The sequence below is a fragment of the Lathamus discolor genome, chromosome 16, assembly GCF_037157495.1.
Source record: "Lathamus discolor isolate bLatDis1 chromosome 16, bLatDis1.hap1, whole genome shotgun sequence".
NCBI lineage: Eukaryota > Metazoa > Chordata > Aves > Psittaciformes > Psittacidae > Lathamus > Lathamus discolor.
Genome location: NC_088899.1, coordinates 4,075,141 through 4,317,667, shown reverse-complemented (window position 1 = coordinate 4,317,667; position 242,527 = coordinate 4,075,141). Strand labels below are relative to the sequence as shown.

General features: G+C 47.4%; 3 protein-coding genes and 2 long non-coding RNA genes across 6 annotated transcripts; 3 read left to right on the top strand and 2 right to left on the bottom strand.

Moving 5' to 3' along the window:
* Positions 1 to 2,857: 2,857 nt before the first annotated feature.
* Positions 2,858 to 7,319, bottom strand: DFFA (DNA fragmentation factor subunit alpha). The gene is made up of 6 exons (XM_065696286.1): positions 6,766 to 7,319; positions 6,066 to 6,227; positions 5,820 to 5,950; positions 5,059 to 5,248; positions 4,535 to 4,689; positions 2,858 to 3,825 (listed from the first exon to the last, which is right to left on the bottom strand). Exons 1-6 carry the CDS (start codon positions 6,860 to 6,862, stop codon positions 3,622 to 3,624), a joined length of 939 nt encoding a protein of 312 aa, XP_065552358.1. The 5' UTR covers positions 6,863 to 7,319; the 3' UTR covers positions 2,858 to 3,621.
* On the top strand, positions 7,030 to 83,903 carry PEX14 (peroxisomal biogenesis factor 14). The gene is made up of 9 exons (XM_065696285.1): positions 7,030 to 7,466; positions 14,372 to 14,419; positions 43,999 to 44,083; positions 66,936 to 67,058; positions 73,878 to 73,963; positions 76,118 to 76,220; positions 77,472 to 77,569; positions 79,778 to 79,869; positions 82,099 to 83,903. The coding sequence occupies exons 1-9, from the start codon at positions 7,431 to 7,433 to the stop codon at positions 82,562 to 82,564; spliced, it is 1,137 nt and encodes a 378-aa protein (XP_065552357.1). The 5' UTR covers positions 7,030 to 7,430; the 3' UTR covers positions 82,565 to 83,903.
* Positions 83,904 to 90,953: 7,050 nt separating this feature from the next.
* On the top strand, positions 90,954 to 94,026 carry LOC136022879 (uncharacterized). Its single transcript, XR_010616380.1, has 4 exons — positions 90,954 to 91,061; positions 91,440 to 91,673; positions 93,535 to 93,688; positions 93,870 to 94,026. It is a non-coding gene; the product is annotated as an uncharacterized LOC136022879 (long non-coding RNA).
* Positions 94,027 to 98,660: 4,634 nt separating this feature from the next.
* CASZ1 (castor zinc finger 1) lies at positions 98,661 to 186,579 on the bottom strand. 2 transcript variants are annotated; one of them, XM_065696432.1, is made up of 19 exons: positions 163,521 to 163,673; positions 145,126 to 145,689; positions 137,218 to 138,058; positions 134,439 to 134,507; positions 129,383 to 129,473; positions 127,188 to 127,352; positions 124,462 to 124,634; positions 122,839 to 123,707; positions 120,847 to 120,988; positions 119,658 to 119,721; positions 116,942 to 117,102; positions 113,446 to 113,568; positions 112,227 to 112,562; positions 110,333 to 110,531; positions 109,659 to 109,830; positions 106,700 to 106,848; positions 105,268 to 105,502; positions 103,703 to 103,996; positions 98,661 to 100,338 (listed from the first exon to the last, which is right to left on the bottom strand). In XM_065696432.1, exons 1-19 carry the CDS (start codon positions 163,537 to 163,539, stop codon positions 99,089 to 99,091), a joined length of 5,916 nt encoding a protein of 1,971 aa, XP_065552504.1. In that variant the 5' UTR covers positions 163,540 to 163,673; the 3' UTR covers positions 98,661 to 99,088. The 2 variants fall into 2 exon arrangements, with proteins under 2 accessions (XP_065552504.1, XP_065552505.1); XM_065696433.1 differs by lacking the exons at positions 103,703 to 103,996; positions 163,521 to 163,673 and adding an exon at positions 186,494 to 186,579.
* LOC136022813 (uncharacterized) lies at positions 100,538 to 102,464 on the top strand. Its single transcript, XR_010616338.1, has 3 exons — positions 100,538 to 100,776; positions 101,244 to 101,321; positions 102,332 to 102,464. It is a non-coding gene; the product is annotated as an uncharacterized LOC136022813 (long non-coding RNA).
* Positions 186,580 to 242,527: the final 55,948 nt, after the last annotated feature.

Genomic DNA, 242,527 nt, shown 5'->3' with positions numbered 1-242,527 from the left:
TGCCTCAGCACCCTAACAGGAAAGAATTTCCTCCTTATATCCAATCTAAACTTCCCCTGTTTAAGTTTTAACCCGTTACCCCTTGTCCTGTCACTACAGTCCCTGACGAAGAGTCCCTCCCCAGCATCCCCACAGGCCCCCTTCAGACACTGGAAGGCTGCTATGAGGTCTCCACGCAGCCTTCTCTTCTCCAGGCTGAACAGCCCCAACTTCCTCAGCCTGTCTTCATACGGGAGGTGCTCCAGTCCCCTGATCATCCTCGTGGCCCTCCTCTGGACTTGTTCCAGCAGTTCCATGTCCTTCTTATGTTGAGGACACCAGAACTGCACGCAATGCTCCAGGTGAGGTCTCACAAGAGCAGAGTAGAGGGGCAGGATCACCTCCTTCAACCTGCTGGTCACGCTCCTTTTGATGCAGCCCAGGATACGGTTGGTTTCTGGGCTGTGAGCACACACTGCGGGCTCATGTTCATTTTCTCATTGACCAGCACCCCCAAGTCCTTCTCTGCAGGGCCGCTCTGAATCTCTTCTTTGCCCAATCTGTAGCTGTGACAGTGATTGCTCTGACTCAGGTGTAGGACCTTGCACTTGTCATGGCTGAACTTCATAAGGTTGGCATCAGCCCACCTCACAAGCGTGTCAAGGTCCCTCTGGATGGCATCTCTTCCCTCCGGGGTATCAACCAGACCACACAGCTTGGTGTCATCGGCAAACTTGCTGAGGGTGCACTCAATCCCACTGTCCATGTCAGTGATGAAGATGTTAAACAAGACCGGTCCCAACACCGATCCCTGAGGGACACCACTCGTTACCAGTCTCCAGCCGGACATTGAGCCATTGACCACAACTCTTTGTGTGCGGCCATCCAGCCAGTTCTTTATCCAACGAGTGGTCCATCCATCAAATTGATACCTCTCCAATTTAGAGAGAAGGATGTTGTGTGGGATGGTGTCAAACGCTTTGCAGAAGTCCAGGTAGATGACATCAACTGCTTTGCCCTTGTCCATCAGTTCCGTAGCCCCATCATAGAAGGCCACCAACTTGGTCAGGCAGGATTTCCCCTTAGTGAAGCCATGCTGGGTGTCACCAAGCACCTTGTTGTTTTTCATGTGCCTTAGCATGCCTTCCAGGAGAATGTGCTCCAAGATTTTGCCAGGCACAGAGGTGAGACTGACTGCTCTGTAATTCCCCAGATCTTCCATTTTCCTCTTCTTGACAATGGGGGTTATATTTCCCTTTTTCCAGTCGTTGGGAACTTCACCTGACTGCCATGATTTTTCAAATATGATGGCCAGTGGCTTAGCAACTTCATTCGCCAGCTCCTTCAGGACCTGCGGATGGATTTCATCAGGTCCCATGGCCTTGTGCATGTTCAGATTTTTAAGATGGTCTCGAACCAGATCCTCTCCCACAGTGGGCCCAAGGTCTTCATTCTCACAGTCCCTGCGTCTACCTTCTAAGACTTGGAAACATGTTTTGTGTCATTCTCCCCTGTGACAGCGCTGGTGGACTGTGCTTTCAGTAAGTTGCATTACATTTCTAACTTTACTATGGTAACGTGGCTCTGAAGTGGTGGTCCGAAATGTATCATCTCCATTGTCCTCTGCAGGACTGTCAGAGCCTTACCAAGTGCTGCTGATGCAAAAGCAGAAAAGCAGCAGATTTCAAGACCTAAGGTGTCAGACAGATACAGTCAAATGAAATGAGAAGACTGCTTAAGCTGTTGCGTGGGCAGACGTTATCAAGCAAGTGTATGCTTGCCAAGGATAGTCTAAAATAGGCATGGTCTCTGTGAGTCCATCTCAGTTTTTGCCTGGAAATAGGTGAGTTGAATACTCCTAATACACACAGGATTGAAGCAATTATGCTGTTATTTTAAGTAGATGTGAAAAAGGCACAAGTAAAATGCTCTTGCATAGCTTAAGGAATAGAATTTCAATTGCCAAGTTGAGCTTGAAAGAAGCAAAAGCATTGCAGCTTTGAGCAAGACTGAAAGACTGGTTCATAATGGAGTGGTGATCACAAGCTGAGACATAAGCTTACAGAAAAAGCTTGCTGACAGTTAGGCTGCTCACTGCGTGCTGTTTCAATTGGCGGGCAGTGTAATTAGCTTTCAGTGTGACTGAGCATGCCTCCAAAGTTCTGTTAATGCACAGCCATCTATGCTATTTCAGAAAGACTTGAACAGAAGCTTGTAATAAGTAGCTATTTAAAGCAGCGGGAAACCTTTTTCCCTGCCATGGCTTATAATGGTGCAAGCCAGAAGGGTTTAATGTGAAAAGCCATTGCCTTAGCAAAACTGACTGACCAGAAAGTTGATTGCAGGCTTCCCCACTAAGTCCAGTCAACACCCATGTGGGTAGCTTCACCTGAAGTCACCCTGGGTATTTTTGCTTACCTGCTCCAAGGCATTAAATATTTATTAGTTACCCTGGCAGTCTAACTCTTGAGTGTGCCATAATTCAACTGGAATGTCTATATGCAATGGTTTCATCTGAATGCCCTGCTGTAGGAATACTCATCAGCTGGTATCAGATAACATTTAAGGTTATGTTAAATCAGAGGCGTTTGCATGCTACTAGAAAACACCTGTACCTACTAAAACTTCCTCCAGAGTTCTAGCTCACATTCTGGATTTCTTTCCTATACATCAGTTCTCACAAAAGAACAGCCAGCTGGGAGCTCTGGTACAGTGTCACCACTATGAACATGCATTCTACCTAAACACTTCGGACAGGTTAAATACAGAGTACTTCTGTATTTAATTCCTCTTTCTTCTAGCATTAAGGCAATAATGTACTTATAAGCACCTTCTTTAATCATAGCAGCTGGTGGAAATATCAAACCTAGTCCAACAGTAAGGTAAAAAGGTTTTAATGGTATTAGAAAGACTAATTTAAACAAATTTAAAATTAACAAATTTAAAAATAAGCCAGTTAATAAAAAAGCATCAGGATGCTTACACTAATGATTAGGAGAGTAATACAGGCAGACCAAAACCATATCTTCTGCCCCACAGCCTTACAAAGCGAGTGTTTCCACTTTTGCTATTTTTTACAAGTTACTGCTTACACACAGCACCCAGGAGGCAGGAGCTCCTTACAGAAAAAGCACAGAAGTTAGGAGACTTTGAACTGACTTTAGCTGATGAAATGAGCATGAAAATTCAAGTTCCTCAATCCCAGGCTGGAGCTTAAAGCCAGAGGGCAGCTGGCTAACCCCTCTGCCCTGTTCATTAACTGCCTTGAAGCATCTTCTCCAGAGGTCTTCCAACCTTTACACTGGAAATGGCAGGAGGACAAAGTAAGCAAACTGCCTGGGGCTTCAAAAGCCAGCTCCATCATTATCAGATGGAAGCTGCTGGCTCCCAACCAGGTATTCAAAGCTGAGCCCTTTACATGCTGTGTTTAGCAATCCCATTGTTCTCGTTTTCTGCAAAAAGTCAAAATCCCTTTGGTTACACATGATTTGAATCATCACGGGAGTTTAAGCCTCAGGACAATGTCCAGATTCTAGTTGTCTATGACCACAGCATGACCAGCAGACTATGGCTCCCAGGACACATCTTTGCTTGTATTGATTCTAATACAAAAAAAAAAGATACTGCAAGCAGCACCACAGTCTATTTTTTGCGTTTTGAACTAACCCAGTCTCCCAGGGGTAGCGTTTTCTTGCCCTTTGATGTGCTCCTTAGGGAATGCAAAGCCTGCACTTGTTGTAGACGCTTGGAGAGCTCCTGGTCACAGGCTCGCTGCAGAGCTTCAGCTTTCTGCTTGTCCCATCTCAGGGCCAAGGCCAGGGCTTGTGTGTCTTCTTTCAAGACCAGCTGTGGCAAGGCAAGATTTCCAACAGTCTTTTCTACCGATGCTCTACCACTACTAACCCCTCAGCCCACGCTCAGAACAGCAGCACAGACACCTGCTTAGTACTGGTAGTTGGTACTGAGGATGTTCCCAGCTTTCATCGTCTATCCCATAGGCTAGCAGGTTTTCAATATTCTAGCAACACCCAGAGCCTGAAGCTATAGCCCGATTTACAGAGGAACAGAAGCAATTACTTAGTTTCTACAGCAGGGAAAAGCAAGAATAGCAAGTTCATAACATTAGAAAGAACACACTAACTAATGACTAAAGTTTACCTAGACTTTCCTTTCCAGGCTCTGGGTTTATTTACATCGTTTTCCAAAATATGGAGTTTTTATTTTGGTTCAGGATACATAAAAGATGCATCCGCATACAAAAAAAAAGAACCCCAGCTTGCTGCTAAGACAGCTGAAACACTGGCTGAGTATGATCTGGTAGAGATTAAAACCAGAATTATTTTGTGGCTTTTCAGAGGACTTGGGATAGCGTCAGCTGGCTCTTACAGAGGAGCTCCAAGCAGGGGGTAGAGTTACTAAGGAAGAGATTAAATCTCACTGCTTTGAGACTGAGATATATTGATATTAAAGCCTCCAGAAGCAAGGACAGCTTGTCCTATTGCCTCTCCTTCCAGAGGTAGATTTCCCAGGCTATGGTTATGTCATTCTCACCCACCTCGAGATCTTGACTGTCCAAGCAGAGCTCTGGAGCACGTTTCTCTTTCAGAGCAGTAAGGATCTGGTCACTGAGCACTGTTTGAGCTGAGGTGCTGGTACTGCTGGTACCCATGTCAACCACATCCATCTCCTTTCTTGGTACAGTATCAGATTCTGAAAAGTAACAGAATCATTATAACCCATGACAAGAGTGCATTATAACCCAGCAAGAGTGGCCTTGACTGCGTTAAGATTAATGACATGCATTCTATCTACATGCATCCTCTCACTTAAGGGTAGATACATGACTTAAGCTTTTCTTCCAGTATTCTACTTTCAGGCACTATGAGGAATGTAACACTGCAGTGAGGGGAGGACTGCTGTCTCCCAAGCAGGGAATTCTTCTATATCAGCTATTACCTCAACCACACTAATAGCTGCTAAGCAAGTGGCTGATTGTAGGCCTTCACTCTGTCTTATTCTACTCAACTGTTTCAGGCATCTGTGAGAAGCTCCTTCTCTAGCATCCTAATTGCTCCTTACCTGGCACTTTGCCTAAGATACTGTCTTCGTTCTTCAAGGCCTTTACGTAGAGTTCCAGGAGCTGTCTTGACTGACGTTCTTCTTCTCGTCTGTCCAGCACCTGCTGCAGAGTATCCTGCAACACCTGGATTTTGGTTTGACTCTGGGCAAGTTCTCCTGCCAGGTCTGAACGTGGTACATCGATAAGCACCTTAAAACAAGGAGAGTGCTCCTGTTACAGGGATTAACTCATTCCATTACACTGATTACAGAACAGACAGCTAGCCTCTAACTTCAGGAACCCCAGCATCTTTCAGAAGGTTTCTTATCAAAGCTTCCAGCCTAGTTAGGTTGTAAGAGCACTCCATCAGTCTTTACCAGAAGGCATCAAGGAAGGTGTGGATTTTTAACACAAATTCTGGCAACTCCTGGCAATCAAAGTACCACTTCTTAGGAGTGCATGTGAATACACAAAGGAAAGCTGGCCTTTGGGAAACTGGTTTTAAGGAAGGAGCCCACCCCAGTTGCCATTTGTCCAAATCCTGGCTTCTTGAGCTCCCAATGCCAGAACTGGAAAGACATGCTGTGGGAGACAACCAGTGATGAAAAGCATCCTCCTCAGACACTGGTGTGTGCTTCTCCTCGAGGAGAAATTTGACCCTAGCACCACAGCCAAACAACAGCAGCTGAATCCAGCTTGATATCTTGCTGCTTATTCTGTTCTTTGCCAGCTACTGAGATAAATAGATAAAGGACAGGAATGAGAGGTTTTCCCACTGTACCTGGAGGTCTTCTTCAGACATCAAGATGATATTGGACAGGTCATCCTTCAGTTGCCTAGCTAGCTGCTTCCACTTCTCTGCTGCACTGTCCACTTCATCCACAGACTCGGAGAGCCAGGTTGTTCCACTGTCTGACACAAGAGCCATCAGCTTCATGGGTCATTCCTGATCCACCTGAGACAGCTTCATTTCACCAGGTGTACTCCAGTCCCCCTCCCTTTCTATGCTCCCTCAGCCACAGAGTACCTGAGCTTCTGCTGGACCATTTTTCATTCTTGGCCAGTGCCACAAACTTGGTATCGGGTGGCAAACACAAAAAGTAATCTTCATCATCCACAATGGTGCCATCTTCTGCCAGTACTAAGGTAATGGGCTCTCTGTCCTTATCAATAGCCAGAATGCGACTAGCTGCAAGACAGAGAAAATCCTTATAGCGATTATTAAATATGAAGCTGTGGCTGCCCCATCCCTGGCAGTGTTCAAGGCCAGGTTGGATGGGGCTTGGAGCAAGCTGCTCTAGTGGAAGGTGTCCCTGCCCGTGGCAGGGGTTGGAGCTGGGTGAGCTTTAAGGTCCCTTCCAACATAAACCACTCTGTGATTCTGATAAATGTAAAATTCTGACATACATTCTGATATATATTCCAATATATATATATATATATACATACACTCTGATCTATGTGCTGCTGTTTTGTCTCACAGACACAAGCAGCTCCCGGTACTACAGGACCCGTCTCCATATGGTGCTACACACCAGCACATACACACGACCTTGCCCTCCATAAACACACATTCCCGATGCGACCCTCGGCGGGCGCGCTGCCCGGCGCTTGCCCCCACCTCCCTTCACCCCCCCCCGCCAGCGGCACCGCCACCTGCAGCCCCGCTCTCCCGCTGCTCGCTCCGCCACCTCCCTCCGGGCTTCGCAGCGGGGGTCCCCGCTCACCCTTGTCGCGCAGCTCCCGCAGGCAGGAGGCGGCCACGCCGTGCTGCTGCCGCCCGTCCCTCCGCAGCACCACGCACCGCTTCAGCGGCCCCGCCATGCCCGCACCCCCAACAGCCCAGCCGCGGGGCGCGACGGGACCGGCCGCGGGGAGCGCCGGGACGTGCGGGGCCCAGCGAGGGGCTGCGGGATGGGGACCGCGCCGGAAGCGGCGCTGTTCGTGTGGGCTCACAGCGTCTCCATAAAGGCGATGTGGAGGAAAGCTATGGCGAGCCCAGTGTTGGCAGCGGTTTAATCTGGACTTGATGATGTTAAAGGTCTTTTGCAACCCAGCTGGAAAAGGTTGCCTTGCACTGCTGGACCCGTGCTCCCCGTGCTCCCCGCCTCCTGGCAGCCGTGGCACAGCGATGCCAAGCGGGAAAAGGCTGGCATTTCCAGGCAGGGGCTCTGCCCTGTGAGGCAGGGCCGGAGGCGGCAGCGCACACCGCCCCGAGCCGCAGAGACCGGTAACTCACCGCGCCAGTGGTTCTCCGCGGAAGCGTATCGGTGCCTCGGCGTTCAACTCATTCTGCCTTGCAGCTCCAGCCGGTGGCTTGGCGCGGGTGGGGTAAACGGCGGCGAGGGCGTTGCATCGGTTGTTCGGGGATGGATTAGGCTGGCCTGGGAAGATGGCCTCCTCGGAGCAAGCGGAGCAGCCCAGCCAGGTGAGCGGGGCCGGCGTTCGGCCCGCTCGGCTCGGGCGGGGGGCGGCGGGGAACGGACGCACGGGACGGGACGGGACGGGACGGGAGGGGTTGGTGCGGGGGCACGGCCGCGCCACGGGGGAGCGGGGAGACCGGCGCGCCTCAATCCGCACCGCCCCGCACACCCGCTCCGAGCCTCCCGGTGCCGCCGCCCCCCGCGGTGTGTGTGGGGGGGTGCGCGGCGGCCTCCCCCTGCACGCGCGGGGCCTGGCCGCCAACCGCCGGCCCCGCACCTGTCGCAACGGTCACTCGTGAGGGGGCGGCTCAGCCCCGGCGCCATGGGCCCGTCCTCGCCGCAGAGCGCCCGGCTCCGCTTCAGCGGGTGTGCGGCTCCCGGCCGTGCGGTCGGCGGTGGCACCGGCGGAGCTGTGCGTCTGGCCCAGTCGGTTTTGTGGCTTGGCGCCCTGCCCTGTGCGGCGGCGTGAGGTGATGCGGGGCAGGCGGCGCCGGGCAGCGAGGGCGGCTCTGAGGGGAAAGGCTGGGCAGGCCAGGCCCGTTTCGGTTTAGGGTCTCTGAAACGCAATAAAGCACTTGAACAGGGAGAAAAGCCCACAAAAAAAAAAAGCACAGGTGGAGAGAAAGAAGGCGATTTATGTGTCAGCTGTGTTCTGTAGAGTGCCAGTTAGACCAAAACGTTGTCTCTGCCTTAGAACTGTGAGGGAGAAAGAGCCTTGAACCAACAGCATGAAAGGGCAGAGCAGTGATGGATGTACTACAAACGTTGTCCAAAACTGAATGGGGAGGGTGAAAGAGAAATGTAAGTTCGCTGGCTTGAGTGTGTGCTCAAGAGATGTATTAAAAGCTTAAGATACTTTTTAACTGTCACCTGAAGTGAATGGCGGAGCCACAGGGAAGGAGGGCGCAGCTGTATGCAGTGTAGATTCCCAGTCACCTGCACTGGCTTGCTCACCATGAGCGTAACTTGTGTTTCATTACGAACTCTACCTGCCTCAGGGTTAGTGTCAGCGCTGTCATCACACCAGTGTCTCAAACAGACTCCTGTGTCTGTCATACCAGTGGGGTTTGTAAAACCCTTCAGGTGGCTGCAGAGGACCCCCCTGCAACCAGCGGGAGATGAAAGGTCTGGCTGCTCCAGCAACAGCGAATAAAATAGAGCAAAGTCTGCTTTTATGTCCAGTTGTTCAAATCCAGCTGTATTTGACTAAATCGCTGTGAACCTCTCTTTTGATCCTTTTATTTTGGGCTGAAGAGGCTGAGTTTGTAGAGAACGTGGTTGAACTAAACTGAAACAGAAATGAATTACACTAAATTTGTACCCTAGCCAACACAAATCTCTTCCTGGGCCAAGTTACCACACTCATAGCAGGCTTGCCGGGCAGTTTTGTATTGGCTATGTGCTTTCATCAGTTGTAGTTTGAAATCCATTCCATTATAGTCCATTTCTCATGCTTCCAGTGAGTGCTTTCAGCATGGGGAGTCCTGAAACAACCCATGACTGATCCATAAGCCACTTGAGTGGTCTACAATTCAGCTGCCTAGAGGTTTCTGAGAAGGAAATATGGTTAATGGGCAAATGTGGTTGCCTGGAAAGCATTCAGGTTCTCTTCAGTTGGATATAGTATCCTCCCGTTGCAGCCTTCTAAAAAATACATTTGTTTATTGGGGTTTTTTATCTCAAAATAAGGCTTGATGTTTGGAAATGGAAAAGTTGTGCTTTTTAATGAGCCTCATGAATACAGCCAGAGCATTCCCTGGGCTTTGAAAATTAAGGACATAAAGAAAGTCACTCACTCACTGTCTCCATAGTGAAAAATGGGAATGGTAACTCTTACTGTGTGTAGTAGGGAGAGTTAAGAGGCATTGTCTGTGAAGAACGTAGTGAACATAGAACATACTTGTGCTGCTTTCCAAATCAGGAAGAGTTTGAGATAAGGTGGGATACCTGGGCTGCAAAGTTAACTTTTCACCTCAGGGACTGTTTTATGAGAGGGCTGTGATGAGGAGGGAGGTGGTTTGAAGCCACTGTGGGTGACAGGGGTCAGTTAACACCTCTCCTGCTGGATTCTGTCACACTGTATGTAAAAGTGCTGGCAAATTAATTGCACCCCTTTTGGTTCCTGTCATGACTTTATTGGTGGCAGTTTGTTTGAAGGGCAGCTCTGGTGGTCTGCCTTGCTTCAGGTGTGTGAGGCAATGCTCCAGTTCAGCTAAAGCAAACCACACTAATATTTACCCTCTCCACACGCCCCAGGAGCAGCCATGCTTGGGTATTACCTTTCCTCCTTCCCAGGTTGTGTGCAGACAGGGGGAGGTTCTGTCTGTCCAGGGCTGTGGGTGCCTGCTTATGACAGATGCCCGCATCCTCACCACCTAGTATATGTCTTATACTGGTTGCACATTCCTCATCCAGAACTCTGGGAAGCTTCAGTGCTCTCAAATTCCCTTGGCTTGGATGGGATTTGAGAGAGTTTTGCAGCTTCGAAAAGGTGTCACTGAAGAACGTGTAGCACAGTAGATGAAGTCTTAAGGGGACAAATTTGGAACAAAATCAGTGAAAATGTTTTTATTAGTCTAGCAAAATCTAAGTGCCACTCTCATGCAACCACTGCGGTTTTGACACTGTTAGCAGTGTGCATAAAGAGTTGTCCCTGTTGCACACTAAATATTTAGAGAATTAAAAAAATATTTACTTTCTGCCACTGAAGATGTGTATTTACTGTCAAGCATTCAACATAAGGCTATCAGTAGTAGCACTGCCGTGCTTAACATGTTTATGTTTGGGTCCTATCGTCTTTCCTATTACAAATCTGGTTAGTATAGATGCTAAAAGGGAGTGTCAGATATCTTTTGGCTTATTATCTGTTTTTCTTAGCTTAATTTTCTCATTCTCATGAATTAATATATTGCCTCGAGCAGTGTGGGGAGAGGGGGAGTGTTGCAGCTCAAATTAAATCATTTACGTAGATACAGTTAGGCAATAAACACTTCTACCAGAGATTTTAAAATAACTAATTTTTGTTTAGAAATCATGTTTCTTTGGCCTTTAGGGATGTCTTTACTATAAAATATACAGAAAGAAAGAACCCATCACTCTGTACTGTCCCTTATAGTAAAGGAAAGGGGAAAGCATAGCCAATTTTTCATGGGTATCAGTATTTCTTTGTTGCTGAATGCTTGGACACTGTATGTGGTGAGGCTTGGCTCAGCCAGCAGCCCAGTCCTCTGGCATTCCATTTAGCCCTAACTCCGACTGTGAGAGAAACTGAAATTCTTTAACATTAGTTGGCAGTGGTGTTGTGGGCTTAGATAAATATGTCTAAATTTTTCCAAGCTGCTTAGTTTGGGACACAAAATGGTACCTAATTATCTGTGCAGTTATGTGTAGAGGTGGAGAATTCTGTAGCCTGGAAGTCAAGATGGTAGCTGGTCTTGGAGTCCTAAAAGGCTAGGAATTGTTAAAGTCAATGGCTGAACCATTGAGTTGGTACCAGACTGGCAGCACCGTCATGGAGGTCAGATAAGCAGAGTGGATTCTGGATGTGGGATTCTTTTGTTTGTTTTATGACACTGGAAGCTTCACTATGCTAAAACCAGATTGCATAGTAATTTAATATAAGAGGCTGAGAAACAAGAGATGACAAAGTGAGCAGAACGCATTGATGTTTCAACATGTGTTACACTTGGTGACGTTCTCTTATGTGGTTTAGTAGGGAAGCAAGCAGAGTACTAAAGCCCAAATCTTACTTTTTTTTCTTTCTAAAGCTTTGTTGTTCCTACTTTGTATCGAGTCTACCATGTAGCTGCATTTTTTTCTTCATGTAAGGAAGTAGTTCAAGCAAATTTCAGAGATGTTGAAAGATGCCTGATTTGTTGCTCTGGAGACTCAATTCCTTAGTTGCATTGTTAGTCAGTATATAGGTAAATTTTCCTTGCCACTTGCTTGTAGCTCTTTATTGTTAAGCCTCTGGATTCTCTGCCTTAAAGGATGGTTTTTATGGTGAATTTAAATGCTCTCTGGACTGTGATGTCTATTGTTTCATTAAATACAGGATATTAGACAGTCATTGCATGGAAAAGAGAATTGTCCCTGACTTACCTTGGAACTAACGTGTTCTGGGGGGTTACTGTCCCCTACTTTGTAAGACTAGTTCCTTTGCTGTTACACTATGCCTTGTACTTGGAAACCTTGCTAGAAGGAAAATGCAGATCGCATTTAGAGTATTGGTAGCTTTGGACAATGCAGCCAAAGTACCATTAAATTACCACTCATTGTGATTGGGTTATGTGCAAGCACATATCAGAATTTTAGAGTATTTGTCTTCAGGATCAAGACTCTTACCTGTCAATATAATACACATTTCTCACAGTACCCTTGGCTTCATTTGAAATCCTTCTTTGGTCAGTTTCCCAGGTTGACCAGATTTTATGTGGAATATTTATTGTCTATGTCTATGAACACTGGTGCAGCTCCTTAGGGCAAAACATAACAAGCTCTGGTACTTGAGGTGCTCTGGGAATTTTCTGAGTATATGAATTCTGTGGTGGTTTTTCCTTCTTTGTGCCTTTGTGATACTGCTGTTTGCATCACACATCTGTAGTTTCTCTCTTTTTAAAGTCAGCCTAACTACTTAAAATTCTTTGGATTTTCCTTGGAACATGCTAAAGAAGAGTGAAACATGTATATTCTTAGGAAAAAATGTAAATGGCTTGATGGAACAGTTCCATGAAATAGTAGTTAACAGTTACAGATACTTTATTGGAGTATTCAACAGAATTTATCTGTGCTGCTCTGTCTGCCTCTTCTAAGCAGTTCTGATCCTATGCTAACTGAATTTGATGAATTTGGTGAATCAGACCCTAGTATTTTAGAGTATTAGCTAGGGTGAGATACCTGTGTTAGTCCTGGGATTTAATAAAATAGATCATATGCACCAAGTAAGTTTATCCACACCCAAACCAGGTTTTGTTAACTTGTTAATAAATCATGCAAGCTGTATTCTTGTGTTGATTCTCATATGTTTTCCATATTTTTGGAGGAGTGGATGGATCTTGAGACTATTCATTAGTTTTCTTTCATCCAGCTATAAAAGATTGGAAAGCAGAAATACTCTGCATATAAAAATGGGAAGGCAATGACAAGGTAGAAGAGAGAACTGCCCTGATCTTGGTATCACATAGCACTGTCTCCACTGCAGACAGAGTGGGCAGTGTGACTTCCAGGGAGGTGTTAAAGCTGATATTTGCAGTGCTTATGTCAAGTGAATTCTTAGTGACTGAAATTTTTGCAGCTATATAGTGATGTAACAAAAATGATGGTGACTGCACGTAAGCAGACTAAAGAGCCCAGCTGTGAGATGTGGCTGGGCGCTGGTGATGATGCTTAGGTCTGGAAGCAGCTGAGCTGCACTATATTTGAGTTTCTGGCACCCTCTTGTGGTAAATACTTATTTTTATCTATATTTTTTGAGTGTTTTGTAGATGGGGAATAAAAAGTATTGAGATACTTTGAAGGTGTAGTGTGTTACATAAAAGCAATGAATAGAACTGGAGGACAGAAAGTCACTTAAGGATCTTGATGCTATCTCTTGGAAGTTTTATCTTTCTCTATACTCAATGACTAGAATCCCTTTTCTCTAACTGAGTCCCAAAACTTTATTCCATTACTAATCAAACTGCAGTTTTTTTTACCACTGAGGTGACTAGTATGTGTCACCTCTCCTAAGATAAAAAAGCCCGCAGTGAAGGCAGTATGGTTTAGACCGTCTTAACATCAGGTGAATCCCGTTTGAAAGCAGATGGTTGACCAAGCTAAGTTTATTTTATGGTAAAACTTAGGTGTCTCTACCTTGGGAGAGCTGATACACGCCAGTTACACAAAGAAGATTGAACTGCTTTTTTTTTTTTTTTTTGGCAGTGAAGAAAAGCCCTGGGAGGAATTCTGTAAAACTTGGGACTATGCTTAAGTGTTGTGCCTCTTCTTGATGAATACAAATAAAACTGCATGCGAGCCTGGAGAGTGGAAGCTCCGGAATCTTAAGTCTAGTCCAATCTTTGGTTTGCTGACCTGCTTTAATCGCAGTTTCCTTTTCTCCTGTGTACCAGCCTTTCCTAGTGTGCAGGGAAGGGTGTTCAGCATCTGCCCTAAACTGTGTCTTTTACTTGTGTGTGGGAAACAAGGATGGTAGTGGTATTGCTGACATGTTTGAGGCTTAGTTAAATCATAGTAATTTTGAAATCCTTAGAAGAATAGTGTAGAACAGAAAGGACGCATTACTGGAACATGGAAACGGGAGAAGCTTGGTGTTGAATTAAGTGTAGTCCTTCTAAAGAGGAAAAAGTGAGCCATGGAATCAGAATGAGGTCCTTCTGCATCCACCTCAATACTTCAGGTTCTGCAGCATTTCTTTCCTTTAGTATTGCCGAATTCTTTGTAAATGTCAAGTACCCATGAGGTCCCTTTGAGACAGGCAAATGATTATGCTTGTTTCATGTGTGATTAAAATCCCGTGCCTTATACCATGCAGTGTGATAAGTGTTGCAGTTGAGTTTAGCAGAGGGTTCCCAGTTTGATGCTGTTCATTCCTCCATGTATTTAAGAGTTTGCGTTAAGATGAATATTTCTTTCATGACATCTCTCAGCAACCTGAGTCTTAACTGCTGGCTCCCTAAAGCAAGTTCTGCCGATTCTGTGAATTCTGTTGTTTTAAATGGGGACTTCTGGAACTCTTTTACTCTTTTTTTTTTTTTTTTTTCTGTGATTCTGACATTTTTGACTTCAGTAAATCACAGATAGCAGAAACGATTGTGTCTGCCTAAATCCTGCTCATAGGAAGCGTAACAGACAAGTATTTCTGATTGTGTCCATCAGGTGGCAATGTAACCTCACTGTTCTTTTTGCTTTGCAGGCTGGCTCCTGCCCCGCGACTGAAAATGCAGCGTCTCGGGAGCCGCTGGTAAGTTCTTCGAGAAGCAGCATATATTTTTGCTGATAACGTAGTATAGATGAATTGTTCTCTTTGCTGCATTATTTTGCATCCTTTGCTTTGCTTTTCTAAGGAGCTAGTGCTTTGTGAAAAACGTGTAAACTGCCTTATGTTGCCCTGCTGTTGACCTTTGACCTGTAGCCATAACCTCCTGTCTTTCTGGGGTTAGAAATGGGTCACCTAGGCCACTGAGTTGTCCTTGAGCATGGACTGCTTGTCCTAAGTTTGTGCAATGTATGCTCTTGGTCAGTGTGCTTCTTTAGTAAAGAGAAAGACCTGTGCAGCATAATTTAAACAGATTCTTACTGCTGTTATCTGATAAAAACCCCCTCTGCAGTTCAGAGACCTCATTCAAGCTGCCTTTATATTCAGATGCACCCAGAGTGAGCTTAGAAGTGTCTGGCAGCTGGCATTGCATGTGATCCAGTGTTTTCACTCTAGAACTCTTTTGGAAAGAGCTTGGGGTTTTTTTGTGATGCTAACTAAAAGAACCCTATTTTGTTTTCTTTTTTATGGTGATGGAGGGGTGGGAAGTGAGCCACTATTCTCTGGAGCTGCAGAATATATATATTTAATATATATATATACATACACACAATCTTCTCTCTTTTTTTTTTTTTGCTTCCTCTTCAGCCATCTATAACTCAGTCAAAACCTTGCCAAAATGCTTAGCCCATGTTATTGTCCTAAACTTGTAAATCTCTAATCGAGATTCTTCTCTGGCTTTCATTTGATGATCACAGTGAATACAAGCTGTTTGAAGTGAGAAGACTTAAGTACTTTCTGTAATGATGTGGCACTGGCCACATCAAAGTTTTTTTACCTTGTAACTCTTATCTGGAGAACACAGGAGATGATTTTTACAGGAGAGAGATGTGAGTAAAGACTGTGACCTGGGAAGAGTCAGTAAAATGCATCTAATGAAAGGGATGTTCGTGAGATGTGTAAAGGCCTGCAGTGAAAACCTCTTTAGTAACACTATGCCATCCCATAGACATCTGTACGTGAGATTAACTAGAGTTATTATTAACACCATGTGCTTTTTGATGGATTTTGTGGTTTGTTTTTTGGGGGGTTTGTTCCCCTCCACCTTAGGAAGGTCATAGCAGGCAGCAGATCATCACACCCTGTACTGGTCACAGTTTGTTCTCTTTCTCAGGCCAGATTCTAACATTACCTTTGATTTAATTAATTTCTTACTGTATGTGCAACTGAAGAATTGCTCAGAGGAAGCACATAGCAGTTGTGTATCCTTCTTTATAAGTGTGTATTTCTACCACATAAAAATATTTATACATGTAAAGAACTCAAACATAAACTTTGTTCTCACAATGGTGAGTCTAGTGTGTGAGCTAATTAAAGCCCTTTGAAAGGTGGAGGTTTTCTCCTTATTTTTTCTTTTCATATATTAAACTCTCACAGTCTTTGTCACGTTTGCTTAGGAATCATTATTACTTCCAGCTGAGTACGTGTAGAAGCCTTATTAAATGAGCAGTTCAGTTCTGTGAGCCAGATGACCTAACTTCCACCGCACTACTGTGGCTTCTCTGTAGCCAGGATCATGTATGCTGCCTTCTAATGCATGCAGTAGATGTCGGTCCATGAAGCAGACTTGTGGGCACATGGGACCATGTCATAAAAATGTTTATGGAAACACCAGAACAAATTGTGGCATGAATCCAACAAATGGCTCTGTATGGAAAGATGTTTGCTCCGGTTTATCATTGCTGACTTCAAATCTGGTGCAAAGCAGTTGAAGAAGACTTACAGAATCCAAAGGAGGGAGAAAAGAGTCCAGAGGTCAACTTCTGCTCTGTACCCTTTCACCTTTTTTGCCTTAATTGGGGACTGAAAGTACTCAGTGCTTTGCAAGACTGAAACTTGCTCAGAACATTCAGGTGGTGCTAAGCACAAGAATAAGAAAGCAATAGCATTAAACATCTTGTGTCGTATCAGCGGATGCCATTACAGATTCAAACTGATTTTGCGTTGTATTTGTGATTCTAATGGGCATTGTATCCTCCCAGGTGCTAATACCTTCTGCTCTGTGCTCAGTGGCACCGTCTTCTGTGTCCTTTGTACCCCTACAGTCTGCTGCTTTCAACCGGAATCCAGGGGAAGTGATGATTTCTAGCTGTTTGTAGGAGGACTTCAGTGTTCTACAAGATCATGTAGCAGATGTAGTCTGACACATCATATTGTGTCCTGCATTTTGGGTCTTCAGAGAATACCTTACTAAAGTTTATGGCCTTACTGAGGCCTTCAGAATAGAGCCCTCCAAACTCATGTCACACTCCTAATTGTTTTTTCTTCAACCTACTTCTGATGTTTTGAACTACCAAAGGGGAGATAAGGGACTCAGTGTCCATGCTATTAATCCCTTGAGTTATCCAGTGTCCTTACAATAAACCGTCCTAACTGAAAAACACTCCCTAATAAGAGGTCATTGTGTAACAGCACTGACAGTGGAGAATGAGTTGGAGGGGGATGGGGAAAGCTGTAATTTTTGCAGCAGAGAGCGGACACTCATTTCCCTGGCTGTCGGTCTTGCCCCATTAAAATTTGCCGTGTAGCCTCATAGTGGGAAGTGTAACCTTGTGTTAGCAGAGTGTCAGCATCTCGCTCTGCTGCTGTTTACAGCCACGTTTGTCATCGTCAGTGCGGGATCAGCTTCTCCTTGAGTCCAGCTTATCAATGAACACTGCTGCATCCCTTTCTGCTTGTATGTGCAGCCACCTCTGATAAGCCTCTCAACACTTGTGGAATTGGAATAGGTTTGTCTTTTTGCAGCCACTCAAAGTCCTGGGTTGTGCAAAGGCGTAACTACAAAGGACAAATCCCCTTTCTGTGAGATTAAAGCATTAGAAATTCCCCTTTTTTCTTGTATCTTTGTTTCTTCAGTCTAGTTTCTCTCTTTAGTGTAATTGTGTCATCTTTTTTACTTCTCCTTTTTCGCTTGCTTTCTCTCTCCCTAGCAGCATCTTTTAGCTTTTTAACCATATTGTGCTGCTTTCAAGATGTTATCAGGAGCTTGAGTATGTTTGCCATTGGCCTGTGCTTTCTGCCAAATGTGCTGCAGTTCAAATTGCAGCTATGAAGATTGTACACATGAGAGCCTCTATGATGAGCCTGGGTTGTAGGAAGAACCTAAGGAAGCAGAGCTTGTAAGTGAGGCCTTTCCACTTGCTGCTTGTTTGTTGTTTGGGGTTTTTTTTTCCTTTTTTTCTTCCTGCTACAAAACATACTCATTCCCTTGCTGGTGCTTGGTATCTGGACGATGTACTGGTTGTAAATATAAAAGTCCTGGTTATAAATGTAAAACACTGTCTTGGTTTCTCACTAAGTTACGAAATCCCTGGGTCATGGTATAAAGACCAGGATATTTCTTTTGCAGGATTATTTAACTTTTCTTCTTTTATGTTTAGCATGTGCTGTTTCTGTCTGGTTTTTGCTGCAGATGATAGCAGTTAGCACTGAAATATGAACATTTTATTCCCTTTCTAACACACTGTTCAAAGGTACAAGGTTACAACAATTACTGCTACCTCTATCGCATTTAGTGTAGAGTTTGTTGGGATGTGCTGGAGCACTCGTAGCTTATCTTCAAAATTTTAAGGGTCGTGATAATGCCCAGAGTACTTATTACACCCCTTTTTGTGCACACATCATAGGGTACACTGCACACATTCATTACTGTGTTTAGGTAACACGTCCATATTATCACCATTTGCTAGAAAGGCTAATTGAGATATAGGTTAACTGTTTGGCCATGTTCATCCAGCAAGTTGGTGCCATAGGTGTAAGACCTAGTCTGTTGGCCTGGTAAATGAAGTAATTTCTATTTCAGGGCCTTCATTCTGCCTCTTTTATTTCTTTGGAAAAGCATCTGGTCTTGCACATGTAATATGTATTTTTTAATGTGATTGTGGTATACTGCTACTTCTGCAGTTCATCCTTTTCCTGGTTTTGAGTAATTTTCTGGTGATTGAGGGATAATGAAAAAATGGAGAGCAGAAAAGACACTTGACATTTCTATATCCAGTGTGTATCCACAGGCACAAAGCTACATCAGTCAGTATATCCGCACTGAACACATTCAGTTTTGTACGTATCTTTGCTTTTCATCAGTTGAGATCTCAAATTGAAGCTGTGATTGGGGCTTGGTTCTGGGTATATTTAGTTCCCCTAAGTTTTTTGTGTTCAGTTTGCTAAGTTTCCTTGGAAGTAAACCAGTAAGATTTGTGATGTGTGCTTATGATAGATAAAGCTTTTGAAATTGAAACTGGACAGTTAGTTACCCTTTTCTCAGCTGCTTGGATTTAGGTGCTTAGTATTCAGTGACAGACAATAGAATTACTAGATCCTTTCTGTTTCATTGCCTCCTTTTAAACCTTATCTGTTCTGTTAAGCTTCCTTGTAAGTAGCCTGTGGTTAAAGAGAATTTCATTTAGGTTTCTGAGAAAGGAGCTTAGCAATTGAGATTTTAAGTTTCACTACTTTTAGCTCTAACTGCTGTAATTAGAAGTTGATGGAGCCTAAACAGTATCAACACTGTGGTCTTTAACCATGTGAGCAAACCATGAGTGGGAATGAGGAAAGGTTGCAGAACTGTGTTGTCAGATTTGAGAGAGCTTGTTGGAACTAATGTTAGTTAACGTTAGTACTCTAACTAACTAATGTTACTTAGAGTACTCAGAATCCACTTTTTATGAATAAGCCTTTGGGCACATTGAGAATCCATTTTCCTCCACTTCTTATGAAGCAGTAAATGCTCTTTCTGCCCTATCAAACCCTACAGAAAACAAGATACATGGGAATTTTTTAAAGATTCTACTTTGCCTGAAATTGTTGTTTGAAGTGAAGACAGGAACGGTATTTTCACTGCAAAGCTCATACTTTGTTTTCAGGAGCACATTGTTAGGAAAGGGGTACCATAATACCCTTTTCCTTTCTTTTAAAGTTCAAAGGTCCTGCTCTAGATTTGTAGAAAAATGTGCCTTTTTTCAGAAGGACTTTTGTTTCCAGAAATAACATGAGGGGCTGGAGTCTACTGGCGGGACACTCCCCATCACACTTTTGCTTTTCATTTTCCCAGCCTTTATTGTTTAAGACGAGATTTATACCTGTTTACTGTACAAATCTTCTGTCTGCCACAATGGGTTTGTTCGGAGTAGTGGCCTACACTGAATGATTCTCTAAAAGTAAATCCATCCAGAGGGGGTTTCCAGACAGCCAGAGTCAGTAGGCAACTAACTTATAGCCCCCAGCGAAACATCAGTCAGGATAATTTACCACTGTCAGCAGGAGGGAAAGAGAGACTCTCAGCTTTGTGACCTCCCGTGCAGGCAGTAACCCTAGTGGTGTGATAAAGCTGCAGTTGGGCAGGGGAGTGTTGCTGTGGATTCCCGGTGCTGGACAATAATTCCATCAGGCTGTGGAAGGCAATTGCTGTGCAGATTTTGGTTTTATTGGGCCACAAACAGGGAGCCAGAGTTGTGTGACTGCCTTACAGAACATCCTTTGGTTTGCTATATTCCTCTGGAATTCTATAATTTACCGAAGCAGACCTCTTTTGTGTTTGATCTTTTGATAAGTTTGAGATTATTGGGGTTTTTCCCTTGTTTTGTCTATTAGTTCTGTGTGTTCATTGACTTCATTTGTTGTTCATGCAAAATGTGCTCGCTTGATGTGTCACTCCCTTTACTCTGTTGATTTAGAGAAATATGATGCACAATACAAATTCACTTACTAGTAATTAAAGGAACACCGTCATGTCAAGTTAAATTGTGCATCTGAGGTCAATGAGAGAGGGCTTTTTGGGGGGATTCTCTTAAATCCCAGTTTTAAAAGAGGGTAGACTATCCTAGTTTGGGATATAAGTTCTGTTGTAGTACTATACGACAATGTATGAAAGCTAAAAGTTTGCAGGAGTTACAGGCCAAAGCAGGTTAAGACCCTTTCAAGCTGTGCAAAATGTAATAATGGCTTTGCCTGTTCCTAACAGTTTACAGGTTAAACAACTGGGTGGGGCAGCATAACAACTAGGATTGGTACCATCATTTTCTATTACTAACACTGTGGTGAGTATTTGCGCAGAAGAGAGTTCTGAAAGCAGTCCTTACTTGCTTTTCAGACAAACCAACGTTACATGTCAGAAGACTTTTAGAATGGTTTTTAAATAGTTGTAATACTCTTTAAGTTGTTCTTTACAAAACCTGAAAGGAAATTCAAGTACTAGGAGTCAGGTTAGACTCTTTTTTAATGTTAGGTGTGATTTGACTCCCAGAGATCCCAGATCTCTCACTGAAGGTAAAACAGAAGCTACACCACTTTGCAACATTGGAAAAAAAAACCAAACAAGCACACACATAGTTGGGAAATACTTAACGTTACTTGATATTTCCCCCTTGAGAGAAATGGATTTAGCTATGTTCATATGATGTTTTGGAGGTCTAAACATGCTACACTTTCAAATTCTTTTTTTACAGATTATGGCCTGCTTTGTTGTCAGCTGGCTGCTCTGCATGAGTTGGCAGCTCAGCTCTTCGACTGCTCAGTAAGATTGGGAGCACTTTGCTGTGTGCATCCCAGCACATCCCTAGGAAAGGGTCCTATGAATTTCAAACCAGTGACAGTGGCACAGCAAAGGGATGCCTGCACAGTGTGCATCTTGGTAATGATGGGGTATGGGATCAAGGTGAGAGAATAGTATCATTTCAGCTACATGTGTATGGAAAATATGCTATGTGCAGAACAACTTGTAGAGGGCAGCAATTGCCCACAGTTCTTTCTGCTTAAGGAGGGAAGGGACCAGCTTAAGAACTTCACAGGAGTCTCTGCCTTTTTAGCTTCTTGAAATAACTTTATGGAGGAGACTTGTTCTTTGGAGTGTCTCTTGACTCCACATTATTAAATTCCTAATCTGGAAAGTGTTTACTAGAGATTCTTAATTCTTCTCCTATCTCTCATACCACTGAGCAGTTGGACTTCTTTGCCGATACCCAGATGATGCCTGTGTCATTGTTACTGCAATCAAAAGAGTCTAATGACAGCTAGTGATTCTTACAAGATTATAACTGCCTACATGTGATAACTTGAACAAACTTTCCTCAACTTTGATGGGGGAGTACATCCTTCAGCACTTTCAGCACCAAGATTTGCCAAACTAGGAACTTGAGAGTTGGTATAATTTCTGGATTTGGAGTTCCTAACCAACTTACTTCAGACTTTCACTGCTTTTCATGTTTCTTGTATTTCTCTGTTACTTACATTGCAAATCCTTCCAAGCATCTTAATAGTTTGTGGTTGGTTTTGCTCTGGTTTATTTTTACATAGCTCTTCTCCTTGTACAGCCCATGTTCTTTTCCCAGTTGTGATCCCATAGCACACCACTGCTACTTTGACAATTGCATTTCTGGAAAAGTAACAATGAAGATACGCATTTTTTTTTAGTAAAAGGATTTTATAGCTGGAGAGAAGCAAGAGAGTGAGCTTCATATCATCAGCCCCACAATGTGCCGCACTTTTTTACATTATCTGTTTTATCTTTTGGTCAGAGCAAGATTTTCCTCTGCTGTCAACTTCCTGCTTTGTCAAGCATCTGAATGACCAGAATGATGGTTGGTATTCCTTGGGATACCATTGTACAGCAGAGTACATCTTGCTGCAGTGGAGTTTCCCTGCTATACAGTGAGAATTTCCGGTGTCTTCTTTCCATCTTGCTTCTCCTGTTTGTTTTGTGTGCCACCCTAAGTGGTTCCTTTCCTCCTTAAGCATCTGCACCCTTCAGATGTTTGCAGACAGTTATCGCATAATTTCTGCTTTCCCCCACCCCCATTCTGGTCTCTTAGCCAAGCTGTACATATTTAGCTCATTTAATCTTTCCTCATAAGTCAAGCCCGTAATTGACAGCTCTGACATGAAGAGTCGCATTGGTTACACATGCTGCCAACAGGATATAAATACTTTCTGTGCAGTGATTGAGAATTACAGTCAAGACTGAGACAAGCCCCCCCGACACTGTATTTTTTGACAGCCCTTTTCTCAACATCAGGTTGCCACAATCCTGTAAAGATGGATTTAGTTATCACTCCAGTGGTCAGTTGCCAAACATCCAGTATGCTTCAAAGCAGTCGTATTAGGTCACTTAGGAAATTCAGTACTAAAGCCCCATGGGATTCCAGTCTCACCCTAAATTCCTACAGAGGTGGTGGTCTCTTCTTTGCTAGGCATACAGGTGCCTTAAGCTGCTGAAGGTCATTCCTTCTGGGAAGGCAAAGCTCAGCTCTGTGCAGCTCAGCGTGTTACCTGAAGTGAATGGGTCTTGCTGTGCGCATGTGAAATAAAAGGTGTTGCAGGCAGTGCCCATGCATGTGTGTAAGCACTGCCATCAGGAGTCTCACAGCTCTGGTGCTGGCCCGGATCTGTTGTGCAGATACTCTTGGCACTGATGTTCTTCAGTGTCTCTGCCAAGAGGAAGCTGAGGATGCTATTGATCCGATTGGCATAGCTATGAACAAGTTCGGGGTTCTTGTTTATACATGTAGGACCTGGGGAGAGGCTTTTAGTCTTACCCAGGAAGGAATGACTGCACTGGTGGAAGAGGTAACTCTGTACTACGTGTCCATGGCTTGGAACATACAGATCTGTTTCCAGCTAAACATATTTGGAGGTAGCTTTAGGTTACTTGTCTCCTCATGTTTGCTGCATTCTCTTGAAGAAAATAGGTGCAGCTAACTAAAGTTGAGGAACTGGTAAATGAATTGTCTAGCCTCTAATGTTGCATTCAGTGAAGCCTCATATGATACAGCTTCCCCAGCGGGGCTAGTTCACAAACATTACATGTATTATTGCAAAGCATGCAACATAAAGAGAACATTTATGAAAGGGAATATCAGAGGAAACATTATAGCAGGGACCTTATAGCCTTTCCATTATTATGGTTTAAATCTTGACATGGTCTTTATTTGCAGTGACACTGGGACCAGTAAAGGAGTGTTTTTTCTCTTCCCCTCCCCTCCCCTTTCTCCCATCTCCCTTTCATTCTTTTCTTCCACATCCTGTTCTGAAGCTGTGGTGCAGAGATACAAATCGTTAAACATGCAAGTAGTCAGAGAGCCAGGTTTCAGTTTGTGTGGAATCAGCCCCTTTTGACTCAGAAGTTGGAAACCAGATGACTCACTGTGATGCATGTTTGTTGTTTTTAATAACTGTCATTTTGCAAAATATGGTCAAAGCTTCAAACCATGACTTGTGGAGTAGGGGTGGTGTGTATTTATTTTTAATTTGGGAGGCTATAAGCTGGAATGTGTTTGTAGCTGCAGCCTGCCCTTAAAATCGGAGATAAAATAAATTAAAGCATTGACAGTGTGAAAGATTTTCGAGATAATTTTTTCCTCTTACCTGAAAAATACTTTTTTTTTTCCTTGATCAATTCCTTGAAAAGGCTCCAGGTGCCAAACATCTGGTGGGATTTTAGGCCCTTGGTTTATGTTTATGATTTTTAATATATACCCAAAGGGACAGGTTTCTTAAAAAGAAAGCAAGCAGATGTTTTTCATTTGTGGAGTTTTAAAGAATAAATGCCATTCCTGCTTTATCATTCCAATTTCTAACAAAATTGTCATCTATCTCCTTTCTTCTGTAAGCAGCTAGCAAATGTAGTATTTTAGTGACAGAATTCCCTATCAATAAAATCTCTTAGCAGTGTGGAAAATATGAAAATTTCTACACATTTCATTTTCTAGAGATTTATTACTGCTTGTACAACAGTTTGTAAACTATAAGCTCAGTATTAAGTGCTTTATGAGTTTTTTGTGGTTTACTTTCTAATTTGCCTTAAGAAGCACTGTTTTAATTTGTTGAAGTTCTACTAGTTTGTTTTGCAGGTCAGTTCGTTTTCAGGCACTGCATCACAGAGCAGAGCTATATAAAACCTGTCTATGTGACAACACAATTTCACCCTAGATATAAAACTGTATGTAGTAGCCTTATGGCAGAAGTCATTGTGATCATGGATTTTCCTCCATTTGAGTTTTCAGATTTGGATGCTTTGTAACCGTTTCTATCATGATTTATATTATGGTCTTTTGCAATTGCTATTGCAAAATGAAGCACTGTGGTATAGTCCAAGGGACTCCTACCCTACCACAGCCTGTTGCTTCTTGTTAGAGGGCAAAAAAGTAGCTACTGATTTGAAACAGAGCGTTCAAGTTTGGGTTCTGCTTTTAGACTGAGATGGGATATCTCTCTAGTGGTAGAAGTGCTGAAAGAAGAGTACTGCCTTCAATCTGAGGAGCTATGGATACATGTGCTGGCTCCTCCTGGACAGCTGTGGTTTACCTGTTTTGTTATTCTGATTAGGAAAGAAATAGGTTTTGGTCTTTATTTTTTCAAGTGAACGTATCTGCTTGTGAAAGGTAGTGAAGTGATGGCTTTGGAAGCTGAAATCCTCTTCTCAAAACACTGAAACTGCAAGCTGTGATAGAAGTATTGCAGGATTCCTTACCGGCATGATATGGAAGGGACCCCCCGGTCCCCCAAGAGATGAGAGGAGAATTTGGTCTCTAGCGCATTCAATGCTTGACTTCCCTCTGAAGCTGCCAAGAAGGATGCCAATTTTTCCATTTAGCTGACTATTGTATAGGCCTTAAAAGGGAAGGTTTTAATGCAGTTGGCTGCGATATAGACTGTTAAAGGGAAGTTATTTATTTTAACTGGCTGCTGTATGGATTATTACAAGGGCATTCTTTCAGCTGCAGTTGCTATATTGACTAGTGAATGTGCTGGGCTGTATTGCTAGTAGCTGTCATATTGACTGTTAGAGAAAAGATCTGTATTTAAGCCATAACACTGCACTGGGATCTCCCAGGCAGGATATTAATGCTAATTCATCTGCTCACCCCCTGCTGTGAGTGTTATTTGTTTAAATCTGTAGAATCCCACAGCGCATTTATATCCTCGCTAGAGTGAGCTCCGCTCCCTGTAATTATTTAACATTATATGCTGATATAAATTGTAACAGTTAAAGAATGGTAATGAGTAGCAAAAAAACACAAACTTAACCTTAGAAATGGCAGAGTCAGCTCTTAAAACAACAGCCAGCAACTTTCACTGTTCTCTGTCTTTTCCCAAGTCCATATGCACAATATTGTGCATACATTATGTGTGTGCGTGTGTGTTCATGCTCGCACTGGCAACTGTGCCAGGCAAGGCTGTAATTATGCAGAACGTACTGTGAAACTTATGCACACACTCATAATTACATACAGTGCCTACGTACAGCAAGTTTTATCTCTTTGCAGCTGAGTTTCTTGATGAATTGCTCTGATAGGTGATTTGAGTTGGGGCTACCTTACTGACAGAGGAAATGGAGCCCCTGGATTCTTCTCGCAGGGAATGCGTGTCCGGAGGTTAAGCTAGAAGCCATCGGGTGTCACTGTTGCTCTGTGCAGGCTCAGCTGGCGGTGGATTTGTCTGGCAGTAAAAACTGGACTTTGAAAGTAGTATTTTTGGCTATAAACATCTAAGGCATTTACGCATAATTTATATATAAAGTGCATGTCCATACAACACCACTTAACGTGTGGGTGGAGTGAGCGGAGGTAGCTCTATTGTGTGTTAGCTGAATTTCTTTGCAGTTTCTGTTGCCTATTACAGCATTCTTGTCCCAAACTGACATGCAGGATGTCCAGCTACTGCAGAATAGCTGTTGCATTCTGCTCTAGAAGTGACTGTAGTTCAACAGTGGAGGTGACCTGATTCCTGTCTATAATATCCCTGTGAACATTAAGGTGTGGGTAGATTTTGGGGTTTATGATGTACTCAGCTGTGGTGTAGAAACAACAGGATTATATTCAGTTCAGATTTTTTTAAGAGCTTGGGGCTTAAAAGGTACCGTAGAAAATTTTTAATTGTAGTGTATTTGTGTCAGAGCTCATAGAAGAAACAAGTTTGCATTAAACCAGTTCATCAATAGTATAGGAAAACTTGCATTTAAAGTATACTTATGCTGACTTAAAATGGAGACAACAGAGAAAAGCCATGTAAATAGCAAAGAAAATGTATTTTAAAGAGACTTCTTTGTAATCTCTGTCCCCTCTGGTTTAAGGTAGGGAATGAAAGCTGGCGTAAGAGGATCTGAGCTTGTACTTGATTTGCAGAGTAGCGTGATGGTCGGTTGGGCTGCGTTGGCAGCATGGACCTGTGCCAGACTTCACCACAATTCATACTGTGTCAGTTTAATAAATGCACTACTTAAATTATGAAATTACAAAAGAAAAAAGAGAATGCACTTATTCAGACTCTTAATACATTAAAAATAAGGCATTAAAACACTGCCTTTTTTTTTTCCCTTCCAGAATCAATAATGAACAGGAAGGGTTGTAGACATTAACAGTCATGGACATTCAAGCTCTTATACATAAATTATCTTAGAAAAATGCACATAAGACTTGAATAATGTAAATACATTAATGCATTTAATAATTTAAACATTAAAGCGCATTCAGGAATTCGTGGCAGAAGCTGTTCTGAGATAAGGAACGGTCCTGGAAGTTGTGTGTCCCAAGATCGATGGCTGGTTTCTCCTTGAGAAAACTCTCTGGGGAAGTCAAGCAGTACAACTGGAGTGACCGCCTGTCCTACGAAATCCCAGGGCATTAGCCAGCTCTTTTGCTTTTCACCTCCCATTCTCTCTCAACCACATGCATGAACACATGCATTCAGAGTACCTCATGGTCCAGACAAGGCCAGCATGCATTTTGCCATTTCTTTTTTTGCATTGTGGAGCAGTTTGTCTAGAAATTAAATGAAGCAGCTTCATAGAAGGAGAGTGTCTTGGCTAAGGGTGAAATACCTATAAATGCTAAAGAAATTGCGTGAAAGACGTTCTGAGATACTATGTGGGGTAGGAAGAACTGCTTGGATAGTTTGTGGACTCTGATCCACTAACTTCTCTTGGGAGACAGAAACATCAGTCTTAAGTATGAAGAGTGGAATGGGAATCCTCTTCTTAGAGGGCATTGCATGGACCTGTAACTCAGACTCCATCCTAGGTGTCGGTTGGAGAGAGTGAGGCTTCAGGAAATCATGCTCTCCAGGAATGCTTGGCTCTTTCTTGAGGCCCTGAAAACCACAAGGTTGTCTCTGGTGTAATGACAAGTTAAGGGGTTTTATTCTGTTCTTGTCTCACTGCTCTTTGGATTGAAGCACCTTCAGCACTGTAGCAGCACCTAACTGGCACGCCACGGTCCCCCTTGTGTGAGATGTTTTCCTGAGGATTTTGAGCTGCGTCAATTTTGCTGATGTAATTAAGTTTGAAAGGTGCTGTATCGACCCCTCATGCCATTTCTAGAAACTGTTTCTTGGTTTCTAGCTTTGCTTTCTTTGGCTCTTCCACAGGCAGATGTTTTGGAGGTCATTTGCACCCTACAATCCCACTTACAAAGTGGTGTAAGGTATCCTGCTTAGGCCTAGATACTGATGGAACTAATGATGGATCTAATAAAAAAGAGCTTAGTCTGATCCCAAAGGGAGAAGAGTTGGGTTGGTTAATTAAAGGAGCCTGGCACAGGGCACCTAGTAATTATAGGTGCAAGAAGTCTGAATTTGAAGAGGACTCTGCAGCTGGAGAAGGATAGGGAGGCACCCAGAACTCTGCAGGCTGTGGGCAAGAATGCAGCAAAACCAGATCTGGAAATCAGACTCTGGCAGAATTCCTTGGTGAATTCTTATTTATTCCATTTTTTAATGAGGACCTGAATCTCTCCTCCTGCGTTTATGTTTTTGCATGCACATGCGTATGTATAATTCCAGTAACACCCTATGGCTGGGAGGGTGATTTTATTAAAGACCAGAAGATTGAGAGGCAGATGTTTTAAGAGGCACAGGCCTTGCCCTATAGTAGTTTGGAATAATTAATGCTGACTGCTGCATTGGTTGTATTATCGATGCTACTGGGTCTTTATCTCAAGCATCATCTCAACACCCATGAGTCTTTATCACTGTAGGGCAGAGCTTTTGAAGGCAAAGGGGCTGAGGCCACCAGGACCTGCTGGGAAATTGCTCCTGAGCTCCTATGTAGGTGTGGGGTGGGGAACAGTGCTATGTCATCACATTGTCATCACCAGTGCTATGTCTCTTTATAGTTAAGTTCCTTAAAGCAGCATTTCTCAGGCTTAGGTTATAACCCCCAAAGGGGTGCAAAAGGCTTCAAAGGAAGTCACAAAGTAACTAGCCAGTAACCAGCTTTCTACTTGTAATTGCTATTAGGAGTTCTGTTCCTCCTCGTTTGTAGAGTTAGCATTTATTCCAGTAACTCTCATTTTCCTGAAAGAACTTGCTGCCATCTCAGCTGAAGAGTATGAGATGAGCAGCCCCAACAGATGAGTGTAAAAGGGAGTCAAAGATTGCATAAAGTTTTAGTACATTTTATTTTCCAGGGACAAGCTCTGCAAATGTTGCCTGAAACAAATTTATTAACTTTACAAGATAAAGAGGTTTTTTTTGTCCCCAGTGGAGTTCTCAGTAGGCCCCATCTGGGGAAGGTGGGACTGTCTGTACAAAAATGTATGGTTTCTTTTAGTGTTCAGGGCTAAATAATGAGGCGAGGAAACTGTAGCTCTTACTCTGCCCTTAGAGCTGACATGCTGTACACTGGTAGGTGGCTCACCCTAGAAAATTAAATGCTAGTTTCAAAGGAATCTGGGTCAAATGCCGAAAAGCACCAGTTTCATTAAACTGCAGGAGATGGTCCATAGAAGAAAATTGCCTTGAGAATTTGACTACATGTATGTATGTGCTCCTTGGCTGCCGTGAGTGTAAAATAACCCAGTGTTAACTTGTGACACCTATTTTTTTATGTTGCAGTGGACTAGGGGAATGCTCACAGTCATTTTTTCCAGTTCAAGGTGACTGTATAGTTTCTGATCACTTGTACAACGCCAGAGCCCTCAGTTTTCCCATCTCAAGCAGGCAGTACCCCTGTGTTCATGGAATAAATTTTGAGCCTCCCACACCTGAAAGGGAGAAGCATCGCTGGTGGTAGAACAGGGGTGTGTCTGTTGCATGTGGGAAGCTCCTGCAGGGGATTTTTCATAATCCAGGGCCTGTTGAGGAGAGGACTTGAGTGATGGGATGCTCTGGATGTGGCCTGCAGGGAAAACAGAGGAGTGGGTGGGGATCTCCCTAGGCTCTCATGGCTTAACGGCCACATTTAGCTGTATTTAAGAGGCGTACGCATTTATAGTAAATTCTACTGCAATATCACAGCCTGCTTTCTGCTCTTCTAGCTTTGTCTCCATGGGGGTATTCCATGCTTTATCCCATTTCACAGCCTGAACTTTTCCCCCTATTTAGGGGATTACATGGGGCAGAGATGTAAGGACAAAGGGAATCTTGCCATTACTCCACCTCTTTATCTCTGTAACTCCATGTATATCTATCTGCCTACTCTCAGAGGGGCCAAGCTTTCTGCCTTCCAAAACCCTACTCTGAAACTGCTGATTCAAGCAGGTAGGAACTTTAGGACTCGTTGTGGAATAAATGCCTCCTGCGTGCTCCCCTGGTACTGGGATTTCCTCTCTGATTTATCATGCTCAGGTCTGCTAATGTCCCTTGACTAAACTGGCATGGTGCGATGGTGTGAAGGTCATTTTATATGTGCCATATACATTTCCAGAGACATGATGGGAGGGTAGGACATCTGAAACAGCATATCCTGCTGGGAAAAGGAGGAAGAAAAGGATAGTCTGGCTCTTCTTTTCACAGCCTCTTGTGGTGGGATGAAGGTTTTGACAGCCTAATTCAGCATTTAGAGAAAGAACCAAGCAGAAAGATTCCCCCTCACCCACTCCTTGCAGCCCAGCTGTGACAAACTGACAGATAATTAACAAATCAAGACCTCCTATTAGCCTTGTCCCTGATGCATTAAAGCAGCTCTTATGTTGCATGTGTCCTTTAGCAAATGCCTGTACTTTATGGCTTAGAGTGAGGTGGGTAGATCACTTTCAAAAGGCAGAGGGTTCTCTGGGGTGTCAATGCACAGATATTTCCAGGAATGAGAGAAGTCATTTCTAAAAGAAAATGGTGGACAGTAGATGGGAGAGCTGTATCACAGCTGGATGGGAGCTACTCTAATGGTACAGTGTGTGTATGTGGTATCTCCTGGGAATACAGGACTGAAACAGATGTATGGAATTATTATTGAGTCCTTGTTTTTACAGAAAATGACACAAGTTGAAGCAGCAATTGATAGGACAGGTTTTCTGACTGTCACTAACCAAGCCTGTAAAAATTACATGTCAGGAAATGTGGTTTGTGGTAGAAACAGATCTGATGTTCAGACCTTAATATTACATTGTGGGTAGTGTATTGGTGCCCTTCCTTTCTGTACTCAAGTCGCTGAAACTGCATGGGTAAGCCCAAACAAGCCACCTTCTCGTCACTTTAGCTTGACTCATTTGGAGAAGAATGAGGAAGAGTGTCAATATCCTTCTAGTTCCAGATGTTAAATAGACACAAGCCATTGGTTCAGCTTAACACATGTTAAAGGAGAGAGAGAGATCTAATTGCATCAAAGCCACTCTTAAGTTCATGTATGTGGAGCCCATCAAGCTGAAAGCATCCAGACAGCATCTGCTGTTATCAAATCACTCTTGAGTCGAGCTAATTAAAATAGAGCTTCATTTTTCTGAACCATTGTTTGGCAGGAATTCGAAACAGGTCTAACCCAATTTCTGTGTGTTTATGAGCCTTTATTATATCAAAAGTACTTTTCTGTAAATGTACAGGGCAGTGTTAAATGAATTGATCCGCACTGTATCACTGTAGATGCACTATGGACTTCCTAATGATTTCTCTTCTAGCTTTTTCCAGATATACCCCAGAAAGCTTGCTTTGTCCCTTATCGTGTCATCTTCTTTCTCTGTTTTCCTTTCTATCTCACTCTCAAGAAAGTAAATGTCCTTGTATTTCTTTCTTTCATATCCTCCTCCTCCACTCTATTGGGATTCTTGTATTATTAAAACATTTACACATTTGCTGCCACATGCAAATGCAGAATAATAAACCAGGACTCTGTATACTCCAGACAGGAGGAGGAGGTCTCTCACCACTGATTCTTACCCGGTACTCATCCCTGTTGATTACAGGGGACAGAGGTGTTGAATCTGTTTGCTGTAGGAATATTTTTCCCCTTAATTTTTTATTTTCAACAATTTACATTGCGTGTGCAAATTCTAGGTATCACATTCGCCTTTATAATTTGCTACATACCAAGCACAAAAGTTAAAGAGATGTAGAAATTGCTCCCTTAAGACAGGTTGGACTCTTTGGCATCCAAAAGCTAATTCATGAATATTCTCTGCAGCACAAGAATACCACATATAGGGCCAGTGACTTCAGAACACGAGTGTGAGTAGCAGCCCAGTGATACAGTACAGTCGGGAATTAACTATTTTTCTGGTACCCAGTATAATCTGAGGATGATATTCTTAAATCTTAAATTTATTTCTGAATAGTGGATTTAGATGACAAAAAAAAGGAAGTTAAGGATTAGCATTAGATGAAATTCCTGACAGTGATCTGTCACGAAATCTTGAAAAGATAGGAAAGACTTTCGGACTATTAAAAATAGGTGGACAAAATACAAAATAAAAATTCTTTCTGAAATATAAGTATAAATATAAATATATACTTTCTGTTCAAGGAAGTTTACTTCTTTTAACTCAGTTAATTCACCTTGGAATGGAATATAAGTGCATTTTATTTTGCATATAATACATTCTATTCTGAAGGCATATATTCAACTCCTCTGCATAAAGTTTAAGAGCGGCATGCATAAACTGATACCCGAAGCAATTGCAACATTTTGCTATAAGCAAACCAATGGGTAAGGTTCTATTAGCTGTTCCCAAACCTATGAATAAGTATTGTCTCTCTTTGGTGGTTTTACAGAGATGAAGAAAATTGTGGCTCAGAAGTTTCGTCTTATGGTCATTGACAGTGACTCTCTTCTGATTCCTCTTTTAATAAATTTAAGTGAATTTAATGCTGACAACACACATTCAAAGGATAGAGCAGGGACATTGTCCTGTGTGCTTTTTCTGTAAGTCTTTTAAGCAGACCTAATCTGAGGGCACCGACTGCTAGGGGCTTGACAAATCTCATCATTTATTCAGTTCCTATCTTCTTTTCTGAGGCCATCAAGGTCTAGAGTGGGTACTTGTCTTTCTAGCAACTGTCTCATCAATATGGTCACTTTCCCAGCCGAGGGACATGAGGCAGTGGCTTTGAGAGAATTTCTGGTAGAGCACAGCAATAGAGGTAAATCGAGATAATCTTACATGCAGAAGTAATTCGAACAACATTTCTGCTCACATCATGGTGAGTACAGAATGAATGTGTCAGATCTAAGAATATCTTCATAGGCTTCTCAGCATTTCCTGCATAAGCAATTGTTGCTGTAGTTGCTGCTGCAGAAAGAAGTTTGTCATTCTGGCAAGAAGCACTCCTTTTTTTTGCTTTACAACAACAACAACAAAGTGAAGCATTTGGTCTAAGGATCCAAAAGCCCAGGAAATGCATCTCTAGGGCTCCTCATCAATTTGGGACCTAATGAAATATAGAAAATACTCAATAAAAGCACCTTTATTACTTTAATGTTTAAATGTGGAGTTTTTAGCCATGAGGTTAATGTTTTTGTATCTTTTTTTGATTTGATTGTGAGCACTTTTCCAGGTATCTCTGCCACTTGAGCACTAATTGGATTTCCACAGATAAACGGTGCTAGCTGCAGCCCTTACATCACTGTGTTTTTACTTCATCATCATTTTATTTGTTTTTACTGTAAAGGTTAATAAATCTTGGTATGTTTGGAGTATGAAACAAGGCAGGCAGGCTAAGAACTACAGCGTGAAAGGGTGAAGTTTAATATGCTGCTTTCTCGAATCTGAGTGGTGGAAGGAGAAACTGTGCCCTTTGTGGTGGTTCTAATGGGCTGCTGGGTATGTTCGCCAAGTAGTGATCCATAATCCTTAAGATAAAAAGCGTTGATCTCTCCACTAGTTCTCAGACAGAGCTGTAAGGCATTTGAATTGGGTTACCATTGATTTAAGGTGGGAAGAAGACTGAGTAGCATGGGTCTGCTTAAAAAGGGATATGTGGGATTTATTTAAGTTTATTTAATTTTTTTAAAGAAAATTGGAAGCCTTTGAGTGCAGCTGCACTTGAGTTCCCTCTGGATTCTCAAAGAAGCTAATAAAGAACTTGCCAGTATTTTAGGGATGAATTGAATGTCAGATTTTAGTCGAGATTTAGGCTGCAAATAAATTCCAGTGAGAATTTATCAAGGTCCCAGGCATTTGCTGTCTCACCTATTTATTCTGGAAAGCATGTATTTTTTACCATTCCCATGGTTTCCTGGGAAGCTGAGCTTGACTTCCTACTACATTAGAGATAATCCTTAGCTTCCAGCCACGAGGGCAGTGGAAGCCCTTTTCTGGCCTAGCAGGAGTGAAAGTAGTGCATTTCAAGTGCTTCCCCCCAAATTTGGACTTTGTGGCTTGACTGAACAGCCTGTACTTGGGCCAAAGCAGCATTAAAGACTGAATCTACTTTCTTCTGTTGCAAAGATAAAAAAAAGCCTTGTAGCTCCTATGGATCAGGTGTAGAGTCTTAAGGAAAGTGCAGAGTAGCAACTCAAGCTTTGGGTTGTGCTGGCTCACTGTAACAACAATGGGCACTCTTACACTGGTGTTAAGCCCTTGCTGTGGTATGGACCCAGATTTCAGAGGGGTTGTTAATGCTTTCTGCAACATTTGCCACGGAAATGGCTGCTTTCCCTTTTTTTTTTTAGCTGAAGTGAGTAATTGTTTATTAATTTTTCAGCACATAAAGAGTATAATTATAATAATCCCTGACATGTACTGGCTGTGCCAAGGTTTAAGGAAAACACAAACAGGATAAGTGCCACTTTGAACCTTCTCTGATTTTGTAGATCTCTTGGTTTGGACCCAAATTCCTGTGTAGAAACTAGGGAAGAGCACCCTGGTATAATTCTCTGTAGAACTAATTCTCTTGGACATTTTAACTCAGTTTAGGATGGCGTGCTCTTTACTCAAGTGTTCCAAGAGAGAGTTGTTGATCAGTACAGGTCATTTTTTGGTACATGCAGTGCTGTATTGGTTGAGCAGCATCCTGAATTTGTCATGACACCTATATGCTTTGTTTCTTTAAGTAGTGAATGTAGCATCCATGAAAAATGTCAAACTGACCCCAGGGGAAAAGGAGGTGGACCCGTTGTTTGCAGAATATTTATGGTATGGACAGCTACAGCAGAATTGTTCCTCATGTTTGCCCTTATATTGTCTTTCACTCCTATTGTAAAGGAAGCATCTGAAGAGTTGACAGTGAGGCTCTATTGCTTTTGAGGCTGCTCATGCAAGTTCCTATATATGAAGGAGAAATTGTGTGATGTGAGCTTCTTTCTGTTGAGAACTGGACAAAGACAAAGGACGCAGCTGCTTTCCAATCTATAAAATTATTCCACTTGCAGTCCCCATAGACCAGGCAGCTCTGCCCAATCACATTTCTTGCCCCTTGCTTAGTTTTTCCCTTAATGGGGCAATTAACAGCAGGAACAAAGTGCATGGTCTGCTCAGGCTTTATTATTATTTGTGTTGTAATAAATGGTTAGGAGGCCAGTTGCAGACCAGCACCAGGCACTGTGCGAATACAGAGGAAGAGGACGATTCTTTTCCCAAATAGTTCTAAGTCAAATACTACATTTACATAAAGGTCTTCCAGTGTTTTAAGTCCTTCTTCTTTCACTATTGCTTCATCTGCTGTGGTTTACATGATTTATTACGCACCTGTCACAATTTCCAGCTTCTTCAATGTTTCTAACATAAAACCTTTTGTTTGTTAGAGTCTGGTGATCCAAGTAGTTTCCTCCAGTATCTCCTTATTCATTCTGTCATTTAGCTCTTCCTTGTCATAATGCCATCATAGCCCCCTGACTTCACCCCTAATTGTTCAGGGGTTTATTGCTGTGAGGAAAACACTAATTTTCTAATCTACATTTCCTATGGGTTAAGAATTCTGTTAAATGGGGTTCTTGAAATAGCAGGTTTGAGGAATAATAGCTTGCTGATTTTTTTCCTGCCTGTTTGAGTCATTTCATTCTAAAACATCTTTATAGCATCTTCCACAGATGGGTTCTACTTTTGATCCTCTTGCACTAAATCTGAGCCATTGTATTACCAGTATTTTCCGGTCCCTTTGCTGTGGAATTAGAAGGATCTAAGTAAATCTAAACAATGATCCTGTTCTGGTGCATCTCTTTCACTGATTTAGCCTTCTGGAGTCTACCATTCAATAGTGCATTTAAATACTCAGGCACAATTGTTAGATGTGACATGGACTTCCTATCCTTACGTCATCTTAAAGCTCCCTTGCATGTGAATGAACCTCCAGCAGTCCTTGTCTACTCTGTGGTTAGAAGAATGAAAATGTAATAAATTACAGCTTCATTGGTTTTTATATTCTGCGCATGTGAAGATAATAGGGTAAAAGAGATTTCTTTCAAAACCTGCTGTATTTGAGCTCTTTAGTAATGGCAATATGGAGAGAGGAGTGAAAAAGGTAAGAGTTGGAGGCGCTGCCATCCACCCCCCTGAAAGCTGTATCATGCATTTTTTTTAAGTTGTGAAGCCACGGAATGATCTTAGTTCTGCTGTAGTGAGCATCTTGGACACTGAGTCATTACATTCTTTTGGAATGATTCAGCTCAACAGCTTGACACTTGCATTAATTTTACAACACAGAGCCTCAGTAATCTCTAAGCTTCCTCCTATAAGAAGAGAGAAGCAAGATGCATAAATTGTCAAGAAAAGTTCTAAAAATCAGATTCTCTTTGCTAAGTTTGTACTCTTCACCTCCTCTCTGGCATCTTTCTTGGGTCCCTTGGACCCGTTTGTTAACCTCACCATGGCACACTAGCTTCACCCACTCTTGGAAGCTAGATACCTTGCCTCCTTGCATGAGACGCTGACCTTCTAGTCCACATATTACCCACAGTGATCCAGTACATTCAGCACTGAGGTTATTGTTGGTTTCGTGTAAACTGAACTTCAAATAATTTGCTGCCAGCTGGATGACAAACATTATCCCCTCTCACCTCCCCCCCCTCCCCGTACATCTTGCTGCAATACCTTCTTTGGTGGTACTAGTGATTATAGGGAGCTTGCAACTTCAGCTTAGCAGAAGCATAAACAGGGGACTTGAAAAGTTTATTTTTCCTCTGAAAATGAGATTAAGTCTTTTCAAGAAAAAGTTAAAATGTTTGAACTCTAGAAAAAAAGGTCATGCTACTCATTGGTTAAAACTTATGGCTGCATTATCAGTTTAATACTTTTAGTTTGCTCTTGTGCTCATATTTGTTATGTTTTTCCAGCATTTATTACTTCCCTGTAACATTTTGTATTGTATTAAACCTGATATTATGAAATCTCACTAGGAGGTGTAGTTCTTTCTAGAATAAAAAATAGCACGTTTTCTCTGTGTATAAACAGTTACTGTACATTTCTTTCAAAGCAGGTGTAGAAGTTTCTTGTTCTTTTTTAGCTTTATGCATGTGGGTATTACTTGAATATTATTCCTCTTCAAAAGAGAGGAATTTTGTCAAGATGTCCACTGTGTTTTAAATCGAATCAGAAAAAAACTGAAGATGGCAGACATATGTCACTTTGAAAGGTGACTACTACACAGACGAAGTTGCTACTTTTCATAAGGGCTTTTACTCCATATATCAATGTGTTTTAAGAGAGACTTGGGTCAATAATACCATGCTTTAGAATTCCCTAAATACATATTTACACAATAGACCTTAAAATATATTAGTCTATCATGTCAGCCCCTGTACACTTCTATCAGGGATGTTTTATGTCCTTAACATATGATACAATAAAACTTTATTTTATATAGCATTTTTCATACAAATTGTATTCTAGAATGCATCGTGGGGTTAAATAAGACTTTCACAAGGTTAAAATTAAAAAAAGCTGAAGGGCCAGGAAAATTAAGGGCTTTGCATAGGAAATAGGTATTTGACTGAGCTATGGGAATCTGAATGGAGAGGCCACGGAGCCAGGAGAGCCTGTAAGTCTGACTGGAGCTGCTGATCAGGATCCCTGGAAATGGAAGGTTATGTGAGGAAAGACTGGTTCTGTGTGAATAAAGAAGGTGGAAAGGTCAGGGCTGTGTGAACAGCTGGAGGAAGTGTGAAGTGGCTCCTGGAACAAAGAAGTTGAGAACAAGGACTATATGGAGTCACTTCTTTGTAGTGAGAATACTGGAAGAAATGAGGGGAAAGTGTGTTGAAGGGAAGGAAAGCGCCTGAAAGCAGGCTCTAGCTAAACCCATGGGTGAGATGGATGGAACGGGATACTGGTGTGCATTGGAGGCTTTTCAGCTCGGCGGTCCTGTTCGTCCCAGCACGCGTGGGGAGTGGCAGGGTCCTGGCTCCGCGGGGGCTGGCCCTGGAACCAAGTAGGCACAACAAGCTGACACAAAGACAGCTCGCCTGGGAGTTTTTCTGGCTTTTATCATAGTTTTTTTTTTTGGTCACCCTATTAATGTAAATGAAGTAAGGCTTTTTTGTATGTGATAATTATAGATAAATGTATTTAAAGTAGATCTGGATTTTGTAGTCCTCAGGAAAAAGAGGAAGAGTAATTTTTCCCCCCGTTCCTGTCATGTGTTCATTTTAATGAGCAATTTTAAAAAATTGAAAATAAAAGAGGAAAATGAATAGGTGTTGAACCAGCCTGTGATATGTAAATGCCAACTAGTAATTACCTAAAACCTCAATTTTCTTTCTGTTTCATCTTGCAAAACATTTCATTTCCACTGAGTGAAAACACTTAATTTGGGCTTCGCCGGCTGGTGAGGTCTGCCTCCCCTCAGCTCCCCTCTCCTCCCCTCTTCCTTCTCCCCTCTCCCCTTTTCTTCTCCCCTCTCCTCTCCTCTCCCCAGCGCGGCGCCTGCCTCCCCTCTCCTTTCTCCCCTCTCTCCCCTTTCCCCTCTCCTCTCTCCCTTCTCCTCTCCTCCCCTCCCCTCCGCCCGGTCTCGGCTAGGGGGAGCAGTGGCTCCGCGCTGCCGGGCTGCTGCCGCCCCGCCGGCCCCAGGCACTTCTCCCGCTGCCCTGGCGCTTCCCTCCGATTGCTGATCAGAAATTCACCTGCCCGAGCTCTCAGCCCTGCCTCCTGCAGAAGCCCTGTCCTCTCACTGTTAGGGAGAAACCCGCGGACGGAGTTGGGTTCCTTGCTTTTTATCTCGTCGCTCTTAACTTTGATGGTTTGGAGTTAGATGTCATTTGTAGAACTCTCACTTGTCAGAGTTTCTGGGCATCCGGGATTTTTCCTTTTTTGCTTGTATTACTGTTGGTTTTGGTTTTTTTGGTTTTGTTTTGTTTTGGGTTTTTTTTTTTTTGTTACTATTCTATATTCCTTTAGCTCACAGTTCTTAATCTCAAACGTGGTTTGAAGCTTGTTTCTTGCCTTTGTTCTTTTCTCATTCTGACTCCTGTGAATTTTGCTTTAAATTTTATTTTTTTCCTTTGCTCTGTTTTACATGAGGGTTGTTTTTTTTTTATTGTTGTTATTGCATTTTTAAACTTTTCTCAGGACGACTTTGAGGTCTGCCAAACTTTGTAGGTTTCCAGGTCCTCTCAGAACAGAAATAATTCCTGGGGTTCTGTATGGTTTCATAATAAACGTCAATGAAATCATAGGAGCTTTAAAGTGTTTCCTCTCTCCTGCCCGACCTGCAGGTAGTTTCTTTAGAAATAACAATCAGTTTCTGCAAAATACAAATTTCACAGGAATTCTGAGGCTTAGAACACTGTGTTCGGAAAAGGTTTGTCCTGGGAGGAGACTTGTGTACATAGTGTCCCAGGATCCCCAGTCGGAGAGAGCTCTGCCTGGAATCTCAGGGAACCGTGCCTCTTTAGTGAGATATATAGCTTCATAATTAGCCCCTTGCATTTTTTCCTGAGTGCTAGCATCAGCGTTCTATGATGTGTTTCCCTGATTAACAGCTGCTTTGCAACTATTTCCGTGTGCCACCGATAACCATATTTGTCAAGTCGGTCCTGGCAGAGCACTGATTTCTTACTAAAATGCAGCATTTCTGTTTGAAGGGGGTTTCCTGTTCATTGCAGTGCCAGGCTTTTAAGTCAGCCCTTGTTAAAACGTAAGTTGGCTTTAGCCTGATGCTTGTTAACAGGATTCTGGGTATCTCCTTTAGAGTAGGAGTGCAGAAACCTTTCACAGACAATTTAATCTTCTGAGCCTTGCAAACACACAGCTTTACACTGAGGGGGTGTTGCTGTAGGCTAATATATTGATCAGTTCCATTTGCCCTATAGCTGTGGCCTTCTGCTCTGGCTGAAATAGGTTGACTGTTTGTTGATACGGCCATATTATTATTTTTTAATACACTGGAAAAAAATTAATTCCAACTTCTTTTACATACGTCATGTATATTGCCAGCGTTGATTGCTTCCGCACATGTAATGTAAACTGGCTGTGCATAGTTCATGGCCTGTGCCGCCTCTGCTTAATGAAAAGAAGTGTTGCATTTAAACAGATACAGATCCACTCAGAAAGACAAAATACCGTCCCTTGCAACGTATAATTCAGACCCAACCTTTACATCACAGGTCATCTCAAAGTCTCAGTCTGTCAACAAATGCTGTTTAGTAATAACCTACAGAGGGTTCCCAGGATTAGGAAAACTATTAGAGTTCTTATGGGCTGTGCTCCTGATGGCTTTTAATTCTGTTGTCCACATGGAACTCTGTTACCGAATCCTGTGGAACTTTCACTGATGAAGGTGATATTTTATGTTTTCATTAATTGATTGAGTTTGGGGTTTTTTTCCTTCTTGAGGTGGTAGAAAGTGGGCATTTGCGAGAGTATTTTAAATGTGATGGTTTATTTTTTCTAGTGCTAGTAACTGGTAAAGTAGCTTAGATTGTTTCATTGCAAACCCTGCAGATCTGCGCATAACAATAAATAAGGCTGGGTTTACCTTCCCTATTAACGCAAAAGGGAGGGAAATTAGGAATGAGGGACCTTGGCTGTAACGTCAAAGCGCTGTGCGTTGGCCCAGCATGTTGCCAGCCTGCTGCACTCCCACAACATCTGCAGTAAAGTTCCTGTCTCTTTTATATCTTTGACATTGAAGCAGAATTATTTGGCCTGGATTTATGTAATTTGGTCAGGCACAAATATTATTTAAGAGAATTTGCATTCATTTTCTAATTAGAAAATCAAACTGGAGGATGGGACCTGCTGCCGGGTTCCACCCATCACCACCCAGTTTGAAAGGAGGCTTTTGTACTGTATCACTGTAGAAGTGGTGGGATAGTGAGTTTATGGGATTCACTTGCTTTAAAAAGCCAAATCCAGCGTCTTTTATTAGGAGAACTGCGTACCTGATCCACTAGATAAAACTAGTTTGCTGGCTAGTGTGTGCTGGCAATCTAAGAATCAGAGTAGTGATACAATGCACATTATTTGTGCAGTGTCCTAATACCATAAAAATTTGGAGAAGTGTTACAAATGATACAGAAATAGTATGGAACAATGTTACCAGCTGAGTCAGAGTGCTATTTGCTGCAGGATTTTTTTGGCTATACACAGGGCTGCAAAGTCTTCTCATCCTCCTCCTTTTTCTGTTGTTTAAATTACGGACTGCAGTTGCCCTTGTTTGTGCAAAGAAAATGATCCATAGAAGGTAGAGAGGTTCGTGTGTATGTTTGTTGAAAATATTGGCGTTTTGACATGGCCAAAATTGCTTCATAAGTTGCTCACGTATACAGGATGAATTGTAAAAATGAAGAAGTTTCAGCTTAGCCTATAGGAAGAATGTTCAGAGGTAAATGCAAACACATATATGAGAAACATGGGATTATTGGGAAGAGGAATACATTTCCAGGATTCTTTTTTCCTGAAGTTTGTTGTTGCTTGTCATTTTATTTTGGTTTAAGATTAAAAACGTTGCAACTACTGGAGGAAGCGATGCAGGGGCAAGATAAAATACAAGTTTATTTTGGAGTGAAATTTACTACTGAAATGTTTACATTTTTACAAGGCAAAAATAAGTTTTAATAAAGGGTTTGAATCAATAAAACGTGCACATGGTTGGGACCAAAATAGCACAGTGAAAAATACTGCTGCTTTCTTACAGGTTTTTAATGCTTAAACCTTGATAATTAGATAGGGGAGCTTGCAGAATTTCAGGGCTGCTGTGCCTGTGTCTCTAGCTCGCTAAATGTGGGAGGGAGTGTTGAGGAGTTTCTGAAGAAACAAACAAGTAATTATTGTTAGAAGGAAAGTGGTTTTGATATGTTCACATATCTGTTGGTCTGCTCATTTGGGCATCTTTCTTATTCAGCAGATTATCTTAAGGTTATTAGTTTGGGCACTTTGTATTTCTGCATCTGGCGTAGCAATATCAGCACAGTTTAAATCTGTGATTTGCCTGTCACCTGCATTTCAGCTGGAGACAGATCAAGTGCACATAAATGAAGCTGAAGTGTACTTTATGGGGGGTATTTTGCGCTGGTGTTTTATGGTTCAGAATTACTGAATGTAAACTTAAGGGGGGAAAAAAAAGAAGGAAATAAGAAAAGGCAAAGAATTAAAAATACCCCATTCATTTTCTCCTCCCAACTTCAAAGTGTGCTGGGACTTTGTCAAATTCCCGTTAAAATAAATATGTCAATTTCATCTCTCTTCCAAATTCATTTATCATGCTTTTTTAAAAGGTGTTTTCTGCTTTACCTGATGTTTAAATTGGATTCGCTCGTTTATGCTGTTCTTTGCTGTATCCCCCATGTTTTTCTTAAATGAATTAGTAATGACAGCGTACTCCATCATACCCTCTCTACAGCCACTTTAAGGGAAGCCTGGTGATCTAAACCTTTTAACCTATTAAAGATGATTTTCCCCAATTGAATCAGACCCACCACAGGTGTAATAACTAATCATTTAAACTACACCTGCTATTATGTATTTTTAAGCCATTATGCATGTTGGATAGATGATAATTCATGTTTATTGCATTGTCCAATGGATCCGTTTTGCCTACACTAGCCTGATTAATGTATTTAAAGAAATAAGAGATGCAATTTAAAAGAAAAAAAACATTGATGGAATGCACTGAGGAGTACATTGAAAGTGCCATTAAACCCATCAGAACTTTGCTCTCTGACCAGAAATGCATATTCGAAGGGTTTGATTCAAACACAAAGTGAAACTTGGTGATTTCAGCAGTGCTGGTGGGGTTTTTTTTTCCCCTTCCTTTTCTGCTGTGAAAAGTTTTGAAAACCTTTTTGGAACTGTATTCCAGAAACTCTACAAGACCTACCTGACATAGTTCTACAGTTCACCATTTTAGGAGAAGGTTTATGCCACTGGTTGGGGAGAAATCCTCTTCCATACATATGCATGGTTATTTTTAGCTCTAAAGGAAGGGAGTGATCTCTTCCACTAGTTCACATGGATGTGTCCATCTCCTGAGTGCTCTTAACTTCAGGGACATTACTCTCCCAATGCTGCAATCAGATGTTTTTGTATGAAGGTAAAGTGAATCACCAGTACAGCAACATGTAATAGTGTGTGTAATAGCGTAGGAGAGGATGTGAAAAGTTGACTTACCATAACAAGAAAATAATCAAACACCTTTCATTGGCACTAATTGGAAATGCAGAAAACCAGCGCCATTGTCGTTGATGCCATTGAGTATTATCTCATACCTTACCCTTTGCTTGAATAAATGGTAAAAGTGCTCTGTCACCTCAAAGAAGGGCATAGAAGTCAGTCTTTAGACAAAAGTAATATGTGATTTCTGCTGGTATGGGATGTAAATCTAACTTGTCACCTATCCATTCATGTCATGAAAAGTGACTCTCATGATATTTTCGTAATGTGATCCAAAACATGTGAAGTTGCTTCTTTCCCAGTCATGACAAGCTGAGGTTTATTTATTTATTGCTTTCAGTAAATTTGATGGCAGAAAAGGCCTTAATCTCTTAGAATTTGCAGGGAGCTTTAAGTTATAGAAAGGAAGCATTCTTACTAGTTAGCCTACTGTTACCGATCACTTGCATTGGCTCCAGGTTGCCCTCAGCTATAGGCACCAACTTAGATAAAAATATCACAGTATAAATGTTAGAACCCCCAAAGAAACTTAACAGGTTTTTTTTTTTTGTACAGAATCAGCTATTCAAGAGTAATCCAACAAGAAATCTCTAGGTTGAAATACCGTAATTGTGCTGTCTGATTTGAGTTGACCCACAGCCTGTGATGCTTGTTGAATCATTTCTGAAAGTTGAATCACTGTCAGCTCCAGACCATCTCCATGCGTTGGGTGCAGTGCCTTTACTTTGCAGTACAAAATACATAATGTAAAATAGGAGTTTGACCATTCCTAACTTGGATCTTTTCTCTCTTCTGTTTTTCCAACCCTCCTACCCTCATCAGATTGTGACAGCAGTGAAGTTTTTACAGAATCCACGAGTCCGCCAAAGTCCTATTGCATCCAGAAGAGCATTTCTGAAGAAGAAAGGTACGGACTCTTTTGTGGTTTCAATGATAACGAGAGAGCTTGAGTTAGTGTAAAACCTAAATGTATTGCTATGGGAAATTAGATGTTAAGGACAAAGTACAAAGGACAAAGTCTGTCTCCAAAAAAGATTTGAAGTTTGTAAGAAATATCATTCTCTTCTGAACTGACAATATTGGCACCAGATGTGGAATTACAGACTACAGAAGGCACATTGGAAGTTTTTGGGTTAACTGTTATCAGATCTTTTCTGCAATAAGGATGGTTTAGAGTTGTGAACTAGCTGGTCAGTTCTAACCTTAGTGACATTGGCTTTAGAATGACCTGCTTCTGGGTGAAAAGGTTGAATGTTTCTGAAAAGAGCCAGAGAGAGGAATGAAGGGCAAAGGACTTGGTGAAAGTAAACAAGGTCGGGCTAAGGTCAAGCTTGGGGTCAACCTGACTTTCAGGCTGAAATGGTAAACTACTGACTGAGTTTAGCCCTTTCCTGTAGCAGGGATAGAACAGATGCTGACACATCCTATATCGTCTGAGACAGATGGAACATACTTTGCCTATTGCCTACTGAGAATTTATTTTACTTTCTGACTCATAACAGAACTATCTTTTGTTCTTGGGTTTGGTTTTTTTTTTTTTTTTAACTTTCTTTCCTTCTGAAGTTTTTTGTCCACAACTTACAGTGCATTTCAGGTGAAGTTCAGTCCATATTATGCTACCATCACGGGACCATATTGCTTAGATCCTTACCACAAGATGTAAATAACCTTACCTTGGGGTTAATTACATGCATTATGGAGCATTTTAAGCAGTTGGAGTGTTACTGAAAATACGAACTCCAAACTTCAGAGAGGAGTGACCTACTTATACATTGAAGTCATAAGTACTTCAGGATACATCAAATTCTGTAGCTAAAGATCTTGAGTTTTAAAAAGTAGAGAAGCCTATGAAATATATATTATTGTATTTGGGGTTACAAAGTGTTTGTTAAGAGGCCTGATGTCATGAGATGGAGAGTTCAAGTTTATGCACCATTTTGCTCCTCTTGAATAGCAAAGGGTGTAGAAGGGAATGGCAGTTTAGTGTTTTAGAAGTGATGTCATGACAAGTAGTTCATGGGCACATCTTTTTGCATGTGATCCCCTCACTGCTTGTCCTGATGCCAGTTAGAGAACATTGCAGTTGCGTAGGTATGTTGCTTGCCTTACCCTATCATTACAGTTTGGCATTAAAATTTGGAGCCTGTTGGCTGCTGTGCTCCATGAGTTTTTCCTTGAAATATGTGGACCTATAGGGAGTAATTAATCATAAAAGCTTGGGGATTTCAACTCTATCACCGAAGCAATGAAGCAAGGGAAAGCTGAGCCTAAAAGCTGTGCTGATTACCCAGGGTAACCTGATACAAAATCTATTGTTGCCGAGAGATCCTTAGCCCCAAGTATATCGTGCAATATTATAACTGCCTGATCTTCTTCTGTGCTGACAATGACCAGTTATTCCTCATTTTCTCTCTCAACACAGCTGGGTTAGAATTTCATTTGCAGAAGGTATTTAGAGCAATTTAGAGACAAATGTCTCTGGTGTTTGCTCTGCACTTCCCCACCGCAGGCTTCGCTGAACAGTTTTTAGTATCAGGAGCTCCATCTAATCTGTTTAATTTTAATAAATCCCTGACTGGGAGAAGAGGAAGGGTGGGGAGATGGAGGCACAGAGAAACTGTGGCCCGAATAATACTTCTTATGAATTACTTGGCTAATAATTACTAAAGAGCAGAAATGGTTTGGTAGAGCTGTTTGTTTGTTCCTGTTTGTTAATTAGCCCTCCTTCCCTTTGTGCTAATTGTTTATTTGAAAACTTAGCAGTAGGAGATAGGAAGGAGCAGTGTCCAGTGGTGCCTGTACCCAGCAGTCACTGGAAATATATCCATATGGAATCTGGCCACTGAGCTTACACTGTAACCTCTGTTCAGTGCTTGAGAGCAGGAGGTACATACTGTCATGGTACCGATGTGCTCTAGCAGATGGTGGCAATTATTCTTGAAATGTAGATGTTGTGGCTAATGTAGTCCTGAGTAAAGGGGGCATTACATGGTTTGGTGGGCTATTCCCCCTATTCTCTGATATACAGCCATGGTCATCCCAGTGATAATATTTATCCCTTACAGATAGTGAGGCTGCCTGGAACAAAGTCCTCACTGCCAGCCAAAAAAGCATTTTCTGTAGAGAAATCATTTCAGTTACAAGAGTCTCTTTTAAAATTATCTCTGTAGAAAATAACACAGAGGTACTCTTGTATTTTTTTCACTGTTACTCTGATCTGAGTTTCTTCAAGCAGAAATGGCAGTAGCAGATCTTTTTATGGGCCCCAGAAGAATTTTAGTAGAGGGGAATGTGCATATCTAGATAGTTGTGCACCTTGTATGAACTTGTCTTTTACAGTTACTTTCATGGACCCATACTGGAGAGGTCTGTGACTCCCCACTAAGTCTGGTTAAAAACTCCTAAAGTGGAGATAATAATTTCTGTGAATGCAGAAGGAAAAGACCAGGTGCCCTGCCCCTGCAGGAGCCTTCCTCTACCCCGGCTACAGGGGCAGGACTGAAGCATTAGCTGTGGGTGAGCTTTCAGGTCCTGCAATCCTAATTTTGCCTAAGAAATTCCACTTGTGAGACTTGCAGAGATGGTTCTGCTTTGAATTACATTCTTTTTTTTTTTATAAGCATCTCCTTCCTAAAAAAGGCCAATCAAATTTAATTTCCTTTTAATATTATTTAATATTTAATGTAGGCACTGGATTTTGTTTAATACATTTCAGTGCGGTGAGAAATGAAAGTTTCTGCAGGCTCATCAGCTGGACTAGGTTTGGCTTCTTGTGCGACAGTAGGGACAGAGGCTGAAAGTAGCCTTTCCTGGTTACTTGCAGATCAAGGCTTTGCTGAACTGCTCTCTCCAGAACATGGATGATAGTTGGGAGCATAGCTGATGACAGCTGGGAGAATGAGAGTGTCCTGATTTTGTAAAAGGTCTTTCAAAAGTTGGATGAGGTTTCTTTGTTGTCTTAAGCACTTTTAAACTCTCAAATAGAGAGGAATTAATGAGAAACATTAAGTTATTAGAATCATTTATAATTTTCTTTGAAGCTTACACTGGCATTTTGTGTAATTTATGACATTTCCTCCTTTTTATCATGAACTTCTTCAGATGAAGGGAAAAAACCAGCTGTTTCCCCTCAGAGTATCTGAAAGAAAAGAAAGGAAAAAAAGATGCTGTTTGTTTTTTGTCCAACTCGCTGATTCTGCTGATGACATGCCACAGAATCAGCGGCGCCTTGGGAGTAATTAGACAGCATGTGGGGTTTAAACCCTTGTGGAAATGTGTCTGTCATCTAACTGTTGTGCCTCAGATGTCCTGCACTGCTCAGTTACCCATCCGGTAACTCATGTGGCTTGTTAATTTTGTCTACTCTGGATCTGTAACGTCTGGCGAGATAGAGAAAGGGGGTGGAAGTGCACTATGCATGTGGAGCTCAGTTTTTCAGGGTGCTGGGCCTTTGGGGCAGGGAAGGGAAAAACTGCTCGATTTACAGACTTACTGTGTGATCTTGGATGAAGAATCTTTTTCTTCTTAGTTGCCTGTTCTCTTTATCTGTAAAATGAATACAGTAATGCCTTCCCAAAGTGGGATTGTGGGAACAGGCAAAAGCTTATGAGCAGCTCAGAAATAATAGTGAGGGGAGAACAGAAGTGCATTAGGGCAAGTAAATGTGTAATTGTTGAGTTACATTGGGAAAATGTCCACCCAGAAGGCTGGACAGTGTTCAAACGATACGGTGCCTGGACTGGCCTTTTGTATATGTAAGTAATATAATGGGCTGCATGCTTCCAAAATGGGCTCCATGCTTCCTAAAGCACTCGTGGTCTAGCTTGCTGAGATGAGCTGCAAGTTGCTGAAAGTGTTACCCTTTTACATGTTGTATCTCCTAATCTGTTCCATTACTTCGGCTGGTAGGAGGTGAGTTACTACACAAGGGTTTCCTGTGGGTCTTGCACATTTTCTTGCAGTGCACCAGAGTTCCAGAAAATGCTGCCAGTGCCGAGATGCCAGGTTATGGTGATGTCTGAAGAGGTTAATAAATGATTTAATTGTACATGCCTCTTCCCAACCAGAGCTCAAAGACACTTGATTCACTCGAAACAAATGCTGTCAGACCCAGAATCTCCATTAGAAGACTGACTTCATTTCTTCTTCTTCTTCTTCTACATTCTTCGACATTGAACCACTGTCTTTTCTCCTTTGCCAAAGAAACCCAAGTGTGTCACCTTGAGCACCCAAGAGAAGGGGGCATAACCCAGTTCGGGAGGGCTTTAAAGAAACCAAATTCTTCAGCAGATTTCATTTTCACCCTCTTTTATTACTTTTTTATAATTTAAGTCCATTTCATGAGGCAGTTTGCATGTCCTTGAATGGAATCTCGTTACCATGAAAGCTTTTTTAGCATTGATTTCATAACAGTCTTAATTTAATAGCGCCATCATTACTGAGAAGCCCTGAGAGTGAGGCCCTGACTTTCCAGGTCACTGACCTTTTAATTACAAACCTTGTTCTGATGGTCAGGTTATCGACTGGACAGCTCCCAACTCCGGCCCACAGCACGAAGATGAAAATAACTGCCTTTCCTCCCCCACTTCCAGAACAGGGAGGAAAAGAAAAGTAACCTCTTGTGTTTCCAAAATTAATTTTCTCCTTCAGCTTTACTTTGTAATTAATTCTTTAACATGTCTCAGTGAAGCTCGAACAGTTTTTACAAAGCTTTTCCTTGAAAAGATAATACAATGCAAGCCAATAATGTCCAGTGACAACTCATAAAACAAAACATATAGTTAGTAGCCCATGCTGTCAAAATACCTTTTTGGGCCAAACTGCTATGGCTGCCCAAACCTTATGCTTGTCTAGAAATGAACATGTTTCATACACGAACATGTATCCCCCCAGGTTTATATGCTGAACATGACGTCTTATGGTCTGGAATATCACTGGGGTCAGCTGTCCCAGCTGTGTCCCCTCCTGACTTAGTATGCACCACCAGTCCCTCACTGGCAGGGTGGGTTGAGGAGCAGAAAAAGCTTTGACTCTGCATAAGCACTGCTCAGCAGTAACTAAAACATCTCTGTTTCATCAACACTGTTTTCAGCACAAATCTGAAACCAGCTACTTTGAAGAACTGTCCCAGCCCAGCCCAGTACAACTGTACAACTGGTGGTGTGAGCACGTGTTGGTCCTGTACTTGCAGATGAAGTAACTTGTTCTCTAGCTGTGTAGTAAGTGTTTTGTGCTTGCACAGACCTCATCACTTGCACTTGCAAAGCCACAAGTAAGACCTGGAATTCAGATACTGATAGCAAAAATTTATTGCAGGAATATACTTAGTGTGTTAAGCATCTAGAACAAGTCACTTCAACACACAAGGTTCACTAGTGTGGGTAGAACCAGGCAGGGTGCACTTTCTGATGATGAGAGAAATTTGCAACAGGTATTGAAGTAGCACAGAGTAAGTTTAACAGCTTGTATAGACTTCCAGAAATGACTGTAGAGGTTAAACAAAAGTCAGTGCCCTCTACATTTTCATGCTAAGATCCTCATTTAAGTGCATTGTAGCATTAACCACTGAAACTGAAGCTGTTTGCATGGAGCATGTTTGGTGGTGTGTAGGGTTATCTAGATCTCAATGTGCTTTCTGCTAAAATGCATCCATCTCTGAGGCAGAGGACAGCAACTGCTTAACATCACTACGTGTTTTTAGGAGAGGAAATGAAGAATGCAGAGGGAGCTTTAGGAATAGAGAATGTAATTACTGAGTAAAAAATTTGCTAAGATTCTTGAAAAGCACTATGGGATATTTAATTACTAAAGATGCTTAGGCCTCTGTTTATGACTTTGCAAGACAGTTAATGTGCCTTATAATATTTTGCTGAGGTTAAAGAAAAATATGTCTTACACCTGTTCATGCAACCAGTTTGTTCTTTAGGTGCCTCCCATCCAAGCTTTGGTTCAGTACAACACAGCATAAATGGGGAGATCTGGTTATCTCCTGAGGAACTGGTGAGGGATCCAAAGAATGAGGAGTGAGAGAATGAATGCTTTCATTGCTAACAAACTCACAACAGTTCCTGTCTGGATCAGCATTATCAGTAGTCATGTCTGGTTTTGGCACTCTGCTATGTTTGCCCAGTGCTGATAAGGTTCAACGTGGAAGGAAGATTTCCACTGCTGGAGTCTCAAAATCCAGAAGAATAAATGTGCTCATGATCCAGAAATTAGTTCCACAGTTCTGTATTTTGTATTACTTGCCCTCTTTTTTTCTTCCTGAGAATGACTGAGAATCTCTATCCATCTGCTGTGAAGGAGATGGCTCCCTGTTACGCCAGTCTTCTGTCTGCCTATCTGTCAGTTGCTGTTCAATACCAGCCAGTTTTCATGCTGACTTTATTAAATACTGGAGTCTTTAATATTGTGACTGAAAACAAAAGAGATTGCTAGAACAATATAGTATATACTATAGAATCATAGAATGGTTTGGGTTGGAAAGGACCTTAAGATCATCCAGTTCCAACCCCCCTGCCATGGGCAGGGACACCTCCCACTAGACCATGTCACCCAAGGCTCTGTCCAACCTGGCCTTGAACACTGCCAAGGATGGAGCATTTACCACTTCTTTGGGCAACCTGTTCCAGTGCCTCATCACCCTTCACAGTAAAGAACTTCTTTATCTACAATACCATATATATATATATATTTAATATATATATATTAAAAATAATATTGCAGCAAGCATATTTGGGAAAATGTTTTTTAACTGATGAAATCAAATGCAGAGCATTTTGGGTGTTTTTGAAGAAACACTTTCTGTATGATGAAATCGTGTCCTAGGAGTTTGTTAATGAGCTTTACTTGGAACTAAAGAATTCTTTCATAGAAGTGCTTGTCACTAGCAGGAAAAGATGTCATCGTTGTTACTGGACAGCTCCAGCAAGCTTGTCATCTTGCACTGGTTTGTACCTGCACATTTGGCTTGAATATCTTATAGACTACTAGCTCTGAACTCAGTATGTTTTTGAAGAGGAGGGAAAAAGTCCTACTTAGGCCTGTATAAAGGGAGCAGAAACAGAAAGTCATGGAATACTTAAGGCCTACTAATCTTCACAGTGTATTGGTTTCTGCAAGATTATTTTAAAGGACTTTGATACAAGATCTGCTATTTAATACTAAAAACATTAAAATCTCAATTACTTTCTTTTTGGTTTCTGTGTGAAGTGTAGAGAAGGTGTATTACAAGAGGTACCCCTTTGGTGTTTAATGGCATTGGGAAGAAGACACTGAGGAAGTGCCTTTCAAATTTTACATCCTCTGAACGCCTGTATGTGTGTTCTGTAGCAGAGGATACAAGTCACATTAGTGGTAATATCCTTCCTCTCTCACTTCAGGCTCAACCTACAGTGATCTTGAACCATTTAGATCTATACTCCACAGAGTAGAAGAGGTGATTCATTTAGTGTATATTGGGTAAGCAGTCTGCTCCATCTCCTGTTTCTGTTGGGCCACAGAAATGCCTCACGATTTCAGTGAAGAGTCCAGAATCACCTTTGCCATGTTTTTGTAGCCTGACAATTATTGATAAATTGGAACAGACTGCTTTGGTGCCCAGGAAGTTATGCATGCTACAAAATACTGGTTGTAAGCTTAATTTTAACAAATAATTGGAATGTCATGGGTTTAATGATGTCTCTCCACTTGGCTATCTGACAATAACTATGTAATGTAAAAGAGCCGTTAAAAATGGCTTTGCAAAATTAACTCCTGTTGCTCACTGAGTGTGTTTTGAGTCATATCTGCCCCTTGTTTACCGTCAAAATAATATCTCTATTCCTGGTAGCACTGAAAAAACAATATGATTATAGCAGAGGGAGTTGAAGTCTATTCTAGAAACAGTGCTAAAATAGGCAGTTATATTCTGAGTCCTAAAATTGTTAGTCCTAGCAATGGGCAAAAAAGACCCAGATCTGACTTGTAAATTTAAAAATTTATTTATCATGTTTTCAAATGAATTGAATGCAAGGTATCAAAAGAAATCCTTAGTTCCAGTCTAAGAGCAGGCATTGGACGTCTGAGATGTGACTGCTTGCTTGGCTTTGGGCAAGTTCCTTGTTTTCAGCTTGCCCGTCTGTAAAATGGGGTTAATGACTACTTTTGCATTGTTGACTTAGTAAGATTTATGTTAGCTGTGTTTCTAAACTGCTTTGATATGCTTGTTTCAGAGTTGTTGGTGCTGCAGCGTGGGATTTTTGAAGTTGCTTGCTGCAGTAAAAGCCACACTTGCAGAGAGGTTGAGAATTTACTTCCGTCAGCTGTGTATGGGAGGGGAGAGCTGCAAACTTTAGAATGTCAGAATGTCAAGGCTCAGACAGATTGCGTGCAATCCTAATCCAGCCCTGCAGCTTTGACCTTTGAAGCAAGCTTCACCTTGAGACAGTTGAAGAAATCTATGTACGTTTGTATAAAAATACGTTTGTGATAGAAGGAATTTTCTCTTCATGGTCATCCAGCCCAGGGTTTCCCCACAGTCAAAGGAATTCAGTTCCTGACCTGCTCTGTGAATGAACCTGGTATTCTAAGTCTAAAGAGGCAGCCTTCTCTCTAGGGGCTAAAACAAGGAGTGTAATTAGGATAATCTGTGTTGCTCTTCTGCTGAAATCCATCTCAGACCTAATGATACTTTCCTGCTAGGAGAGATAAAATAAGTTCCTGTATGAGATAATTCTCTGGGTTCTCTTAAGCAGTGTAGAAATGTTGTCTAAAACTATGTCTTGGATACTTGTGAACGTGAAATCTTGCTGTTTGCTTTACTACTGCACACTGTTCCCTCTGAATTTTAATCTGGAGTTCAGTCTTTCTTTCCTTAGCTAAAAGGGGAGTTTAGGTTTTGGTTCATTCTTTCTGATGGAACCTGGTCCAGGCGAGACTGCTCCCTGAGGAGGAGAGCAGAGAATTCGTTCTCAGTGAAATCTGAGGCTCTCTGAAGTAAAAGCTGTTGACTTTGTCATGCCGTGCAAATGTGCATTGCTTTTAGCAAGACAATAAAGGGTAAATGGGGTGATCTCTGCTCCTGTGGAGAGGTCGGGTGGTTACATTACACAATCTTCTAGAGCATCTTGCAGCAAATACATGGGTTATATTAAAAGTTGCAATCATATCATTTTTTAAAAGTAAATTGCTGACCTTATGCAGTGGAATCAGCTTTATTGAATTTCGCCAAAAATGCGTTTATAATCCCCCGCCCCTGCATACACATGATATTCATGTCCTTGCTGCCCATGTGGAAATGTCCCTTTTTATGGTGATAAAATTAAATTTGTCTTTGTCTCTGCCTTGCCTCACCTTTTAAGATTCCATCCTTAAAAGACACCAGTGGATAGCTGTACCAGAGGATGAGGATGGGCAATATCCCTGTATGTGGGTGGCTGATAGTGCGCCAAGTGCCACAGAACAAATAAATAAGCTTTTCACATTTAGAGGACAAATAAAGCTGAGGATAGGTGTAATATGGGCATTTTTCTAGGAGTGTTGTGGCCTTGCCATAGGTAAGAATTTATTTTTTACTTGGAAGTACTAATACTTCTGTATTTTTTCCTAGTTGCCAAATGTAAATGTACCAATGTACCAAATGTAAAATCCACAAATACTTACTGTGCTGCTCATGTAGTACTGTGGTACATGTCCTCCATCAACAATAACTAACTGTAAAACCCTTCCTGAAGTCACTCCAGGAAAGGAAAGTTCTACATCATGCTTAAGAATTTAACAAACATGTATCCCATATTTCTGTGCCACTTTACATATTCAGAGCACTCTACAAATATTAACTAAGCTTGTGCCACCTTTTGTGGAATGGTAAGATTATAAAATTCATTTGATGTACTTCTTATTACATCTTCTCTTCCTTCTCAGACCTTTACATTCATTCTCCAGACAGCTTGCAAACACCAGATTAAAGTGGAAGACAGAGGAAATGCCATCCCAATTTTTGGTGGGGAAACTGAGTCAGGTATATTCAGAATGTTTAGCTCTGAGATAATTCTGACTCCATGTCATATACGTATGAATTTAACCATACTGTGCCATACTGTCAGTGTGATGTAGTGATGTTTATAGATGTAAAATTCCTCAAAACATTTTCATGTTTATCCTTTCTAGGCCCCAGCTGCTTTGGGAGGTGGGAGATGTTAAGCTGGTTTTGTTCAATAAAATCAGCCCAAACCATCTTAAGTAAATGAAGGGGCAGGTTGGTCCCTGCAATGTTAGCATATATCCCTTCCTACAGCATCTCCCCCAACCTCTTTTCCTTTTTATGCAGCATTTAAAAGGGTAGTTGCTCAGAGGCACAGGGAGGAATATCAGAATATCATTCTGCTCCTGCTCTTCAAGTAACCAGGAGAACGCAGCTGTTAAACTCAGAAATATAAAACACATGTTTAAAAGATGACTCTGTATGTATTTAAAAAAGAGAGCGAGAGAGGATTCAAGGGAACCAAAAAATAGCAGGTTCCATTACTGTAATTAAATGGCAGCATTTAACCTATCAGGCCGTTGCGTGGATGTGAGAGACGAGCAGGGAGCTGCATTTGAAATGATCACCGTCTTCCTTGGGGGATAGAGTAGTTAAATAATTTGTTTGTGAGGTGTGAGTTCAGTGTCGGGTAAAGCAAGTGCTTGTGTGTGCCTGTGTATCTTAGAAGCTAGGGATGGCTGTGTGTTTACTGAGAATACCCTGGAGGTTGGTATTTACTAGCACATGCACTGTCAATAAGAACACAAGTGGCTCTTGCCCATTTGTTAGGTTATCTGCAGAGTCAGGGCCTCACCTGGTCCCAGATATTGCATCATAAAAGAGCTTTTTTCACACTAGGCCACCTGAGACAGATGGGAGGAGCAGTAAAAGGAAAACAGGGGGAAAGGGGAAAAAAAAAGAATCTGAGTCCTTTTTGGCCAGCTTCATCTACTGCAGCGACTGTAAAGGGTAAATTGTTCTATCTGGTCACTGGACTTGGCACTCAAGAGTGTGGGGTCTATGTCATCTCTGGGGAAATAAGGGCAAAGCTGCTGCTCAGGTCTACCCTTAAACAGCACGTCAGGCAGTCACTTCCCCTGCAGCAGAGTTCTGGCAGTGCCTAGCATGATTCGTACACTTCAAAACTGTGGAGTATAAAATCACATGGAGAGAAGAGGGATCTGCAGAGTGCACCCTTGGCCCTCCATCACTGACCTGACACTGTGAGGAGCTCTTTGGGCAGCCCTGAATAGCACTGTTGATCAGCCTTTTGGCACCCTGGAAAGGAGACGCTTTTCTTATGTAGTGCCCAGAAGGGAGCATCTTCCCATTTTTGTTTGTGAGGTGATTCCTTTGTTTAGGGGCTATTTCCTAGTCCTGGAACTTCAAGAATTGTTCTCATACAGTATGGATTTATAGTAGTAGCAAGTTTTTCAGCTGCTTCACCTACTGATCTGACTTGTGTTACGTTGCAGGAACATGCCCATAAATGTTTCTTAATCTTCACTCCAGTTTCTATGTGAATTTTGTGTAGCCTGTCCTGCTTTGAGGCTCTAGAAGACAACAGTGTTTAAAAAAATAGATACTTAAATATTTCCATTTTGAACATTCAACCCCAGAGACTGGATTTTGAGGGAAGCACTTAGCTGAAAGACCAGAGAAATGCCACGTATTTCCACACCCAGTCAAAGCAAAGCATGAATTTGAGTCCTGTGTAGTTTGGTGAGAGCTGCAAATGTGGAATTATTTCCAAAGATGATCTGCAAACAGACACACACAAAAGGATAAAGTTGTTACATGAATAAATTATTTGTTGGAAATGCCTTATCTAGCTCAAATGCATAGAATGTATGTATAGATTCTCAAAACTATCAGTCTTTGTAAATGATAATTGTGTCAGTCTCAAATGCTTTACAAAGGATATTGTGGAATATTATTCCTGTTGTACAGCTGTAGAAACTGAGGCAGATGGAGGTTAAATGACCTACACAAGGTCAATAGCAAGGCTGGGAATAGAACACAAATGTGTAGAGGCTTTTTATTATACTAATAAGGAAACTCTGGAGGTGTTTGGCATGGTAATCGGAACCCCAGAGAACTAGAAGCAGTTAGTATGTTCTGTGCATGTCCCGAGGGAGCAATGATGAAACTCCTTCTCTACCTTACCACTCCAGTTCTCCGTGTGTGGTCACCGTCGTTTTTCCACCACTTAACCTCGTTATTTTTAGTATTGTTAGCATTAGTCGTCCTTTGGGTGTTTAATCCAGACTCCTTTCATATTCTCCAGAACTGAGAAGAGCTGTTGAAGGCACATGGGGAGAAAAAAATCACAACAAACCCCAAGATGAAAAATGATCTTTTGAAACTTCTGTGATTTTGTTGACTTGTTCCCTGATGTTTTTGTCTTTGCTTTTCTTTTATCATGAAGGACCCTGCTTGAATGTGTTCATCTGGGTTTCTTAAAAGTCCATTTGCTATTGTTTCTTTCTTCTCCACCCAAGATTAACATCCTGTGTGATGACATAGATGGTTGTTGTCTAAATGGACGCGGTGCAACCAACAAAATTGTGAAGGGTGGGTGGAGAAATATTTATACAGTTGTGTTAAAAGCTACAAAGTAGGTTTGCCTTTTAAACAAGAGGTATTTCAACACTGTTATTGGCAGCATCAGCCTTTAATTTTACAGGTGGCTAGCTTTGTAGTAGCATTCAGCAAACAGTATTTTAATGGCATGTAAAAAAATTTCTTTAAAACAAAAGAAAGAAGAATGAGGGTGATTTATAATCTGTAATGAATACTTGCTGACATGTCTTTTTGTAATGGTGTATTCGCGTCTCTGTCTTTCTGGGGGAACTACAAACCAGATTTACCTGAAACATTTCTACCATACTAATCAAATATGTAGTATTTAGATGTCTTTTTCTTAATTGAGCTTATCTTCTCGGGGCGATGGTACCTGACTCCAAGGTGTCTAACATTGATTCACTTGATAGAAACTGGGTTAGAGGAGCAAAGATGCTCTATAAGCTTGTGAGAAATGTGTCAGAAAAAGAAACTAGACTCCTGTGTTCATGTCTACTCACCCAGTGTTGGTTTCTTTACATTTCCATATAGTTTTCTGTACACACTTCCACGTATTTTTACATTTTCTTAGGAACTTCAGTTGTAGCTACTGTTCTCATGCTCCTTATAGCAACTTCCTGACAGCAAGTGCACAGTAGACACTGTCATAATGCATGTTTAGTGTTCCATTCTGTGTGCTCTTCAAACACTAAAAGTTCATTCAGTACAGACTTTATATGATTTTTCATGTGATAAGTCTGGACTAACAGGTTTGGTTTGTTCCTTTCCAAAGTTTAAAGTTCTGAAAGTAAAAGAGGAAATAAATAACATTGAGGCAAGTCGCTCTTTACAGTTAATCCTTGTCTGCAGAGGCTACTCTGTGACAGGTATTGTCTAATGTAGAAAAAAATTCAGTCCTCTTGTTAGTGTGTTTGAGGCAGTCAGTAATTCCAGAGTAATACAAGGAACTGGGAATGGTGTGTCAGGACAGACTGTCATTCTTATGTGTAAAACTAAGTCATCCTTCAGATATTCTGACAAATCTGGTTAAAGAATTCCTTATAATGGTTTGAAATTGCTCTTCTTTTACACAATTCCTTTCTTTTGAATGCAGAGTTGAAAGAGAGTCTGGTTCTAGAATTGCATCTCAGGCTAGTCCAGTAAGAACAGAGCAGCAGTGAAATCTGGCATTATTCCACATTATGGCCAGTCTGCTAGGTCAGATCTAATAAAGACTAGATTCAGGCCCATGCCACCGAAAGGTCTGGTTCTTCTTTGCTGCAGTAACAAAGATGATGTTGGAGTTACAGATGTCTGGTTGACTGCAGATCCTTCAGGGCAGCTCCTTCTACTTCAGTGCTGGAATTCTTGTGACATGCTGGTTCAAGTTGTTGGAAGTACAATTTAAAATTGGAGTTCCAAAGGCAGATTAGAATCAAACCTCCTGTATTACCAGGGTTTTACCTTACCCAAATTTCAGACAACCTCTGGCTTTCTCCTTAGAAGCTCCTAAAGATAATATCGCAGATCAAAGAGTAGCCAAAGGCCAATCATTTTGTTGCTATTGCTCAACAAGCTGTTTAACAAAATACTTTTCTTTCACACAAAGTAAATTGATCTAAAGCACAAGCATTTTCTGTCACTCCTGTTATTAAAATTTGTATCAAGTTTTGGTAGTGAAGTTCAGTTTCTAGGTTTCTCAAGTGCTGTGTACCAAGAAGTTCTACTTTTGGAAATGTAGAAGAAATTAATGCCCGTTCACCCTTATAGAATTGTTTTGTTGTAGTCCCCAATTTAATACAAGGAACGTTTCATAGATGTGCTGTGTACTCTGGGTAAGTTACTTCATTTATGTGTGTTTTTCTTTCCAACCTCTTTTTTCCCCTTCACATTGACTGTTGAATGCTTTGGGTGTGCCTGCCTTGTTTCTGCATGGTACCTGGCACAGTACCTGCATGGTGAATGCCTTTTGGGGTCTCTAAGGAGTATTATAATACAAGTAATGAAGATGAGGAACCATCACCATGAGACTTGTTTCTCTGCAGAAATAACAAGAAGCATTTGCAGATCCCAGGTTGGGTATGCTTGGAAACATAGCCGTTTAGTGTGTCTAATACTTGTTTTCTCTGCATACTTTTATTTCTAGGGAGGTTGTCAGTTGTGGTAACAAATTATAACAGCACTATGGTTACTAGAGTAGTGTCTCTTCCATCATCTGGATTTTCTGCACTGTACAGGCTTCTTTTAAACAAATGTCAGAGCCCTGGTTATGTTCTATTCCTGATAAGCCACCTTGGAGTTGGCATCCTGGCATAGGGTCATCAAAGCCTTCAAACCCAAAGGTAGATAGTAACTTGAAATCTTTTCCCATATAGAAAGGATTTTGTTCTCATGTAGAGTTCTCACATCATGTTGTCCGAGTTTCGGCTGTGCCTCTTCGTCAATAGGAGAGCAATAGACAGATGGACTTATTCTCCCATTCTCTGCTCGAAGGAGACTTTCTATCAAGTACTAGCTTCTGCTTGTATGATAATAGAAGGGGAAAGCTGAAGGCAAGTGACCTAAGAATAAAACCCATAGATGATGATAATATGTAATTTCCCCCCATTTTTAGAAAGAGAGATTTTTATTTCTGTTACAGAAGGAATTGTTTCTTCTGTCTTTTTTGCTGACCCCATGGTCATATTCTTAGAACAACTCTGTAGTAAAGGTAGAAGAAGGTTTTCAGGATTGAATTTTCGCTGTGGGTTTTTTTTTTTTTCACGTTTGTGTAGGAATTCAGCTGGGCTTTGTAATAAAACTTGTGGTTCTGTGGTTCTGGTTACTGAGGACTTCTAGACATGTCTTAGTTGATTTAGAGTCATGTTGCTCTCTGCCTTTTTTCTGATTTCAACTTCTTGTGAAGCAAAAATTGTGCCTGTCGAATTATGCTCTCTGCTACCTGAAGATTTGTTGTAGGTTAATTCAAAACCAAGGTATCCAAATCCTGTTAGGGCTGGGATAGCACTGCACCTAATAGGACTTCTGCATTTCAGAATCCCAAGTGTGAGTCCCATTATCCAGCCACTTTGTCTTGCATGCTGTTCCTCTTACTCTCCTTTCAGTGCTTTGGCCCCTGAAATATATCGTTTAGTGTTGGGAGCTTTCACTTAAGGTATCCCTTCTTTTTTTTCTCCGTGGAACAGAGATAACATACTTCATGTAAGCAAAGAGCTTACTTTACATTAGAAGAGGAAGACCTGACCTCTCTTGCTACAAGTGAAACTGTATTTTCCCTGCCTTGAAACTACGAGTGAAATACATTTTGCACTGGCTTATAATGCTGTGATTTATGCTGTGATACGCTTTGTGATATTACAATGTCCTTTTGCCTTTGTGTTTGATTTTTTCCTCTCTAATAAATTTTAGTGGGTATGTTGTCAATGAACAGGGGTATTTACCCAAAATGCCCATAGGAGAAAGAGGCAATCTCCCTCCTCTTTGCTGCCTCACAGAAGGAATCCTGTACATTTCCCCCCCGCCGCCTTCCCATTAATCTTACTGCGATTTTTTTTCTGTGTCTTTCCTCCTTGGTTTGAAATAGTATCAACAGGGGAGATATTTTTAAATAGAAAACAACTTGAAGGAAGCATCTTTCTCCCTCTCTCATGTGCATACACAAACACATTGCACACAAACACGAATGAGTGACCAGCAGCAACTTTTTAATTTTCCATTTTGAACTTCTCGTACCTAGAAAACTGAAAAGTTGCAGTACTTGTTCCTGTTTTTTCCATTCCAAGCCATGCTGAGCAAGTCATTTGCCCTTTCTTATTCAGAGTGAAAAGACTTTGATCCAGTTTTCGGAAGACAATACTCATTTCATACGAATATTTAATCAGTAGAAAATAGGGAGGATTTAGTTTGTTTGTTTAGTATTTAACCAAGTGAATAAGGCAGATTAGGGGAAGGGGGGAGACTGGACCCATAAACAAGGTGATATATAATATTTTTTTTCGTTCTCCTTTTAAATAAATACCGATCAGCTTTATGTTCAGAGACAATAGGAGCCGTTGGCTTAAATTTGCAGTTTACTGTATTTATGGCTGTAATATCAAGGTGCTGCCGTCGTAATTTCATGCCCCAATGAGAAGAGCAAGGTCGAAGCAAATGCTTCCATCGGCATCTGCTAACACACTAACTCATAAACAAGGCCCGGCTGGATCAGGTGGCACGGAATAATACAGGCTAATGAAATACAGCACAGCTTTCCATTACTGTTAGTTTTTACAGTGTCGTCATTACGTGTAATTTATGTTTAAAAAATTCAATTTTATACAAGGCTCTGGGAAATAGGGGTCTGCAGGTCACCCGACGACTTTTAACGGCTCTGAGAGTCCTTATTGCACTCTCCTGTTCCAACAAAATGTTAATAATAAATAATAAAAAAAATCCTCTTTTACTTTTTCTCTGGCTTGCATATCTTGCTCTGTCTTTTTAATTACAAGTGGCTAAGGGGAGTTTGGGGCTCTAGATGATGTCAGGAGTTATCCCCTTTCCTGATGCTCCCAGAGGGGGGTGACTGTCTGCTTGCTTTGCTTTTGTCTGTCTATCAATCACCTGGGGTCCTGTAAATGGAGTAAACACAGCTGAGGAGAGGGAGATACTTAACAACCTCTCTCCCAAACCCTCACCCTCTGACATTGCCCTCCTCTACTCCATTACACTTCATTTTATTATAGACTCCAAAAAGCTTGGCCAGGAAGAGAAACTGCTGCCAGGTCTATTTATTTATTTATATCTGTTATGCCAAAATACCTTTTATTTTAACCTTTTCATTCCTGCTTGGCTCGCTGTAATTCTCCGTGTTGTACTGTCAGTCAGGTTTTTCCTTCCTTGTTTTTGTGCTGTGCAGTGATGTTAGAGCAGCTTTATCAGTTCTGATTGCTATTTAGTCACCCTGATGGGTTAAAGTATATAATGTTGCTTAAAGATTGCAATTGCATAATTAACAGGCTTGTAGGTGAATAAGGCTGTAAGAATTCAAAGCTCTTTCAGTAACTTTTCAAATGACTTTTACTGCTGTATTTTTCAGTGTGACAGTCGAGACCAGTGAAATTCCCTTTGATGTTGGGGTTCCTTTACACAAAGTTTGAGCTGGAAGTGAAGCAGCAGGATGTTTACATTCAAATACAGTGTCTTAATGTAAATGAAGGGTAAAAACAAAGTGATGTTTCCGAGACCTTGGGGTTTGTTGAAATGTTGGCTCAGGCTCAGCCTCCTGAATGCCCCATGAACCAAGATGTGTGAAAGCAAATGGATCAGGGGACGATGCCTTTTGACCTTTTGGAAATGCATTCAGCTGAGCAGGGAGTAGGATATAGGACAAACATCTGATAGAAGCATCACCCAGCGCTGCGTGTAACTGACTGAACAGGTGGAATCATTAGTCTGGATCACATCCCAGAAGGTTTTTATGATGATTTTTTTTAAATGTGCCTATGTTCTTTCTGAGCAGAGTTGACTCAGTGGCTTCCAGGAACAGGAGTGTAATGTTGTTCCAGGGTGCCTACCAGTAGATCTTCCTTTTAGTCATATGATACCATGCGCTAACTTCAAGTAGTTGCAGAGTTTGTTGTAGCTAACCAAGTTGTCCAGTTCAATTTTGCTTTCTTCTTAATAGAAAGAGCATGCATGGGTGAGGAAAACGATAAGAGATACCACCCCCTGCCCTGCCTCTGTCCCTGCCAAAGGGTAGGTGTGCTCATTGCTCCCGGGTGGTCTGTCAGGGTGGTAATAAAACTGCCTTTGCAAACCCACAAAAGGAACTTAATTCATTCCACCACCTTTCCCTATTCTGGCAGAATTCTCAATTCCGTCCTAACCAGACATTTTCTCCCTAAAGCTAATGTTGCCTTCAGGTTGTGAAACTCTTGGATGAATTACTGGATTGAGCAGTGCAAGGAGGAATATAATGAAGAAAAAGATGCTCAGTGGATGGGATGGGAAAAAGGGTTGTCACTGAAATGTCAGAGCCTGTGTCAGAAAAGGAGAAGAAAAAACTTGGTGGCTCATCTGGTTAAGCTCATGCGAGGGTTTTGCATTGCAGTTATTGCTACTGTGTTTCATCCATAAAATAAAGAAGAATGGATTTACGGTAAAACAATGGGTTGGGACTTGCATCTCCCGAGTGTTATTTTCTGACTGTCAGAGGTTCTGACCTCGGAGCACTTCCCATATCTGTACGTCTCACCTCTTCCTCATCTGTAATGATAATAGTATTCCTCTGAGTACTCCACTACTTCAGAGTGGTCATAAGAGGAACAGTATTTTGATGTATGTGAGGTCCTTATCTTAAACAGTAGTAGATATTATAGAAGGGCCTAAATAGACAGTCAGGCCTTAGAAGTTCTTGGGCAAAGGAGCTTTTTATACAACACCTGAGGTGCCGGCACCAGGAGTTGTCTGTGAAAACCCATTGTATTCTCTGACTTGCTCTAATACTCTGTTTGACCACAACTTACAGGGGCTGAGCGACCCCTGAAAACTGAGTGGCCCTGGTGACAAATGCAGAAGAGGGTCAGCAAGAACCTTTAAGTGTAAGACAGTCATGGGTGCTGCATTCTTCAAATCAACACCCTGAAGCCTGAAAAGGAAATTTTAAGGCTCTGTGAAAACTATACCTAATTCTTTGTGATGGCTGTGGTGCCGTAGAGGAATGAAATAGGTGGTTGGGGGAAGGGAATAGGTTTGCATTCTGTGGGGCTATGAAGACAGTTTCCTTGCATCCTTCTCAGCTCAGTCCTTGCTCAGTACCCTCTGCGGTTAGATTATTCCTTGCAGATAGCAATCAACTGGAAGGAAGTGTGTGTCTAATTTGCATGAGATTATTTAAAACAAAAAAAAAGGTCTGCATTAGTCAGGGTGATGGTAAACAACGCAAAGAGATGCCTTTTATAATATAGCTGTGGCTCAGCTTTCAAAGCCAAATATAATTCACTTACAATTGGCAGTTTCCTTTATTGTTCCTTTTAACCTTTTGCGTTCTGCATGGTCTTGATCTTGCTGCAACTCCAGAAGAACTAAAAGGTTTGTTTTCCAAAGTGTTGAGAAGGTGGATTTAGACCAATATTTCTCTTAAACTGAGACATACCTATTTGAGAATTATGTTAGATGCAAAGCTCCAGTGTTTGTGGCACTGCTTTTGCATCCAAGAGAATCTTCCTGCTAGGTTAGAACAATGGATGGACCATGAACACTTTTTAATATAAAGCAGTAATAGAAGGACTTTGAGATATTGGAACAGTTGATACTTTGGTTTAGAAATTCCCGCTTCTCTATGTAATTAATCTATCAAGGTTGAATAATTTGGGGCACGGAAAACCCATACTGTGCATACATGTGTGTAGGGGGTGAATGTGAAAAAAAGTCCAAAGGAATTTCCAAAGGGAATTTTGATGAGTTGTAATTGCCTGAGGACAGTCAGAATGTCTTGTATGTTTTTGTTACTGTGTTTGGGAAATGACAACCATGAAGGCAGGTATTTCTGAATCCACAGATGACTAGTTGCAGTGCAGACTCACTCCATATATATGCTTAAGGAATCGGCTCCAGGAGATTATTCCCTTGATGCTTGGAGGCCAAGATGACAGGGCCTTAAAAACATCTTGTTTGGATGAATAAAAAGGTGTTCCAAGGTGATGGCAGTCCCAGCCCTCTCCTCTGATAATTAAGAAGGGATGTAGCTGTGATGTTCTTTTGTACCATGAACAAGACCACTTCACAAGGCAGCAGAATAGTCCAGGGATGTAATAACCAATTTTAATTTGCACTACTTTGCACAGGGTTCAAACCAGGAATTCAAATGTGAAAGATTTTCCATCATTCTATCATTCATATCAGGTTTTTCTCCACAGTATAGCAGGGGTTTAATGGAAACAGTGATACTTGAGTGTCCCTAGTTGGCAAGACCAGAAAAATCCTAGAAGTGCATTTAATCTCAAACAGGATGAGAACAGAAAGGGCAAGATGGTTAGGAAACAATAAGCTTTGTTTCCTGTTCTTTTTGTAGAAAGAGGTAAGGATCCTCCATAACTTCTGTATGTTTCTAAGTGTTAAATATTATCAGATTTGCATGGAAGTAGGACAAAATGCCCTGTTTTAGTGGGAGCCATGTTTGCAGCCAGCAGCTAATGCTGTCTCCATCTTTATGAAATTCCATAGTTGCTAGTGATCTGCAGTGTTGGCATGTGTTTATGCTTTCTCCTACATTGGATAATTAGGAGCTGGTTAAAACAGTTTCTTTCTGATTAGGACTTTTTAGCATGGCTTAGACACCATAAATATTGCTTTTGTGACTTGAACAATGGGCTGAGTTGTGTTCTTGTGCCTTTTATTACTCTCACTGCAGGTCTTGTTCCATACTGTCAAGTTGGGTTTGGTTCCTTACTATTTGAGGCATGCATCAAATACAATAAAAGAGATTGCAAGACCAGAGATCAGGAACTTCAGATTTCTGATGCTGTTTCTGCCACTGACAATATTCTGTTATGTTAGAGAAATCACCTCATTTCTCTGTGCAACAGTATTTGCACTGTAGAGTAGATAGAATAGTATCTGGCAGGAACTCAGAGTATCTCATGTACTCACAGGAATAGGGAAAAGATCTGTTAATAGTTATAAAGCCTTCTGAATACCAGAAGCACTGTGCTAGTGCTTTATGATATTAAATAGCAGTTCTGAGACAGACTTGTGTATTTATTTCTGGCATTACTGTTTGTGCTATGGATTATTCTGTCTAGACCCCCAGTATGCAGGGAAGTTTAAGATCATTTAAAAAAATCATCAAAACTTAAGGCCTGCCCATTTTCCGTATTGTATCTCCCTTATGTTAAAAAGCCAAGTGTTTTAAAGGATTAAGTTGAGGATTTTCATCTACCAGATCTTCATGGATCTTGAGTGGAGGTGATGGAAAGCATTCCCCCATTTTTATCCCACTGCTGTCATATTCATAGCATTTTCCTCACTGCCCTCAGTCCCTACAGCAGCTGTGTGAGAATCAAGTGGTCTGTCTCTTCTCTTCTAAATCACTTTCCTTAAAATCTATGTTCTCACTTCCAGCCTTGCTGAATGTTTTTGCTTATACACTGCCCGTATAGTAAAAGGTCCTGAATCGCTTCATATGTTCCTTGTAGCAGGGACACTGGCTTTCTACCCGCTTCTGTGCGGGAGAATAGCAACAAATAATACACAACTGCCCAGGCCCCACATCATGGTTGCCATCTGCGTACTAAATTCTTTTTCTATAGGATGTTTTCTCTTGTTTGGAAAAAATAATCCAGCTTCTTTACAGATGCTGGTCATCATGGATTCTTTAGCTGCTTTTGTTTTCCCCCTTGTTGGCCAAATCTTTTCCATATGTTGTGGCCAATTACAGATGGTCATCCTGGCATTTCCTGATGGCAGGAGTGACTGCACCAACATGTACCATGTGTGCAGCGTTACTACAGCTCCGCATGAAATAAAAGCCAGGCTGCCTTAGGGCAATCTAATCACGCAGCCATAGGCCGGGGCAATGCTAACGCTGAAAGTTTCGCCTTGGCCTTGTTTTGATCTGTTTTGTTATAGTTTTATTTCCTCCTTACATTCTGTGTCCCATTCATACTAATCACAGTCAGTCCTGATTTTTTTCCTTTTTATTTCTGCATTTGTCATAAAATAAAGCAAATTATTCCCGTCTTCGGAAACGATGTAGACTAATTAGTCGTCTAACCCAATAATTAGGTTTTTGTTTCCCTGTCTGTTTTCATGCATTATTGTTAGTTTTTTCCCCTCTTTTTTTTTTTTTACACCATTACAGATTAAAATGAGCCACATTTGCAGTTGATGGTATCTTTTTTTCGGGGGAAGAATGGAGAATTGCAATAGAAAGCTACTTCAAAAGCAGCAATAAACTCAAGGATAAATTAAGGAAATTGAATGAGCCACATTTGGAAGCAGCGTTGAGGCTAATATTCTGTCGCTTAAGGTTAAATTGCAACAGAGAAAGAGAGAGGGAGACATTCCAGTGAATCCAAAATTGGGGAGGCATTACTGCTCAAGTCAGTGCCAAAATCCTTTGCAGCTTGAAAGGGTTCTGCCTGGCTTGAGAATTTAATTATGCGTGCATCAAGTGGGTAAAGGTGCTAAACTGATTTCATTTCCTCTGCTCCCCCAGGCCTGACAGATGAAGAAATTGACCTGGCTTTCCAGCAGTCGGGCACAAGCACGGATGAGCCACAGTCCCCAGGTCTTCCTACACAAGTGGTGCCAGCTCAGCCCTCTCACCCAGTGGTGTATAGTAAGTAACACTTCAAAAACCATCTGGTTCTGTTGCTTTCTGCAGTGATTTCTCCAGCAAGTTCACAGATTTCTGTGCTAGATCCTAGATTTCAGGTCAAATAATGCCATACTGTTTGTCAGAATTGGATCCCAAATGTTACTTCAAATACACTTTATAGTTGTTGATGCCCATGACAAGATCGTATTACCCAAGGAAAAAGAGATACAAATGATCATTGTCTACAAACAAACATCATGCATGCTAGCCTGTGACACCCCTTGACCTGAAGGGGTATAGTCAATACAAATTAGATTCTCACCCACTATGATGCTTGAAAAAAGCATTTAGTCAGCACAGGACTCAGTCTTCCCTTCTGAACCTTACAGTCATGCTTCCCTTCATCAGTAGGGTTTTCTAATATTTAGATGATAAATATGTGATAGAGCTGATAGATTCTTGGATAGAAGGTGCTGTAAAAGGGCAACGCTATTTCATCTTACTGCAGTGGTGGACTCTGTTCAGTAAACTGTTGGACATCGACACAGAGTTTTGTTTTAGGTAGAGGACTTACTATTTTAACTAGTCAGGCAACCAGTTAGGACATAGAATCATAGAATAGCTCAACTGAAAGGAACCCATAAGAATCATAGAGTCCAGCTCCCTCCTTCTCTCAGAACTACCTAAAATTAAACCGTATGAGTAAGAGCGTCATCCACATGCTTCTTGAACGCTGACTATTTATGCCTTGAACAGTTACGTGAAAGAGGTGTATTTCCAGCATGAACAGCAAGCTGGAATATAAGGTCTTCAGAACATAGTCTGTGACTTCCTGTGTGTGAATTTAAGGTCTGGCACAATGGAACCCCAGAGTGAATGAATGTTAATAGTGCTGTCAGGTTGCAAATAATAACAAACAGTTAATATGAATCCCTAATTTTAATAAGCTCTTCCTCTTCAATCTTAAATAATCTGAGGGGTGACAGCAGAAATTCTGTGGACGTGCTTGTATGATTTTGTGTACAAAATACACTCTCAAAGAATTTTTCAAGTCCCAACATAATCTGTGTAGACTCAAAATTTACATATATATTTGCATTTTAAAACAAACCTCGCAAAAAAGTATCTAAGCTCCAAACAATAAAAACCAAAGTACACACCATTAAAAATCCATCAAAAGAAGCTGTTTAGCTCACATGTGTGTCTGGCAGTTTGAAAATCACTTCACTTACCTGCCAAGTATTAAGAATAGGGTTTTGTTACTGCTCCTAAACAGCTCTAGGTCAGGTTCTGACTGATCTAACAGTCCATTTAGGGCTGTGTTTATTAGTTTATGGCATAGGTTTCCTATTGCTAGAGACAACACTAAGCTTGCTTTCTGAGGTTTTAAATACTCTGGTTTGGCACAGTTTGGGAAGAAAAACATTTGTGATGGAGTTGGGCTCAGAACTGGAATATTTCTGACCGTTGTACTGGGTGTGCTGGTGAGCTCAGGACTGAATTCTGCCTCCTGGGCTAATTCCTGTCTGCCATAGCTCACAGAAAATGCCAGAAAAGCAAAATTTAAGCTCACAATAAAAAACCAGTGCCAGATCCCTTTTAGTTCTGTCCCTAACTCTTATCACAGCCCAATATTGGAAGAGTTAATCTTCCCTTATTTTATAGTGTTCCACTACTAAAAGTAGGGCAGGAAAGAAGTGTACAGTGCAAACTGGAAAACACTGTCTTCGTTAACCCCTGTAGCTTTATCACTGTATGGGATTTTTTTCATTTTACTATTTGGGCTTTCTTCAAAGCCCCAGCTCCCAATTTCTGCTTACCGGGCAAAAATCTTAACTAATATTTAAACAACAAAATGTTCGCAGTAACAGCCCCGAAGAGAGGTCTGAAGGCGCTCAGAAACCAAAGGTGAATAGAAATACCACCAAAGTAAAGCTTTTGAAGGGGTTGCAGTTGTAAAGCAGTGCTCCAGCTTTGTGGTCTGATTGCTGCTTTTTAAATCATTTGAACCAAAACCTTTTGCCTGTGAGCTAGCCCTTTTTAGCAACCCCCAAAATGGGGGAAATGGTGACAACAGGTTTCTTAGGTATTGTTCCTCCTTGCTCCAGCCATTTTTGTAGAGCTTCTATATAAGTTTAACCTCTTAATGGATGTAGGAAAATAATAAAAAGCTAAATATATTTATATTTATAAAAATAAATATAAGGTATTCATTTGGCCAAAATACTTGTTTTGATCAAGTGTCATCTGTGCCCTGTTCTAGTCCTTGACTGGTGTAGTACTGGTGATGGTAATGATGGATCCATCTTTGTGTCTTCCTGCTACATGCTTTCCATGGTATCAGAACAGCAAAGAGTATGTGGATTTCTCTAGGGCTGATGGATGTGTCTGTGCAGAGGCTCTTTCGAGATGCCTTGTTTGCTGTAGGTTATTTCATCTGTTGGATGGTAACACTGTAATGAATATTTCTGAATTGGTCCAAATCTGCTCCAGGACAGTTGTTTCTATGACAGTTTACTAAGTCAATTCATCTTTCACAGATTTGTTAGAAGTTGTCATGTACAGAGAAAGACAGATACTACTTTTTGTCTATCTGTTACGCTTATCTTCTTACAGAGTATTCATGACACTAGTGTTGAAATGCTTCAAGGTTTGAAGTTCAAAAGTATATCTGAATGACTAATGAGATAGGTAGACTGCTGAATCTATAAGTTGACTCGGTGGTGGGAACAGCTCACACTGGAAAAGCTTATATTGAAAAAAGATTATGAGCTATATTTGCCTTCCCCAAAAAAGACATCTGAGTTTCTTGTGAAGCACCATCTGATCTGCTGGAGTTTAGGTCTTGAAGTCTGTGAACCACTCTGTGTTTGATATTTTTGGTTCTTTTTAAGTTGTTTTTTTTTTTTTTTGGAGTAGTTTTGACACCTCTACAAAAAATCACAAAACTAGAGAGAAAGTCTTACCCCCCACAGAGCAAAAAGGAGAAAGAGCTGAGGAAGGTACTGTGCTGAAAAGCAGTGGCTAGTGCCTTCAGAAACTCACTTTCTTCTCCATCTCTCTTCCCCACAAGGTGTTGCTGCTTCATGTTTAAAAATTATGTTAAAACTCTGGTTTCCAAGTACAGAAGTCGAGGATGGCTTCAAAACCATCTCAAGAGTTTATTAAGCAGGAATGGAGCAAACAGCTGAGTTGGTGATCTCAGCAGCATTGCCAGTGTAGGATGTCCATTCTTGTGAGTCAGAGCAATAAATCCTGTGCACAGCTTTTGATTTTGCTTAATCTCCTGCTGTTGTCAACCTAGTCGCTTCCCATTTTTAAGGTTACAGGAAATAATTAATATCATTTAAATCCTTACTTTTGTGCAAATGGAACTGCTAGTGTAGTTATTATTTCGTGTTCTAATGTTTTGTTGGAAATAGCTGTTACCTACGTAAGTACTTTCTTATTCTTGAAATAAGCATGTATATATAAGCCTTCAGTGTAGCATAGTCCCAGTATGCCCAGCTCCTCTTAGTTTGCTCTGAGAGAAACACTTATAACTTTGGGGAGGAAGAGACAAGAATTAAGTTAAGTTTCTAGACACTGTATTTTCACTCAATACCATCTCTACTATTTCCCCTCCTGTTCTGGAGGAGTAATTCCTTCCCTCTAGTTTGTACTTTTGCCAAGAGGTGTCAAAACTGCTTAAAAAAAAAGCTTAAAAAAAGCTTGAATTTGATTAATATAGAGAAACAAGACTTTGCCTGACTGATAATAAAACTGATAAATGACATTTGAATTACTTGTAGCAGTAATTTATTACATAAAATATCTTTTATTTGACATGCGATTAGTTGCTGGAAGCATCACTCAATCTGACTAGTTTAAACATGCTCTAAAATGAACCCCCAGTAAAAAAACAGGGCTGTCTGCTGTTGGCATTATGAAATACACTAATCCAGCAGTGAGGACAAAAATCTGACTTTAAATATTTAAATGATTAATTGGGTTTATATTTTTTTTTACCTTTCTAACCCCTGTAATTACAAGCAAACTCAGGGGAGTTTCTAAGCAAGGTGTGCAAAGCTGCCTCATCATCCAGTTCATCACCAGTGTTCTTCCCCATGGTGTTCACGGTTTCCATTTATGGGGGTTTGTGCAGATTTTACACCTGCTTAAAAATCAGTGACTGCTTTTCTTGCCATTTGGATCTTCTTCTCCCACCCTTGTGTCTTCATTACGTGGGAGGCTGTAGAATACAGGCCGTTTTCTCTTACAATTAAAAATGGTACCTAGAATCCAGACTTTTTTTTTTCCTCCTGATGCCTTTCCATGGCTTCACTGTTTGCTCTTGGAAAACCATCTCTTCAGCCTTAGTTTCTACAATTTAAATGTGGATACTAGTGATGCTGACCTTACTTGGATTCATGAGGCCTAATGAACTGATGTCAGGAGAGTTAATTCTGAGATGAATGGGGATCTTAAAACCAGTGTTTACTCTGCAAGTGCAATTTCCAGTTGCTTCTGTGAAAATTAAATGTATTTACACAAAACACAGACTTACAGCTGGAGAAAATACCTGTCTCCTTTCCATTTGCCTTTTGAAGGTCTCTTATGTGGAATGGTTTGTTACTTCTGCCATGCCTAAATGGAGAGTAACTGGGCTATTAGTGGTTTTTCACTTCCTCTGAATTCTGTTCCAGTTGTACAAGTAGGAGGAGATTGAGGATATGTGAAGAAGTCAGTGTGAACACTGAGGTTACAGCTGAGAAACTTGTAGCCCTCTCTCCTCCCCACGTTTTAGATTAGAATATTGCAGAGAAAAAGGAAGGTTGAGTGTGGATTTTAGGCAGAGCTGTGACATGCTTCGTAACATTGTAAAGTTGATGTGGTCAATCCAGAGCCTTTACTGTGTCCCTCACTCACTTTTCCTCTCCCCCCACCCCTCACTTTTTTTTTTTTTTTTTACCACAAGACAGAATTATTTCACACATCTCTAAAATGAGTAAAATGGCATTTCAGCTTCTTGTCTTTATAGACTCTCTGAACTTTAGGAAAGATCATTCTGGTCCCTTTTCATTAATAATGAAAACCAGGGGGCAATAAAATGTTCTTAGCTCAAGCATTATAGGAATGGAGGGAGAGATGAGTGAGGTGAAAGGGCAAAGCAGAGAGGGTCCTGCAGGTGTGTCTGCCCTCTACTCAGAGGTCACTGCAGCAGGGAGGTACTTAGGGACAGCCAGTCAAGGACTGTCACGGACAGGGCACCCCCAGACCCTGAGATTAATGAACCCTTTTTACAAGAGGCAGTTCAGTCTGGAGTTGTATTGCCATAGAAGGGGTAACTTCAGTCACAAGTTCAGGGCAAAGAACTGGTTGACCAAGAGACTTCAGATACCAGAAATGACAGTGGGAGCAGAGTAAGGAGGGGAAAGTGGGATGGATGACTGGGATGTGCAGCAAGATTAGCCAGAGATCATTTTAAATCCTGACATGTACACAGCCAGTTACTGCAGCTTAGCTGATGTGTGTTAACTCATTAAGTTAAAAAGTTATGATAATTTGATCATGTGCCTAAGCTCCAAAACTGCAACTGCAGCAACCCAAAATACTCCTGGTGACACTATTCACCTGTTCTCACAGAGCTGCTTTAATTTGTTCAGATTCTAACCAGTGGATGATTTGAGGAGCTGTGGCCTAAACTATTGTAAGATGCTATGAGTGCCAGTATTTGAGAGCCAGTGCCTGTTTGTAGAGCCTTAAGGCTGGTATTAGGAGTAATTCTTGCAATGAAATGCCTGTAGAACATCTCGGCAACAGAAACTCTGGCAATAGGTGAGAAAAGCAGAAAGGAGAGAAGCTTCCAGCCAGTTTAGCCTCCCTTTGAAAGCCTAAATTGAAACTTTGTAGAAGAGAATGCATTTCTGAGACATTACATACACATGTAGATTTGGATCTGTCTGTTTAGAGACTGTACACCGGCCTCCACCACATCAGTTCTGCCCACATCCTGCCACTGAACTTTAGGAAAGATCACTCCGCATCCTCTTATTATTAAAGAAAACCGGGGGCAGTACAAGATTCGTTAAGAGAACTGCGAGGGAGGTGAAAGGATAAAGCTGGTGGAAAACTACAGGTATCTTCTGATCCTGCTTGAAGGAGCAGAGCACACCGGAGTTTTGCTTTGCTCTGTGGAGTCTCTCAGCTTCTGTGCAGAATTGTGTGTTAAATAGCGCAAGGTTTTATCTGCTTCTTTACCTCTCTGTATAGGTATTTAATTGTGTATTTTCTTTCTGCTGTTTCTGTGTGTTTTGGTCTCTATTTGTAAATCAGGCTTGAAAGGCATTGGCCCATAATTGATAACACAGTGTTCATAAACCCATCTACTGCCCTGATAGATTTCTCTCCTTTCTCAAAACCCTGCTTTCCTTTTTTCTGCATTCTTCTGGATCTCTGGCTCTGTCCCTGTTTTCAAGGATTATGATAACGGAGAGCAAAAGGTGTTCAAGTAATGAGTTAACGTTGTCTAGTGCTAACACTGCAGACAGGTATCTGGGGGAAGTGCAGGCAAAACCAGCTTGATGGAACTTCTTAAAGTGCTGCTGTGATTTGTCTCTCTTTGACACTTTGTGCAAGGCCAGTGTCAGTGCTAGAGGTCTGGACAGATGTTTCAGAGTCCTAGGCCTGCACACTGTACCCGAGGGACTACCAGCATCCTAATGGCCCCTGCTCAGTAAATCTATGCCTGCTAAGAAGCAGCAGAACTGGCATTATTCATTGCACTCTTCTCCGATAAAGTAAGAATGAAAATGTCACCTGCAGTTCTGTCTGTGCTTATTTCTTCATTTTGGCCTTTAGGTCCACCTGGCTCCAGATGGCGAGATTATGGGGCTTTGGCTATCATAATGGCAGGAATTGCCTTCGGGTTCCACCAGCTCTACAAGGTAATATCTCCCTCACTACTTATACACTGCTCTGAGAGAAAAATGTTATGCTGCTTGTGTCCACATGATCATGCTGGGTCCAAGTTGGTGAAGCATCTCTGTTCTTACTGGCAATGCCATTGGTGTATGTGAGAAATGTAGACACTTAACATGAAAATGCAGTCTAAAAGTAGCAAGCAAACAAAACTAGATCTTACAGTGGATCTCAAACTACTAGAAACAAAGTAATTTTCATCATGTATATGTATTTTGGAGTTTTATAAGATGGGGAAACTGAGCACAGTTCAGTAAAAGGATACTTCCAGCACTTGCCATCAGGCATTACTGTCATGGCCCTGGTCTAATGAGTTGTCCACTGGTGATCCTGCACCATGGGTAGAAAAGAATCATCTTTGACTGATCAGAACACTGGAAAGAAGGTGCTAATTTCCAGGTCTGCCATATATCCTGTAGTTCTATTCCACTGTGCTTAGAACAAGGTAGAACAAGCATGTGTCTGCTTATGTATTGTAGAGACAGCAGCTCCTTCTTATTTCTTGTGCAATGTTTCTTCAATTGAACATACTCTTTCACTCTGGATTGCTTTCCAGCAGTGTGGTAAGTGACATTAGAGAATGTCTTTGGTAAACAATCATATTCTGTGGCTATATAGACATTAGTGGTTCAAGGCAACATAGAGTGTGAAGAGCTTTGGTCCAGCAGAAGTTGTGTTTTGTTTCTGAAAAAGGGACCGAGATGAAGACTTAACAAGAGGTTGATAGTTTACATATTTGTTCTTTAGTGAACAATTACCACCTTGTTTAGTAAAATCTATTTTACAAATAAGAGTGTGGTCCTTCCAGTTAAAAACTACTCTTCTTAACCTGTCCTATCATTGATTTTCTGGGTCTCAGTCTATGAGAGGCCAGATGAAACAGCATGTTCTATCTTCAGAAGTAAAGTTACTTGACTTAAGAGAATGGCTTTTTATGGAGATCTGTTGTCCCTGTGTTTTTATATTAAAGTAGTGATGCCAACCTTACTGATTTTTTCATTCTTGCAAAGAATGGTGGATCTGGTAAGTGTCCTGAGAGATGTTAAGACAACAGTGGCTGGGCCTTGCAGACCTGAACATATAGCTGTTACTAAATAACACACAGCTAACACATTTTTGGCATGTTAGTGATGCTGTTAATATATCCTACTGCTGTATTCTTTTTTTACAGATCTTGCTCCGCTGTCTATCCAAACCTCTCTAACCTAGCAGAGACTCTTATTCTTTCACAGGAGTAAAACATCTTTGGAAAGAGTTGATAGATTCCCTCTGCCCTTCATGGGATTTTGAGGGAGTTTGCAAATAGTGATTTTTGTATGAAGGATAGGATGCTGAGATACAACATAATTGTCTGTGTTTGTTCTGTGGAGATTAAGAGAGAACTGTTTAGGAAAGTCATCAAAAGCTCTTTGCTTTTCAGAATGTCAGAGTGTAAACATGTACATGTACATGTGCTTTGTGAGGGTAAGAGCTGTGCACACCAGTGCTAGGAAGTATAAAGGAAGTGTAACACATGTAGCAGTCTGGATAATCAGGTCTGCCTCAGAAACTATCCTGTATGTTTGCCTGTGCACTGAGTGTACATGGATCAAAAGTTGGGATGAAGCAACATTTATAGGCACTATCAGGGCTATTTCCACATCCTAGACTATCCTTCTCTGCCATTTTTTTCACCTGCCGTATTGTGCTTGGATTCCTCTGACCTTTCCTGGGCCTTTCTCCTCTTCTTCCCACTTCTGTATTTCTTGCCTTTTGGATGTAGCTCGGATGTTGCAACGTATCAGTGTGATCACATTTGAGAGCGTATGATCTGAAGTTTTACTCTGTGTGATGGATGTTTCTCTGGGCTTAGAGCTGTCTCAGGAAGCCTTAAATGGAGTTAGGAACTGGGATTTAGCACCCCAAAAATGTAAAAGAGAAGATATGAGTTCTGTGGGTACATCCTTTAACACCTGCTGTAGAGGGAATTTCTTTTCTCAGCCAAGTGTGTGGATAAATGATCACTGGCTGTGTGATAAAGACTGAGGTTTGGGTGGTGGCCTTTGAGGATGTTTCAGGTACTTTAGAAAAGACTGTTTGCATATCCTTATTTCCTAAAAAACTTTCTGTACTCCATACAGAAATACCTGCTTCCTCTCATCATGGGAGGAAAAGAAGACAGGAAACAACTTCAGAGGATTGAGTCAAACATCGCTGAGATGAGTGGCAGTGTGACACAGACAGGTAAAGATTAATGACTCCATCAATTCACTCCTCAAAGCCTTTCTCCCTGTAGCCTCCATTCTGCCAAGCCCCCCACCCTTTTCTTTCCCTCCATCTCCACTTTATGTGGTGACTTCATTTATCTACTCTGAGAATCTGTTCACATTTGCAAATGAAGGCGCCGTCATTTCGGTTTAATTTGAAATTGGTTGTTTACTGTCGGCGCGGCCTCAATTAATTATGTTTTTACGGAAAGGCTCCCAACCTCAGAATATTAATAAGGAGAATAAAATGACAGCCTTTCGCGGGGCTGTAAAGTTCAGGTTTAATTTCTGCTTCTCACATGTTTTCAGGGGCATTTTTTTTTTAAGTCTTTCCCCCCCACCTTCCGTCTAAAAATCCGAGGAAGGGTCAGGATAGTCTGTAATTACTGTGCCTCCCTGACCTTAGCCACCTTCTCTGTTACTGACTCTATAGGGTGTCTGTTCATTACCCAATGCCCTAATGATGGTCTGGATTAGCTGTTGCCTGTCACACCAATAGAGGTTTTAATTTTATTTTACCAGCTTGTTTACTGCCTGGAAGCCTTGGATAAAGTAGCAAAATAGTAAAAGTTGGAGTCCAGCAGAAGTCCTCCAGTGCTTGTGGGGTGTAGGAGGGGAATACAGGATGTTCTCTTGAAATAAAAGGGGGAAAGTGCAAAAGTGTATTCAATTGGAGGGGTGAAAAATGTTTGATTTTCAGCAGTAGCTTTGTTAAAGATGTTGGGGTTGAAGGAGCAGGTGGGTTGAGAGTGGGAGGATGCTCATTACATCTCTCAGTAGAGGGTGTGAAGAAAAGTGTCCTTCATTTCTCATGATACCCTGAGGTCAGTCCTGAGACCAGCCTCTTCCCAGACTGGAGGTATCCCCAGTGTTTGCCTGTGTGAGGCCCAAGATAGATAAATGATACAAACATTGTGTAAGTTCAGGGAGATGTACAAATCATAAACCAATATAATTAGAAGGGAGAGGTTTCGGACGGATATACTGTGGGCTATAGACATCTATACAATGGAAAGATAAACTAGAAATACTGGAGGTTAGATGCAGTGCAGGTAGATTACCCATAGTGCAGATAAATCATATGGATTAAAGTGAGCAGGCGGGTGTAGATAAATTATATATAGTAGGAATAGAGGCATCTTTGTAGCTAGACAGCAGGAAGGGCGTGTGTGAGTGTGTGTATGTGCATGTATCTCAGTTTAACACTCTCCTGCTTTTTCCTTCACAGTGACTCAGTTACAGACAACTTTAGCAGCTGTCCAGGAGCTGCTAATCCAGCAACAACAGAAAATCCAGGAGCTCACTCAAGAACTGGCTGCTTCTAAGGTATCCGCTCCCACCTCTTTACTTTTAGAACATCACCACCTATCTTCTTTGCAACATGCATGGCTTCTTTTGTGGGCACATGGAAAGCATCTCGTTAGGTTTACAATCCAGCCTTCAGCTCTGTCATATATCCAGCCAGTTTCTCTGCACCTGACTTCTCCATAGGCAGTCTGTTTAAAGGACTGGATATTAACTGGGTACTCAGTGAAATATATGTAACTTCTGGGAGGGCTTTGCTATTTAGCTTTGGATGCAGCCTTTGGATGCAGCCTATTTAATCTCAAATGCAGTGCATTTGAGATTGAATAATTGTGCTGTTAGTCCACTGACCAAAAGAGGCAAAGTCCAGTTTTGCATTTGTGTGTAATATGTAATTTTATGTGTTCATATTTCTCCTGTACCCTTATACATTGTCAAAACAATGACTTTATCCTGTTCAGCCAAGCACACACTTGAAGTACTATATTTAGGTCACTTTTTCAGATCCAGACCAGGTAATGCTGAATAGTCTTACTATTTGGTTTCTTGTTTCAATGATTTTGGTCATCTTAGTGTAACAGGTAGCCCCATCACAACCACATTAGCGATGCACAGTTGCCCATTCCTCTCGACTCCCAACTTGACCTTGGCAGTAAAACCATCAGCTCTGACTAGTTTGTGTTGTTACATGTGTAACTACAAGTAACCACTTTTAACCAACACTGATTTTCTTTCTGGTGATGAGAATTAGTGTTTTGCATCTCCAAAGTACTTTGCATCCATTGGCCTAAGTATTCTATCAGCCAGTGAGTGTTGGTTCCATGTGAGCTGGTGTGGATTTGAACCAGTCACATAGAGATGATCACAGACTTGTGATTATTCATCTTGATCTATTCTCTGTGCAGGGAGAGAGTTTTCTTTTTAATGTGAAACCCCTTAGACAATGTTTCAGTCATTTACCTATTGCATGAACTGTTGTCTTCTCCCCTTACCTGTACTTTAATCTCATACAAACCCTTTGATGGTGTGTAACTGGTGGGCCACAGCTGACTGTGTGGTGTGCACACTGTACAGTAGGAATCCCTCAGTGGCACAGCTGTAAACCCAACCATGAAAGCCAGTTTATGGTCCCAACACTCTACTTCAATTTTCCTTGGGAACTGTGGCCTGTCAATGGCCTGGAGCCAGTCCGGAAATTGGAAAACTGTTTTCAGGTCTTAAGTGTTAAGATTAAGACCACATGTTGAGCTTTAAGAAGGGAAAAGGGCATAAGAGTCTTGGTGGTTTAGAGTCTTGAAGAAGTTCTTCCTCCCCCCTCTCTACCCCCTGCACTGAAATGGTAGCACACATTGTTATGATATCTAAACCTCATGCGTACAAAGAAAAACTTGGGCAACCCCACAAACCAAAGAATAAAAGCTGTGTTTTCTCAGCTGTAATGTAAGTTTTTATATCTGCTTTTCAAACTCCTACTGGCATGCTGTAAAAAATTAAAAAGAGGGACTTTAAGTAATTAAAAAACATACATAAAAATTCAAGGCTTGAATTTTCTACAACTGTTTTTTAAAGAGACTGGCTAAAAAGCCCCAGATGTCAGATTTTATTTCTAAATCCTAGGCATCTGGCACCATATGTGTTTTGGAAATTTGAGTCCTTTGCAGGCCAGTGAGTGGAAATCACTCCCTTGTTAATGTGCTGCTGTAGCTTTCAAGGTCTTGGAAAGCCAGAACAGTGGCTCCTGGATTCTTGCTGTCTGAGGGCTGGGAGTGTGAATCCCAAGGGAACGCATCTGTGTATATCACAGCTACTACAGACTGAGCCTCTCCCAGCTCACAGGGTTCACAGCCCAGAAGTCAGTGCGAGGAGTGCTGGCTGTGAAGGTGTTCGGGGTTACTCAGCACTAGCTGAAGTCTGTTTAAAGAATAAGTAGGAACAATCAGTTCTGGCTACATCTAGTAGGAATTGCTGAGGAGGTTTTTTGTGTTATTCCAGTTCTGGCTTCTTTAGTCAGGGGATTTATTAAGAGCGTGTCTGGAGCGATGCTCACAAATGGCTTCATTCTGAATTGCTTTTAGCAAAAATTAATATGGGAAGTGCTAGACATGAGTATTCTTTGGTCCCATAGTCAGCCCATCACTGCAGGACTTACTAGGGTGTAGAAAAAGTGACATTTATGTACTATCTCCCAGTTCATACTTTGATCTTCGTGTCTTCTTTTTCATGTTCTAGGCCACAACTTCCACCAACTGGATCCTGGAGTCACAGAATATTAATGAATTGAAATCTGAGATCTACTCATTAAAAGGCCTTCTTCTGAACCGGTACGGATCAAATGTGTGAGCAGATTATTGTGTGGGAAAGGGTTGCTTTCTGGGATCCTCTCAGTCATGGAGAGGAAAAGCATTTCCAACAGGAACTAGCTCTATATCCTGTTATTGCTATTTTAATTTGTACTTCACTATCACTTTCTATTTGCAGGTCTCAAAATGCTTTTCAAACTTGCCTTAAATCACAGAGCACTTCGGGCAATTAGTAAGGTCTTTCCTTTTTGTTTATGAGAAAGGAATTCTCTGCCATTCCCCACAGTTAGGATGCCTCTCACCTGAGGAGTTGGCTGCATTTGCCCCTGCATTCTCTTACAAAGAGAGTCACATCTGGATACAGCTCAGCTGACCTGTTCATGGTTAGGGCATAACCAGGATGAAAAGAATCACACTTCCGGAAAAGCCTGGTTCTCTCTAATAGCTAGCTCACATATAGACATTTTATAATGTCTGAAATGAGGTGATATAAATCCCAGCCTGTGGGACAGTTGTAAGAACAGAGATCAGATCTCAGTTCTTGAGGAAATTCTTTTTTTCCAAGTACATAACTTAAGGGTTTATCTAGCTTCCCAGCTACTGAACCATTTACTCTGATATGATTCTCTTGCCTCCTTCTACATGCAACTATGTCTTCTCAAGTCACCTGTTTCCTAAGAGTTGGACTTCAAAGATCAACCTAAGACTCAACTAACCATGTTCTGGATCTCAGCAATGGGAATTTTCAGAAGTCTGAAAAGTGTATTGTCTTTAATATCCTTTCAAATTCTCACTACACCTCCCATTCCTCCAAAGAGTCACTGGAGAGAGCTTTGGAGGACTGAGGACACATACTAAGTTACTGTCTGTTAATTATGAACAGTTACTGCCTGTTGATTTGGGTCATATTAGCATCACTGCTGAGGAGTAAGCATTACTTAGTGACACCTCCTCAGCAATGGGAAAGTTGCAGCTGGGGAATAAATGCTTTTTGGAAAAAAGAAAACTTCTGGGAGAAGTTGTTTTATAAAGAAAGAGCAAATGTCTTTGCAGTGACAAGGCAGCAGCCACACCAGAGCCAAGAAAGTCTCCAGATTGAAATTGCTGTTTGCAGTTATGATACTGGTTGAATAATGCAGGCATTAGCTTATTGCACTCACAGGAGATGGAGGTTAGATCAGCAGAGTTCTTTGATGGCTGCTGGTGGGAGGAGGAAGAGGGAGGTGAGAGCAACTACTGTTCCCAGTTCAGTCTAAGGAAATGTAATCTGCTGTGTTTGAATACTCACTGTAGGAGAGCAGCCAGCTTTCATCTGCTCTGTCTGTGGCACGAGCCAGCTCACCTGAGGGACATTGGGACTCCCTGCCACACAGCATCCTTTTCAGACCTCGATCTGATCTCTCATACTCTCACTTTTCACATACACAAGCAAGGATGCATGGGGAGTACTGGATCAGACATGCTTTTTTGCTTTGCTTTTCATGATGGATTATTTTCTGAGGACACCAGTGCTTCCCACTGCACTTCCATTTGTCTTCTCTGGTACTTGGGTTCTCCTGTTAGGGTTGGGCTTTAGCATGCCACTGTCAAATCCTTAAAGCCCACCTGGAAACGACTCAAGGACAGAGCAGCCAGCTTTCTCAGCTGATACGAGCTAATATGACTCCATTCAAGTCAGAGAAGCTGAACCAGTTTGTGGCAGCCAGGATCTGGCCCAAACATGTAAAGTGCATGCTGGGACTAGGAGATAGGCTCTGGATTGCACTGAGCCACACTGCAATAGCTGAGTATCACAGTGGAGGTGAGAGCCAGATGGTGAAATTCCTTGGCTCGGGCACAAGGACCTGGTGTGTCTGACTTCTTGCTCCAGTGGGAATTTTCTTTACCAGTTAATTAGTGATTGTTTTATAAAGGGACACCCATGTCTTCCCAGAGGCAGCATTCCTGAGTGCTAGCTTGCTGTGTGACACTGGCCAAACCAGATCATTTTAGTGCTTCAGATTGCCCAGCTGTGATATTTTTTGTGGGTGCAGGCTCGATTACTGGGTGCTTGTAAAGCACTTTGAGATTCTGGCTGAAGAAGTGAAGTGGCCTTGGGTTTGTTCATTTATGTCAATGGAGACTTGCAGTCTTAGCCCTGCTTTACGTGGTTTCTGCAGCGCAAATACCATTCTCTTGAATGATAACCCCTCAGTATTGTGTAATAAAAACCCCTTTCTCTCCTTTTCTTCCCCTCTTCCCTCCCCCAAGGAGGCAGTTTCCTCCCTCCCCTTCGGCTCCTAAGATCCCGTCATGGCAGATCCCAGTGAAGCCAAGCTCACCCTCCAACCCTGTTGTTGCCAACCATAATAGCAGCAGTGACATCTCCCCTGTCAGCAACGAGTCTACCACCTCATCACCAGTCAAGGAGAACCACAGCCCTGAGGGCTCAAAGGTCAGCTGCCATCTCCTGAGCACGGAGGAGGGCAACAAGGCAGTGATTGACGTCAAGAGCCAAGTGCGGATGGAGGTGCAGGGGGAGGAGGAGAAAAGGGAAACCAAAAGGAATGAAGAGGAGGAAGAGGACGATGAGGATGATGATGTTAGCCATGTGGATGAGGAGGAATGTCTGGGTGTCCAGACTGAGGACCGGCGAGGAGGGGATGGTCAGATTAATGAGCAAGTAGAAAAGCTACGAAGACCTGAGGGGGCTAGCAATGAGAATGAGATTGACTAAGACACCCTGGCTTCTGCTGCTGCTGCTGCTGTACATCTTCCCTAGGCTCCTGCACTGTCCCTGGTGCCTCTCCCATTTTGAGGAGAGAAGTGCCACCATCCTCTCCCATTGATCCTTCCATGACTGACCTTGAGCAGGGTCATGATTGCCCAGTGAACAAGGTGGACCCTGTTTCACCACAGGGCTTTGCAGCGTTGCAGTGGCTTCTTTTCCCCTCCCAGACCTTCTCCCCATGAGCTGGGGTTATTGCCTAGGCTGGAAGACCAATCGCCTTACCATGCACCACAGCTAGAGAATCAGTTCTCTTACAAAAACACCATCTCTCCCAAAGCAGCCAGCCTCTTTGCTGCCTCCGAGTCCTCTCCAATTTCGGAAACCAGTCTGTCCTGAGCTTTTTGATTTCACCAGCCTTTAAACCCCACAAAAGGCCCAAACCAGTTCTCTGTTTCCCAAAATAACCCTCTGGTTTATTTCTCAAACTACTTGATATTCTGTTGCCAAAAAAAAAAAGAACGTTTTAACCCTGAATTCCTCACCAGATCTCAGTCTTGGCTCTCCCAAGCCTTATGTCAAGCCTCAAATTCCTGAAACTACCTAGTATCTAGAAACACTAAATTTCTGTGGGATCCAAAGAACACTGTTTCCACCCCACATACTTCCACTCATCAAAGCGGCCTCTTGCTAGAGACCAAGCCCAGGTTTCATGGCCACAGTAAAATCCACAAGAACAAGTGGCTTTGTTACTGATTGCTCCCCAGTAAAAGAAGGTTTAAAAGAAGCTGACTCCATTCATCCCAGTTATTACCCTTCCTCCTCCAAAGACAAGACACTCACATCAACTTTTGACTAGTATTTTGACTAGAATTAATACAAGGTGATATCAGATGCTGAAACAGTTGATTAATTCTGAATCTTTGCAATGGTTTTAAGCTGGGTTTTTCTCCCTAAATGAGGAGAAAACCTATCCTAAATGACCAGTGACAGGCACCTCCTTCAGCAAAGCAGTCTCTACAGAAGAAAGAACAGTTCCAGCTCTGAGGTTAACCACTGGCCCTTCCTGCCCAGTCCAGCCTTTTCTTGCCCCATTGGGGCTTTACACAAACGAAACCAGTGAATTTTGAAACCTCTCATTTGCAGCATTGTGTTCTCAGCTGGTAAAATGGTGGTGTCTAATTATATTATTCACTGCATCAGAGCCTCTTAGCAGAGCAATTCTTGTAACAACTGAGTCTCACTGTCCTCACCAAGCAAGTGTGCTCGTCTGTGTGATCATGTATAGATTTCAAATATAAAATATGATTGTATATAATTGTAATAAATATGAGTTACCACTATTTAACACCAGGCTATTACTGGATTGCTGTGGCTCTTATTTTGGGGTGGTGAAGGGAGGGAAAAGGGACTATCACAGAAATTCAGTCCTTATAAAATGTTTTCTGAAGGATGTTTATGGTTGATTTTCTGACCCAATACTAGGTTATATCAGCAGGAGGCAGCGTGGAGAACAGTGTAAGTGCGTGCAATATAAGGTACAATATAAAGAGCACCAACGCTGTAATGCTGGGTTGCCTCTGGTGTTCCAGAGGACAAGGTGGATGTATCATCTGGTGAGTAACATGCAGCTATTCCAGTGTCTGTCCTCCCAGCAGGAGGCTCTGGAGGGTGCAGAATGCAGCATCCCTCTCCTTCCACCCCCAGCAGCAGGAGGTGCTGAAGGGAGTGTGAGATATCCCACAGCCCCTTGGTCTTATCTACTACCAGCAGGGAATGCTGCGCTGTATCCCATGACTGCTCTAACTCTGCCATGTCAGTGCAGAAGCCATTGAAAGAAATGGCATGCAGCAAGTTAACTCTTAGCTACTGCAGTCACATCTTTGTACAGCATAAGTGTTTGGCTCCCTTCTTAAAAATTAGGGATTTACTTGATTCCCGAGTATTTGGGTGTCTGGTACACAGTGACATTTTCCTGCTCAGGGGGAGCGAAAGGGACCTTCATATTACTGTATTTAGACCTGCTGCTGAATGTGATGATTTCTCATGCCTTAAATGGACGAATATCTTCCCCAGGAGTGAGTGAGTGTGTGTGTGTGTCCCTCTCCCTCTCAGTCTCTCTCTCCACTGTTTAACATTCACAAAGAACGTCACGTTTAGCTAAAACAGGGCAAATTTGAAAGTGTTTAAAAGGAAAGGCTTTCCTTAAGAGATGGCACTTTTCATTTCTCCAAGCCAAGAATTCTTGTGAAAAGAAAACATGACTGAACGCAGGGATGTGATGAAAAAGTATTGTCCTGCCTGTGTACATTTTATATACATAGAAGGTTTTGAAAATAGAAAGTGCCTGGACAACAGCAGTTGGTGAAATGTGGAAAATATTTTGCTGAGGTATGTGCCTTGCAGAGTGACTTACGAGGTTTACAGTACAAGCATCCCTGCGGGTTCAGTTTTCCCCCCTTTTCCTCCATGTTGCCAGTGTTCAATGCATTTACCTCAAGATTTCTGGTGCAGGGTAAAAGGCAGTTTTCTTCAGCTGCTCTCTTCCCTCCCTTACTTGTGCTTCTTACAACCCTTACCAATTCAATAGGTCATTGTTTTTCCTTTCCCCAACCTGATGAATCCGAGAAAACTCCATCATAGCCATTGTTGCTCAAAAAATCCAACTCCAGGCCTCTGGCTGCTGATGGGATGTTTGTGTACTTTGCTGAAGAGATCCAACCCGCCAGCAGAGAATTTGGAACAAGCCAAGCCCTTCTTAGCAGCAGGTATTGTTGTGCATCACGAGTTTTGTTCCTCTGTCTCGTGTTCCTTGTCTCTCCAGCATAGCAACAGTTGTGGGGTGTTTTGGTCCTTATGAACCATGTAGCCTCACTGCTAACTTGTAACTATCTTTTCCTTTTTGTTTTTTGCTAGAAAAAAAGCCCACTTAGATCAGCTGCCCTGTGAAATGTTTAGCCTATTGGCCAGTAGGCACTGGGAATGGCATCATATTAGCTGAAAGATGACCAGATAGCAAACCTTTTATCTGCAGAACAAGAGAGACAGCAGCAGCAGTCACCCACCATCTGGCTGTATTCAAATACTCTGTTTTACTGTGTAAGCAACCTTTGTTTTGACACAGGAAGAAGAATAACAACACCCTGGTTGGTGAGTTCAGTGGGTTCATAACATGGTTCCTATAGGTCCTTGATACTGTATAGAAAGCAGGTGAAGGGAGCTTCCTCTGAACACTGTTATTTGAGCACATTTCAGTGAAACCCTGTGAGCATGTGCTCTCCCTCCTAGAGGAAACAATAACAGGCTGGTGCTTTCCAGTAATTCGAGGATATAAAAGCTCCCTTTTAAATACCTGCAAGAGGAATGTGGGGAACTCAGAAAATGTGACAAAGTGGGAAAGGGTTAAGAGAGATATCTGCTGATCATCTTTGTCCAACCTTCCTCACCCCTAGATGTGACAAGTAAGTCCTATGTGCATCTTCACCATCAGAAGCAGGAAGGATTTTTTTATTGCCGTTTGTGTGTTGAGGGTGTAACCTAACAGTGTTGGGGATCAGGAGGAGGAGGAGGATGGACTGTAGGATCCCATGTGAACTTGCTGCTTTGCTGCAAAGTATTTTCCTTGTAAGAGTGCCTCAGTTTCCACATGTGATAGTAAAAAATACTGGCTGGTTAATGCAAAGATGTGACAAAGAAAAGCTGCAGGCAAAGCCAACTTTGGGAACCAGGTTTCATGCTCACACAAAAACCCCAACTCCCATTAACTGCTGTGCCCTGGAGCAGGACCCCCGCCCCCTTTGCTGGCTGTTCTGGGGAGGAGAGCAGTGCAAGGCTGCAGCACGATGCCCAGCTGCAGCCACTTATTAGCCCTTATTAGGGGGGGACAGTAGTTCCTGGACTGCACAGGTGTGTGAGAGGAGATGCCCTGCCCTCTTGCAGCAACCTGTGCTGATCACTTGGCCATCTTGGCCTGGCCTGGAGACAGGCATTTTAGGTCTGGCCTTTTCTTCTTGCAACTTGGGTGCTTCTGCCAAGTAAGTGCTTTTTAATAACTATGTTTTCTCTTGACTTTGTCTTCAATAAAGTGGGGGGAACTGGCTGCATTGCCGGTGGCTACCTCACCCTGGTCTGGGGTTTGTTACAAGGTCTGTCCTGATGTGTACTGCTACATGTACATGGTTGTACTGCCATGGGATGGTGCCTGGGGCAGGGAGGAAGGAAGCTGTGGAAGAAGTCTTTGTCTGCTCCGTGGCTTTCATTTGCAGTGCCTACTCCAGAAATGGAGGCTGCCTTTGCTTTTCCTTTGGTGGGGCAGTGTGATGCTTGAGCAAAACAAAGCTCAAGCAGGTCTAGAGTAGCTTTTTGTTGTAAACCTGTGGTGTTAAAGTCAAGGTCCTCGTGCTTACCTAGACCTTCCACACTCAGCAGGTTGTGGAGTACATAAGTGTTTTTCCCAAGGGCTTTGACAATAGGAAGCTTTGGGAGGTCCCTTCTTTGTGGTGATGGTTTATGTTAAGCACAAACCGTATGTGGTGGTGACCCTGTGCACCAAAAACTGACATTAAGCTTGAGCTGAGAGTCTTTCTGCCTGGACTTGATCTCTCTTATCGGTGGGTGGTACGCCAGTGCAGAGTAAGAGAGGGACTTGGCCTTCAGGGATTGAAAACATGGAGGGATGCTGGAAGGTGAAACACAATAAACCATTTACCTGAGGGCACAAGAGAGAACTTCCCCCTTTCCTCATTTTCCCTTGTATCATCTTATCCCAGACTGCTGCTTCCTTCAAGAGTCAGTCTCTGTAGGCACCTTTAGAGCTGTGTTCACCTATTATGCTGATGAAAGGCTGTGTCTTACCACTGTATCCTCTCAAAAAGTGAAATAAAGTAATGGAAATGTACCGAAGGTGAATTTTGGGGTATGAAGGAAGAGGGATGATGCAGGGCTGGGTCCAGCTCTTCCACTTGCTGTGCAGTAGGAGCTCTGGACTGCGCGCTTGTAGATGGAGGGGCTGGCATGGGCTCTCCCAGCTGAGGGAAAAAAACAATCCCATCCACGAAAGGGAGCAAGCACTAACCTAATAAAGGCACCAGCTGGACGGAGGGAAAACCAGCTCTTTGGGAAAAAAAAAACCAGCCCACAACCTCCTTTCATTAGAAAAATAATATATTTCATCCAAATAAGGTAAAAATATTTGAAATGGGGCAGAAGTGAGCACTAGGCAGCATCTGTCAGGCCCTTTCTGAAAAGGGGAAGATTTTTAAACTCAATTACAATTTATTTTTGTAAAGTGTCTTTCAGGCTAAAAATCTCCCCAAATGCTTTGCAAAGACTGCTCAGGGGTTCCTTCCAACATGGAGCATCTTGGAAGAATGCTCCTGTTTCCCCACCAGGCCCTTCTTTTCTGCATCTGCTGCAGGATTTAACCCTTCAGGATTTTACTTTAATTCTGTATTTGCACAAATGATGAGAGATGGTTTGTGATGCTGGCTCCAAGTACATACCTGAGGGGGGGGGGGTGGTTCATTTGATGTATTTTTTCCTGGTTTAGGTAAAATACTTGCTTTTCTTTAGGACTGTGTCTCCTCAGGGAGAAGGTGATTGGTTGGATAGGGCTGATTCAGAGGACCTAGAAGTACAACTGGCTTATTTGTTGCCTGTTTTTCCTTCTGTGCCTGTCCCATTGCCAGCCTGTTTGTCTGCCTCTCAGGCACTTTGTCTGCCTGGCATGTCTGTTCTGTACAACATCCCAGTTGTTGGGTTTTCAGTGTTTCATCATGCCTGTCTCCTGATGCCCAATGCTCTCCTCTTGCTAACACTTTAGAAGCAGACTGCTTCCAACTTTATCCTTGGTTTTGTTAGTACTGAAGTTTTATCTGTGTGGAGCTAGGGTAACATCTCCTTAAAATTAATTTCTTTAAGTGATTTTTAATTCAACCAGAGCAAATTCTTGGGTGGGCATTCTTCCATCTCTTTAAACAGATTGGCTTTACTTAAGCAGCTTCGGCTGATACATGCATTCACAAAAGACTGTGTGTGAAACTGCTGCAGCTTTCCTATGTAGATGACTTACTCTTTGCTTCCTGCCCTCTTACAGTATCAACAGTAGATTTCATCTCTGCATGCCTGTTGCCTGCTTGCTTCGTATGTTTTGTGTCTGTGCATTGCTGTGCAGTAATATCAATGCTTCCACTGCAGCAGCCAGCAAGTTTTGGGTGTGAGATTTGGGTTCCTTCTTGCTTCACAGTCTCTTCTGTTCCCCAGAAGGAGCTAAGTGCAGCCTGATATTTCAGCTGAAACGGAAACATCCCACTATTGCATCTATTTCTTACCTCCTTTATAACCCAACTCTCAAACCCACAGGCAGAGTTTACTAATCTGGGTAAAATAGAGATGTAATGGGTGCCCTGGCAGTGGGTGTCCCATCTGCAGTTCTGCAGAGGGGGTGATGTGTTAGCTGTGGGGAACCATCTCTGTGTGGTGGCTGTTATGGCCTAGGTAGGTGCTGTGTCTGGTTGCCTTCCATCTCATGGGTGCAACATGCTCCAGCTGAGACATGACTTGCAGGATTGGTGCCTGGTAGCTCAATGAACAAGCTTGCTTCCCCGCGAGGGGCTTTCTGACTTGCTTTGGTTACAGACCAAGTGGCTATTTTTTATCCTCTTTAATGTGTTGGACTGTAGAGCTCTGTTTAGGCAGAGTCTGGCCGTGGCCTGAGATCACAGGAGGGTCCTAGGGGCTGCTGGTGACAGCAAGGGCTCGGGGCAGATGTTGGTAGCTGACTTCACAGCGAGAGCACAAGGCAGCACCCTGCCCTGTGGGAAGGGGGCAGGGAAAGGCTCAGCCTGCCTGTCAGATAAATCTTGGTCTGTTTACTTAAATCCTCAGTGTTTCTTCATTTGTTTGTTTAAGAGTTTCCCTGCCAAAAAAGAGCAAAAGGAAGGAGGGAAGCTGCCTCTGTTAGCCACCCCTCCTCAGCCACGAGGGGCCTGGGGCACTTCAAGGGCCAGAGCACCCTGTCTGCCCCAGGCACGGTGAAGGGATCTGCCTCTGGAGGGACCATGTTCCTGTCTTTGGAGCAAACACTTGTCCCTTGGAAGGGAAGATGCACGTTAGGGGCTCCAGTGAGCCCACTTCTTGCCCCAGAACTGGCATGAAGAACCTGTCGTCCCTTCTAACACTGCTGTGCCTACAGATGCTGTTTAGTGCCTTTCTCTCCTCTATGCCCTCATCCCTTTGGTAGAGACTGTTACCTCCAGACTTAGCTGTTGTCAGCTTTTAGAGACCCAAAAAGCAGGGGCTTCCTGCCAGGATGTGGATTTCCACTTAACAGTGGAACAGAGGGACTCAAAAGCATCTTACCTATCCTTTACCTCCTAAAAATACCAGGTATAGCGCACATCACACATGCAGTTCCTTCCCATGTTCGTGTACGCTTTCACCTAAACTGGTGTACTTTCCTTGTCCCCGCACAGGTACTGGGCAAACTTGTGTTATTTTGCTGTAGCTGTGCATGTGCAAGTCTCGTGTACAGATATATTTATGCATGCTCTCATCTTCCCAAGTTTGGTTGTATTAAACAAAGTTCTGCCTTGGTTCGTAGAGAAAGGCAGAAATTATTTATTTATTCATGTGTGTGTGCACGTGCATGTGTGAAACTCCTAAAGCATTCCCAGCAATCGACATGCCTTTTTTTGCTTGGAAGAGGTACAAGCTGCTCGCTGACTTTCTGAGAAGTCTTTAAAGTTCATGTTCTCCTTGAAGATGATGTGAGATTTTATTGTCATGTTTGAAAGCTTCAGTCTTCTATGCAGATTGCATGCAGATTGGCAGGGGGGATATTTGGCTATAGCTCCTCTCCTTCCCTTTCCCCAAGAGCTGCTGCTTTAAAAGGCCTTCAAAAGGGCACCTGCAGGTTTGTGAACACAATTTTGTGCCTGTGTGCAACAGCCCAGCAGCGCAAATGCAGGACGTGGCTGTGACACCAGTGGCCGATGCAGTCTGTATGTACCCTATTGTTGGTTCAGAGCCTTCCTTCTTGGGATGGGTTTGTGCAGAACTGGGAAGGAAATCTTAGAGGTCAGGTGAAGGTCTTAGGTTTAAACGTTTGGTCCACACTTCTCTGTCGTAATACTTGTCCCTGGCTTTGTGTTACTGTACGGGGTGTTGTTATACTGCATTATAATGCCCTGTGAAAATATTTTTCCAGGAAGTCTCAAGGCATTTATTAGCTGTTGGCTGGCTGTTACCTGGTAGTGGCCAGTGCCTGTCTTTATAACAGGCAAGTGCCTGTCCCATAGCCTGAGCAGCATGAATAGTACCAAAAGCCAGTTAATTTTTTCTCCATTGTGTGACTGTTTTTTCCCCTTTTGTGTCTATGTTGTCAGATTTCTACTTCTGGCCTCTTGTCCTGTTACAGGGAGGGGGAATAACTCTTGCTAGTCTGCTAAGAGATCGAGGAGTCTCCAGTCCTGCCACCCCATCAGTGACATGCCCTGTTTTCTCCATAGTAGGTATCTCTAAAGCTGACGCAGCACATGTGTAGCTCCTCTTTCCTGCCCTATAGAATCCCCTGAAACTGGGCTCCTGTGGACATCTCAGCCACACTCATACCCAGGGACTTGACCACTGCTCTTCTGTTCTAAAATCCTGTTCAGCTCCAAATCTGATTCTCTAATCTAGAGGTATAAAGATGGGCTTATTTAACAGGACCATTTCCTTAGCAAGTCTCCAGGCCTCAATGTTACTTAGCCTTAGAAAGCCAGTGTTGAGCACTGGTCCTTGCGAGCTGTAAGTTGTGACACACAACACGTACTGGGCATAAGAGCTGCTTTTCCTCTGTACCAGTAAGCATCAGAACTCTGATTTTCCTTCTGCTTTGGTGTAGGAGGCGTTGTGCTGCTGGAGTAAATATCCTGCGGAGTCAGACATGCTTTACTGCACTCTGTACTCAGCTGAGCAAGCTACGAGGAGAACTGGCTGGCCATGTGCTCCAGCTCTGCACACCTGATGGGGTGGCTTAGTGCGACCGCTGGCTGCCCTAGACCAACTGCTGTGCATGCAGCTCCCTGGGAGATGGGCTTCACTAAAGGGGAATTTAGGTTGGAGCTGGTAAGAGCTGGTAAGAAAGATTCCTGCAAATTAAGTGAATGCCTTCCACAGTATAAAAACTGTTCCTTGTAGGTCTAGGACATAAGGAGAGGTGTAACTCAAAGTATCATTTTCCTAGTTATTGCTAAAAATACCCTTGCTAGGCTGTCTGTGAGAGGCACTGGGATGAATAGCCATGATCGTCTTTCCAAGCCACCGTGATGGCTATTACCTTCATTCTCGTCCAACGCCGATAATCTGCCATCTTCATTTCTGTCCTCATTGGCCGTTACAGCTCCGGCAAGGACAGGTCTCCATGTGCTAAGGCTGGACTAAGCGTGTTTGGTTAATGACATCTAAAAACCAGGATGGCTGGAAGCGGCAGCAGAACCGTCTGGTCTCCCATTCTGTGTCCTGGAATACCTTGAGCGCTGCTTGTTTATGTTTGAGGCGACTGAACTTTTGCTGCCTCTGTTGGTTTAACGTCTTGAATTGCTTGCAGAGGGGAAAGCAGTGCTCCTTGTTTGAGGTTTGTGTCTGGGTGCCAAGGGATAGTTCTGCTGTGGTGACGGGTGCTGCAGACAACCTGGTAGTGTGCTGAAAAGTGGCTATCATCTGCTCTTACGTGAAAGGGGCAGCGCAGTTTTGTGGCTGTGTGTAACGGTAGGGTCCTGCACTCACAAAAAATGCTGTTCCAGGGGTGCATTTGGTGTAATCAGAGAATTTTTGTCCTGACGTTACAAGCAGCAGCCTCGCTGTGTGTCTGCTGCCGTCCGTGGCTCACCAGCTGCAGCAGCTGGATGCAGAGCTGCAGATGCAGTAGTGAGCCTTTGATTTGTTCAGCTTGCAGCTTCTCCCATGACTTAGTCATCCTTTTATGAAGTGCAGCCCGAGTTCCACACGGAGCAGGCAGGTTCCAGCAAGAGCTTTCCAGCAGCGAGTTGTGTTGTTTGGGTCCCCTGTTGTCCCCCCCTGGAATCACAGTCCTGTAGATAAGCCATGCGCTGTGGGCAGAGCTCCAGTGAGGACAAACCTCTGTGCTCCAAGGTTGGATTAGGAGCATGTTCGGATAATGACATCTGAAAACGGGATGGCTGGGAGCTGCAGCAGAGCAATGAGGGGGCTTTGAAAGAGAGAGGAGTCTAATCCTCTCTGCTAATAAGGAGGCAGCTGCTGCCAATGCATCAGGCTTGGCAAGCGCTGCTCTGCTGCTCCTGGGTGCTCTGACGGGTGGCAGGTGCAAAGGCACAGCTGCTTCGAGCTAGGAGGGGAAGAGCCACACGGGAGGGGCTGTCGTTGCTTGCTTTGGGTAACATAGGACCTTTGACATTGCTCTTTCCCCATCGCCAACAGCACTTCGGCAGGGCAGGCAGCAGAGCTGTGCTTCATGCCAGGAGCTGGTCCTTTGGCACCGCCGAGGCTGTGAGCGGGGTTGGTGCAGCAGCAGTTGCAGTTCCATGGCATCAAGCCCGGCCTTACTGGGAAGGCAGCTGGATGAGTGCGGGTCTGTGGCTGCACATGGGTGTTTGCTGTGCTTGCGCTTCACCAGTGGGAGAACAACTTGGGGCAGGGTGGAGGGATTGGGGGGGGGGGGTAGGGGGGCAACACAGGGCAGCTCTTGTGCAGTTATGTCTTGATACATGGACACGGATATGTGCTGGCAATGCCTTCCCTTGAGGGGTGAGTACCTGGGGGCATGTTGGTACCTGGCGGGTACTGTGAGGGCAATCGCTTTAGAGCACACAAAGCGCGCTTCCCAACAGCCCCAAGTTCCAGTGTGCTGGAACTCCAGTGTGGGAGTGCCCAGGTCTGGGAAGAGTCTTGGCTGGAATGTTGGGGACAAGCTGCATCGAGCGTGCAGCGGTTTTATCTAATCTGTTGTTCCTTTACAGTCAGCACTCACGCTCGCTGGGTCAGTGGTACCCACTGTGGCTGTCAGGACACCCTCTTGCTGAACAACAGCCATCCCAGATGGCAGTCGCTGTACTTCGCAAGCGCACAGTGTATGCAAGTTTCTGCAGCAGGAAAAAGGAATGGAGTGGCCAGGTAAGGAATGCTTTCCTTCGGCTCTTTGATGCGTGGCACACAGCTTTACACGTTCTTGCTAAGTTCTGTCAAAGCACGGAGCTTCACATAGCATTTTAGTGGAGATTAGTAGATTTATTAGCCCCACCCCTTCTATGCAGACAGGCTGTTTCATTCATGCTCCTCATCTCTCTTTTGTTAGGGCGATACTGAAATTGATTTAGTGGGCTTTGAATGTCACTGTAAGGTTTCAAGTGGGCGGCAATCGCAAGCACAGTTCCACCATGGATCCCCACCACCACCCGGAGTTTTCAGGCCAAGGCAGGAAGGCAAAAGTCAGTCTCTGATTCCAGGTCCCAGTTTAACACATCGTGGAGAGGCATCAGGTTTGTCAGGGGCCCCGGTGAGCACTTCAAATAAAACCACAGGGCTGCTTAGAAAGCTTGAGGCCAGAGTCCGTATCAAAACCACTGGGCTCCCATTGCACTTAGCACTAGTGCTAAAACACGGGCTGTTCGGAGGGGTGCAGGACCCTGACTAGGCTTTAAAAGACCCAAACTGCTCCAAGCCTTGTTTGTTCGCTCAAATACACCACCTCCTCAATGAAGAAGACAACTTGATCGCTTAAAACGTTGGGGTTTTTTTTCCAGTTTTTATTGAGTGAAAATGTCAAACCTTGCATCAGTCATGCAAAAAAAAAAATCAAATAAATAAAACACATATATTAAATTTCTAATAGCACTAAATTCAAGTGGAAAAATATTCAGTTCTTAATAACGCAGGTGCTGAAGAGACCAGATTCAAGTAAATCAGAGCACACCATCCTGGTTAGGGTGTTGGTTTTTTTTTTTTTTTCACTTTCTGCATTTTTTTGTCTCAAAACCTATATATATATCTATATATCTATATATATGTATATACATATAGATATATACACACACACATATATATGTGCATACATATTATTTTTATATTTATATATATACACATACATATTTATAAAACATTAAAAAGAGCATTGGTGGTTCAAGCATTTATTTCCCCCCCTCCCCCACGGAAAGAAAAAAAATAATAAAACAACAACAAAACAAAACAAAAAACCCAAAAAAATTACACATTTAAAATTCAAAATGAGCTAGCAATGGCTTATAGTCCTAGTGTGCAATATGGAGATTACAAAAGGCTAGAATCCTCCCTCTTTGTCTTTTTTTTTTTTTTTTGTCATTTTTGTTTTTTTAAAGTTATTTTTTTGCTACATTGGAAAACTTTTTTTTTATTTTTTTTATTATTTTTTTTCATTTTTTTTTCTTTACAAAATTCCTTCCACACAGACTTGAATCCAGTTGAGTTTGTGGCTAGAATGAACAATCTAGTCAACAGTTTTTGATTTCATGGTTTTGTTTGCTCTTCAGCAGTGAATGGGAGCAGACTCAGGAGGGTCCTTCTCAAGGTTTGATTTTGGTTGGTTTTTATCTTGGTTTGGACAGAACAGTTCCATTTCCTCCCTCCTCTTCCCCCTCCTCATCGGCTGTTGTCTCGCCCTCTCTTTCCCTGGTCATTCTTTAAGCACAATAGCATTGTATTAACAGTCCTATTGATATGATCGCTCGAAGTGCAAACCCACCTCGCTGCAACAGGGATCTTTGTGCTGTTGAGGCCTCTGTTCAGAAAAGCACTTAAGCCTGGGCTTAAACCTGCGCCCTTCAGCCAGCATCTGCTTAAGAGTTTTGCCGAATTAAAGCCTTCACATGGCAGAATAAAAAGCTGGGTTTAACTTTCTTGACTTTTTGTTGTTGTTGTTGTGAATAGAGACATAGGAAGAGATTTACACAAACAAGACTTTGAGAAGGTGGAGTAACGTGTTCTGGGGGCATGGCCAACCTGCTGGGTGGCCACTGTCCTGTGAGGGGCCAGGCCCTGCACCGGGGTTGCATTTAGCAGTAGCCTGTTGGGAAAGAAATGTCATTCATTCCCTGTGCCGGCTCCTGGAGAAGAGGTGATAAAAGTGTGGGAGAAAGGCTGAGATGTCAACAAGTAGGATGCCCTGGGGGAGAAAATGGTGTGCATAGATCAGCACAGGCCCTTCTGGCACGCTGAGCCACGCAGAAGGACTTGTGAAACGGGGCCCCGCCAGCGCGGATCATGGTGAGCTGCACCGGGATGATGGAAGGAATGTCCAGCGCCAGCCGGAGCGGGCAGAGCTACCAGTAGGTCTGTTACCCCTTCTCTCCACACACCTCTGCTCTCTCCCACTGTTGTGCAGTGAGTCAATGGAGTCTGGTGAGAGGGGGAGGTAAAACTGCTGTGACACGGTGCAGGTTCCCAGCTCCTACCAGCCGGGAAGCAGCCTGGCTATCCTGAAGGGAAACCAGTGGCCCAGGGAGCCCTGAGCCTCGCCACTGAAACCAGCCGCCCCTTGCCTGCAGCGTTAGCACCTCCCAGGCAGGTTTTGTGCAGACCTGGCAGGATGCTGTCTCCAAGGCAGGCGGCTCGATCCTGCCTTCCACAGAAGTCACTGATAGACACGATGACTTCAGTCGTACAGAATAAACACATCTGGTTTGCAAGACGTGGCTTGTGTTACATCCAAGGGATTCCTCCTGGAGCCCATCACCATACTATCTGACTATGGGAAAAATGTACAGAACCTGCAGCAAATGCTGTTAAGGTAAAATCGTTTTGCCCCATCCCCTGTAGAAATTCCAGGGCCTCGTTCCCTCACTCTGCCCCAGGAACATGAGCTTCATCCTAGTCAAGAATCAGGTTGTGCTAGAAGACACGCAGCTGAGGGCAGGGGATATACCAAACGAAACAAAAACAAACAAACAGAAAACCCCTATAAAAACAAAAGCCACACAAATAGCTGACAGAGGAAAAAAACTCCAAAAGAATTAAATAAACTACAACCTACCAATAACAATGGTTCACTTGTTTCCATTGGTTTCATCTCTACAAAATTCAAGTTAGAAGTCGGAATCGTGCAGCTCCGCTCAGTGCTGGGAGGGTGAAGTCAGCCTCAACCTGTAGCATTGAGGCCCCCCTCCCCTGCCCCCCCTCCAAACAAACACTACATCGAAGGGAAAAACAAAGGAAAAAAGTAAAAATTAAAAAAAAGAAGAGAAAAAAAATGAATTGCACACAATAAACCGTATCTAAGGGCTGGCCAGAAGGCAGGTGAGCCCCAGCCCCTGGCATCGGTGGCTTCTCCTTTGTTCTATCTCTAGCAATAACCTTTACAGGAAAAATACTGTACAGCTGCTGGTTTTTATCTTTTTTTTGCCTTTTGCAACATTCTCTGCACATTCTGTCCCCACACTGACACAGCTGAGCTGCTGCCTTAGAGCCGGGCCTGAGCCGCACCACGTCCTTAGGGAAAGAATTAAAGGGAGGAAAAAAACCCAACCTAAACTTCTTGAGGCCTTTATCTGTTCACGGGGGGAAACAGGATCCCTTGGAGCTGGGGGGGCCTGCATGGTGTTTGTTAGGAAAAAAAGAAGTAGGTATTTTATGTAAAAAGGACAAATTTCAGACACCAGGAACCTTCTGCTAGGCTGGAATACTTACAAACTGGCGCTGAAATAACTAGCAGTTAACTCATACAGCTAGTCCTTCTGGAGCCCAGGGGTGTGGAGACAAGCCCTCGCTCAGACTCAAGTCAAACAGCTACTGTCCCACCTGCCAGAGTCCAGGCAGTATCCTGTAGTGTGTGCTCCCAGCCTGGGCTGGGGAAAGGGAGCAGGGAAGAGCTCATCACCAGGGGAAGCCCAAGCCGCTGGATGTGGCAGGTTTCAACACAGTAGAGTTGCATTTGCTTATGCAGTGCCCAAGCTATTGGCCCTACTTGTCAGAATTTATCAGCACGGCACCAGAAATACTTTAATTCTTAGCTGGATTATACCTGCCCTCAGCTAGCATCTCCCCCATCTTCAGTTCTCGGTGCTGCATGGGTTGCAGCAGCCTCATGTTTTGTAGCTGCAAAAACCAAGATGGGGCCAATAGCCATAGACCAGCAGTGTCCCTCCTCCCACCCAGTGCTAAGCAAGAGACCCCCCCACCCAGTCTGAACAGGACATCCCACAGTGGGGTCCTGAATATGTGCTGCCTTCGCCTCCCTCTTCAGCAGTGCCTTCACCCTCTCCCAGAGTCAGCAGAACATCGAGTCCATGCAGACAGACAACAGGCTTGCCCATCTGCAGCGAAAGGCTGGGGACGAGGGCTTGGGGACCGGGGACATACCTGTCACTGCACAACTGCTTGGTCAGAGAGCAAGTAGTTTTCAAGGCTGCTTTAACGGCTTAGCACGCTCTTCTGTGAGCACGGTGCTCCCTGTGCTGCACCGCGGGACAGTGTCAGCTCACAGCCTCCTGAGATGGGGATACTGAAGCACCACAAAAACGCCTCACCCTCAACAGAGAGGAAGCACCTGGGAGTTGGGATGAGATGGAACTGGATGGGAGATTAACCCCCGTCCTCCAGTGTGACAGACCCTTTAACCGCCTGCTGTGCTCTTCCCAAGTTACTTCAGCTAAATTCCCTACAGGCAGAACAGCAGGGATGAGGAGAGGTGTCCTACAGAGAAAGTAAGTGTAGACTGAGAAAGGTTTTACAATATAAATAGCATTCAAAATTATTATCATTAATAGTAAAAAGGATCTGGAAGAACAGAGGAGTGTCCCATTCCCACCCCTGCTCATTCATTAATGCGTCCTCATTTATGTGACAATAAATACCCACTCCCACCCTTGCTGCCTGATGCCATTCATTTAATGCTGGAGAAAGAAGGGGGGAGGGGTGGAGAGAGAGAGAGAGCAAACACCCCTCACCCCTCCTTCCCACCCGCAAAGCTGAGCTACTTGTCTTTGTGACACCAATTCCTTGCGTGTTATATATGTGTGTGTGTGTGTATGTTATATAGAGAGACACACACACAAATATATAGGTCTAAAATTCATTACCTGTTGTTCCCACCCACCCCCCTCCAAGAAGTGGAGATTATTATTAATATCGTACAACTGAAAACATGGAAAAATAAAACCCAGAAAGAAAAATGGGGGGGATAGAGCCCCACCCGTAACAAAGGGTCCCCAGATGGGCACAGGCCCCACGCACCATGCAGGGAGCAAGGAAAAGCAGCCGGTACCCTCAAGGTTCACGTCCATATAAAAGGGTATTTCATGCTGCTTCCTGCCCCCGTGTTCTGTGATTGCAGAATGAAGGGATGCAGCACCAGTCCTGCTGCCAACCTGTCTCTTACAGGGCCTGAGGAGGAGCGTGGGTTTCCTTCCTTCCTCTCTCTCGTGTGTGTGGCATGGAGTTTGTTTTCCACTTGCCATCCCAATCTTTGTTCTTGCCTCATAAGGGGTCCTCTTAGTAATTCTGTGTAAGAGCAAAACCAAACCACTGCCGCCGTTGTCTCTAAGATTAAGGAGAAGCTGCTGGAGTGACAGTAGAGGCTGGGGCAGCAGCTGGAGCTGGAGCAGGAGCTGGGGCTGGAGTAAGGGCTTGCTCGCCCTGTGGCCTGGAAGCATCGCCCTGGTCTGTGGAAGAAGCAGCCTCCTCTGGTTCTCCATCTTCTTTAGTGGCCAGGCCCTCAGGGTCAGGCAGCGATTCCTCAGAATCTGTGTTCAGGTCTTCCTCTTCATCATCCTCTTCATCATCATCATCGTCATCCTCCTCTTCATCATCCTCCTCTTCTTCATTCATTTCTTCCTCATCATCCTCTTCATCCTCTTGGGAAGAGTCATCCTCGTCCTCCACATCACCGGAGCCAGACGCCACTGCCCCCCTCTCCTGAGGTGCAGTCCCGGCTCTGCTCGGTGACGGACCTTCAGTGACTTCTGACTGCTTCTTGCTGAGGTCCAGGGAATCATTGAGGCCCACACCAGCTGCGTTCTGCAGGAAGAAGAGGGAGCTGTTGTTGTCAGTGCTGAGGTTGAGGGAGCTGTCCAGGTTGATGGAAGAGTTCTGGATGTCGTACTCAAGAGTGGAGTGGGCAAGGCCCTCGGGGCCAGGAGAGATGGCAGGAAGCTCCCCTCGCTCCTGCTTCTCATGTTTGCGCTTGTGCGAGTCCATCTGTGACATGCCCACCACTGTGTGTTTGCAGCCAGGGTAGGTGCAGTGGAAGTGGGAGCACTTGAGTTTGTACTTGCAGTCAGGCACCTCGCAGTCCACACTGGAGCTGAACTGGCAGAAGCCAGCAGCACTGATGACGTCCTGCTTGCCGTGGTGCTTACGGTGGGCTGTCACCTTAGTGCTGTCAGTGCAGCGGAAGCCACAGCGCAGACAGTGGAAGTGTGTGCTATTGCCAGAGAACTGACAGTCTGGGAAGTTGCAACTCAGTGAAGACTTGAAGCGTTTGAAATCATCCAATACCAGGTTGTCAACACGATCGTGATGCTGGGCGTGCTTGTACATGTGGGTACGGCCACAGAACTTGTAGCCACAATTCTCCCGCGTGCAGTGGTAGTGGGTAACCTTGAGAGAGAATTGGCAGCTGGAGTCCTTGCAGTCCTCGTAGAGGTCATAGCGCCGAAATCCCTCCAGCATCATCCCTTCGTCCAGCATCTTGCGGGAGGATGCAGTCTTGCGGCGCTTGCCAAACGGGGACATGTCCTCAATGATCCAGAAACGCTTTTTGGCCCCTGAGGCAGTTGGCATAGTGATGGTATTCCCTAGGGAGAAAAAGCAAAGAGTGGTGTTGCTGACAGCCAGGTCTCTCTTCATCTCCCAACCATCCTGTCAAGGTCTGTGTTTGCCAGGACACAATGCTGCAACTGCTCCCACCCAGCGGCTCAGCCCTCAAAAGCTTTACGGAAGCCTGAACTCTGGGAATGTGGGCTGGCTGATGCCTGTTGGACATCGCTTCCTCAATTTCCAGCATATCCCACCTTGTCTCTAACTGGTGCTCCGGTATACCTGATATTGTGCAAGTGCTGATGATTGCTTCTCTGTTTTGTTACTCTCTCAGTTTCTTCTGCTGCTTGGTTAATCTCTAGTCCTATTTTCCTAAAGTCAGACTTTAATACGGAGGAGCTGGCTTGTTCCAGTCCAAGGCCTGAAGTGTGTTAACTGGACTGAAGTGGCAGAAGAGTTTAACATGCTAAAAACTGGTACGTGTATACTATCCCCTATCCAGGCTCTTGTAACACACTGCAATTGCCAAGGACAGGGAGGAAGTGAGGAAGGATCCCATGCGTGATTAAAACTGCAAGGGGGGGAATTTATAGAAATAGGATGGACTTTGGCCAGGAGACTGCAACATCCCTCACTGTAATGAGCCTACATATTACGATGAGTGCACTTAGAAAGACAGATGGACAGATGTTCAATGGGGCTAATTCTCATCATCACTAGCCAGTGGACTCTGAGAGAAAATACCAGTTCTGCAGCTTTCCCTTGGGTCTCAAAAATCACATGATGCCCCTAGTAAATAAAGAGCCCTCATCCATCTTCCACTTTCATTCACAGGGCCAGCATAACTGGCTAGTGCTCACGTCCCCTAGGATCAAGCTGACATCAAGGACTCGACCTCATTATATCTATTAACTTTTTTTTCTTCTCTGCTTGCTGTTTCCAGAATCAACCCACAATCTCCAGTATCAACATGCAGCACAGACGAGGTTGGAGGCAAGAATTTCTCACCAGGTGCAGAACTGTGAGTGTAATTGGAAATTATAGCTTGAAACTAAAACATACTTTTTTGTTGTTGTTGTTTTGCCTCTCCTCCTGCTGAAACTGCCATCCTCTGAAAAAGAGGCATGATTTGTGACACACAGTGCCTGGGGCCTGAAAACCCAGAGCAGCTTGCATCCTTGTCTCGGCAGCTGAAGAAACACTCATCTCTTTGACTGTTGTAGAATTGTTTTCTTTTCTGGCTGATAAGCAGGTATTAAATGTGATGAATGCTATTTTTGCCACATCTGGCCCTTCCAAAGACAACCCTTCTAGAGAATGGGAGGGTATCATTGAAGGGAGCCTCCAGAAGTTAAACTGGGGCTGTACTGAAAGGGAGAAGTCAATGAAATGGCAGCAGCAACCTAATCCCTTTGGTGGCCCTTGGCATGGCCAGGCTATACAGACTGCAGGATAAGCAAGGAACAAAAGACTTTTCACACCCATTCATTCCATGGCACTTCTGCTCAGGCTGCAAGTAAAGACACCAGCTTGGGGCATCCCTGGTGAGACCATCTTAGTGACATGTGGCTGGTGGAATCTGCATGTTAAGGCGAATTTAACCAGCTACCAGTGAAAGAATAACTTCCTGTCACTGTGGATTTTAAATTAGCAAGCTTTAGCTACAGGATCTGTGACCAATTAACTCTCTGCTCTCCCCAGAAACATCTGGTACTGTAAAATCTAGTTCTCTGCTCCCAGGGCACCAGTATGAGTGCCTCCCTGGATGGACAAACCACTGCTATCCAGAACAACCCCTTCTTTAAGATCAGTTACAGCCAAATCATCAAGTCTTTTATCCTTGGTATGAATGCTCATCTTGTCTGGCTCCAGACAGCAATATGGGATAAGCCATCTTAGGGGAAAGACTCTGCATGGGAAATAAGTATAATTTAGATTTTACCTGTTCTAAGCTCAGTGTGGCTGCCCAGCTTTTACACCAGTTCAAACAGATGGGCTTAAAACTTAGTGAGACCAATTCTGTTTCCTCAGACAGGCAGTTTCAGCACAAGCGCATGGAAAAGAGCAATGAGAACCTGGTACACCCTCCTGCTTTAGCTACCAGACAGTGTTCAGTCCCTAGCACCCACTGAAGATTTACAGGCCTCAGCAACTGTAAGCCCAAGCAATTCTCAATGGTAAGTGCATTCCATAAGCTGGTCTTTTTAACTACTAATAATGCAAACATCCATAAAACTATACAAAGGTAAAAAGAAACTTAAAAATGTATCATTAGAGGAAAGCACAGCACAAGCCCAGAATGTTTCAGGTTCATGCAAATCATTGAAGAAAAAATGAAGCAAAAATACAGTTTCTTGTGAATTTTGTTCACTGGAACACACTCCTCTGGACAGGGCAAAGGATTCTTCTCCTGCCAAATCCATGAGTAAAATCCATGACCTTCAAAGTGCAGTTGGTCCTCCAGCCACACTCCCAACCATTTACCTTGGATTTGTTCATTACTAAAACTGGCAGGAAGAATGACTGGGACATTTGTAGGCTGCCAGAATCCTCTTCAGTGTGAACTTTAAGCACAAATATGCCCTTAATTAACTAGAAAAGAGCTGGGAGTTGGGAAAAGAAGCCAAAACCGAGACACACCCTAAAAACCATTCCCAGCTGGAATGAGAATCCCCAGCCTGAGACATCTCTGATCTTAGTCACACATGGGAAACATGGCAGCTTAAAACTAAAACTCTCGATGGATTTTCTGCAGCTGTTAAGAGCAGATATAAATAACAGTGAGTGTGAGAAACAGCCTGAGCTGTCTGATGATGTCATCACAGTGACACTGCCTGCACCTCACTCTGTTAGTGGTGCTGGGGGGAGCAGCCCTCAGTTTTATGGCTTCATGTAGGGATAGGAAGCAGTGAAGTGTAAAAGATCAATAAAAACAGGGGAACTGGGTACCTTGTCAGACATTTACCTGCTGTGCGCAGCAGACCATGGTAGGTATGGGGCTGGGTGGCCTGGAAGAGCTAAACAAGAATCCCAAGTCCCATTAATGCTACATGAGCAAAAGTTTCCTTTATGGCCGCCCTGCTGTTACCAAGAGGCTGAAAGTGCATGTTAACTTTGCCTTTTGTTAGATTTTTCTCATCATTTGGAACTGGTGGCGATTTCTCTCAGGTGGATACCTGATGTGTCTCAGTGGTTTGCTGTGGTTTTGGTCATCCTTTGTAGCTGTAGCTATTGTGTCAGCAGACAAAAGGAGAGGTGTGGAAGGGCCATGGATAAAGTTAAATAAGACACAGAGTGATGTATGGCTTTTTACTGACCCAAAGGTGCAGAGAAAACGTGGGCAGGGTGAGTGGGGAAGGAGATGGGCAGAGGACACCAAGAGAGAAAGCAAAGAAGTGTTACCTGCTGCATCCTGAACTAAGGGAACGTCACTTTTTACTGGAGTTGGAGTGGCAATGATGGGCGAAAACCCAGTGGTGCTGGCGGCAGGCATGACAATGCCTCTGCTGGATCCAAGAGTGGCACTGAGCAGAGAGTATGAGAGACAAGATGGAGAGAAGAGATAGGGGAGGGTGGGAAGGGGAGACCTAAGCAGGGCTTGTGAGAAAGATGGAGGCAGAGATGGTGGCTGAGGTTGTGGTGCAGTATGGGTACCATCATCGGCAGCAGCAGTAGCAGTAGAAGGAACCAGGCAGCCTGGAGAATGTGGAGAGAAAAAAAGCAGAAAAAAAGGAGAAAAAGACCCAAACCAACAAAAAATAAAACAACAACAAAAAAAAAAAACCCAAACCAAAACAAGAAACAAAAGAACTGAAATGAGAACCCAAGAGCAGAAGCAATATGATGAAAATGGAAAATACATTCACAAATGTATGAAACAGAACTGTAACAGAGAAGAAACAGAAGGTGAGGAACTGACAGCATCAGGAAGAGGAGGGTTGTCTCTGCACAAGGTAGGGTGGCTTTAGTGGCATGGGGGGAGAAATTCCTTGTTCATGTACATAGTGCCAGCTCATACAACTAACAGCTGCAAGGCTGGTCTTACACTTTGGGTGGGTGGTGGTGCTCCCTTGGATAGCAGCTGGGGGCTGTGTCGCAGACAGTTGCTGACAGAGTGCCAGGAACCATTGTCCCACCAGGACTCGGGGGGAGCTTTAATGCCATGGGACAACCACTGTCGTGACCCAGCAGGGTTCACACATATGGTCAGGTATAGGATAACCTTTATCTAACTGGTATGGAGAAGAAAAGCAGGGAAATGTTACAAAACTAACTCAGTGAGGCAGCCTATGTAGAATATAACACTTAACCATGGGAAGGGCAGCTAAGAGATCCCTGGATCACCACTAGATGATAACAGAACTCATAAAAGCTATCTGACTGCTGAGAAGATAACCCCCTAACAAAGGGCAGTGGGAGATGGCTACACATTATCCTAGCAAAAAGAGGGGATGATGGAGGTCTCTTCTGAGCAGCACTGCACAGAGGGGGAGCAGGGGAGCTCAGTGAGCTGCTTTTATGTGCTGCTTTCTGAAGATGTGGTAGTGTTTTTTCCCCTGTGTATACAGTATTTGCTATTGTACAGTCTTTCTGTACCTCAGTTGTATAGGAAAGTGCCTGACTACAGATGCTGCACAAGGAAATACATAAAGATACCAGGGGAAATGCCAAGTACAGAAGAGGCCCAGAACTATTTTTCTTTCAAATTCTCTTATCCAAGACAGAGGAAAAAACCTCTCTTCAGGGGAGAAAAGATATGCTGTTAGTTCATGGATGCTTGAGGTGTGCATTTTGATGGATCTCTTCTCAGAAATGGTGGAGGGAGCCAGGTTAGTATGAGGCACTACTGTGAAGCTGGTACAGGTCATATTTTAAGGTGTAATTGTTCTCTGGCCTCTCTTCCTGAGTTTATCTGCTGAGAGATGAAGCAACTGAGGATCCATTTCATCCCACCCCTTCTCTCTTACCTGCTGATGTACTTTCGTTGCCTACTGGAGTGCTGGAGCAGCTGCGGTCCATATTGGAAGATTCAGAGGAGATACCCCCAGGGCTGCAGCCAGTGTAATCCATGTACTCATCTGTTTCAGTGTCCATCATGCTTGGGGGTCCCTGAAAGGAAGCTGGGGTTCCTGATGAGGCTGGGCTGGGTGCCATGCTGCCAACCTGGGGGAGATTTTCATTTCTTGGAGTGTGGCCAATAACCTGCAGCAAGAACACAGGACAGGGACTTTCACACCAAAAGCAAGATGCCAAGACCAAAACCATCTGTCTGCACGTTTATTTCCCTCTGTCACAGTTCAGGAGGGAACACGCCCGTGAGTGGAACCCATGGCACGGTGGCTGGGAGCATGAATCTTCCTTCCCTGGGAGCTCAGAGCATTAAACTTGGCACATGGATCCTGGTATGTGAATTGTGATGTGCTCAGAGGCTGGGAGCATTAATCTTGGCACCAGCATCCTGGTGTGTGGATTCCGATGCATTCAAAAACAGGAGGTGTTAATCTTGGCATTGCTACCTTACCGTGTAGGTCCTGCTGCATTTAGAGACTGGAAATACGACTGCAGACACGACTCTCCTAGTGCCTGCATGCTGAGACACTGCAACAGGGGCACAGAGGCTGAAACCAGTGGTGGAGGTGTGTGCTGTGGTCACACGCAGCTGCTCCGGCCTGGCCTGGCCATCTCTGGTTACCTGGGAGGTAGCCAGCAGCACTGGATAGCCAAACTCACCACTAAGGCATGGGGAAAACTGAAGGTAGAACATCTGAATGCACAAAGGCAGAGCAGTGATCTGATTAGCTCTGCCACATGCTCTGATTTGTGCTTTCATCCCTGTTTTGTTTGCTGGACTGTTCTCAGTTATGTGTTAAGGGAAGATGCAACTGCATCGCTCTGCTGCTTCCTGAGAGAGGACAAGGAGCGCCCTAAACTAACTCCAAATCAATAAGGGAAGAAAAATGTCAACACTGGTATTTCTCCCATCCTAGGTGGAAGCAGCAAATAATTCTTTATGTGCAACAGGAAATGTTTGCTTTAACCAGCATGTTCAATTCTTCCACATCCTAAGCACTTTATTTTAATAAACCAATTGGTGTATGTTGAGAGAGCAGGGAGGGAGGGCAAGTTGTTTTAGTGTTCTCCATTTTTTATCTCCATAATTCACAAGGAAAAGCTGTTTACACGAAGTAATGCTTTGATGTCTATGCTTCCTCTTACTGTGCAGTCCAACCAGGTAAAGGTACCTTGGGTGAACTCACGTATCCCAGCTGCATCCCCCAGTGCTATATTTATCTGCATTTGAGAGAGTCTGGGTACAAACGTCTAAGGCAGTTCTGGAGCAAGCAACCAAAGGGACCGATATTACATGCACATCTACAGCTTAAATAACTAGTGAGTCACCTGAGTAGGAACACGATCAAAGTTCTTCCCCAGCATCCTTCTCATGTGCTTTCTGGCGTGGGATGTCATTTGGTGCTTGAGCAGGAAGGAGAACTGGCAGCCTTCACGAATGCAGTGGAAGTGGCTGTTCACCTGGTTGTATTTGCAACCTACAAACACAAAACCATCATATGTAGTACATGGAAGGTATCAAGAAGGGACGGGACTGCAGGGAAGATGATCTGGAAACAGGACAGGGCTGCTGCTACATGGATTTCTAGTGGAAGACTATCAGGGGTCATGGGTTCTTCAGGAACAGTCTTGAATGAGACAAAACATGGTATTTTGCATGCTGAGGAACTGCAGGAGGGGATTACAGTGTACACGGGTTTAAGAAGTGAGACTGGTCCCATCCTTCTTCATTTTGTTGTAAAGAAAGGAACATTACTATTACATCTGCTAGTGCCTAACACTCTCCAATCTTAGCTCACACCTCTTCCTTACAAAGAGAACAGAACCAAGACATTTAACTGTATTGTAGAGGTTACAATCAAAAATACATGCTCAGATTGGAAATGAAAAGTTCTTTTTCTCTTTTTTCCCCTACCTATGCTCTCAGTACAGCAGTTCAACAGTGCTGGCTCTGGACAGTCTATACTCTCTGGTCAGATAGAAACGAGCCAGGAAGTGTTTACTGCCACTCCAAATTTGTTGTGTAATAGGGGCAGCTACCCAGCAACAAGCAATTTCTATGGGTTCTGACATCCCGTATGCGACACGTTTTGTGCCTCGTGGATCGTGCCATGCATGCTGGGAGTTTGTGTATCTCATTAATGGACAATCCTCAACAGCCACATTCTATAGCTGACAGATAATGGCTTCTTATAGTTAAAACACAGCTCTATCAGGTTCTGTCTGTTCTCCATCATCCCTTGGCCATACCCTTACAGACCTGTACAGACCTACAGACAGGCTCAGTTTTACTCATGTAGCTACACCCATCCCCCTGTACTTACACATGTGGGTATTTTTCATTTATCTGTTTCTCCCTCCCCATCCATACATGCGTGTATGATACTTATACATGCACAAACACATGTATTAAAGAAAAATCTATTGTATATGTTTGTTCTGAAACAGTCACAGCCCTTAAAGCAAGCCAGTGCTTTCTGCACCTGATGTATATATATATAGAGATATAGATACACACACATAAAAAGGCTGGAGATGTACAGAGAAGCAGACATGTATTTACATGTTGATGTAGCCATCTAGACCTACACAAACACATCCAGCTACACCATCCCATCGTGCTGCCTGTATCTAAACAGAAAAAGACTAAAACATATGCTGGCTAAACATGTTTATGGCATGGCAACCCAACCTATAGGCAGATGTCCACACTGCTGGATGCATGCACCCCATCGCTCCCCAAACTAAACACTGCTGACACATGCACAGCCAAGCAGCTCCCGGATCACCCAGCCCATGTTTAGTGTTTTAGGCACATGCCAAGTTTATGTTTGTTTAGGTATTGCACTCCCCCACAGCACCACCTCATTCGCCCTCCCCATCCCCTTGTGCTGTTCTCTGGGATGGAGAACAAACAGTGCTGGCGGGACTGAAACACTATCAGCAAAGGGCAGGTGAAGGCTCGCCTGTTGCCAGGGCACCCGTGTAGGCTGGGTGTCATGTATCATTGTCCTGCTTTGTCTAGCTCTTGCTATCACCTGAAACACCTAAAGTTGAGTAAATACCAGCAACTGCTGAATCTACTGACATGTGCAAATGAGACCTTGGTAAGTACTGGCCGCAGCATGTTGACACTCAGTACCCTGGTTACCACAAACAAGCTGCCATTTGGGTACAAATTCTTGATTAAAAGAAAGCTGCAAAGAAAAGTCTGTTTCTGGCTGTTTCCCTGCAGTGGGAGAGAACAGCACCCAGAAGTGTTATCCTGAGCCTTGGTTTGCTCCAGCTTCAGTTCCAAGGGGCTGGGTCTGTGATACTGTTAAGCCAAAACACAAGTTGAAGAGTTAAGTGAACCATGGCAGCTCAGGACAGAGTTCTGCAGGAGCTCTCTTTAGGGATTCCCCCTAAGTTCAGAGCCCTGGCTTCCAGCTCTAGCTACCTCCCTGGGAATGCATTCCACTTTCTGTTGTTGTGTGTTTGACCAGCTTTACACTGGAGGCACTCGGATTTAATAACTACTGCCCTGCTGCTAATAGTGTTGGCAAGTGGGCAAGCCACAGTGTGAGGCTGTGCCACAATCTCAGGTGTTTCCTTAGGCCGTGCTGTGGTGGGAGGCTGGCACAAAGACACAGCACTGCATTCCCTGCTGCTCACAACTGGCTGTGGACAATGGCTTCAGAGGAGTAGTTTATGGAATGTTCTTCTTCATACCTCAATCTCTGGTTATTTCCCCTTTGTCTTTCAATGTCCTGCCCTGGCAATGGCTAATAAAAATAAAGTAAGTTTTCATCTGAAGCTGCCTGGAACTAGGCAAAGCAGCAGCTTTCTTGATGTAGGAAGACTTCCACACAAGGCACTCATTAGAATAAGCATTTCCCTTATGCCTTTTATTACTGCTAAAAGCACTCTTAAACTCCACCCAACACAAGTATTAGGCCCAAAAGACTACAAAGTGCAAAAAAAATCCCCAAACAAAAAGGCCTTGCCAATGACCTATAAAGCAAAACTAAGGGGAAGCTGTACTTCCAGACAAATATATATATATACACACACATATAAAATCCTCTGTATTATCATTTCTATGCATTTAACTGGGTCTATTTGGGAAAATATGCTTCAGCTACAGCAGATCAGGAACTGCTTTTTGTTTCATTCACTCTCTTGTTCAGCACTTTAATGACCAAATACACCTTAAGCATAACTTGTAGGCTTTAACTCGCAGTGTTCTTAGGCGGGACATGGGACAGCCCACACGAGGAAGATGATGGGGGAAGAGAAGACAACTCACCCAGTCTGCCACACTCCTCTCGCTTGGTAAAATACTTGAAGCCGTTGGCTGCCCTTCTCTCTGCCTTCTCATGTTTTTTCACATGCCAGGGCAGCTTGGTGGTGATGTTAGTCACGAAGTAGCAGCCAGGACGAAGACAGTGGTAATGCCCTCGCATCCTGAATTCACAGTGCTGGAGAGGAGCAGACAGGCTGTTTTAAGCACATCTAAACCAAATGCACTCCCATCTGCTGCTACTGATGCTATCCCTCTGAGACATGAGAGAGCCCTGAACTCAAACTCTAGGTCCCATCCGTGTTATCATCTTCCACAAGCTGCAATACAGCCATGCACCCTGTCATGTACTTTGTATTGCCATGGCGTTATTCTACGTTGAGATACCCCAACCCTAACTTGTGGCTTTCCCTGGTATTCATCATAGATTTTTACTGTATTCCATTTTGTGTCTCAGATCATTCTAGTTACCTTGTCCAGTTCACCCAAGCAGAGGAAACATCCAAACACCTGCAATTTGTTAGAAACCAAACATTTTCCTAGCCCCTTCCATGGTTCTGTAGTTAGACCAGGAATGAGACACTCCACCTCACTTCCTGTTGAGCAGTCTACTTGCTCTTTCTCATTCTTCTCCCACACACATACTTCAGGGTGGAAGATTGCTTTTGAACTGCTCTTACCTGGTTTGGACAGAGACACTGCAGTGAATAGTAAGCAAACTGGTCTCGCACATTCACCAGATTATTATTGGGGTTGATGTGGTCCAGGCAGTGGGATTCTGCTTTGCCCGAGGTTTTGCACACGTACTTGCAGTTCCCAAAGAGACAGTGGAAGTGGAATTTGTTGGCGTACTTGCAGTCCGTTGCCAGGCAGGGATCACTGGAACACATCCAACACCCCATCATCACCCTCACTCATTTCATACATTGGTTTCTTTGACAAAATTTAATTCAGGGGAGCCCAGCTGAAGCCTCTGCTCCAAACATGGCCTACAGATTGCCCACAACCACCTTCCTCTTTCCTAAAACTGATGCTGGCAGTGCCACTGCAATTCCACCAAGCCAGAGCGCTTTCTGATTCAGATTACTGAAATACAGCAGTGCACGGTGGGTGCTGTAGTCTCCAAGGGCCACACTTGCAATTTAAAGCTCTCAAGATCCACACAGGTGCTGTTTCTCCCTTTCTGCTTACATTTGCCTCAGTGGATTCAGACACTTTCTCTCATCTCAGTTTTGTCTAACTAACTGAAATGAAACTCTTGGGCAAGCACACTGCAAGATGCCAGGGCTTCCCTTGATTAGACACCATCAGGAGTGGCCTATTTAATTAGTTAAATGGTTTTGATACATTACTCCCCCCACAATTCCATGGATTTCTGGCTGCACAGAGGTCAGATCAGAGGTAGGTGAACATTGATCTCTTGGATCCCAAGCACTGTACCAAATGATACCTACTCAGTTATGTGAAACTGAATTAATACACTTCTTTGAAAGCAACTGACTGTCAATACATGACCCTGAGACTAAGACTCCAGCAGCCTGAATCATTAAACAGCAATGCCTAAGCTGAGCCTGGACTCCTGCGTAAACCACAGAACTTCTGTACCTCTTTCTTTCTGTCTATGCAACAGAAATAACACCCAACACTGTGAAACTTCTTTCATGTTTGAAAAGAAGTTCAGCAAGGTACATTTCCTCCTGCCAGACGCCTCCCCTCTGAATTACTCTGTAAATCAACACTACAAAACCCGAGGCACAGGATTTAAAGAGACTCATTACACTTGTACAGAAGTTCAGCCAGGACAGGAAAACTTGGAGATCTGAAATGAGGGACAATTGCTCCCTATTCCCTGAGCTGCTGAGAGACCCATTCCTGACAATCAGAGTCCAAGCACTTGAGCTCCCTCCATTACCTGACCCCACCATCTTCACTGAATAAAATGAATGAAGGTCAGTTACACTGAGTTCCAGCTGGCATTCCCAGGAAGAGCTTACTGGGGACAAACCCAGGAGAAATGCAGCAACCTTCCCTTTCAGCTGTGTGTAAACATCTACTCTTAGTTCTGTGTACTTTGCTGCAGTAACACCTCACCTTTGCATAACTGAGCTCTCCACTGCCCACTGATTTTTGCTCAACTACAGAAACTCACAGCAAGTCCCTGCAGCAAGATCTGGCCTCGGGCTACTCAGGTTTGGATGCTTAAAACATGAAAGATGTTGTGCTTCCTCTGTGGCCTTCAGTGTCAAAAACACTGCGAAGACACCTGTATTTCTGTGCACCTCTTCTGAGGTATAAAAAAAAGGCTTCAGTGATATCTCAGCAAGTTTATGTCTCCTCTAATCTCCCACCTAAAAGTACTCCCAGATATACTCATCAATCCTGCTTTTTCTCCTAGGAAAACTAAGGCATTTTCTAGACTTTGTACAAGTAAATTTTCTGTGAGATAAAGCCCAGAAAGACAGAAGGTGTCTCAGTGGGTCAGTACAGATGTAGCACTACAGCTTTGAGGAGTGGTACAGAGGGGACTGCAAGGCTGGAGAGGACATAAGGAGGAAAGCAGCATCTACAACTTACTTCTCCTGGAACTGGAGAAATCCGGGTTTGACCTGAGGCTTGGCATTCTCCAGGGAAGTAGTTGCCAAGGGTGAAGTTGCCAGGTTAGGCACTGATGCTGGGATCTGAGGCATCTGGGGTATAGTTGAAGCCAGCTGCTTCCAAGCTAGCAGTGTGGGGGCAGAGGGCACGGTGGTTGGACTTGGAGTGGGCACATCGAGGGCTGGAGCGCTTGCCATGGTGACAGAAGTAGCAGATGGTGATGAAGGGGCCAGTGAAGGCTTATTCTCAGCAGTGGTTGAGAAGGGAGACTCGGAGTTACTTTTCACAGTTCCACCCTCAGTTCGGAAGTGAAAACTGCAAAAAGACAGAGTAATGGAAATTTACAACAGGGAGAATTCCCAGGATCCCACCCTTCCTTTGCTAGTCCCCTCACTGTAAGAGTGGAAAGGTATCTTAAACTCATTCTTCACTCAAGAGACATCTGGAGTTCTGAGCTTGTCCAGCCTCTATAACACAGACTGTATCCTCTAACCTATATGTCTGGTTACCGAACTCTGGGCTGGCTGCTGCTTTCCAAAACGATGTGAAATGAGGAAGGGTTTACAATACAAGAACATGGCAAGGTGAGGAGGAGGGTGCTGTTGGGCTGGACAGTTTGACTGCTTCATTTCAAGATCCTTATCCACATGCTTTGAACTTTTAAAACCATATACACTAAGGGCTAGGGAAAACTTGTTAGGAGAGATTCGTCATGACAAGACAATGAACAAATAAAACGCTTTCTACACTGCAGTGATGGGGAGGTGTCTACTCCCCATAAAAGTCTATATCCACAAAAAGTCTATATCCAGTGACAATGATAGGGTTTACAGGCTCCTCCCCCTCCCATATATTTTTTTGGATGGTATATATATGTGCTGTGAGAAATCTGGGTCTCCTTGAACACACGGTCTGTCAAGTAGGCTATGGAAGAACACAAATGTCCAATTCTCAGCCTTGCCAACACTTTTTCGCAAGTTGAACACATTTATTGTGAAACAAATTGAAAGAGAACATGGTGTTCTGCAAAACTTTTAGCTGAGCACATTTACACAGGAAGCACATGGATGCCCAAACTGCTGCCCTTAGGACTGCCCACGTTCCTGCTCTTGAACAGAGGAGTTACTCAGGAAGGTCTCGTCCTGCAGTGTGTGTGATGTAGAGTTTTCCCAAGGTTTCCCAAAACTCTGCTACTTACTTGGCGTGCTTGATGGCTCCATCCAGGGTGCTGAAGAGGGCCCCACATTCCTCCACCACACAATGGAAGTGCACCTTGTGGAGGAAGTCACACTGTGCATCGCAGAAGTCCTTGGTACCAAACCTGCCCAAAGCAGACAAGCATCTTAGGGAAGAGCCCAACAGAGAAGGCATGTTGGAACAGACATATTCTGGTTTTCAGCTCTACTACCACTGTGTTTCTAATGCCACTGTTGCTGTTGCACAAACTGCTAGTGTTGTTACAGTTAGTGCCTGTTACACAGATCTGAACATGCAGAACAAGCACCTAATTTCTCTCCAATTGGACTTGACCAAGAAACTCCCATTTCTAGTGTGAGCAAAATGCAGAACTACTCTGAAACAAAACCTGAAAACCATTAAGTTCTTGAGCATCCATGTACAAAAGCCAAGGCTCTGAGAACGATCACAGGTTAGTAAAGGTAATCCAAGTAAAACAGGTCTTTGCTTTCTTTTCTTTCTCAGTTTACTGGGACTAACAGAAGGGAAGAAACAGCAGAGGTTCAAGGGAATCTAGATCCAGAACCCACCCACCCTCAACGTTAAAACAGGGTACTACATAGATGGAGAGATGAGGTATCATCCATATAGCAATTACAGCCTAGGATGCATAAATAGTGAAAAGCACAATCCCTGAAGTACCTAAGAAACAACCCTGCAAAGCAAACACCAGAGCAAAAGCCATCATCTAAGATATCCCTCTCATCATCATGGAAGAAATGGTCAAGAGGGCAAAACAAACTAAGCATGGTTTCACTGCTCATCCACTCCTGAGATGCTCTGGACTTAATAAGAGTAGCACAAATACACGTGATTTCAGAAAACTCCAGAATCACAGGGAATCATAGAATCATAGAATATGAATCTAGGAATCAAGTGAAAAACACTGGCAGGAAGGATCTGAAACTTAACAGAGGAATCTTGCATAATTAAGATACAACAAACTACAATTGCTCTGATGAGCAGGAAAGCAAGACACAAACAGCAGCCTGTGTGGTCCCAGGAGGGGCCTCCTACCAGTTTGAGAGTAAAGGAAAAGGAGGAAAACTTGTGCTGGAGAAGGAAGGTCAGTGGATATAGAATACATGCACTTAGTTAAGGCTTCCAGGGAGAAGATGAAGGTAAGTAAAGGTATGGTAGGAGATAAGAAACCAAGATACTGCAAGCTAAAGGGGCGCTTTTATCAGGGCCAAGAGATACTGCACTTAGTGGGAAGATCCAATGAAAATGAGAGGTCAAAAATGGCTGCTTTATGAAATTTGCTCTGGACAGGACAACTAAAGACAAAGCAGACAATTAGGGATAAAGTGAAGACCTTCCAGAAGAGCAGATAAAGGGACTGGTCGGAAAATACAGATATGCACAAAGCAGCCAGTCTGGATGATGTATGTCCTGAAGTGCAATGGAAATTAACTCCCAAACTGATTGCTTTTCTGTTTGCTGGTTTTTAAGCCATAGAGAAGAGGGAGGTATGGGAAATTGAAAACAAAAAAAGAATAATAGAAAAATCTAGATACTGATTCTTTCAGGGGAAAAAAAGACAAGTGATCTTTGGCAATTATCGTACCTCTAGCCTTAACTTCTCCTTCCAGTAAAGTAATGGAACAAATATTAAGAGGGAGGAGAAAATCATTAAACATCTAGAGGATAAAGGAACCATGAGCAATAAACAGCATCAGGATTATAAAGAATAAATCTTGCCAGACAAATTTAATTGCTTTTTTTGATAGAATTACAAAATTAGTGGACGAAGGGATGCAATATATTTGGATTTTAGTAAAGCATTTTGATACAGTCTTGCATATGCTTAGAATTAATTCAAATTGGCCTGGATGTGAATGCTACCTCATGGATTGCAAACTGGCTGAAGGACCATAAACAAAGGCTAATGACAAACAGCACTGAGCTCGTAGGAGGTATCCCGCGAACACCACATGGCTGACTTGGGTTAGGTCTGAGCTTATTTAACATCTTCATTAGTAATCTAGGAGAAGGAGTAAACAGCGTGTTAATGAAATTCAGAGAAGATACTAAACTGGGAGGAGTTGGCAACACCAGTGCCAAAAGGAGAAAAATAACACCAAGAGGCCTCACAAGATAAGGGAGAACGTTCAGAATACGAGAGTCCTGTTTGGAAGCACACAGCTAATACATCTGGGAGTGGGGGTGGTTTTATGCATGGGGGACTCAGGAGAGCATTAAAAGCAATCCTGTGTTACAGTGGTTGGTAAACATGATACATATACATTATGCAGTATAGATGCAAACCAGGTAGCACAATTGTAAGTTGCATATATGGGGGCAGAAAGCTTGTTAGGTCTGGTGCGGTGATGCAGGATGGACAGTCTGGGTCTGCACCCGTTCAAGGCACAACGAGAATACCAACAGCAATGACATGATCAGCAGGCTGAAGGGACTAATTTACAAAGTCAGATTAAAGGAAGTAAATAAGCTTGGGTAAATGTGATGCTAAAAGTCTGTGATTATCTGAAGGGGGTGAACCCCACTTGCAGGGAGGAATTATTTGCTGTGGTTCAAGGGGATAGAACCAGGAGAACTGCAACAAGATTACAAAAAGGGAAATTCAGGCAGCATTCCATGAAAAAAAATCATGACAATAAGACTTACTGTGTGGTAGAATAATGCTCCCAGAGACATGAAAATAGCCACACTGCTTGGCATAATTACAACTAGGCTGGACAAAATGCAAATGGACTGCAGGGAAGGATCTCACACTGGCCAGGGGCAGACCGACCAGAAAAGTTTCCAGTCTTCTCCATTAAAGTCTGGGATTTACAAAGTGTCCACAGGCATTTGTAGGCAACAATCTGTGTCAGAGCACAAACCCGTATGTGTCTGCCTGGGTGTATCTGTGTATGCTCAAAGCATGTGTCTGTCTGGGCATGTATGTGCATGTGTCTGTGTGTGGGTGAGTTTTGTATCTGTTCCATTTTCCTTTCAAGCCTCCTTGTCTACAACACAACCAGCAGAAACCATCCCAGTTCCCATACTCTTTATACTCCTGATTTTGTTTCAGTGGCCTACTCCTGTGATCAGAGGAAATGCCACAGCAAGCATAAGGCTTCTGTGATCTGTGTGTAGCAACTCAACATGGTCCAACAGCTGCCGTGGGTCTCCTGGACTTGAAGGCTGGGGACACAAAGAAGAGCCCAAGAAGCAGCCTAGGCCAACAGTGAAGATCTGTGCTCATAGCTGGTTGTCAAGATGCTTTGTAAAATAACTCTATGTGTACAGGTTATTTCTGACAGGACATTAACACCTACTGCATCTGGCTGGGACTGAGGACCGAATGGACTCCAGAAGGTGATAAGCGTATCACAGAATTAGGCCTTTAAATCCAAGAGAACTCTGCACTCAAGTGTAAACCAATGAGCCAGACACTTTGCAAAGGAAGTAATTTTCCCTTTCCTCTATTCCCAGTTGCGTGCTTTCCTTACCGGCGCAGGTACATCTTCCATGGCTCAGAGAGCTTCTCCTGGACAAGCGCCTTCACTGCCTTGCCCAAGTACTGTGTTGGCTCTCCAGCGCCAGCCTGGCTGCCATCTCCTTCTGTCTTAATGTTCAGCAGGTTGCCAAGGCTGGCACTGGTCTTGGACATCTGGAACAAGAAGACAGACACTGCATCAAGCCCAGCCCACAGCCGTGGACACTGCTACTCTGGATACCCGCACGACTGTCCCATGGGAAGCTGTGTCTTCAAAGATTAAGAGAGAAGACAAGAAGTCTGTGCAGACTGCCTCAACTGCATCAGCAAAACTTAATAACACCTCACTCTTATACACATCCTCCACCCAACTATCATGAAGTACTCCAGTGCCCATCTAATATTCATGGCTCTTGTGTGAAGTTATGAAGCATCCTGTCTATTTTATACATGGGTAAACTGAGGTGATGAGAGACATCTGAGTATGGAAGAGGTGTGCAGGCTTCAACATTAATAGCTCTGTATAGCTCCTACAAAATGCTGGTCTCTTAGCACAGAGCTAGTGACAGAACTACTGAGCTCTTGTGTATTTAGTCAGCTTATCCCAGCCACAAGGATGTCTCCTTCTTTGAAGTGACTATCAGGTATGTTTGGGAGTCGGGGGGAGAAATCTCATTCAACTGGGAAAAAAATTCTGGCTCCACTTAAGTTCCTGGAAAATTGAATTACAGCTCTTTGTCCTAATGGACATATGCTTCACAAAGCAGGACTCACAGCCTGCATTGTGTGAAAGGCTTCAAATGGGTTCTACACAGAGAAGGGTTTGAGGTCCAGGTGTATGATGCACAGGATAGAAAAAAGAAGTTATTCAAGGGTGTTTAGAGAAAAACTTTCATTCTGAATAAATGCACGATTTCCCAGACCCTTTCTTGCTTTGTTGTGCTCTCAGTTACCTCCAGGAACAACAGTGAATTTCACAGCATGAATAAAATGCAGGATGGGGCCCAACACTTGCATTATAAACTCCACCCACTTGAGGATCTCAAAGCCCTTTATAAATACCAGTTAATTAAGCCTGACAGCCCCCTAAATAAACAGCAATAGGCTACAGGAACCCTGGCTATCTGAGGCTCTCTTAATGCCCCCTGAAGGTAAAGCCCCTGCTGCTGTGTGGAGACTGCAGCTCTTTATGGCTGGAGTCAGAAATTCAGGTTGTCTGTTTCCATTGGAGCTCCTTGGGCATTCAATTTCTGTAAAGGGCTTTTTTTCCTAGATGAATTGTGAAGGATTCCTCCACAAACAGAAACTGTGTGCAGCAAGAGGAACAAGCAAGTGTGATGTGTTCCTGAGCACGCTGAGCTTGATTCTGCAGTCCTTAGACCTGGAATAGGCTCCTGGAATTAGTGGGCTCTATTCTTTGCTGGTTTATGTCATCGGTTAATCCCATTCCTTTGAAAAAGGAACAAACCTGAAGGATTCTTGTTTTGTACCTGTGTTACACTTCTTTTGCACAACATAAAGAATCCTATGCAGGGCTGCACACAAACGAACCCTTATTTCTAAGCATATACTTAAATCTCCTGTCCTCCTGGAGATTTTCAAGTGAAGTAGCTATTGAATTTCCCTGAGCTGGGGTCTTCAGAATGACTTGGGACCCCAGACAGCAGATTTACTAGCTAGATTTACTCACTAGAGGAGGAGCTGCATATTTGGAATCTCTAAAGGGACAATGTGCAGGAATGAGTAAGAAATTAAGATTAAAAGGGAATATCAAAGCCCCAGTATAACACAGCGCCCCACTGTAACAGAGAGCCAGTGGAGGAGAACAGTGACATGAGGATAAATGCAGATATTAAACAACACAGAGAAAAAAGAGTGATCAAGTAAGAGAGAAAGGAGGAAGAGACTACTAGGCAAAGTCACTCTGGCTTCTCTTGAGGGTTACATGGCCTTGATACACGTAATGCCCAGAGCCAAGGGGATGGCGCTAGTTATGCCTGTAAAACCCATCACACAGTAGAATATTAAAGCATGGCTCAAAGGCTGCCCTCATCTCCACGGCAGTTGTATACAACAGCAAAATTAATCTTGGTACAGTAGAATTTATCATGTGAAAGGGAAATATATATTTGAGATGATGTACAATTTAAGGAAAAAGTAAGGAAAAAGAAACGGTGCATTATCTAAAATAAATATTCCAGAACATGGTGAAGGGGCTCTGTTGGACACCATTACTTACAACAGAGAGACAGGAATTGATGATTTTGGTTCAAAACTTCTAGTTTTTTTCTTCTTGTTCATAAAAGCAAATGATTCTTCTCCCCCCTCCCCCAGTGAAAGAAAATGGTTTTAAGTAAATAAACCAAATGAGGGACTATAAAAAGAGAGAGAGAAGTTGCCAGGTTCTGGAAATAAAAATGGGGGAAAAAAATAATTAAAAAACTACTCTTTCAGATCCTCCTCTGTCTTGAAAGGATGAAGGGAAAAAAAAAGGTGTCAGAGGCTGCAATATATTTCTTCAGCCAGTTCATTAAATTAATTCGTAAGCAGTGGCTCTGAAATTATACCCGATGAAAAATGGTCTCAAAATTTAAATGGTACAAACTCATCTTATTAGAGGCAAAACATTAAAAAACAAACGCATCTCCCCCCCCCCCACCCTCCCCGCTATCGCAGCTTTAATTTCTCGTGGTGGGGGGAATGAAAGGCGTTTGATGGATGGCTCTTACCTTATTCATAAGCGAGGATAAAAGAGATGAATTTGCCGAGACTGTGTGGCCATTTGATTCATTACTGGAACACACAAACCAACAGGGTTTAGTTAAGATGTGCATAGGGACTGTGAGCACTGAGATTAATCCTTCTCCCTTCAAGCTGCCTCACTCCTCACCTGCTACATCTAGAGGAAGAGAATGATGCCCACCCTCCCTTGGGCTGCCCCAACTCCTTTACTTGTGATAGCCAAGATGGAGAGAAAGAGAAGGTCCCCAAGCCTGCAGAATTTAGTTCTTTCAGCTATAGAACAGGCCAGCCCTCTTCCTCCAGTGTCCACACTTTTACCAGCTGACTCAGAACCCACCCCATGTTTTACTCTTTTATCCCATTAGAACTTTCAGAAATAGGCCACTCGTCAGGGACAAAAGCCCCTTTGGCAGCAGAAAAGGCAAGGCAACGATCCTTATGGCCACAGCTAAGCATGCTGAAAGACAACCTTGACATGCACCAGTAATACTTGTAGTTGACTGCAAGTGCTGGGGTCCCAAATTGAGGCTTGTTTAAGTACAGTATGGAAAAGAATGTATACAAAGGTCAAAGTGGAGCAAGCTCACTTATCCCCAGTCTCAGTTCCTCTCCAGTTTTTCCCCCAGATGCTCCTATTCTCAGCAGGGATGCTGGGGACACACTCTGAGCTAGGTGCATTCACCTTTGTGCAACTGCAAAGATTCATCAGCATAACTAGAGATGAGCACATGCCAGACCCAGACCCGAGTCAGTGACACCCGTAGTTTTGTGTGTCCAATTTCTCTGGCAGGTGCCTCTCTTAGACCTGAATCAAAGCTCCTGCTAGAACTGTGCCGAAGTATGGCATTGGAGCAGCCTTTGATCAACTCTTGATGACAAGAGCAGGAATATATCTAAGTGAAGGAAGCTTTGCCAGTGGCTCATTGTTCAGATGGGAGCACAAGAGGTGAGGCTCTTGTCCAAAAGTCAGGAGGTGTTTGTGAGCCCCAAATGAGAGTCTGGAGAACATACACTTGAGGGGAGGAAAGAGAACCTCCCTGCCTCCAATCTGGGTGCATCCAATTCAGCACTGTGAAATTGCCTTTCAACATTTTGTGTCTCCTCGTATTATAGGTATGGAAACTTGTTAGAGCTTGATGCTGGAAGACGCTAAGGATGCCTGTGCACAACCCTCACCCATGATCCTTGACGCTCAGGTCCAAACTGTGCTCCTGCAAGGACTCCTGACTAGTGGCAGATGATGATCCCATGGCCTCTACAGGTTCCTGCTTCACCTGAACTGGATTGAACCGTCCGGGAGCTGCTGGTTGTCCATTCCCTGCTCGAGAAAGACACCAAAATTAAAATGCAAAAATTAAATGACAAAGGTAGGTCTAAAATGAGGTTACAATGGCAAATAAAGAAGTTAAATCACTAGCACCAGTGCATAAAGGGGAAAAGCAAAGAAAAAGTCAGGGGGGAGGGAAGTGCTGGGATTGCTGGTCAGCGTTTATTGCCAGGCTGACATGATGGGTTCTGACGTCCACTCCAGCGTGGAAATTCTTCAAGTGATAATTATTGCAAAATTATGTCAAAGTTGTCCAGGCTATGGGCCCTTTAAAGGAGAAGGGCGGAAGGAGCGTGGGGGAGACCTGATTCTCTGCACAAACTGTCATAACTAATTTGCGGGGCTGCCTCTTAAGCGTTTATTAAAGACTCTGTTAATGCTGAGGCAATGTGGCAGCTCTCGACTGCTACTCAAGCCCCCTTTCCCGTCCCCAATCCCAGCGTTGCCGTAGCGACAGCGGTGGCCACTGCGCCTGCCCAGCAGGAGCATCTGCCCGTCGGGGCTATCGGAGGTGACAGCCAAAGGGCCTGGCTCAAGCCACCGCCAGCACAGTGTCCTCACAACAAGGGAGGGAATTCTTCTTTTTGGGGAGGAGGTTTAGTGCTGAGCCCATGGAAGAAGAATTCAAATTAAAGGAAGAGAAAGAAAGAGGAAAGGGGGGAGAACAAATTAAAGGGAAAAAAATTAGGAAGAACAGTGAAGAAAAAAGGAGGGAAAAAAAGTTGCTGACAGGAACATGTCTGCAGAGCTTTTTTCCACAATCCCCAAGTGACTAAAATATTAATTTCCCCTCCGGCAGTACAGCTGACGGCGAGCTGCTGCTCAGACAGCAAGTGGCATTTTATTAAAAAATAAAGGAAAATAGTTCCCTCAATGACCTTTCTCTGCTTTAGGAAACCATTTTTCAAATAATAATTTTAAAAGTATGTGAAAGTTCCCCTCCCTCTTTAATCAGATCACTTCGTCCTACTCCCTCGTTTGCTCTCGGGTTGAAGGGGACATTGTCAGCACTCACATCCCCGTGGGCCAGCAGGGAAGGAGGTTCTGGGGCAGCCCAGTGCTGTGGGGTGCTGCCAGGCAGAGCCTCCCCCACACTGCCCACCATGAGCTGTCCATGTTCAGCAGGAGCTTGTGGAGGTACCAGTGCTCTGAGGGAGCCCCACATCCCTGCTGGCACAGCTGGCCACAGGCAAAGACCTGCCCCAGGCCCAGGTGGCAGCAGGCAGAGCTCTGGGTTGCCCCAGGGGACTTCTCATTCCCATCTTTTATCCCTCTCACAGTGTCACTGCCTGTTGAGCTCAGCAGAAGCACAGCTTGCAAGAACACAACAGGAAAAAGCTCCAGTTGGTGGAATGTACCAACACCATCTCCAAACCCAGAGCTGCAGCACAGAACCAAACCCCCAGGTTAGAAATTGGCAATGAGCTACAGGATCAACACCATCAGGCCCAGCTAAAACTCTACACAGTCTGCAGAAGAGGGCTGCAGAATTTGGCCAAGCTTATTCTTAATTTCCATTTTTAATACAGTGCCTCTCTATGTTCAGCCTATAGCAAAGCAGGCAATACACATGGCAGCACTCTTCAGATCTGGTAAGAACCTACTCTATTGTGGGCAAAGCTGCATTTCCTGCTTCTCTTCTACCCACGTGGGTATAGCCAGATTCCACAGGAAATCATGCCAAGACTGCTCTCTTCAAGGGCTAACTGGACATGACCAAAATTTACTCTCACATTTATGCTCCTCCACTATCTCCTCTCCACCTCCTCTCCCACAGACAACACAGTCATCAGGCATTGCTCTTTCTCCCACAGCTAGCACAACTGAGGAGGGTGACTCACCTGCTTCAAGTGCCACAGAGGGCTTGAGTGCAGCCGCTGCCAGCCTGGCCATCATAGGAGATATTAATCCCTTGCTAGCAGAGATCCTTTCCATTATAGATGCTGCTGGAGCTGGAGAAGAAGTAGCTGCTGGCTCACCAGATCCTGATATGGCCTGGGATGAGGAATCTGTAGAAGCAGATGATGTTGGATTGGTGCCAGAAGAACCAGCAGTCATCAGATTAGCTGAGCTGGCAGGAAGTGGTGTAGAGACCCGACTGGGGATGATGGGGAAGAAGGATCCAGCTGTTCCAGGAAGTGCTGAGTTGGAGAGTGCCAGGGCCAAGGGTATATTGCTGGGAAGAGCCTGAGAGAGCAGGCCAGAGATCTTGGTGGCTGGTGTCATGCTGTTGGCAGACTTGCTGGCCTGTGAGGAAGCGAGCTCAGCAGCAGAGGAAGGTGCAGCTGGGACTATGAGAGAAACGGAAGACTGTTGACTGGTGGGGGAGGCACTCAGGCTGGAGTTCTTCGAGCTCATAGCAGAGAAGTCAATAAGGTCATCATTACTGGACTCCTCTTGCTCATTATCCTTGGACCCCAGGAGGGAGGCAGGCAGGCCCAGCACTCCCGAGCTCCGGATGTGCCGGCGCTCATGTTTGCGTTTATGGGAGGTCATCTGGCTGGTGGAGGTGAAGGTGAAGCCACAGCCTGCCCTTATGCAGTGGAAGTGGTTGGTGGCCTTGCTGTAGACGCAGCCCTCATACTTGCATTCCTCATATTTGTAGAACTTCTTGAAGCCATCCTTGGCATAGGCATCATCTTTGATGTGGTAGCTCTTGTGCTTCTCAATGTCACACTTGTTCTTGAAGGTGAATGTACACCCAGGTCGCCTGCAAGGGCATTGAGGAGGAGAGGATGGTTGGCTGTGAGGGCTAGGAGCACAATGCTAGGACCACAACTGCTGTCACCTGCCTCCCTCTGGGATAAGGACCGGGATCAGCATAGGATAATGGCCCTGACAGCAAAAGGGCTGAGGAGCATTACATGGGTTAACCTGTGACATCCAGGCAAGCAAGAATGCTGCCATGTGAGACCTGGGAAGCTCCCTCCACTCTGAGGAACAGCCACAGTAACCGTGGGATGTAGGCATCCACCCCTAAAAGTTCCAACCAAAATACCAGCTACAGGGGACAAATTGTGCTTTCCTACTCTCCCTGCAAATGTGAGGAATCAATAGAAGAGCATTTGTGTACAGAAGAGTCTGGCCCTGAAAGGCATGAGCTGGCTGACTGCTGGCTGGAGAGAACTCTAGCATGGAAGTGCCGTTAGCAGTGTATTAATGGCCTACTTCAGTTGAACTCTGCAAAGCACTGTGACAGTTCCCAAATGATTCTGTGATTTTCTAGTGGGTACCCTTTTCCTCAGATCACCTCAGATCACAGTCCTGCCTTCCAAGTGCTCTGTGACAAGATCCTGGAAATCACATCTGCCCTGGAACATGAGTTCTCTCAAGAGCAGTGCTGAGAAGGTCACGGCAGGGAAAATCAAGTCCCTGTGTCTGCTCCTGAATTTATGACCAGGCAGGAGGAGGCAAACCGACCACACAACTCTGAGGCAGAGTTCCTGCCCTTCCTGCTGTCTCACCTGCAGTGAAAGTGAGTGGTTTTCTGCCCGTAGAACTGGCATTCCACAGTGCCGCAGTCCTCTGTGGCACGGAACCGCTGGAACCCATCGTTGATGAGCTGTGTGTTCTTCTTGTGAAAGTTCTCATGGGTCATCACATCTGAGGTGCTTGTGTAGACCTTGTTACAACCCACCTACCCCAGGCCAAAACAGGGAGTCATCAGCACAGCATTGTAACAGCCCATCATTATTACCAGCAATAATAAACACATAAGCACCACACATACATTTAATAGTTCCATTTGTGCGCTTGTCCTAGGAGTATTAAGTCATCTCTTAAATCCCCAATCTAAAGACTGATAGAGCAGTTGTGAAATAAATAAATAAATAAAACAACTCCCCGGGCATGAAACAGTAAGAAAAAAAGAGGAGGATGCAAAGGGATAAAAGACCAGCTACAGATAATCAGGCCTGCTTAGGGAGGCAGTAAACAGGGCTCCTGCTCTTAAGGAGAAAGGAACACCGACATATGCTATTACTTTTTGTTATCATGGAGCAACACGGAATAAAATAAGGAGTTTCCCCTATCTGGGGAATAAAAAGTTGACTGGGAATGAGTTATTTACCTCTAGTCCTTCTGGGAGGTAAGGCAGGGCACTGCAACATGAGGCAAATCTTTCTGAGCTTGTCATATACGGGTTTCATTCTAGCCACGCATAAACCCTCTGTTCAGCTGACCGTAGCAAACCAGAGCCTTTGCCTTTTCTCCCCCGTCACTGTCCAACAGTACCCCTCCAATAATTTGAAGCTCGTGCAGCAAATGGGAATGGTGTGACAAGGAGGGAATGCTGAAAACCTGCCTTCCTCTGGGCAAAGCGGGCAACTTTGCCATATTGAGTAAAAACACCCTGGAATCTGAAAACGTCCTCAGCCCTGCTGAGGGAGGATTTTTTTTCCCTCTTCTCAAGCACAACGTGTGCCAATGCCTGCACCATCTCAGAAGTGAAGAGAACGAAAACAGCACCTCTTAGTTCAGCCCAGGTTGATTCAAACAGGCAATAACAAACCCCGTGACAAATACCCAGGAAAAGAAAAAAACAACAAGGATCTCCAGCTATTTCCAATATAAAAGAGCCTCTCTCTCTCTGCACTGACACCTTGAAAAAAGACAGACCCTGCATGGCATTAAAAAAAAGAATTAAACAAAAACCTCCTTAGGAATAATTTGCAATGCAGCTCTTGGTGCTAAAGCCTAAAAAAAATGTCAGTTCATATAAACAACTAACTGAATTTTATCCACACCAATTATGGACATAAAGAAAAAAAAAGAACCCCATGAGATGGATGGCACAAATTCTGCCATTTAAGCAGTATTTTCTTTAATTGGGAGTTTATATTCAGACACCTTTCCTGTAAGACACTGCTTACATGGGCATTATTTTACTGGAAGGCAGTGGGCACAGGATGGAATTAGCCATATATAGTTGTGGAAATGAGGGTCTCTATTTGAACTCAGAGTGACTTAAACCTGTGAAACATTCCTGGTACTCTAAAAAATATAATTCAACAAATCCCATCCTGCTCAGTTGAAGAAACTAAACAATCAATAATATGGAAGCACAGCAGAAAATGTCCTCAAGAGAAAGGCACATGAAGTTCCCAATTTATCAAATGTTGTAAGCACATGCTTAAACCAACCCCTATTCAGGACAGTACTTGAGTGCATGCCTAACATTTAAGTATGTGCTTAAGCCCCATTGACTTCAGAAAGCTTACCTGACTTCAAGTTAAACATATGCTGAAGTCTATCCCAGCAAACTATTTAAGCATGTGATTAAGGCCTTCTGACTTTAACTGGGGTCTTGAACTGTTGGGATAGGGCAGGAAGCAAGACCTGAGTTTTTCAGGACAGAAAAGCTTTCACCAGGGGTTGCCTGATTACTGTTTGTAACCACAGTACATTCTCATGGCAGTCGTTTAGGCCCCAGTTCTAATGAAACAAGTACATATCAAACCACTAATGTGAAGAACAATCAGGGAAAGATCCAAACAATATGGTGTGGCTGTGTCTAAAAACAGTTAAAGGCATCACAGTTACATTTATGCAGCGACTCCAGCTCTGCTGTTGAAGCCTGGCTGGCTCTTGAAACAGCGTCTCAGCCTACACCACAGACAAGTACCACTGATGAAGGAGATAAGAGAACCAGGGGTGTTAAGTCTAGATATGTGGCATTAAAGTTTAATTACTTTAGAGATTGATTATGGAGGAATTTAACCCAATGTTAAAGGGCAGATGTGTCACAGAAAAGTCTGATTTCAAGGGAGATCAGATTTCTGTAGAGACAGTGTGCATTGCAGAGAGGTCCCTGAATCTCAGAGAACAGGACTTGTTTGAACAAGTGAAGTCCAAGACTGTGAGAAAACCTTGAGACCCGTTTTGCTTCACTGCATGCACAAGGCTTCTAAAAACAGAGCATGGTGCCTCCCTTCACCCTTCCGAAAGCTGGGCAGAGAAAGTGCAATGAGGATAGGGCACAGACTCTTCAAAGAGATGCCTGATTGAGAAGTGAACAAGAGAGGCTATGCATGGCACCCATCACCTCAGGACACCCCCTTGCTGTCTAATATGAGGCATCGGGCTGCCAGAACTCAAGAATCCTTTCAGTCCACCCCAAAAAGGACACAGCTCAAACCATGGCTCTTCATTTGCCTCGTGTGCTACCATCTAGTCCCCACTCAACAGTTACCTGCATGCAATGGTAGTGTGTGCTTTTCCCATTCAGGTGGCAGCCATGATAGTACACGCTACAGTCATCCAAGGGGCTGAAGCGCATGAAGCCGTGCTGGAGGGAATTATCTCGTTTCTTGTGCATGTTGTAATGCCGAATCACATCCTGTTTACTAGTGAATCTCTGGAGAGATACAGAGACAGACAGTGAGGCACACGTGATGGCAGTGGGTGAGTAATCCTAGGGGCAGAGTGATTTTTGTTGTTGTTAATAAACTTAACGTATAAGGAGTTTAAAGCTCAGCAGTAATCACCCCAAGAGAGTCAGATTAAAGAGGAATTGTGTGTATGTATCTTCTTGGTGAAGTATGCACATGTGAAAAGCTGTAAACATGACATTGGGGTGATGTCCTGAATATGCTCCCTGCAGCTTTAAGACTGCAATTCTTCTAACACAATTTTAGCTGCTACTATCTCAAGAACTGCTATAGTTAGAAAGCAAACCAGTGAACTAAGCAGCCTACAGGAGAGTAATCCAAGCTTCCAAATCACTCACTGTAGTGGTTAGCAAGACACTGGCTGCCACATTCATGTCAGACTAGAAACTGGGAAAACCACGCTGCTTCTTTTACAGTATCTTCCCACTCTTTAAGTCTCCTGCCTCCCTTACAAGGTAGGATGGCTTTATTAGGAACACAGGGACATAGAAGCTTCTTCCAGTCAAAGAAAAAGATGGCAGCAGAGATCAGAGTTAAATCCGTATGACCAGAATATCCTTTTCATCCTCTACCTGCTTGAAGTAATGAAGGGGCACCCCACTGCCAGAGCAGGCTAAGTGCCTTTAAAATGAAGCTTTTCATTTCTATTTCCCACAGACATCAATATTTAACAGTGAAGGTGGGAAAGTAAATCTGGGTTTTTTTTAAAGAAATCAATATCCATTTATTTTGAGGAGTAATTGAAAAGGCCTGTATTCTAATGTTTAACAACTTTTCTAGTCTCCCTCATAGGAAACAAATGATTATCGCTTCCACTCTTTCCTCCTATAATATCAATCCTGATCAATCTTGTTGGTATTGGCACGGGAATATATGGATATAGATTTCAACAGGAATCCCTTGGAGGCTGGAGGTCTGATTTCCCAGGGCGTACATCCAGGATTGCTATTGCCAATCACCCTTAATTTGTGCCCACTTATTACAGAGCGTTACTTATTCTAAAATATATCTCAGCCATAAAATAATTTGCATTTTAAAAAGCAGCCTAAATCCTTATTCCCTGCGAGACCAGACAGCTCCTTCGCAAGCAGCTTCCAGACTCCTTAGGAAATAATCATGAGGCCAATCATAATAATAGGTTTTTCTGTCTTTCCATCCTTTGTGTTTCTTTCTGGTGCAGAGATATCCATTGGGACAAACTCATCTCAATTACCAAATGCTGGGCTAGGAGGACCACTACATGCATCCCAGGGACAAACTTCTCCTTTAATCAATAGAAACCCACAGTCAAGCTCAGCAGATCCAGATCAACTTCCTATGCTGTGGTCAGACTCATTCCTTTGAGACCCAAAGGTCTCCTGGGATAGGGCTGAAGTTGTGTCTGATGCACAGCAGAGGCAAGCTCTGGGATTCCCACTTAGACACACGCAGCCTGACCACAGAAATGGCAGTGTCAAACTCCCAGACCTGGGAAGAGGGTAAACAAACACAGCACGTGACGGGGCTGGCCTGACGTGGCTACGCTGGCAGTTCTCCCAGTCATTACAGCATCCACACACTCCTGCCCCCACGCTTTCCCCACAAATCCCAGGCTGCTGCTGGTCTTATTGGGTGTTTTGCTGCAGATACTGCTGCTACAATGTCACTCGGGCAGCAGGAGGGAAAGAGACAGACTTAACAGATCAGCATTCCCTAGTTTCAGGCGCAATTTGTAACACAGCAGAATTTCACCGATACAAATCTGGAGTAGTTCCCTCTGATTTGAGCTGATCTATATTCTGCCCTTCTTTATAGTGGTTTGAGTTTGGTTAAATGGTGTTAGATTGGGTTAAATGGGAACAAAATAGGGTTCTAGTCAATTAAAAATGTATCTTGCCCTTGAAAAGTGAAGAGGCACATGTGTGTATGGGGGAGAAAAGCACAGGAGGTCACACATCTCCCTCAGGCTGCACCCTTTTACATTCAGGTAGTTGATAACTTTTTACCATTCTTTTACCTGGTAGTTGCACTCAGGGTCAAGGCAATGGTAATGTTCTCTATACTGGTATGCACAGTGTATGTGTCCACAGTGCTGACTGCCAGAGAACCTGCAAACATGAGAGGAGGACAGAAGAAAAAAAGGGAAAGAGAATAAAATAGTGTAACTGTGTCCTGAGAGTAGTGCATGTAAACAAGGTACAAATAAATTAAGTCCCATTCCTGATGTCATTCCACATGTTTACAGCATTAAAACCCATCTCCTTTATCCCCTCCAAGGAGATAGTAACCCTTCAGCCTTCCTCTTCTTAGCTGTCACTATTTAGAGGTGCATCTTGAACAGGATTATTCAGGTCTTGTACTTCCCTAATCTGTCTTTCCCTTTTAAATTCATCTCCATTATCTAAGTTGCTTACCTGGAGCAGAGTAAGAAAGGAGAGTTCCTTGAATTCAATATCATACAATTCTAAAATTCTCCTGTGTGAGTTTAGATGCCTCAGAAAAGCTCAGGCATTCAATTGTATGAGTTATGTCTCAAGATTATTTTTTCTTTTTTCTAGTCACAGCATGGTGTCACACTACAGAGAAGATTGCAAACCAGTGGATTAGATTAAACCATGCAGATAGAAGATGATCATGGCAAGATTGCACAGGAACTTTCAATAAGATGGGCAGATCAATGGAAAGATAGGTGAGATGGATCAACAGGAGCAGAAGGAAGCGTTACAGCCAGAGCATCTCCGCCCTGTGAGTGCATCTTCTCCCATGCACAACACCCCTGCTAATCTTTATTCTCCATGTGGACACAGAATTGCTCACAACAAAAAATAGTGCAGTGCAAAAAATGGGGTTTTCAGTCTGCCTTTGAGTGCCATTAAAAGTAGGACACAAAAAGCAACAGCCAACAACATACACCCAATCCATTTGTGCAGGTCACCACCAAGCGTTCTATCCGGCGGATTTGGAAACTCCTGACATACAGGGTGGAAAAATCCCCCGAAAGGCAGAAATGCCATTTAATACCTACATACGGACAGCACATAGAATGTAGTGACTGACAGACACACAAGTAACTGGCAAAAGGGGATGATCCAGTAACAGGCTAATCAGTGCAATGAACTCTCTGATGTATATTCCAGAGGACCCTGGAAGAACTGAAGAGCTTGAAAGGGGAAAGCAGTGGAGAGAAGCAGACTCAGAGGGGAAACATTCAAAGATAAAGTACCATCTGCTCAAAGGTTCCTCAAAGGTTCCTCCCGTCACTTAGTGCTAAACGCAGCAGGAGTGCGTATGATAAAGGGCATGGGGAAGAAACAAGGAAGGGCAACGGGTAAAAAGGAAAAAATGAGAGGAGTGAGGATGTCCTGAGGCCATCGAGGAACGGGGCAGGAGCAGGGAATATTACAGATCATCGTAAGGTGAGGTAACGCCAAGCTACAGGACAGAGAAAGTCGAGATGGAAAGCAGGACTAAATAAGGTATTTTTGAAGCACAGTAAAGAAGAGGAGGTCAACTGTGGAGACAGCAGGGCCTCTAGGAGATGGAAAGGGGACTTAATTGACAGAAAAGATAGACATTGCTAAAAAATTAAATGACTTCTTTGCCTCAGCATTCACAAAGGGAGACAGGGACAGATGCCAGGAGCAGACATGCCTTTCCCTGGGGAAGGAGAAGAAATACTGCAGGAAATCAGGATCACGTCAGAACAGGTGATTGAGAAACTAGAACAAACCTCAGCAGCGGAGAAGAAACAAACCACAAGGCAAACAGCAAGGCTGGCTGCACAAACAAAGGTGTGGAGCAGAAAGCAGTGGAAGCGATTCCTGCTCAGTGCCTGGGCTGCTGTGAGGTTGGTACAGGACACAGGCAGCAGCCTTAGTCACTGTGCCATTAACCAGGTACATACAGCTCGGCAGCAGATCCAACCAACTGGTCCTGCTGGTCCAGGGCTTTATGTCAGCAGCACCACCAGCAGCTTTAAAGGAAAGAAATTGCTCTGTCGAAAGCTTCCTCGCTATTCCAATGATGAGAGGGAGAAGAGAGAGCAAAGGGCTGTGAAGGCCTGGAGAAATGTGGACCGCAGGCCAGGCAGAAAGAAGAGGAAGATAAACACCTTGCTGACATATAAACACCTCTGAAGCAAAGCAGTCAAAGTACCATTGAAAGTGAGGACACAGAATTACCAGAGATGCCAACTGCAGTGCAAGAAGGGCCAGATGATGAAGAAATCCGACGGTATGGGATAAGTTACTTTAAGCATCCTAGCAGGAGTAACTCACAGGTTCAGCTTTAAAAGCAAACAACTAAACAAGCACTCCAGCACTTCAAACTCTTACCCTCCCTTCCACGTGCCACAGAAAGGTGTGTGTGCTGTATACAGCGCAGGAAGGGAGAGGCAAGTGTGCTACCAAACCGTGTGCTTGGGGAAGGAGGGAAGTGGCAAACACAGCACAAAGGGGATATTCTGCTCTTTCAGGCTGTGAGGTTAGGCTCCTAAAGGGTTATATTTATCCTGTGTTTCTTCTGACACTTGAAACAGTTCAAAGCTATTAATTTTTAAAGCACAGCATCTGTTTAGCTTTTTTCCTAACAGGAAAGCTTACACACCACACACTTACTTCCACGCATACACACACGCACATTTACATGCACGTACTCAAAGGTACAAAGGTACATTAACACCCCTCTTCATTTACATCAACGTACCCACAATTTCCATGCACACTAACAGACACATACACCTGAAACAAGCTCACAGACCATTTAATCACACTGCTATGCAAATCCAAACCCCTGAATTGTCCATACAGGCACATAAATTCATTTTCACCAGAACCACCCCCTCCCCCTTTCTTTACTTTAATCAGTTCACTTCTATATATCTGTTTATTTAATTTGGGGGTGGGGGGGGCAGAAAGAACTAGTCTTGGAGTTGATAAATAAATAACAATAAAAATAATAAATAAAGCAGTCAGCATGCTTCGAGTGTTTACAGACTCATTACCCTGTAACGATGATGTGAAAGAAGGAAGAAAAAAAACCCCACCCCAATGACAAGGGGGGAGGAAACCCACACAGAAATAAATATTTAAGCAAGTGCTGCCAGAAGCACCATCTGCTGAGGCACTAGTAATAATAATAATAATAATAATTTTTTCTGTGGTCTCTTTTTTTTTTTTAATTATAAATATACGGGGGGGGGGGGGGGGGGGAGGGAAACAACCAACCCAAACTAGCTAAGTAAGAGGTTTTATTTTGTTGTGTGAGAGAATGGATTATCCCTGGGCAGCTTTTGGCAGTGGCTTTGGCAAACTCATTAAGCTAATTATGCAGTACAGACACAAAGTGTCGTGCCTTTCTCCCCCCACCCCTTGATTTTAAAGCTTTAAACTGTTTTTAAAATGGTGTGTAAATTGAAGGGAAGTGGCTGTGCTGCCAACAGGCGGCTTGTGGAGCTTTTTAAGCAGGATGTGGTGGCCCTTAGCTATCTCACAAGCTTCCCTCAGTTACCTGCCTGACCCAGGGGAAGGGGCTTGCAACGTGCTATGGAAAGTGGATGTGGGTGAAGTGTTTATGTAGGTCTCTGGTGAAGTTCAGTGGTAAATTCTCCATCCCTGGCAGCATTCAAGGCCAGGCTGGAAAGAGCCTTGGGTGACATGGTCTAGGATGAGGCTCTCTGCCCATGGCAGGGGGGTTGGAACTAGATGATCTTAAGGTCCTTTCTGACCTTAGCAACTCTATAATCCTCTGCTTGAGGGTGGAACCTGGGGACAAAAAGGGTGTCAAAAAAGGGTGTCAAAACCCAAACACCTCCTCTCTCACTGCAATTCCTCTGAAATCTCAGCAATAATAGGGTGCTGCTCCTTCTGCCCCCTGCAAAGATGGGCTTAAACCCCCCTCTGCTCTCCCAGGAGATGATCAGTTGCCCCATACACTAGAGGCACTGCTGCTTGAGGAACTGTGTGTGGTGGTGCAACTCTCCCTCTCTTCCCATGTGGTCTTTTGTCCCCTCCTCCTACATCAGGGATTTGGGCAAAAGGGAAGAAAGGAAGTCACCTCTCATTCACTCTCCAGTTAGGGAGAGCACTGTTCCCACCCTTTTCCCCTGCCCATGTGCCAAGATCTTCCCTTGCACCTTCCTAGCTGCAGACTCCCTCCACAGGCAGACTCTCTGGATCTGGCAAGGTGGGAAAGCACAGTATGTATTTCCCTCCCCTCTTGTTAATAAGTGCCCACAGTGGGAACAAACCCTTCAGTTTTATCTCTGGTGAGAAGTGCTTGCTTGCTTCCCTGACTGGTGTCTTTCTGTATATCAGGGGCTTCTACAGTGAGCTTTCTCACAATACAGACAGGGGATTCAACAGGCCGAGGGCAAAGGCTGATAGACCCTTTACACCATGAGCTATATAGTACAGGAAGGTGTTACGCAATATTCTCCTCTGTCCCTTTGGCTCTCATGATGTTACTCACTCTGTCTCACCACAACAGCCCTGGGCTCCCTCTCAGCATTGCTCATTCCTGACCGAAGCCTGCCCACACCTGTGATAAGATGTCCTAGTCTGCACCTTATTCAGTGAGGGTTTCTCATACAGATGAGCTGAAAAGTTTTCTAGGATAAACATCCCACACTCATGCTAAGACCAGCCCAACCCTGAGTTACTTGTGAATTCCTCCAGCCTAGACTCTCAAAGGTGAGATGTTCTTTGCTTTCCTCTTGCAGGCACCAGACATGGTAGGCAGAAAAAAGCTGGAGACAGTGCAGCAATGGACAGAAAGAACAACAGTCAAGAGACAGTACTCCCATTTAAATCCTGGGCTTCTGCAGTGAAACATTTTTCCACTATTTGTCACACGGTCTAACAGCTCTGGGGAGCTGAGCATGCTCTTGGCATGCTTGTACACCTCTCACAGCTACTGCTCTCCCAAGCAGGAGAACAGAGCACGTACAGATGCCAGAGGGAAATGGAAGTGCCAATGACTGGTTTAAACACTTGATCCATGTGGACAAGACCTGATCCACCACCACTCCACCCTCTTCCAGCCCTCTCCCCAAGAAAGTCAAGAGTTTTGCCTACCTGGCAATATACTTCTGGTAAATGTTTACATCTTCGCTGACAGCTGGTTTGTCAGTGGGTAATCCATTCCTAATGAGAAACACACAGGGCAGAGCTGGTTAGCAGGCAGCAACAGGGCACAGCCTAAGTTCCTTGATTCTTTCACACACCACTGACACATCTGGAGAGAGGGCCCAGGAAAGAGTACCCAGCAAAGCCATCCATATGTTTAACCTCCCTCCTCCTTGTCCTTCAAATCCTGTACCCTTTTCCTAGGGAACCATAGTCAACCTACCACCCCTCCTGCACATTCCCTCTTTGTGGACTCAATTCAGTTTGTTGGAGACACTGAGAAGGCCAACCATGAAAATCTGCTTCCACAGAAAAACCCTAAATACCTATAAAGAAACAAGTGATGGCAGCAGGAAAACAAACACCTACTTAAAGCACCTTGCAACGTTGCCCTTATTTGCATGGAAGGGCCATCAAGAAGAGTCTCTGTGCTTCAGCCATGCTGTGAGCTGCTGCACATTTCCTGTGCCCACCAGGCACTATGTACTGCTACCTGGTACCAGCAAGCTGACTATAGCACCCAAGATAGGGCTTTAACTACCTCTTTTTTCATAGATACCCTAACCCCCAAAGATGGGCAGCAAAGGTATTTATGAAGAAAAACCTGACCCAACTGCACCCAACTGTCACATAAGCCTGGGGTTACTTAACATCATCAGGAAGAAGATAAAAATTACATCCTCAGTGAGTTCAGCAAGAGGAAAAAGAGATACCGGGCCAGACTCCAGCCTACCTAAGAGCCAGTGGCATACCAACACAACCCCAGGCCAACTCTACGTGTCCTTCCTTCTCAGTTTTGCCCACACCCAACCTCCACTCCTACAGATGACAGCTCTGTAGCCTGGTTTAAACAAGGACACTTTCATGGAGAGTTAACTTGAAGTAGGTAGATTAGTTCCGGGAAGGTTAAGAGCATTAGATGTCAGAGAAATTAAACCCATGGCTAGGGCATACGTGCATATGTGTGAGAGTACGGGGTAATTCCTCCCAGGTTATTTGGTCCCAGTGGGGACTGCGAATAGAAAGCCAGGTCCCAAATACCACAGTTCACACTTCCTCCACCAGCACAACTAATGGGCTGCTTTCTTTTGTCATGAAAGCCTGTATCTAGTAAGCAGCCTGAAGGAGAATGGATCCCCTTCTGTACTCTTGTGTGTGATCAGAACACCGGGAACTGCCAGGTTGAAGGCCATGGTCGCTTCCATTCCTGTTACAGCCCCATCACAATGCCCCAGTTGAGGAAGTCCTGTGGCTAGAGGAGGGACCACCATGGTGCTGCAAACCCACACCTGCAGGCAGCAGGACATGAGCAAGAGAAAGGAAAGAAAACTGAGATCCCAGTGCAACACCAAAGCAGGTAAGAAGAGGCACACAACCACTCAAGCACAGTTCTAGGATGGCCACTGAACTGCAGGCAGCTGAACATCCTGCACACTCTTCAGCCACAGAGTCCCTGGCCAAGTCACCCATCACAACAAGGCACTGTGCCTACAGGAATATTTACAACACTTGTTTTTTAGTAACAGGAGTCTCTGCCTGCCATCTGGAGCACAGAGAAGGCTCATCCTGAGCAGGGGCCAGATGCAAATGTTAATAATCCTCTGCCCTTTCCCATACACCTTAACCATAGGGTTCTCAAATCTGTCTGCAGGCAGTTGGGAAATGACCATGCACATTAGCTCTGCCTTCCAGGTGGGGAAACACAGGAAGTGGGGAAAGCAGACTTGCCTGAGATTGCAAAGAGCATTCAAGTGAGTATACAGCCCAAGGTCCACATATTAAACAGCCTTCCCGATTACCAGAGGACAAAGTAGTAGGATGCATGTAATGGCATTTGCCACAGAAGTGCAGGACAGAGGTCCTAGACTTACTACAAATGTCCCCATGGGATTCACAGCTCACAACAGTCCCAGGTTCACAGCAAGAAACAAGTAAATCCAAACCATGACAAGAAAGCAGAGAAGTGCTTCACTTCCTCTCCGTCAGCAGCCTCATGTGCATATGTAGCTTTTCTACAGCTACCACCTCTAGAAGTCACGTTACAAAGTAATCCAGTGTTTGGCAAGGCCTTGAGGTATCTCCATTCAGTCAATGGCACCACTGCAGATTGCCAGCAACATGTGTAGGAGGTTATTAGTGGTAATTGGGCTAATGAGTTTGCCCAGTCTGAGGGGTAATTGAATCACCTCTATTTGTGCAAGGAACAAGCAAATTGAGAAGACACAGGCCTGGCCCCACAGAAGTTGTATGTGCATAACTCTATGAAAATTGATGGGAATTAGGCACCAAAATGTCTTCTGAGATCTGGGACAAACAAAAAGCCCCATCTTGCTAACAGGAAAGTCAGCAGAGTTTTGCCATTGAGTTAAATAGCTGCAAGAATAAGGTTTTAGTACAAACACGGCTGGATGCCCAGGGAACCAAAGAAGGAGAAAGTAAAGTAGTTTCAACTTTGACCTTAGAGTGCTGACAGCACCATGTTCCTTCACCTTCCATTTTAACATACAAACATAGAGTAGCAGGCTCTAGAGTCATGGCTGTGACTGCTGCTGGCTGCCTACATCCTAAGGTGCAACAGAGGAGCAGACACTCCAACAGAGAGTAAAAAGAAACATCACACATACAATGCAGTATTTATCATCACACGAACTGGAATTACCCACTGATCCACACACAGACTTCAGGGATCATCCTCCACTAAGACAAAGAAAACTGGAAGGCCACTTACTTTACTGTAGAGACTGTTCCAGTTGTGATGGAGTCTGTCTTGGAGAAGGTTGACTTCAGGTACTCAGGAGTGTTGAATGACAATGGGACGGACTGCTCTGGTCCAGCCACAGGAGTGCTGCTGGGGGTACTGGCGAGGGGAGCAGGGGCCAGGCTGGGTGTTGGAGCTTTTACTGGAGTAAGCTTCTGAATGTTCCTCACATCATACTTGGAAGGCCGGCCTACCTTGCCTGTCTTGAAGGCGATGGCTCCTCCCATATCTGGGCTTCCTTCTCCAGGCTTGAAAAGGTGCAAGTACTTGACATTTTCTAGGTCATACTTGGAGGCCTTCTTGTAAGTGTTGCCATTTTGTGGCCTGATGCTCTCACCTGTCTTCAGCTTCTGAATGAAGAAGTCATATTTGGAGGCCCGTGACATGAGGCCCTGCATCTGCGAACTGCTGGGAGAGGGCAGCGGCAGGATGGTGGCTTTGGTCTCCGTCAGCATGGAAGCATCTGCACCTGGCACCCGAATGGGCTGTGCCAGCACTGAGGAAGTTTCTTTGCCCAGCTTGGAGCCCAACTCCTCAGATTTGGCCAAGTGCATGGGCCAAGAGAGCTGCTCTCCAGCTTTCAGTTTGCGGATGTACTCCTCATACTTGGAGAAGCGGGCCCGTTTGCTCATGGCATCTTCACCAGGGAGAGAGGCAGCAGTTGCAGGGGCCTCTGAGGTAGCAGCATTCAGCTTGTCAAAGCTGATCTTGCGAGCCAGCTCATCCCGCATATTCTGGTCATCATAGCCGAACATGCCCAGGAACTCATTCATGGTGGTGGCCGCATAATCTCGCAGTGATGAAGCTTCCCCTGCAGAGAACCAAAGTGAGAGAGTCATACAAGGCGCTGATATTTCTTCTCCTCCCGTGCTAGCAGTAGTAGCAGGGAGGGGGAGCAAGGGGAGAGAGGAACATGATCTACTGACGTTTGGCTCACTTGTTAGGTTTTACGACTCTTAAATTAATTTGTTTAAAAAAAAAAAAAGTAATTAATACTGGGGTAAAATAAAAAGAGTTCATCAATGCCAGGAAAATCAATTTCCTAAATGTTCTAGCCGATGGCTTTTCAGTACATTAAACAAAGTTTCATAAATGTCTCTGCACTCTTGCCTTGGCCTAATATGAAGAAAAAGTAATTTTACTGGAAGTGAGACCAATGCCAATATGCCGAGGTTTGTACAATTCTGTCCTTGTGTGTGTTTGTATATGGAAGGAGGTGCACAGAAGATAGATGGCAGAACATCTGCGTGTGCAAGGGGAGGGGGAAGAAACATGTGAGATATGCTATGTGTGCTGGTGAACAGCAGGGCTGAGAGCAGGCAGGACAGCACAGTGTGAGATGGATATGGGAGACAGGGCAAGACAGTGTATGGGGTAGAGCAGGAGAAGGGCAGAATGGAAAAGCGCAGATTAGAGGAGAGCAGTAGAGGTGGAGACAAATTAAGGTGGATGAAGAGCAGCAAAGGTGCATGAGAAGCTTGGCAAGGAGTGGAGAAGAGAAAGCAAGACAAAGAGAAAGGACAGCTCCCCATTGCTGTTGAAGTCCTTCCCTTCCCTGACAATTTTGTCAGAGTTCTTCCTTCTCAATCCCAATGGCTTGAGAGCTACTGCTCTCCACATAAAAAGGGGATACAGTTTTTATCTGAAGGCTGCGGTAACCTACAGGCAGGTTCCCAAAGCAACCAGGAACAACTTCCAGTAAGTGGAAAGTCAACACAGGTACAAAATAGGTATGGAACAGCCTTCTCTCCATCTGGATTTGGACTGAGGACAGAAAGAGATGTTGTCCTGATGTGGACTCCAGAGAGTGGGAGAAAGCCTGTTCTCTGGAGCCTGGGTTGGGAAGGGGCAGGAAGGGGTTAGTCTACCTAAACATGATCACAGGGAGGAAGAATGAGCAAAAGCTGTCCTTCTTTGAGTCTCTCCCTCCGTTCCTCCTTTCCCTACTCCCTCAGGCAGTTTCACAGGCCACCAGGAGGGGAAGGACACACATCTGGAGGTCACCCAGTATCAGTGTAAAGAGGAAATAAAGATTACTCTGACGTGCCAGCTTGGACTCATTTAGGCTTCAGTCTGACATAGCGCTCCTCCTCCTCTCCCTCTCACTTTCTCCTGCAGCATAAAGATTTACTGTGTGCAGGAGTCCTTCAAACCTCCCTCGTCATCTTTTCCAATCACTCACTCTAGCTCTCACGGGCATGCACACCCCTTTACAGGGAGCCAACAAAAGCAGATACACTAGCAGCAGAATGGAGGTCCTGAGCACTAGGTCCTGCTCAAACCAAATCAACACTGCCTTGATACATAGTGGAAAAGGAAGGTACCAAGGCATAGCCACAGAATAGGTGAGCAGATCCAAAGCATAAAAATGGAGCCCTAGGATTTGGAGGATCTGACAGCCAATGATACCATACACAGAGGCATGCACATACACGAGAGCATTTCCATACACACAAGACCCAGTCAATGAGCAAAGTTCAGCTTCCACAAATCAGTTTCCACAGGACAATACAGAGGAAAAGACTGCCTGTAGTGGGCACTAAAATGGGCAAGACCATAAAGGTCATACTCCCATTTCATGCCTGGTAGAACTGTGTTCTGGTGGCAGAAGTGCTGCAGTATTACTTCCTTATGTACATGGCAAGTTAGAAAGGCAATGCAAAGAATATGCCTGAAGCAGGACAAAGACACACTTACTAAGTGCTGGGACCTGGCTTAACCCCAGATGATTTTCCAGTTCTGGGCACTTAGGCGCAGCGTCTTGGATGGGATTTTGGGATGCCTGATTTCAGAATAACACTCTCCTAGTTACAGAATGGGTGACAATGCCCCCGCAGTGTCTGGTTCAGGTTGTAGCTTTCTGTAGCACAACCTCACGGGTCACTATTAATCTTGAAGGATGTTAAATGCAGATTCATGCCCCACAGTGTCCAGTAACAAGACTTGCCAGAAGGAAAACACTAGGAAAGGCTGTATTACTCCATCCTCAGAGGTAGAATCATTTCACCTGTGCTTCCCCACTTGACCCTCTCCCGAGGCCCTTCCAACACCTTACCAAAGCCATCAACTTTATCTTTCACACATAGACATATTCAATAATTTCATCTTGCTTTAAAGCAGTTCTCCTCTTACCTCTTTTTCTCTCTTCACTATCTCCATTTCAGTGTAACCCTGTGGCCCAACAAAAGTGATTAAACCCATGAAATCCCTATTGGGTCTAACACTTCCTTGTTTCTGTTAAATCTGCTTTCCCTTGTTCTGCTTTTCCTTTCTGTTTGGACCTGTAAAACAATCCCCTAGCTTCCTTCACAATCTCCTGACTTCCAAGCACTGCACAGAAAAGCTCTAGCTGGCCTGTGCCAAACTGCAATGGCAGGAAAAATACCACAGAGAAGATCTGATAAGAAATTAAACTGTTAAGTGTGATTTTTACTAGCTTTAACAGCTGTCCTGAAACCCAGCCAATGGGTACCTTCTTTGGTACCCATGTGCCTTGACCTCAACTGGTATAAACAATTGCATGCAAAACCTAAGATTAAAGGAAAGGAGGAGTGTTCAGACCTTTTCTTGAGCTTTGCAAAGCCTGAGCTTGAGTTCAGGATTCACTATCCTGGATTTAATCCTCTCACCCCCGCTAAAACACCTTGCATTCTGCTTTCCCTTTGTGCAAATTCGGCTGCAGATGATCACAACACCCTTCCAGATCCACATCTCAAGACAGTTCCCACTACTCGCTACCCACCGAGTGTACCTTCACTCATCTCAGCACAAGCCCACCAACACACCCCCTGAAGCCAAGACAACCTTCACTTATTTGCACCTAACCAGAAGTCTAGAGGCTCTTCTGGTGGAGGCACTTTAAGAGAGGGAGCTGTCTCACCACAGAGATGGTATGAGACCCAGTCAACTCATTCCACATATACTTTTCAAACAACAGCAAAGGGGTTATCATTATTACCTAGTTGATAGAAAACCCTCCTCATATCCATGTGCAGACAAAAGTTAAGCAGGACACTGGCTGGGAAACAAATCTCAGTGAGAAGTGCAAAGCCATGGAGCCACAGGAAGCATTGTCCCTGCATTTTCTCTCCCCTCCCTGCACTGCATTTTTCTCTCCTTTTCTCTGTGATAATAAAAGGGCTCCCTCTCCCCTTGCCACTGCTCTCCATTTGTGGGCATTGCCAAAGAGCACAGATCTGTGTGTCTCAGAGCAGCTATCATATCACAAAGGATCCGAAGCTAGCAAAAAAGGGGCTAAAAATAGCCTGCAGCAGCACACTATATATGGAAGGAAAAGCAAAACAGCCCAAATGGAGTGCAAGGTCTGGATACTGGGGGATGGGACATCCCAGCCAGGGCTCTGTCCTTTATTCTGCTTGGGAGGGAAAACACATAGTCTTGGAGACTATAGAAACTGTCAGTCATCATGCATGTTCTCCCAAGCGAAGTCTCCCCAGGAAATTATGAAGATAAACCCCACCTTGTCAAAAACAGGGCCAATATTCCCTTTCTGAGACACTTAGCCAACAGGCTAAGAAAAGAAAGAAGCACTTTGACAGCTTGTACAGGGGAAAGCTTCTGGTGACTACTTTAGCCCACTATGTAACAGAGTAAAGAACATGGGACTGTATAGGAAAATCTCCCTGGGTATGTGTGCGTCAGTGAGATTGTGGAAAGGGATCTGTGTCAGAGACTGTACTGGGAAACCTAAACGCTATATATAAATGTGTGTAGAGAAGCATGGGTCAGTCAGTGGGCAGGAGAGGGTGTGTGAATGAATGAAGAAACATATCTGCATGTCCAGATCAGCTTCTGACAACCATCTGCTGACAGACAACAGCTTTGCGACTCCTGAACGTGTTTCCCAGCTGCACCAGAGAGGGAGGCATATAAGGCAAGACTGAGCACCGACTCACAGTCCCTTCTTTCCAGAGGGCTCAGAAAAAGGAACAGGGATGGCCATACATGCATGTCCTCCATCTTGTTTCAAAGCAAGAGGATTGAACAGCATAGACCAAGTCTCTGCAAACTCCTATCTCATGCACAACAAGCTTCACTGTCTCACCCTGACAAAGGTGGCAGGGGTTTGGCACTAGACTACAGGAGGACATGAACAGTAGCTGAAATGCCATAAAGCAGGCCATGCGAATACACACCGGGACCCTAAGAAGCAGGAACCCTTCAGCCCCATATAATCAGGATTACTTTCCCTACGGACCAAGAAAGCTAGTTAGATGTAGGAACTGGTTTCTTGTGTGGCTCTTGCTTTTCACCCGAGTTTCCAGCAGATCAAAGAAATATGGGTTCAATTTTAAGTGCTGCTGAGCACTGCCAGCTCTGTATCCTCTATGTCCTCAGAGGGAGCACAGGCATTCAAAACCACATTCCTGCAATGACTCCCCTCAAGCCGCATTGACCAGGAGGGAAGAGTTGTACTCCTCTCCTCTGATCTGCCTCCTGCAACCCCCCAGTTCCCAGGGAAAAAACCCTCCTTTTTGGTATAGGCAGTTCCAGATCTCGCTGGAATAAACTGGTCTGAGAGGACCCAGTGACGAACAGCTTAAAATCCATTTTCTGGAACACTGACAGAAAAAGACAGAAGAGGCAAAGAACTCTGTCCTTTCCAAAGCAAGGGATGTTTCAGTTTGTGCTTTCCAGGGAAATGTTGTGAACGACATTTACAACAGGGTTCTTGAAACAGACGCTCAAGACCTGGCAGCACGTCTGTTTGCAAATCAAATCCCATGGGGCTGCATATGTAAACTGGACGCCGCATGTGCCATTACCTGCCTTAAACATAAATGAGCCTGCAGCCCCCCATGGGTGCTTATACATTTTTGCATAATCCTTTGACAATACAGCCCCACAAAGGCATTTTACTGAGAACCCCTACCCCAGTGCGAACCCTCAGTTCCTCTGATTTCCCCCAGTTTGGTAACATATTTTTTATATTTAAGTTTCCCTCCTTTTAGTTTTCATAGCAAATAAAAGCTGTAAATGGGGTGGGGGGATTAAAACAAACTAAAAACAAAGTCCAGGCACAATCACCTTGTGTCTGGGAACGACAAGGGCTTTCCTATCAAAGGAAACTGAAGGTCACACTTTTCCTCATTGATCTTGCAATGTTTGTTAATTACTCTGTCACTGATGTGGCGAAGGATAATTAAACAGCTCTGTTTATATCTTATATGCATAATTATGTGCGCTGCCACTGAACTCGTGAAGACTAGAGAATGTGCCTCTCCAGAAGGGGAACGGACAGACGGAGATGAGCTTCGGCTGCATTATTAACAGGAGGAGGAAAACATGCGCGCACACAAAAGGAGGAAAGTTTGATGGATTCACAAAGTGCTGAGATCAGGGGAGGGGTGCGTGCAGGTGGAGCAGATTAGGGGGAGATCTTTCTATTACAGATTCAACCCAGCTGAGTGACAAATCGGGGAGGGAGCTGCTCTGACTTAACGGAGAGAATTCAATTTACCCTAAGCCTTTACCGAGGCTTAGCTTACTCATACACACCCCAAAATCAATCTGGGGGGAACCTGGGTATCACAAAGCATGAGAGGAATTCATCTAGGGTTTTTCCCAATATTTCTTGCTGAATTCAGTTTTTGAATCATGGAATAGTTTGGGTTGAACGGACCTTAAAGCTCATCCAGCTCCAACCCCTGCCACGGGCAGGGACCCCTTCCACTGGAGCAGCTTGCTCCAAGCCCCTGTGTCCAACCTGGCCTTGAGCACTGCCAGGGATGGGGCAGCCACAGCTTCTCTGGGCACCCTGTGCCAGCGCCTCAGCAACCTCACAGGGCATGAACCATAAAAATAAGGTAGAAGCTACCTGAAAATCAACACTCACAGAGGCTGTGGAGAACACCGTGCAACTGCACCCAGGCCGGCACCCCAGGCCGAAGCAGGAGGGATGTGAAGGTCTGAACCCCGCAGTTTCACCAGCTCCAGCCCGAGCTGCCTCAGGAAGGAGACACCGCAATGGCGGGCAGCAGCCCCTCAGTGCGGGACGAGGGAGCACCCAGCAGCAAAAAGGGATCGTGATGGGTTATGTGCGGCCTGCTCTCTTACAGCTTCCTGTGCACACCCAGAAGGGGTCTGGCAGGCAACCATGACCAGTGATGAAGGCAGCAGTGCCTGCGGGCAGCTCGCTCCGAGTTCCCTGACACCCCAGCGCCCAGAACGTGAGGGCGGCAGCAGGGGCTCAGCTGGGTCCACACGGGATGTGCTGCACCCCTGGCCCTGCCGTGGCACGGCTCAGCCTCCCCGCGCGTGTCCGGTCCAATCCCATCCCATCCATTCCATTCCATTCCATCCCATCCATCCCATCCCACCCATTCCCCCTGGAAAGCCGCACGCTCCGGCCGCTCCTTCCACAGCCTCGGCCCGCCAGCACGCGCCCGCCTTCTCAGGTGCGGCCCGGCCCCGCCCCGCGCCGCAGCGCCCCCTGTCGCCCGGAGCCCCCCGCCCGGGCAGCACCACAAGGCCGCTGTTCCCCCCCCACACACCTCCGCCATGTGCAATGCATGCCCAGGAAAGGAGCCTGGTCCACAGGGATCTCCATCCAAATGGTGTGAAGGTGTCTACAGGGGCTGAGCTGCCCTACCGAGGGATGCAGGATCACTTTTCCTTCTCCAGGGAAAGAGTCATCCACCCTCCCCAATGCCCCTCTTGGGAAGGGGAGGTTGGAGCAGAGGCAAACTCAGCATGGTCCCAAGCGCAGAACGCCAGGACTCTGCCGGGGGATGGAGGCTTCACCCTCCTCCTTGACTGCCCAATGCAGACAGCATCTACATGGACACAGCAATGGCTTTGTCTGTCCCACAGATAACAGAACCCTGGAGCTGGAGGAGGAAGGGGCAGAGGACTCACCTGAGGCAGTTCCTCCCCCCAGCTTGGAGCCTGTCTCGCCACTGGAGGACCGGTAGGCATCGTCCTTCAAGGCTGGCCCATCTGAATCCCTGTCATCCAAGAAGTTGCCATCTTGCGAGCTCCTCAGAGCATCCGTCTCATCCCCGTTATCTTCCTCGTCGCTGCAGCCCTTGGGCTGCACCATGTAAACCCCTTCAGGGGGCACCTCCGCGCTCTCCTTACATTCCTTGCCCTCCGCTCGCCCCAGCAAGGGCTCCTCGTTGTATTCCCCATTCACCCACTTCTCAATCACCTCCCTCCTTTTGTCCTCCTCGATCTTCTGCACGCGGCTGAGTCCATCTGAGAACTCCGACCCCAGCTCCTTGGTCCCGGGCTGAGGCAGGTCCTTGTTGCTGCTCTCCCGCTGCGGGCCCTTGTCCGCCCGTGCCTGTTCGGCTCCCCCGTGGTCGAAGACGACCTGGCGGCTCAGCTTGGCACAGATGGCATTTAGCTTCAGGCCGCCTTTGCGCTTGGCAGCCATTGTGGGTTTTCCTGAGGCTGCGTCAGTGCATATAGTTCTTTCAGCTGGAAAGAGAGAGGGGAAAGAAGCAGGGAAGGACATTAGTGGGATCAGACAAATTGAACCCAAACAGCAAATGGCTGGTCCCAACCCAACAGGGCTTCAGGCATGGCCAGTGTCATCCTCTGAGAGGTGGCACTGCCGTCTGTTTCCTAAGCTCTGAGTGGAAGCTCACCCAGGAGAGCCCGGTGAGGGGCATGTTCTGAACCTTCTGCTACTAAAGGATGCCTCAGAAGAGAGGCACGTATTTCTGCTGGGACTGAACAGGGCTCAAAAGGCACCAAACAGCTCAGGCAGGTGAACAAGGTAGGGACCAGCCTTTGCTCCTGGCTCAGGCAAGGTATGAGCTCTGGTAAAAGCCTGGCTTGCTCTCCCTTCAGACTGCAGCACCACCTGCTTTTAGGTCCCCAGCTCCATCCCAGATGTGTTGGCTGCCAAAACCACACCAGCCACAACTGCACCCAACCACATGCAGCAGGGAAAACAGCTTCCCAAGCCTAAGCCAGGGATGGTGAGGAACTCCCTGAATGGAGTTTGCACATAATCTCAGAGAAGAGAACCAGTATGCACCAGGAACAACCAGAACAGAGGACATGAACCCCTTTAAGTCCATGCACTGGAGCACCAGACTGGTGTGCAGTGGTATGGGAGAAAATCGGGTTGGTATGATTTGATCAGGCTCCTTTGCCTGCTCTCACACAGGAAATTCTGCTCTCACACTTCCCAGCACAATCAGCTAATTAGTGTGGGTTTGTTATTTTAATGTAGTTTATTCATATGTGACAGCTAGTAAAGGAGGGGTAAGAGAAAGTGGGGGGAGAAAGGAAGAAGGTAAGGTCTTAACTTCAAGGTCACGCAGAATCTTGAACTAAATGGTTCCTATCAGAGTCACTTGCATAATTATTGTACCAACAATTAGCAAGATTCACTTGCAAATAAAAGCGAAAAAACTGATTCTAAAGCAGCTGCGTTGTCTCATTCCCCTCTTTATTTACGATACCTCTGATAGACACCCAGACTAAGAAGGGTTAAAGGTCCCAAGGCAAGAAAGGTGCACACAGCCAGGCTCTTCCCCAGCCCACAGTGTTGCTACACTTGCAACTGACACTGCATTGGAGTAACTGTTGGGACATTCCTAGAGGTCCCTCCAAAACCTGCTCTTGGACTTCTATGTCCTGCTGACAGAGCGGGCAGAGAGCAAACAGAAACCGTCTGCAGACCTCAAGAGGTGAGAACAGGTTCCTCCACTGCACAGGAGTCCCTCGTGGCAGCTCAGCCTGCACCTCCCTGTCACCAGCACAGAGGTGCTGCTCCAGAGAAGAACAGAGAGATTAATCAGACCCCCTACAATGCATCCAGAAGCCATCATGACAGCCCCTAATCCCATAACATGACAGCCCAATACAAACAGAGTGAAACTTTAGACCTGCTGTCCAAGAGCCAGAGAGTGGCTGCTTAGCATAAACTCCTGACAGCTTCAGACACGCTTCCCTGTCAAGGTTTGCAAGAAGAATACCCCCCCAACAAAGTTATCAGCCCCACATACAAAGAGAGGCAAAACGAACTCCCCTGCTTTCCAAATGCCCACCCCCCTGGCACTAGCACCTACGTGCAATCATGCTTTCACAAAGGGAAAGCACACGTTGCCCCCAAACACATACCTCCCCACCTAGAGATCAGAGCTGTTCAAGAGCTGTGTGTATGTGCTGGCACGCTCCACAAGTGCAGTCCTACATGAATGGGTTAAAAAGTCCCATCTCCCCAAAAATACATTCCCGTACGTTTCCCCACGCATTCCCCTTTCACACATTCCCCCCGCACACGCACGCAGTCCTCACGCATACAGATGGGCACCGGCAGACGCCCATCAAGCTGCAAAAGTCTCTGTGTGCTGGCACCTTCCCTTCCCATCACATTCCCACTCTATTTAGGGCAGAAAGTGAAGGCCGATCCTATGTGCAACTGGTACCACAGAGGGAATCTCGGGAGGCTGGTGTGAGCTCCAGCTGGAGCCCAGCCAGGACACCTACAGCTCCCGCCTGTATGCTCGGGCGAAGGGCCAGCGGAGCCTCGGTGGCTGCGGGTGGGTAGGACGGTGCCTCCGCACGGTGCCCAGGGCGTGCGCCCATGGCTGGGGAATGGGGTCAGCATTGAAGCGCTGCCTGGTGAATCCCCATTCCCACCATCCCCAGCCCTGCTGAACGGGTGAGCTCAGCACCGCTCGCAGCTGGAGATAACTGGGAGGCAGACACGCGGCAGCCCAAATCCCCGCTGCCCTCCCCCTTTCTGCAGCGAGGGCAGGTCCCATTATTCTGGTCTGGAGGTGAGCAGCCAAGTGTGTGCACCAGCCGGCAAATGAATATATAAATATTTATTCAAAGGAAGAGAGGAACAGACGTTCCCGAAGCTGCACTTGCCGCGTACGCAGCAACTCCAGGGAGCCTGCAACTTGTCTTCCGTCCCCGTTCCTGCCTCCTGCCATCTCACACACCCTGGATTTGCCCCTCTGCCTCCCCAGCTTCTGCCCCCCTCCACCCCAGCTCCTGCCTTTTGCCTCTGCATCTTTCCTGTCCCTTCTCCTGTGTTTGGGACTTTTGAGCACTGCAATTCTGCTCTTTAACACTTCAGGAATCTTTTCCTGAAGTTTAAGTTAAACGTGAAGCAAGTTCTGAAAACATACCTGTTCCCTGATCTACAAAACTAACCTCCCAGGACCTTCCAGAGGTGGGATTTGCTCTGCAGCACCAGGGCTCTCTGGTATCTCCATCCCACCTATGCACGTGTGGCTGCGGGAAAGCAGAACTCCCAGCATCTGCCAACCAACTCTGCACAGCCTGGGCACATCATTTTCTCTTTCCATTGCCTTATTTCCTTGTCTATGGAATAGGAGGGACATTACTTATAACTACTTATATCAACATTTCTGTTTCCCTCCTTTAGCCTATCAATTTCAAAAGCAGAAGGGAAAGAGATGCTTTCAAACACTTTCACCTTACAAAGGGATGCTAAAGAGGGGACCAGAGCATCTGAGTTTGGTTCACTCAGGCAGAGGGAGAGGAACTGAGCTGCTGAATGAAGGACCCCTGTATCTACCCGAGGTTGGGACTGCTGTACCCCCAAAGCCAGGCATAGGCTCCCTCCCCCCGGGCTGAGCTCCCCACCCCAAATCACCCTGCGTCTCCATTGCACTGTTTAAAGATTCCAGGCTAAGTAAACATCCCCCTTCATTTTCTTCGTCTAAATAGAAATGTTTTGATTTCGCATCAATCTGAGGAAGCCGTTTATAACCTGAGCCTGTCACACGGACTTTTCATCTCTGCCCAGGACAAACTCTCCCACATGCTCTATTTACACTGAGCGCTTCCTCTGAAAACAATGCCACCGGGAGTTTACTCCGTTCGCCCCCTCCCCACACCCTGTGAGGGGACACCGGCTCCGCACCCAGCCCCGTGGCATCTCGAGAGCAAACCTCCCTTTGAAGAACAGCTACAGCTTGTCACAACCAGGCCCGGCAAGGAGCAGGACAAAACCCACCTCACCATTTTGCTGCCTTGAAGTGCTCACAAGCCCAGCTCTGTCCCCGCTGCCCCTCTTTCCCCTGCACTCCATGTGCTGCAGTGCCCAGTGTGCAGCCCCGGGCTCTCTCCTTCCATGCAGGCCCTGAAGCACCACCTCTTCTGCCATGAACCCCACAGTGGGGAGCTTCCAAGGTGGGCACGGCTTAGCTCTGCCTTCCCCCAGGGGAGAAGAGGGGCTGAGGGGGGCACAGCATGTGTGGGAATGAAGGGCTTTGCAGCATGGACAGAAGGAGGGCATCCCAGGCAAGGCGCAAACGCTGCTGTGAAGACAAGGTCTGGCTTTGCAGGAAAAGGAAAAGAGAACCAAAGTCTGACTCTGGCTTTGGGTCAGTAAAGAAACATACCCTGGTAGAGGTGGAAAGGGTCCTGGCTGTAAAAGAGGGGCATGTGGGAGCTGGATGAACCAGCCTGCATGGCGGAGGAGAAGGGGTCCTGGCTGTGTGCAGGAGCTCGGTGGTGTGGGAAGAGCTGGGGGTACAGGTGGGACCCCGATGGATGGGGTTGAGGAGGGGAAGAAGAGGAGGGAAAGAAGAGGGGCAGGAGGGCTGGTGCTGCAGGGAGAGGGGTGCTGGCTGGGGAGGGCCGGCGCGCTGTCACTTCAGAGGGCCGGGTACGTCGAACAGATGGAGCTTTCATATTCCTATTGAAGAGTTTTAAGCCCAGCTGAGCAGCTCCGTTCAAGAGGGAGGTCCCAGTGCCAGCTTTCCAGGAGCTGCAAGCTCTCATTCGATTAATTATTAACAGTATTATTTGGGGCGGGGAGGGGGAGGAAGCAGGGCTGACATGCTGCACAGTCCTTTTCTCTTTTAACCACTCTGGTGCAAGCTTGACTGGAGAGACTCCAGTCTGCCCAGGAGCCCCAGACAGGGAGGGCAGCACGGCTCACTGGGTGAGGATGCTCCTAAAGCCTCTTTACACTTGAGCCAAAGGTTTGGAGCTTAGGACAGAGCCAAACCTTCACAGCAGAAGGCTGACGGGGCATTGGGCTTCCCCGGAGCAAGGCCCTGGTTGTGCCCAGCCACACGCCAGGAGCAGGCAGGGAATGCAGCCAAACACTCAGCCCCTTCCAGAAAACATTTCCATTCCAGCACAAAGCCTTGTGCATTATCCCAGGCAGCGCCAGGGCAAAGGCAAAGGCAGCAAGAGCCCGGGTATGGCCCACAATGCGTGAGAGTGGATTTAGTGTGTATTTTCCCCTCTTCATTTTATCAATAAAACATTTTATTGCTTTTAGCCCAGGAAATGACCTTGGATTAGCGGATGCCGTCTCTTCTGGCTGACCTTGGGGAGTTCACAAAGGCTCTTTAACAACCTCCTCTGCCCTGCAAGCATGGATCCCGCCTGTGCGCGTCTGCGTGAGGCCGGGGAAGCCCTCGGTGCGAGAGTTGGACCTGACAGGCTCCAGCTCAGCAATGGGCAAGGAGGAGAAGGAGAATCAAAGACGTGGGAGGAGAAATGAAGCGAGCAGCCAGGGTGTCCTTACACACTCCCTGCTTTCCCAAAGCCCTCAGGGATCTCCCCACACACCCCATGCATAAACCGTGGAGGAAAAGCCGGGCACTCTGCTCTCGTGCTCATGTCAGTGCAGCCTGCCTGCATTCAGCACTGCTTGACCTTCCCCTGCCTGCCACACTGACACCTCCAGCCACACAAGAGGCTGCTTTGCTCCCTATATCCAGCTCCCACAGCCTGACCCAAAGGAGCAGAGACCAGTACCAGTTCCCTTCAGCCTGTCCTGCTTCCCTTTGCTCAGCCGCCTCAGCCGCAGAGTTAAGCTGTGGTTTTCTGGTGACAGTGAGGGGCAGCATACAGACACTGGGCAGTGAAGGACAGAAGATATCCTGAGAGGAGGGGAAGCACCGGGCTGCTGCTGGGGCTTCTCCCGGAGAAGAGCTCATGAACACGGGGAGCCCCCCTTCCCCTCAACAGAAAATAGCCACATCATCTCTGAATGGTATTTTCACCGCAGAAGTGTAATTAGGGAAGGAGGGAAAGCGACAGGAGAAACCAAGAGGAATTTTCCTCCTCAAGGGAATAGAAACTACAAGCAAAGAGGGCTCTAAGCCAGAGTGAGGTCCCTGCACACTGCAGGGCAAAGCCTGCAAGGGTGCTGCAGCAAACAGCCCATCCTTGCTGCCCTGCCTCGCTAACACAAGCCTCTCCCCGCATCCCCCTGCAGTGTCCCCTAGTAAAGAGCATAGAGGGTCCCCATCCCCTCCTGCAGACACCCCCAGCTCTTCTTGTGCCTCACGCAGAGGGAACCCCTCCTGGTGTCACCGTCAGGGTGGCTTTGCCCTCCCCAGAGAGTGCTCCCAGCCCCCAGGTGCCTGTTTCCTCCAGCCGTGTCCTCCTGAAGAGCGAGCCCTAAAGTGTTAACGGCGATTGGTGAAATGGCACAGCAGATTGCTACAATAAATAATTTACTGATATTTATAAATATTCAAATCAGCAGGCTTCAGAAATTGAAAGGGGGGGGCTGAGCTGACAGGGAGGAGGGGTGTTTAGGGAGGGGAGGGGGGGCTGACATTAATTCCCAGGCTCTCCAAATTCATTTGAGAACTGTTTCTCATTTCAAACAAATATTAAATCTTTTGGTGTCAAGCCTCCAAAATAAAATATCAAACAGAAAGTCACTACCCTCCTGGTGGCTGATGCCTTGTCTGCTGTGGCACTGGGTGCCTGTGGCCCTGTCCCCACTGGGGGAACAACCACAGCCTGCACTGGCGAGGTGCCTGTGTGAGAGCAGAAGGTCATCCAGCTATACCTGTAACACAGCCCACTGCACCACCAACCATCGTCCGAGACAGGAATTCCCGTTAACACCACCTAGAAGACCTTGCCTTCATCTTCCAGTGGATTCTCTAAATCCCATTAGAAAGAAAGGGCTGAACATCAGAGCAATGAAGGTGGAGCCAAGACTCCTGATCCACCATGGGAACATGGCCTGGCAGTAAACACGAAGCAGGGGGTCAGGGCTCCTGACTTTCACTCTTGCTCTGGAAAGGAATTTGGTTTTAGAGACTGAAGCTGGAGGTTAAAAGCCAGGAGCACTGGCTTCCAGCCCAGTTTCCAGTCGTGATGTAACCATCAGTCTCCCCAGGTTTCCATGCCTTAGTTTCCCCATGCAGAGGAGCAGGAATGAGCATGATTACCCCAGCCTGTGGGCTGGATGGTTACTCAGTGCTTTGAGACCTCCATCAGCACTCTGTCACTGTGCTGCATTCTTACTGAGCCTTTTTCACCTCTGAGCATCCTACTGACCCCTCAGATGTCCAAGGGAGATGATCCCGTGTCCTCCCCTGGACCACCCCATTGGTAACGCCAAGCTCCAGCATGGGATGAATTTCCCTTAGATGAGTAATGGCTTTTCTAATGCACGGGCAGGCTGTCAGCTTCCCTACTCCCAGTGTTTTATGGGTTTAACTGAACGGCTCTGAACTCCCTAGTAAGAAATAAAGTTATCCCTCAGCGTCCCTTCTAAACATTTCACTCAGTGCAAACGGTGTTTAAGAAAAATGAGGACATATTTCTTCTTAAGGATGCAGTATCCCCCTTCAGAGGCCTAATTTATGCCATATATCACTGGCCAGGGAGAGAAAGGCAGCACAGACCTCACACTAGGAGTGAGCTGGCCCTAGCACAGCCCAGGCACAGCCTCTCCTGCTGCAATGGTGCAATGGGCTGCAACTCAAAGTCCTCCAGAGTCCGCAGAGTCCCCGCTGGAGAGCAGAGCCCGGCTGCAGGCAGCAGAGCAGGACGGACACCGGCACTGCGCCTCCTCCGCTGCCGCAGCGGCATCTCCTGCCTCAGACACCTCCCTCTGCACCACCCCAGCCTGCATGGACCCCATCCTGCTCACCCTGCCCCACGACAGCCTCCACGCTGCCTCCTCACCTGCCGCTGACCTGCTCTGCTGCCGCTCCACCAGCTCTTCACAGGCATTTGGCACAGCTGGTGGGGAAAGTGCTTCAACTGCGAGCAAGGACAGCACTAATCCTTCTTCACAGCTCTTTAGTAACGCACGTCTGAACCTTTTCCTGAGCAGATCGCAAAAATGATCCTAAATGTGCTTTGATCTTGTCCACCCCTCCTTACTCTGAGAGCCGCCAAGGCTCTGCTGCTCACCCCCAAGTGCCCAGACAAAGCTCCTTGCCTCTGCCCTTCCCTTGCCCTGCTCTCCGCTCACATACCCTGACCCTCCAAAGGACAAGAAATAAGCCCCTCTTTTTGCATAGCAGTAAGGTAGGGAACTTCCAGAATTAAAAGGAGCAGAATGGAAAGAAGAGGGGAAAGAAGCACGTAATGGGAGTCGGGAACTTTGGTTCTCCCCCCTGCTCTGCTTTGAACCCACTTCTTTTCTTAGGGCAAATATCACCCAGGCTCCCATTTTGCCCTTAACCTGCTGGATCTCATCAGATGGTCAAAGGTTTCTTGCCTAGCTTAGCAGGCCCAGTATCTTGTTTGCAATTTTAAGTGCTACTGCAATTCAAGTCACAGCAGAGGAGAAGCAGTGATTCAGGACAGTTTGAAGCTCAAAAGCTCCTTGTGTCCCGCTGCCTATTTCCTAGTTCATCTGTCAATACAGGATAAGATGTTTCAATAGCTTCCTCCTCTTGGTCCCATGAAAACCTGTTCTCAGAGCTCCAGCCTAATGCAGTGAGCAGGGTCTCGCTGCTCCTTGGGAGCCTTCTGTTTTCAGTCTTTCCTTTCAGATAACATAAAGCCAAGAGGATTGGCTTCTCTGATCCAGTTTCTCCTCCTTGCCCTATTTATTTATTTATTATTAATTCTTTTAGTCCAGTTAAAAGGTTTACTATCCAGAGGAGCCTAAGTGGCCTCACTCAGCCTAAGTAACTCTATAAATCAAGCAGAACTGCTAACATCTACATCACAATCCTGCCATCAATCTCCCCACAGGTTGTGAAGAAAACCAAGGGGAAAGACGCAAAAGGGAGAGTGAAGAGTAATAGCTCATCACCATCGGGTCCCTGCAGGCTGGCTGTGGCCCTTGGAAAACTCCCTATGAAGCCAGACATGTTGTCAGGGCAACTAAATGCAAACATAATGCCTAACTTCACCTCCTGTAGACACACATGCACGCTGCGGGTGCTGTGCCAGGGGTACAGGGTGGACACGGAGGGAGGGAAGGGGTGGTGAGCAAAGAGGGCTGGGAAAGCCTCTGGAGCAGGTTCTGCATTGGGATCCAGCTCCCAAGGAATGAAGGGGAGACCAAGACGTGAGCCTCTCTGAAATGCTGCACAAACCCCTTTGTAAATGCTGAAGGAGATGGGGCAGTGAAACATCGAAGTGGTAAAGAGAGAACCAGACTCAGCTGTAAGCACCAACACTGGGGAATTAAAAGGGCCTGGGAAAGACAATGTGCTTCTAAAATGACAGTTTCAGAAGGGAATTGCTCAAAGTTTCATCAGTTCCTCTTGGTGACTATCTTTAATGAGAATCCAAACCCACCATGACCCACGTCAGTAGAGAGGAGCTCCCTGGCTTCAGGCTGGGCTCAGAGTAATCCTTAATCAAGGGCAGGGGTTAAGTGAGCCACCTCCTAAACAAGGGTCCCTCCAAACCCTGGTTGTAGCTGGTAGGTGGTTTAAGAGCAATTTGCAATCCCTTTCAGCACTATTAAGCTCAGACCCAACAAAGAATGCAGACTCCTAATTAATTGCAGTGGGAAGTCAGGAGCTAAATGGGAGTTGGGAGCCTGAATGCTTGTTGCATCACTCAGAAACACAGGGCCAGGAAAAGTTCATTATTGTGGTCTTTCAAGGTCCTGCAAAGTAAATCAGTGTGTTAGCCCACATGAGGGAAATGAGACCTCAGCAAGAGCTGCATGACAGAGGGCAAACTCGAGCATCTTAGCCTTGCAGCTTGTTTTACATCCTCCCCACAGCCCTCAACCGCTGCCTGAGCTGCATGTGAGCAGGTAAAATGCTCTGGGCCTGGTATGCAGAAGGGACACCCAGATTTCTTAGAGGTTTCTTTGAACCCCAGGTGGGGCTGGGAGTCTTTCTGGCACCCAAAGAGCACCCATCACATGCAGCACTGGGAGTTCAGGGGCTCTTTAATCCCTGGAGATGCCTGGCACCTGCAAATACTGTGCAACACGGTTGGGAGGAACACTTGTCCATCCTGTTTGTGTGGAAAAGGCTCACAGGCTGGCCAGAGGAGAGCTGAGCTCTGGTGTAAAAGCAGTGGGACATCCCTGAGCTTGTCAACTCAGCAGTCCTGGCAGAGCTGCATGGGAGGGACGCTCACCCCTCGCTTCCCGGTGCTCACACCACACCAGTTCTCTGTCCTGCCTTTTGCTGCTCTTTCTTCTGGTCATTAAGGCTCACGTTCTCACCTCTCCTGTCCTCCTGAGCCCATCCATGCGCCAGCACTATCACTAACAGCGAACACACACGTGTACAAATACGAGGCCGTGCAGGAGCACTACCACATGCAGAGGCATACATGACCCAGCACACACACACACAACTCCATGTCTGCGCACATGCTCATGGAACACCCTGCACACAGAACACATGCTAATGCATGCAAACATCCATGTACCTGTGCCTGCACAAGTATTACACCCGCACACCGTGGTACACACGGGTGCACAGTGGCTGCACCTCCCCAGAGGCGCACACTTGCAGGCATTCAGCTCTGCTCAGCCCCAAATGCACCGAGCACCCACAGACGCACAGCCCACATGCAGACACGCACAGGCAGAGCACCCTGCATGCACTCACACACTCACACACACGCTTTCAGCTCAAGCCCGCGTGCCAGGAGCGGTTTATTCTGCAGCTTGGAATGAGGAGACAGTGGGCTCCCAGCCGGACGCTGCAGCCAGGCTCGGCAGCAGGGACAGACGCTCCCCATCCCACCACAGAGCCCCTCTTTACCCCCAGCCCAGCTGCACCTCACACCTTAAGGCAAAAAGAGCATCGGTGAGTGTCTCATTGGAGCTGGCGTCCCAGCGGAGTGTGTGTGCCGGGCAGGGGATCTCTCCCTCTCCCTCTCTCTTCCACTCGCATCTTTTCATGAACTCTATTTCTCTTTCCTTTCTGAAAACAACTGAGCTGTAAATACTGTTTAACCTTCTTCCCCCGTTCCCCCCTCCCCTCCGCACTATAAAAACACAAATATGCCATAACTCAGCTGGCTCAGCCGCCGCGCCTCCAACATGCCCTGCTCCAGGCCTCTCAGGAAGGTCATAACAAACGACTTTCCGATTCAGTGCTCCTGAAATAATTTTGTGTATTAAAACCTGAATCTGCACTTTCTGGACCGAAAGCCTCTCTTAATTATGGCAAGCGTCCTTGGGATGGACAGTGATCCTTCACCACGGCACCGCTAACCAACCGGAGAGGCTCCAGCTCCCCACCACCTCCTCCTCCTCCCGCTGCCCCCTCCCACCGCCACCCAGCCCACGGCCCCCCCCCTTGCTCCCTCGCCCCCCCGCCTTCCCTTTGCCCAATCTGTTTTCAAAGTGTGTCTGTCCTTTATTAAATTGTTTTCTTTTCCACATTATCAGTTGCCATGGAGACCTCATCTCTCGGATTATTTGAATTTCATTATATCTATTGATTTGGGAGCATTTCATCTTTTTTATTGTTTTTCTGTCAATTTTCAAAACGAATAACCATCTAATTTGCGTCAGTGCTGATTATGTTTGTCCCTCAATAGAGGTCGGCAGCTGCGTCGGGGAAACAAATCAATGGGAAACCATCATAAACCTCCCCAGTACAATCTCCAGGATATGTGGGTGACATTCCACGCCTGCGAGAAACACTCATCATATCCAAACTTCTTTCTTTCTTTTTCTTTTTGCTTCTCCCCTCTCTTGTTTTTTTTTTTTGCTGTTATTCCCCCCCTCGTAGCCGGCTCCGCTGGCCACTGGCGGCTCACAGTTAAAACCCTATTTATTTTACACACATCCATGGACAATTTTGGACACATTGCATTTTCAGACAGGGAGGGGACAAGGGTGAGAAGAGGGGGAAGAAAGAAGGGAAGAAAAGGATGAGGAGGGATAGGAAAAAAAAAAAGAGGAAAAGTGGATTGGGATTGCAAATTGCTTACTATTTTTTTATTTTTAATAATTTATGCAATTTTAAGCATTTATGTATAAATTTTTTAATAAGCCACCCTGGAGCAAAATAGCCATTAACATCCCGACGTCCTTCTGTCCAATGGGCTCGTGTGCAGGATCAATTTCCGAGAGTACTTTCCCTTTTTTTTATGACATGATAAAATGCTTTTAAAGCAACTTCCACAAATATGGAAATTTTTTTCCCCTCCTCTTTTTTTTTTTTTTTCCCATTTTTTTTTTTATAACAGCCTCCACTTATTCACCAGGGAGAGCGGGAGTGAGTGTGTGTGTGTGTGTGTGTGTGTGTGTGTGTGCGCTGGGGAGGGCAGTTGGCAGAAGGATAGACCCAGCCCTAACTGGAACGGACCTGCCTGTCCTTCTAACAAGGGCATAAACTTTCATTAGCGATGCACACAGTCAAAGGCAATTTAGGGAAACGCGCTGTACAGAAAAGGAAAACCTCAGCGGTTTTTATCCAGTGGCTCCTTGGCTCCGTCCAGGGGGCTCTATCCTTGAGCTCAGCTTGTGCTCTCCAACCAAAGTGACCCCACCGGCCACGGAGAGGGGCACAGAGGGGACGGGGGGATGCGGCTCTGGGGTTGGTGGTGCCCCGCAGCTGGTCTAGAGCAGCCAGTCAATATTAATGTCTTGTTGGAACCCACCTACAAGAGGCCCAGAGCTATCAGTTGTTCTGCCCACTGCAGAGCTTCGCCCCACCAACGGGCTGGTCCTCCCCAAGGTCTCTATTTTGGGTTTCTGCACACTGACAAGTAGCCTGCAGTGCCCGATGCCCCTTTGGGGCATTAGTTACAAGCTGGCTCTGCCCAGACCCGACAGATGTGTCGCTGCTGCTCCTGTTTCCACAGGGTATATAGACTGGTTATTTTTGCAGCTGGGACATGTTCAGCCTCACATAAGAACCTGGAAAATGCCATTCCTAAAGGGACTGGCCCCGTGAGCAGGCGCAGCTCTGTGCAGGAGCGACATGAGCACACACGGCTGGAGCGGCCAATACAAGGGGCTTGGTGGGGTCTGGAATCACAACCACACACTGGAAATGAAACAAAACTATTTCTCCGCCTAGCAGTTCCCTTGGCCCTCTGTCTTTGGGGCTTACGCACCCTGAGCCAGATACACATTGTACGTGCCCAAGCGTGGGAAGCCCCTGTGCGTGTTCCTATGATTCGCTTCAACATGAAGCCCTGACGCTGGTTCTTCTAGAAGAGCAGATTTCTTTACCTTTTTGTATGCCACACTTCCAGAGATAACACAGACCTGCGAATTTAATCCTACTGACAGCAGGCTCTCGTGTTACTGGTACCTTACACAGAGCCCAGCACGCTCCCAGCCTGCGCAGCCCTGGATGCAGGCTCACCCCATCCACAGCCTGCCCCATGTGTGATGTCTGTGGGTATCTGAATGAAAGCAGAGGGGAAAATAATACATAGAAAATAAAGAACCAAGGGGCAAGCCAATGCTCAGCTGGAAAAACACAAAGTGCCGAGAACAGCAAACCCAATCAATAACAATCACAACCCAGCAGCGGGCCAGGAAAGCGTGAACCGTTTTGGCCTGCTCCCTGCATGCTCCCCCACTGGGGAAACACAGTCCCTGGGGGTCCATGATTCCATCCCCTCCCACTCCACCCTGCGTTCACCCTCATCAAAAAGCTTGATAGAATGCAAGTCCCCCAGGCTTGTTTTGGTCAGAAAATCAGCAAAGAGAAGAGAGGATCTCTGGATGGAGGAACAGCATTCCTGGCAGTGAGCTGGCACCCAAGCAAGGTTGTTGATGCTATGAAACACTGCTTCCAGCAAAAGCTCCTTACACCCCACATCCCTCCAACCACCCCTCCAAAGTTCTGTGCTGCCCAGGGGAGTGGCACTGCCTAGGACCAACGTGGGGAGGGGAAAACATGGAACCTGTCAGGGAAAAATGGGGAGATCTCCCATCTCCCAGTCTAGCATCACTCCTCAGGATAGATTTTGGGGATTTCACTGTAGCAGCAGAGAGGTCAGCAGGAGTTGAAGGTTTTCAGATCGTATATATCACTCTATATGGTCTTGTCTATAGTGAGTGCTAAATATAGCCACACCAAACCTGGAGGTGACTTGAGTGCTGTGGTGCAGGGACATCCGCCACTGCACAGGCACTCTCCATTACCTCAAAGCAATACAGAAGTCAACAGCCACAACCCAAACACAAGGGTGCCTGTGAACCCTCCATCCTCCCACTGCCGAGAGTATGAGCCAGGTTCTCCCTCTTCCTTTCCTCCCTCTCATAACCAGAATGGTTCCTCCTTTTGAGTGGTGACCAGTCAAAGTAAGGAAAATTCTAGCTTTAAGGTCCACTTGTCCATGGGATGTTGGACCCTCTTATCTATAGCACACCAGCATCTGCTTCGGCATAGCTACGTAACTTCAGCAGTGGAAGAAGCTCTGAATAGAAGGGGAAAGTCTCTTGTGTGGGTCAGAATAATTAGACTGAGCTCAAATTGGCTTTAGGCATCTGCTGCTGCCTCTGAGCAAAATCAAGCCATGTTGCTTCCATCAGCATCTCTCTGCTGTTAGCCTTACCCTGCAGAACAGAGGGGACCACATACTGCCTGGTGTAGGGCATCTCTGGGAACAAGACTTGCTCCAGCAGAAGCCATAAAGCCTCCTTATCCAGCTCTCATTAAAGCCAAGAGAAAAGAGGCCAGACAGAGAGATTGAGATGAGCCATTTCCCCAACAAACTTGCTTCCCTTTTTCATTCGCTCCGTTCTTTTTTTTCCCCCTTTAACTGTCATTAAAATAACAAGTTTCTGTTACAGTCTAAACATTCCCACATTGTATAAAGGGTTATGTTACACCAGAGTCACTGCCGGGCCCAGTGTTTGCACAGAAACCTCACTGCAGGTCCCCCCTCCTGACGAAGTGACTTATTAAAGTTTAAACAGTAATTAACAGAACAATAAAAATAAAGGGATGTTTGGGGAGTCGTAGTGCACACAGGGTTTTTGGCAGTGCCAGCACTTTTCAGTGCCCTGCGCTGGCAGAAAACACGCCTGCAGAACCAGTGGGAGAGATGGTGTGCTCAAAGGTATGATCCCAGCACCAGGGTGCAGAGAGCAGCAGGAAACGGAGAGAGGGAAGGGGGGATGCTGACGGGGCACTTGGAACTGGTGCTCACCACCAGCCCTGCACCTGTGTCTGTGCCACACCGCACTGAGAGCCCCCCTGTTCTCTGATTGTCTGAGATGGACAAGCCCCCAGAATCTGAGCCTGGGGAATTGTGTGCCTGAAACCAGACCTGGGATTTGGGAAGTAGCTCCTTTACTTTATAGAGAGTGGCAGAGAGGGAACGGCAACCACAGAGCAAACCCCTGGGGAAACCCTGCAACAGGGTGAGCTTCTGTGAGAGCACCCAAGCACAGCCCCCTTGCTTGGGAGCTTTAAAACCAGATAGGAGAAGACATCCCATAGGGACCGATCCCGCCCTGGCCCTGTGCAGATGTGGGGAGCTCTGAGCTGCAGATCCAACAGGAATTCTGGAGTCATTCCCTCCTGAAACGCAGTCAGAACCAGGACCACAGCACCACACGCCTATCTCGATAGGCAGGACCACAACCTTGTCTCTCCCACCAGAGCAGAACTTCTCCAACCTATGTGAAATTGGCTGTTCAGGGCTTCCTTCATAGGAACATGACTGCTTTTCTTCTGTTCTGTTCCCATCCCAGTCACCTCCCTTGCCCAGGATGAGCTCTAGAGCATGTGGGTAGAGTTTAAGCTTAGGTTGTCAGCCCTCCCTGTTACCCAACATGCAGCAATGCAGAAAGATCTCATTTGAAGATATTTTTGGTGCCTATTGTAACTATTCTCAAATGTTTGCCTCAGTAGCTCACAGTGCTCGTTGGCTCTAGCCCTGATGTGTGACTCAGTACACACAGCATTGTGCAGGCCCATGTTTGCTAAATCTCTTCCAGTACAACTGCTCAGTTTGCAAATAAAAAGACAGCTCCGTACGGGTGCATCTCCTGTGCAGAGTGAACCTGGGGAGTGCTGCCTTGAGCCCTCTCCCATAAAGCTGTCCCCCAACTCTGGTGCTGGGACACCCAGGATGCAGAGCTGCCCCACTGCTGCAAGGACACGTGGAGCCCATCCAGCACCAGCTATTCCCAGCCTGCCCACAGCTTCCCTTCCCTCCCCTGCTGGGGTGCAGGAGGAGGAAAATCCTCCCAGATTGCGCTGCTGATGGAGCTTGCAGCAGCTCTATGGACAGCCACAGGAGATCACCCCAGAAACCCCAGTATCCCACCAGTAGCAGTCACCCAAGTGCCTGCTCACACCTCCAGGAGGTGAACCTGCCAGCTCAGTCCTGCAAATGCATTCTGCAATGAAAACATACTCTGAATACCACAGGGCTGGCTTTGGAGCAGTCCATCAAGTGGATTCCTCCTCTTCAGTTCCCTCAGTAGTAAGGAGAACTCTGCCTTCTGCTTTCTCAATGGAGAGCTAACCAGCTTGTTTCTGCAGCTCCTATATTGGCACTGCAGGGCAAAGACACATTTCAAGCTCCTCCAAGTCAACAAGTCTCATTCTTCTTCCAGCAGCTCAGTGGCATCCAGCTCAACACTATCACTCACTGACAAATACCCACCAACAGGAGAACAGACATGAATATTGAGAAGGGATCCTGATTACTCTGTTTCTCCTGCCCTCCCATCACAAACAACATTGAGCACCTGCCCAGGCACACTTCATCACTCCGTAAGACGTGGTTTAGTGGTGGACTTAGTGGTGGACTTGGCAGTGCTGGGTTAATGGTTGGACTTGATGATCTTAAAGATCTTTTCCAACCTAAGCTATTCTACGCAAAGTGAGCCTGCCCTGGCAGTAACAGCCCTGCAAGTGAGAGACAGAGCAGGGGGCTGGCATATAGGGTTCAGAGTTAATGAAACCAAGACCTTGGCAACCTCAGTGATTTTACTGCATTCTGGTGCAAACTGATCAACTTGCATGGTGCCCCAGGGAGGATGTGAGATGGAAAGAAGGGAAGGGAGAGGTTGAGTGGGATGCTCATTCCCCTTACAGCTGCGTTTTAACTGGGCCCCAGCAGCTCATCTGAGAGTGTGACACTGGCCTCTCCATGCTGCACTTGTTGCCCTGTGCCCCATTCAGCACCCACTTCACCACTCACGGTGTCTTCACAAAAGCCTGTCCTGAATCCTCATGAGGTCCCTGGGTCCCACTGCCAGGGATGTGAATGGCATGACAGATATATCACCAAACACAGCCTTGTTTGCCCAGCCACATTATGCCCTTATATCCCCAAACCTTCCACTGCTACATTTTTATTTCTCAGTGGCTTTTCTACCTCCTTGGGAAATGAAGGAAGTTAACAGTAACTGGCTTGTGTAGACTTGCCCTTGAGACAGTTTCTGCAGAAGGCCCCTGAATCCATTGCAAGCCACTCAGAGCAGCCTCTGCCTGATCAACTGAGCCACTGGCTCTGGCTTTTCCTTCCCCTTATTGCCCCAAGCCAGCTGGATGCACAGGCAGAGCATCCAGGAATCAGTGCTAGGGCAAGATGCTGTGTGAGAGCCAGCAGCTCTATGGCCTGAACTGCTCCCCAGGAAAGGTGTCCCTACCATGCCTTACTCCTGGAGATCTCTGCACATTCCCAAGGTTTCTTTGCACTCATGTTAGCTGAGCTGCCCATCTGCTTTCCAAAGGACTCTCCTGCCCCACAGACTGAAGATCTCCAGCCCTGAGCACCAGCAAGCAAAATCAATACATCAAATACACACCCAGCCCAGTGCCACAGCTCTCCCCTTCCAGACCCACCTGGCTTGATCCCTCTCTGGCTGCTCTTCTGCTCATGTCACTCTGCTAAGCTCAGAAGAATGATCTTCCCAGCTGACACCATGTCAGTGATGGCAGAACTGAGCTTACGCCTTTCCACTGCCACTCACATCAACCTGAGAGAAAGCCACACCACCCAGATCTGAACTCTTCATCCCATTCACCCAGCTACAAGGATGTTTTCCAGCTCCTGGCTGTGCTGGAGTCAGGGTCTCTCCAGACTCATTTGAGTGGCAGTGCTTGAGAGGGAAAGTATGTTGAACAGGTACAAGTAGGTGCAAAGAGAACAGGAGAAGGTGCCCCCAGGTCAGCACTCACGTGCATTTTCCTCGGCCATGTCTGAGGAGCCTGGGAGTCAGCACAGAACACAGCTTTGCATGGGGGTCTCAAATAGTTTCACAGTGCAGAAAGACTGTCCTGTGCACTTCCTTTTCCAACACGTCGTTCAGGAGGCCTCTACAGCAATGCCAGTAACTGCCTGTAGGGAATGTTATGTTAGAAAATTATCTAATGCACTCTTCATCATCTTGTCTTGCAATCTACAGAAGCAACCATCACAGTACGACCCTTCTTCCAAACACCACTGACTTTATACACCATGCTCAGCGGTAGCTTGGTCCACATCCCAGAATTCAGGCTCTCTTTTGGTTAACAGGCCATGAAATTATTTAGGCTATTCTTGATATTACATTCTGTTATATTTGTAATTAACACAGAAGGTCACAAGTGCCACAACCTGCAATCCCCGTATTTTGCTGAATACAGAGGAGACTGAGTGCTTCCAGGGACTTGGTCCTCACCTAACTCTCCTGCTGGGGTTTACGGGAAGCCAACATTCAGAGCAGCCCTATCCCACAAGGAAAGGGTTTGATATTGTCAGAGATTCCAATCTGCATGTATCTGGAATACAACCTGGGAACCAGCGCTCCAGAATCGGGTCTTACCTCCTTTTTTTGGAAAGGACTTCTAAACAAAAGGGAAAACCCTGCCAGCACACTGAGCATTGGGTGCTATCTTCAATCAGGGAAGCCTAATTATACCCATTATCCTGATGAGGAAGCACTGGCACAAAGCTAGGCATTCGCATGGCTACAGATACAAAGCAAATCAGGGGCAAAGCAGGAATTAAACACAGGAACCATGGTGATGAGCTCATCACCCACCTCGGCATAGGCATGCACAGCTGGCCATGGACTAGACCATGTCCTTCCCATGTCCAACAGCCTACAGAGCTGCTGAGGCGCCCTCCGCACACCTCCATCACAGGGTGAAAGCTTCAGGCCAGTGCTGAGATGGCTGGGGGTGCTCTGGGACAGGCAGGGGATGGGTCACACAAGCTGGCCCATGAAGACTCAGCTCACTGTATTGGAGACAGACTGGCAGGGCTGCAGAAACCCAACAGCCAGGTCTGAGCCACCAAGGCACCCCACAGCCACGCAGCCTGTGGCAGGGATGAATCATCTGCTCCTCCTTCAGAAGCAGCTTCATCAACTTCCCTGGATGTGGATCCTCGCAGCAAAGACCAGCCTGATCTGTCTACCTATTAATGGTCCCCTAGCACGTAAAGCCCAGAGCTTTTCCTTGGCACCAGGGGCCAGCACTTGCCCTACACTCTCCCTGCCAGGTGCTGGGTGCTGGGTCTAAGAAAGGCTGCAGGATCCCTTGGGATTGCGAGTCATTACATAAACAATGCAATAGGATCACCGGCTGTAATTGTAAAAGCGCCTGAGGTCTTGGCACTGAAATCTGTCTCAGCAAAGGCCTCTAAATGGAGACCCAAACAAAACAAACAAAAGCCCCAACTCTGTCAGCACCTAATGAACAATAATAAATAATAAATAATAGCCCTATGAGCCAACGTAGCAGGACAGATGCGAGGCACCAGGGCAGCTCTGAGGGAATGCTGACCCTACAGCAGTTGCCCTCCCTCCTTCCCCAGTCTCTTATCACACTGAGCTCAGGTCCACAGGTACCTGCAGGGTCAGGTCCAGAGGGGAAACCTGGGTCTCTGTCAGGGGTGTGCATCCCCCAGTAAGATGCATGATGACATAATTCTTATGCCCCTGGATCAGGACCTTCGCCGGCTAAGGGAGCACACAGACACACCAAGCCATGCCTAGCTCCTACTGCAGCATCTCTCTTCAAGTGCTGAAGGCAAAAAGCAGCAGATGGAGCTGAGCAAGGGAATCCAGGTAGGTGTGAGCCCAAAGTCTCTCCCCAGCATCATTACAGTCTTGACTTGAGTCCCCCACTTGTCCCATGCAAGCAGAGCTCCCAGCAGGACATGGGAAGAGCTGCCTGGCAGGGACATGGGCAGAAACAAAGGGCCTAATTTAAGCATTTTTATAACTCGGTACTTGTGACAGTGGGTTTAGCAGTTGCCAGCCATCTGGAATAAAGAATTACAGCCACCTCCCCATAATCCTATATTGCCTAAACCCTAAAGCTGGTTATGGTGCAAGGATGAGGCAGCAGGTTGGGAGGAGGCAGTGATGGGAGCTGGGGGTGGAGAAAGCACCGCAGGAAAAACCCCAAACTTATTCCTTTTTCCCTGTGAGGCGCTGGGTGGTCCCAGATGTGCCACAAGTATTTTTTGCTGAGAATCAAGAGACGACAGGACGAAGAGAGAGGGGGGAGAAAGGAGACAAGGAGTCCTCCATGACCACACAGTCGCATGCACCACACACACACACGCACACAGAGGCTTACTGGTCCGCGCAGGGCTGTCAGGTAAATTAGATCTGAAAGCTGACAATTTCTGACCATATTTCCTTGATTATTTCAAACAAATGCACACCAGCCGCTGTAAGGAGATTAAAGTGACATAAACGTCCCGAGTGGGAGGAGGGAGGGCAGAGAATTCAGGTCACCCCCATCCGTCCCCCATTTGACAGCCGCTATATCGCTATCCAATCCAATAAAAAAATCCCCCCCTTTTGCTTTAATTAATTTTACAGCTAGCTTGCTTAATTACTTTCAATCAAAATCCTCCTGCCATCGCAAAATTAGAGATGGTTGAGCTCCATTAGCCTAAATTCTTCATTTCCATATAGAAAGAGGCTCCCTCGGCAAAGCCAACAGGGCTCCCTCCTATCCAAGCTGCCATCGGACAGATGCCTGTCCCTCTGTCTGTCTCCAGCTCCTTGGGAGAAGGGGGGGAAGAGAAGGATGCAGTCTTGCTCCCACCATCCCCTTTCATAAAGCAGCTTCTTGAGAGCCCTGGAAGGCCTCTCTGCTCACAGCACACACCATGAGAGGTGAGGACAGCTTCCCACCATGCTGGAACCAGCGTTTCCATGGCTGTACAAGGAAGCTGGGACAGCATGCAGCTTCCTTCTGCTGGGATTCCTGCTGTGGCTGCCAGCACTGGGGATGGGATGTGGAAAAGACACAGCCTGGGCTGGACCGAGTGCTGCCACTGTCATCGCACACATCCATGCAGGCATCACTGAGTCAAGCTGTTCTCTGCTGGACGCATGGAAAGGGCATTGAGGGGACAGAGGGACAGATCATTTTACATCTGCATGCTTTGGGGTTTGGTACCTTCCTTTGGAGCATCTGGCACCAGCCACTGTCAGAAACACAGCACCATGGACCACGGAGCTGTGACATTCCTGCAGCTCCTGTAGGCACCTTTAGCACCTCTCTCCTGCGAACACGAATCATGAACTGTCCCAATTTGGGCTGATCTGAGAGCAGTCCCAACTGGTTCATGAAACCTCTTCAGAAGAGCAGGGAGTGGCAGCAATAAAGCCATACAGAGCTGGAAAGGAGACAAGAACTCCAAGCGGGTGGAGAGGATGGGTGCAGGAGGAAACCCTGGAAAGGAGCTGGGCACACTGGAACAGAGGAGCAGAACCAGCTCCTCTCAAAGTACCATAGGAACTGGAGAGAATTACCCAGACCGCTCCAGTGGATCACACTGCACCATGTTCCCTCCTATTTCCCATAATTTCCTATGGTTTCCTCCTTTCCCATCTCCCCACACTACCTGCAGAGCAATGGGATTCTATGTACACTCAGCACTTCATGTAGGTACTGAACCTGGAGCTGCAGGAAGGTCACACGGGCAGCCTGGTCCCTGCACCTTCCCACTCTTCGGAAAGCTCCAGAGGTGCTTATGATAAGCACAAGAAGCCCAAGCACCCCCCGTGGTCTCCAGGGAGGACAGGTCAAACCCTTGCTGCTTCAGAACAAAATGAAGAAGAGACAAACACAGACCTATTTTGTTTATAAGCTTAAAACTGAATCCAATGGCGCATCTACCTGGGGATTTCAGATTAAATGGTTTAAGAAACTCAAATAGGCTTTTTAATCCGGTCAAATAAAAAGAGCCCCAAAGAAGCAAAGAATTCACCCTGCTGAGCCTCAACGCCTGTGAAGACAGCCAGGCAAGAACGGCTTCCTTACTCCCTGCAACTCCTCCCCACCCTGGCATGGGACATAATGTGTTTGCCAACATCTGGAAGCTCAGGAAACACCCTGCTCAGGGCACGTGCAGGCTTCGCTTTCCCACGGATGACCCATCTCCATGCTGCTCTGTAACAGTGTCTTTATCCTTTCTGTGTTCCCTTACACTGCTCATCTGGGCCCTTCCCCCTGTACGTGGCAGGCCATGAGCATGATGCCAGCCCTGGTTACATCACCAGCACCAGCCAAAAGCAATCCAAGAGAAGGCACCAAAACCCCTAATCCCGGTTCAACACACACATATAGGGACTGTCTTCCACACAAACTACATCTCTGCATGTTCCACAAGAGATGGGTGAGAAGATGAGGGGCTGAGCAGCCGTGGGCTCACGAGATGCAGACTGGGGACCAGCAGGGTCTGCCCAGGGAAGAGAGCAGCAGCAGGACAACCAGCCAAAGCCTGATGGATGGAGACCAAGCCTGATGGACTTGGGGAGTTTGACGAGCTGAACCCTGACAAGGAGCAGGAAGCAAAGGGGCTCTCTGCTCTGCTGCATGACCACTTCTCATAGAATCACAGACTGGTCTGGGTTGGAAGGGACCTTAAAATTCACCCACTGGACACCTTCCACTAGACCAGGTTGCTCCAAGCCCCGTCCAACCTGGCCTTGAACACTTCTCCAAGACTTCCAGCCTTGCACCTTCTCCCAGTATCACATCTCACCAACTTTCCAACAGAAACTACCCTCCTATCCCCCACGGCTGCTGCCCAGCTCCGGAAGCGCTCCGAACCAGCCTTCCCCTGCACATGCTCTGCAATAAAATTCCCGACTTGTGTCTCGCCTGCTCCAATGCTCAGAGCAGCTGGGACAATAGAACAGAGAGGCCCTAAATCCACCAGACTCACCCTAAATAGCAATGGCCCATAATTTCGCCTGACATTCAGGAGCTTGTTATTCTTTCCCCTCGTCGCCTGGCTGGAGCTGTTCAGACCCATCAGTGTTATTCTATGCATTAAACAGGAAAAAAAACAACTCAACAACAACCCAGAGAGTTTCCAAGCCTGCCCAGTGAGATGGGGAGAACATCCCTGGCTGTGCTGGTGGAGGGAGAACAGGAGGAACCAATGCTTCAAACCCAGACCCTACATGCAGGGGAACACCAAGGAGTGGGTCCTGCTGAGAACCCCCAGCAGAAACACACACTTGCCCTTTCCTCTGTGTCCATCCCTAGCAAGGTAGCTCAATCTCTCCCAGCTCTTCCTTCCAGCCTCCAATCTGGAGCCCGGGAATGCTGCATGCACACTCCTCCCCACCACCCCGCAGTGTGGGGAGCTTTAACCACAACAGTTTGGGGTTTGGGTTTTTGTTGTTTCTTTTCCAGGCTGGCTCCAGCTGATTAAGGACCTGCAACAGGATGTAGGGATTACAGCAAGCCCTGGCTGCGGATCAGCTGGGGCACAGAGCCAAACGAGAGAGCGAGGATTGCCCCCAGCCTGGCTGCCAAGCCGGCACTCGTCCTGCTGGGAGGCTGGAGCCCTGCGCTGGAACAAGGCCCCTGCCCTCGCTGGCTCCGATGGGGAATGGCCTGAAGCCCACACTGACAAACATGCCCACATGGAGGGCAGGGGTGTGAGGATGAGGGATCTGTGGCTTACAGGGCTTGCTGGAGAGAGGAAAATCCCTTATGGCCTCGCTCTTTGTGCCTTCACCCCCAGCTAAACAGAGGTCCGAAGGGACAGGCACACCTTCACCTCCTGTCTTGAGCATCCTGACTTGGAGATGCCGAATCCCTCTGCCAGGGTCAGCACCATGTGGAGCTTCTAGCGGGTATCCTGGAATAATACACAGCAAACTATGTGCTGAGTTTTTAATCCAGGAAGAAGTGATCAGGGAAGGCAATAATCTCAGTTGGCACACAGAGCACAGCAGGATCTTGCTTCTGGGGAGGCATCAAGAGCAGAATTAGCTTCAAGGAGACCCTGGAGCTTTTCTTTCCTTCTGCTAACACTGAACTCTGTCTGGACCAGCAGCAGCCCCCAGCATCTTTCTGAAGTGCCCGTCACTGCAATATCCAACTGCTTTGTCCCTTGGGGGACATTCCCCCCACCATGCTTGGATTTTCCAAGTCCCTCTCGGACAGAAGCAAGAGGGACAGAGGCAGGGAGAGCAGCCTCCTGCTCTGACCTGAAGCTGTGAGCCTCAAGTCCTGTTTTAATCAGGTCTGGCAGAGCTGCTGCCTCATTTCCCAACCTGCCACCTCAGAGGGATAATTTGCCAGCCCTTTCCCGGCGAGCTCTGTGGAAGCACTCTCCAGAGCCTCAGCATGCTTCCCCTTCACGGCCAAATCCTGCAAGCTTCACTCTGGCATGTCTCCCTCTCCTAGTGACCCCCAGGCTCTGTCTGACTAAAGGAAGTCATGAAGATGCCAGGATTTGGTCCTCTTTTCCAAGCGCTCCCTGGCAAGACCTGGCAGTACGAGGGGGAAGCTGCTTGGAGCAGCAGGAGGGGGTGGAAATCCGTCTGGCAGCAGCAGCAGCAGCAGCAGCAGCAGCAGCAGCAGCAGCGCAGAGACTCCTTAGTGCTGCCCACCAGACTCATCGTAGCAGAGAAACTCTGGAGTCAGCTCCTGCCGGCCCGGGGCTGCGGGGGGAAGGCAGGAGTTGATATTGCAGGCAGAGGCCACTGGGATACCATTGAAAGCTGCTAAATATGACCAGGTTAGCACTTTAGTCTTTAATGGCAGGTCACCATTAATAAACCCAGGGCCCCAGGGTGCAGTTCAGAGCCTCTCTACACCCCCCCCCCCCCCCCCGAAACACTCATTTCATTAACTTCACTGTGCACGGTGCTCGCTCGGCACCTACCAGAGGTTCGGTAGGCTGAAGGTTTGCAGGGGTTAAGGACATCTTACAGGAGCTAACCACTCTCTCCTGATGTGATGGAGCAGGGAAGCTGCCTGCATAACTCCCCACTGCTCCCCCCTGCCTCTGGTTCCCTGGTTCATAAACTAGACCACAGCTTTTGGACCTACACAGATGGGGCACCATGGAAAGCCTCCTGTGGGAAGCAGCACTGTCCTGGGTCCACAGCCAAGGGGCTAAGCGCTGGCAAAGGACAGCCAAAAACATGGTTCCTAACCCCAACTCTGGCTCTGAATCCCAATCGGGCCTTGAGGAAGTCACTTCAAGTCACCGTGCCTTGTCTTCCCCATCTGTGGAAGTATAGCAGCACTGATGGCCATAGCAGGGAGAAGGGCAGAGGGAAGTTACTTGGGATCCAGGCAGGGAAGAAGCCTTTGTTAAATAAAAAGACTGTGTGTACAATAAAGGCCAAATCCTGCTCTTGGGGATGCTGGAATGACCCACGGGATCGCCCCAGTGTACAAAAGGGTGAACTTGGCCCCTGGTAACAGCAGAGAGGGGCTCGTGGAGCAAGCACGGGGGGGACACTCAGGCTGTGCGGTGCAGGACACGAAGGACAAAGTGAGAGGAAAAGATGGGGCTTTGCTCCACCTGCTTTCACTGTGATGCTGGCTGGTTCCTGGAGGGATGGTGGGAGGGCAGGAGGGACAAATGGATGTCCCAGCTGCCAAAAATCCCATAGCACATCTCTATTGATCTGCCCTACTTGGCAACTGAAGCTGCAGCCACCGTCTGTGGTGCTTGACCAATAAGACCTGGGCGGGCAGGGAGGGAGAGGCACCTTTATGGGCAGGTGGGGTCTTGAGGGGGAAGTATTTTGATTTTTAGAGCGACTGCAGAGTCAAGGAAGAGCAAATCCTGGGACTGAAGCTGCGGGTTAGGTCGGACTCGTTTCAAATACCTGCTGAGCCCTTTACACTGGGGCCCCAGTGACCTCCTGCACATGGGAGCTGCTCCAGCCTCTGTCCTCACTGTCCACCCATGAGAGCCTCTCGCCTGGCCTGGATGCTCCCAGTACAGATGTGGCCAGCACAGGCTGTGTGTGTCTGGTAATCCTCCAGGAGCTCCCTATGGACCCTCCCTAGGGACCTGAGGAGAGGCAGAGACTCCCACAGCTGGATGAGAAGGAATCCCAGTACAGCTCAAAGAGCCTCTGGAGATACCTCAAGTCCCCAAGCAACATTTCATGATGGCTTTTGCAATGTGACTGTCGCCGGGGCCAGCCAGATAGGGAGGGTTCAGACCCTGGCGCTGACAGTCAGGCTGATTCAGCAGAGCAGACAGGCTCTGACGGGCCAGCCCACACCACTGCATGCTGCCGGGTGGGAAGCATCACGCACTGCCCCTGGCCTCTCCATGGTTATACACAGTGAGCCAGGCAGGCCATGCACTGGGGAGGAGGTGACTGCCCCCAAACCCTTGTGTGTTTCTGCGTCTGGAGACCACTTTCTGATGTTCAGATTGTGCAGTTGGACCATTACTACCGAGCCCTGCAGACGAGGTGACCTGGTGATAGGGAGGAGAGCTCTGTGTTTGAATGCTCTATACTGTGTTTGAATGATCTGGTCACCCACCTTGCTAATTTGGTGCCCAAACCCCATCAGGAGACGATAGAAAGACAGAAAAGTTCTTTTCTCAGACAGAAGGCCAACTCCAGTGGCACGAGTGCCCCGTCCCTAAAGCCAAGAGCCAGCAGCAGCCTGTTGGCTCCAATGAGAGAGCCGGCTGCAAGGGGGCCGGTGCACTGGTTGTCACCTCCAAATGCCCTTTGGATAGATATGGAGAGAGAGAGAGAGAGAGGGAATCTGCAGTTGTTCCAACGTTTCTCGCTCAGCAGAACAACTGTTGCAGTCCTTTTGGTACAAACCCAGCAACTGTTCCCAAAAGCACAGCCTCCTCAGCTCCTGGCCTTAAAAAAACCCCAACAGCCCATCTCCAAAACGCCGGCTTCTGAGTCAGGGCAAAAGTGTTATTAACAAAAACATCACTCAGGGGTGGGACACCTGCTCCCTGACAAGCAACTGGCCTGGCTGCCCATGGTTAGGGTATTACATCAGGCCCCAAAAAGAGAAAGGCAAGGGAGGGAGAAGGGGAGAGAGTGGAAAAGAACAGACAAGAGGGAGGATGACAGCAGAAGGGAGTAACAAAGACAAAGAAGAGCAAGAGAAGGGAAGCACAGAAAGAAAAGAGCAAGTGCGAGCGCATGTGAGAGACAGTGCAGGAGAGAGCGGGAGCGTGTGGGGGAGAGCAGGGAAGTGTGCTGGAAGTGGTGGTGTGTGTGCAATAAAGTGTGGGAGTGAGGATGTGTGAGAAAGACTGCGAGCGTGTGTGCATATGGCAGAGACCGGAGTTAAGAGGAGGAAGAGAAAAAGTAAAGGAAGGGGGAATGACGCCACAAAACGCTTGGAAAAGTGTAACAAGAAAATAGGGAGGAAGAGAGGAACAAAAGGAAAAGTGAAGGCCATCATACAAATGGGTCTGGTAAAGCAAGAGAGCAAAGATAAGGGCAGGGAGGGAGGGATGGGAAGAGGAGGTGGGGGGCATTTGGGATGGGGCAGGGTGAGGGGCAGGAAGAGAGAGGAGAGGGGAAGGGAGAAAGGGACAGCGGAGGAAAAAAGGAATTAAAGAAATAAACAGGGGGGAGGGAGGGAAAGATGTCTATTAAAAACCTCAGTGCATAACACAAAATGTCAGGGTTTATAGCTTCATTCTTGGCATTGCTGGTACTGAGAACCCCACACAGAAATGTCACTGCTTGTCATGTTTAATCACCTGCTATTTGTTAACACCTTCGCTGCGAGGAGCCTGCCCCTCACCCCTTGCAGGCTTTCCTTTTGGAGAATAAACTGGGAAAACATGCCTCTGCCTCCCTGCTCTCTCTGGACAGCTTCAGCCGAGCCCGGAACCAGGCAGGGGACTCCAGGAAGGGCAGGAACATGGGACACAGCCCCTTGCTTTCCAGACAGGGCTTTCAGCACAGGAGGCTGCAGAGCTCCCTAACCAAGCAGGATAGTGACAGGTACCATTGTCCATCACTGGGGAGGCAGAGGATGTGCAGACATGGGAATGGGATGCTCCTGGGAGCGCGGGACAATGTGAGGAGCGGTGGGGAGCAGAGTCTGGGGGCTGAATTACTTCAGGGCAGAGACAGGAGGGAGAGGGGGAGGCTCAGCTCAGTGAACACACACGGGTAAACCAGGGTGCACAGGCAGGGAGAAGCAGGGCACCGGGCCCTTCCTCCTGCTGCTTTACCCCCCTCTGTGCTCCCATCCCACTCATGTCCTGCGCCGAACACACAGAAATAAAACCCCTGAAATCCATGCAAGTCTGGAATTCTCCAATCTGTTTGCCTGAACAGCAACTGTCACATAAAAGCAAACATCCAAAGCTATTAAATGTACAGTTACAGTTCCTTGCCCTGGCATCTGCACTGGTGACTTTACTCTAGTTCCTCCCAAAGCCTTGGACGCATGGCTTGTATTTATGCCGGTTTTCCCCTGTGTCAGGCACTCGTGCCCCGCTGTCTGCACTTCCACCCAGCTGCATGCTGGCTGTCTGACATCACGCTGCACTGCTACAGGAATTATTTTGAGGTCATCTCCAAACAAGACTTTTCTCCACTATTTCACGCGCTCCAACGGGAAAGAAATCCAACCCAGCTCTCCTCCGTACCGCAGGGCTCTCCCATGCGAGCCATAAAAACCTAATCCTGCAATTTCCAGGCTTACAGAAAGAACTCATCCCCCCCCTCCAAAGGAAGGAAAATGTAAAGATGTGTATGCAAAGATCATTAGCGCAGCTCTTTTGTTTTAAGCAAAGAATGGCAATCAGCTCTGTTTAAACACAAATGAAGGCTCAGCACAGCCCTTGCCCCACACTCTGAAATGCTTCTGTCAGTGTGCAGTGGGTTTGAAGTGCTGATGCCAGTGAAGTCAGACTTCCCTGTCGGAAATGAATCTGGGGAGCTGAAGCAATCACATGGCTGGAAGGGGATCCTAAATGCCTCTGACCCTTTTTCATGCTTTCAAACAACAGAAAACCAGCAGAAGCCATCGGCTGCCTGGTGACCAGCGCAAAGGTTTCTGCTCCAGCAGATCTCTGGGTACCCAGATACCTCCTGTGACTCATGGATGGGCAGCAGAGAGCTGATGGCTTCAGCTGTAGGACCAAGGGGCTTCCCGGTGCTGGTGTCATCACAATGCTAAGGACCCGCAAGAACATCCCATAGGGAAAAAAGCACAGACCTGCAGAAACTCGGTGCCCATCTCCCTGCAATCCCTGTAACACCATTTTAACATCCAGTTTAGATCATCCAGGACTAGCTGTGGGACTCAAGTAAAAACCTTCAAGCACAAACCAGCCAGTTCGGGAAACCCACACTCTTGGACTTCACATCTTGGTCTCTGGCAGCAATGGCAGCATGATCCTACCCAAATTTCCCTGTGTGTTTTCCTCAGAACAGTGCTTTCGTCGTGTTTTCTGATCGAGATCCTTGCTAGTTTCCAAAAGCAAGTATCTACATCTCCATCTCACACACCGGAGATACCCTGTGGGTGCTGGGGAAACCTGCACTGCTGCTCCTCACCACCCTTGCACTGAGGACAGGGCCTTTCACTCCATCCAGCTCCTCTCCCGGACACCCGCATCCCCCCCAAACTCCATGGATCAATCCAGGCCCTGTTTCCACACCAAAGAACAACCCGGCTGCAACGCAGCGACTGCTGTCCCGTGCCAGGGGAGTGCAGGCAGAGGCTCAGGCCTCTTGGGGAACAGCGATTTCTGCCCCAAAGGACCAGCACGAGGTGCAGGAGCCACCCCAGGTCCTATTCTGGGAACGGGAACAGTACACAGAACTCTCCCTTGGGCCTTTAGCCAAGGACAGAATTCACCCTTCTGAACACAGGCCAGGATGATCTAAAGTGACTACTGACTTTTGTTGCCCAACTTGAGTCACCTTAAATGGGCCTATTTTTCCAAGTGTCAGTGCTCAGCACAGCTGAGAATCGGGCCCCTGTGAGATGTCTAATCCTACACATCCACGTTCTGTAACAAGAAAGACTATTCCTCTCCTGTGTGACTTCATCCAGCCTGGCCGGGTCTTTCATCTTTTCCTCCTCTCCCCTCCCTCCTCCTTGTTCTTTTCTTTTTCAGCTTTTTATGAATTTCTCTCAGCTTTCCTCCCTCTTCCCCCCCCTCAAGGTCATGCGGCTCATTTCCACGTTGAACATTTACTCAGCAAGCCAGGCCCTTTCACAGATGCTCGCCACAAATATGCTTTCTGATAGAGTCAGGAGGAGAGAAACTGAAGCCCCAAACAATGCCAGAAATACATAAAAAGAGCCCAATAGTGGGGCTGTAACGGGGTAAAATATTGCACAGAGAAAGCTGCAGGTGGAACACTTTTGGATTTAGTTTACTCCATTGCCCTGATTAGGTTCTAGCTCTCTCTTCTTGTTCGTTCTTCTGAGTATTATTGTTCTGCTGTGAGGGCAACCTATATAAGGGAGACAGTTAACCTTGCCTCTTCATCCACTCATCCTCATTCAAAGCCCAGAACCCTTCCAGCCCTGGGCATCAGCTCCTTTACAACAGTGACCAGCAGCTCAAACCCACCCAGAGCAGGGGAGTTTTCAGCTATGCGCTTTGCTTGTTTTGCCTAAGCCCATTACTTATAAGCAGCTTGAATAAAGCATCAGGGTTTGTAGCTACCCTGGGTAATACACAGAGATCACCCGAAGGAGGTCAAACCCCTCTTCCCATTCCCGGGAATGGATGGGGCCCTTTGTATCAGCATGGAGAGAGGCTGGGGTGGGTTCTGGAGAATGGTTTCCACTCTAAATTACCAAGTCAGCTCCCAGACCAGTCCTACAGACTGGCTGGAACAAAGAGCAGCCTCCCCAGGTCTGTATTCTCCAGCCCAGGGCAGGTCTCCAGAGAGCTCTTCCTTCCTCACTGCTCAGAGGTGGCAACTTTGATAATCCTCCAAGCCCAAAGAAACAGAATCTGGCCAATGCAGCGTGACTCTGAAAATCCAAACCTCAGGCTTGCCGGTGTCCAGGGATTCCTATTTCAATCTCCATTTGACCATCAGAGACAGCTACTGGCTCTCAAATGAAAGACAGGTATTAAAAACGCCAATTCACTCACTAACATCCCTTCATCTGAGATCCAGTGCTTCCATAGGCACTGGGAAATGATAAGGAAAAGTAACTCTGCTGGCTGTTGTAGTCAGGCCATGGTTCTATGCCCACGAGTAAATCCAGCCCGCGATTTCCCAAGGGAGACAAGCCACGACTTCCTTGCTGACAAAGTCAAGTTTGGGACAACACGCATATAGTAACAAAGGGCTCTCACCTACCAAGCCCCCTGAGGAACACTGCCTGGAGGAAAGTGAGCTGCTCAGAAAGCACCCCCTTACTCTGAACACAGCAGGGCCCTCTGCCTGCTCCCCACTCCAGAGGAGTTCCTACCTTCCTTTTATGAGCTCTCAATGGAAGAACAGGAATCTGAGGATTCCTCCCAGCAGGAGAGGTAACTCCCAGTTGTGCTGCTCTCCACAGCATTTCCTGCATTTCTAGCTACGGACATAAGGATCATCCTCCCGGTTGAACAGCTCCCACCTCACAGTCGCCTGCTGGCAGCCCAGGGAGCACAGATCCAGCTATCCTGTTTCCATGGAGCCTGACCTTCTCCTGGAGGTTGCAGAAATATGCCCTTCCATAAACAGATACTCCACCTAGGAAAGCCTCAAACCACTGTCATGATGCTCCAGGTTCAGGTAGCTAGCTGTAAATACATTAGTATTTTGAACAGTTAGTACCATAGGAGCTGTGCAGAAGCCCAGCTCTGCAGGGCTGCACTCCTCAGAGTATCGGTACCCAGATCAGAGCAATGTTTGGGTCCACCAGCACCGCAGTAACGAAGCAGAAACCCCACAAGTTTTGCCAGAGACTTAAAATACAGTTGGAATAAAGTACAGTTGCAAAAAATACTCTGATTTCAAGTGCTTTTGGCTACTCTCAACTCTGCCCTGGCAGCACAGCAATGGGAAATGCACACTGGCAGCAGTGACCCTGTCCCGAGTGGCAGCACGCTCCAAGGGAGCAGGGTGGGATGCTGTGGGATGCTGTGTGGGCAGTGAGGCCCCTGCAGAGGCTGGGAATTGAACAGGGTGGTCCTACAGTGTGCTCAGGCTCCCTGGCAGGGCCCGTCTCATCTCAGTGAGTGCTGCTGCTCCCTCCCAACGCGCACATGGCTTTAATGTTTTTATTACCTGTTTGACTCGCTGCCTTATTGCTTCTCCTCTTAATGGGGCTGTAACCGTGGAAACGAGGAATAAACGGCCACCAGAAAATGAGATGATTAAACAGGTCACCCTGGCAAAACAAACTCGGTGCTCACACAGCCCAGGCTGTGCATGCAGTGTGTGCCCGGGGAAACATGGGGCCGGGTGGAAGAGGGCTGGGACACGCGCCTGGAAGCAGGGCACCACCGAGAGATGCCTCCTTGGAGAAGAGCGGCGCCTGCCCCAGAGGGATGGTGCTGTGTGCCTCCAGGACAGGCACATGGAAAACAGCGAGGTTTGCTCAGGGAAGATGGAAGATAGCGAGGACAGGACACAGCCATGCAACCGGGGAAAAAATAGCAACTATGAGGATTATAAATAGGCTGGCCTGAAAACACAAGTCTGAGACAAGTTGGTGTCCTCTGTTGTCCCCGTCCCTGGCATTGCCCACGCGTGCCTCATGGCAGCTCCCAAGGGAATGCACAGACCCTTCTGCCCGTGCTCTCCAGGCCCACAGGGCACAGCTCCACAGCCCTCCTCATCCTCACTAATGGGCTACCAGCAAAGTACAAAGACAGGGCAGAACCAGGACCACAGGCAATGCAGGATGTCATGGAGCACATCCCTGGCTTCCCGAGGTTCAGGAGAAGGGTGTCTGCAGCCGCTGCTCTCACAGCTCCTTCTCCAAAGCCATGTAGCTGGGAGGAAGGAGGCAGCAGGAAGGGGCCTGCCTGGCTCAGGGTCTCACCTCCAGCATAGATCCATTCTAGCTTCTTTCTTGGGGTGCTGCAGGATGGCCCTCACCTCGCTGGGAAGAGCCAGACAAATTCCACCCCAACCTCAGCAGTGAACTACAATGAGCCCTGACAGATCAGTTTGGAACGAGAGCTCAGCTCAGCCTCAGTGCACACACGGGCTTCAGGGTATAACCAGAGCCCTGGGCTGGTGTCCAGGCCTGAGCCAGACACCTCACGATGAGGGGACGGGGTTGGTCCACACCAGCAGGACAAGGAGAAGGTGGGTGCCTGTGCATCTCCATCTAAATACAAGATCCCCCTCGCAGTCAAGCTGAGAGGTAATGAGCTTCACACCAAAACGCTGTTGAAAACAAAACTAAAACCTCCAAACAAGCACACCGCAATCAAATAAAACACAATCGCAAACCATCATTCAAAGTAGCGAGGATCCTGCCAGAATCACCATCCTGCCCCAACCTGTTCAAACCCAGACTCGTTGGGTGCTGGCAGCCTGGGAAGAGCAGACTCACTCCACCAAGAGCAACAAATTCAGAAGGAGGAATTGGAATGGCAAAGCTTGGCGAGGTGGAGATGAGAGACAACTGCTTGAAGCACGCAGGCGAGTGGTTGTGCTCGCTTTCAAAAGAACCAGCAGGTGGTTTATGAAAAGGGCCCTATTCTTTAGAGTAATTTGAGCCATATTTCATTGTTTGATGGAAAAATCCTAATATTCATGACCTCCTTTAAGTGGAAGACGTGTGTTCATCTGAATATCAGCCCACAGACAAATGGGAAAATGAAAAATAAAGAGAGTAAGATAATGGAAGGGGGGGGGAGGAAAGGAAAGGAAAATCGAGGCAGAATCAAAGGCAGAATGGGAAGTCCAGGAGAGTGACAAAGAGTGGCGGGTCTGTGGGAATAAGGAAAGGAAGGAGGATATAAAGGAAAGCTATTTAGCAAGGAAAGTTAAATAGTGCAGCATAGAAAAAGGCTGAGAAAAGCAGGAGTGAATGACTGAAAACACAGCGAGAGCCAGCAAAGGAGCTTCCTCTCAGAGTTTCCAAGCGCATGGATCTACTTTGCAAAACTGTGATTCTTGTCCTACCCAGCTTCTGTTACAAATATCCATATGCAATCAAGAGGAAGAATCAGACCCTCTCTCCCCAGCCTCTGTTCCCTCACCCTCTTCCAATGCGGTCCTCCTCTGCTAACATCTGCTGCCTGCCTTCGGGACATGCAGATGGTAATTACTCCAGCAGCAGCTTCCTCTCCTTCCCCTGCTTGCAGAGGGCCACTTGGAAGAGAGCTTCAAGCCATGGAAAGATACCACACACACACCTCCACAGCACGTGGCTGGCCGGGAGAAGGGGATGTGGGAGCCAGGGCCGTGCCCAGGGAACTTGATAGCACAGGGGGTGGAAGGTGGGTGAAGAGATGAAGACGTTTGTCTACAAAACATGCCAACAAAGCAACCCCCTGGCTTGAAGAAGGGAGAAGTTGGCTTGACATGTGGAACTGCTCATGCTGCTCCAGATAGGGGAAGGGGTGCTGGAGGAGAGGGGTGCACAGGCAGAGAGGAGGAGGAGCAGGAGGAGGAGGAGGGCTGCTCTGGGCGAGCCGGCTCAGGGAGTGGATTCATCCAGGCAAGGTGCTGGCAAACACCATGCGGAGAGGTGGAGCTGCTTTAATGAGAAGATGCTTCTATGACTCAGGCCTCAAAGGGATTGGGACTTTATTATTTTATTTTTCCATAATAAATTATGCCCTGGGATGCCAGGTCCCGCCGGGTTTTTCTGGAAATACCAGACAAAAGCTGGTGTTGCTACCTGGCTTTTGACAGTTTCCCATGTATGGAAGCTAAAAGTTCCTGCTTCCTCCTCCCAGCCACTCTCAGGAGAGGGGCTCACACCATGGTACCATTACACTAAGCACCCCTTGCCCTGGTCCTGGAGAACCCCCCCTCGAGGGTCCACAACATCCCACCCTGGACCTATGGGTGCTACAGCTGGATATGGAGGGTGCCATGGGTCAGGAGCACCCGGGAAGTGGGAGCGGGCTGGGCTCTCCCACACCCAGCTCCACACCCCGGCTGGAGGGAGGAGCGCTCCTGCCCGACCCCGCACCCATCGTGGACAGCAGCCAGGCCTCATTCCCTTATCTCCATCACTGAAGCGCCCAGCCCTGGCTCTGGGCTGCACAGGGGAGTATGATTATGCCCACTTTATAGATTAGGAGTTATTCATCCCACACCAAATCCTCAGACTCTGCCACGTCTCAAAGACCTGTTCTGGAGCTCTCTGTTAGATTCAGGCTGAACTTGGCCCTAGTTCAGCTCAGAAACTCACGTTACAAAAATCCCCTATACAACTGCCTACCTGCCTGTGGACCAACCCTGCCACCCAGGCCATCATTCCTGGCAGTAGGAACAACGGGGGACACACTGGAGCAGCAGTGGGCACACACGGACACCTAACACAGGGGCATGGACCATACTGATCTTCTCTTGCTGCTAACAAAGATCCACTCATCGCCACAATGATGCAAGCACGCAGAACCCGAGTGCAGGGGAAGGCGATGTCTTGAGAGAGCAACTTGGAGAACACGAAGTTCAGCCCAACACCAACACAGGGCACGTGAGTGTCCGGGAGGTGGGCGAGTGTCTGGGGCAGATGTGCATGTGCAGGACAGGGCGACGGGGACGTAGGTGTTGGGTGTGGGGAACACCTCCAGAAACGCTCCGCCGGAGCTCCGTGTTTTTACTGATTTCACAAGAGGCTCTGCTAAAATGTCACCTTCTCCCAAGGAAAACATGTGCACCAAGGTGAATCATCACTTCACACCCCAAAACCAGGAATGGGTGGCAAAATTCCCTAGTGAGGCACCCAAATCCTCAGGGGATTGCACTAAAGTGCACCCGGTGACTTGAGTCTTCCCATCCTTTTTTCCTTGTATCTCCTGCTCTCCACCCCTTGCTCACTCTTGCCAACCTACACGGGTTGTTCAGCTTTTATTCTGTGCATGAAACTGCCTTAGGACTGGAAGCTTTAAGCAGTTTCCCAGCCTCCAGAAATTTTCTGGTTGTGTTTCTCCATGGCAAAGCAAACAATTGCTTCGGTACCCGGCCACCACACCTAACTCCCAAACGCCATGAGAACTCGGAATTCTTTGGGAAACTTAAACAAGAACATGTTTCACGTGAATGAAGTGCATGGTTTTGGTTCACGGTAACTGTTTGTTCTCGAAAAGGCTTGTCAAACTGTTCTGTTTTCTGGAATCATCACATGAAGAAAGATGGGAGGTCTCCTGAGAATGGGGAGAAGACTGATGCCAGGTTAACGCACTGGGAAGGGAAGGTAACAGCTGGACTCAGCCCCATGGATGGGCAACAAGGGGGTCCTCAGGCTGGGGGAGGGAAGAGCATCATCATCCCTCTCCAAAACACACTCTGCTCTGCAGACAAAGCCTGTGTCTATGTGGAATGAAGCCCAGCCCTGTACTCATGGTGGGTATTACTCTGTGTAACCAGCGAGCTTCTGCCAGGGACCAGGAGCCCACCAGCAAAGCAAAAGCTGCCCAAAAAAGAGGGGGATGCCCCAGGATACAGATCCCAGTGACCAGCCCTGCTCCATGTCCCATCTGTCAGCCCCAAGAGGGTCCCCATCCAGAGCAGCTCAGTGGAACCCCTTCAATATTCACTTGTGGCCAGAGCCTGGGCTTTGCCCACCCAGGTACTGTTCTGTCCCCCTGCCACATCCACCCTCCTGCAACACCATCATGACCCCTCCGACAGCTCAGCACTGTGCACCCTCTACATCCTCAACCAGGCTGCAGACACCCGGCTGGTATTCCAGCCTGTGCAATCCCTGCTCAAGCAGGAATGGGGATAAGGAGCCAGCAAGTTTGCCTTTGCCAGTGGTGTCTGCCTCTGTCTCCCCTGCAAGCCCTGGGAGAGGAAACAGGGAGCAACAAGGTCCTGGTCCAAGGGGCTCTCAATCCTCAAAATGGATTTTACCTGTCTCTGAAAGCTGCCTCCATCTCTCACCCCCGTTTCTTTCTCCCTAGGGAAATCAGTCTAAAAGGGGCTAATGGAACAACGTCCCTCTTGCTCCCCCCTCTCATTTTCTTTCCTTCCTTTTTTTTTTTTTATTAGCATTTGTGGAATTTATTCCCAAACTCTCCTAATCTTTCGTACACAACCATTTGATTTGCATAACCCAGCCCCCTCTCATAAAAACTGGCTGCTAGTTTAATTAAAAAATGTAAATTTGCTGTCATCTCGGGGCCTGGTGAATTAGGACGACATCGGCATTTTTTATTGCTGAAGACGTCCAAATTGATCCAGTCCGCGCTGAACCGGAGGGGAGGAGACGGGGCCGCGTGGGACTCTTGGCTGGAGGTTCTGCCCCTCCCCTGCTCCCAGCCAAGCCTCCTCTGCCCCCTCTTTGCGAAGTGCAGCTGAGGACGTTGGTTCTCCCAAAGCCCAGCGTGGCCCCTGCGCTGTCAGCACTTCTGGGAGCTGAGCCCTGGGTGGCACCTGAGCTCTCCAAACCCTGCGAGGGAGGGAAGGAAGGAAGGAAGGAAGGAGCGCAGGTGGAGGGGGGAGATGCAGCACAGGCCCTGCTTGTCTGCACCTCCCGCAGCACTTCTCATCACTTTCCAGACACTTTCAACCAACTTTTCAGAGGGAAACCGAAATTGAAGGCTACACAGCAGCCTGGGGGGATGATCTGATGTCCAAGTGACCGCAAAGGCTCTGGCTGTGAGCACAGCCGAGAGTTCTGGCAGCATGAGATGTGGGACAGACGAGGCTGTGCGGGAAAAGCCCTTATATAAATTCCAAGCTCAGACAGTCCTTTCAGCAAGGAGGACTCCGAGTGGAAGCATAAATAGTCCAGGAAAACAGAAAGAGAAACCGATGACACGGAAGCTACGTATTAAATACTTGATCCTTTCCAGCTGAGGTATCTGCCCCAAACCAGCCTCTGCACCTCTCAGGCGCTTGTGTTTGACAGTGGAAGGGTGCAGCACCTGCAGACCCCACTCTTTAGGTGCCAGACCTTGTTTAGAAAGAATAAGAGAAGATGCAGGCGGGGAAACAGAAGTTTCTTATCTCAGGAATCAATTTTCTGCTCTTTCTTGTCAGTTATCTCTCTACAGCGCCAAAGCAGCAGAAACACTCCTACGGACTTCAACCAGCTTTGAAGCATGCTCTTCAAGCAGTACGTGGGCCCTGCTTAACACCATGATGAGAAGGTTAATCCCTGCCCTGGTAAAACCTTCTCCCAAGGAAGAGTCTTCACTAGGTAGGTTTAAGCACTTGAATGCTTTCCACCCAACAAACATCTCATAGGACTGTTAGAAAGTGACCTGAACACCCAAATGAACCATCTATGAACCTTCTGCAGCCCATGAGCTCAGCACAGGAACGGTACCAACCTTGACTGAGCCAATGTCTCTCCAAAAAGCTGTGCTGTCAGAAGAAAAGAGAGTTGGCACCAGCCCAGAGAAGGTGTTCCTATCCATGGGATGTTCCAAACAACAGTGATTTGACAAAACAGACACCAAATGACCCTATGAGTGGAAAACAAGGTGTTTCTCCACCCGTTGACCATAGGTTTCTTGGTCCCCATTCCGAAAGCAGTTCCTGTAATCTCACACCAAGGATAATTAGGTTGGGGAACAGTTTCCAAAGGAAGTGACAGGTGCCCAGTCACTCAAGATATTTACAACCAGACTTGCAGAAAGTCACATGTAGGGAACATCTTGCCACGATCCTGTGCAGATGGACTCAGTCCATGAATTCTTTCCAACCCTTTACCACTACAAACAGCTTCTGGCCCTAGAAGGTCCACGCAAGGATTGACTGAGCTGAGAAAGCCCTCGGCAAGAGCAGCCTCAGACCCCACATACCAAGTCCCTCTGGGAAAGAAACCCCTCTGGAGCTGCCTGTGCCAGCTGGCAGCTCGGTGAGCAGCCCTCGGGCACTGCCTCCGGGGAGCCCCAGCCTGAGGGCTTGGAGAGGATTCAAGAGCCAGCGACTGAGGGAGATAAGCTGGCCCTAGGAGATAAGGGTTCGAGGTGGTGATTATGGGGCAGGTCTTTGCCTCCAGATCATGACAAGACGGGTTCACCCACACACAGACCGTAATGCTGACTTAAACAGATCTCCCAGATCCTCATTTCCATGGCTTACTGTGGCCCCAGGTTCCCATACAGGAGCACTGAACCATGCAGAAAGCCTGAGCACCCACGACACTTCCAAGAACGAAGGGGAAGGTGCTGGCTTTGCAGGCCCTTTCTGAGGAGTGCGATGGGTGGGCAGGGCTCAGGCCAGCAGGGGCAGAGGCAGCTGCCTGCAGATCCCATCACTGCTGCCGGAGATGGAGATCGGGGGTAAATCACTGTTTATTACTCATTAAAGCATTTGCCCTCCTGCAGTTTCACCACATCCTTAACTCCTGGGCTGCCCACGCAGCCTCCCAGCTCCTTGATCCAGAAGGGAGGCAGCCACATGCCCATGGCTGGATCCCGAGAGCTACCCAGTTCCTGGGATCAGTGATAGAAATAAAGAAATAAAGGGAATAAACGGCGACAAAATGGTCCTCTCAATCACAGCATCAGAGTACATAGTTCAGGCCCAGTCAATCATCAACCAGTTTATTACCATCTTAGTCCTTATTAAAAACACCAACACACACACACACACGTACACATTGGCTCCAGCAGTAATTAGCTGGACCGTGGCAGCTCGCCAGCACAGGCCTGTTGGGCCCATCACTGCCATTCAGGTTTTAAATGGGAGGGAATGGTTCACACCATTTTGGAGGAGAGAGTATGGTTGTATTAGCAGGTACGGGCCCAAAGCGGTGGGAAGGGTCCCAAAGAGTAAAGGAACACAGCCCAAGGGATTCCAACCAAACTCCGAATTCACTCACTTTGTCAAATGTAACCTTGCCAAGGGCTGGAAAACCCACCAGCACATCACACCCCAGCTCGATGGAGCCCTGTCCACCACCACACCCAGGTTAGCCCAACCCCTTCTCCCCATCCCGATATCCCATCAAAACCCAGCGGATGCACCACAGAAAGCTACAACCTAAAACACACCCAGCCCTAGAAGTGGGGCCTGTAATCTAAAACCAAAACATTGCCCCAGCCCGGCCGCCGTTCCTCCTCCCTGCGAGATGTGAAGGGGTGGGGGGAGGTCTCCTATACCTCACATGGAAGGACAAAAACAAACCCATCCCAGATATGCCCAGGTTGGAGAAAAAAAACCCCAATACTCATTAAATGTAATAAGCAGCCTCTTCATCTGACACTGCCTTGTCCCAAATAAATTAAATTCCTTTTCATTTAGACAGCGCAGGAACCTGACAAGCAACCTTAACCAGCGAGACGCCAGAGCTCGGAAGGGGATAGAAATGAAAGAGAAAACAACCCACACAACTCACAACAAATATAAACGCAGAATCATTTCAAAACCCTCATAAACTTCCCCTCCGCATCCTCTCCCGTCTCGCCCCGGCAGGACGCGGCGGAGCGGAGCCCCCGGCTCACCTCGGCTCCGCGGGGCCGGGGCCGCGGCAGCGGAGCGGAGGAAGCCAACTTCCGTCTAACAAGTGAAAGAAAAGCGAAAGAGGCTGCGGGCCCCGGCAGCACCTGGGGCCGCCCCGCGCCCGCCCGGCCCCGGCCCCGCACCCGCCTCGGCGCCGGCAAAAGTTTCGGTGCGGCGGCGGCTCCGGGCACCGGCTCCCGGTGAAACTGCCCGCAGCGCCCGGCCCCGCGGCGGCGGCGGCGGCGGCCGGAACGGACGCGATGGGACGGGAGGCGCGGCGGGGCATGGAGCGCTCCGCTCCGGGGGCACCGGCACCGAGCGGGGGCTTCGGCGAGCGGAGGGGGTTATGGGGCAGGAAAAGGACAATTGTGCTGTACTTACCATAGTCGGAGAGACGAAAGCCGAATTCACTTAAATAATCAACTTTCATAATACTTAATTAATACCTAATTGCAGCTGATTGCTCCCGAATAACAAGTTGTTTAAAGCACTGATGTCATTGCCGTGCCGGTCCTCCCCGAGTCACTTTGGCAGCGGGGCCGGGGGCGGGCGCCGGCCGCCGCGGGGGGCGGGCACTGGCGGCGGGACACGCCTCCAGCCGGGGCCAGGGCAGGTGCGGGGCCGGGGCCGGGGTCACCTGCGGCGGGCACGGCCCGGGGGCGGGGGGGCGGAGACGGAGCGCGGGGAAGCCCCGCACCGGGGCCGCGCTGCCCCGCTCCCTTCGCCGCGCAACGGGCGGTCGCTGCGGGCTCCGCCGCTGCGGAGTGCGGGACACACGAGCCCCGGGAGCGGGCGGGGACGGAGCCAACGCGGGGGTGCGGGGGGGCCCGGCAGGACCCGCAGCCCTCGGGCTTAGACAGGGACGGTGCGGGCTGCCCCGGGCACGGCCGTCACACGACGGGGTGCCCATCGCCCCCGGTGTCGGGGCGGCAGCGCTGGGGCCCGGTCCCGGGGTGGCCGGTGGGTGTCACAATGCCAGCGTTAGCGCATCTTGCCCAATGCCCCGCAGGAAGGCGGCCCACGGGAGGGGTGGTTTGGGCTTTTTTTTTTTTCCCTCCTTTTGCAGCGAATTTCCTCATTTTTTGTTGCTTTATTTTTCTAAGTAGCAAAGAATGCGAGGGAGGTTCTAAGAGGCGTGTTGGGTAAACACAGATATAAGCCTCTTTCTTTAAAACAAACGAGCAGATTATTTACCTGATTAAATAGGTATTTTGAGCAGGTTGTAGGCTGTTCTTGTGAACACGCCACGCTTGGCTCTGTGGATTTTGGCAGAGCCGGGGCTCCTCACTGGGGCTGGGGAGCAGTCCATGAATTCACCAGCTCTTAAATCCTTTTTATAAGCAGAACTTAATGTGCTTTTCAAAGGAGGCCAGCAGCATTACCCCACTACACGGATGGGGAAACTGAGGCAGCAGCGAGGGAAGTGACTCGCCAGAAGTGGCCGGACAGGTTAGTCACAGGGCTGGAAGGAGCCCAAGTCTGTTTGGCTCCACACACCAGGACACGGTGCACCCGGAGAGAGTCCTGAGCCCAGAGACCCCACACTGCAACTGCGACGCATCACCTCAGCACGGGTGTAAACACGCAGAGGCAGCGCACCAGGCCACAGGGCAGGGAGAAGGGAGAAGAAAGGGGATCATTTGGGAAGACCATGAGTATTCTGGCCAAAACCCACACAAAGTCTGGTGACATGGAGCCACATGGGGACCTCTGAGCCTGGAAGCAGGGTGGGGACAGCACAGTCCCAGCCAAGCCGTGCTCCCCAGCATGGAGCTCACCATCCCACCTGAGCACTCAAGCTTTTAACAGATGGACAAAATGTTATCAGCATCGCCCCAACTTCTCCTCCTGGTTTTTAACCACGCAATGGCTCCCACCAGCACTGTCACCCCATCCTGCCTGGCTGCGTTTTGCTCGGCCCCAGCACAGATGCCAGCCCAGGCAACATCACCCACAGTCCTCACCAGCGCCTGCACTGGTCCTTACACCCAAGTCAGATTCTGCAGCACACGCCAGGGAATATCCTGCCCCGGAAGTGATGGGCAGCACCAGAAATGTTTGTGCTGGTTCATCTCTGCCTTTGCTCAGTTTGGACCCAACGCTTCCTTCCAGGTGTGAGGTTGCTGACAGGTCCCAATAGTTCACCACACCTCACGTCACCCAGGTTTCTCCTTTCTCACTTCTATGAACTTAGTATTTAAGCAGTGGGAGTTGTGCTCACTGTATTCCTGACTCCTTATGAGGAGGACACACGCTGTAACATGGATGTGTCACTGCACATACACAGCCCCTCTAAACATACCTGTTCTTCTACATGCAGGGAGCTGAGCACGTTCACACATCAGTATACAAATGCTCCCCACCCCTCCCATCCCAGCACGCACACGCAACATGCATATGCACCCCGGCAAAGAAAATGATACTGTGTGCTCGCTCGCATTCAAATCCACACATACCCATCCGCCATGACACACATGAACCCACACACACAACCCAAACACACCCGGAGGATCCCCTCCGCAGACTTCCCACTGTCCCTCCCACTCCTCCCTGCAGGAGCGACTTGCCAAGGTGTTTTTTCAGGTGAAGCCCACGCCCTGCAGCTGACGCAAGGGCCAGGCCTGATTTCCTATCTCAGCCATCTCCAGTCACAGGATCGGGTTTTATTTCCCCATACTCCCTCCTTTGCCTCTTACCCAAGAAAAGTTTATTCTTTCCTCTCTTGGAGGCTGTGGAGCTTTCTGCTCCTTTAGTACCTTGTGTCCCCACTTAGGGCAGCATCTCCTCTTTTTCCCCCATCCCTCCAGGGGTCATGAAGTAAAGCTGCTCTGACCAACCATACCACAGCACAAAGTGTCTCCTGCACCCCCAAGGAACACTGGAGGGCAAGCAGCATCCCTCACCCTGCTCTGAACATGTTATGTGCCATGGCAAGAGCCACCCCATCCTTTCCAACCACAGCTGCCCTTCTGGGGCGGGTGAAGAGATCCCTCCTTGTCCCTTCCCACCCTCCCAGGGGCATGAGGAGCTCTCGGTAATTAATGTTTGCCAGGTGCTCGGAGATCCTCAGATGAAAAGTGCAATGGGAGGGGGAAGGATGATTAATTTATTATTATTATTACAGTTTAATGCTTTCCCCGCAGACAGTGTGCCAGGGCTGAGCCGGGGGTGACTCACGCTGATATGTGGGACATCCCCTTTCTGTGTCTCTTCTACCTTTGTTTTTCAGGCTCAGCCCATGTTCTTGGCAGTTTCTCCCTCCTTCGCTGGAGCTGACCCCGGGGGCCTGGGGCCGTGCTCTGGATTCATGTGGGCTCAGGGCGCCGGCTCCCAGATTGCAGGTTGGAGATCCGGCAGCGCCGTGCTCCTGCTCCCGCTCCTCTCCTGCTCCCGCTCCCGCTCCTGCTCGGGGAGTCTATTAGGCAAATGCTCTTGCCCTATTTCTGTAATTTTGTTTGATTTCTGTTTCGTCAAGGGAGGCGCCCGCAGGCCTCGGGGCCTGGGCGGCAGGAGCAGACAATCCCTGCTTTCTTCCCCTTTCCTTCTCTTTCCCTCCTTCCTTCTCAGTTCAGTTTCAATCACATTATTGGCACATGGCACCCAGAAAGCGCTGCCAAAGCGCTGTGCCGAGGCTCCGTGTGCCGGGTGGGGCTCTGCCAGGATCACTTCTCCCATTTACTACTCCTTGGCCTTACCCAAAGAGTTTGACACCAGCTCCCCACCATGTGGCTGCTGCTTTTCCAGGCACTGAGCTGGAAGCCAAATGCTGCTCATCACTTGACCACTGCCCAGAAGGAATGACTGTACCAGGAGCGGGCCGTATGGCAGTGACCGTACACTGCATGTCCTCATGTTCCACAGGGGCCCAGAAGACTCAGGGGGAAGGAGTGGCAAGGGTTTGAATGCACTAACAATTAGTTACAATTTACTACAGCGATTAAAAGTGCAGCCTGGGGATTTCAGGGCAAGGAGGCAAGGGCATCGTCCTGCCCAGGCACTGCATCCAACCGGGAACATGCCTGGCACTGAAGAGCAGGAGCTTTGCTTGCAAAACCATCAAGTGCCACCCTGAGCCAGCCCAGAGCTGCCCCACAGAGACCCTAAGCTGCAGCTTGGCACACCAGGCACTGGGATGGCCTCTGGAGGCACCGGGATGGCCTCTGGAGGCACCGGGAAACCACTGCCCAAAGGCAGGTCCCAAGCTGGGCAAGACCCATCCCCGAGAGCACAGGGCCAGCACCAAACAGAGGTGATTTCTGTGTAGAGGAGCTGCAAGCCAGCTTGTGTTCCTGCACAGACACGCTTGGAAGCAAACAAAACCTGAGCACATGCCATGCGCGCACACACACATGTTCACACCTATGTGCACACACACACAGGAGGTCCTGCGTGGGGCTGCTGCAGCACACCACGGGATGCTGCCTGGACTGGATTGTCACCAGAGACTGTCCTGCTCTGCACATATGTGGAAGGCCTGATGCTATGGAGATGGCAAGTGGTTCTGGGTAGAGAGGAGCTGCTACCCTAGCTACTGCCCAGGGTAATGACTCGCTCCCCCAGCAACCATGTCCTGAACTGGTCTGGGACACCAGCAGATGGGGAAAGGCTTTGAACATGCAGCCCAGCAAGCAGCAGACAGGGGATGAGCAGAGACAGGCTGGAGTTTACAAGAATCTGGGGCTGTGGAGTAGGGATGGTCACCATAAATTCAGTCTGGATTTGACCTGGCTTGGGCAGGAGCAAGAGGCAGAAAAGAGGGAAGGCAGAGGGAGCCTGGCACATTATCGCTCTGCTCTACCTGCCCCATCACAGGCAGAGGCTGTGTTAGCCCTGCTTCCATGAGGTGGGTACAGAGGGATGCTGGGGACTGTCCCCGATGGATCAGGCAGGATGGACACGCATTTGTGAGAAGTGACAGCAGGGAAGTGAGATGTTGGAGGAGAAATGGGCAGCAAGAGCAGAGAGGGGAGAGCCTGGACTGCATTCAGTGGGAACCGACTGTGACCCCTCCTCAGGGATGTTACAGTAGAGCCCCAAGGAGGGACGGCAAAGTGTCCCCTCCTGCCTGACACACCGGGACAAGTGCTCGCAGAGAGCTGCCCATGATGCAGCACGCGCGGGCTGGCCCTGCCTGTGCAACCAGGCAGTGTGAGCACTGCCGGTGCTGACACAGGGATATGTGAGCGCGCACGCAAGTGACACGGCCCGCACCGGCGGGGACACGTGTGTCCCTGCACGAGGGTACGTGTGCACTGGAGTGGCACACGGACACCACGGTGAAGAGGCAGCGAAGCTCCCAGAGGAAGCCCTGGCAGCGGGCCGGGGGGTGCGGGAGCAGCGGCGGGTGGTAAGTGTGAGGCAGACGCAGCGATTGCATTACTGCAGGAGCCCGGGCTGGCAGTGCCGAGCTCTCGTCCCTGTAATCCTGTTAGCCAGCAATCTCCATTCCGAAAGAGCTTCATTTCTTTGTGAATATTTGTAAACTAGATATCTAATGGAAAATTATAGGAAAATTATAGTGAAATTCATGACGAAGAAATCCGATTAGCCCTAATTCAATTATGCCATCTTAGCCCACACAGCACATTTCCCATTTTTTTCCCATAAATACCAATGCCAGGGGTCCGGGTAATCAAATAAAATTGAAAATCATCTTCCCATTAAATTCAATTAGCTGCAATTTCTAAAGCCTATCAGAGATTTTAATTACTAAATTATAAAATTCTCCAATGCTAAATTGAAACTAAAAAAATTGCACATCCTTGTATTTCAGAAGAAAAAAACCTAGCAGAAACCTTGAAAAATACCCTTCTCCTCCCATCAGCACCCACGTGAGCTCGCGTCTGGGCAGGCTTCACCAGAGAAGTGATTATGGAGGGACATGAACCAGGCCGAGGGAAGAAGGTGGCTGCCTCTGAGGGAAAGAGCTCGGACATCAACTGAGATTAAAACCTAAAATCCAGCTTTAATTACAACTCGCTTGGGTTGAAAGAGGAAAGGGGAGAGGCCAGCAGTCTCAGCCGCATCTCTGCTCCCTTCTCCCACCCCAGCTCCTCAGCTCTAGCTGGTTCTCGCACCTCTGCGCTGCTCTGCCCGTGATCCAAGCCACCACCACGCTCCTGCAGCCAGCGGAAGAGCCGAGACTCTCGAGGAGCTGAAACGAGTTCTGCCTGCAAATGGGCTCGGTGAGGCAGTCCCTCGAGTCTCCGTGTGCCAAACCCAGGGCAGGAGAGCTGGTGATGCCCAGAGGGAAGCAGGAGGGCAGATGCTAGCTTTGTGCTTCTGATAAAGCTTCTTGAATAATAGCCATGCAAGCCCGGTCCTGACACTGAATTAAGGGAAGCTGGAGCCCTCAGCAAACTGATTTAGCTTGAAGCACTACTTCAGCGAACACGTGGGATGTTCCAGAGGAGGGGGACGTAATCACCCTTCCCTGATAGCACAGGCAACCCTCCGAGTTCACAGAGGAACCAAGCAGGCAAGCCCATCCCTAAACTGCTCTTTATTCGACAACCAAACCAAGCAGGCAAACGGGGAACCAACAAAGCCTGTGCCTACAGATGCTCTCTTCCAGCCCTGCTTCTCTAGGGACCAACACGGCACAGTGACGTGTGGAGGGGCAATTAACTGTGTGAACAAGCAGTGGGAGGAGAAGTGAGGCTCAGCTCCCCGGTTACAATACCTGACCCTCCACAGGGCAGCGAGTGAGGCTTTTCCGACACCACCTTTATGCCAGAGAGCACTTTTCCCTGGTACCCTGAAGGCTTTATTCATGCGCTAACACAAACGGAGCCGGTTTCTAACCCATTTCACGGCCCTAACTCCATGCTTGGGCTGCCCCCAACCAGGCCGATACTCGGTTTAATTTACTGGGCGCCCGAAAGTTGCCAGCAGGGAGTTGCCCGCAAACAGAACAACAACAAAAAAGTTAATGATCTGGGCTTTTTCTTTAATAAATAGGCAAACTGGCTGAGCCGGATTGTTGGCTGGGATTCGTCTCCCCTTTATCACCCTGGAGCTTCTGTGACACATTCTCCAAATCATCAGCATTTTGCAATTTGAGGTCGTTACCAAATACTCTTTTTTTGCCAAGGAAGGGAGAAAAATAAATTAATAATGCAGAAGCCCAAGCGGGGAGAGGCTGTGGATTGGATGGCGCTGCCACCTCTGCCGGGATTGCTCAGGCTCCTGGCAGCTGCCCAGCGCGCACCTCGGTCGCCGGCTCACCCTGGAATGTGGTGCTGGCACCCAAGTGCTGCTTGATTTTACTACGAATTAATCAAAGTCTCTTCTGCGAACGTCTAACGCTAAATCACCCCTGGCTGGGCTTCAAATGCAGTTCCCCTGTTCTGGGGATTCGGCGCAAGGAGATTACCAGCTCCAGGTGAAAAGCTGAAGGGGGTTTCCTCTCTGCGCATCTCCTGGTACCCCAAGGCATCAGCCTCTCCCAGCTGGAAGGAGAATAGATTTCCTGCAACTCTTCTCCTGCTCACAGCAGGTAACCAAACAGACATTCAAGATACACTGGGATAAATCTGTCTGTGCTGCCTGACTGGAGTGTACTTACACCAGAGAGGAATTTGACTTGACTGCGAGCCGATGCAGGCAGAACAGGGCTGTATTTGTGAGGGGTGTGTGCCTGCACCCCTGTGTTTGTAAGGCTGTGGCTGCATCCACACAGATGAGGACATGCAGAGATGTGATCCTGTGCGGGCATGGCTGCCTGCATGTCTGCACATGTATGTGCACGGCCACATGGCACTGTGGGGACGTGTGTGCATGGCCAGGGGTACAGACTTCCTGTTGCCAACTCAGTGTGTACATCCCTCATCTGTACCTGCAGCACAGAGCACCCTCCTCATCCCAGCCAGCCCGCAGGAGGTGGTGTTCTGTGGATGGCAACAGCATGTCCCTGCATCACTCCAGACACGAAGCACTGCCCTGAGCCATCAGCGAGCTGAATTCCCCTCTCCACACTCTGCCTGTCTCAGAGCCCTCTCGTATTTTCAGTGCTCACTAGACCGTGAATTCACCTTCATACCAGTTACAGGGTTATTTAGCTTCTCCTGACGCCCATAACCACCAAACTTTCCCTGGCAGCTCAGCTTGCTCCCAGCAGACACACAGCACTCCTGTCCCACCTACCCACCGTGCTCCCTCCCACTGGGAGCACAGGGACAGATCCCCAGGCAGGACACAGTGCCCGGGGATACTGCTCACCTGCCAGTGGGTCTCTTATCCTCACCCACATCTACACTGTGAGAAAGAGCAACAGAGCAGAAGAGCTAAAATATGGATGGAGAGAGTGAAATAGAGGAAGGCAGAGAAGAGGAAAAGGGTGATTAAGCAAAACTGGTACAAACAGAAGAGGAAAATCACACAAGACAACAGAAACAGGAGCAGGGAGGGAGGCAGGAAGAGGGCAGAGACATACTGTGGGGTTTTGCCCGTGCACACCCCATAAAGAACATTCTCCAGTACCTGACACTAACATATTCTAGAGCTCTCCCTGAAATCTTAGGGATCAACCAGACAGCCCCCGTGCAGCAGCTGGACCAGGTCTGGGACACTGCCAGGGACTGATGGGGATGATCTGCCTGGATGGGAAACACAGGGATCCCCACTGGGTGCTCAAAGGCTTTGGGAGTGCAGAAACCCCGAAGGAGAGGGTGGAACCTCCAAGCAGAGCCATGCGCAAGGCAGGTCAGCAGCCTGGCCCTCCCACTGATCCTGTGTCACGAGGAAGCCCTCTGCTCTCCTGCGCTGGCCCAGAGCCACCTCTGCCACTCACCCTCCCGCTGGCTCTCAGCCATCTCTGCAGACCTGTAAGGCACCTTCCTGCCAGCCTTCCCCTCTACGGCCACAGCACCCATCTCTTGGCATCACATCTTTGGCCCAAGGCCTTGCTGCTCACCCCTGGCCACGTGGGCTTGCTCCTTGGTCTCCTGAGCTTTCCCGTTCTGACTGAACATCTCCCAGCTGAAATGAGTGCTGCAGCGACATTTCACTCTGAAACAAGCCTGTGCTGACAGCGAGCTGTGTCCCCAGGAGCTCCTTCCTTCCTCGCCCCCCGGGTGTGCATGGTCAGATGCAGCACAAGCCACTGCACAACTTGTGATGCATCTTCCCATCCTCACTGCTTCCCAGTGCTGTGCCTGCAGCAATCCACCCTGTCCACTGTGGCCGTCCCCATCTCCTGTCCCCTTCATCCCCTTGGAGCAACCTGGCTGCCTATCCCAGGGGACAAAATCCCCCATCCTTTGGCTCAGGGATTTCATCTCTCTGCTGTAACAGAGGGAAAAGTGAGCACTTTGTTATCTTACCCCAGCTGTGGTCCTGGGATAAAACTTGAACGTGACTCCTCCACTGAATGTGCAAAGATGCACCCCCAAGCACAGGGTGAGCACAGGCACAGGTCTGCACACATTAAATGGAATAGCAGGGACTTGGGAGGGGAGTTAGGGGGAACAGAGCTGCTCTTGCTGCTGAGGCAGTGTAGCTGTCCTCACCCAGCACCAGGCTGTGATACAGAAGGAGCGTCAAGAGCCCGAAGGGACGAGAGCAGGAAGGACTGAAGCAGTATCTCTGGCACAAGCCCATCACAGCCACTTTCCCCTGTCCTCAACCCTCCTTGGGACAGTTCCTACTATGGAGTTCCTGCTGGATTCACACGGCCACCCTGCAAAGGCAGATGCAGGGAAACACAGCAGAGACCCCCCCCCTCCCTTGCCTCACCTGCCCCGGAACCCCCTCCCGGCCTCCTGCCTTCCCCATATCACCATTAAAAACCAGCTCTGTGCAAACAATAGATCAATGGAGCCCCCGCCTCTTCGGAAGGAAAACAAACACCCGGATCACCGCAAATTAGAGAATGTTTCGCTTCACTTCATCCAAACAGGCTGACAATTTTTTTGGGTTGTTGCCACGGTGACAGAATAACACAGCGTTCAGCCTGTTGCAGAACAATCAATTAAGTTAATGCCTCCGAGTGCCTGTTTACTCTTCCATTTAGGAGGTGCTGCTCTCATCACTCTCTTTCTCTCTTGCTTGTTTCCAATTGCTCATCCTTTGCTTCCTGCTCTTATTTCTCCTCTATTTAACTTAAAATGAAGCGCCTCCCTTCAACTACCTCCTGGCTTGTAAGGAGTCACCCACTTTTCAGTATGATCACCTGGAATAGTTTTTGCTTCTCTCCATCTCCCATCATTTCTCCTTTTCTCCTTCTAAAACAGCGAGAATGGGGATTTACCTTTACCTTTGACAGTGCAGCCCAGTGTGCCCAGGAGCTTCCAAGGTTTCTAAACCTCAGCTCTAAACATCCCCAGGGCAAAGGGGGCCACCTTTGAGAGAGGCAGGAGTAATTCTGCTTTTAACAACATGATATTACTCTTGAGCTAAAGACCTACAGAAACCCTTCCACTACTGCTATTTGTTACAGTGAGCCACAACGGTAAATGAAGACCCACCTTGTGCTAAATGCTGTTATAAAAGGACTTCACAAGGATCTAGGTCTCATCCTATGGCCCATGTTGAATGAAACTTCTAAATACCTGGTACTCAAAGCATTTTGCTGATCTGAATCCTACACCAGGATACTTTAAAGGGGTAGCCCATTGCCAGAAGATCGTGGCAGATCCATCACTGCAGTCCTTTAAAGGAATGCCAAAGCACCTCTGGGCTCTGGCCCTGGGCACCAGCAGGATGCCAGGCCTGTAATGGACCTGCATGCTCCTGCCACTGACTCTGTGGGTTTATTTCCTGCCCCGCAGTCAGTGTGAGCAGTGGCACTTGGCTGCATGGCTTCATTGCCTGTCTGCAGCCACTTTCCCTTCCTTGCCCAGGGAGCAGAGGTAACAGCCCTGGGTCTCCCCATGACCCTCCTGCAGACTCCAGCATCTTATGGGGTGCTGAAATCACAGCTTCGCCTTCCTTGGGGGGAAATAAGGTACGAGGAATGAAAGGATTTAGCCAAGGCCAAGTTTGAGATATATATATATATGTATATACATATAATTCAGGGCTTCTCCCTCCTGATGTCTCTGCATCCTGGTGCTGTCCTCCTCATGAGCACAATATTCCTACGCTTTTATCTTTGAAACCCCAGGAAAAGTGTCCACCTCCCTCACATCCTCTTACACTGAAATTACAGGAAAAAGCAAAGGCAAGCCTGGTCTGAAAACATGTGGGTTCCGTGATACTGTCTTCTCATCCTGCCACTAGCAACAAGTGCCTAAATGTAAAGTGTACATTAATTTAGTATTGAGCAGCTGGAACAAAACTGTAGATAGAGCAGGCAGGGAAGAGGGGGGCTCAGACACAAGGAGAAATCACAGGAATTGGGTCAAATACGACATCTCCCCCCCTCTTCCCAAGCTAAGCTGGATCCCTCTCCCAAGCTAACAGTGGCACCTGCTCACTGAGTGACAGCCGTGCTTGGGCAGCCCCCACCAATGTTCCTGCTCCCCCTCCCCGAGAAGAAGTTGTCAGCAGAACCTGTTGGAGCAGGGGCTCGTTGACTGCTGCCTGTCCATTACAGCCCGGATTATAAGCATATTGCACAGTGCTCTCTGCACGGTGCTGGGGAAATCCAATACGCTGAAAGGTTAATGCAATCAATTAGGGTGACAAGGAAGTGGAGTAAAGCCTTCTGAGTAGATGAAAGGGAGAGAGAGATGGAGACAGAGGAAAGCAAAGAGAAGCGGGGGGGATGGAGCAAAGAAAGATGAGTGGGAGGAGGAGGAAGATGGTATATGGAGCTTGTGCTGCAGACCGCAGGGTGCTGGTATGGCCAAGAGCACTGTTCTGCCCAGCATGGATGGGTGGTGGGATCCACAGGGCCATGGATCCATGGATCCCCAAGGCAGCAGGTGGAACAGGAGCTCTCCTTCTTGGCTTCTCCTGTCCTCCTCTGCAGAGTGCAGAGCCCTGCCCAACCCACAGCACCAGCCTGCTCCTCAGTACTGTTCACTGGGGGACTGCCAGAACTCTCCTGTGCCCTGGCTGCCCAGCTTCCAGAAGGGCTGGAAGCAACTGCTTGGGTTTAGAGTTGCTGTGCAGGGGATATCAGCACACCATAGGAAAGCATAAGGGGAGGAGAAAGAGGGAACAGGAAGGGCAGAGAGAACCTCCTCTGGCTGTTCATACACTCTGTGCAAGGAGAAAGGCAAGGATGAAGACGTGGCGTCTGTGTAAACCTCCCACTGCTCATCACCAGCCACTTGCCTGACCCAGTACCTTGGTGTCACAAGGAATTTTGGCCTGGCTGTGTGGGATCTCAGCCCTGCCAGTGTTAGAGCACCTTAACAGAGGAGAAACCTCTTTTCTCTTACTCTTCCCACCTCCTTTCACACGGGTTGTCCTGTGAGGCCAGAGGACAAACCCCTACCAAACCCCACCTGCAGCAGGTTCACCTCTGCCTGCAGAGACAGCTTGATGAGGCTGCAGTGACACAGCTACCAGCCCAGCACAAAGATTCTGGTGTCCCAATGTGTGTCCTGCTGCTCCATCCTGCAGGGCACAGGCCTTTCTCAGAGGCATCCAGCTCAGGGGAGAGCCAGTCCTTCCCCGTGGCTCCCTGACCCCCCAGCAGTGCAGTACTTCATTAACCTGTGCTGACAGGTCAGAGCCAGCACAGCCCCTTCCTACCACAGCTCCTGCTCACACTCAGCCTGGCCTAGGAGAACGTGACACCAGCTCATTAGGACAAATTATTACTCTATAACCCCTGCTGCAATGTCCCTTAATATGCCTATTTAGCAAGAGACAAGTCCTGGTGGGCTCCTCGGCATTAAAACAACCTCACAAATCACCGGAGGCACAAGCACTGTGATCTCTGCTCCTGGGGGCTGAGGAGAGGGCGGCTGTGCCCTGGCTGGGTGCTGGAGGGCCACAGTCCTGTCCTGTTCTGCTCCAAAGGGGTTGCTGGAGGTGTTTTGTGGCTCAGTGTTACTGCAACACACCCAGGTTTCAGTACAATGTCATGTTCCCCACTTAAGATCCACTGCAAATGTATTCTAGCATGCCCATTCAAACTGCTGGCTGCCTTCTCTCCATCTTACCCCTGCCTAACTCTGCCCTCCAGCACTACCATCAGTGTCATGTTCCATGTGAGGCTTATAAGATTCCTGTTTCCCTGTGATGGATCTGAAGTCAGTGCCTGGCTTCGCAGATTACCCACAACACTAACCCTACTTACACGGTAACCAGCAAAGCCCAAGAGCAAGTTTGGAAGCTGAGGCTGTTGGCAGGCACCGAGTGCTGCCTCCCCATGTAAGGCTGTGCTGTTTTGGGGGAGTAAAGCCCACTGCACATGAAAGCAGTCAGCTTGCACCTTGCAGGGAGAACAGGACTGCAGGCTTCTGGGGCTAATCCGGAGATTACAGAACCTCCGCAGTTTGGGGCACAGTGAATGAGATATCACAGGGGAAGACAGAAACATGGGCAAATGTCAGAGGAAGGCTGCTACTGAACAGGAACAGGGAGCATGAGGAAATCAACCTCCAGCCTGACCTTTAGGAGAGGGTAAAGGGAGAAAGGAACAGTGATTTGTGTAACAGCGCCAAAGAGGGGAGAAAAGGGGCAGGAGAGAGTTAGGATGAAAAGTAATAGAAGAAAGAGAAGAAAGTGTGAGGAGTGAGTGATGCTGTGCCCAGAGGAGAGCAGAACGCAAGCAAATGGATGGCGAAATGAGGGAGCTGAGAGAAAGAGGGAGGGAAAGGAGGAGAAAAGAGCAAGAATAGCCACGCAGCGAGGAGCACGCGGGCGAGGCAGAGCGCTGTAACCAGGGTTGTGAAGCATGAAAAGGGAAGAATCTGCCTGTTCCTTTCAGCGCTCGGAGCATGGCGCTCGGTGGTGACCTACACTGTGCCCGGCTGTGATCACGTTTTCAGGGCCACTGCCTGCCGATCCCAAACAATGATGGGGAGCCTTTGAAGTCACAGAAAGAAGCCGCAATGGGAACTGGGCACTTTCTCTCTTTTTTTTTTTTTCCCCTTCTCTTTTTTCCCCCCCCCCTCCCTATTTTTTTTACAGGCCGGGGGAAGGAGGGAGGAAAAGGAAGGCCTGGAGTGGTGGGGGGAAGGTTGGAGGAGAGGTTGCAAGGACAAAACAGAGAGTTGCTCTCGGCGGGGTGCCCCGAAACGAGAGAGACAAAAAGAAAACAAACAGTTTATGAGTAGGGCACATGCTGCCTGTGTCTGCGTGCCCCGCGCTGCCGGCCCCCCATGCTCCCAGGGAGGCTTCTGTTCCCCAGCAATGATGGATGGACGCGCAGGGCCATTCAGGCCTGCCATGTTCAGCAGTGGTATTTACATAACACTGGCCTTCCACCGGTCACCTCTGACACTGGCTTGGGGCCCCCTCCCACCCCAGCCAGCCCGGGGCCCTCTGGTATCGCCTGGACTCAGCCCATGGGCTCCCCAGCGCTGTGGCTCGGGGTCCCAACTGCTGCAGGGATGCTCTGAGCGCTGACACAGAGCAGTGAGTGCTCCTGGCACCTCTGAGGTGATGTCCCACAGGGCAGAGCACTCCTCAACCTCCTCTCTGGCACAGTCACTCCTGCCCTGGCCTGCTCTCAGCCTTGCCTTGGTGCCAGGAGCAATGGGAGAGACTGAACTTGGTGATGCTGCAGAGGGTACAGTGTGGTACCCATGTGTTCCCAGTGTGGAGACATAGGGAAGAGAGTGGAGACTCTTTGGGTGACACACATGGGAGGCCTGTGCTGCCTCTGTTAGAGGCAAGGACAGCAGGAACTGTCTTGGGTGGCAGGGACTTCTCAGTGACCATCACCTGAGGTGGCACAGGGACTGTGCTACCCAGCACATAGAGACAAGGCTTTTAAGAGAGGCAATCACCTTTCGTTTCCCTGGGCTCTCGGACTCTAGCTCTTACCAGACAGGCACTAAGTGACTATCCAGCCCTAGGAGACTGCAAAGTCAGGTCAAGAGGGTTTAGGTAAAGGGAAAACCCAGAAAACGTAGGATTCTGCTGGAGACAGAGGGCTGCTTCCATCACACCAGCATGGTGCTGCAGTCTGAATAGATAAAAATGTGCCAGAGGAGGAGGAGAGCACACACATCACCATCTTAAATTATGTGAACTGAGCTCAGCAAAACTTCACAGTAGATGGAGACTGCATCCTATTCAGTGAAAGGACCTTATTCATCTCCCACCAGCCCACATGGACAAAGACAAAGCGGTACCCTCATCACCAAAGCACTTACACACTTATTTATCTGTAAAGATAGAAGCAGTAGAGAAGATACTAAGGAAATCCCACAGAGACAAAATCGGTGCCCAAACAACTGGTGTACAAAGACAAAGACACGACTAGGACACACATAGGGCATGTCTGCATTAGACCTTCTTCCATTTTCACCTCCCTTTATGACTAACAATGGTCCGGTGCCAGAAGTTCCAGTGCAGACACAGCCACAATAAGCAAGCCATAAAGTGTGCAAGACACGCGGAGGAAAAGAGAACCCAGGAGGGCGTAGTGACATACCCATTGCAGTCTGAAGTCTCTCCTACCTTTCGGAGATTTCAAGGCCTGGTTTCTTGCCTCGTTTTTAGCTCTAAATTCACTTCATCCTGGGGAGGGAAGAGAAAGGACCCAGTTAATGCACAGGGCACATGTAACCAAGAGCCAAGGTGCAGCCACTCACAAAAGCGGGGTGAGAACCAGCATGCGGCATTCAGACTTTGCACGGGAACAAAGTGCTTCCCTGCTCCTGGCTGCACCATGTGGTGCCATGCACGCCACGCGACACGCAGCGCTCCTGCATTCCCTGGGCACGAGCCTCCTAACAAGGCCTGGGAACATTTTAGCATGGAGTGCGCAACTATTCCTGGCCTGAATCCTGCTTCTCAGGTACCCACACCATACTTTGCCCACACATCCAAGGAGCCTTCTGCTCCATGCCAAGTCTCTCCCTTTGCAACGTTCCCAGTTCCTCTGCTGACTCCTCTTTCCCAAAGGTTCACCGCCGTGCTAAGGCAGAGGCCTCCTTTGCACACCAACAGGGCACAAGATGATGGGGTGAAGGGCTGGGTCCCACTGAACCTCTTTATCCACTCATCTGTGCATCTTCCTTCCTGGAGAATGCAGAGAGTGAGGAGGAAAGAGAAAAGGGACAGGGGAAAACAAGTCACAGCAAAACACACGAAAAGTAAATTGAATTATTTAAAACCATATGTTCCAAGAATGCGACGGAGCACAAAAGCCATGCCGTGAGATTTCTGCAGGGGGTTATCCTGCACCGACAGGGTGGGAGGGGAGCTCCACAGCCAGCCAGCCAGGGACTTCCCTCTCCCAGGGCCGGGAGGTGGCAGGGAGCACACAGTGGCTTCACGCACAACGGCGCGGGTGCTTGGCCCACTCCTGCAGCCCCTGTTTTGCAACCCTGCCAGAGCAGCCATCGCAACTGCCTGGGACGTGGCAGGGAAATGGAAACCAACGCGAGGCCACACACAGGAGCCCCTGCGCCATGCACCAGCTCTCAGCACAGCTCCCTTTGCCCCACAGGGACCTGCTTCAGCCCCTTGGCGAGCAGAAGGGGCAGGGACTTGGCTCTGGGGCCCCGGTGCTGGGTGCGTGTGGAAGCCTCCTCCCGTCACTCACACCACCGCTGCCTGCACGCTGCGCCAGGGAGAGATGCCTGGCGCTGGCTGGGACCCAGAGCGGGAGGGAGCGGGTGAGATATCCCAGATGGACGCAGAGCGCAGGGAGCCCCTTGGGTGAGGAAGGTGCATAAACAGCCGGGTCCTTCCTTCCCCACTCAAATCCTGGTGCTAAGGAAGTTGAAGGCACGGCTGGAGTAACAGCTCCCCCACTCGAGGTCCTTCTCCCACCCTGGCACCCTCTGTCCTTCTGGCTCTCTCATCCCTCTCCCACCTTTTTCTTCCCTTTGTTCTCCCTTTATTCCTTGCTCTTTCCATTGCTGTCACTGCCATTCTGTCCTGCTCTTTTCCCCCTCCCTCCCTCCCGTTCTCTCCCCCTTTCCCAGCTCTCTGCTGTAACTCTCTCCGTGTTCCCCGCTTCACTCCCTCGCCCTGTGCACGGTCAGTTCTTAGGGTTGAGTTTTTACTTGTTGTTCTGTTGTTTTTTTTCACTCCCCTTCTTTCGGCCGCAGCTTATCAATGATGCAAGAGGAATAACGCCAATTTACTTAGAATGTGTAATCCCCAAATCAGATTGGGGGATTGTATGAGGCAATATGACCTTGCATATGTCTCCATTAAAGCCAGCCAGGCCTCCTCTTGTATTCTGTGTTCCCAGTACATATTTAGACAGATAACGCTAATTGTACTTGACATGTCCTCTTAAAGATGGACTCTTCCCTCCCCCAGCTCTGCCTGCTTCCCTGCCTGACAATGCACCAGAGCAGAGCTCGCAGCGTGGCACGGCACGGCACGGCACAGCACGGCACAGCACAGCGGGGCTGGTGGCTGGGTGGGCATCCGGCACAGCCCACACGCCCAGCTCCACTGTGAGAGCAGCCGGGGCTGCATCCTTCCCTGCGGGAAGCAGGCACAGCCAACACGGACAGGGCAAGGAGCAGGGGGAGCGCCGCTGGGACATGGTTAATCTGGGATTACACGCTGCTCCTGTGGCAATCATGGATTGTCCAGAAAATGAGCAATGTGTTGCCAAATCTAAAGCTATGGGTGTCACCTCACCCTGCCCCTCGCCCTGCTTACCCCACTGCCGCCCTTGCTCCTCCTGCTCCTCCCCACCTCATCCCTGCCTCACTGCTCTCCTCCGTGGGGCTTCCCCTTTCACTTGCTCTGTGTCAAGAGACCAAGAGCTGGCTCCTTCCAGAGCCAGAGGGAGATGAACCTTTTGGAGACAGGCCCCAACCTCAACACAATGCCCCTCACCAGAAAGTACAAAGCTCCAAAGCATTCAAAGATAAGAGATGTGCTCAGCATGAACATCTTCGAAGCCTCCCTCCTTTCCAAGGGTGGGCTTTCACCTCACACCTCTTGGGTCCCACATCTGGGCATGAAGCTCTTTGGATGTGGCTACCAGCCTGAGGATCCCAGCTCTGGCTTCTGGGGAGCACTATGAAGAAATCACGGAACAGTTTGGGTCGGAAGAGACCTTTAAAGGTCATCCAGTTCAGCCCCCCATGGACATCTTCCACGAGATGAGGCTGCTCAGAGCCCCGTCCAACCTGACCTTGAACACTTCCAGGGATGGCGCATTTACCACCTCTCTGGCGCCTCACCACCTGCAGTGTAAAAAATGTCTTCCTTCTATCTCCCCTCTTTGAGTTTCAAACCATCGCCCCTTGTCCTATCGCAACGGCCACTGCTAAAGAGTTTGCCCCCATCTTCCTCACAAGCCCCCTTTAGTCACAAAGGCTGTCTCTTCCCTGTGCCTGCTGTTCAGCCCTGCTCTAGAGCAGACAAGCAGGAGGCAGGAGGAGGAGGGAAGCTTATTCCATGGAAACCAATGGATCCAAACTCTTCGCCAAAGTGGACTCAGATTTCTTTTTTATTCCTTCCCCTTGACACAACATCCTAATTCGACTTTTTCAGTATCTTTCCTTCAACAACCTTTTTTCCTTCCTCCCCTTCCTACCCGGCAACTGCGCATTTATTAATTCATGAGGCACTAATTAGTTCTTTGTTTAATTTTGTGTTAAACAGACTGACCGGAATGATAACGACTTGCAGCGTTGCATTACGGTCCCCAACCGCCCCTGTTTTCTGACAACAAGGGAGCGCAGTGAGACTGGCGTGATGAACCCCAATTCCCACTCCAGTTGCACTTCATTAAGTCAAAATGTGACAAGAAGCTTAGAGAGCAACTTTCAGATCGGATCGCACATAACAATTGGGCAGGAAACTTTCCGAGGGGGAAGCGGGAGAGGCGCTGGCAGCGAAGGCTGGCACCGCACACAATTCCCGCTGCTCCTGCCTTAAAGGAGCCGGCCCGGGCTGCCAGCCGAGGCAGGATGAGGGCACGTGCTGGCAGCGAGGGGTGCCAGGGGAGGGAGAGGAGAGGAAGGGCTGCAAGCCAAGCCAAAAGCATAGCAGGGCAAGAGGCATCATTGCCTTTCTGCTCCCCTTGGTTTCATTTGCCATGACGGGTTGTGTTGGCAGCATGTGGGATGTGCAATTGAAGACCCCAATGGGTAATATCTTGGCGAGTCACTCCAGGAACTCCAAGGGCATCTTTCAGCTCCATGCCTCAGTTTCCCTCCTGTAGCTCTATGGTGAAAGAGCTGGTGACCCTCAGCTGCTATTTCAACTGTAAGAACTACACAATCATAGAATAGTTTGGGTTGGAAGGGACCTTCTAAGGTCATCTAGTCCAACTGCCTGCAATGAACACGGACATCTTCAACTAGATCATGTTGCCCAGAACCATATCCCCTGAACTGCAAAGGAGAAGTCAAATATCGGCCCCCACAGCTCTAAAATGAGAAGTGAAGGGTCAGCTTTGACACCAAGGAGAGGAATGGCTTCTCTCACAAGGAAGGAGCTGTGCCTTCCTTTAGCTTTGCACAGCGCCTGATGCTCTGAAACTGTCCTGATCACCAAGTATCAGCAATAAACTTTGTCAAGTACAAAGCAAGTGAGCTGAGCCCTACGGGTGGGAATAGAGCCACCACATCGCTGCCCATCCTCAAGCTCTCTACTGATGCTCCAAGTACCTCTCCAATAGCAGCTACTGCATAGGGTTTGGGCACATGGTCACACATGGCCCAAGCCTCACTGGCACAAAAAGGTCTGAGCATGACTTATTCCTCAGCACTGGCCAACATGGGACTGACAAACAGCAGAATGTATCCCAGTCTTGCTGGCACATGAAGGTGTACAGGGTACGGCCAACTCCTTGAGCCCCTTCTGGCTCACTGAGTGCAGTGAAACGTGAACAGCCTAGAAGAAAGGGAAAAGGGTCTTAAACCACCTCCTGAGAGGAGGGGTGGGTGTCAAAAGGAAAGGAGGACTTCCCGAGTGCACAGAACATGGAAGTTCAAAATGCATCTTCTGCAATTGCATGGACATTAGCTGTGAGAATAAGGCAAGATCACACCAAAGTGAAATGAGCTGTGAGGTCTCAATGCCTGTCCAGCAGGTATTTTTCCACACTTCCCCCTCATCCCTCTCTCTAGGAAAAGAAGACTCATCCCCAACCTTGCTCTGCAGAGGCCCAAAGCTCAACTAAGGCACAAAACACTGGCAAAGCCACATGAAGGACTCTCTTGAGGGTCACATCAGGCCTGAGGAGTGACACTTGAGCTGTGTGGGTGTGCCACAGCATGTCTTGAACAGGGACAGAGGAGTGAGCACTGCGACCAAAGCCTCTGAGCCTTGGGGCTGCTCCACAGCATCAGTCCGTACGTGCATTACCAGTGTTCTCACCTGGGTGAGCTCTAAATGCACGAGTCTTTGGGAATGGGGCCAGGCTGCAGCAAGGTATCACAGCACCATGTTTGCCAGTGCGCTCACAGCTGAACACCACACGGATCTGCTGGCAGACGTCTTTGTGCTGGCTTCCATCTTTCATGAGTCTGGAATGCAGCAGGGACCTCTGTGACTGACAAAAAGGCTGTTTCTCCATGACAGAAATCCCAGGAAGACACCAGATCTCTCTGATTTCAGTTCTACATTTGCTCTGGATCCCATAAAAAGGCATATGTAGATATTAACACTCAGCTGGAGGGTGGGACTGGTGTTCAGAAAGGGCAAAAGCATCCATTAACACTTAAAGCAAGGACAACTGAAAAGGTCCAAGATTGTTTGGGACAAGAAACACCACCTGCTCTCACCAGCCTGACAAATCTTCCTGGTTTTGCAGAAGGGCTGGAATATCCTGGCTGCTCTATAGATACAGTTGGGCCTTGTCATCTGCTGAGATGTTTTAGAACAAAAGGCAGACACAAACCCCATCTCTTTGCTCTGTGCGCCCAGCGTGGGCTCTGGACCCATGGACCCTGCCTGGGCACCGATGCCAAGAGGAATGTAGCTTCACCCCTTCTCTCAGGAGTGGTACCGAAATGTCCCCAGACTGGCCCAAGCTTGTCCTGAGCAGGGCAGAAGCTGGTGAGACAAGGAGAGGAACCAACACAACCAACAACAGCAGGGGCAGCTGAAGCACAACCCAAGATTCCCAGGATAGAATACACACGTCACACCCAGCTGTCACCTCCTGCTTGATCCCATGGGCAGAAGGAGAGGGAAGCTCCCGTTGTCTCCTCTTTCCCCCTTTCTTGGCTGCCATTACAAGGCAATACCAGTAGCACAATCAAATCAACCACATCCACTCACTTGTCAGGGCTGCCAGGGCCCTCAGCAAAGTTCTGTGCTGAAAATGAGGGTAAGAAGCATCCCAAATAGGTCATGGTCTGCCCCTTCTTCCCAAGGAAACATGTTCAAATGTCCTAGACTCCATCCCCAATCCTCTTTAACCAGGAAAAACTCTCCTGCCAGGATTACAGGCCCGCTGCCCCCCTCCTCTTCCCCTCCATCTGGCTGGGAGCAGCCTGGGACCGAGTGCTCTTCCCAGCCCTGGGAGAACCCTGCAGTTTCTCTCTCATAAAAAAGAAAAATGGGAGCTATAAAAAAGGCAAAGAAAAGAAAAGCAAAGCAAAGGGAAATCAGTGCGAAGGAAGAAAAGAGCAAAGCCCCCCTTCCCTTCCCATCCCATCCCCATTACCTGCCTTTTAGCACTGGGTAGAGCTGCCTGCTTATTGCTCCCGAGGACTCCCCCTCGGCACAGCATTCCCCAGGGAAATCCTGCCCTGCCTCTCACCCTTTCCTCCTCTGCTCAAACCTGTTGAGCATAGCCCAGTCCAGCTCAATAAAGGTGATGCAGAAAGGAGGAGGAAAATCAATGCTGGGCAGTAGAAAGGAGACAGGAGCCACCCTGCAGCTCAGTGCCCATCACAAACCTCTGGAGTGCTGGAGCCTGGCACAGGACAGAGGGATGGAAGACAGCAGCCCTGCAGATCCCAATCCACTGCTGGTCCAAGCTTCCCTGGTGGCATCCAGGACCAGGAAGGGCCCCATACCTCGCCTCACAGCAGGGCTATGGCACTGCCCAGTGCAGCAGGAGAGGTGCCAATGGAGGATCCCAAGGAGTTCACCTCCCAGCCCAACATGTGTAAAGCACAGCGGTCCCCAAACTTGGCATTCAGCAGCCCTGGGCTGGCTCCTGCTAATTTGCTGTCAGGCTGCCTAAGCAAACCAATTAAAACTAATCATTAATTATAAAAAGGAGAGAGAGCAAAAGACCCTGCACAAATGGAGAACTGGAAAGGGTAAGGGGAAAAGGAGGACAGGAGGGAGCAGAGGGGAAGAAGAGAGAAGAAGAAGAGAAAGAAGAAAAGGGCTTTAAAACCCCCAGCACGGAGCCTTGGATGAAGGTTGCAGAAGGGCAAGTGGTCTCCTAGGGCAGGGTGGGGAGAGGCAGAGGTGAGGGGAGCAGGGGGGACCCGAGGGGAAAGCGATAGGGATGGCGAGGCGCATGGAGAGACGACGTCCCGCTGTGTAGGAGCCAGCACCATGGACATAGCCGTGAGGCCAGCTCCGTGCTCCCCTCACCATCCAGGCTCTACCGTAGCCAGAGGGCCATGAGCGGCAGACCAGGCACTTGCCGAGCTGCAGAGAGGAGGGCAGAGGAGGGTGTAGCGGGAGCAGAGCAAGCGCGGAGGATGCGCACCAGGGATGCGCACCAGGATGCACCCCTCCACATCAGGGCTCCCAGCTCTCCCGGAGCAAATGGCTTGGATGGGGATGAAAAACGGGGCATTTATGCAAAGCCCCTGATTATGCGGGGCCCGGCCCTGCCGCTCCCGCTGGCTCCCCACGAGCTCCCCACAGAACCCCGGCAGCTGCCAGCGCCTCCCGTTTTGTTCCCCAGCCCCACACGCACGCACACGCTTCCCAACGCCCCTTTTGAAGAGCCCCAGGCCCACGTCGGGGCTGGCGGAGAGGTGGGAGCAGTGCCATGGAAACGGGCCCTTTCCTCGGGAATCGCGCTGCTGCCCCCCCCTCCTTTCCCTCCTCATCCCGGGTGCCCCCTTTGAGGAGCTGTCAGGACCCTGAGTGAGTGTCACACGACCCAAGGACCAGGCGTGACCAAGCCTATTTTCTGCCTCAAATTTGATTGATTAAAAAACTTTTTAGGAAAACCATGTTAAAAGACAAAAAAAAAAAAAAAAAAAAAAAAAAAAGAAAAGAAAAAAAAAAAAAAAGGAAAGGAAAAAAATTAAACAGAAAGGGACAAGGGGGTGGGGGAAAGGGAAAAGCCTCTGTGCTGGGTTTCCCTGGCAATAGCACCAGGGGACAAGTGTCAGAGGCAGATAAACAGCATAACCAGGCCAAAAATAAAGGTCAAAGGAAGCATGAAACTTAACACAACAGTGATTAAGATAATGATGAAGCAGGGGACCCCAGAAAAAAACCTAAGTGTGACACACAGAAACTCACATAAATGCTCCAAGCCATGGCTCAAGAGAGCTGGTACGTGGGAAGAGCTGATGGAGCTTGCAAGGCACTGGGGGTACCTGGACAAGAGTGGAAACGGAGGAGAAACAGAAGGGGAGGATTTGGGGAGAGGGGTTCTCATCAGGGGCTGTAGCAACAGGACAAGGGGTGATGGGTTTTAACTGAAACAGGGGAAGTTCAGGTTAGATCTATGGAAGTTCTTCCCTGTGAGGGTGCTGAGGCGCTGGCACAGGGTGCCCAGAGAAGCTGTGGCTGCCCCATCCCTGGCAGTGCTCAAGGCCAGGTTGGACACAGGGGCTTGGAGCAAGCTGCTCCAGTGGAAGGGGTCCCTGCCCATGGCAGGGGTTGGAGCTGGATGAGATTTAAGGTCCCTTCAACCCAAACCAGCCTGGGATTCTGATTCCCCACAAGGCTGGTGGCTGGACAAGCCCCCGGGGCCAAGGGGTCTGTCCTGCACCACAGACGCTCCATCCCAGCCAAGCAGTGCTTGAATTTGCAACCAAATTCCTCAACAGAGTTTGCCTGATGCTGGGAGGAGAGCCCAATGGGTGTGCATCAGGGAGGCCCTGCTGACACCATGGAGCTGTGCTGCTTTATGCTGGCTCGGGGTCTGGCTCTCTGCCTTTAAGCAACTGGTATAAAAAGCCCGGGAGATGCCAAGAGGGAAGGACGCTGGTCACAGCTCCCTGCCCACCTTCTCCCCTTTGCCAAGGTTAATTCCACAGGGAAAAGTCCAGGAAGGCTGAAGGACTCAGAAAACAAGCCCAAGAATGTCATACCCTTTGGCATTTATCTGCATCTCCAAACCTCAGGGATGAGCTCACAGTTTTGGAGCCCAGCTCATGACTTTCAGTTGCCCAGGACTGGCTGTTACTATTGCCAAAAGGCAGCAAAGGAATGGCAAATTGTTCACCAGCTTCTTCCTCTGCAAGTCCAGGACTTTAAAACTTGTGCAATGCAAAGCACACAAGCACAAAAGGCTTTCTGCCTTTCCATTGGGAATAACTGTAATCCCCCGGGAAGAGTCCCTGCTCTGTCTTTCCTGGCACAACAGAGTCCTGATGCAGAGTTGCCTTTATAGGGATCCCAGGGGGACAGGGCAGCCAGGTCTGGACTTCATTGTCCCTTGCACTGTGCCTCCAGTGCCTCCATCACCTCCCTCCTTTCCTCATGCTTGCTTCAGATGAACACTGCTCAGAAAAGGATTCTTCTTCCTGCCAAGTATCTTGGGGAAAGCAATGTTTTAGTTCAAAATGTTCTCCCATGCAGTGTTCAGCATGAGGAAGAGCAAAGAGACCTCACAAAAAGGGTTGCAGAAGTGGTCCATAGATGTTACACACAGCCACAGGCACACGCTCTGAAGTTCACTTTGTCAGGAAGCTGGTTTCCATCAAACGTGTTTCAATGCAACATTTCAAGCATCATATTCATGTGTCTCCTCCCTCCCCCATCATCTATATTCACGGTCTTTTGTGAAGAATGATTCCATTAAACCACCCCTGTTCCTCGCTAGAAGAGACTCAGCAGTGAGAGGAACTCCCCACAACTTGAGCTGGGCCAGGCAGGGCTTTGTGTTCCTGTCCACCAAAGATGTGCAGGCCAGAGGGGCTGGGACACCACCACCACCTCCCACCTCTGGAAGAACAGCACATCTGGAGCTCGCGACCCAAACCCACTGCTCTGATCCCCAACTTGTGATTTCATCAACATCCGATCAACTTCCGACCCCCTGAAAAAGGTGATCTGAAAAACGGGCTCTTTTAATTTCATTTTTGAGCCATTACAATGATTTGTTTCTTTCTTCTTCTCTCCTTGGTAATCAGAAGAGTGGGGAACATGATTAAAACCTAAAAGAACCCAAACAAACAATGAAAGCTGAGATTCTCATTGGGTCTCCTGCGTCCAGAAATATGGATTTTAAGGGAAAACACCAAATGGCCTTAGACACAGGGGCTGGCAATGTTCTGGTTTGGTTGATGCTATTAGGAAACACACAGGTCTAAGATTGGGAAGATACTTATGAACCTACTCTTAGGTTTTCCTGCTGTGATAGCCAAGATGTGCCCCCGCTCGGATGCAAGCGCTCAGCCCTGGAATGGAATTAGCAAGCTGCTGCTGGGGCCACGTGTGTGAAACGTGTCTTAAAGCTGAAATCCCCTCCATTTGACTTTTTGCAAGGAAAACCCACCCCATCTCTCCAAGCAGACAGTGGAACCGTGAGGAGCTCTGCGGAGCTGTCAGATTGCTACTCAGCAATTAGAAGATCACTTCTATCAAAATCTTTTTTGCATTTTCCAATGAAAATGATGCTCTACATTTCTAAAAGCCTTGTGAGGAAAAATCAGTTCCACTCTCTAACACACTTCAACTGATTTCTCTTGTTCAGAATGAAAACCCACCGAAGTCTGGCAACAAAACAGCATGGAAAAAGGAGCGCGCCAGATAGGAAAAAGACATGGAGTAAAGCACAGATCCTCTCCCAGTGGCACATCTCCCCTCACCTCTCCTGCCAGCCTCAGCCCAACAAAGGAGCAACTTCCTCTGGCTGATGCTCTGTGCTGGCAGCACCGTTTGGTCCCCAAAGCCGTGGCGAGCACCAGTCAGGACGGGCACATGCCATGGGCTTCCAGGGTACCAGGGAATGGCTGAGAGGGAACACGCGCTGACACGTGTGTCCCTGTTGCAGCACCAAATGATGGCACACACCTCGCGAACGCGTGCGGAGCACACAAAACTCCCTCGCCATGGCCGAGGAACTGTCAGGAGAACGCAAGCAAAAGCTGCTTCTTGACAGCGAGTCATTTATATTTTAGCTTCGTTCCATTATCCTAACGAATCCTTCATCAGCAGATGCAATATTAACAGCAGAAAATCAGCTCATTACATCCGGGGGGATTTCATCAAGTTGACAATCATATATGCAGCTACCCGAGCCTGGAGAGGACAGTGCTCTCGTTATTTAGTTATCTTGGATTCATCTTAGGGGCTTTTTCTTTCTTTCTTTCTTTCTTTTTGGGGTGGGGGTTGATGCTTAGGGGGGTGCTTCCCAAACAACTGCCAGACCCCAGAGCTTTTAGGATTCTGGTCCATAGAGGGATGCTCTCAGCTGGGAAATGCTTCAGCCCATCCACAGTAGGGGTAGCTGTAAAGGGAAAAAAACCCTTCACACATTCTGCAACCTCTGGAGCTCTGAAGGCGTTTCTCAGCAGAGTTCAGGCTCCAGGAGGGGGTTTGCATCCCATACAGCTCCTGCCTTGTGTCCAGGAACATCCGGAGTGGCTGTGCTGGTTCTGCTCCAGGCAGGGCTCCCCACAGTGCTCTGAAGGGTCTCTCTCTGCAGGTGTCCTTACCCAACTGCAGTGTCCCAGAGGGATGAAATACATGTAAAGAGCCTGGGATTTGTGGTGAACTTCCCAAGCAAGTAACAGGAAAGGCAGTCCAGGTGAGTTGAAGAGGAACAGAAGGGAGCAATGGTGAGAGTTAAAGGATGAATTCAGAAGATTATGGGGCTCTTTTCTCTCCTACCTTGTCTAGGGAGCATTAAACACTGCAGCTGAGGAAGCCAGAGCACACTGCCAGGACACCTTTAGACGATGCACCAGCACATGGCTGAAATCACCCCCAGCTCATCTTGTGCAACACCTAGGTGAAAACTTTGAGTCTTTGTTCTTCTTCCCACTGCCTATTCTTCCTTTAAAACTACAGGAACGGGCATGCACTTTTCAGGGTTATTTATATTTTTCACAGTCATTTCAGGGGTTGCAGGCTCAGAAGCCCTGCAGCAGAAGGGTTCCCTCTGCTACCCAAGGGTGCAGCCAGATGAGGGCTGACAGGAGCTCCTGGGCACTGCCCCACACACCCCCCAAGCAACCCGAGGCACGCTCAGGGCTGCCAAAACACCAGCAACACTGCAAAGCACGTTCCTGTGCACAGCTTGGGTCTGGCTAATGCTGCCTGGAAAAGACCTCCCTGCTCTGCCTCCCCTACTAAGGGTCTTCCTCAACAACAGCAGCCAAAGAAGTCCTTGGCACCTCCACTCCCTGCAGCCTCAGGCCTCCTCACTGCCTACAAAGGAGCTTTTCTGCCCACCCTGAGACTCCCTGGAGGAAGAGGGCTCTCCTGCTGTGCTCCCACTCGCACACGGCGGGTACCTTTGCCACCACGTCAAGCACAGCCTGGTGATTTCAGCATGAGAGCAAGAATCTGCCTTCCAGGACTTCCCCTCCATCAGGGGATGAAGCTGGGGAGACCAATCTGGAACTGGACATGGAGCACTCATGGCAGATACCTGCTTCTGGACAGGCCTCTCTGCTGCTCAGCCTCAACCGCCCATCATAGCTGAAGGAAGAAGTTGAGCTCACATCTCCTCCAGCTCAGAGGGGGCTGGGATGGGCATTTTACATTTTCCCAGCAGGGCTGGATTTCTGCACAGCAAGGAATATGTTCCCGGGATGTCAACTCCAATCTCTGCTGCGCTCTGACAGATTTAAGCTCCAGTTTGTCCGACAACATCCCAAAGTGTAAGAAACTGGGGGCAGACTCTCTAATCAGGCTGTAGGACAAAGGCCCGGCCTGACCCTGTCACTTCCACTTACTCTTGCTGCCTGTCTCGCTCCCCCCTGCCCACCCTGGGCTGCCCTCCCTTCCCTAACACAGCTGGGCTAATCCCGCTCCTCCCGCGTCCAGCAAATCCTCCCCAGAGGAAACCAATCCTGGGAATTTTTATTAGATTATCAGCCTGCCAGCTCAGTGCTGGCTGGACTAATCCTAATCAGGACTGATTTCTATTAGCCACTTTCAGGGAGGAGCTATATGCTTGTCCCAGCACCCCAGGCCCATGCTGGGGGAGCCCGAGGCATCTTAGCCCTTTCTATTCACATTTTCCTTGTAAAAAGGAACAAACTCAGTCCAGGATCACCAGCTGCAGCACACGCAAAGGTTGTGTGTGGGCTGCGTGCACAGAGCACACAGGAAAACCATCTCCATCTCATCAGTGAGCTGCAAGAGAAGCCAAAGGGGTCCAGGCTCCACAGCCCCTCCGGCTCCGGCTCCCGGCTGGTGTGGCCAGCAAAGACCAGTTAGTGCCACATGGCAAGATGCTTTGTGGCAGGGGACACGAGCCTGCTGGGTAACAGGCTGAGCTGATGGGCTCATTTCAGACAAGAGGACAAGCAGCCACAGCTTGAGTGACCAGGACCGAGTTGGCGGTGCCGGCTGAGTCAGCGAGGTCTCCATGCCCCATTACCCATGCCCAAAGCAATCTTACTCTCACTTCCCTCCCCACTTTACTAAAGCAAACTTCCAGGTATTTCTCTCCTAATCCCGCCCCTGGCCCTGGAACTGACCTGTCTGAAAATGTTTTGCTCTTGGGCTGAGGCTGGTGAAAGTTTTGCTGTCAACTTCACCAGATTTGAGTCAAACCACACGGGCAGCTTGAGCAGGCAGTTCACATGGAGGGTGTTGAGAAGAGAGGGCTGTGCTGTGCCCCCTGCGCTGTCCTCTTGTCCCATCCACCCGCTCTGTGCTGAAAGCACAACTATTAACAGCAGCCCCCAGGGGACTCCAACGCACTTCAGATGCGATGCAGCCACTGTGCTGCCGCAGAGCAATCACACCAGGAGCGCTCAGAACAGCCTCTGTACCCCAAAATGACCTTTTGAAACCCCAAAATGATCTTTGAAACCTCCCGGAGAAGAGGGGTCATGTAACCTAATTGCTGTTAAGCCTCTTCTAAACTCACTCTCTCACGTGCTCAATTACACTATCTTCACACTGTCTTTCGGAGGATGAATCACCTGTAGGACTGAAGGCTGCATTTCCTGGGACGTGGTTCTCTCTTGGTGTCAAGTGAACAGGCTGCCCTCCCATACAGTAGCTACAATGACAGCAATGCACTAGACAGGGCTTCAAGCAAGCCAAAAGATGCCCCAGGCTGAGACCAAGATTGTGGGTGCTTTCCGTCCTTAGGAGAAGCTCCAAAATGAAAGCAGAGCCACAGCCCAGCCTAGAGCTCACTGCAGCCAGCTTTGCAGAAGAGAAGCACTAAACCCCAACGAGGGAAACAGACCTAATGGAGCAGCTCCACGCTGCATCAAGTCAGGACCTTGTTCTGTGCTCAGGGACATTACTGTATGTATCATGAGTAACTGTCCAGAACATCAGGCTGTAACTTAGGGCAGCTCAAGACCTCTTTCTCCTTTTCCGCCAGGCTCATAGCCCCGGTCTTACTCTGGTAGGTGGCAAGGTTTCCTAAGAGAGAGTTAACCAGATCCGGCTGGAATCAGAGGCTGCAGCAGGCTTCCTGATGTCAGGGAGAGAAATGGGGGACTTGGCCCAAACCCTCTAGAAACCACATCAAAAAGAGATGTGGGCGAGAGCCAAGAACAGATGATCCAACTGTGAAAGGGCTTTGTATGTGTATGTGTTTGTGTGTGTGCGTGCGTGCAAGCCGAGGAGAGGGGGAAATCAAAAGAAAGAGAGAAAGGAAAGAGGAGGAGCAAGAATGAACAGAAGGATGGAAAGAAAAGGTGTGGAGGCACGAGATCAGGAAGGGACCAGAGCTGTCACAGTGTGTGTGGCCTGCCTGCAGGCACGCGATCAACAACAAAACATGGTACCAATATATAATAGATGCCATGTGTTAATGATAAACATAGATCAGGAGGAATACTGGGTCTGCCTCCTGCTCCTCCCGCCTCGGATCTCAAAGTGCCACAGAAACATGGGGCCAGACTTGATGCAGTAAGGGAGCATGACTCCTGTGACCTTGGTGGAGCCGTGGCAATGTGCATCCTTTGTAACACCTTGCACACTCCTTACAACTAGGTATTCCTTATGACTAGTTCTTACAACTACCTGAAAGCAGGATGGAGTGAGGAGGGCTCTTCTCCCAAGTAACAAGGGATAGGACAAGAGGAAACAGCCTCAAGCTGTGCCAGAGGAGATTCAGTCTGGATATTCGGAACAATTCCTCCCCCAAAGGGTGCTCAGGCATTGGAACAGGCTGCTCAGGGCAGTGCTGCAGTCACCGTCCCTGCAAGTGCTCACACACATGGAGACGAGGCCTCAGTGCCATGGGTCAGTGGTGGCCTTGGCAGTGCTGGGGAATGGTTGGACTGGCTGAGCTTAAAGGGCTTTTCCAACCCAGCTGATTCTAGGATTCTTGCCCTTCTGCAAACCTGGGCGCTGCTCTGCTCCTGTGCATGGAGCACTTCACAGGGGCAAGGAGAAGGCAGCAGGTTTTCATGGGGGAGCTGGTGCCAGGAAGCTGGGAGGCTTGACTCCCAGCTCTGCAATCTGACCACCAAGTCAAGGTTTAGTTCAGTTAAAAGCAAAACATCATTATACAGTATGAGCAGGATGAGGCTGCGCATCCAGCCTCCTCACTCAGCACCATTTTCCCTAAACCCATCAAGAATGGACTGAAGGGAGGACTTCTCTGACTCAGTCTTGCCCTCAGTGCAGGGGATCCCCACAACAGTCTAAATCAGAGCAGCAGCACACTAGCTCCTACCCAAGTCCCCCTCCAAGGTATGCCGAAGGCATAGGAGTTAGCACTGGTAAGCATCCTCTCAGCTCACGGGACACTGGGAGGACAGCAAGATCCAAGGGTGGAAATGCCCCTCGGATGTCAACCACTTCTCCTGCAGCTGGATTAGCATCCAGGCTGGGACAGAGACCGGATGTGGAGGGCATTCCAGCTGTGAGCTCCTTGCCAGTCCCACTGCAGAAGTCCCCTCCTCACTGTACCTACTGACCCCACAAGACACTTCTTCCTCACCTTGCTGCTTGTGCCTCCCACTTGTACAATCTGAAAGGCAGACTCCAGATAAAGGAGATGGCAACCAAAGACCAATCAAACCCAAACCTCTGGTTGAGATCCACAGCCTGAGGGATACAAAGAATTCTAAGGCCTTTATATCTGAAGACAGGTACCATATGCCAGATGTCATCCAAAAATGCTTGAGTACCATGGGCAGAAGTGAAAAGGACCATGAAACACGCAGCAAACTGGGGGGAAGATATGGGAGTATGTGAGAGATACAACTAGGTGAGCAGTGGGGACACCAAAAGATGAGAGGGGATAAACCCACGTTGCTTCTGACCTTTAGAAGAGCTCTGGTCTGAGCAAGGACACTAATCCACACCTGGCCTCACCATCCAGAGCGCTGTAGTTGGGCAGGGAATGTGCCCCGCTCCACATCCCTGGAAGCGGGTCCATGCCCGAATGCATCCAGGGAAAGTTTAAACTTTCCTCCCCCCACTGCCTTTTTTTTTTTTTCCCTTTTTTTTTTCCCCAATTTATCAGCAGATTGTGTGGAGCCGAGTGGCGCTCGCCTCACCCTGCTAAATAAAGCTTTGGTATTTCTGATAAAGCCATCAAATTCCTTATCACGCTGACACAAAGAGCATTTAAAGAGACACACACACTCTCCAGCACCCTCCACTTCCCAGTCCCAGGCGCCTCAGGGTAACCTTTTGGAGCTAAAATGAAAGGGGGGGGGGGTGGGGAGCAAGGGGACGTGGCTCTTTAGAGCCCACATTACGAAGGGATCCGGCCTCTTTAACCTTTAAAGAGGGAGGCTGGGTTCTGTCAGGCTGTCCTGGATACTGGGACAGATTCGATAGCTCTGTGTAAATAATGCAAGCTGAGATGCGGCATCAATAGAAATGCCCTGCAACAAGAAGAATATCGATAGCCGGAAAATCCTATGAGGAGGATGGCAAACCCAAGTGTCTGTAGGTGCTTTTAAACTAGGAGAAGGGGAGGAGAACCAGAGGTCTTGGGCTGTCATGAGGACACAACTGGGGCTGCCACTGCCCCTTGGATGTGCTCTTCCTCACCTTGACAGGGTGTGAAGAGACCCAGCAGCCTGGACTTTGGCACTGCTTTTGCCCCCATCCCCATGCAACGAGACCGCAGCCGCCGGGATCCCCAGCTTCCCTGCCCGCAAACACAGCCCGGAGACATTCCCTCTCCTCTCTGCCACAGCGCAGGCTGTTGTTTAACCTTCAAATTTATTATTTTTAATTATTTTGATTTATAAAAGCGTGCGGCAGTTAAAACCACATTAAATAAACTCAGCGTTACGGCGCTTTAACAAACACACATAACTTCGGACTTCTGAGGACTCCATAAAATAATCAGCCTTCCTGGAAGTCGCTCCTAGCCTGCCCCGGCGCGTTCCTGCCTGGCCGGGCTCCCCCACATCCACACGCGCTTCCCGCTGCTCCTGCACAGGCCAGACGGGATCTGCTGGCACGGCTCCACCACACACACAATCCCACCTCATGCCCAGTCTCCTCGCCCTTCTCTTCCCCCTCCACAAAGGAGCAGCTCTGCTTTGGCTTTCTGCCCTTCTCCTAAAGGGTGTTTCAGTCTCCAGCCTCCCCTTCCCTAAAACTTTTTGATCCCATCCCACGTGCCACTGAGATTTCAACAGAAGAGCCCAACATGTTCAGATTCCATAAAAATCAACCAGCACCAGGTCCCCACTGCCTTAACTAGGACTGGGATTCCGCTTCAAATCCGGTCTGGAACACTAGCACCTCTCCTTGCTAAGGCATCAAGCCTGGAGGAGATGAAGAAGAAGAAACAAAGGAAGAAAGGAAGGAGAAAAAGAATGAATAGGACAGTGAGGACAACTGTTTGGTAGACTCCACCTGGATGCCATTGGGAAAGGCTGTTTTAGGACCTAATACAGCTAAATGGGATCTCTGCTTCCACTGCCTGTCACTAAACCAATGGAACCAGCTGGGGCCTGAAGGTGTGGGTTCTGCCTCACAGCCCCTCTCCCTACCTGCAGACAAATCCCAGGGATGTGGAGAGCACATAGCATCCTCCTCCTTCCCATCCCTTGCTTCCAAGGGCAATAGAACATGCTCATGCTTTTCAATCCCCATCACCTTCTGTTGCTCAGCATGGCAGGGCCATCCCAAGGAACTCAATAGGTGGGCCTGAGACACACAGAGAAAGTTGAGCGAAGAGATTGTCGCACCCCTGCTTCATTGGCATCTGCAGGGAAACATCAGTGATTTACACAGGAAGTAGGTGAAGAGCAATTATAATTGATTTGGAATCATTTCCTGATGGTGTCTGGGAGTGATTGATGGTGCCGGCCGACAGCTAAAGGACAGAATTTGTAGTTCCCGTCCGCTGGGCTGAACACACCACAAACCACAGAACCCTCTTGTGCTAGAAACTCTGCTCAGGGAGATGCGGCTCTGCCCAGACCAACCGGGCCCTCAGAGCTGAGCTCTCCCCTTCTCCCACATAACCCTGCCCTGAGCCGGCTGCCCAATGCTCCAGCAGCAAACCTCCCTGACCCTTCTGGTTTTCTTGGTTTGAAAGAAATAACCTATCTGTGACAGTGCTGACGTGTCCTGGTGATAGGAATGGCTAACTCAGAGGGAAGTCGCCCATCTCAAGTGTCAGGTAAGCTGTTAGGGAGGCAGGGACAGGTACCCAGCACGCTGAGCCCCTGCACGTGGCTGTGCCAGCAGCACCTGGAGGTCACCTGCCTGGATGCTGGCCAAGGGGTGATGCTCCTCTCCATCCCAACAGGATAAGTCAGGACAGAACTTAGAAGCTCTCTGAAGTTCCCTGGAGTAAAGCAAGAGCGAGGACAGAGTCAGCCCATGCTGCACAACAGAACAAAGGGCAGCTCCAGATGAGAGCTGTCCTCTGCTGGAGCAAAGAGGGGGGACTGGGCTCTGCAGCTACCCAAGAGGCACTGGCACCTTGACCGGCACAGAGGTTACCTCTGGCTATCTCAGCAGAGAGGAGAAAGGGCTGCAGATCAGATGCATCTTCTATTGCCCATCTACCAAGCTATAAGTTTCTATTGCGTCTTTTTGGGGTCTCCGCCTTTTGGTCAACCTTTGGTGAATATAATGTCTTGCAAGGTGCTCCCTTTCCCTTTGCTTGTCCAGGTTCTTTTTCCCTCTAGTAGAGGGATCCCCAGTCCAAAGGGACCCAACAGCAGCACAGGCAGACTGGGCTGGCAGGCAAGGGGGAATGCAGGTTGGATACAAAGTCCCTTGGTGGCCATGGTCTGACACTGAACCTTTCCATACTGCACAATCTGCAGTTACCTGCCTCCCATGGGCACTGCAACGGAACGATTCCCGTGTGCAACGCGAGTGCTACCGCACATCCTACACTTTGCTGCTTTTCTCTAGAACCTAATACATATATAGTACAGCGACATTTCAGCTCTACAGCAACGCACGCCTAAGCTCATGCTATCTCACAGGAGACGTTCCCGAATGCCTACCCCCTCCTCGCAAGGAACAAAATCCATACACAAAACCTTTTGTTTCAAAGTCACAACCAAGTATCCCAAATGCCCGCTTCGAGCAGGATTTTACACTCAACCAGAAGCTCCATGAACCTCTCCAGGAAACTCCCCAGCAGACATGAAAGGCCTTTGGAGGCTGCAGTGATGGTAGAGATTTACAAATGGGGAGACTTAGTCACTGGAGATTAACATGATTGACTGAGATAGCACCATCCTTGGCAGAGCCGAGGAGGAGCTCGTTCCTGTACATCTCCTGCTCTAAACCACCAAATCATCCTGCCTTGAGCTGGAGCAACGAGAACAGCAAAGCTCTGCCACAGTTTGAGCTCAGGAAAAGAGTTTTTAGGCTGAAAAGTGTTGGGATTTTGCCGGTTTGGGGTTTTTTCTCCATTTGCATTCGTACTGAGGGGAGATGGGAGGACGCTGTGCAGACCTCCTTGCTCACAGTTTGCGTTTCATTCCCTTGGGAATGCTCCTGCGCGCACTGCAAGTGCTGGGAGCTGAGACGAGGGACCCAGACGTGCTAAATATAAAGGCTGCAGGACTGAAGAGGGTTTGTGGGTTGCTGTTCATGGGGAGGGTGGAGGTAAAGGAGGGGGCTGGGTCACACACTGCCTGCAGTCACAGTGGCCTGTCAATAAATTTTGCATTCACTTTACTTTCCGACAGGGATTCATTCCCTAATATGGGGCTGGCAGCTTTCTGGGTTATTTCGAGTGTGTGTGATAAAGTTCCCTGGATACTGATGGCTTCCTAGGATCAGGATTACTGAAAAAAGACCCAGCAACGTGCCTCGATGTGTGGGGTGAAGAGAGGAACCAGGGCTAACTGCAGGCTTCCCTGTGAAACACAGCTGTGCAGGGCTGTGAAACAGCCCCTTCACCTAGAACGGAGCTGGGAGAGGACCCTTTCTGCTGAAGAGAGTGCCTTGAAGGGTCTATCATATGCCAAAGCCTTTCCTGCTGCGATTCCAAGCAGAGGGAAGGCAACCTTACACCCTCCATTACGGCCACACAACAGCTCTGACCCCTGTGCACCAGGTGAATGCTGAGGATGGGACAGCCCCTGTCCCGAGGCGGCTGGGGGCAGACAAAAGGAAATCAAGGCTGAGAGAGACGATTTCATCTCTTGATGACTTGTTTAAGGTTAGATGGGTCATGGTAGAGCCAAGACAAGCAGCTGTGTCCCCAGAGCAGCACTCACATGCTCTGGGTTGTACCATCTTCCCACCTCCCGGCAGTCATTTCAGACGCCCAGGGAGACCTGCTCCCTTGCGCTCTGATAAGGCACATTATCTCCCATCTATTCCCAGCCGATTTCCTTAAACCTACTCCAGCAGCCCCCACACTGCATTACTGGCTCTGGAGTACTTGTCTAACCAGAGCCTCTGCTTTGCCCTTACTCTCAGCTTCAAGACTTGAGTCGTGTCTGTTGTGTGTGGAAACTCCCTGGAGCAAATGAGGCCGCAGAGAGGTCTGCTCATGCCAGGCTGTCCCACAGTGAGCTCAGTGGGAGTTCTGAACCAAATCCCCTGTTTTCTAAAGCACAGGAATGGGAAATCCTCAAACTGACCCTAGCAGATGTCCTGTGGAGTCCTTCTGACTTAGGCTAGCCTTTAGAGGAAGAATCAAGCAAAGCATGCCATGGATGATGTGCCATGACTGCATCTGGCTCTCACCACCTTCTCCCTGACCCAACCTCAGGCAGCATTCCTGTGGAGAGCAGAAAATCCATGAAGGGTTAAAGTTGTGCCACCCAAGCCACTGCTCACGAGTGGCAGGGAGCCCTCCACAGGCTCCCCTCCAAGCATCCCTGGGGCCAGAGGACACTACAGTGAGATGAGCTTGGAAAGGGTCTTGGCCCACATCACCAGAGCAATACACTCAGGTGATGAAGGCCTCCATGAGAGCAGGTCTTGCTCCTCAAATCACTTGTGGGGCAAGGGCAGCCACTGAGGCCGTGGTGACTCAGAGGAAAACCCAGTCCTCAGACCATGCTTGCAACAGCTCCAAGTTAACACATTTTACCTGGAATCTGCGCTGGGCGAGGAACATACTCGCGGTCCCACACCACAGCGCATAACAAGCTGTAACTTGTCCATCTGCCATAACATGATCATCTACATTCATGCCAATGTACCCTTGGATGCCATTGCAGTGTTAACCTCAGTGTCCTGGCCAAAATCCATCCCAAGCCACTGCACGCTGCCTACAGAAAGCCCCCGGTTTCAAAAGCAGAGGGTCAGGTTCCTCACTTCCTGTGCTGTTGCTGCTGCCAACATGAAGGAAAAACTTACTTGAAGTCAGAGATACAGGTGGAAATCCAGGAGGTGAACTGTGAACCCTCCTATCTACCACGTACACCAACACTGATGTGGACTGGGGGCACTGGGAAGGGCTTTTCCCTGCCTCAAATCAAGCCTTTGGCTCCCTACGCCAGTCACAGACCAGACAGAATAAGCTGGCCCACAGTTTGAACAGATGCCTTACCCCTGGGTAGCTGGATGAAAAGCCACAACTCACATCTTCATCCCCACGTGCCCCACACGCATTGCATGGCCTGTCTTGAGAGAGAACAAGAACTGCCTCTGGAAGAGCAGGGAGAGCTGATGGAGACCCAGGTCACAGCTGTGCCAGCTGACAGGGAGCCAAGAGCCATCCCCAGCCCTCTGGCACCTCACTCACCTGAGCTGGAGCCAAGGAGAGCAGGACCTGAACACCAGGATCTCCTTCCCTGGCCAAACTGCCCAAGCAGCCCCACTGCCTGAGTGGCCAGGGTGTTCCCCCAGGGCACACAGTGGTTCTCTGGTAGCTACTGCTTGCTTCAGGCACTGAGGGCACCCACAGCACGTGGATGCTGCAGCCCTGCCATCCAACAGGTCTGACACTGGAAACGGAGCAGCCAACGGGATGTCATGAAAGACAGATGACAAGGAGATCCCTGTGACAGCCCAACTCTGTGGCTGGGCAAAGTTGGCAGGGGAAGACGTTTTGGAAGTGCATTTGTGGCTATCCACCATCAGCATGGTCCTAAGAACAAAGCTATGGAGAGAATGATGCAGTGCTCTGCAAGCTCTGAGCCCCAACAGTTATTTATTTATATCATTGTTTTTCCTTTGGGCACCAGCTAGTTCTGGGCCACAAGGGGTTAAGCACAAAAGCTGCTTTCTCTGCCTTTGCTCTACCTCAATTTCCACTGCTCCCATCACCTTCCTCCCCCACCCCCTGATCTTATGAAAAAAACCCATCAAAATAACTATTTTATGTCTCCAAATATGCAGATCATTTTCTTTAATGAAAGATGCTTGACGTCTCCGATCCAATTAATATGCAAATGCAGGCGAGGATTTATTTGTGACATTCTGTCTGGGTGAGAGAAAACAAAAAAGGCCTGTTAACCAAAACACTAATTGCTGTGACTGATTGTCACATATCATCATTTTCATAGGATCTCCTCCATCCCTGGCTTGCAGGGAGCTGTGAACCAGGACTCGGAGACTAGCAGACACCAAGGAGAAACAGGGCAACCAGCTACCTGCCTGGCACGCTCGGATGAGCCGGGGCCTCCTTCCCGCTGTATGCCAAGCCCCTCCAGCTTGCATCCCTCCCCAGCCCAACCAGTACAGCCACTTGGAAGCAGCTTTTCATGACCCCTCTGTGCTTTCTGGGCAAGATGTTCCAGCATCCCCCACAAGCCTCAGGAGTTGCTAGTGTCAGCCTTATTCTCTTTGCACTATCACAAACTGTGTGCAGAAAGCATCACACTATCTTGCACCTCCAAGGAGAGGTGCTCACAGGAGTTGCACCTAACTGGGATCTCACCGCCACTGCCCAGCTCAGCATTTCTGGATGACGTTCTCCACTCCAATAGCTCATCCTAATTCAGCAGTTCAACCAGGAAGTGGTTTTAGTCCAAAGACATTGAACCAAACGCCATCAGACTGGGAAAGAGCACAGCCCAACTTTCCCATGTGCCCTTAGACACTTAACTGGACAAATTACACATCCCAGCCTCAGCCATACTCTGCACACACAAAGTGCCACAGCAGGCACCATCTCCTTATCCACAAGAGAACATAAAGACATCAAGAGGAAGAAGATAGGAAAGGGCACAGCAAGTCAGCAAGGCTATGTCTACATTGCAGCATTAACAGTTGGCTTAGGTACCACCAGCTTAGCAACCATGGCAGGTCTGTAAGAGCTGCAAAACCTTCCAGAGAAGCTGAATCCAGCCACAGGCAATTAGCCTGTACCAGATTCTGCTCTGCCCACACATGGCTACCTGGTTTGAAGCCATTGGTGAGCACACCCACATGAGCTGTGAGGCCTCAGACTTGGTCACAGTCCTCAGGAGAGGTGGGAGGCCCCCAGGCTGGACCACTCACCCAATACTGCACAGGCTGAGCTTCCCCTGGAGACCAAGAGTGCATATTCCCCTCCTCTGCACCATTTGGTGAGCAGAAAACCCAAAGATTACCATGCTTCAGAGTCCAAGATCCATAAGGACAGGGAGGATGACATAATTCAATGGCAGCAGGGTTTAAAAGCAGAGGTTCTCAGCTGCTGCCTGTTAATCTTGATACTTGCCCTAGAAAATCACCTGATGGAGAGCTGACTGCTCACACATGGATGATTCCTCCTCCCTTCCCCAGCTCCCTACCCACTTTCAAAGCAGTTGAGAAGACACGAATTTGCAAAACTGCCCAGCACTAGGGTCAATTCTGCTGGCCTTGAAGTGGCTAGTCAAACTTCTGGGACTTCAGGGAGATCAGGTTTAGGCAAACACAAAGCACATACAAATCCTACCATGAGTATTTTCCTGCCATTACCTCCCACGTAAGCAATTGCTGGAATTGCCACAGGGAGATTCTGTGATTATGTACAGAAAGGGCATCAATCAGGCCAAGTCTCTATTCAGCTGCCTCCCATCCATTGAAAGGAGTCTGGGAACGTTTGATCTAGAAGGTAGAGTGCAGGATGGAGAGGCGGGTGCTGCAGCACCACTCCCTGCTCTGCCAAAGGCTCCTGAACACCTGTAAATTATTCATTTACCTTTTCCTGTGACTTGATTTCCCTTTTGCTTGAAGAGGGCAATAATGCTCCTTCACCTCGCATCGAGCCTGAACTTCCGCCGATCTTCACGAGAGGATCAAGGGCATCAGACGTGAGCTAAATGGCATCATGAGTGTCAGGGGGTGTGCTCATGTTCCACTATCCCACCTTCCACCACAGGATCCTTGAATCTTCTGCAAACCTCCATCAACTCAGCACATCATCCTCTACAAGGCAGGGGGTATCGTCATCCTAAACACTCATAGGCAGGAGATAGGAGGAAGCTGAAGGGGCTGGGAAGTAACAGAAGGACATCACAGCCCCATAGTCCACCCTAACTGCTAACGGGGGGTCCCGTGCTGAGAGGAGACGTCCCTGCACCCCGTCCAAGTTCGTATCAAAAGAGAAACACAGATTCACACCACCACCCGCAGCTGAGTGAGCAGTGGGCAGAAGAAGTGTTTCATCTAACTTCCAGGGTCTTAGGATAGGTCTGCACCAAGAGAGACATCAAACTGCTGACACCACTAAAACTGAAGTTGAAATCTGGTCACCAGCAGCCACTTCAACAGAGATGTTCTTCATGTGGATAAGGCAGGCTGTAACTTTAACATGTTTTAGCTTATGAGTGTGAATCTGAGGTGCTCTCTGGGGTTTAGCTTGACCAGCTAATACATATCAGAATTCATTTTTACCTTTTCTACACGAGACTTTTCATAAGGGTTAGCAAACAACTGCTCTACACAAACCCTTCTCTTTCTTCCCTGCAAAGACCCAGGAGATGAACTCTGCTGAGACCAGAAAAACAATTTCTGCTTTAAACCACGCATGCTTTCACATCTGGTTTAAAACCAACCCAGGCCAAAAGGGACTGCAAGTTACTTCTCTGGTGGCTGCCCAGTGGGCTGTATAAAATACAGGAGTCGTACTCTACATCTGTATCCACATCTACCCCCTTAAACAGGTCAGAGCAGCTGCGGAAGGCGTGTGAAGTAATCTCAGAGAAAATACAAATCTGTGATGCTACTGATAAAAACTTCCCAGCACAGGCAAGAATCCGAGATGGACAGAGCCAGGTATTCAGGCCTGAAGCAGGAAAATCTACAGATGCAGATGAAGCGTAACATGCTTGAAGACTTCCTGCACCTCCAGATTCCTTGCTGGAGCACAACTGGGGACATCGCCCTCAAAAGTGCTTGTATCCCTAAGTGTAATTCAATGACACATTTCCTGATAAAACCGACTTCCAGGGGATCTGGCTCCCAGACAGTCAAGGCAACAGAGTCAGCTCTGGGCTGAGCACCCTTGCAAATGCAGGGACGCACAAAAACCAACTAGTCAGCACGCTCACCCTTTCAGCAGGTCTGGATTACTCCCAAATGGGATGTCTGCTGCACCCCGCCACCCAGCTCTGGGATAAGGCGGCACTAAATTGGAAGAGGAAAGGGCCCCTGAAGAGATGCCTGAGGGATTTGGTGGGCTGGGAACCCGGAAACCGTCTGGGATGTGGGTGGAGAGATCAGTGCGAAATAGCAGAGCTGTGACACACACACACTTTCCATTCATCAAACTCCAGGGGCAGACAAAAAGCTCTGATTTTCCCTGCACACATGGGGCAACTGAGGCACTGAGCTCACCTGAGATCCTCTCTAGCAGCCACACAAGGCCCGGCCTCATAGTACCGCAGTTTAACACCCATCACGTCCATCCGCACAGCTCTGCTCCAAGAGTGTTATCTCAGTGACACAGGAGGGGAACTGAGGCACAAATGGGGTAAGTGATTTGCTTTAGATCAACACAAAGCTCACACAGAAGAGAGCTGAGGCAAATCTGAGATCTCCTGAGGCCCAAGATAATGTCTTAACAGTCTCTGATCATCAGAAAAGACTCCCAGTTCTGTGATTCAACTCAGTTCATTATCCCACCCCAAGAGTTCAAGGAAGATCTCAGTTCTGGGTTTTCTAATCATTACAATGAATGATTAGACCAGTTTCAGACCAGTTCTGAAAGCTGCCGATGATGTGATCCTGCTATGGGCAGTGAATATGCTCAGTACACTGATGAATGCTGGATAAACCCCATGGGGATATCTCCAACCACAGACCTACAACATGGACAGTGTTCCTGTGGTCTTACTGCAGATTGAAGAAGACGAAGGAGATCATGGCAAGAGGAATATCCCTGAGAGGGAGAGAGTCACACAAGTGCTCTTGGTCAGTAGATGTAGAAGAGCAACAGGAAAGCCTGTGACAACAGTTGTCCCCAAGTCCCCTGGTTTAGCTCCTTTGGGTGGACAGCCTCCCTTCCCATGGCATCTGAATGCCTTACAGCTTCAGCACACCCCATCTCACAAGGCACGAGAGGGGGGGAAATGAGGCACAGTGAGACACAATCATTGTCTCCAGAGCCCAGGAAGCATTGGTGCATTTGCCACTTGGGCTAATGGCAGACATGACCACAGACAGTGCAGAAACGGCCAGGCCCAGTGCTTCCCTCTCATGTCATGAAGGCACAAGCTAAGGACTTCACTGACACCCCTCAACCAAACCCAGGAGGTCCCCGAATCCCGCCTGTAGAGCCCTCCTCACCCCAGCTACCAGCAGAGGTGGCAGGAAGGGCAGCATCGTAGGAGGGGGCAAGAGACACACAGAGGCAGTGACATGGGAGAAGAGACAAGCGAGGGCTGGTAAACAACCCCCTCCCGTCCCCAATCCCAGCACTTTGAAGATCCGTGTGTTTTGAATTTAATTTTGATTTTCTCGACTTCAGCAGATTAAAGTTGAAATAACCTACAAATTACTTAATGTGTTGTAAATCTTCTGAAATTAAGGCCTAATGGGTAACACATGTCGGCAGGCAGGAGACGCAGAGGGGAAGCAGGGTTTCTCACCAGCACCAGGAATGCTGTGGGGATGTGAGCCAGAGGAGAGGGGGCTGGGGCAGGGGATGTGGAGGCACAGACCTTCCCCTCCAGCCTCCTGGAGCCCACTTCGCCTTTGGGTTGAGTGAAGAAGCCACCCCATGGCCACTGCCATCTCCTGGCAATGGGGAGGCCGTGCTGTGCTCTGAAGGAAGCGGGCGGCAGGATGGTGGTGGGCTTGCAAGGAGCCAAAGAAAATCCACTTTAACACCTCATTTTCCACTTGCCCTGTCTGCTCAGTGTCCCCTTGGAGCCCTGTCCCCAAACAAGATGCCCCTCCAGCCTGTGCCAGCAAGGACTTTGGAAACCTCTACCATATTCCACAGGGGATGCCTTGTCATGGTGGGGGGATCTCTGAAGCACACAGAGCTCTCTGGCTTCACCAGGGCCTGTCCTGGCGGATATACCCCGGATCCCTGCCTATCCTGCATGGTCACCTCCATGCACCTGTCTCCCTGGCCCCTGTGCCGGACGCCCCGGCTCCTCTCCCACACAAGCTGCCAGCATTCCCGCTGCTCCCGCCGGCATGGGCTCCCCCTCCCTCCCTCATCCCTCCCTCCCTCCTCTCCAGCAGATTTCTCTCAAGTGCACTGCCATATGGTTCCAGTTAAGCCCCATATTTTTTCTTGTCGATTGAAAAGACACACTTTCCTCTGTGCCAGACAGTTTACAGATTGCTCCGTTGGCTCAATTTCTTATTGGATTTCTCAAAAAAAACTGACATTTTAAATTAATTTACAGCCACAACAAAAAGAGTTCAGAATTTTAATGGTGTTGTAAGTAATTTTTAGGTAATCCGCTCCAGATTTTGATATTAACCTTTGAATCGGAGTTCACGCAGCTACTATGTTACAGCACTTTAGCTGGCTGGGTGTCGGGGTGGGGGGGAGCGAGGGGGTAATTCCCCGCATGGCAGCGCATGGGGACACACATGGCACTGCGCGCAGCCCCGGCGTGTGGGCAGCAGCGCGTGTGCCGCTGACCTGCGGTGTGCGCAGGCATGTGCGCGCCGGGAACGCGGGCCAAGGGCGGCGAACGCGTGCGGGAGCCGCTGGAGGAGCGGGACGCGCAGGGGCTGGCCGGAGGCGCGCACGTCCGCACCGGCGCAGGCACACGCGGGTGCGAAGGGGGGAAACCTGCGGCCGGGAGCGGGGAGAACAGGAGGGCTCCGTGTGAAGGCAACGGGCGCAGGGCTGGCACCTCGGCACCCGTACGAGCAGGAGGGCTCCCCGTGCCCATGTGCGCGCACGCAGGTCACGGAGCCATCATGGAAAGCTTTGGGCTGGAAGGGACCATAAGCTCATCCAGTTCCAAACCCCTGCCACGGGCAGGGACACCTTCCACCAGAGCAGCTTGCTCCAAGTGCCTGTGTCCAACCTGGCCTTGAGCACTGCCAGGGATGGGGCAGCCACAGCTTCTCTGGGCACCCTGTGCCAACACCACTGACAAGCAGCAAGGCCATGAGCCTCTGGTCAGTGCAGGAAGTGACTGCTGCTCCCTCCTTCCTTCCCCAGTGTCAGCCCCCATCAGGTGTTCACTCACTGCAGTCACCGTCAAAGTTTAAAGCCAAAGCCCAAAGGTGAAGGGAGACTCTGCCGAGCACTGCAGGAAAGGATCAGCCGCCCTAGGAGCTGTACATGGAGGAGTGAGTGAAGGAAAGCAACACACCTGGGATAGAAACAACACAAGGAAAAAGCCAGAGATAGTGAAAATGCCCAGGGGAGGGGAGAGGGAAGAAGAGAAAAAAGCCAAAGGAATGAGTGAAAGAACAACTAAGACGGAGAGGAATGAAAGAGGGAAATTAAGCGGCAAACAACAGAAGCAAAAGAAAGAAAAAGCAAATGAGGGAGCAAACGACTGAGTGAACAAATTGAGGAAGAAGGGAAGGAAATTAACAAATAATTAAGAACAAATGAATGAGAGAACTGAGACACGGTGACAAAGATGCAAAGCAACAAAGTGAAGGAGCCAGCATCATTCCTCCCCTGGCCAGGCCAGCGGTTCCCGCGCATGCAATCCCAGTGCCAGCAAATGGGATTTGCAACACTGGGAGCCTGGCAGCAGCCCTGCCTTCCCAAGAACCCTCTGCAGAGCCCCACTTCGGCAGCAGCCCAGGGACCCATGGGGCAACACACCCAGCACCTTCCCCTGAGGCCCTATGGAGCACGTCCATCCCCCTAACCACTGCAAAGGTGCCAGGTCAGCAAAACGCCTGGCACGACCCTGGCTTCCTGCCACAGCCCCTCACATCCCATTTCCCTTTCTCATTTGCCTGGAAATCCCTTTCCATCTGCACATGGGCAGCAAAGCTCCCGTGCCACCCTGAGCTGCCTCACCACCGTGCAATTGCCAAACCAACCGAGACAAAAGGGGAAGGGGGGGTCCGGGCACAGAGCCGCAACCCTCGCCAGCCTTTTCCTAAGCGCTGGCACAGAGCAGACAGTGGCTGGATGTGATGCCAACTTACTACAGGAGTGGATTTTTAACATTCCTCCCCTCCAGGAGTCAATCGAGGCAGCCAGGGAACCTCAAAGCACAGAGATGTGAAGACAACAATGGCAGCCCGAGGTCTGCTCTGTGTAGAACCCCTGCCACAGGCAGCAGTGACAGCAAATGTCCTCTGGAGCACAGGCTGTGGTACTGTCTAGTCCAGCCAAGAGCGCAGCTATGGGCAAGTCACGTATCAGGCTGGTGTCTCATAAGACTCTGGAAGCCTTCAGGATGTACAGGAAAAGGCAACAAAGTCATAAAAGTGGAGTCATAAAAGCCCAGCAGCTCCAAAGAGCAGAGGAGAAAGGACCTGATGGGTCCTGCAGACCCACCGAAAAGGAGGGGAAAGAGCAAGGGTGAGGGATGGGAGGAGGAGAGGAGATGCTGCTTTTGCTCTCAGTGGCAGCTGGACCCAACCATGGTGGAGGAGCCCATCCTGCTCCCTGACCTGGCCCTTGTCCCATGCCACAAAGGGGTGAACTATTGCTAAGCAGAGCTGCCCCTTCCTTCTTACAAGAACCAGTGGGATCCATGCACCCTCCTGCAGACCGAGGACCTCTCGGGAGCACCAAGTCATTTCCTGGTCCTACATCCTGCAAGACACGCCGGTGGCCGATAGTGCTGATCAAACCTGGCACGGAGCCACACGCAAGGACAATGTGCCACGTTCTGATCCACCGGGCACAGCGCCATGGGCACAGGGACTCAGATGCCCCTCGGCACCGTGCCAGGCATGGGGGGGGGGGGGGGGGATTCAGATGCCCCTTTGGTGCTGTGCCAAATTGGAGGGGTGGGGGTACTGGATGCCCCCTTTGGCACCATGCCGTGTGCTGAGGGATTCTCCCTGTGGCACCCTGCCAGGGAGAACGGGGACCCTGCAGCCAGGGTCTGAGCTTGGGGAAGTTCTGGGATCAGGGACTGGACTTCTCCCATCCCGTGCCGGCTCCGCGCAGCGAAGGCGCCTGCGTTTCCCTACGGGAGGAGGTGAAGAGCATTGGAGCAGGCCGAGCGTGTGTGATGGGAACCCCGGGAGCTGCCTCCTCTGCCCTGCCACTCAGCGCACCCCCGGCAGCCCGCTCCCGGTGATTGACTGGGGAATGTTGCTATGACGACCCCGGGTTGAAAAAACCCTCAGGAGTTGCCAACTATTTGTGTTGTTGTTTTACAACTGTGGCCAGTGTCACATGAGCGGGAGCCGGCTGGGGGCCTGCGGACACAAAAGCGAATGGCTTTTTAATGGAGTGTCCTGCCAGCGCTTGAAGACTCAATAAAGAGGGGCTGGCGAGACCCCTCCGTGCGGAAGGCCCCGCGCACGGGGCCAGGGCCCCTTTGTAGAGCCGCGGACGGGGTGGGAAAGTTTGGAGGACTCAGAAGTAAAAGCCTCCCCCCCACAGCTGTGTCCCTGGGGAGGGGATGGATCCGTCCCCATTTCAATGGGGCACTTCCCTACGACTCGGTGCTGCTGAGTGGAGCTGGATGGCAGAGGCTGGGGAAGATGCAGGAGGGGACACAAAGGGTTTTCCCAAGAGCTGGGGCTCATTCCAAGCAGGAGGAGGACAGCTCAAAGAACTGGAAGGGTGAAAATGGAGGAGGAGGAAGGGGAGATGCTCGCCCCTCCCAGGAGCTGTCCCTGCTGACAGCCAGATCCTGACTGGGGCTGTGCTGACACCAGAGACAGAAGAACCCCCAAAGCAGGAGGTTTGAGCCTGAGGGAAGAGCCCCTCTCAATGCGAAAAGCCCCAGGAGCAGTTCTGGGGTGCAAGCTGGCAGCATGAACAGCAGAAAGCAAAGAGCACTCTGGGGTGCAGAAACTCCCGAACTGAAAAGCAAGGGGAAGAACAGGGGCACAGGGATGTGTGTGGGGATGGAAGAGCAGCCTTCCCAACCCCACACGATCCTCACTGACTTCTCCCACTCCAGGGCCTTTTCTTACAGAAGCTATAATTATATTACAGAGTTCCTGTGTAAGCAACTGAGCTTTATTAATTAATCCTGCTTGGTCTCACCCCAGTCAGGGCTTTGGCCTCGTGCAGAGATGTGGAATTTTCCAGGAAAACTTGAAAACCGTCATCAAGGAGCAGAAAATGTTTGCACTCAGGCTTTAAAGTGAAAGGTGACGGGGCTCCTTTCTCTGGTTCAGCTGTGAGGTGGGGAGAGGCAGTGAAGGCACAGCACAGCTCCGGGGTGTCCCTGACCGGAGCTGTCCGGAATCAGCATGGCATTTTCCTAGAGAAGCCCCTGAACATGGGAAATGTGGCTTGGGGATTCCTAACTGCAGACTTGGATATGGATAAAGAGAGGCTTAAATATACACACAGCTGTAAACTCCACCTGAGCTCTCCGTCAAGCTATTACAGTCCTGTATTCAACCCAAGGAGATAGCAGAATAGAGGTGAGGGGTACCCCATTAGTGTTTGGATGGTCTAAAACAAGCTTATGCCTGAATGATACAGGAGAGACACTGAACAAGGCAGAAGTCACCAGCAGAGATGATGCAGCTGATACTCAGCCCCTCCGAGCAGGTTTTGCTTAGGGATATGTGTTTGAATCCCAAACTGAGATGAAACCTGGAGAATGCCATGAATTATAAAATCTAAACTGTTAGCTAATATCACGACATCTAACAGGGAGCTAATGCCCTCAGACTGACCCACCTTTCCCAACTTTATCAGGACATCACAGAGAAGAGTGGATGCAGCCTGTGCATCCCCCCTCGCTCCTTTCCCAGGCATCTGCACATGGAGAAGGTAGCTGCCTGCCTGGAAGCTGCTCTTGGAGGACAGGCACAGGCACTCCTCACCCTGTTACAAGCTACAGCTGCAAAACAAGCGGCCAGAACCTTGTTAGAGGGATCACAGAGCAAAGTTTGGCTTCAAAAAGCAGTAGTAGTTTCTTCTGTGGTGGCCGGGCTGAATAAAAGGCTCACGTGATGAAAGCACTGTACTTCAGAGCTCAGGGCATCACACTCCTTCTCTACACTGAGCACTCCCTGTGCACCGAAGATTGAGTACCTCACCACTCTCTGCTCACTGAAGGGCTCTCAATACCCATGCAATCATGACTGCACCCTTGTAGGAACACATTTAGAGGTGCACACCTACGCTTTTGCACACACAGCACTGTCAGCTGTGCGCACATGGGGGCTCTTTCCTACCTGCTCCTGACTCCCATCACTCCTGCTGATGAAACTCCACCACTTAAGAACCAGCAGCAAGACAGCAAAACACAAACAAACTCGCCTCAAAGGGAGACGTCCCTCCTTAGCACACTACCCACCCACAGGGGCTGGGATCCTGAGCGTGTCTAGCTCTGTCCTGGGTTAATCTCTTGCCTTAAATTAGGTAAACTCACTCCATCCAGGAGCCACTGGCTTCTAGCTTCCACCCCGACATAGTAAAGGTGAGTCAGGGATCAACAAAATAAAGCAAAACAGAGAAAAAGGCACTAATTGGTGAGCACCTGCCTGCAAGGAATGGGAAAAATACCCCCCTCTAAAAAAAAGAAAAAAACCCTCTATGAAAACAAAATGCACCAACATCTTTTTATTTTGGTTTTTTTCGGTAATTATACTAAAGATGAAAAACTCATAATAAACATCTCCCAGTCCCCACCTGCTAACAGTAATTATAATAGACTCAACAATAAATGGTAAAGCAGAGCAGTGCTGCATCTCGGGAATTCTCTAGGGTATGTGGATTAGCTCGGAAAGCCTGAATGATTAAAATACACTAATTAAAATTTTGTGTTCCTTGGTAACTCGTCTGCCTGGGCCCCTGGTGTTGGCAAAATGGGAATTAACGTGACAAAAGCAACACAGAGGGTTTTTGTTTTAAATAAAGAAGGGGGGGAGATCTATATAAACAAGTTCTCTCTGCGCACACACACACACACACAAATTCAGAGGGACACAAACTCTTAGGGAAGAACTGAGGCGCGGTGCTAGGATGAAAGCAGCACTGAAAGCTTTCCCTCCCCGCCTGCTTTCTCCCCAAACCATCCAGGAGGTAAAGCCTGGGAGAGAGGAAGGGAGAAGACAAGAGAGCGCTGGCTCAAGATGAACAGGGTCATGCGTGACCAGGAGCTGGGCTCTTTTAAAACAATCAGAGACATAAACACAGCGAGAGGTGGAGAGGCTGGCGCAGGGAAAGCCCAGCGCAGGACACTCTTCCGCTCCGTCTCCCTCACGCGCATTCCTCCGTGGACTCGTCTGCCCTGCTCTTTACCAAAGAAAACAGGACTTTGGGATAACACACCAGAGCTTCTACCCCACTGCAGATACACAAAAGAAATTGAACACTTTTGGGTTGCCCTTAGCAACCTAATTGCATCAGTACATTGCACACAGGAGCCAAAGTAACTGAATTTTGATGAAAAGACGGCGGTAATTTACGGCATCACGAAATTAGTTGTCATAGCGACGGGTTAATTACATCTCAAATTAACAATGCAAGTGTGGTGAAATTAAATATAAATCATATTTTCTGCATAAATTATAGGGGTTGATTAGACCGGGGCTCGGGGAGAGGGAAAGGTTGAGCCGCCATGGGCCTACGCAGCTTTCTGAGCCGACGAGAGAGTCTCCTGGAAACACCGGGAAGAAGACGGAGTAGGGGGGGAATGAGAAAGTGTCAAAGAGAAAACGCTCTGCCTTGCTGCTCATCTTCTGGGGGGGTCTGGGCCTTTTCCCTTGTCACCTGAACTCCCCCTGCGCTTCCCTTTGTGGCTTTTGGAGGAAGTGGGGAGCGGAGCCAGGCCCATGCGCTGCAAGGAGCTGCGGCTCTCAATCCCACCCCAGCACCATGGCTCCAAACTGGGCAGCCCCCAGCACCTCCCTGCCCTCCTCAAGGGATAAAACGAAGGGCCAGCTCACACCAGAACTGCTCGTGATGTTTCTTGTGACAAGGAAAGTAGCCTGAAGGCCAGCCCTGCTCCCTTGGTGCAGGTCCCCACGTGCCATCTTACACCTCTGGAGGCACACTGAGGCTGCCCGGGTTCTAAGACATCTCTAACCTCTGATTTCTTGCTTGGTTCACAGCAACACCATGACCTGTGGTCTGCCAAACTGGGGAAGTCTATTCTTGGCAGTCTCTGGCTGGAGGAGTGGCACAGAGCGACCTGACAAGGGACAGGGAGAGGAAGGTGACCTGTAACAGGCTCTCACCCACAGTTTCTGTTCAAAGCACACCCGAAAAGCAGGTCAAACCAAGTGCTGAAATCAGAGGCTGAAGGGAGCAAGAGAAAGCATGTGACACTGTAATAACAGCAGGTTATCAGAGGCGTCAGTGCCCAGCTGCAGTTCAGACACCTCAAACAGCACCTTGCCACACACAGGCAGAGCAAAGGCCCTGTCATGTGCAGACACCAGCCCCATGCCCTGCCAGGGGGGGGAATCCAGCACAGGCAGCAGCTCTGCTTTGGGGTGATGGAATGGGCACGGGGAGACGTTGCAGCAAAGCTGGGAGTGGGTCAGCAGCTGCACCACCAAGGAGCTGTGTGGCTGCTCTATTAAACTCCTGGTGACCCTTGGCGAGTGCAGAGCATTGCCACTCACAATGGGACACAGCTAACAGCGAGCAACAACTACAGAGTGCCTAAAAATACCCTGTGCTGTGCTGTGCAGCCCCTGGGAGCTGGGTGCTTGAGGAGCTCCGGCCACTCCTCCTGAGGCCCATCTCCTCTTGGCTTCCCAGGGGCTCACAAGAGATGGTCCCAGCCTGAACCATTCAGTCCCCTGCGGGGATGTACAATGATTCTGCAGCTTGGCTGCCAACCAACCCTGCCCCAAGCACGGGATGATGCTGAAGAGCCAGGCACCGCTCTCCTCTCAGGCCCTGGCTTCTGCTTCCAGACTGGGTGAGGACAGGCACCACACAGCCAGTCCCTGCCAGCTGCACCAGGGAGGAGAAGGGATGTGGTAAGTGTTGACCCAGGAATGGGGGCACATACCTGCCAGGAAGGGACACACAGGAGCCAGACTCTCCAAGCAGAGTCCTCTGCTCCCTGCCTCCCGGAGCATAGTGAGGAAGACCTCAAGAAAAAGTCTGCAAAGGGCACACAGGGCGTATCTGCAGCACAGGCAGACAAGGACTAAGGTGGAAAGGAGCTGCCCTCCCAGCTCCATGAGCCAACAAAGCCTCCCACAGTCCCCAGCCCAAAGGGAGATGCCCACGATTAACTCCTCAGACATCTCCTATCCCTGAAGAAAAAGCACCCAGGAACCTTTCTCACTGTGCCACTCTTGCAGCATTCAGTGACAAACTCCCCAGAGGCTACTCTCAGCCCAAAACCCTACACTGCAGGTTTGTCTTCCCATCCTAGTCCCACTAACCACGCCTGGAACAATCCCCCTGCAGCCACAACCAGAGGAGTGACTGGAGGCATAAGGCTCTTTGGGGACTTCCCTCAAATAACAGTTTCCTGCCACTTTGAAAATGGTTTTTACTTATCAAGTATCTGCCCAGACTCCTTTACCCTCACACAGGCTGTCCTGCTCTTGGTGACGCTCTGCTTTGTCACCACCAGACGATACCTTCTTGGTTACCAGCTACTCGCCTCTGCTCCATGCTGCCCTGCCTCTTGCTCACCAGCTCGCAGGCAGCCCTGGGATGAATTACTGAGATCCTCACAAAATCCTGCCGCATTTCACCTGAGCCTGGGCTGAGGAATTTCTCAAGTGAGGGAATTTGGGGTTTGGCTATTTTTACATTTTAGAGGGGAAGGAGGGAGAACATATGAAAGAAAGGAAGGAAAAAGCCTAAAAGTAAAAAGCCCTCTGGTCCTGGCAGCCGGCGTGATCGATGGTGGTGGATTTGCATGTACATTTCATTAATTTTTCAGCATGCATTTTATTTATCTATGCGCCATACATCTGCTGAAGTTTATATACTTGATAATATATAAATATAGACACACAGCAATCAATACGACATCCGCTTCGCAGAAGCTTCCATTAGCCCCCCATCACAACCCCCCCCCCCTTCCCTTCCTCATTTCCACAACCTGCTGCCTGGGCACCTTGTGCTGTTCCATCGGTTTCCGATTTTCATTAGCGGTGGAGCGCCGGCTCCCGCGTCCCCTCCCCGCACCCATTCACTCTGTGTGGGCCTGGGAAGCGCACCGCGGCCAATGGGCGCCTGCCCCACTGCGGGAGCCTCGCCACTGCCCTCCCCTCTCCGTGTCAATGGGCTTCCCGGGATGCTGGGGCTGCCTGGCATGAGCAAAACCACCTCAGAGTGCGCTCAGCCGTCCCCTTCCGATGGCTGAGTGGGATTTTCTTTACCCAAAGGTCCTGAAGAATGGGGATGGGAGCAGTGGTGCGGACAGAGCGGAGCCCACCAGGGTCATTTACACTCAAAGCCTTTGCCTTCCCTTCCCCAAACACAACTAAGCCAAAGCCAAGGCTTGAGTATCAGCGCTGGGCAACAGGATGGACCGAACACCCTCAGTCCTTTGGCTGTTCTGCTTCTTCGCCCCAGTTTCACTCCATCATCCCACTCTTCCCTCTCTTGCACATGCTGTGTGTGGGTACATGGGTGGGAGGAAGGGGGAGCATGCCTGGCAGTTTCTCCGGGCTCTTGCTATGGAGCAGAGCTCTGCCCCAGAGCCTCCCAGCCCAACACAGCACCCTAGCACGCTTCTGCCCGGCAGAATTACCTCCTGTGACATAGCTGAGAATCTTATTAAGTGGGCTTTGTAGCCAGGATCAAACCACAGCTGCTAAGAACAGTGTATTTAGTACAAGTACACTTGGGTCAGTGTAAACTGCAGCCTGAACTACCATTTTTATCTTAGGGGACTGTCTTCTCTCTGCTTTCATTTCTCCTCGATGCTTGGGAATTTGACTGGAGCATCCCATCTGTCCCCACTGTGTCTTTGTCTTGGGAAGAGCATCTCTGCACTCAATTTCTGACATGTTACACACCTTGGGCACATCACATCCCACTGAATGTTTCTAGTCCCCCTTTCCATCCCGGATTTCAACTCTATAGTAAGGAGTATTTCTCATTATTGATGGATCTATCTTCACTACAGTCTTTAACTCAAATTAGTTGGTCCATCTATAGGGTAACTGAGACATCTGCAGCCAGAACAAACACCTGGGAACCACTCAAACTACTTTTTCTAACAGCCAGAGAGCACATCATGTAAGACAGTAACTGGAGTGTGGAAGTACGGAGTTGAACTGCACCTTGCATCACAGGGAAATACAACTGGGGATGTATTAAAAGAGTAACTGTTCTATTATTATTACAGCTGACGACAAGCAAACCAGTGCAAAGCTTGGGGAAAATCCTAACTGCTTTCCTCTCTCCCCTCCCCGTTTTAGGATGGTTAAAGAGACCTTTTCGCAGGAGAGAATATATGGGAAGGTATGTGAGAGCAGAGCAAAGAATAAAGCCCGAGTGACACATTCCCAGGTCTGAGTCACAAGTGCAGCCCTTCTGGCTGACTAAGGAGCCACACCACCTCTTTAAAAACCCACTGGGCCTACGTGGCCCAGCCCTGCACTCGCCATAATCCCCAACTGGGTGCTCTGCTCTCCTTAAGCAGGACAAGATGCCAGATGTGGAGATAACGGTGGGGGTTTGGCAACAGAGACCTGCAGCTCCTGAGTGCTAGCACTGACCTATTGCTGCCACCACGGGTCCTCCCCACAGCCTGTCCTTGGTGCTTGGAGCTGGCCACAGGAAACCCAAACCTGAACTTGTCCACCACGAACCCATCACCTCTGTCCCCTCCAGCCTTCCTCCCCAGCCGCATCCTGCTCTGCATGGCAAACACCATTCAGCCAGTGGTCAAGTGGAGGTTTGCAAGGGAGGGAGAGACTGGGAACAAGTAAAAGGGTGCCTGTGCCTTTAAAAGAATTTTCATTTATAGGCTCTTCTCCTCTTCCACCATTTCAGTGATCTATATGCAAATATGCTAATGAATGCAAATTAAGACACCACTTTTAGTCCCAATTTAATAGAAAGCATTAAAATACCTTTTTTTTTTTTTCCCCAAAAACTCCATATGCATGAAGGAAGGGCTTTTTTAAATTTATTTTATTTATTTTTTAATTTTTTTTTAACTTTTTGTTAAAGTCACATCCAGCAGCAAACCCACCAGCAAAGTGCTGGAGCCAAGGAGGGGAAATCTGACTGACATTTCCAGGTGCCAATTACTAAGATCTTCTTCTTCTGGGAAGCCTGTGAATTAATTCCTTCTATTTGTTAAAAGGAGCTATTCAAACTGATGGCACAGTCACCCTCTTCTCACTCCTGAGTCCCCCACACACCTCAAACTGTGTTAACCTGGTGTGGAATGAAGCCCATCACATCCATAAAGAGCATAGAATCATAGAATACCAGACTGGTTTGGGTTGGAAAGGATCTTAAGCTCATCCAGTTCCAACCCCCTGCCATGGGCAGGGACGCCTTCCACTAGGCCAGGTTGCTCCAAGCCCTGTCCAACCTGGCCTTGAACATTGCCAGGGATGGGGCATTCATATTGTTCTAGAGTTTACTACATCTCCGCTCTCACTGCACAGAGCTCACCTTTACACTCACACAGGGTTAGGTTACACTCACTTTTCTGAGGAACAGATGTGGAAAGGCACCAGGAGCGATGCACACATCATCCCGACTCTCCAGGAGGGACACATCCTGACTGGGGGTTGTAATTAAAGCTGGTATATGGTGGGGGCTCTAACGGTGCTAAACCCCAACACTATTACCATGGGATCCCCAGGTCTCCATCCCTGGGAAGTCTCCAATCCCGACATGAATCTTCCCTGTCTTCTCCAAATACGCTCAGCTTGGTTAAATGAACAAACCCCTCCAAAACCCAGCAGATGCATTGCTACATTATGTTAGTGATGCTGTGAAAGTCTACAGGAAAATAAACTCTGACTCATCGTTCTGAAGATATCTTAAACACCAGTCTTCGCGCTCAAGCAGGATCATGGCTTTTACCAAAACTTTTGAGATGAACAACTGAAACGAAGTTAATGGCCAAACTGCTCCTAAATCCAAAGGAATTCTCCAGACAGAAAGAAACATCAGGTTTTTTCCTGTATTTCACTTGGCTGGTTTCTAAATGAACAGTTTCTGCCCTTACCACCTTCTCACCTACAGTCATCATTCCGGTTTGGTTGAAAATCTACAGTTTAGATTCTGAGAAATCTAAACGGTTGCCTCCATTTAACCCAAAGCAACTCGAAACATATTTATACACCTATTCTAATTGAGAAGCAGGAAATTGCTCCTCACCCAGCCGTACCTGCTGCACGGCCCCTTCCCCCAGCTCTGCACAACCAGTGCCACAAGGCCTGCCTGGAGAACAAAAGGAGCCAGGCTCCACTCTGCTGACTGGGTTTTAGCTGTGGTAATTTTACCTCCTCCACAAGGCAGTGGGCCAGCAGCAACACTGGAGTACATTGAGATCAAAGCCTTTCCCCCCAGGATAATGGTACTGTTAGTCAGGGATGTACACGGCTTGGCCAAGGATGAGAACCTGTCCCCGCATGGAGCAGGAGTCCCTACCCTTCAGCTCCTCACTGAACTGCCCAGAGCACAGCGTTTTCAAGTGAAAACTGTGCTAACAGTGATCAATAGAGAGAACAAGCAACTGGCTGCATGACACAGTTCTTCCTGAATGAGAACAGGGAAAATCAACCCAGCTCCAGCTCTCGCTGTGCCAGCCAGGCACCGCTCCGCTCGATGGGGACCCTGCAGCCAAACAGCACTCACCATCCCCTTCTGCTGCTGTGCCAAAGTGGCAGCTCCCTGGCAGCACGAGTAAAACTGATTTCTTTGTCTCACCTGGGCAATGACCCAACCAGGGACCCACTGCCTCCAGGAGCTACAGCAAAGTGGAGGACAGTCTGCCTTGCACAAGGCTGGATGCTGTGGCACCAGATGCTCTACCAGTGCAGCCCACCAGAGCACCTCGAGGTCTCTGCCCACCTTTGGTGTTTGCCTGCCTGCTGTGGAGCCTCTGCGAGGGGCTCATTGATGGAGCCTCCACCCAGCCCATCGGATACACACCCTGCACAACGGATGCTGCTGCTGTGTCCCAAGGACAGAAACTGACCTGTTTGCTTACAGTTTGCCGCGTGTTTCTCCTCTCCACAAAGCACGCTGTAAGTAACATGAAAGCACAAAGTGGATAAATAGGCTCCTCCGACATGATTGGGCACATCTCTGAATGTTTA

What these genes read in the sequence shown, in the direction of transcription:
- DFFA (XM_065696286.1), bottom strand. Translation starts at nt 6,862, where the DNA reads ATGGCGGGGCCGCTGAAGCGGTGCGTGGTGCTGCGGAGGGACGGGCGG. An exon ending in TATCTTAGGCAAAGTGCCAG is followed by an intron (nt 4,690 to 5,058) that starts GTAAGGAGCAAT and finishes GTTACTTTTCAG; the next exon opens with AATCTGATACTGTACCAAGA. An exon ending in TGGACAGTCAAGATCTCGAG is followed by an intron (nt 3,826 to 4,534) that starts GTGGGTGAGAAT and finishes GCCTTGCCACAG; the next exon opens with CTGGTCTTGAAAGAAGACAC.
- PEX14 (XM_065696285.1), top strand. Translation starts at nt 7,431, where the DNA reads ATGGCCTCCTCGGAGCAAGCGGAGCAGCCCAGCCAG. An exon ending in TGGCAGTGTGACACAGACAG is followed by an intron (nt 76,221 to 77,471) that starts GTAAAGATTAAT and finishes TTTCCTTCACAG; the next exon opens with TGACTCAGTTACAGACAACT. An exon ending in AAAGGCCTTCTTCTGAACCG is followed by an intron (nt 79,870 to 82,098) that starts GTACGGATCAAA and finishes CCCTCCCCCAAG; the next exon opens with GAGGCAGTTTCCTCCCTCCC.
- CASZ1 (XM_065696432.1), bottom strand. An exon ending in CACACTACCATTGCATGCAG is followed by an intron (nt 124,635 to 127,187) that starts GTAACTGTTGAG and finishes GGCCTGGGGTAG; the next exon opens with GTGGGTTGTAACAAGGTCTA. An exon ending in GGAGCCATCAAGCACGCCAA is followed by an intron (nt 112,563 to 113,445) that starts GTAAGTAGCAGA and finishes GTCTTTTTGCAG; the next exon opens with TTTTCACTTCCGAACTGAGG.